This window comes from Colletotrichum navitas, assembly GCF_030913465.1.
Source record: "Colletotrichum navitas strain CBS 125086 chromosome Unknown LY79scaffold_48, whole genome shotgun sequence".
In the NCBI taxonomy this organism is placed as follows: domain Eukaryota; kingdom Fungi; phylum Ascomycota; class Sordariomycetes; order Glomerellales; family Glomerellaceae; genus Colletotrichum; species Colletotrichum navitas.
Window position 1 is genome coordinate 1 of NW_026850594.1, and position 260,579 is coordinate 260,579.

Sequence of the window (260,579 nt, forward strand, 5' to 3'; positions counted from 1 at the left end):
GTTCTCTATTATATATAAAGAAAAGAAGAATAATTATTATAGGTTAGTTAGTTAAATAACTAACTTATTACCTATAAATCCTTAGAGAATCTATAGCTAAATATCTAAGGATTTACTAGTAATAAGTTATTAAGGTTAACCTAATAACTCTAATATTTATCTATAATAGTTAACATTACAATAATAAATTTAATACTTCTCCTTTTTCTAAATAAGTAAAAGATTTATCTATAAATAGTAGTAATTTTTAGGTATAAACAGCTAAATAATTCTCTAAGAATTCCTAGAGAATTCCTAGAGAATTCCTAGAGAATTCCTAGAGAATTCCTAGAGAATTCCTAGAGAATTCCTAGAGAATTCCTAGAGAATTACTCTGCTAATGTTCCTAATATTCCTAGGGCATTAGCTAGCTAATAGCTAGTTAATAGCCTATATATTATAAGGTAAATCCTCTATAGAATAAGTATTCTATAGTGTAATATAGGCCTTTTTTATAGCTAACTATCCTAATATCCTTATAGCTAATAACTTACTTACTTACCTCTTCTAATTCTTTATAGGTTAGTTTAGTAGCTTTTATATATAATAGAATATTTTATACTACTAGATTATAAAGTAAGCCTTAAAGCTACCTACTAAATACCTTACTATTATTACTAACTTCTTTTACTTTAACTAATAGGTTAGTTAGCTTTTACTTACCTACTAGCCTATTAATAGGCTTTAATTTCTACTTAACTATATTATTAACTTTAATAAGACCTTTATCCTTTTTAAGTACCTTAATAGCTTAACTTAGGTAGCCTAAGAGGCCTATACTATAGCTAATAAGACTAACTATAGTAGCTAAAGTAAGTAGTAAGCTACTCTTATTCTCTATATCTTTACTAATAAGGTCTAATAGCTACTACTAAAGCTTATCTTTTATAGTAAGCCTACTAGCCTTAGTAGTTAACTTAAGGTATATAAGGGTAACTTATATAGTAAAAAAGTAATAGTTAAATATAATAATATAGCTTATAATAATAAGTATTTCCTTAGGTAGTAGCTAATAAATAAATTTTTTTTTTATAATAAAGTAAAAATACTTATTAGTTATAAATATTATTACTTTTTATAAGACACCTATAATACTATTATAACTTTAATTTAACTATATAACACTTAGCCTTATACTACTAGGTATAACCTTTTTTCTTTAACTTCTAAATACTACTATTAATAAGCCCTTTAAATAGTAGTTATCTAAGGTAACTAATAAGTATATATAGTAAATAAAGTAAGCTACTACTTACTAGCCTAGCTAGCCTATTTAGCTACTTTAACCTATTTAACTTATTTAACCTAGCTAGCCTAGCTAGCTTAGCTAGCTTATTAAGTAGTCTATATTAATAAAATATATAATAGTTACTTATACTATTATAATAGCTACCTATTACCTAGCTAAAAGAAGTAAAATAGTCTAGTAATTCTTTCTTTAGTATAAGATTAGTAGTAACCTAGATAAAAGTAATATTAATAAGATTTAGATTAAGGATATACTAAATAAGAAGATATTATAAAATAATTAAGATAACTTTAACTATAATACCTATATAAAAAAGAAAATAATATAAGAAGAGATACTTAACGTTAATATAAATAATAATAGCTAAGAGTATATATCTTTACTTAAAGATGTCTAGTAACCTATTAGAGATAGTTAACTTATTAGAGATAGTTTAATAAGGCTATAGGAGATCTAGAGTAGGAGAGAGAGAGGAAATCTAATGCTAATTATAAGGTTTTTTACTAGCCTTTGCTACCTAACTTGCTGCTAATGTACATAACTAACCCCTGCTTTTGCTACATCTAGATCCCTGTTTCTGCTAGCACACTACACCTCTTACAGCGGCCACGATACCTATTGCCGTTAGCCGACTCACTAGTGGTCGACGAATCTCACGAGTGCGTACGGTAGTACGATTATGGACCGAGCAAACAACATCCGCTTTGGGGGAGGGGGGGGAATCCTTTCCGTCCAGCGACGGGCCTCGGGTACGGGGATCCCAACAGCCGCAACGGCGTGAGAGAGGGAGAGAGACAGAGAGATGCAGGAACAGAGCAGGAACAGATACTACGCACAGATGCTGACGCAGGAGTCCCGAAAAACAAGAGCAGCCCGAATCCCTCAACACGGCGGGACGGACTGTGCTACATACATACACAGTATAGCGGCCAGTGGAGTCAGCGTGAGTCAGTAGGAACTGATGACGGGGGGCCGGAGGAGGCTGGAGAACCGCGGCTGTGTCTGCTAAAGATGAAACCGAGAAGCCCGTCGGGAAATTATTGCTGGGACCAAGGGTTCGGAGAAAAAGGACTCCTGAGCGTCTGACAGTCAGTACTGGCAGGGATGGGAAGTTTCTTACGGGAAGCCCGACGGGATGACGCCAAAAACAGCACGAGGATTCTTCTTCTTCTGTCTCTGTCTGTCTGTCTGTCTGTCTGTCTGTCTTGTAGGCCAACAAGTTTTGCCGGATTCCTCCACGAACCAAAATCTCACTCACAGGGTTCCCAATCCGTTGGCCTCATGGTCTATGTCCCGCCTCAGACACATCCCTCTAGTGCTAGTCATCCTCCAGGATCACAGTGGTTCCGAGTGGGAAACTCACTGGCGGCCGTGTTCAACAAGAGCCGGAGTACGGCCGTGACTCGGGAGAAACAAGCGAGGTGGTAGACAGACACACAATGGGGGAGATGCTGAAACCGTTGGCAGGTGGCTAATGCGGGACACAAAGTCTCTTTTCCTGCGTCAACCGGGGCATACTCCGCTCTTCCACCCTTTGGTTATACCCGGGGATATTACAACATTGCTTGCTTCTACTGCCAGCTGTGTTGTGTTCAGCTCCTAGAGGGCTACTACCTACGCAGCACTCGGGTTCCAAAAGAATGGCCGGTCCCAACCACATCCATAAAGTAAAAGGTAGATAGGTAGGTGGTATAGGAGACCGGCCATTCTTTTGGAACCCGGGTGCGTAGCCATGAACCCACAGCTGCTGTTCTAGTCATGCGGGGAGCGGCGTGGAGAGATGTGAATTCTGCCCTTGGAACATCTGCCCAAGTCCCGGCTCCCACATCCCGCGGCCCTTGGCCTGCCACATCGTTGTGTCTATGTGCGACCTTACACTAAGAGGGTAGATGATCAAGTGCCGTGTCATCCATAGCGTACGTACGCCGACTAGCCTTGTCACCCCTGTCTGACCACCCCGCGTCCTTGCTTGCGTAGCTTGGTGTCATGCTTGATGTGAATCCCAATCATCCATCCCAATGAGCCCCATCGGATCCATCTGAAGGGGCCTTCCCTGAAATAGAGTGAGCCGAGTGCAAGCAAGAGTGCAGTGCAAGCAAGGGGCGTCCCTGACGCCAGGCGATCCCGTTCCCCAGCGATGTGCATATTGTTCGTCCTCCCGGGCCTTGTGCCTATTTAATATGCCCGCTCCATTGCCCAGGTGTCTCATCGTGAAGCTCCATCCTGTGCCGTTCCTCTCTGTCGAAGCCCCGTACCGATCTCTCTACCAACTCCGTTATGCATTCCAACGGTGCCCTCCTCCGCTGGGCCGCCACGCTCTTGGCCTCGGCCACTGCCGGTATGATCTCTTCCGCCTCCGACACCTCCCATGCTCCCCCGAAGACGACGATGACGACGACGGCTTGCTAACCCGCAAGAAGTGTGCGCCGTCCCCACCTGGCAACCCCCGGCCGTGCACCGGAGGGTCGACTTCAACATCCTCGTCGGCGGCAACGTCTCCCTCCGCATCATGCCCCTCGGCGCCTCCATCACGTACGGCCTGAGGTCCACGGACGGCAACGGCTACCGGGAGGCCCTGCGCAACCTGCTCATCGCCGACGGGAACCCCGTCGAGATGGTCGGCTCCCACCCCAACGGCACCATGGCGAACAACGCGAACGAGGGCTGGCCGGGCTTCCGCATCGACGAGGTCCTGGAGAAGGCCGAGATCTCGGTGCCCTTGACGCTGCCGAACCTCGTCCTCGTCAACGCCGGCACCAACGACTGCGCGCAGAACTACGACACCGACAACGCCGGCGCCCGCATGCTCGAGATGCTCGACTACCTCTGGGCCACCTCGACGCGGGCGACCGTCGTGCTCTCGACGCTCCTCGTCAACGGCAACAACGCCACCGAGGCGTGCGTCCTGCGCGTCAACGACCAGTACAGGGCGCTCGTCGAGCAGCAGCAGGCGCTGTCCAAGAAGCTGGTGCTCGCCGACATGCACACCGCCGCCGGCCCCCAGGCGAGCGACCTCGTCGACGGCACCCACCCGAACGACGCGGGCTACGTCAAGATGGCCAACATCTGGTTCGCCAGCATCAAGGACGCCGCGTCGCGCGGCTGGCTCGAGGCGCCCCAGCCGCTGCCCGAGAGCAAGGCCAGCCGCTGACTGTCAAAGACGGCGCCTCTGTACTACATCATAACCCGCATCGCCGCGTATCCGAGATTATCGGGCGCATAGAAACGGCCGCCAGGTGAAAGACGCACTCCCATGTGCACTGCCATTAATCCTTGGTTTTACATTAATAATATTAAAAAAAAGATTCGTTGGGAGGAGGGTTCTGGTGGGGGGATACCCCCAAAAAGGCTTCAATGTTTATAGTTTCAACGTCCATAACCCATCAGATATCACACACCGTACAAACAAACAGTTTCATCCCAGCTTCGTAGCCAGCGGAAAGTCCCATTCGGAGGATAGAGTTTGCGTAGTAAAGAAGACCGAAGTGGATGTTTCTCTCGGTCCCTCCCTCCCCTCCTCTCTCTCTCTCTCCACCCACCAACGGCTACACTCACTCACTCACTCGTTACCCCGAGCTTGTTTGCGGACACATCATCAGACGAAGGTGGTCGTAACAGCTGATCGACGGTTTGAAACATCTTTCCAACCGGGGGGGTCCCCCCACTTTATCCTAGTTGTGTATGCGACAAGAAAAGCCGGGAGGATACATTGTTCCGATCAGACCATCGCACACCTCGACTCACCTCTCCGCTCTCCTCAAACACTCAATCTCGATAGCATCATCTCCTCCCCCCCCCCCCATATGCTCGAAAGCAAAAATGTCTCAAGCCGTGTTCACGACCGTCTTCGCCTCCGTTTTCTATCTCGCAAAGGTCGCCATCAATGACCGCTCCATCGCCAATGGCCTCTCCAGCATCGTTAAGAAGCAGCTCCACGGGAAGCCCATCCCCTTCACCTCCTCCAAGGCCATGGACAGCATGTTGACCATGCTCGTGCGCTTCTTCCAGCCCATCATTACCGGCAAGGACCCTGCTCTCACCCTCTTCTGCGTCTTCATGGTCGGCCAGATGCTGGCGCTGCAAGTCATCGTCCAGCTGGAAGGCTTGAGGGCCGGTAACCGGGGGAGGCTGATCTCATAGTAAGTTTTTATTTTATTTTATCTTATTCTTTTTTATTTTCTGTTACGAATCCCTGCCGCCATTGACAATACTGAACATGCCCCGCAGCACGACCTACTGGGGCTTCGTGTGGCAGCTCTGCACCATCGGCATCACATTGCCCATATACTTCCTCCTCCACACCTACACGTCCGCCATTCCGCACGCCGTCAGCCCGGAAGCTTTCGCGGCCGCCATCTCCGTCGACCCGGTCCAGTCCCGCGCCGTGCTCTGGTCCGTGACCCTCGGCGCCGGCCTGCCGACGCTGCTGGCCGCCCTGCCGCCCCCCCGCGTCATCGCCCCGCGCACGTCCGAGATCTTCCTCGCCGCCTGGCAGGCCTTCCCGCTGTGGACCGGCATCGCGCAGCTCGCCTTCTCCCGGGCCGTCGCCTTCCTGCGCGCGGTGCCCCGGGCCGGGACCCCTGCGGCGGCGTGGAGCCTCACGAGCAGGGAGCTGGGCAGGGTCTACGCCCGCGTCCTGCCCGTCGTCGCCCTGATCTCGTGCGGCGCGCTCGGCTACGCCTTCCGGGCCTCGGGCGGGGCCCCGGAGCCCACCGCCGCGTTGCTGAAGCAGATGTTCGTGCCGCCGTCGCCCTTGTCCAGGGCCAAGATGGCGTCGCTCGAGAAGGGGGTCCTGGGCATGCTGCAGTGGGACATGTACTGCGCGTCCCTGGCGACCTGGACCTGGGTCGTGTACATGGCCTACCGGCGCAAGGGCGCGAGGGGCGCCGTGTCGGACCTCGGGAAGCTGGTCATGTGGAGCCCCGTCGTCGGGCCCTGCGGCGCCGCCTTGGCCGTCGTTTGGGAACGGGATGTCGGGGCGCTGAAGAACCTCGGCGAGAAGAAGGAGGTTGAAGCGGAGAAGAAGACCAAATAGCGTGAAGAGGAAGGCATATCTTAGGATCCGTGCCGAGGCTCGGATATTCGGGTTACGGTGTTCTTTTCTAGGTCAACTTTCTTCATGAGACTGGTGTGATATTGGCCAGTTTATTCTACGCGATAGGCCAGGACGGCTTCCGGCGTAACCTGCTTTCTAGCATCCCGGGGCCTCAGATGTGAAGCCGAATGGCAACGTCTGCTAGGCTCGCGTCACTGGCCCTATGAACTTGCGAGATCGATCTGACAATGTCTGTGGCGGTTTTTTCACTTTATACAGTAGTGCGAACTCGTGCGTTAGCCCCATCTCATCATCAATTATATCCATCGGTCTTTCGTGTCCGTCTACAGTAGATCGAGACTTCAACATCATCTAGTTTATGTGCTCCAAACTTTTCCTGGAAACCCAGCCCTCCTCCATCCCCCGTTTTCAACAACAACAACATATCATCCGGGCAATTCGGCAATGGGACCCATCGGTCTCGTCCCCGTCGCCTGGAACCCGTCGTGGTGGAACCCGTGCCGTACGACCTGCGTGTTGTCCAGCTCCGACATGGGCCGCGCCGCGCCGGGCGACTCCAGCTCGGCCGTCTGCTCCGTCCTCGCGCTGGACTTGCGCAAGCCCGGCTTCCACCCCACGAGGCCGGGGCCCGCCCCGTTAATCTCCGCGTGGTCCCGCTCCGCCGGCGGTCCATTCCGAGACCTGCGCCACTCATGGCACAGGTATATGATGACGCCGATCAAGAATAAGGATCCGCAGACGGCGCCGACGGCAACGCCGACCGTGCCGCCCGTGGTCAGCCCGGTGTTTGCGCCGTCCGGACTCGTCCCGGTGCCTGTCGCTTGCGGCAGTAAACTCGATCCGGCTGCCGTCGTCGTTGCAATCGTCGCAATCGTCGCAAACGTCGTCGTCGTCGTCGTCGTCGTCGGGCCGCTCGTCGGAGTAGCCGCCGGCGTGGCCTCTTCTCTTGGCTGCGTAGGCATCGGGACGAAGCCGGGCTGCCATATGACGCTGCCGCCCAGCGCCGTCGGCAGCTGGACGACGTTGCGGAGCGTCGCCGCGTCGGCGAAGGCCACGGTGCGGGACGTCTGCGGGCACCAGCACGCGTCGGCCGACGTGAGCGTCGTCGGCCGCGCCGACTGCTCGCACGCAACCCATTCTTCCGACGTGCCGTTGCAGTACACCAGGCCGGCCCACGGTTGGTCTAAGCCGTCGGGGGGTTTTGTCTCGTCAGCTCATCCCACATCTCGGGAAAGGTCTCTCCCTTTTCGCCTCTTCTCTGCCCCCCCCCCCCCCCCCCCCCCATCACGATGAAAACGTACCACTTAATGCGCCCTTGTCCGGGCAGCTCGGGTGGCGATACTCGGGGTCGCTGCAGCCGGCGAGGTAAGTGATTCCGAAGCGGCCGTTGTAACAAGCGCGGCTCGACAGGCACATGTCGCCGGCCTGGCAGCAGGACTTGTCGCCAAAGACGACGTTGCCGCAGGGAAGCCACTCGTCCACCGCCTCGCCGGGCCCGTGAAAGCAGGTTCCGTTCGCGATGAAGGGGTTCGGCGCGCTCATGATGTTTCGTCCTCCCGCATCCTCCCTCCGCAAACGAGTGTCGAATGCCGTCTGTTCCGTTGATTATCCCACCGATTTTCTTCCTGAAGCGTGACGAAGGAAAAAACGTTTGAGAAACGTAACGGTTCAAGCCTGCGTTGTCGAAAAAAGCACGATGGCTGGGTAAAATCACAGAGGGAGAGGGAGCCGAAGGGGGGGCGTGGATAAGTATCTATCCCTTGCACCCTTATTATGATGGCATGGGTCGGTGTTTTATACTGGAATGTGTGCCGGGGAGACATGTTGCCAAGGCTGGGTGTCGCGAGCTTGCAACCGGTCCCGTGCAGGAACATCTCCTCTCATCAACCCCTCAGAAACTGATGGACGTTGTCCCCTCCCCCCCTTGAGCTGATATTCTATCAAAAGGTTGAGACAACTTGACACGGGCTTGGCGATTTGATAAACCGCCTTAGCTCCTGAACCACATCCATCTTCTTTCGAAAATGCATATCTCTCCGGAACCTATCCCATGATGTCAGCGCCGTTTTCGACATCAGGGACCGGCCCTCTCCTCTCCTTGTGGTGGCACCGATGCCGGTTTCAAGCAGGAACCGTGGTCTTTTTTCCACCGGCTGCACGCGGGCACCCGTAATTACGCCGGCCGGGTATTAGTGCGTCTGGGGTTCTGCGTTACCCTGTTGTTTGCTCTCTGTCTCTCCATGTTACCTCTTGGTCCGGCCTGCCCCTTGACAGAGCAGCGAGAGACCAATCACCGCCAAGCTCGTGAGAGCTGTTTTTTTTTTCAGCCGAACGCACTGATATGTCGGGAGGAATGCTCATCGGGTGCCGTTTACATGGTGGCTTTAGGGTGGTTGCGCGGTGAGACATTGCGGCACAATAGCTGCATTGGCACCAAGGAACCAAGGGAGGTCCATATTGCCAAGTTTCTATGATCCTGAATCTAACATCTAACTGTTGGTAACACCAAGGGATAGGTTAATACGGTTAACCGTACGTATCAGTGGCAATTAACAAATAATAGGGGTAACTGTGGTTCTCTATTATGCGTAAAGAAAAGAAGGATAATTATTATAGGTTAGTTAGTTGAATAACTAACTTATTATCCACGAATCCTTAGAGAATCTATAGCCAAATATCTGAGGATTCGCTGGTGATAAGTCATTAGGGTTAACCTAATAACTCCAATATTTATCCGCAATAGTCAACATTATAACACTAGTAACTTTCTATAGTGCTAGAAATCCCCTATTATTTATATCTAAAAGAATAGCTAAAAAACACAATAAAAAAAACAAGAAGCTAAAAAGTGTTTAATACTTTTTGCTTATATAGTCTATTATATATAAGAAACCTATTTATTTATCTATATCTTTAACTACTTATTACTAACTAGCTTCTTTAACGTATTATTTAGTAATAACTTTATAAATCTATTTACTAGGTTATTACTGCTATAAATCCACTGTATCTTAAAAATCTTATAGCGTTTATATAACTAGCAAAGGGCTATAATATCTATTATAAGTTACTTCTCCTTTATAGTACTAAGCTTTATAAGGCACTTATAAAGTAAGTATAAGTTAGTATAAAGTATTATAGGTATTTATAGTAGCTTAAGGCAGTTAGTAATTATTATAAGAGTAGTACTAATTATATAGGCAACGTTAGCGCTAGTAACTATCCTATAGACCTTAGAGGTAAACACACTATATATAACTCTTTTATACTTTATTAAGCTAAAGTAGATAATATTACTAGTTAATTTAAAGCTTTTACTATTAGTAGTAGGTTACTTAATAATTTATTTATTAGTAAGGACTATAATAAAGCTAAGTTAAGAGGTAAAGTTATAGTTATTTATAAATAAGCTATTAATAAATATAAAGAGCTTAGTAGTTATAAGGTTAATTAGTAAGAATTATAGGCTATAGTTAAGGTTATTAATTTACTATTTAATTTAGTAGTTTAAAGCTTTAATCTCTTTTACTATAGGTAATTAGTGTTAGGTAGTAACTAAATAGTTAAAGTAGGCTTTAGGTTAGTAGATAAAAGTAATATACGCACTATAGATATATTACTAGACATAATCTTACTAGGCAGTAGGTAATTTCTTATTAATAAGTTAAAGCTTTTTACCTTAGCCTTTTTAATAAAGGGTAAGCTTACTGTTAGTAGTAATAAATAATATACTGCTGTTAAAGGTAATAAAGTTATTAGCTATAAGTAACTACTTAGGTTTTACTATAAAAGTAGCCTTCTTAAGCTCCTTCTCTTTATAAGTAGAGAATTTACTATCTATAAGGCTAATTATATTATCTATTTATATACTAATTAATCTAAAGTTACTATTATTAGGTAATAATATTAATAGGTAAAGGTTAAAGGTTAATAAATCTATCTAGAGATTTTCTCTATAATAGTAGTTATAAGTTACCTACTAGTAGGTTTCTACCTCTATAATACTATATAATAGCTTAGTTACTATTATTATTATATTTACTAAGTAAAAATAGTAAATTTATATAGGTAAGTAAGTAAGAATAATATAATTTAATAGTGTTACTAATTAGGTATATACCTAGGTAATATTATATAACTAGAGGAGAAATCTATATTAAAGTAGTAAAGGGGCTAAGGTAAAGATTAATTACTAGGCTATTTACTAGATAGTAGGTAACTATATAAGAATTATTTCTTTATTATTATCTATATAGCCTTAGATAATAAGCTATAATTTCTTATAAGGCTACTTGTTTTTATCTTTTACTTTATAGACTATATATAATTTAAACACATAGGTGTTACTATAGGATTTCTTATTATAGATAATAATATAAAATACACTATAGTTAACAAGGGCTTTTACCTTTGCCTTATTAGATTCTTTAAAGGGTTTACTAGGTATAGTAATAATCCCTTTTTTATATAGCTTAACAGTAAGTGTATAGTCTACCTCCTCTTTTATAGTTAAGAACACTATAGTTATAGTAAGGTATATCTCTATAAAGAACATAGGTATTAGGTTCTTTTATAGGTAACTATAGCGTTATTATAGTAGTTTATTATTAATAATAATAGTATTATACACTTCCCTTTTAGCGTTAGGTATCTCTATAGGGTCTTCTTGCGCTTATATAGTGTATATAGGATTATCTTTTGCTTACGCAGAGTAGCTAGTAGGTTTATCTAGTGTAGGGAGGTCTAGTTAGCCTTCCTCTATATAGTAGGGTTTTACTATAGTAATCCTAAAATTATATAGGCTATAGGGTAAATTAATAGTGTAAGTAGTACTATTATTAGTAATAAAGTAAAATAGGCCTTACTAGCTATATTTCTTACACTATACATAGATAAAGGATTAAAGAGGTAAAGTAATAGTATTAGTTAAATCTAGGCTATTATATATAGCTAGTACTTTATAAAGCTATTACTTTACGTAGATTTAGTGTACTATAGCTATTACTTTTTAATTACTTTAGTACACTATACAGTAGTTATAGTAGGTAGTAACTTATTAGTTATTTAGGGTATACACTAAAAACAAGGAGAGTTAGGACAAGGCTATCTAGGCTAGTAGTATTATTAATTACTTTAATAGTAAGTTAAAGGGCAACTTTAGGTTTAGCGCTAGTTTCTTTATAAATAATCTTATAGGTATAGTAAAGGGGTATATAATAGTACTTAACTTTACTAATACTATAATAGGCTTTAATAGACACTTCCTTTACTTTAATAAATAACCTATAGGCAGTATATTTAAACTTACTAAAGTAAAAATTTAGGCTAGTGTTAGTTATTATCTAATTAGGTAGGCTAAGATATATATTAATCTAGTATATCTATAGTGCCTCTTATATATACTCTATAGTAATAGATTATAAGAATCTTACTACGTTAAACACTGTTGCTATATTAACTATATAAAGTACTAGTTTATTACTATTAAAATATATTATATTAACAAGGATCTTATAGTTAAACTTGTTATTATTATATAGTATAAATTTAAAGTAACTAGGGCTTTAGAGTGTAATTAGTAGTAGTAGTAGTACTTGTTAATAGCTTTAATTAACAGGAAGAAGGTGTTTTCTTTAGCCTATTTAAGTAGCTTATAAAGTTATTAAATAGATAAGTAGCTAAATTACTAGTAGATTTAGCGTAATTTACTATCTATTAGGTGTTACCTAGTAATACTCTTCTCTAGTAGTTATAGAAGTATCTATAGGTAGCTAAATTAGTAAATAATAAGTATAACGTTATTACCTTAGATTAGCTAGTTAGTAAGGTTATTAAATTTTACACTATAATAGTCTATATCCTTTAAGTAAAAGAGAAATAGAGTATTAGTAGTTATTATATAAAAAACAAGGTTACTAAGTAGCATAGGTATATTAATTACCCCTAGGGATTTAAAGTAATTACTGCTATTAAAGTAAATACTTACTTTACCTACTTAGGTAGTATCTATAGGTATCTTTTTGCCTAAGTAGCACTAAAGGGTAAAGTATTACTTATAGCTAGTAGTTAATTTCTTAGCTATACTAGTGTTAGGCATAATGCTATAAAAAGTTACTACTAAATAGCGCTTATTAAGTGTAAATATCTTATTAGTTTTTATAGTCTTACTAGGCAGTGGCTCCTCTAGTAAGTTCTTATAAGTAAGTACATAGGTAGTTACCTAGTTATATAACTTAGAAAACACAGTTAGGCTATTAATTAACAGTTATATAAAGAAGGTAGTAGATATAAAGAACACTATATCTATATAGTTATTATTATTACTAATAGGTTGTTTATTACTATTATTTACTTCTTAGAGATAACTTATATTATAACCTTTGTAGTTAAAAAGAAAGTAGTTAAAGGTAGCTAGTAAGGCTTATGTAAAGTAGGTGCTTTTATACTAGTTAAACAAAGATTACTGCTCTTCTTTAGTGTGCTTAGTTAACTAATAACTAGGCTTACTATAGATAAAGCACTTCTTAGTTAATTTGTTGCTATACTGGTTTTTACTATTTCTTTAATTACAAGTAGACCTTATTAACCTCTTGTGCAGGGTAAAGTAAATTAGACTATAGTATTTAAGTCTAAAAGCCAGTAGTTTTAGAGTACTTCTATCTATATAGCGTTTTACCTATGCTAAAGGTACTAATAATCTCTACCTTTATATAATAGTACTTTATAGTTAAAGTAGCCTTGCTATGTCTTCTACTACTATAAAATATTACTAAATAAAGTAGCTTTTGGCTATGTACTACACTAGGAGCAAGGTAAAGCCTTCTTATGTAACCCTTACTAGTAGTCTAATAATTAAACTAAGGTATTCTATTTATAAGACTATTACTAAAAGTGTAAAGCCTAGTAACCTTTTACTAATAGTCTAAACTATTAAATAAGCTAGGTAGAAAGCAGTTACTACTATTAATATTAGTTTATAACTTTTAGCTACTTTAGGTTTCCTCTTAGCTAGAGAAAGAAGGTATTTATAATAATAACTTTAAGTAAGAAGGTCTAAGTAATAGCTTACTAAAATCCCTAATGTATATAGTAGTTAAAGTAATATAAGGCCCTTATATAGTTAGTAATATCTACCCTATTTATAGTGTAGTTATAGTTGTCTATTAGCCAAGGGACTAGAAGGTCCTTCTAGGCGTCTAGGCTAAAGACCTCTTAGGTAGTCTACTTAGCTACTGTCTTGCCGGCTAGCCAGCAGCACTACTAAATTATATAGTCTACCTAGCTGCCTTTATATACTATTAAAAAGAAAAGCACAAGGGCATTATCCTTCTAGGTAATTTAGTTAACTTATAAGAAAGTAAACTAGTTAGTATAGGTATTTATATATTAATCTAGTTTAGAGATATATACTAGCCTATTAGTAGTAGGAATAAAGTATATCTAGCCCTATAGGATCCCTTAGCCCTTTATACTTTTCTTAGTAATAAGTATAGTATTAATACTACTGTTTTTCTAGTATATACTAAAGGCTTTAACTTACTAGCTCTAGAGGGCCTAGAAGAGCTAAACTAAGGTAAAAAGGTTATCTAGAAACACATAATATATTACTACTAGCAGTAGGGCAAAAAAGGCTATAACTACCTACTACGTTAGCGTAAGCTAGGCTACCTAGTCTACTAGTTAGCTAGCCAGATATAGAGCTTTAGGAAAAAGCCTATATAGGCCTTCTCTATATATATACTAAAGCCACCAGAGGGAGTACCTAGATTAAGCAAGCACCTATACCTTAAAGCTAGTCAAGATTAGCTTTATTAAGATAGTTATTATCTCCTAGCTCTAGCCTATAAATTAGACTATTACCTTATTAACAGTAAGATTAGAGCTAGCTATATAGAAGTAATCTCTAGTTACCTAGATATAGGCTAACTATTAGTTAACCTTCTAGTATACGTCTAGCATCTAGGCCTTGCTTTAGCCTACTAGCCCTTAGGTTACTAGCCCTTAAGTTAAAAACTTAGAAAGGTTAAATATCTAGAGCTAGGTATAGAGCTATTAAAAGTAGTCTTAGGTTATAAAGCATATATATAGGTATAATAGGTCTTCTCTCTGCTACTAAGTTAACTAATATCTTGTTACTTAAGATTTAAGGTATATACCTATATAAATTAAAATACCTAAGAAGAGATATATTTTATTAGTAGAGGTATTTTACTAGTAATACACTTATAAGCTTCTTTAATAGGGGCTAGCCTTAGATAATAGTGCTATATTAGTCTAATTAACCTACTATTAGATTAACTATAAGGGTATATAACAAAGGAAGAGGTTAACTAGAGTATTAATATCTAATAGGCTATAGACTTTAGGCTACTAGTTTAGCACTTTAAACAGGATAAAGGAGCCTAGAGGGCCTAGCTCTGCTAGAGGCTTATTAGGCCAGATTATTGCGTTATTACACTACTCTAGGCAGTAGTTATCTAGGCAGGCAACAGCAAGGTCCTCTAGTAGCACCTCTACGTAGATAGTGCTATAAATAGAGGTATTAAAGTTAGATATTATAGATTTTAATAAGGATATTAGTAATAATATTAAAATTAGTAGTAGTTACTAATAAAATAGTATTCTAAAACAAGGTATTATTATATATCTCTAAAAGTGAGAGGTAAAAGTAGGGGTAGGTCTACTAAGGGGTTAATAAGGTCTACTTATAATTAAAGGGATAGTAGTTACTTTATAAAGAACCTTGTGTTTACTATAGATTAGCGTAATTATTATAGCTACTATTATACTTATAGTTAACCTAAAATTGCTTATCCTCTGCGGTGGATTTGTCTATAGGGTATTGCGCAGGTGGCTTATAGTAAAGTAGGGTATTTACTACTTTATTGCGCAGTTGCGCGCAGAGGCTGTAGAATATAGCCAGTGGGTTAAGGAGAGCTATAGTGTACTTAGGTATACTATAGCAATAGGTAATAAGGCACTTATAATAATCTTTATCCTTAGGCAAGCTATTGTAGGTAGTTACCTTAACTAGCTTAGTAACCCTTTTAATAAGTAACTTAAGGATTTTAAGCTTATTCTTACTATAGTTTTTATAGGTAATTAAGTTAAATAATATATAGTAAAGCTTAGTAATATAGGCTAAGTGTACCTTATTACCTTTAAATTATTCTTTAAGCTTTACTATTAGAGCGTTAAAATTACCTGCCTATTAGTAGAGGGTAAAAGTATAATACTCTTGTAGTTTACCTTAAAGTATTACTTAAATTACTGCTTTATAGTAGTCTTATGTTATTTCTACCTAGACATAAAGGTTATAGAACAATAGTAATTTTAAGTTAATAGTCTTATACTAGCTACTAGTGTACTTTATAGCCTAGTTATTAAAGTATATCTTTATAAGGTTACTTATTTACTTTAGTATTAGCCTTAACGTTACTATTAATATTACTATAGTTAATAAAAGCTCCTATAGTAGTATAGTAGTTATTATATATAGGCTATTAATTTTAGCTATTATATAAGGTTTTAGCGTTAACAAAGGCAGTAGCAAGGTAAAAGTTAGGTTATTATAGGAGGTCTAATAGGTAATTACTAGTAATAGGCGTACTTTAGCTAGCTTTTTACTATATAAGATTATATTATAACCTCTAATATTCTTAATAAAGTTAAGGTCTTTAAGGTATAGTTTAAAGTTATATAATAATCTTTTAATAATAGTAATTATCTTATTAGTCTAGTAGGCGCCTTCCTCTTGTTAAAGGGTATTAAATATACGTTAAGTAATTAATAAGTGTTTACTATAGTTAACCTATATACTATAATTAACAAGGAAGTTACATAGGCTTATTAGGACCTTCTAGTTAATTACCTTAAAGTTATTTATAGACTATTTACTAAAATCCTTATAGGTGTAGTAAAGTAATTTACTACTAATATAGTTATAGTACTTATAATAACTAATATAAAATATAGTAATAGTGTTAAGCGTAAAAGCTTATTACTTACTTATAAGGTTAGTTAGTAACTTCTTAATATAGTCTTTTCCTTATTACTATAAGAGGATATACTATATAAGGTTAATAAGTATAGTAAATATATTATTAATTACTACTACTTACTGCCTTATATTAAGTAGTATATTATACTTACTATAAACTTCCTCTTGTTGCTTTATAGGCAAAGGTGTAGTAACCTAAGAGCCTTACTTACTTATAAGCTTATTATATTTACTTATCTTAGCTTAGGTCTTTTACTTATAGGCGTAGTATTATTTACTATTGCCCTCTGTTAGCTTAATAACCTCTTAAATATAGGTGTTTCTTCTAGTAGACTAGAAGGCGTATATATTTATTAGAGGGATTACTACTAGTAGTATAAACAGCTAAGGAAAAACACACTCTTGTAGGTAAATAACTTAGGGAAAAACAATAGGCTATTATATTAGCTACTTATTAACGCTATTAGTTAGCAAAAGGAAGAGAAATAATAGGCTATTATATTAGTAACTTATTAACGCTATTAGTTAGTAGAAGAAGTATATATATAGAAAAAAGAAGTTAGTAAGCTAAAGAGCTTATAATAAATAGGATATAGTAAATAATTACTAGTTAGCTATAGGCATATAAAGTAAGGGGTTTTTTATAGTTAAAAGTGCTTCTCTAAAGGCAATAAAGCTTATATAATAGATATAAATTAATAAGGTTTCTACTAGTTAAGGGGACTAGTTATAGATCTATTAATTAACCTATTATAATAGGTAATTAGTATAAACTATTATAGTAAGGGTATTTATAGAGGCGTTTTTTAGTACTTGCCTACTCTAGGTGTATAAATAATTAACTAGTAATAATTACCTCTTCTTGTGGTCCTTACTAATCTATAGTTTAGACAGTAAAGTCAACCTACGTAGTTAACAGTGAAGTTAACTACTAATTAGTGTTAGTAACACTAAGGGATAGGTTAATATAGTTAACTATATATATTAGTAGTAATTAATAAATAATAGGGGTAACTGTAGTTCTCTATTATGCGTAAAGAAAAGAAGGATAATTATTATGGGTTAGTTGGTTGAATAACTAACTTATTGTCTACGAATCCTTGGAGAATCTATGGCTGAATATCTGAGGATTTGCTGGTGATGAGTCATCGGGGTTAACCCGATAACTCCGATATTTATCCGCGATGGTCAACATCGCAACACTAACATTGTTAGTGTTGGCAGTAGATGGGAACCAAGAAACACGCCTCCAAAAGCTATCAAGATATTTCCTTATGTTGCATTTTGTAACGCAACCGTGTATCGGAGGACGGGTGTCACGTGAACATATCTACCAGAATCTCCCACACGTCGCGCCCTACGTAAACCCAACGAGAAGCGCATCCATTCCTCCAAACGAAGGTACTATTCGCGAGACCTGGCACGCACGTCGTGGGGTGCATGAAGTTGAATAGCGTACTAAAAGCCACCTATTTCACATCTAGTAAGACCCATTCATCTCGGCTGCGTCTCAACCCTTTTAGACATTAGTGAAAATAGTCTGCTTGAACCACGGCCAGTACTTGTTCTTAAAGTATTGTCCAAACAACTGTAACACAGCAACAACCTAGTAAACCCCCTCTGTGTTTCGGGTGGATCTGCATAGGATTTGACTATATAGCTGCAACTTGCCTGCTGCAGACCTCGTTATAGTAACAAAGTACTAGTTGTATCCTTATATAACAATCCTAGACAAGAAGACTATTCCAGCTGCCGCTACAGCAGAGGGTTTTGGATTATGTTGTTAATATAGTGCTTTCTTAAAACAGAAGACCACGTTCGCTTAGAACGGAGGGTTTCTAAGGATCTTAACTAACCTTCTCAGTATGTAAAATAATTCCATTGCCTTTAGCTAGGTCTTCAATCAGCAATAGAAGATCGTCTAGTGCAACAGGGAGCTCGGCATCACAATCGAAGCTCACAGGCTCAACAGCCTTTTTCATGACCATCAGGACGACCTGTTTCCGGGGACTAGACTGCCGCCGACGCTTCTTGGTTGGCTCGGCGATGCTGTGGCTGTCATATTATGGCTGAACATGTCAGTTAAGGGACGACCTCGTTACCCCGACGGATCTACATGACGGAACGATACCTACGCGGGAGGGAGAGTCAAAAGACTTCTAATCTGCATCTCACTCCGCCTTGACGTCTTTGCGTAGCAGGGTTTGATCGTTCACCACCCCAGCATCAGAAAATGACGGATAGGTTCTTTAGCTGCTCGATTTGCACAAGACCAAGTGCGCGCACAGTTGGAGCCAGGGGCGATATTTGCCGTAGGCACTTCTGTAGAGTTCACATGTCCTAGGATTTCCACAACTGCAATAATAGGGTAAGCGCCACCATAACATATGGCATAGGACTATACTTACTAAATATGGCACCGTATTCAGAGCCTAGATGACGCAACCTATAAAAGACTCATCATCGACGAAATAGGCCGCCTTCGTGCTCAGATTGACGAGAAGGCGGTGTGCAGACTTGCTTCTAGCCTTAACGATGACAAATGTTGCGTTATCGAACATCCCTCTAAGGCTGTTGGTCTAGATTCTCTTACAGGATGTGCCAACTATCACGCCCGTATCCGCTTTAGTGACGGATCCCCATCCTGGCTTATGTGAGTGCCGCGAGTTTCTGGCTTTGCTGTTAGGCTACCTGCTAGTCTCGTGGGATATCTGATCTGTAGCGAGTGTACAACCCTGAAGTTTCTAGAGAACACCAAAGTACCGGCGCCGCGAGCTTTCTTTTTAGCATCCTGTCTAAAGGTACCAATCATGGTATCAGAGCCTGGCCAAGGAGGCACCACCAAGGTCTGGCTGGGCCTCGCCGAGATCTATGCGGAGTTAAGCAGATCAAGATTGGGATGAATGGCGAAAGGCAGCGCTGAAGCAGTATGAGGGTGATCAACGATTAAAGAGTCTCATAGAACAGTCTTCCGGAAGGAGTTAGCAGTAATTCCCAATGGAATTAGCGGTTGAGACAGAGACTTTGAGTCTGGCTTCTGAATCATGAATCTTGCGATTCCGTTGATATAGGCAGTCAGTGGAGGCTTGCGGAGCTATGGAATCCATAGATGAGGCTGCAAGTATCTAATACCGTACACAGAAACCTCAATGATAAACATTTTAACATTTTACTATCTTTTGAAGAAATCGAAGGTGGCTATCTCAGTTACAAAGGACGCTATTGAAGCATAAAGATCGTAATCAATAACTTCGTACATTTCGTTACCAATACCACCATCAGATCGTTGTTGATACATATCATGGTCAGATGTTTCAAACCTCACCCTGAACTCCGACCAGAAGGTTTTACTATCCGAGCTAAGAGGAGGCGGTGTTATAGTAAATGTAAATGTCTTTGATCTTGAAGTCGGCCTGGGTGGCAGGAGGGCCGGCGCTCCAGCCCTTGTCGCCGTTGGACCAGTTGTTGAAGACCCAGGGACCGGTAGCACTGGGAACATCGCTAGTGGTGTTCCAGATTTCCGTGCCGTCAACGAACCACCGAACACGACCGGGAGTCCAGTCCAGGCGATACTCGTGCTCGGTCGTAGTAGGGCTACCAGGTGGCGGAAAGGACTGGGACGTCGCGACGCCGTTCCGGTCGGCATCCTGGTTGGTGAACCAGACTTGGCGGGTGCCCTGGTTGCTCAGGGACGACGCATCAGAAAGCCATTCAATATCCGTCTCCTGGGTGTCGTTTTTGTAGAAGAACATGCCTGGTTCGTTGTCAGAATATTGTTACTCAATAACTTTGACCACACGTTCAGGGATATTCTGCTTACCGTTGCAGACACCAGCGGGCTCGCTAAAGATAGCGACAGTACGAACGGAAGCGTACTTCATGTTACTAATGGTTGTGGTTACTTCAGCGGAGCTGTAAGGCATTGCAGTCTGGCCACCGGGGACCTTCAAGTTCATGTAGCCTCCGCCAACTACGACGTTAGAGGCGTCGAACTTGTGAGTGTCGCCAATAGGCCAGGTGCTAGCATACAAGCCGTCGGGGAGGCTGGTTTTGCCCTTGAAGTCGAAGATCACTCGGTTGGCATAACCGTAACCTCCAACGACGTATTGACCATTGGTCAGAGAAGGCTGGGGCGAGCGGACTAAGGCAAACGCCGGAGTGGCTGAGAGGATTGCAGATGTGAAGAATGAGGGCCGCATGGTGAATATTGTATGATAATCTCTTATGATAATCTCAGCTTGGTTTTTTGGATGTCTGATATGAAGTGAATGGTTCATAAATCTCTTATAGCATTGCGAGGAAGGGTATTACTTATAAATCTCCATCTTCTCACCATTCGTATACATCGCAAGACCTTTCAGAAGCGGTACCCTACACACGTTACAGCTCCAAGATCGATACCAAGGGAGCACTGTTGCCTGGACCTCGTTTCGCTGCACCCTCTCCAACTTCCTGCGTCATGGATCTAGACCTGGCTTACGGGATGCAAGGGGTTACGAGGAGGCGAATGTCACCCTTTCGACTTGCAGATGGAAAGGGGGGGGGGGGGGGGGGGGGGGGCACGCAGCCCTGCTCAAGGGACGAAAACTGATCGTGAACAGGCCCATTGTGACGTGCGTGTCCCCAACCACCGGGTGGCATTTCCGACTATAGGACCTTGGGTTACCCTTGAAAATCCTTGAGTAGCCAAGGCCTAGGATTCCAAGGGTCTTCGATGGTAGTATTTTAAGTTTACGGACGTGGCGCTGTCATGCGAACACTGAGACTGTGGCCTCCCTTGGCTGGATCGACACTAGAATTCCACCCATTACCGGCTTCCAGGAAGAAAGCCCTCGTGGAGGCTTACCCACCGCAAAAACACCAGAAGACTCGACATCATGCGAGACTATGAGGCAAGACATTCTACACGGTCTAGATGCAATGCCGATGGGCGCCGGATGATGAACTACTGCACGAGAATGGGCCTGCATGCCATCGAAGGATCCCGCCGTGCGCGCAGGATGGCGATGTTGCAGCGTCTGACCGGATCCCTGTCATCGATGTTGAACTGCGGCGGGAGCTGCCTTGGCGGATGGTCCCGACTCCGCTGTCGGGAGCCCCATGCATTCGCCGACTGGCCACTTCTGACTTGTGGTTTCTCACGTCAGAGTAGGTAGTCACTGGAACGCATCTGACCACCAGGAAGCTCACCGGTCATCAATACTCGAAGCTAAGTAGCGTTCGCCTCCAAAGGGGACTGCACATGGGTGGGTTCAGGGCTGATGGTGACATGCGTGTGTGTGTGTGGGTGTGTTCATCTGATCGTACCGCACCCAAGAACTTTTGCTAATGGGCTACGAAGCTTGCGATCCTTGAGGGTAGCACTCGCTTCCGAAATGTGGGTTCTCGCCCCGGTGCCACCGACTGACGCCAAGTCAGGATGTGAGTCGTGGTGGAGGATCTGGCCAGATGTAGTCTGTCTGCCTAGCGTTGAAGGCTGCGTGATGAGGGGGGTACGATGCACATGTAACTTCATATATTGGCTATATGGGCTGGTCCTTGTGAGGCGCGCGGGCTATTCAGTTTTCGGAATCCTCATATGACATGTAGTTTCTGGAGGATTCATTGCGTAGCGGAGGTTCCGCCCAAGACAAGAGAAAGAAGAAAACATACAAAACCAATAACCTGTCATAGTCAAACAATGAAACGTTGCACTTTTGCCAAGCCAGTTCACTTCCTGTCAGCTATAGTAGAGGATGTTTGTGAAATTCAAATGTCCAGGCGTCAACTTCTTTGCTCTAAGTCTTAACTATTGACGAGAAACAAATGACGCTCTAGAGGTTGAGCCCAACTCGATCTGGGTCAACTTCTCAACCCTTCTGTCCGAGGAGAAACCGGATGGTCCGAGCCTTGTCCCATTCATGTTGCATCTACATGCTCAGCCTCTGATCGCATAGACCCCCTCGCCAGATGACTCGTGGCGACGGTGTTCCTCTTCCTCCCCTTTCCTCTACGCTTGATGGGTCTGCAAACTGGGGACACCATAGTAGCGCCAGATGCTTCTTCGGAGACAATATCCAGGGGCTCATCAATGAATGTGGCGTGCGAGGCGGTGTTGGAAGCCCAGTTTGCAACTCGATGGTGGAGGTCGCCAGACGCTTCTTCGGAGATCGTATCCAGGGGCTCCTCAATGAGTGTGGCGTGCGAGGCGGTGTTGGAAGCCCAGTGTGCAACTCGCTGGTGGAGGTCGCCAGACGCTTCTTCGGAGATCGTATCCAGGGGCTCCTCAATGAGAGTTGTGTGCGAAGCGGTGTTGGAAGCCCAGTCTGCAACTCGACGGGAGAGGTCATTGTGACCTGGGGTGGGAGGTGTCGAAACATGGGTGCTTTGCGCAGCACTCCGGCTCCTCTCTGCGCCTTCGCGAGTCAAGCAGCTTGACGGGTCTGAGTGAGGCTCGTCTGTGGTAATAGCGCTACGCAAAGGGCTGGGTGCTCTGCTTCCCTGAACCGATTTTGACTGGCTTGGAAGAGGCTTCCGCTTGACGATGACTACAGGCTTGTCCTTGGTCGAGGGACCGGGAGGAATTGAAACGACGCGAGTCCGCGATCCGCAGTATCCGCAACGGTCGGTGAAGGCCACACGAGCAGCCATCTCTGCTAAAGTGTATCGGTTCTCGGTGTGGAGCGTGTTGGTCCCGGTGCGATACATTACAGACGAGTCTGTCAACGTGGTGCTCCTCGCAGCGGAAGCTGGCGGGGAAACGGGTCTGATTCCGGAAGAGCTTTCTGCCCGGATTTTGTAGACCCTGGCTTGGCCAAGGTGTACTCCGGTCCTGGTATCGTGGCCCATCTTGGCCAATGGAGTTTTGGAGTTGTCGTAGGGCGAGAGTAGCCTGTCGTTGTTGTTGTTGTGGCAGAACGTGGCGGGCTGTTCAAGCCGACCTTCATCATGCATCGACACAAGCCCTCGGAGCGCTGCACGTAGACCCATTATTGCTGTCTTGTTGGCGTTGGCAAAGAGCGAGATGAGGCCAGAAGAGGTCAAGCAGGTATCTGAAAATAGAGGAATAAAGATGGGAGCTTCTAGGCTTGTTGCTGTTGATTCGGTCTTCAGCCAAGCAGTGCCAGGAAGAAATTTTTGGAAGAGAAGGACGGCATCATAGATGGACCTGTTTATAAACTCTTCATTTCGGAGATAGGTAGAGTGATTCGCAGACGTGGGCCAAAGTCAGTATGTATTGAGTTCACGCCGGGGCTTGATATAACGTTGTGGTTGATCATAGATACGGACTGAACCGCTGGCCCTCGTTACTTTAACTTTATAGTCAACCAATCATTCATTGGACGGCAGTCCCGGAAACCTGAACGCCCGCATCATGTCACCAATGCCGCTCATAGAGAGCCCATTGACTCGAGCCTGGATTTCTTGCTACCTTGGTTCAGCCACGAAGTGAAATAAAAGATGCGGTGATTCACCGCCCGGTCAATTACTGAATGCAATTATCCCGTGCATTGCTGGTAGTATCGAACAGTGAGGCCCGGGTTTCCACGTCTTTGAACTGGATAGATGCTTCGGTGTGTCCTGGCCAGGCGACGAAGACGTATCTAATGGTGACACACACCCACCAGTTTCGTTGCCTCAAAGCTTTGCACCGGCCTCACGCTTCACCAATGCTCTAAGGTCTTTACGGAGAATCTTGCCGGACGGGCTTTTGGGAATGGCATCGATGAAGACGACGCCTCCACGCAGCTTCTTGTAGCTCGCAACCTGATCGGCCACCCACTTTTGGATCTCCTCGGCAGAAATCTGCGTCTTGTCGGCAACGACGTATGCCCTATTGCAGTGGTTAGTTGGCACGTGTGATGCCGTGGGACACACAGTAATCTTTTCTCCGTACCTTGGAAGCTCGGTGCCTTCGCCGTCCACGCCGATGACTGCAGCATCCTGAATCTTGGGATGCGTGACCAGCAGAGCCTCGAGCTCGGCCGGGGCCACTTGGATGCCCTTGTACTTTATGAGCTCCTAGGCCGTATTAGTCTACACAGGATCTTTCGCCGCCACGACACGACGGACAAACCTTTTTGCGGTCCACAAAGTAGAACTTGCCGTCCTTGAAAAGTAGTCTGTCGCCGGTGCAGAACCAGCCGTCCACAAAAGCCTCCTGATTTGCCTTGTCGTTCTTGTAATACCCTTTCGTGATGATCGGGCCGCGACACAACATCTCGCCGGGCTGCCCGACCTCGACGTCTCTGCCCTCGTCGTCGACCAGCCGGGCCTCGCAGTTGGCCACGATCATCGAGACGCTGCCGGTGTCGTCCGTGAGGTGGCGGGGCAGGAGCGTGAACCCGGCCGTCGTCTCGCTGAGGCCCCATGTCTGGGCGAGGAGCGCCTTGCCCCGGCCCATCTTCTTCTGCGCCTCCACCTGGGTCTCCCTGCCTAGCGCGGCGCCCCCCGTCAGCGCGAAGTCGACGCTGTCGAGGTGGTCCTTGACGAGCGGGGATTTTGCGATCATGAGGTAGATGGGCGGCACGCTAAACATGTAGTTGACCTTGTACTTCTTGATGTTCTCGATGAAGTCGACAAAGTTGAACTTCTTCATCCAGTAGACCACCCCTCCCATATACGTCTGGTTGACGATGTAGGCCTGGAGGCCGGAGATGTGGGCCGCGGGCAGGTGGCCGAGCGTGATGAACTTCATCCCCGGCCCGTCCTTGTGATAGTACTTTATCGTCGGCGTGGTGATGCACAAGGCTTGTGCGATCATGTTGGCGTGGGAAATCTTGACCGCCTTGGGCATGCCTGTGGTGCCGCTGCTGTAGATGAAGCACCCGACGGTGTTCTCCAGGTTCGTCCGGTCCGTGACGCGTTCCCAGTCGAGCTCCTCCCCCGACAGGGATAGCTGCTTGTCGGACTTTGCCTCGAACAGCTGGAACTCTTGGCTGTCGCCAATGTAGAGGATGCAGTCGTCTGGCAAACCGGCTGACGTGCCCCCAGTGACGGCGAGGGCTTTGATGTCGGGGCTGCAGATCACCATCTTGCTCTCCGTCAGGTTAATCTGCCGGGCAACTTCAGACGGGGAAGACGACGGGGAGGAAGAGGCGACGGAGCCCCCCGCAGCCATGATGCCGTAGAAGACGACCGGGGCCATGTAATGGCCGGTGAAGATGACTTGGACGACGTCGCCGTTGCGGATGTTGTAGCGGTGCCGCAGGGTGTGGGCTAGCTGTTTCACGGCCTTCACGAGACGTGACTTTGTGATGGACCGAGACGGGTCAGCCGCGTCGACGTGGAGGATTGTGTCATCACGAAGTCTCTCGTTGGGTAAGTCTGTAGACATCGGTCAGCGTCGCCGATTAATAAGTTTGCGGCGAGAAACGGTTTGTGAGACTATTCGCTCACCGAAGAGGAACGTAAGCAGGTCAACGTTGGGGATGTCGATGGTATCGGGAGACCGGTAGATGGTCTGGCCATCCCGCTTCTCAACAATCGTGGCCATGCTGGGTGTTGTTGATGATGATGAAGCTAGGTGCAAGCGTCAATGGGTAGGCGAATGTCTTTACACGATCCTATTCGCCAGCTGGACTCTGGGGTATAGGCCGAAAACGGGACTGCTTCAATCGCAATCCCGACTGTGTCCGACAGGGAGAGAACACGTTTGATCGCAGAAGGGCAAGCCGGACTATCACTGTAGCGAGCAGACGGGGCTGGAGGTGGCTGACCGGTTCCTGGGGAGATTAATGCACGCGGAATGAGTGACGGCTAAGAAGACGAATAGTTCGAGATGAAAGGAGTTGGAAAGGATTCAAGTTTTGGTGGGTTTCGCTAGCTTTTCCCCCGCATCGTGTGTTGGTTCGTTTATCACGATTCCGCCGCCCGCACCATGCAACCGAAGCAAGCCGCTCTCCCCGCCCCTGCATCGACCTGCTCAGTAGCCACTACTATTATTACCTCCTGTGGCCAAGGTAATTGTGCCCGCACGGTCTACGTGTCAAGCTCCCATGGCCCACTATCTGGTTGGGGTAACCCTTCCAGTAGCGTCTTTTCTGAGCAGGTTGGTCGCTGGGCTGCGGGGTCTCTCGTTCTTTGGGTGAAGCAATGTCTCTGGTTACTGGAGACTGGAGAGTCATTGATGGTGGATGTGCAGGGGGATCCCCGTCTCACTAAGCCATGAACCCAGATATGTGTCGGTCTGGCTTTGCGTGAAACTCGTCAGGCCAAAAGGAGGCCCAGACGGTCTGTGCTTTGAGTCCCATTTTAGCTTTCATCAGGCCTCGGACTAACTCTTACTGCCACCCGTGCCTCTTGCATGGGATTCAAGATCCGGGGGAATCACTGAGATCAGATTTTGGAGGATGCAACACGTCAGGTAGCTCTGTTCGACAAGTGAAAACGATGCTGATGTTTTAATAGCGACAAACAGTAAAGTCCGAGAATGTACAGGCCAGCCTGACGACCAACAACCGTGAGGCTGCCTGTGGATGCATATATGTATGCATCGGTCTGGGTTAATGTTGCTTCACCGCCTCCCAAATGTGCCCCTACAGGCATCATTCCCGCCTAATGTCTTTTTAACCTCCTTTTCCCACCTGAGCTACTGTAATGGCTTAGCTATCACCTCTGAAATTCGCGCCCTGCTATGTCCGAAAGCCCTCCAAGACCAAACTCGGCTCTCAACACGCAAGACGGTCACAACAATAAAATTCCATCTTTGAACCAAAAGGGCAAGTTTGTTGCAATTGGCTTAACATCTTACGTCAAACGCTTATCTAATAGTACTATCATCAAGACAGCCTAGCCTGGTAGCAACTAGGTACACCTAGTAGTAGCACTACAAAATCACTACAGAAGCTAATTTCCTTTTAGGTAATCGTCTTTGTCTTAAAATCATCAACTTTTATAGATCCTCTGTTGACAACTCTTACACTAAGATTAGCCCTAGCACTTGATATGTAGCCTCCACACTCCCCACACTAGACCGCTCTTTCTAGTGAACACTAACAGTTCAAACTGACCTTTTTAGTTTAGACTTGACGATATACTATATTATAACAGGTAAAGCTGTATTTAAGACATTCTAGAGCGAAGACGTGTAAAAGATGTACTGCAAAAAGGAATTCCCTGACTTGACTGGCATATTGCATGCAGACATAACCCGAATCTGCTAGTCTCAGGATTTTGAATCTGTGGACGGGCTGGTCCCGTTCCTGAATGTTTGAACAGAGAATTGGGACCATGTAACTTGCCAGTTCAAGCAGAATGGGCATGAGATCTGGGATGTATTGTATAATCTACAGTGGCTTTCCACGTTAATAATGACAATCCTAGAATTAGAAAACACAACGTTGTTAATGCGCAGGTTGCAGTGCATAATGCCAAGTAGGTGAAGTGACTTAAGCCTAGATATCAGCTACAGGATCTAGTCTAGGTAGGTAGATAGGGCGTAAACTTGTTCAAGAACGAGATACTGTGGTTTAAACTTCTTCAAGAAAAGCTTTCCATCTGGCAACTTCCCGAGAAACTGGATCATGTGGCCAGACACAGGCCTTCCTCGACAAGACTCTCCCTGGCACTTGAGTAATCAGGTTTCGGACTTCGCTCTCATATCTACTACTATGGTCATATAAACCTCAATCATCATGAAATATTCCATAAGGCATACGCTCTAGATTCCAGTAATCCGATTACGCACATTTCTCTTGTTCTTTGTAGCTCCATTTGAATCCAGTTGCATAGGATAACGGTGTTCGTTCGCCGTAGTCCCTCAGAGTAGGATTGGCTCCCGCTTCCAGTAATGCGGAGACGGAAGCGATGTTAAGTTGCTCGGCGGCATGAGGGAGTGGCGTTCGACCTGAGGTGTCTTGGGAATCTATCTCGACCTTATTAGTGCCGAGAAGAAGTTTAATGGTCTCCGCGATAGGATCAGCTGGTTTGTCCCCGGAACCCACCACATCCTTACAATAGCTGTGCAACCAACGCCCGGTCGCAGCATATGAGAGTGGCGTTCGGCCCAGGTTATCCTTCAAATCCGCCTCGACCCGATGACTGCCCAGAAGAAGTTTGATAGTATTGGCTGCAGCTCCGCCTGCAGCATGTGAGAGCGGTGTTCTTCCTGAGTAATCTTTACAGTCTAGCTCGGCGGTGCTGTTTTCGAAGAGAGACTTGAAGATCGGTACATCATCATAACTTGCAAGCCTTGAGAGAGTTGTTCGACCGTTGTTATCTCTCGAATTCGGTTCGACCATACCGGTCTCAACTAAAAGCCTGCCATCCTTCGTGCTGCGATGACTGTCATAAGATAGGACAGCTATGAGTGGCGTTCGACCGATGGCATCTTTCGAGTTCACATCAACTTTCCCGGCCCTGAGAAAAAGCCGGAAAATGTCTGTAGACCAGGTATCATATGTAATATATGAGAATGGCGTTTCACCCCATCGATTTTTGTAATTCGCCTCGACCTGATCAGACTCAAGAAGAAGCTGAATAACAGCCTGGTGTAGCCCTCTCACTGCATGCCATAATGGCGTCCAGCCATCCTCAGACTGGTGGTTGATATCGACCCTACCAGTCTCAAGAAGCATCTTGACAATAGACTCGTGTCCACATTCGCAAGCATGACAGAAAGGTGTTCGGCCATTTCTATCTGCAATGTCAGGATCAACGCGGCCAGTATCAAGAAGCATCTTGACAATAGTCTCGTGTCCGTCTTTGGCAGCATGCGCTAGGGGTGTCATGCCGTCTTCGTCCTTGTGGTCCATGTTTACCTTGCTACTCTTCAAAAGAAGCTGGACTATCATCAATAACCCTTTCTCGGCGGCGTATGATAGTGGCGTCGTGAGTCGAGGCCCCTCTTCAGCATTCACGTCAACCAATCCACGCTCGATAACGAGAGCAATAATCATTTCATGTCCAAGGCCTAGAACATTAGAAAAAATGCTTCTTCTTGCCGAGAATATGAACTGGCCTCTTGATTTGTAGAGTTTAGTGTTTTGCTGGTTGTATTGCATTCCAAGATCAATGAGTGCTAAGCTGTTAGGGTATGCCTCCTTGAAGGCAACCAGGAATGCGTGTACCGTCTCGAAACCCCCAGTGCCGAAAGCTGCAAATATCGGAGCTGCATATCTCTCAGCTTCGATTTCGAAGCATGCTAATTTTGAGCGCTGGATTCTGATGAGGTTGGCTCTGTTTTTGCTCAGCTAGGATGTACAAGAGGCTGACGTGAGCTTTGTGTCGCCAGATTTCGTGCTCTTCTTCCAAAAGATTGCTCAGCGCTGTCCAACTGGCAAGATCGAATGTTTGCAGAAAATCAACCTGGCTGACTCCTCATGCTTCTGCTAGGTCCGAATGGTACAAGACCTGCTGCGTCGCATATCGCACAAAAGGCAACCTTGCCTCCGCTGATTTACGGACTTCATCGGCGTTTTCGTTAACGATCTCAGGGAGATCTTTGCCAATATCGCAAAGTACAGTTGTTCTGGGCTGAGCGGATCCTCTGCGAAGAGCACCCATTGAATACATAGAAGCAACTCATCTCTACAGTGACGATCGCGGATGAGGATGTCGCGAAACAGGGTGTTGAGGTCACCGGGGAGTTCCCGAAGTCTTTGTCGAAGTCGATGCAGGCGACCGCCGTCGTATTCCTTGTTTAGAATGCCCACAACGAGGACCACCCACATGAAAACCCCAGATGCCTTTTCTTGGAGCTCATGGCGGACCTGTTGGGCTATCTTGCTGGTTCCTATCCTCAGCTCACTAAGCACATACTTGACAATGTCATCTTTGTGCCCTTCCTGTCCTTCTAGGATGAGGCTTGCTGCCTTTGAAATGGTGATGTGAGGGTAATGTCTGCTTGAGAAGCAGACTTGGAAGCCGATATCCATTGCCGTGGTGTTTTCGCTAACGCTCTCAAAAAACGAGACCATGTCCCGGATCTGATCTTCATCGCATTCATCCAACGCGTCAATGAAGCATGTTACAGATTCATCTTTGAGGTTCCGGAATACCTCTTCGAGCAGCTCCTTGAGGAGCTCGATGGTCCACTCACGGAGCCTAGTATTTCGTTTCATTAGAGCATGGAAGTCTAAGGCCGTCCGAAGTTGAGGAAGGGCCTCGATGAGTTGAAAAAGCAGTGATCGGTACATCCCTGTTGTCGACTTTTGAAGTTGCTCGCCTCGTGCGTTGAAGAAGAATGTGATCAGGGTGCCCTTTTTCATTGTCTTCCGATAATTAATTTTCGGAGACAGACTTCATCAACGTGGATTTTCTCGTGCCTGGCTTTCCCTTGATCCATAAGAACCCATAATGATCTTTGCGTTTTGTATGGTCCAGCCAGTCAAGGTACTCGGAACTCTTCAGCACTCACTTGCAGGTCTTAGAGTGCGCCTTTTTGATTGTCATTTGCCGGGCATCAATCTGGTCGAATCTCAATGAATTCAACAGCTTCTCCCACTGCTCGTCGCTTAGCCTTTCTCTATCAGCTGCAGCCTTTGGGTCTTGAAACTCAGTTGAGGTAAGAACGGGAGACGAAGAACACAGAGGAGTGAGCTCGTAAAGAAGATCTTTCACATACGTAGCAGCAGTCATTGCTGCATATCCTTGCCATTCCTTGTTCTTGTGGGAATCCGAGTAATCGCATATGCCGCGAACAACTAAGCAAGGGAAGTAATTGCTCAATCCTGCAGCTTCCATTTCAAGGCATAAGACGTGATATTTGGCCGCAAGTTTATCCCGAGTCTCAGCGTTCTTCATGACCTGATTGGCTGAAGCTATTGTGCCATAATGGACAACCAACTTGTCTCCGTTTCGTGGAGATCTCTCGACGAGGTTTGAGGGATCATGCCGACAAGCTGCAGCGCAGGTTTCTGTAGAGTTCCCAGGGTGAACAAAAGTGCTTTTGTACAGCTTGTCGCTGTCTGAACTTGGTCGGGCAAAGTGGCTCCTCAAACTCGGCTTATTATGAAGAAGACCGTTGATCGTCTCTTCGATTTTGTGCCCATCTCTCATATGCCGAGCCCGAAGTCCAACGGCTGCCGCACGCAAGCGCTGAGGTGGCTGATCTAAGACGCCAATTTGTTGGAAGCTCTGACCCTGTATATCTTTCCCAAAGTCGTATTGAAACACACTGCTCTTCCCATTATGAACAGTACTGACGACGACATCCCCAAGGCGGATGTCATTGTTTCGAGTCGGAGCGCCACCGCCGATTCCCACCATCAATCGGATCCCAATATTGGGAAAGGTGCGTTCCATATTCGCTGCAGTCGTTGCAGCGGCTGCAATTCCCATCTCCGCTAAGACGGTCATCACAACGTCATGTGACCCAATTCTGCCGAATGCGTAGTAGTTCCTGTCACTCGAGTTTGGGTGCAGATCATGTGGATACGCATGCTCTTCGTCCAAAAGCGCCTGCGCCGCGGCGTATTCCGTGGGTATGGCGCATATCCAACCCACAGTATATTCATGATAGGCGAGCTTGGGTCTTGCTTCCTGTCCGAGTTGGCGTCGTTTGCAAGATGGCATATATTGTTCATTGTAAGTGACCTCGGGAGGGTGCTTTCTCTTCGGCTCCATCAAGGCATCCAATAGGGGTAGTAACGTCGTCGCAGAAATTGGAAGCCTCAAATCGGTGCGGAGACTCGATCAGGCTATAGGTAGGCAGTCAGCGTCATCCCAAGCATCAAACATCCCGCTGGGGACCTACAAAGTCGTTGAGAGAAGCGGTAGATGTGATTCGTGGCTATGGCGAACATCTAGCAGTGGGAGCCTTGCAGCAAGGCTGGATGCTTTCTAGGAGCGTATGTACGGGCAGAGAGCAGCATATGTCGCAAGGAAGAAGGGAACAGAAAGGCTTCAGCTCAAGCTTGTGGCATGTCGAGGCCGCCATCTTGGCATCAGCTGCAGTCCTCATAGGTCACCCGGTCGTCTTACATAGACCACTAAACGTAGGCTTGGTCTTCAACGATGATATCACATCTCGATCGGTTACACTATGTTCCGCCGTCCGTTTCCAGGAGCGTTACCTACCACTTTAGGTTGTCAAAGTCATTATAAAGAAAGTCGCCTGGCTCCATTCAGATGATTCCAGTGAAATTATTGACGACTAGCAAACACCCGGTGTTGTATGTTGTCTGTTTTTTCCTTTTTTTTTTCTTTCCTTTTCGAGCCATTTTCCCCTCACCACAGCTCAGTTTTCTTGGCTCACCTGGCCCGGCAATCGGTGATTCTTTATAGCACTGTGCCCTGTCCCCTGATTTGCTGTTATTCTGTGGTTCTCTCTCAGTTTGAGGTGACGAGGAGGCATGATCTGAGGCATGAAATCCGGAGGTGGTCATTCTGATCGCAAATGGAGCTCTCTATTCAATAAGTGACGCCTCGATGTATTGGGGCAGTGCAGTACAGTCACCCCTACTCTCAGTACAGCTCACATCCAGTTTACTTGCAAACTAAAACACTAACGAGGGCTGGGCTTAGGGTGACTAGCCTAGGCTCACCCTCTGCTTACCTTTGCTCAGCTTTGGCTTAGGTTAAAGCAGCTACAAATCGGTCCCCACACTTAATATGGATTAGGTACGAAGTTCTTGTTGCGGGTGATTATATAGGTACAATGTAGTAATTGTAGTAAGTATTCTGTGCGGGCGAGCTAACGTTACTCAGGTGTAGGTAAAGCGCGTATGTACTATTAGTTAGTGTCCGTGAGGTATATGATTCGCTTGTTGAACGAAAGCGCGGAACCTCTCAACTTGAGATCTCTCGAGCTTCAGTGGTCGTTTGATGACGATTCGGATCACTCATACGAGGCGCTTTCGGGGTTTTTCCAAGAGTTTCAGGGGCTTGAGGAGTTGTTCCTATCCACATCCGCCCCTGCGTACCCAGTAGAAATCTGGCGAGTAGTGTTACATCACCGTGCTTCCCTTCGGAGATTTGTGCATCATCAGCATGAGCGACCCTTAAGTTGGTACCGGCAGCGGGTCGATGAATTAAGTTTTCGCCGTGAGATTGATTCGCCTAATTTCGAATCCTTGGAACCCAGCGACTGTTGGTCTTTAGGGAGATTGGATCTGACTAGTCTCGGGCTTTGTTGCAAGCCTATTACTATGGTAAGTAGCAAATGTAATAATGTGTGGCTGAAATTGTGATCAGAAAATGTTTGTCTCTGAATTTGCCTCAAGAACAACCTTGCAAGTTTTACACGTGAGACAGTCAGGCCCGTACCTGGATTATTCTTCAAGCTCGGCCACGATGACCGAAGTAGACTATGATGGATGTTTTGAGCACGCCACCTTATTGCTATGTCGACAAGACGCGCCTTGTGGTATCGGGAATTTAGACACCGAGGATGCAAGTAAACGCCTCCATTTTCGAAAAGTTGTTCAAGGAAAAGATGCAGAGTTATGGGCACTACACGAACGTGAAAAGCACGTACTCGCTGGGTGCCCCTATGATAGGCTTTTCCATGATGAATATATGAATATGTAGAACGAGAGACTGTTTGCCCAAAGCGGACTAGCGTGTACCATACGGTTGAGGCCGATCTGCCGGATTGTTCCTGAAACGCTGAAGCTTCCAGCTCATCCGGCCATCCATCACGGACGGACACCCCCGCCCGATCACCTAAGAGCCCTCCGACCTCGTTCCTTCATCACCGAGTGACGCAGCTGCTGCACGATCGGCTTCCATAGGGTGCATCTTATCATCATCCAAGACAAGTCTCGTGAAGCAGCGCATGGTCCGCTGCGGCGTCGTGGCGCAGCACAACGTCTGTACTATGTAAAGTCACCATCCGACATGACTCGAGGCGGGGGAGTCTAAAGTATATCAGATTAACATTCTCATCGCCCTGTATATAGTTTGCCGGAACCGATCGCTTAGCCCGCTTCACTCTCAGAGCGCCCGGCTTCACCACAACGAGGGAAATGGTGACCTGAGCACACGATGGCCTCCTCGCACGACGGCGTCCGCTTCGAGAAGCTCGCCTCCAGGCGGAGCTCGCCGAAACCGTCCCTCGATTCTCACCGTGCGTCCGCCCCGCACGACGCCGACGATGATGACGATGAGGCCTTCGCCCTTCTTTCCGGGGACGTCTCCTCGCTTTCCGACAACGACAACATCGAGCTGGACGACCTCGGCTCCGTTGACAGCCCCCATGCTTCCTCCAGCCTGGGACACGATCGGCCGGGCCACACGCGCGGCCTTCACGAAGCCGAGGGATGGATCCAGGATGCGATCGACGCCGAGCGAAGCCTCACGCGCCGGGAAGCCATCCGTGCGTATCCTATGGCCATCTTTTGGAGTTTGATGGTGTCTTTGTGTGTGATTATGGAGGGTATGTCAATCGCGCCCGTCTCCATCTCACTATCTCACTACTCGTCTTCCTCCCACTCGCTTTCTTCACCACTTTCATCGGTCTCGCTTACGGGTCTTGTAAGCCATCCGACTGCATGGCGACTAATAAGCCGGTTCATGTGATGCGAACGAAAACGGCGAGATGCAAGGGCATGCCTACTGACCGCAATAAACAGGCTACGACACTATCCTCATCAGCAGCTTCTTCGCTCACCCCGAGTTCTCCAAGAAGTACGGCGACATAAAGGACAGCCTTGGCCGCGACCAGCTGTCGCCCATGTGGCAGGCGATCCTCGGGAACAGCAGCACCTTTGGCTGCATCATCGGCGTCCTCGCCAACGGCTTCATCGTCGAGCGGCACGGGCAAAAGGCCGCCCTCGTCGGCTCCCTGTGCGTGCTGTCCGGCTGCATCTTCATCACCTTCTTCGCCGTCGACAAGATCATGCTCATGTTGGGCCAGATCGCCTGCGGCCTGCCCTGGGGCGTCTTTGCTTCCTCGGCCCCGGCCTACGCGTCCGAAGTCCTCCCGCTCGCCCTGCGCGTCTACCTGACCACCTGGACCAATATGTGCTTCATCATCGGACAGCTCATATCCGCCGCCGTCCTCGCCGGCCTGCTGCCCCGGCGGGACGAGTGGTCCTTCCGCATCCCCTTCGCCCTGCAGTGGTCCTGGCCGGTGCTCCTCGTCCCGGTGCTGCTGTTCGCGCCCGAGTCCCCGTGGCACCTCGTGCGGGCCGGCCGGCTCGACGAGGCGGAGCAGGCGCTATCCCGCCTGCAGAGACGCAAGGTGAGCAGCCTGGACGCCAAGGCCCGGCTGCGGGAGATTGTCGAGACGGACCGGTTGGAGCAGGCCCACCAGACGGGGACCAGCTACTGGGACTGCTTCCGGGGCGTCGAGCGGCGCCGGACGGAGATCGCCTGCGTCGCCTTCGCGGGGCAGGTGCTCTCTGGCTCGACGTTCGCGTACAACTCGGTTTACTTCTTTCAGCAGGCCGGCCTGAAGCCGCAGGACAACTACGATCTCAACGTAGGCGGGACGGCGCTGGCCCTGGTCGGAACCGCCGTCAACTGGGTGGCGCTGATGCCGTATTTCGGCCGGCGCCGCATCTACCTCTGGGGCATGGCCAGCATGGCCGCCATCCTGTTCTTCATCGGCGTCCTCGACCAGATCGCACGTGCGCCGGGCGCGGCGGCGGCGGCGGGGCCCATCGGCTGGGTCCAGGCCTGCCTCACACTCGTCTGGACCTTCACGTTCCAGCTGTCCGTGGGCCAGCTCGGGTGGGCAATCCCTGCCGAGGTCGGCTCGACGCGGCTCCGCCAGAAGACCATCTGCGTCGCGCGCTTTACGTACTACATCGTCGGCCTGCTGGCCAGCACCGTTCAGCCGTATCTGATGAACCCGACCGCCTGGAACCTCAAGGGGACGACGGGGTTCGTCTGGGGCGGCTCGGCGTTCGCCACCTTCGTCTGGGCTTACTTCCGGCTTCCCGAGACCAAGGGGCGCACGTACGAGGAGCTGGACTTCCTCTTCCACAACAACGTTCCGACCAGGGACTTTGAGAGCACCGAGGTGGAAATCTTTGACGGCGGCGAGAAGATCTTGTCTCCTCCTTCTCCTTGACTTCTTGACTCGAGCACTCCTTTGGAGATTTTGTGCACCTGACACTAGTTCCATTTATTAGCCATCTTGTCGATCCACATCTTTTCTCATCTTTTCTCCCTGACGCGCCCCTCTTTTAGATCTCAACTGTATCTATGGGCCTGCATCTTCATCTAGGTTCAAGGGTTTACAGAGATTGCCATGAGTCAACCCCCCCACTCTTCAGCACCCCCCACGATAAATCTAGTGTATCTGAATTATCTAGTAAGGCTGAAACTTGTATTATCATGGCATCAAGGGGTTGTTGATAGTTAATTAAATGAAGTGGTGGTGGTCTTAATGGCATTATTAATGGTATGCCGAAACGTGGGGGCTCCGAAGGGTGGGTAGGTAGACTTATAATTAGCCCGCCTAGGAAATGTTGAGACAAACCCCGTGTCAGGAGCACCCAACTGCAAAGTACGCAAGAGCACGAATTGTGCAGTTGACCTAGCTGTAGCCGCTACGATCGGCAAGCCCGTTGATACTGTTGCCAAGTGAACAGGTGATGCCGATAGGTTTGGGGCTAAGTGATGTCTAGTAGTACAAGAAAGTAGCCGGGTCTTGGCAGATCGAAAATAGATGAACAGATCTAAGGAATTGAAATGCAATACATTAGAGTTCAAGTTGGTGATTATTCATTAATATCTATCTATATAAACTAGTAGGCGTCACTCGTCTAGACAAATCCTCTTCATACCACATTGGACAACAACTAACAATCACACTTCACTACAACATTCACACTTCACTACAACATTCACACTTCACTACAACATTCACGACTGCAACAACAATAACCCTCTACTGCAACAATGAAGCTTTCTATTGCTGCCCCCATCTGCCTGCTCTTCGCTACAGCGGTTAGCGCGGAGTCTTTTGTAGGCGTTGCCCCCTTTCCTCCTATCCTCTCATATAAACTATGAAGACTAACTAACACACTTAATCACTAACAGTGTGGCTCTACGCCTGACTGCTGCTGGAAAGATCTCGAAGCATGTGAGAAGAAGTTGGGCGGAAGGTGCTTCGCAGGCGCTAGATTTCAAACTGAAAAGGGTCACTTTTGCCAGGATAACAATGTCACACTGGCGCAGTGCGACGCCGACTGCTGCTCGGTCTCCAGGAAGGTCGGCATTGGCTGCTAATCTGCTCTTGTTTATCATTTTGGGGAAATTTATAGGCAGTCACTATGGAATTAAACGCGTTGCTTATTGCTTACCGTTCTGCTTTGACAACCCCGGTGAATGACCAGCTCCTCCAAACATAAACGTCCAATAATGGCGCTATGCTAACAGGAAGTCCCTGCTGACAACCAACCTGCTTATTCAGAAACCAGGGGAGTTGCGGATGTAACGTTCGCGCTAGCTCGATCAGGCATGTTAAAAGTCCGCAGCGTCCGCTATCTATCCAGAAGCAGGAGTTGTTTATCTCCGAGCCCAAGCAGTGGTGTCGATCAGCTGCAATGACAGCTTAGAAATCGTCCACTCCATTAGTCATGCCATAGTATTACTGTCCAGCATTGTCCCCTCCTGCAGAGAGGCTCTCCTTCGAAACCCCCTCCGCAGGAGGGGATTCTCCACGTGATGGATGGAAATGGCTAGGGATGTCTCGATAGATCCATTGGGATTTGCTTTGCTCGTGGCGGACATTAAATAGAGGCCACCGCCGACCCAGACGGACGTGAAGATGACGACCAGATAGAGCAGTATCAGCATTAGCAATACCAACAGCACTTATATCCTGCATACACCTTGAAGCAGCCCAGCATCGCCACCACATCAAAGGAGCAATCAAGCACAAACCCATCATCACAATGTCTGGACAGCAGGGACGCAAGATCGCCATCGTCGGCGCCAGCGGCACCATCGGCGGCGTCACCCTCAACGCCCTGCGTGAGAAAAACATCCACACCATCACCGCCGTCACCCGCGCCGCATCGTCCGCCACCTTCCCCGCCGACGTGATCGTCAAGGCGGGCGACTACGCCGACGAGGAATTTCTCCTCTCAGCCTTCCGCGGCCAGGACGTCGTCGTCCTCCAGCTCGGCATGGATGGCTTTATGTCCGTCCAGCCGTCGCTCATCCGCGCGGCGGCCAAGGCCGGCGTCAAGTGGGTCCTCCCTACCGAGTTCGGCTCCGACCTGGTGCCGTCCAAGCTGCGGGACGCCAGCCCCCTCCTCGCGATCAAGGAGCAGTTCCGCAACCTGGCCGAGGAGCTCGGCATGAGCTGGGTCGCCGTCGTCAACAACCCCTGGTTCGACTGGTCGCTCGAGCGGGGCCTCTGGGGCATCGACATCAAGGGCCGCTCGGCGCGGCTGTTCGGCGACGCCGTGAAGCTCCCCACGACGACGCTCAGCAACACGGCCAAGGGCACGGCGGGCCTGCTGAGCCTGCCCGAGGCCGAGCTCGAGACGTTCCGCAACCGGCCGCTGTACCTCAAGTCGTTCTACATCACGCAGCGGGAGATGTTCGACAGCGTCCTGCGCGCCACGGGCACCGAGGAGAAGGACTGGAAGGTCGAGGTGCTGGACATCGCGCCGACGGTCGCCGACGCGGAGGAGAAGTTCAGGCAAGGCGACCAAGGCGCCGTCTTTGTCGCGTTCTACGCCAACCACATGCGCGAGGGCCGGGGTGGCGACTACAACGCCAAGGTCGGCGACCTGAGTAAGCTCGGCATTGCGGAGGAGAATCTGGACGAGGTTGTCAAGAAGGTTGTTCAAAAGGTCGAGGGCCAATAGATACAGCGTGGCCGTTTGTATTCTGTGGCTAGCGCGAAGGCTCATTACATGTAGCGATCAATATACTGTGTGACGACAAAAGAAGATTTTTGGTTGCCATTGCGAACCACAGCTTATATACCATGACCGTTACTCCCCCTCCTTGATTAAACAAGGGGGAGACTCAGCTGTTTCCAAGAGACAAGCAGTTCATCTTTTGCCGGAGACCAGAGAGCGAAGGCTGAAGAGAATTTGTGTTGAAATAGAAGTAGAAAAAAAGCATTACTGTCGGGATGCTAGGCATCTCACAGAGAACGGGCCGGCCTAAGACCACGTGATTTACCTTAGATTGCCTGGCATATATCTCAATAGTGCTAGCAATAACTACACTTGTTGAATAGACTCTTATACGTGCATGTACGATAAAACAAGGGGTGAACCAAAGATCTATTATCCGTGACTATCTTTCCTAAGACTAAGTGTTGCCTAGTGTGCTAGCCTTAAGTACTTCGTACAAGCGAGTCAGTCTGGTATAATAAGTCTTTGCCCTTCGTACCCGAGGTCTGAGTAACCAATATGGTGGACCTCTTATTTCAGTGTCTGAGTCGTAATGACTGTGTCGGGTTTGTCGTACGATCATGTGACATTGTTATTCCAACAATACTCCTTATGCTCCTTCTCTTCTTTAATACCTAGTAATATACTGAAGTAACTACTATATAAACCTAACTAATTGGATCTTGTGACACTGGCAATTTTCTCACGTCGCTAGGGACAAGGGCCGCACTGAGCGCATTAGATCTCAGCAAGGAGTTCGTTCTAAATCGAACGACACTGAGAAAAGTGCCGGAGCCAAAGTTGAGCGGAAGGTTCATGTCGTTGAACCAAGATTCATCGACCGTCGTGTACTGGTTATCACTGTCGACAAAGAGCCAAGGTTGGAAGCAAGAGTTACTGCATGTGCGTGGTTGTTCGTTGTGGATGTCACGAAATATTCGACGTCTTTCGAGGCGGTAGCCAAACGAAAAGGCCGGGCCGAGAATCTTCGGGTCCATGGAGAACCGGGATGCCAAGGCCACCTCGTATTGATGAGTAGCACGAAGAACATTACCGACGGCGTGGGCGGCGGGAGGGCGCAAGTCCGTCGCGTGATGCGGGACATCTTGCCACAGGTAGTAGGCCTGGAGAGGATGGCCGTGTGGCGAGAGGGTGAGATGTTTCGAGGAGTGGACCTTGAGGTCTTTCATCACACTCAGGCGGCCAGACATCCACTTCAAAGTAGAAGTAGAGAGGTTGAATTGGGTCTCAAGATCCGGGGGTAAACCGGTACCGGACCAACCGAGATTGAAATATGTTGAGCGCCAAGAACTGTGGCACGCCTTCTGGTGCATATTCGACCAACCAACGATGTTGTCTGTGGGAACGGCGGTGGCTCCAGGGATGTCCGGAGCGATACCGTCGAGGGTGTTTTGGCTGTTACCCCCGGATACGTTGTCCGCTTCATTACAAGCGTATGCTGTGTACACGCCAGGAGAAGGGAGTTGCGCGTATTTCCACCAGTTGCTTTGATCGTTCGCATGTGTATCGTTTGTGAACCAACCAGCTGCGACAGTATCGGAGTCTCGAGAGAGCAGCGTGTGAGGCTGCAGGCGGAAGCGGAACGCCTCACCGCCTTGTTGAAAGTTGCCCATATTGGAGAGATATTGAGCAATGTGGCTAGGAATGTGGTATTCACCGCTAGTACCCATGAAGTTCAGGAAATTCTTCTGCTCGGTTGTGAGGTTGTTACCGTTTGTATCTTGCAAGAAGAGAGCGCGGTACCACCACATTGTCATGCAGTAGTATCGAAAGAGACCAATGGGGATGTGCTTTCCACCAGTAGAGTAATGTAATTGGATGAACACCCAGACTTGGGTGACCAAGTCGTTGAAGGGCTGAGCATCGACCGTAAAGACATTCTCGATGACCCTTCGATGAGATGAGAGGTCGATGTCACTCCACCCGGAGAGGGGAATGGTGCTCGAGATGGGCTTCGTGACCTTGCCCGTGGCGGATTGGCCACCTTTTGGCATATGAACTGCTCCCTGAGGAGCGTCTTTGTCCATAGTGGCCTTGGAAGGTCGCCTTTAGCGGCGAGCGGCCTTGGAGGGGTTGTTTTCAGCAGGCGACTGTCGTCCGAGCGGTCGTTGAGGTCGTTTTCGCGCAGTGCTTGAAGATGGGAGAACTTGTCGCCGGAGAGAATGGTGCAAGCTAGCCGAACGCGTGCTTACAAGGAAGTGTGAGTGCCTATTGGATAGAGCTCTTAACCAATAAGAAACTGGATGAAATATCGGAATGATAATCTGCCATTGCGCAAACACAACGTATGAAGTTGTCGTGAGGGACTGCGGATCACGGTCCAGAATATGAAAGTCACTGAAGTTAATCTTTTGAGTGTAGGGTTAGGTATGATCTCGTCAATCCAACCGATAGGACCCCTGAACTTGATGATGTTACTTGATCATTCAGGCTTATTCCCGCCAGTATGGAAGAACTAACTGAAAGACTAAGTTCTCTATATATGTCCGCTCGGTTGTTCAATTCGGTTTTCATTCCCGGGCCTCCGGGAAAGCCCCCAGACGGAGAAAACGGTGTCGAAGATCCAGACCGACGCAACCGACTCCGTCAAGGCCGCCAATCATCGAGGAATTTCCCTCCACGTGTGGCGGGCAACCCGGATGATCTCCGTCGAGATTTTCGATCTATTGAAGTGTTCCCGCCGGTCTAGTGCCCATTCGGAAGCTGGCAACCGATAAGATGAGGGGTCTGCGCTGTTCGCCCTGCGGTCCCCCCTGAGCATTCAGTCATCATCAGAAGTGAACGTTGCCATGTTATTTCAAGGTTTCTTCAATGGCCAATCACGACGTTGGCATTTACCCACGGGCTTGCATTTATAGGGAGAAGAGGAAAAAGAAGAAAAAGCTTAAAGATTGGAAAAAGAAAAAAGAACCGAGCTGCGATGTAAGCTCCGAAGCTCTTACGCGACGCTGCATTCCGTGTGAATACTAAGGGCTCATAAAGGGGGATCATTTTGCCCGTTGGCCACGGAGACGTGTAGCCTGCTCCCTCGATAGGTGCTTGATACTTCACTCGCAGTCCACTTACACACGGCATCGTAAGAGTAAAGAGACGAGGCCCGATCCCACCATGGTCCAGCCAATCTTCGCCATCCTGGCCCTGGCCGCCTCGGCGTCGGGGGCCTTCACCGGCAACCTCAACTACTTCTCGCCGTCCAAGCACCACGCTTCGCTCGGCGTGTCCATCAACAAGGTAGCCAGGCGCACGTACGCCAACTCGCACTGGGACCCGACCCGGCTCAACTTCACCCACGGCGTGGCCTCGGGCGATCCGTTCGAGGACAGCGTCATCCTCTGGACCCGCGTGGCGCCGTCGGTTGACAACGACCAGAGCAACGTGACTGTGAGCGGCTACGTGCCCCTGTACGATCACAGCAACGAGCCCTACGTCGAGAAGAGCGACTCGCCCGTCTGCGTCGACTGGAAGATCAGCACGAGCAAGACGCTCGACCCCGTCGTGGACGGAGGCACCGTCTACACGAGCTCCGACGTCGACTACACGGTCAAGGTCGAGGCCAGGAAGCTAGCTCCCTTCACCGTGTACTGTGAGCCGCCCTGTCCCCGATCCCCCGCCCGTGTATGTGTTCAGGGCGCTGACGCGCAGGATTCAAGATTACCAGTTCAGCGTGTGCAACTCCAACAACACGTCTCCCGTCGGCCGCACCAAGACGATCCCGGCCAAAGACTCCAAGGTCAATACGCCTGTCAAGCTTGCCGTGTACTCCTGCAGCAACTATCGTATGTCGCTCTCGCCCTTTTCTTTGCGAGCGACCCTTGAACTGACCCTGCCCCTTGATAACAAGCCTTTGGGTTCTTCAACGCGTACGGAAACCCCGTGCGGAAGGACTCGGTTGACTATGTGATTCATCTTGGCGACTATATCTATGAGTACGCAAATGGAGAGTACGGTTGGGGCAACTCTCTGGGGCGCATCCCCCTTCCAGACCGTCAGATCTACACGTACGTGGTGCTCTTCGTGTTGACCACGACGGTTTCTAACCGAATCGCAGTTTGTACGACTACCGCAAACGTTTAGCAACTTACAGGACCGACCTGGACCTGATTGCCAGCCACCAGAGCTTCCCTTGGATCCCCGTTTGGGATGACCACGGTACGTGTTGGACCAAGGCCGCCACTCTGGGTCGATACTGACTCGGAACAGAGGTAGCGGACAACACGTGGAGAGACGGCGCTGCCAAGCTAAACAACACCGAGGGCTCGTTCATCGCCGACGGAGGTGTCTCGGTCGATCAGCGCAAGATGAACGCCGTGCGTGCCTATTTTGAGTGGAGTAAGTTTGGGCTTTCTTGGTTGACTTCTCACACACGCTGACGGCTCCAAGTGCCCATCCGTCAAGTCGACATGGACGACAACCTCCGAATCTGGAGAGAGTTTAACTTTGGCGACCTGTTTGACCTGGTCATGCTTGACACCCGCCAGTACGACCGCGCTGTAAGTCGGATACCCCGTCTCTCAGGGTGACGTTCCTGACCGGGGTGGCTTCAGATCACGGACGTCTACACCAACACCGACTACATCCACGCCATATCCAACGACGCCAGCCGCTCGCTGATGGGTCCCCGCCAGGAGGCGTGGTTCTACAAGACGCTCCGCGACAGCTCCTCCCGCGGAGCGGCGTGGCGCGTCATCGGCAACCAGATCGTCTTCAGCCGCATGAACGAGAGCGCGGCCTTGGGCGACGAGAACCCGCTCAACTACGACGCCTGGGACGGGTACCAGGCGAACCGCAACCGCACCTTCCGGGTGCTGTACGACGACAACGTCGACAACAACATCTTCCTCGCCGGCGACTCGCACGCCTCGTGGGTCTCGGACCTCGTCTGGCTCGGCGAGCACGACTACGACCAGGCCACCGGCGCCGGCTCCGTCGGCGTCGAGTTCGCCGGCTCCGCCGTCAGCTCGCCCTGCCCGATCGGCCAGAACACCTCGCTCGCCGCCGCCAACAGCGCCTCGGCCTGGCTGACCGGCGCGAACCGCGAGCTGCAGTGGCAGGACCTGTACTACCGCGGCTACTACGAGCTCAGCATCGGCTACGACGCCGTCAACGCCTCCTTCTTCGGCATCCCCACCACCCGGGTCATGCAGGGCTACGAGATATCCCTCGCCAACTTCACCGTCCTGGCGGGCGAGAACAAGCTGCACCGGTGGGACGGCTCCGTCGTCGCCGGGGGCGTTGTCGAGAGCGGTAGCTTGAAGAACGGTGACGTCGTCCAGACGAACTTGACCCACGACACGGCCACCGGAGAGTACCTTACGTACAGCCCTCTATGAGTGCGCCGGCGGATCTTGGATAGATGGATGCCTTTCTTTGTATGATCTGCGCGTCTCACCATTACTTAATAGCGATTTGCTGAACGAGCCAAGCACTGCATCCTGTTCGCCTGAAGATGAGTGAGTCCCCTTGCCACAGGCGCTGTGCAATTTCTATAACTGTACGGCAGTGTCTTTCTTATGGGTCAGACCAAACCGAAACCGTTCTCACACAGCATCACTGGGTTTTTAAGTTTGGAGATCCTCACGAAGATAAGGATGATCATGAGCATGGAATTCTCGTGAATTTCAAACCCCAGAAACACGAAGCTGAAGAAGACGTGAAACATAACCATGGTATTTAATCATACGCAGGATATCTGAAAAAACAACAATGCCACCTGGACCAGCATGCTCGTGATGTAACCTAGAAAACCCCATGTCCTAACCAAATGACTCCTATTCATCCTTCCCCAAGAAATACACTTCCTGTCCTCTAGTTGCCAATGAGCTTGCTGTTGAACACATTGGCGGCGGTCGCGTCCTGGGTGGCGGCGGCCGCCGCAGCCTGGGCCGCCTTGCAGTTGCTGATGGTGGCGGCGGAGGCCTTGCAGCTGTCCTGGAGGCGCTGGCAGATGAAGCCGGCGATGACGCCGATCTTCTGCGCCGAGCCGTGGGCGAAGTCCTTCTGGTTGTTGGCGATGAAGGCGGACTCGCCCTGGCGGTCGGCGAGGCCGGCCTTGAAGGCGATGGAGGGGTCGCTGCAGGAGCCGAAGTTGCCAGCGGCGGCCTGGCGCTTGGTCAGACCGGCCTGGCTGCGGCACTGGGTGTTCTGGACGTCACACTGGGAGACGCCGCCGGAGAGCTGGCCGCTGTTGGCGGCGCGGGCGCAGGCGTTGTGCTGGACGTCGCAAGAGCGGCCGAGGGCGGCGCTCTTGCCGACGAAGGTGTCACCGTTGACGGAGAACGGGCGGTCACCGGTGCTCTGGATGACCGGGGGAGGGAGGCCGCCGAGGGTGCCGGTGAAGGTCTGGACGTTGGTGCCAGCGGCGGCACCAGCACCAGAATCAGCGCCGGCGGTGGCGTTGTTGGCGTCCGCGGCGGCGGCGTTGTTGTTGTTGTTGTTCTTAGCCTTGCAAGAGGCGCCGTTCTTCTTGTTACCGCTGTTGGCGTTGTTGTTGGCGTTGTTGTTGGCGGCGTTGCCAGTTGCGGGAGCGGCGGCGGCGCCGCCTCCGGCAACCTTGAAGTTGGCCACATCGGCGACGTCAGCGGCCTTCAGCTCGCCGGTGCCTCCGGTGATGGTCGGGGTAATGCCCTGGACGGCCGTGGTGATCTCATCGGGGGTGGCGTCGAGGATGAGCTTCTTCTGAGTGAAGATGCAGCCGGTAGGGTCGTCGGCGTTGTCGCAGGTAACGCCCTTTCCGCTGCCGTCGGCCTTGTCGCCGGGCGCGAAGGTGCCGCTCATGAGGGCAAGCATGGGGTCGCCGCCGATCGAGGCAAGCTGCTTCGCAAGCTCGAGGGTGACGGCCTTGTTGTTGGCGGCCGCGCCGTCGGAGGCGGGGTCCTGGTGCTTGTTGACCAGGGCCGCGATCTCGGGGTTGACGGCCTTGTCGGTGCAGGCCGCGCTGGCCTTGCCGACGCCGGCGGTGTTGCGCTCGATGGCCTGGTAGACCAGAGCGGCGGACATGCCGCGGATGTCGTTGGCCGCCTTGGCGTTGGTGAAGGCCTGGTCGGCCGTCTCCTGCTGCAGGCAGGCGAGGTTGGTGACCTGGCCGGCGCCGGCCTTGGCCGCGGAGTCGCCGAGGAGGCCGAAGACGGGGTCGGAGATGGCCTTGGGGTTGTTCTTGGCCAAGAACTCGCGCGTGATGGTCAGGAAGAGCTCGTGCGAGTGTTCCTGGGGGACCTCGCGCTTGGAGACGCGGCGGAGGTGCTGGGGAGCGCCGGCCACGAGACCGAGGAGAGCCGAAGAGGCGAAAGCGACAGTTTGGTACTTCATCTTGTCCGAAAGTGATTTTTGAAAACAAAACAAGTCTGGGTCTTCTATCTGCTGTGGAGCAAAGGGATACTGGGAGAAGAGTGGCTAGAAGAACGCAAGTTGAAAAAGATCGATTGCAAGCAATGCAAAGAATGGAAGAGCTCACGGAACTCGGAGTAGAAAAGAATGAATGAAACGAAGTGAGTGTTGTGTGAAGTTGTGAAGCTATGGGCAGGAACGAAAGATCTGCTCATGGCAGGGAGATCAGTCCGGTTTATATGGAAACGAACGGACGAGAAACATGATCAGAGCAACCCCTGGTATGTCACTGAACATCGGACGGTCCAGAGCATAGCATGTTGATCAGCCAGCATTCATTACCCGTCGGCTGAGGCGTGGCTCGAGGAGTTCGGACCCTCGACCCCGTCTCCGGGGTGAGAGGCCGGGGGACCAAGGCGCGTAAGGCAACTTGAGACGAGTTGAGTCGGTTGAACCGGCTTGGGGATATTGCCAGGTCCAGGAACTTGGCGAACCCGAATGAGTGGTCCGGCATGGGCCAGGGTTGAGGTATTACCGCAACGAGTTACCACTTCACGGTTAAGCCAGCCACTCCACGAGGCGAACCTGACGCGAATCCAGGCTTGGAGAGAGCCCTGCGTCAATCATGGCGGTATGGCTCGCGTGGCCCGCGGATATTCGACTGCGCTGCGACCAATCATGAGCGGGTCTCGGCAAGCCGGCCGGACAAGACGGTGTGAAGTAAAGGATGAGCACGATGATCAGACACACCCAGCCGCAAGTTGTCCTGCGTTGAGTTTCGCCAGGGATGAAGGCGGTTGTGTTTTGGGTTGGGGGGGGGGGGATCTTGTCCTGACCTACATATTGGTACGCGCCCCGGGGCAGAAATGCTTAGCTGCTCAAGAGACCAATGGGAAACCTCCTACGGTCTCCGGATCACGGGGATGCCGTATGGTCGCGGTGGGTAAGGGGTCACTTTTCATTTCTTCAAGGCTTAGCGCAGGGGGTTTCTACAGACTATCTTTGCCGCGGCTTTCTAGAACGGCCGAATACTTGCGCCTCTGGCAGACAGACTGCACTTCAAAAGAGTTTCGCTACCCCAGAAACGGTGTCCGGGGGACAACAAGCTCACCTATTTTGGCATCTCGCGCCGAATCCTCTCTCTGGTGCCACTTACCCCCCGGTCTGCCAGCGGCATTCCATCTTTTGCACGCGAACATACTCCAGGTGATGTTCGTACTTGATTGTTTGTCATGGTAGCGGGGAGCCGGAAGACCATGGGCCGGTGAAAGCCAGTCAGTCCCTTCTGGCATTCTCTAGAATGAGGCAAGGCATCCGCTGTCATCGAGGCGCAGAGATCATGATTTCGTCCAGACTCATGCGCGCACTGAGAGTGGATCTACACCTGATGCCTGTCTTAAGATCTACTGTTTCAGAATATCAGAGCCTTCAGACGCACCAGTGCCACCCTGTTAGGATTTCTGACCCCATCACCACGCGGTCTGGACCACCCTTGCGTGTCATCCCTTGGTTGCATTGACAGGGCAGCGGCTGCGGGATGTGGTGGACGGGCAGGCAAGTGAATTCAATGGTAGGCATGTCGTCCACCTCATCCGCTCCCAAGTGACGCGATCTACCTCTCATCTTGGATACCGGCTTAGAGAGATTGGTTGAGAATCCCTACTGCGTGACTCGAGGTTCGTCGCATGTGCATGAGCGCAAACAAAATTGACAGTGTTGAGATGACGGGTTGATTCAGGCACTGAAGGCGGATCAGGATCAGGAACTCTCGGTAACTTCAGGTCTGCCGCCCTTCGCCGGAATCTAACCTCAATCAGGTTAGTAACTAATTAGACGATCACAAAAACCCGGAAGAGCAACTCTAATGTCGTTTCCCACGTAGGTTACCTACCATACCTGTATGTCCCCATGCTTAATTTGCGAGCCTTAGCGTCCGTCCCGTCTGATTAATAAGTTCAGTTCTGTCAAGCAATGGTCTTAATATCTATTATTTAACGCCGTTCATCGCTAGGGGACGACCCTTGGAGCAGCAAGCCACGCTTGGCATTTCTTCAGCGCAGGAGAGTCGAACATGGCCCATCGACAAGTGCATATTTCGGCGTCCTGATGATTATGGTTAAACGAAATTTGACAAGAAGGAGAGCGTGTTATATCGTTTCAGCTGCTCTATGGGAAGCAAGCTGGCATCTGGCAGTCCCGAGGGGGGTTAGCTTATGCTGAATCCATACCGTATAGCCGGCACCTCCCTGCTCCTATTATCACGGTGACACCCAAAGTTTTGCTTTGTTCGGACCCCAACTTCTCGCTTAGTAGTACAGGCTTCTGAGCCGTGGTTCTGAGTATCGCCCAACATTTCGCTATACCTAGACCAGGGCTTGCATCCGATATATGGGTCAAGCGGAGTCTGTAACAAGGTTTGTTGCCGCGGCACAGAGTAGCAAGCTCTCTTCACGAAGCCCTTGTCCTTGTTGTCATTTTGCTGCGTGTGCTCTGCTGTACAAATGCAGTCTTGCCGCCGCTAGCCTTCGTGGGTAGAGACCTCTTTTTGCCATTGGTGTTCGAATCCGGTGCGAGACTTTGGTGGGTTTTAAATGGGTTTGAAGACTTTCAAAATGGTTTAATTGACTTTAAGTAGATGGGCTCCCCTCGTTTCCTCGCGGCTAATCAAGTCGAGGCCCCTTGTATCTCCTATTCGCGTAACCAAACCAGTTTGCCACAGAAAAGAGAGCCATTACACCCAGTACAACGATTGCATAATCTTTTACTGAATCAGCCAGAATCATCAGCGGTATAGGGGGGTGAGCAGGGGAGGGGTGCGTACTCATGTTGGATGCAGAGACCGGCATAACCACAGGAAAGACGTAAAACACCAAGGCCAGAAGACCGTGAACTATCGTCAGAGAATTGGCGAGTAGCCCCGCAACGCCCGGCAGTCTGAATTTCCTCCGCGGCAGCACCTTCTCGAACGCCGCTGGTCCCCGGGCCCGGTGATAGAGGGCCAATGCCGCAGGGAACGCGAAGCTGACTTGCTGGAGGATGAGGCCGGTGGCGACAAGGGCGTTGAAGGCCGTCGAAGACCCGAGGAAGATGCAGCCGAGGGCGAAGACGAGAAAGAAGTTGACGAGAAGCGCGTTGACGGGGACCCCGAGAGTAGGATGCACTTTTCGCAGGAAGGAAGAGAAGACGATTGCATCGTCGCGAGCGAATGACCATGTCAGTCGACTGGCGGTCTGCAAGGCGCCTGTGCATGCAAAGCAGCCGCAAACCGAGAGAATGACCACAAAGGCGGTTGCTGCCGCGCTTGACCCGGTCGCTTGAGACCATATCTCGAGGATGGGGAGTCTGTAAAGCAACGAGGTCATTAGCACGGCTCCCGGAAGATGCGGGATCCGAAATTGTTTGCATGATGGCATATCGTCGTATCCACAGAAATGAGCATGGGGGAGGGGAAGATGAAACTATCTTACGGAGACGACAGCACGGGCTCAAGATCAGTGAAGCTATACAACATGGCCACGCTAAAGGTAAAGGCTGACACAAAGCCGATGGTGACTGTTGAGATCAAGGCCCTTGGGATCGCCGAGGACGCGTTCGTGCACTCTTCTGCCAGATGAACAGCACCGTCGAGACCCGAGTAGATGAAGTTGGGGTTGAGCAGCCCAGTCAAGAAGACTATCCCGCGCGACGACCACCCGCTCTCGTTGACGAAAGTGGTCCAGACGAAGGCGTCATCCTGCTTGTGCTCCGACCGCGCCAGACACGTAACGGTGATGACGACGAAGCCGGCGAGTGACAGGAAGACTGCAGGTTTCTGGTCAGCCCGGCGCGGGTTGCGGGGATTCGTCGATGCAGCATCCTACATCCAACATCATGGATCCATGCGGTACGCTTCATGAGGAAGACGTTGTACGCGGTGAAGGCAACGTTGAAAGCCTGAAAGACCAGAAAGATGTGCCAGGTCTCGGGCACATACGTCGGGTCGAGATAGGCCGCGAGGGAGAGAATGATGACGGGCATCTGGATGATGAAGCCGGCACCGTTCGCGATCCAGCCGAGGAAGTTGATGGAGCCGCAGCAATAGCTCTAAAAGGTCGTCATCATCACCGTGCTTCCATTCATATACCTTTAAGCGCACCACACCACGAGGGGTTCTAGGCGCGCGACTTACAAGACCGCGGCTGAGATGTCTCGGTGCCAAGATACTTGTCCAGTGGTACTGGCCCCCGGCAGTCGGGTAAACGGAAGCGATCTCGGCCATGCTCAGAGCGCAGGCACCCCCAAGCACAAAGATGAGTATGATGCCGTAGAGCAGTGTCACCGGCCCGCCCGAGGTGATGGATATGACGAGCGTTGCAGCGATCGCCGCCCAGCTGTTGCTGATGTTCCATCCCAGACCGACGATCCCCAGAAGCCCAATGTCTCTCTTTGCTGGTGACTCGAGACCGAGGCGACTGAGCTCTGCGTTCTCGTCGCTCGCGGTATCGGTCGAGACAACTGTTTCCGGATTGTTCAGCAGGTTTAATTAACTTTGATCTTCTTTTCCCCTTTCCGAGGGATCTGGCTGCGTACATCTTTCGTCGTCGTCGCCTCCACCATGTGCGCTGGCCTTGGGCTGCGCCTTGTAATCACCTTGGCCGGAAGCCGCTGTTGATAACGCCATGTCTGGCGGTTTGATGAGAGGGAGGGATTTCAAGAAGCCTTTTTCACAGCATCAAAGGGCGCGGCGACTTTTTGAATGATCAAGACCCCCCCCTCCTAGGGTTTTCTGTGAATCGTTCAAGCACGCACTAAGGTGCAAGAGGAAAGTGGTACGAAAATACGGTCGTATCGCAGGCGCTGCAAGGGTCGTCTGCAGTCATCTCAGTACCTAGCTCGGCTCCAAGCAACGCCCATACGAGAACCTAATTCGTGGCCAAGTTCTTAGATGGTCCGATCGAATGTATGTCGTTCACTCCAATGCAGTGTGACATAGCCTCAAAAACCTAGCCAATGGCTGTGATGCCACTGTCTGACAGCGGCATGGGTTGCATTCAGAGCTTGCCTCGATGAGGATTGGCATATGGATGCAGTTTCAACCGATTGTTAACCATCCCGGGTTTTACACAAATCTGGTTACGAAACCACACACACCAAGACTGCTGCGTTTGGTTTTTCCTATACGAGCTGCTTAGCCGAATATGTCCCCGAGAGGGACAGGTCTTGATTACCACTGTCTGCAAGCTGATCGAAATACACACAATGGTATGTGGAGAGAGGGGTGATGTGAGAAAGAACCGCCATACGAAACAAAACCAAATGGAAGTCGTCATCGAGAGAGCCACACTCGAGGCCGTGATCAGAGCTTCGGCTGAATGGATTTACTCGGTGATAGGGCAACGCCACGTAATTGCTAATGGCAACGCAAGGAGTGGCCATCGCAACAATCTCTTGCTTCAGCCGTGGCCCACGGCAAATAACTCCAAGCTCGGGTGATTGTGCAGAGCTTCGGCAAACGATGGAAAGACCCAGAAGCCTCACCGCCATCGTAACTGCGAGGACGAGTGCGTTGCATCGTTCAAAAATGTAGTTCATGTTTCTGCTGTGCAATGCAGATATCTTTGACGAGCTCTGTGACAGACCCTCATAAGCCGGTGCCATATCCCTTTAGTTGCGAACTGACCTCACTAACCCCCGTGAGGGGTAGGGAGGTCCTCTGGCTGGACCTCCACGTAAATAGTACTGTAAATGGAGGTATCTAAATCAGAGGTCATCATAATTATAGTGATAATTTTAATGATAATGTTGGTGATAATATTGAAATTAGTAGTAGTTGCTAATAAAATAACATTCTAAAACAATGTATTATCATGTAGGGTACAGGTAGAATACTAGTGCAATTTGGTTGGTGGCCAGTAAGTTAAGCCTATTTCAGAAGGCACTGCCACCACCGCCCACGTCCATAACCTATGCAAAAAACGCCCTTTTTGCCGCAAATCCACCATTGCCAACAGACGCCCACGATGCCTAAGATTAAGCCCTTATATTCAACCTTTGAAGAGCAACAGCGACGTATATAAATTTACTATTATTATAAGGGCATTATCTTGTAATTAAACAGGTTGCATAACATAATCAATTCTTAAATTAATGATAATTATTGCCTCTATTTTGCTTTAACTTTAAATTACTTAAATCTAAAGAGTTTTTAACTTAATATAACTTTCTGAACCCTGGCCTTCTTATGAGTTAGTTAGGCCGGAATTATGTTTTTGCTGGCGCTGATATAATGTATTCTGAAACAGGCTTAACTCACTGGCCAGTGGCCGCTGACTAAATCACACTGGTATTCTACCGCTACCCTTTTAAAAGACTAATATATTAGAGTATTGGAAATATAAATACTGTAATAGTTATATAATAAGGTTTATATTGAATGAAATTGCTCTATATACATAGGGAAGACGTCCAGGTATGATCGCACTGGACTTAAAGATAGGGTGAACCAAAGATATGTTATTCCGTGATTATCTTCTCAGTACACGAGTTGTCTGACTCCGAGTCGGAAGACGAGGATAAGTCACTGGCCAGTTCAGGCTCCAGCCGGCGACCTTTGTTAGATCTATGATTGATCACCATGCATCTTGATCAGCCTGATTACCAGTAAAACAGCAAGAACACTACACTGTTGATAAGTACCTTAACGTCTCCTAGTAGACTGTTTACACTATTGAAGAATACCTGGCTATAACAGTGCTATTCTAATAGTTTGAAAAGTGATAAAAGCACTTAAAGTAAAAATATAGCCTCTTATAGACCTTAATTTAGTATATTAAGTATAAGTATATTAATAGAATTTAACCTGACCTTCCGACCGGTTATCCAGCTGGAAGACTTTTATATGCTGGCGGGCCCGGGTTTCGCCGAGGGCTTACTGACTAATCGCCGATATCTGGCTTCCGATATTCCCTGGCATCCCGCCATTGACCCAAGGGACCGAATTCATTACAAAAAGGAGCTCAAGGTTTCTCTTTTCTTAGAGTCTTTACTGCTATCCAAGTCACATTTACAAATTATTATTATCACTTTATCTTAATCACTTAAGATGCGTTTCTCTATTACTACTCTTGCCTTAGCTATAAGTGCTGTCGCCTCCCCAGTACCAGACAAGGAAGACTATCTAGCATCCCGCGATGTTCTACAACAACTAAAGCCAAGAGCTTGCGTACAAAGAGACAGTTGGTGCAATTGGAAGACAGTTTGCTGCTTCCCTAACGTATGCAAAAGTAACCGGTGCGCGCCAATGTTTAAAAAGCCGGTCCACCCTATGGTACGTAAAGTTAGAAGCTAATGTATTTATTATCTACTAACAATAAAACAAAAGCCACATGAATAGCTACAGTGTGCTATAGGATGCTATACAGAGAGCAGCATGTCACGAGCAGGTCAGGACAACCAACTGCGCTACAAAGCAAAAGCTTCAGTAATGATGCGCCTGCATCATTATCTCCTGTTCTGCAATATATAGTCACGTAACCGATCGGGTCGTAACACAGCACAAGCGCTAGTAAAGTGTCAAATGTGGCGGAATTACACGGAATGTCACGGAGAAACCACGGAGTATTCGCCGTAGGTTCGCAGGAGGATCGCCCTACTTCGGGGGTGAAATATGCCAATTAGAGAGCCAGGATTAAGTCAGGACTCTGTATCTTAGACTCCGCCAGAAATAGGGGTTAGAAGGGTTTCTACATAGAACATATAATAAGAGATTACTAACTTGCGTATATTATAATCCCTACGATTAGACATAAAGGATCTCAAGAGTATTAACGTTCTAGTTATATTTTTTATGTAGTATACTCTTTACAGGTTTATAATATTTAGTAAACGACAGAGAATCTAGTTAACGCTTTATTTTACTATAACTTTAGCTACAGAGGTAAACTTAGTAGCATAAAAGGTAATGGGGTTAGTGAGGTCTGCTTGCACTTAAAGGGATAGGCTCCTATTCATTGAGTCACTGGGTAACATGAACACTAGTCTTTTTTTTTCCTTCTTTCTTTCTTTATTTCTTTTTTTTCCCGTGTTTCTATTCTCGAGAACTTGTTTCTTGATTAATATTAAGAGCTAGGTATATTTCTGTAATAATTCGCTAGATGCATCGAGTTATAGAAACTCCATCAACGACTGCCCCCCCTCCATCTTATCAAACTCCTCTATGAAACACTCAATGACACTGAGAATGCCCAGGGCGGCGCCGAACTTCATCGGAACCTCCTTCCCGTTATGATAGGAAGGATGGTCTTTCAGTTTGCCGCCTTTTTGTCCCTTGCGGCGCATAGGAAGCTCCCTAGGCAGCGGGTAAAACGGGAGCCCTGCCCCCTCCTCCTTCGGGTCTTTTTCCAACAGGTGCATCGCCTCGAGGTACGGCGTGTAGCTCTCCCCGTCTTTCAGGCTGCCCTGGTGGAGGAGGTTGAACATGCTCCAGGCCGCGCGGACGACGCTCTCGAGGGCGCCGACGACCCAGGCGTGGTGCGTGGAGGCCGCCTCGCCCACGAAGTACAGCTGCCCGAAGGCGTTGGGCTTCGTGATGGCCGGGTAGAGGTCCCAGAACTGGCACGGCCCAAAGTACGCGAACGCGCCCGCCGTGTGGGGGTCGCGGTACCAGTCGTACGCGTGGTGGGTGTCGTAGAGGCCGGTGATGAGGGTGAGCGTGTCCTCGTAGGGGCTTGCCTTGCCGGAGTGCAGCATCGCCACGTCGTGGAGGAGAACATTCTTGAGCTCTTCCTCCCCCGCCGGCGAGTCGGACGATATCAGGCTGGCGATCCGCTGGGCCTCTTGGCCCCACGTATAGGACACCAGCAGCACGGCGGGCTCGTCGACGGGGTCGTGGATGTTGTAAGACGGATAGACGCAGACCTGGAGTGGGAGATCGGTCCGCGCGAGACCGCCCTGCGTGATATTAAAGGGCTCCTCTCTCCACCACGCCTTCCTGAACATCATGCCCACCTTGCACGAAGCGCCGTAGCCCAAGCAGCGTATGGCTTGCTTGGTGTCCCATAGCAGACCTGCTTTCGACAGGTCCATGCGACCCATCGACCCAAGAGTCGTAGAGTTGAAAACGGTAAAGTATCTCTCATCCCTTTCCGCGCCGCGGCTGTCGGGCTCCGCCTTGGTATCGCGGATCTTGAGGGTGAGTCGTTCCGCCTGGTCCCGGTTGGGGCTGGCGTGGGCGTCCATGGCAACGACCTGGCTGTTGAACTGGATGCAGTCCGGGTTCTTGAGCTTCTTGCGCATCGCCTCGGCGATCTTTTGCGCGCCGCCGTCCACGCACCACCAGTGATCGTTGACAGGCTTCTCGGTGTCGAAATCCAAGTGTTCTAGGACGGCTTCCGTGAGGGACTGGTCATACCATCCGGTTCCACTGCAAAATGAAGAGTGAGCGAGGACACGCGTTGCCGCAGAATGTATGGCTTACTAGGTTGCCGTTTCCATCCATTGAACGGTAGGGTAGCTATATCCGGGCCCCGTGATCCCCAGGGACGGGTTTTCTTTGCTAAGATATCGCTGTTAGCTTGGGCACCGGACGCCGAACTGGTCTCTGTCATCCTTACGAGAGCAGGAATTGGCGAACGCTCATCCGGTCCGACTGCCGTAGCATTTCCCAGAACAACTCCTCGTCGCCTGGCGCCTTGGCTTCGCTAGTCTTGACCGAACTAGCATCGAGCGAAGGGTCGGTCTTGCGCTTGTCCAGGCCGTCCTTCACGGCCTCGATGTATGGACGGATGGCTTCCTCGAAGAGTTTGCTGGGGTCCATTTTAAGCAGGCTACAACGGCGCGAGAAGAGATTAGCCCGAATCTCTCAGACTATTGAAACACGACACCAGCCGTAACTTACTCCTCGGGGATTCTTTGATCTTCTAGGAGGCCCTTGTTGAGATCGTAGGGGTCTACGACCCCTTCCTTTTCGTAGACACGGCCGACAGTGCGGCGGTCGTTGAACAGCGAGGGGCAAACATCTTTGGTATCCTCCATGAAGTACGGCACGAGAACGGGAGGGTCTTCGGGCCGCTTGCGGGGGCTCGGCTGTCCCGCTGCTATCTTCTCGATGCCCAAGAATTTAAAGAGACGGAAAGTCCTGCGCCCATCAGTCAGTATTGTGTGCCATCTCGGCCTTGGCGCGTGTACATGCCTGTCCATGACTGTGTTATCGGGGAAGCGCATGGCGCCGACATCATAATAGTCGTGCACCCGCTTGGGCGGGTCATCGAAGTAGTGCGTGAACAATCGTCCGCCGAATCGCGTCTTGTCAGAGGCCTCGAGGATGTCGTAGTCGATCTTGAGACCTTTGACGTTCTCGCACACCCAGTCGAGCAAGAGGGCGGTGAACAGCCCGGCGACACCGGCTCCCACGATGCCCACCCTGAGCTCGCCGGCCTTCTCCGGGGTAAGGCCTCCGGTAGTGACTTTCTCGGTGAACTCGGCGAGGCCAGCAACGTCGTTGGGAATCGGCATGCCAGTTTTCATGTCACGCAGCCTCGATGACACCAAATGGAGGTCACTCTCGAACTTTGTCCGCGACACATAACGAGCCCACTGTGACTTGTATGAGTCAACGGGTTCAGATACTTCGGTCGACATAGTGAAGACTTTGGAGGATTAAGTTAATGCAAAATCGATGCGAACTGGTAAATGACAGCTACCGGTAATCAAGGCGGAGTCCAGGCTGGAAAATAAGAGGATCTCCTTGACATTTATAACAGCCAGGCTCGAATCCTGTTCCGAGGCTCTGGATATCAGAATAATAACACAACCCAAACACGGCAGGCGGACTCACCGCCAGCCAAGTCTCAGATATCTAACTTCAGCTCTCGTTAGTTCCGCCGCGCGCGGTACAGACTGCGCACTGCAAGAGCGTTTTCATCCATGCCGTCTTCCCCTTCGTAACCCTGACCTATGACCGTTGATCGAAGTTCTGAACAAGAATGAGAGCACAGCAGGCAGACGGCAGTAGCTAGACGATATTGCATTTTGCGGCTGGCTGGCCACTTGGAGCCTTTCTCCCCCAAGACAAATCAGTATCGGGTGAGCTAGCCAAAGCAAGTTTAGATGGAGGCGCCAAAAATGTAGCTGAACATTCGATGTTTTAACCAAACTCAGACATCCCGTCCATAATGGCACCGAGCCGTTGATTCATTGGTCACTGTTTAAAATCCTGCATGTTCTGATTGGGCCCGCGGCGACGCAATGTCTTGGATCTTGCAAGTCTAGACCTCCCGCGCCATGCTTCAGACGGCCGCAGACACGCCTCCGAGTTTGCATGTGCCCAAGACGCCGGAACCACCTCCCGCTTGACTGTTAGTGCTGGATTCATGGCTGGGACCTGGTACGAGCCGACTTTCATCAACTACGTGAACAGGATCAGCCGGGTGAGAGCAGGTAAGTGAAGAGGGCTACGCTCGAGTAACATAGTTAGCCGCTGTTATCTCTGATGGTTACCCGCTCATTGTTGACCGTGTGGAAATCTGCCATTGAGGACAAGTGCCTCGTCAGCGGTTTCGAATCACACAAGCCACACGTCCATATCGCGTGACCGGCATCGGGAGTGTGCCGAATCTCGTCCATCGCTCACGACAGAGCTTGAACTGAACAGCCACTTGATTATTCTTCACTTGTCGGACGGTATCGCCCATGACAGAAAACCGAGGCAAGTGAAAGTCAACACACGGCCTCGCATCTGCGAGGGAACGTATCAGCAAGCTGTCACACGGCCCTCACCATGACCGCCAAGATTGAATATGATGGCTCACATGAGCGTGAGTACATTGGTCTTTGGTTATGGTTCTGAGCTGTTGATCGCCATCAGTCACCCGCACAGAGCCAGGCATCCGGCTGATGGCCAACCGGATGTCGAAGCCGAAGTACTGGTCAGCTTCCCGGCTCTCCCCTGGGACCCCCCGCTTCCCGGAAAGACATTTAGCACGTTTCCTAGCTCCCTTCCAAAAACGAGGCGCCGCCATCGGTACGGGAGAATAACGCCACCTTCGCGACGGGCCGCCTGGATGACGCCACACGGGGGGGGGGGGGGGGGGGGGGCAAGCTTGGACCGGGGGCCTGTCTAGCCCGAGTCCTGCCCATGAGCGCGAGGATTCGAATGCGGTCCAAACGCGACGAATGAAGGTCGTCGGGGGTCGGGGTATTAAGGTATCGTCAACGGGAAAAGAGGACGACGGCGCATGCTGGACCCTCTCTCTCTCCCTCTCTCTCTCTCTCTCTGTGTGTGTGTGTGTGTGTCTATTATCTACGTCTGAAATTCACCCAATATGCTGCAGTTTGCGCCCCCTCCAATGCCCGCAAGGCCATGCTATCAGCCCGGTCCCGCCCATTTACAAGGTAAAAATACAGATGCTCTAGGTTTCTCTTGGCCGCCGCACTTGGCCCCCAGCGAGTGGCCCCTCGTCTGCGGGCAGCCGCATGGCGCTCTCCCCCCCGCTCTATCCCCTCTATCCCTCTATGGTATGTGTATGTGTGTATGTGTATGTGTGTGTGTTGTGCAAGTGTGCATAGGGTATGTGCACTCTCTCTCTCTCTAGCGGACTGTACGAAAATTAAGCCAGCAGGAGGCTGGCGGGGTCCTCGATGTACCTCTTGACGAGGTTGAGGAAGGTGACGGCCTCGCGGCCGTCGATGAGGCGGTGGTCGTAGGTGACGGTGATGTACATCATGGGGCGGATCTCGAGCTTGCCGTCGACGACGACGGGGCGGTCCTTGATGCCGTTCATGTTGAAGACGGCGGCCTGGGGGTAGTTGATGACGGGGGTGCCGAACATGGAGCCGAAGATGCCGGGGTTGCTGATGGAGAAGTTGCCGCCCTCGAGGTCGGCCATGGCGAGCTTGCCGTCGCGGGCCTGGTGGTGCGTTAGCATTCGCTCGCTCTTGGAATCTCGGTGGTGATTCAGGGAGAGGATGGGGGGGTGGGGGGGTTAAGGGAGTAAACTCACCTTGGCGGCCAGCTCGGCGACGCCGCGCTCGATGCCGATGATGTCGAGGGCGTCGACATTGCGCAGGACGGGGGTGACGAGGCCCTTGGGGGCGCTGACGGCGATGCTGATGTCGACGTAGTCGCGGTAGGTGATGATCTCCTTCTCGGTGTCGATGGAGGCGTTGAGCTGGGGCACCTGCTGGGCGGCGAGGCAGGTGGCCTTGGTGAAGGCGCCCATGTAGCCGAGGCGGACGCCGTGGCGCTTCATGACGGCCTCCTTGTTCTGGGCGCGCCAGGCCATGAGGGCCGACATGTCGACCTCGTTGATGGTGGTCAGCGAGGCCGTCGCGTTCTGCGACTGCTTGAGCTTGGTGGCGATGGTCTTGCGCATGCGCGAGAGCTTCTCGACGCGCTCGCCGCGGGGGAAGGCGCCGGTCGCGCCGAAGGGCGTCTGGGGCTGCTGCTGCTGCTGCTGCTCAGAGGCGGGGGCGGGCTTGGTCTCCTGCTTGGGGGCGGCCGGGGCGGGCTCCTTCTTCTGCTCTTGCGCCGGGGCGGCGGGGGCGGGAGGAGCGGGAGGGGCGGGCTCAGACTTGGGCTCGGGCTTGGGCTTGTCGGCGGCGTCGGCGGGCGCGCCGCCGGTCTCCATGCGGGCGAGCTTCTGGCCGACCTCGACGGTGTCGCCCTCGGCGACGAAGAGCTCGAGGATGGTGCCCTCCTCGGGGGCGTTGACGGCGACGTCGATCTTGTCCGTCTCGATGCTGGCGACCTCCTCGTCGGCCTCGACGCGGTCGCCGACCTGCTTGCCGAGGGAGGCGACGGTGCCCTCGGTGATGGACTCGGCCATCTGGGGCACGGTGATGATGACCTCGCCGTGCTGGATGCGCGTGGTGCTGAAGGAGCGGTACCGGGAGGAGGAGGCGGCGGCGGCGGCGGCGAAGGCAGGGTATGCGCTGGGGACGGACCGCGTGGCGGTGACGAGGGACCGGGTCGAGGCTTTCGGGGCGGCGCCGGCGATGTGGGATCGGGCGGCGGATGCGAGTCTCGTCGAGGGCCTGGCCATCCGGCCGACGGTCTGGATCTGGGGGCGCATCATGGTTGCGGGTGTGTGGTACGAGGGGAGGGGAGAAAGATGTCGAAGAGGCGATCGGAGCTATCGATCGGGGAAGAGTGGTGGCGTCAAGCAAGCGTCGTGAGACGTCGTATGTTTGTTGTGAGGACGAGAGACTGGAAAGCGAGTCGGGAAATGTCGAAGACGAAAATTGACGTCGGGAGCTTCTTTTGGGCGCGCGACACAGAAACCGGCCGCCGCTTTAACCCACCGAGGCCCCCTACCCTCCCTCCCCTATATTTGCGCTTTGGGCCTTGGCCGCCTTGCTCGTCTTTCCCATTGCAGTGGTGGGCGGCATATATTTTTTTTTTCTCATTAAAGGTATTTGACTCGTTGGATGTGTGCCCAGTCGCCGAATGATTGACGGTTTTGAGCGTTGCCAACAATGGGAATCTAGTGAGACATGTTTCGGTGGTCATCGACTTCAACTTTGTTTAAAGGTATGCGTGGATATACTGCAGATGTCAAAGCTGGGTGTACAAAGAAAATCATTGGGATTGCATATAGAAGCCAGTCTTTTCCACCATTTCCTACAGAAGACTTCATTGGCCTGCATTTGAAGAGTACCCTCCGAAGCTCTGGTTTGAGGATATCATGACATTCGGCCCCCATTGAAAATGTGTGAATGGCCAGAGTAGAAACTCAAGACCATATACGGAGTACACAGGAAGTAGTACTGACGCTCAACCAAAGGAGCAACTCCCTCCCCGACGCCTACAAGCAAAAAATAAACGCTCTTTATCCCCCAGCGTTCTATTCATACATGCTCACCAAACACGCTCAAACCGTTATCAGACACACAGGTCCCGTCGCCAAGATGGCAACTCCCCGTACCATCGCGACAAGCCCCCGGCAGACATCTCTAAAAGCGGCATCAGACCCGGTAAAACGCTTGGGAAGAAACCGGAAGGGGGTCTCTTCGCCTTCTTCCGTCCCGCGGGAACGAGAGCTGCTTCTCTGGCCCCCGGGGTTTTGGAGGTTTCCACAGCGTTGGAAAAGGCCACGCCGCCATTGGCCAATTGGAGCAGACCCGCGGAGATACGTACCGCCTCGCGGCAGGGGGTTTCGGCTTCAGCAACCAGTCACCGTCCCGTCACTCCCCTCCGAGGGACCCGTACTCCAGTGTATCCGTACATATATCGTAGTAGCTAGCTAGCTAGCTAGCTAGCTAGCTATCCAAGAACGGATGCCAGTTCGTGTCCGTCCGTACGACGGCCGGGGGGGCCTAATCATGTGTAAGTGATTTTGACTGTGTGTCAGTATCACTTCGTCCCGCGGGTGGAGTTTGAAATCTCGTTTGGTCTTTTTTTCCTTTTCTTTTCTTTTCTTTTCTTTTCTTTTCTTTTCTTTTCTTTTCTTTTCTTTTCTTTTCTTTTCTTTTCTTTTCTTTTCTTTTCTTTTCTTTTCTTTTCTTTTCTTTTCTTTTTCGTCTTCCTTTTTCGAGGTTCCCAAAGTGTTAGTCAGCATGCCTCGGCTGCGAGGACGTGATGTGCTGAGCTAAGCAGCTAAAGTCCGCACCCGGAACCTCTCGAATTTCGCTACCAAGACGAGAAAAAAGAAAAGTGACAGTGTGGCCCAAGCTCCTAGTTTTTTTCTTTTCTTCTTGGAATGCGACACTGCAAGAAATTGAAGGCACCGAGAGCTTTTCAAGAGTGTGGATCAAGAGGTCCAAAATCCCTAACCCCGGCATCAAAAAGCAATGGCCGCCAAGGGCCAGCGCGCAGAGAGCAGCGGTGGCGGCGTGCGCGCCGCGTACCTGACGCTCTACAACGCCCTTTTCGCCTCCCTCTGGGCCTCCGTCCTCTTCACCGCTGCCGCCGCCGTGTCGAACGGCGGCGGCGCACCCGCCGTCTATGAAGCCGCCGAGGCCCGCTCGCGATGGGTGCAGACCCTCACCCTCGTCGAAGTCGTGCACTCCGCCCTCGGTGAGACCTACCCACTGCGCGTGGCGCCCGTCCGGAGCCGGACTCGGGCCCGGACTTGATATGAGACGGGGAGAGAGAGAGAGAGAGAGACAGAGAGACAGAGAGACAGGCCGTCCGAGACACAAACCCGCTAACACCCCGGAACCGCCCGCCCCAGGCCTTGTCAGGTCCCCCGTCGGCACCACCGCCCTCCAGGTCGTCGCCCGCACCATCATCGTCTGGATGGTCTGCTACAGCTTCCCCGCCACCACCGCCACCTCCGCCGCCTACGTCTCCCTGCTGCTGTCGTGGGCCGCCGCCGACGCCCTCCGCTACGCCTACCTGGCCCTGAACCTCCACGGCAAGGCCCCCGCTGCCCTCGTCTGGCTGCGGTGAGTCCCCCTCAAATCCCTTCACTTTCTGGTTGGTCCCGGTGAGGGGGGGGAAGGAGGAAGAAGAGGGCAAAGAAAGCTGACAAAAAAACCGTTGCCTCAGCTACACCATGTTCTACCCCCTCTACCCCGTCGGCATCGCCTCCGAGTTCTGGCTGCTGTACCTCGCCGTCGAGCCCGCCCGACGCGTCAGCGCCGCCCTGCCTCCCGTCTTCTACTTCTGCCTCTGTCTCTACGTCCCAGGTATGCGCGCGCCCGCACCCACGCCCTTTCTCCCTCTGGCAGAAGCTGACCGCCCCCTCCCCTCCCCGTAGGATCGTACATCATGTACACTTACATGATCAAGCAGCGCAGGAAGATGCTGTCGAAGCCGGGCAAGTCGCAATAGCGGCGGGTTTGATGCGTCCGGATGGGACGACGGGCCACACGAGAGGGGGGCAACCAAGCCCCGCCGCATGAATCGAGTCGGGATTTATTTTGTTCGAGAGCTGGGGCCGGGCCTGGCCTCGAATGTCGGCGACGTGAGGCTTTTCCCTTTATTAGAAGAGAGTTGACGCGCTGGGGGGGGGGAACACCTTCCTCGTAGCTGGTCATCGTCAGCCCGTCTAGCTTTGACGGGAGAGACTTTCCCATCAGATGCCGCCGCTCGATAGGTTCGAGTGACGACCTTTCAGGGTCCAATACATCAGAGCCAGCCCGACCGAGGCGCTGTATTAGCTAGCCAGGTCGATTTGCGTTCTGTTTGCCTTAAGTCGGCCAACTATAGGCATTCGGGTTCCTCCCATATCGTCTAGGAGGAGAAAATAAAAGGGGAGGGTGAGTAGCGTCGCGGAGCGTGGAGAAAACGCGGGAATTTGCCCCAAGAAAACAATCAACTCCGATAAAACTATTACAAACGGCCCCCCTCAGCCAACAGATATACTCCAGGGGAGGAGATTGGGGGGGCGGCGATTATTAGTTGTACAAATCGTCGTCATCCTCCGCGTGCTTCTGCTTGGACGCGTGGGGGCTCGTCACCCTGATGCCGTTCTCCAGCCTCGCCAGGCTCATCTCGTAGCCCTTGTGGTCGCACCACTTGGACACCATCTTGACCGCCGTCTTGATCTCGCGCCCGTTCAGCTGCCACTGCCCCAGCTCCTTGATGTCCTCGTCCGAGAGCGGGACCAGCCCGTCCGCCTTCTCGCCACCCCCCGCGGCGGCGGCGGCGGCGGCGGTAGCCGGCGGCAGCCTGCCCAGGAACTTGCGCCAGATGAGCCCGCGCGCGTCCGGGCTCAGCGCCTTGAACAGCAGGTGCAGGCTCACGCGGCTGCGGAACGCCGTGTCGATGGTGTTGTACAGGTTCGTCGTCAGGAAGATGATGCCGCGGAAGTACTCGAGCTCGCGCAGGAAGATGGACACGAGCTCGTTGCGCGCAATGTCGTTGGGGTTGCGCTCGGCCATGAAGACGTCGGCCTCGTCCAGCAGCACGACGGCGTCCCACTCGGTCGCCATCTCGAACACCCGCTTCACCTTCTCCCCCAGCGTCGACGGGTTGATGCCCAAGTCCTCGGCCTGCAGGTAGAACAGCGGCCGGTGCGTCCGGTCCGCCACCGCCTCCGCCGTGAGCGTCTTGCCGGTCCCCGGCGGGCCGCTGAGGAGGATGATGAGCCCCTGCCCCTTGCCCACGATGACGTCTTCCATCGCGCTCCTGCCGCCGCGGCCGTGGTTCTCCACGAACGACAGCACGAGGTCCTTTTGCTGCTCGTCGTAGACCAGGTGGTCGTAGGCCGTGTCGTTCCACACAATCGGTGCAATGTCTTCCACGTAAAAGGCCACTGTTCATGTCAGTAACAACACCAGTGCCGATTGAACGAGAGGGGGAGGGGCGAACCACTCACGCCAGACCTTGTTCTTCAAAGCGAAACCTTCAATCAGGGGAGACATGAAGACCAAGTCATCCTCCCGCGCGAGCATCTCCTCCTTGTTCCTCCGCTGCTCCTTCGCGCCGAGATGCCTGCCGCTGCCAGTCTCTGCCTTGATGGGTTCGGCGTCTTTCGTCTCGTCAGCGCCCTCGTTGGAAAAACAGATTTCTTCACGAGAGACGACGCGGTTCCGCCGCGTGCTCGCGTCGTCCTGTTCTCTCTTGCCCCGGGCGCGCTCGTACTTGTTGAACCCCACAACGTCGACGAGGATCCTGCCCTCCACGTTATACCTGCTCTTCTCGCCCACCGCGACGCCGGCGTAGGTGCAGTACGTCAGCCCCTGGAAGTCGAGGACCCTGGTGCCCCGGGCGAGCGTCCGCCGCAGCATGCCTTCCTTGTCCTCGTGGAACTGCAGGGGGTAGTGGTCGAGGTCGCGGATCGGCCTGTTGCCGGCGAACTTTGGGATCTGGAGCTTGTGGTCGGCCCAGACGAAGCTCTCGCCGTTGAAGGTGAGGATCTTGCAGTTGATACTCAGTAACACGGTGCCCTCGACCCTCTCGTAGGCCGTGTCCTTCACCTTGCACAGCATCTCCGTGTTGCAGGCGCTGCTGTAGACGACGGAGCTTCTCGGGAAGTAGGTCCAGGCCATCTTGAAGTTGATGAGACAGCTCGACTGCAGTTTCCGCTTCTTCTCGCGGGTCTCGCCGAGCACGTCGTCCAGAGTGCGGACGAGGAGCTGCAGATAGCCCTTGAGCGAGCTGTCGTCGGTGGTCCTGTACAAGTCCAGGATGTCGTCGTAGCAGAAGAACAAGGGACGGAAGGGGGCCTCGAAGGTTGCGGTGTCGTTGGGGTCTATGTGGAAATCCTCCTTCTTGAGTATCGGCTCCAGGGCGGCGACGAGGGTCGGATTCTGGATGCTGATTTGGTGGTAGGCCAAGGAGAAGCGGCCGCCGATGATGGGCTTGTCGAGGTCCTTGATCTTGTAGACCTTGATGGCGGGACGGTCCTGGCTCTCGGCGGCCTTCTTGCTCATTTGCTTGGGGGGAAGTCGACCCAGTCGTAGATGCCTCCGCAGCTGTTCTTGCCTTCGTAGAGGGTCTTGACGGTGGCATCGACGCCGAACGTCGAGTTCTTGGCCGGCTGCTTCTTGGGGTCCTCGTCCGAGAGGCTAGCCTCGATGTCCTGGATGGGCCGGCCGGCGTCCTCCTTGCGGGGCAGTAGTCTGCAACGCATCTGCCAGGCCTTTTCGGAGAGCACCTCCCTGTCAAGGACGTCGGTGATACGCATCGTGGCAGCCCACTATTTCGAGACGACTCGGAATTGTTACTGGGAAGCTTGATATGAGGACGAGAAGATGAAATGGATCGAGATTGAATCAAGCACGAAAGCAAACAAGAGACGAAGAGATGCTCATATGTAGATGTCTGTTCAATAAGCCTGAATCGGCAGCAGCCTTGTTTATGCTGCATGCAATGCCGAAGCCACGGCGGCTGCGCCAGCTTACAGGACTCGGGACAGGACGCGCTGGTATGCGACCCGTGAGGCAACCGAGGCGGAATGTCCTAGTGGCTTTCCTAGGTTCATCGTAAACGCAGGACTCAGCCCCGGATGCCGGTGAGTCAAAAGCGACCAAAGAGCAAGCCACGCACGCCATGGCGGCCGGGGCAGCGTGGCCGGCTGTCAGTCAGGTTGCACAATGACAGCTGGTCAAGGACCATAGGTAGGGATTCGAGTCCAGACAGGGCCAGACTCGATTTCGAGCATGGTTCGGCGTCCTTTTCCTCGTTCCATGGGGAGGTGGTCTAGGCAGCGAGGGATGGATATCGCGAGGACGATGGAAGAATGACAAAGTGACAAAGTGACCAAAGCCCCAACGTTCCTGCCGGCAGGTAGCACGGACTAATGCACGGGCCATATATAGTGGGTCCGGTCGCGGCCTCGCGTAACGGACTGAACCATTCGTAGCTGACTAAATATGTGGGTCCATGAGCTAACCCCGCGTCGCCGCCCCGGTGCGACTGCTGCCTCAGCCAGGCACTCACTCACTCTCTCTCTCACTCACTCACTCTCTCTCTCTCTCTCTCTCTCTCTCTCTCTCTCTCTCTGCGTGGTGTAAACAGACTCTCGGACAATGTACTTTTTGGCCTCAATGTGGTGGCCATGAACAAGTTTGACTGGGCCGAGCTGGTGGACTTCCTTTGCGGCCATTGGCTTAAGCACCCAGTAAAGGCTGATCAAGCGGGTTGACTTGTCCGGGAGCGCCCGCCGTCCAGCAAACCCAGTTTCCCTCCAGCGTCACATCGAATCAAGGTGCGATGAATGAATGAATGCAAAGGAGAATTCAACTTCATGCCAGGCAGAGGGCTCATCCGTGCGAGGTTCGATGCACCTTGTTGTGAGCGACATCACGGTCCAGAGAGGGTCATATCATCTTTGATCGTGATCTTGAGTCAACAACAGGCTCAACCTTGACTATCTGTACGAATTTTTGTGGTCATCGAGGATTGCATTTACATGTCCCTATTCGTCACGTATATCCCATTCGAGTGGCTCCCTACCCCTTAGCTGGGCAGGGCCGGCCACTTATCGAGCACCGCTTCCTCGCCCTCGAGAGTAAACGTGGCGGTCGCCAAAGTCGGCTCGTCGATCGTGATGGTGTATTCGCCGGGATAGAGCACGGTGTTCCCCTCTTCGTCGTGGCGCGCAATGTCGCCAAGCGTCCACGCGAGGTCCGCCGTCGCCGTCTCCCCGGGCGCCACGTCGCGCAGCCGCTTGTAGGCCGAGAGCGTCTTGATGGGGTACGGCCGCGGCCCGTACTTGCCCGACAGGTACGCGAGAGCGACGTAGTCGGAGGCGCGGTCGCCCGTGTTGGTGATGCTGACCGGCAGGGCCGGGGCTGGGCACGTGTCCGGGTGCTCGTTCCCGCACCCGCCGACGAGGTCCGCGATCCTCAGCGTCTTGGGGAACGCCCCCCCGACCTCCGCCTTGAACGTCGTGTAGTGGAGGCCGAACCCGAAGCGCTTGATGGGCTTGTCGTACCACCGGTACGTGCGTCCGGGGTACTGGGACGTCGGCCGGAGGTTCATGTCCGTCATCGGGATCAGGTCCGTGTAGCTTGACGGGTACTGCGTGACGGGCAGACGGCCGGCCGGGCTCTTCTCGCCCGTGATGAGCTGCATGATGGCGACGCCACCGTCCTGACCCGGCCAGTTGGCCCACAAGATCGAGCTGACCTCGTCGAGCTGCAGCAGGGGCGTGTCGTCCAGCTGGTCGCCGAGCAGGTTGACCACGAGCGGCTTCCCCAGCGTGCTCAGCTTCTTAATCAGCGTCAGCTGCGCCTCCGGCCACTCGAGGTTCGTGCGGTCCAGCGTCTCGCCCGCCGCCGAGGTGTCCAAACCGCCAAAGTAGAGGATGTAGTCCGCCCCCTCGGCTGCCTCCAAGGCGGCGGCCGTCCAGTTGTCGCTCGCGTTGTTCTTCTGCAGAACGGGCCCCGACGCCAAGGCGATGTCCAGGCCGAGCTGCCGGGCCGCGTACGCGGGGGTGTGGAGATGCGCGGCTCTCCCGCTGTAGCCGCCCTGCAGCTTGTCCGGGGCGTCGGCCCAGAAGCCAATCATGGCCACCTTGTGGGAGGGCTTCAGATCCAGAGGCAGAGTACCGTTGTTGTTCTTCAGCAGGACGATCCCCTCCACGGCGGCCTGGAGCGCGAGGTTCTGGGCCTCGGCGGAGTTGACGTCCTTCCAACCCAGTGCGGCGTAGACGGCGTTGTGCCCGTCGAAGTAGCCCGCCCGGACGAGACCCTCGTAGAGCCGGAGAAGCGCCCTGTCGACCGTCTCTTCCTTGAGCAGGCCTTGGGACCAGGCTCCGGGGATATCCGACGAGCCGCTGTATTCGCAGCTGGTGTCCGTGCCGGCTTCGAAGCAGAGGGCAGTGCCGGCGGCGTTGGTGGGCGCGTACTTGTGGTTTGCCGAGACATCGAGTACGGCCTCGCAGTCGCTCGTGACGTAGTTGTTGTGTTCCGTCCAATTCCAGTGCTCCCGCAGGATGGTCTGGAGAAGGTACGTGTTGGCGCACGAAGGCACGCCGTTGACGGCGTTGTAGGCGCACATGATGGAGCCGACCTTGGAGTCCCGGGCACACTGCTGGAAGGGCATTAGGTAGTACTCGGCGAGGTCCTGCGCCGTGATCTTGGCGTCGAAGTCGTGCCTGCTGGTGCCGTTCCAGTCCTCAAAGTCGTTGCCGGCGTAGTGCTTGCAGGTCGAGATGACGCGGCGCTGCTCCCCGGGGACGGGCCCGTCGAGGCCCCGCGTGATGTACTCGGCGTAACGCTTGACCCGCAACACATCCTCCCCGGGCGTCTCGGACCCGCGGCCCCATCGCGGGTCCTTGAACGGGTTGACGTTGGGCGTCCAGTAGTCTAGCCCGGCCCAGCCCGCGTTGCCCCAGGCCCGGGCCTCGATGCCGATGGCGGCGCCGATCTGCTCAATCAGCTCATCGTCGAACGCCGCCGCCATCAGGAGCGGCATTGGGTACGACGTGGATGAGTTGAATTCTACGTCGCCTTCGGGGAAATACGTCCCCGGAGCGTAGGCCACGCCGTGGAGCGCTTCGCTCCACCAGTTGTACGCAGGCAAGCCAATACGGGGAGCTCCCTGCGCCTTGCTTCACGAGACGTCAGTAAAAAAATTTAAAAAAAAAGTACAAAAAATAAGAAAAAGACGCCGTTTGTTTATTTGTTTGTTTCCATGACGTACCTGACTAGGTTCTGCAGCTTCTCCTCGACGGTCAAGGCCTTTACAAGAGCAGCCGCACGCTCGGACGGGGACAGCGTGCGGTCACAGACCTTGTTGCCGGACAGGGTCCCATTGACACAGTTGGGGTAGCTCTGTCGTCGAGATTCGGGGTCTTCCTCCTGCGTCACGACGGACGTGACGGCACCGAGGACAATGAGCCAAGTAGACTTCATCTTGAATCGTGCTGTTTGCAGTGTGCAGATACCGAATACGGGCAAAAGTCACCCCAGATCACCGGCTTCTCATCCAGCAAAGAGACCTGTGAATCCCTCGCGGGATATATAGGCAGCACGATCTAGATGGAATCAATCATGCCATTCCCATGCCAAGAATGACCTGGCTAATTGCCCTCCTCCGCATTTTGCTATGCGGGGAGGTAGACTAGATCGTCGAAACGAGACGACATCATTGGGGCGGGTCGAGCCCGGGGTGCAGATGAGGAGAATTTTCGATTCTGGATAAATTGAGCATGCAGGAACGTAGTAGCGTGACGGAAGCATTCACCATCCAACATGCAGCATTCTCCCATTACTTTCGAGCACCGCTTCCCGGGCAACCGACTTTATCCAGTGGGGTACGGTCACCGTATGCACAACCCGTCAACCGCTGGTCGCCATCGTCACCGATTCATCCAGCTTCAGAGGCGGGCGTCGACTGCAATAAGCCGTCCAATGTGTCAGTCGGCGCGACTCAGCAGCTCGGTTGCTTGATAGCAGCATCATCGGCACCGGTGACTTGGCGGCAGAACCGTTGCGCGCCTGCGGCCCGACATGGATATAACAAAAGACTCCGATGATTTACACTCGTCACCGCTTTTACTAACCCCATCCATGCAACTCTCTTCAGCCAGTGTATCCCGGCGAGTCCGGCTTCATCTCATGTCGTGACATCATCTTCCGCTACGCCTGATTCGATGAGCCAGACGTGTGTGTGAGATGGTGTCTCTCCAACGTTCACCGACATGTGCGGAAATCGCCAAGCACGTTCATTCCATCGATTTGCCGTACGACTTAGGCTTCCTTCGAAATCTGATCTTTGATTGAAACCCAATCGGCAAGTCTGAGGTTTCCGATTCGTTCATAGTCGACAGCCCTGGACGATGCAATGTTCAGATAACTCTGCTGTAGAGTTTAGTCCTATCGCCACTGACTGACATGGCACTTTTTTTTTAATTCTTTTAACCTTCCCTTCCTACCCTCGTTTTCCTCCAACGTGTCTGATTTAGAACAATCCTAGGTATAGCGTTGACCCGTCCCAAAGTCACAGGATATCCTGGCTACTGAGCGGGGATAGTCTTGTAAACTTTGAACAGACTCGGATCCCACGTGCAAATTACGGGTAGACAACTCGAAATCTTGGGCACGAGTGCGTCGATTCATATGCAACAGGTGGAGGACCGTTTGATTGACTCGACGTGACCAGCAATGCTGCAGAACTCTGACATGACGCTCAGAATATATAACTGAGTGGTCATACGGTAGGTCTCCATCACCGTTTGCCTATAGAATGGGGCTATAAAACTATGGCCTAGAGAGCGGTTTCATTTTCACATGATGTAGAATTTCTCTGAACTCTGGAGCACACAAACAATCATTTCGACGAGGTCATTGCCTTATCTGGCCCACGAGGTCGGACGGTTTCGATCACCGCGAAGAATCCTGTCCACAGACAGCTTGGCATAATTAGCCGCTTTAAACAGCACACTTCGGTTCAAATTTTGATAGACAGCCAGCAAATAGTGCTGTAAGCCGTTTCGTTGTTTCTGCTCAGTGAATAAATACTAGTAATCTATCAATCCAGCAATAACGCTTGGTTGCCATCTTTGACTATTATCCTGTACTACCGCAGACAGCCTGATTTTCAGCATACGAGCTTGATCCGCACGAACAAAGTGAATGAGTATAGATACAAGCTACCCCAGTAAGGTTATCCGCTATGCTCATATCATAAGCCGTCTTCAGTTTTACAGCTAGTTAAGATTCTTGTTAATACGCCATTACTACTGTACATGCTAACCAACCACAAATCAAAAATGGCTTCCTTGTCATATGATGCAGTGAAAGGAACAAGGGACACGGATGAAACCCCCGCTGGCCTGGGAGGCCCGTAAGATGTTGCCTTGAAAGACTCGATATGTTTCTTGACCCCTGGCTTCTCCAGACCGCTTCCTATGTCCATAACTCTATTCCCGGCTGTCGCAAAGATTCATTGAGTTCCTTCCATCATCGGGTATCTGTCCCGAATGGCGCGTATCATCAATCATCCACTTCGGAAGCGGCAGTAGTATCAAGCCCCATGACGCCCCTCCTTTTCGAGGTTGTCAAGACGATACTGTCCGACATTGATAAGGCCGTCAACCTTAATCAGGATGGCGTGATTGTTGGGCAACCGAACGTCTGCTGGGCACTCCTTACCCCTGAACTTGCGAAGCTGCGCTTCCGGACGGGGGTCTTCCTTCATAGCGGTCCAGCTTGGAGGGAACATTAGTTGCTGGCCAAGCCACTGATTCGTAAAACGTTTTCCAGTATATCCCAAGTGGAAGAACAAAAACAAACCGTCAATTTTTCCAACAGTTCTGAAGGTCGATACGGTACTAAACACGGTTGGGCAGTTATTTTCACCGTTCCTTTCGGGGCCGACTCAGTTATCGAGACACGGCCAATGCCTTGAGGTTGCTCTACAGGGTTCAGCCTTGACGGGGAGATGGTTTTTAGGGCCCGAAAGTACAATCGGCTTTTGTCGTGACAGAAACACATCTGAAGCTGGGAGCTAATGCGTAATAGCGTTCGAAGCAGACGCGGCGCCTTTTGCAGCCATTGGACCGGTGATCATGCCGGCAGCCAATACTATCAGATACGGCGTATCGGAACATTGAAATCGGACAACTTGCCCACTTTTCTTTCCCTCACAATATACGAAGACCTCGGTTGATGGCAGCATTCACTGCGTACACTGGACAATGTGTGGGAATGTGCGGCCCAGAATCGTCCGATCTTACTGTGGACGAAAAAAAGGACAAGTTGCCGTGATCATCTGAAGAGAAGCCGCTCTACTCTCTCCTCCGCCATGCCGAAGGGGGGAAAAGTGCCGCTGTCTGTCTGTGCACAGTGAGTGGTAACTCTTACCACTTTGGTATCACAGCCCCCTTTTCGTGCTTTTCCCTACAAGTCTCTCGGATGTCGTGCGACAACCCTGACCATACCACACCCACCAGGCAGAAGAAACCAGAGCCTTAATCGTGTGTAAACGCAAAATGGCATGCGTGTCTGCGGGGATCATTCACCATACAAGCTCTGTCATGCTAGCCCAACATAACAAACAGGGAATACGGACGTTGTTGTTCAACTCAGCCGGCTGCCCGATATTATCGAAGCCAGCAGAGAAGATGCAGAAAAACCTTGGCACCAGACCCTGCATCAAAGGTCACATCGTGGATAACAGGTTTCGAGAAAACCATTACCCACATCAACACGGTTCCGAGTGCCTTGAAGACAGACGGCACTTGTGCAGGGGTGCGCGCCTTCGAACCGGGAAAAAGAAAAGCATACCATCGGTCCTGCAGCCCGAAATAGGAAAGGTCACGATGACCGTATTGGTGTGTGCGATCCCGGTGTAGGACCCTGAAGGCGGAGGGTTTGCGGGGGCCAACCTGCTCGACCCCCGGGCTGACCTCCTCGACGACTGATCGAGGGCTTTGCTGGCCCCAAGTTGGATTTTGTGGCATAGCAAGTGGTCTCCGAGCCGGTTCAAAATCCTGTATATTTATCAGCGATTCATTGTGCCGAGAAGTTCAGAATAGTATTCGACCGTTAGGGTTTACGAGGGGGACGGGACATGACGACAGCAGTGTTTTGCATCCCGCAAATGAGAGCTTAATGAGTCTCACAGCGCATAACCGGCTCGCAGTCGCAATTTCCAGCTTTGCTTTGTTGCAAGTCTGGTCCGCGATAGAGTTGCGAGTCAGGTACTACCACCGTCTTTTGGTTTCATCGCATGATTTGTTTGCGCTGGCGTTACCATCAAACAACATAATACTGCCAGCAGCCCTGCGTAACAGAGCACAAGTGCGGCCATCCCAGGCCAGCAAGGGTCCCGATCGCCGGTTTTGTTGTTGTCTTCTGCCCTGATTTTCCTTGCCCCTCTTCCGGCCCCCGTTCCACCGTCTTCCTTGTTTGCACCCACACAGAACCCGGATTTCTCGGGGTGAATGCATGGTGTTTCCAAGGCCCAGGGTGGTACGGGTTTTGGAGCACTCCGTTACGGGTGGCTGCTTGCCCATTCGGCATGTCACTCCGCCGGTTCATGTCAGTAGGGTAGCAAACAGGTTAGATGTTGTTGGGACCAACAGGCTACACCGCATAGTCTAAGATACATTCCGTCCCAATTTTGAGGTCCCTCATTTTCGCCCAAAGTTAGCAAGAGGGTCCGATTCCCGACAGAGACTAGTCATGCCATCGGAACACCAGGCTGTGATTTGCAGTCCCCTTTTATGCTTCCCAAGGGAGGCAACATCCCAGTCCGTTTGTCGACGGCTCCCTCGTTGATACCCTCCGACCTATATACCAACCGCGTGCGCCCGACTCTCGTGGTATCTTGTGGGCAGGAAGTTTGACATGCCTCCGACGGAGATACGTGCCACGATGTGTTCGACTACCGTCCCGAATAGCCTTTTTGGCGGCCCGACCTTCTCTTTCGAGTCTTTACCGCACCGGCCCATCGACCAGAAGACGGTCCTCGGCGGCAAGATGCCCAGCTGTACGACGGTGGTGACGGAGGAAGTGACGGAGGTGACGGAGCTCGTCTTGTCACCAACCATCTACCTCGACGACAACGGCGACCTGAGGCTCTGCGTCGGCGCCGATGTCGAGGAGCACCCGCAAGACTTTGTTGTCTGCTCGCGAGCACTCGGACGAAGCTCGCCAGTCCTGAAGGCCATGTTGTTTGGTGGGTTCGCCGAGTCGCGTGCGGAACAGGCCGGCGGCGAATGGAGCGTCGACCTACCCGAGGACTCGACACAGGCAATGGAAATCGTGCTCAACATCGTCCACGGCCATTTCCACCTCGTTCCCGAGCAGCTTCCTCTGATGCGGCTATACGAGGTCCTCACCATCACGGAGAAGTACGACATGACAGTCATCATTCGGCCGTGGTCCCGCTCGTGGATGCAGGCTGTCAAGCACCACACCGACGATGTGCACCTGCTCTGCGTCGCGTGGGAGCTGGGCGACGCCGAGGTGTTCCAGACCATGTTCAAGAAGATGATATGCGAGTCGATGATGGACTTGCAAGGGCGGTTGGTGTTCGGACACGCGGCCCGGGCCTGGAAGCCAGGCCCAGAGGGATACAACTTCCCCATTGACAAGATTGTCTACCTGCGGCCTCCGGAAGTATTCGGTGAGTTCTGCAAACCCATTGCACTTACCGAGAGGCACAAGGCTGACAGTGTATCCGACAGAAACCATCGCCAAGCACAGACAGACGCTCATCTCCGCGAACCTGGATCACTTCGTCCTCTTGTACAGGTGTCTCAAGGAAGGATGCCGATACATGCAGGGATACTTCCACAGCTCCCCGGACGCCGAAGAATGCAACAGCATGCTTCTTGGGTCCCTGGTTAGGTGCCTCGCAAAGGGAAAGGTGGACATCACCCTGCCCAACCCGTGCGACTCCTACAGAGGCAACGTCCTATCGCTGGAAAAGGCGACAAGCGCCGTCAAGCTATTGACAGTACACCGCCCATCACCCACAAACCAGTGTCTGAAACGCATAGAAGAGGAGTTGGCCAAGGGCGCGTTATTGGCAGCAGAAACAAAAAAGAACTTGGTCGTCGTTCAACCGGAGCATCGGGGGCACCTCGAAGTGCAATCTCAAAAGACCGGCTTTGTCACTGCACGTTAGACTAGGAACTGGGATCGGAGTTTTGATTTACAGGGTTTGTTTGGGAGGGGAGGGGGGAGGCATGGTTAAGATCGGGACATCTGGAGTTTCGGGCAGAGTTACGGAGACATTGTACGAATGCACTTTGCGGGGGAGTTGGATTACCGGGAGCATAATTGGAATATTCGAACACTTCAAACTTTTGCGCGGCATCGGCAACGGGGGAAACAGACTCTAGCTTCGTCTTTGCATGGATATCGCCGACATGGACGTCATTACGCCGGTTGTCCCAGAATGTCTATTTTATGGGACAACCTTGACTTACAAACTCGACTTTTTGTTTGGCTTCATTCTGCCCACGCCGACATTAGAGCGCCAGTTATCTTACCCTTTCCCGCTATCTCAAACTTTCGAGTCGTCACCCCCATTTTGAGTCAAGGTTGCTGATAGTCACGGACTTGATGTTGTGGTACTCTGCCAGACCATACTTGCTGCCTCGCGACCGAGTCCACTTCCATTCACATCACCAATCGGCGATCCGGCCGCGCTAATCAGGCCCGGTGTTGACTCTTAGCATACCATAATGCAGGCGTCATGCCACACGCATGTCCCAGGAGAAATACCCGGTAAGACCGCACTCTATCGCATTGACCAGCTCGACCGCCTCTGTCTCGGTCCCGATGGGGGTAATGGCTGCCAGCAGGTCAAAGGTCTCGTCGTACGCAACCTCCATCTCGGTCGTGGCACCCTAATGAATGTAGGCTCGTAGGAGTATATTTTCAAATCTTCCAGGAACTTGTCGCCAGTGTGAATAACGGCGCCTATCTCAGGCGCACCCTTCACGAGGGCGTCAAGCTTCTGGACGGCGGCGGCGTTGACGATAGGGCCCTGAATGGCACTTTCGTTGATGCCTTGGCCGGGCCTGTACCCTTCTACGCGCCGGGCTAGCTTCTTGATGAGCTCGTATTGGACTTTCTCGTGAACAAGCAACCCGTCGGAACACTTTTGTCTATGTCTCAGTCGGATACCGGAGGATCCGGGAGGGCTCTTGTGCTTATCACATGGGTCTCGAAGCACCTTTCGACGCCCGTGGAGCTAGTGAAGTTGAGCCTCTTCACAATGGAGTTATTGGCAAGCTCTATTAAAGCCTCCCTATTCTTGGCACTATATGGATGATGTATGAGGGAATGCCGGCTGCAAGAGCGAACATGGAACGCTAGGGTGCTGAAGGGAGTTTCGTTTGGGGGGTTTGATGATGACTGAGCACTCTGCGGCAAGAGGAGGCGCGATCTTGCGCATGATCATAGCGACTGAGAATTTGCACGGGGTGATATACCCAGACGCCCACCGGCTCTTTGAACGTCAAGACCGTGGTGCTGGCGTACGATGACGGGATGGTTTCGCTGCATGAGCGTGCCGCCTCTTCGGCAAATGACGAGATGAATAGATGCGGCGCGGACCACCTCACCCTTCACCTGAGCAAAGGTCTTGCCGTTCTCTAGCTATATAATCAAAGACATAGACAGTCGGGTACTAGCTAGTCGTGTATGTACCCTGACAAGATCAAGGGCGGGCCAATTGGGCCAAGCGGGCTCACCCTACCTGGCATCTAAGCTAGTTCACTGAGGTTCAGTCAGAGCAGCCGCCGAAACTGACGGCAATAATGCAGACGAGACAAACTGGGTTAATGTATGCTTCATTACATTCTCAACAAAATGATGGTCTGATGAGCCAGCCATCGGATACCTGCAGATCACATGTGGACAACAGTACAGGACCACAGGTGTCTGCGATACCTTGATTACCGTTGCTGTCCAGGCCGGCCCCGGACTATATGTGTCCGAGGCGTCACCAAGGATATTGTATTCCGCTTCTACATAAGCCACAGTAACCTCAACGCGAATTAGATACTTGGTGTAGAGCAGGACAGCTTATATATCATACTAGCTTCCCAGTCCCAACGGCACCAGAAAACAGTGTCGAATATTCCATTTTTGTTTCGTATTCAAATACCGGTTTTCCATATCAAGACGGTCATATCAAGCAGATGTCCTCCTTTTCACAAATTACATCGCCCTCCTCCCATTTCTCAGCAATCTCTCCATGCATGGCGCCGTTCACATAAGCCTGACCAACCAACCTGTACTGTCCTCTTGCACCGCAGGGTCTGAGTATAAAAGGAACGTCGGCCCCGAACAGAACCCCACATGAATTGAGGGCCCCTAAATGGCGCTTTTTCAATGGAGAACCACTTTGGAGAAGAGCTGACGATAAATTGGCCCCACAACATCCGTCAGGTTGTTACAGATCTGTTGACGAGACGAATGGAGCACTTGCTTGGATGTCTCCGGATGGCAAGTGGGTGCTTGACAACAATGATGGCAAACTTTATGACTCTCTTCCGCTTTGGTGGTCCGAAGAGAGCGACGAGGAGGAGGAAGATGACGAGGGAGATGACGGTGAAGATGGAGAGGACAGCCAGATGGAGGACGAAGAGGATATATACGATTAGTCAGGTTTTATCTTCTCCATCGTTTCTTTTTCGAGTTGCGGTTCTTAATTATCATTCTAGTTGTCAAGCATGTGTGAGACATTCTCAGGTGATCCTAGCGCACGTGCCACTTGTCTGAATTACTTAAGGCACAAAATGCCTCTTCTCACAGAGGAGTTTGTTTCTTAGACTCTACTACAGAACCGGTAATGGTATTAGGATGGATAAGACAGTAAGCCTCCCTGACAGTTACCATGAATTCTGTTAACGTCTTGCAGTATGTGTTTGAGTTCAATTCGAAGGCGATTACCGCGCACGGAGGCCCTATTTCTTTACCACCCGATTTGACTTTTCAAAACGTTCTCAGGCTATCTCTCGATGGCAACAGCTCCGTCAATCTACCTCGGCGTATAGTTCTCAAGAAGGAGCTCACCGACAACCCGGATCTCTTTGACAACGAGCTCCGTGTATATCGCCATCTCCAAAGCTTACAGGGAACGGTTATACCTGAATGCTTAGGTCTTGCAAAAATTGATGGCGTAAGGGCTCTATTGCTATCCGACATAGGAGGTGTTTCTATGCTTGATTCGGGGATGCCGCGCCTCGAGCAAGCGACACTGGAACACAAGCTGGCTTTTCCAGTTCGCCTAATACGTCAATCTGGTGTACACCTTGGTGATTTCAAAATGGGCAATGTACATTGGTGCGGGGATGCGTTTTGTGTTCTGGATTTTGAACATGCAGAGATTCTCCCAGTGAACTCCAAATTTGAAGAAGCAGATGTTCAGAAGCAAGTGCAGTATGTTAGCGAGCCATTTTTGATGCGCCAAGAAGCGTCGGCGAAGATGACGAGATTGATACAGCGCAAGCGCCTCAGTCACCGTAAAGATCAAAGACAGCGGGGTCTCAAATTCAAAGCGAGCAGTAGCGTCTGATACTAGCTCGTGATTCTCTTCTAGAAATCTACAAACTCTCAACTCCTCTCATGAGATTATCAGAGTGACTTAAGGCCCAGCCTATACGGTTTTGTTGACCTTGTTTTCCAATTTGCCTGTTCTACATTGTCCAATACGTGCCCTCTTTCGTTAAAAGGTTTTCGTGTGTACTCGACTCAACAATCTCTCCATTTGTTCCAAGCACAATGATCAGATCGGCATGTCTGATGGTAGAGAGGCGGTGTCTGAGAGAAGTATTATCCCTCAATCCGTAAAACGGCAACCAGCCTGGCTGGCTATGGGGTGTTAGGATGATGTCAGAAGCCAGTCGTGATAGTCCGGATTGCTTTCCAGCCTAACCTAATGTATTACAAGTCATTCTGGCACGCTTTTATGTGAGAACGCTGAGGAACTGACAATCCTGGCGCTGTAGGCTTTCCAGTAATTTTAGGGCACAGTCAGAAGTGGCTCCCTAGTAACCCGTCCAGATCTAGCTTATCTAAAAACTACCTAGCATCCTATATCTACTCTACAGACATTCGTCCTACACTTCTTGTTCTTTATTTAGCCAGTATATTACTACTAACTACAACTATAGCGCTAAAGTGTAATACTATGTAGTATACCTTGATTAGAGCTCTACTTACCTAAAGCTTTAATCTATAGTTAATAGCCTTAAAAGTAGCTAAATTATCCCTAATAAAAGGGGTTGGTAATCTAGAAAAGGCTCTATAACCGAACCTAAGACCCCTTAGTATTTATAACACGGAAGCAAGAGTTAGCTCCTAAGTATATATAAAATAACACTGTTAGCTAAGCACTTCTATAACTCTTAGTAAGAAAACCTTCCACCTGTCGTCTATCTACTTGCCTGAACTGTATTCCCAGGCTCCTGCAAATTGTCTTCTATTTCTAATGTACCGCCTTGCGCGTCGCTATCGCCTCAGATACTAGCTTCATTATTGTCCTGCCGACATAATATTCCACTAACAGGTGACTGTAGTTTGTCCTCGTGTGATGGTCTGTTGAGGGTATCCGCCGCGGACGAGTCGCGAGTTTCTTCACTGGCGCGACAAGTGTTTCTCGTCGAGGTAGGTCAGCGGCGTATGCAGGCCTTTACCCTGGGCCTCGGCGACACGATCGAGAGCGCGGATATCGTCCAGCTTGTTGCCATCGGTATAGGCCTCATCCTTGCTCGGGTGAATGACGGTGCTGCGGGTGGCGTCAGCAACAACTAGATAGTTTTCGAGGTCGTCATAGCGGCTGTGGACTGCGCGCTTCGATCCGAAGCTGGTGTCCAAAGTACAATGATTAGGTTGTCCGACTGCGGATTGAGGTTGATCTCGGGGCAGGTGTGAAGCGAGTTTGCATAGAGCAAGTCTCTAACCGCCTTCCAGGTTAAGAGCGGATTTGTTTGTAGACTTGGCCGAATGACAACGGAGACAGGCACGGGAGGCATCGCCATGTTTGCACTCAAACATGCGCAAGCTTCCGGTTTCAAGGTCATCCCCAGTTCTTCGAGCGACGCAAAGATCGAAGCGATTCAGAAAGCCTTTCCCTCTGCGCCTATATACGGCGTCAATTACAGAACAGATCCCGACTGGCACACCGATGTGCTCGAGCTGACAGGCGGCGTGGGCGTCGACCTGGTGGTCGAGAACGGAGGGACCCCATCGCTCGTGCAGAGCGCGAAATGCACGCGCCGTGGTGGCGTCGTGAGCCAAGTCGGGTAGCTAGGCGAGCAGGACCCGGCCCATTTGAAGGACTTTGTGTCGACAATTATTGACAGAAGAGTTAACGTAAGGTAAGGTCATGATGATGTCTCGTCGTTGCCGACATGAAGCTTGTTTTGTTCCAGGGGCATGCATCAGTGCGGGATCACGGCTCGATTTGGAGGACCTGTGTGCCGCGATATCCGCCACGAAACTCGGGTTCGACGACATAATCGATTCCGTCTTTGAGTTTGAACAATCCGAAGAAGCAATCAGCTACCTCTGGGAAGACAGGCAGGCAGGCTGGAAAAGTGGTTCTGCGCTTATAATTAGTCGTCTGATTATGTACATGATGGTTGATACCTGGGCGCATCTTCATGGCCGAACCGAACGCCGCTTGTTGGTCGTAACACATTAACACATGATATTGAATCTAGCAAACGCAAGAGGTCTATCCCAATGGAGTTAAATCTCCCCTGAACGGCCTCTGGACCGAATCCCTCTTTGCGTCGTCGATCTTCCAAACGCCCTTGGTATGCTTGTCGTGCAACTGCCAATCAACGCCTTTAGCCAACCGATGGAACACGTCGTGCTCCTCTCCCGGGATGCTCTTGAAAAACAACGGCTCCCAGCTCTCGCCCTTCTTCTTTTCCTCGGCCCTCATGCGCCGTTGCGCCTCTTCCACCTGGCTCTTGGCGCTCACCGTCTGCCGGAAGTCGTTCTTGCTCAGCCCCTCGATCACCCCGTTCCACGCCCGCCTCGACTCCCACGGGTCCTGGTTCTGGACCGGCTCGATCTCCATGGGCGCGGGGAGGTTCTCGAGCGCGTCGACATCGTACTTCTCAATGATCTCGCCCGTCCTGCCGTCCTTGACCGTCCAGCCCTCGCTCCAGCACCCTTGAAGCTCGTAGATGGTGTTCTTCTTGTCGTTCTTGTGATACATGCGCGCCTCGAACGAGTTCTTCTTTCCCCGGAAGACGCCGCTCCCAGAGAACTTCATCTCGGAGACGTACCCCGTGTTGGAGACGATGTAGTACGTCCCCAGGACCTCGGGGTACAAGCAGGCATTCAGGAAGCCGCGGACCTTGACCTCGGGCAGGGGGATGAGGTAGTCCTCTTCGTAGCGGTCGATGTGAATGATGGCATGGCCGACCTGGCGGATGTTGACGCTGCTGGAAAAGGTCATCTCGACGCAGGCGTAGCCGTCGGCGCGGATACCGTGCTCTTTGCTGCCCATGTGCATCGCCGTGATGGGCGGGTGGTGGCTGACTTGCTCGGCGACGAGCTCCGTCCTGGCCTTGCGGTCCGAGTCCGTCCATGAAGCGAGGAACAGCTCGCCCAGGAAGGCGTTGAGGGGCTTCTTGATGCTGACGTTGGGCGCGCCGGCGACGTAGAACTGGCTGCGCATGGCGATGAGGATCATGCGCAGCACCTTCAGGCTGCGCTTCTCCGCATCGGGCTCCAGCGCCGGGGCGACAAAGACCCCGGGCCGCTGGCACCAGCAGTGGCCGACCTCGACAACGGATGAGGGCGCCAGAAACGAGGGAGGGGCGGTGACGTTGGACAAATCGCCTTGTACTGATGACAGAAACTAAAAGCCGTCGCTTCTCGTTAGTGGTGCGTTTCCGTGAATCATGCGCTAACGAGCCACCCCTCTTGAGAAGGTCACCCTGTTGCACAGTTGGAGGCACTGCTGCTTACTTTGACCAGGTCGCCAATGCGTGATGAGAAGGATTTGCCGTCCATGTTTCTCTTTTTTGTCCTGTGTTCCCCTTCTGATGCTGTGGGTATCTGGTATTCGTGTCGGTATTCGTATCCAATGGTTCCCCTTCTTGGAGTGTTTCTTAGGGACGGGTTTTCCAATAGTCGACACAGGTCTTTTGTCGTTTCTGGACCTGATGGGAACTTGTGTTCTTCCGTGGCAGCAGGCCTTCAAAAAGGGTCGAATGTCTCGTCTCTTCCAGGGGACGGGGGTTTCAGCTCTGTTTCAGCCAATACTTCAGCACGTCCAAAATGATACCGTCGATCGTCCGAGTTTTGGGTACCAAACAAGCACAGCACAGTTATATATCAAGGAGCAGAGCCCACTCGAGACCCCTATTGTCTAGAAGATGGTTGGGGATGCAGCGGCTTTTGACATGATCTCGAACCCCCCGCCTCTCGTCAGTCGGACGAAACTAGCATGTGAAAGTTGTGCACTGCATTGATCGTTTCCCAAGCGTCTGGAGCCTCGATGCTACACGCGCGTTGGCCGCCCAGCCCCCCTCCCAAGCATGTCAATAACCCTCTGTTCCCTTTCCCGTCTGACAGGCACAGCCTCAGCAGACTACCCCTGTCCAGCTCACTCACCCGGCGATGCGCCTCCCGGGGAGGCCTGTGCTGTTCTGCCGCCGGCGCAACATCCTCCCGTCATCGTTCCCCCAAGCTCTCGGATCGGATGAAATGCCGCCAGGTGGGCGGGTCGTCTGTCTTGCCGATGAAGGCTTCCTCCCGATCGGTTGGTGGCAAGCTTTTGGACGGCCCAGGATCAGTCCCGCGTCCCGCCCATGTCCCTGGCAAAGGCTAGCGTCATACACCTACTCACACGCTGGGCAAAGTTTGTGTGCAAACACGAGAGAATCTAAACCTTGGTTTATCTGGTTTGCTGGGCCTCGAATGGAGAAGCCTTGAGCTAGGGCGGCCGGATTGTAACTATAACCCACCAGACGCCGACGCTAGGGTGTAAGACGGCGACTCGAGCTGCATGTTTCCTGGCTTTCCCCCCATTGTACGTCCAATCGCTGAAACACGCTTGTCCGACGATCTCTCAGTCCGCTGCCTCGTAAGTTGTCGAACTTGCGACGCGCGCTGCCGAACCGTCGTTTGCGCCAACGCAAAGCGGCGTGGGAGTGGCCTTTCACAGCTCTTCGGAAATCTGTTGGCCTGCACCACCGCCATCACCACCGGGGTTCGCGACCACCACGTCATCAGCCGCGTCCCCGACGACGTACCAATTCTTCACCAGCGCGGTGCCGTTCACGACCTTCTCCCAAATCTCGGGACGGCACGTCTCTGGCTTCAGCACGTAGCAGATCGGGTCCGGCTGCGGCGGCGGGACGTTCTTGATGTGCCATGTATCCTTGACGCCGACGGTCGACAGCTCGTCCGTCACGGGGGTCAGCCCCGTTGCGATGTCCCGGTTGAAGGTCGCGCGCATGAAGATCTCGTACGCCGTGACGGGCTGGTACGCCGGTACCTCGTGGCCGGCCTGGTAGACCCGCGAGAAGCTGAAGTTGCCGAATTGACGCGTCATCCCCGTCACCCCATCCGGCGTGATGAGGGGAGTGTATCCGGCGTTTGCAAAGTCAACAGACCGACTATACGGGATCGCCAGGCTAGCTTTCTCGCCCCCCACCCAGTTGCAGGCATAGTCGCGGTCACCGTCTACACAGCCGAGATAGCACGGTTAGAACGAAAGGGAGTTGATGGCAACTGCAGGATAACCCTGGACAGAGCATGGCGGGCCAACTCACACATCATATGAACCTTGACCCCATTGTCGAGAAGGTACCCAATCGCCTCGCTAAACCCGCCCAGGATTACATCTGGAATCGTCTAAGCATGCTGTTCGTCTAAAGTGGTCACCGGCCCGAGGAGATTGGGCCTTTCTTACCAAATGTGTGGCTGAAGCTCTCGCCTACGGCACCCGCCGCCTCCGTGTAATTGACAGGCACGCCGAGTGACGACAGGACGTCGCCCTCCGTGAGATAGCCGTACATATGCGGGGCTGGGAAGGGATCGTGTTTGTCGTGCGCAATGTCGTACCAGCCCTTTCCGTCGGGTATCGTTTGATATAGCGTCACAGCTTCGGTCCACTCCTCGAGGAAGTGTCCGCAGACTTCTGTGACGTTCTTCTTGCCACCGTTCGCGAGGAACGGGCCGTGCTCCTTGAGGGCCTCTCGGCAGTCAACAATCTGATCTCTGGCCCCATTCGGGCGTGTCCAATTATGCATCATCTCATCATGGATAGATTGGTTGAACGCTTGGATTCCATATGTCTTTGCATTTCATTGTCAGCGGTTCCAGCAGCCTCCGAGAAATGCAACGCCACCAAGTGTTCTTTCACTTACGTTGTTGTAGGCGAAACTGATCCAGCTCTCGGCTTGGATCGTGAAGTCAACGAGGCCGTTGACGATCCCCAGCGTATCGAGATGGATGAACTGGGCATTCTTCTCCGGCGAGGATCCGTTCCGGATGAGCTCGTTCTGTGTCTGGAAGTGCTGGAATATGCCGGGCCCGTAGTGCCCTCCATAAGACTCCGCCCAGAGGCTGATGCGGTCATCGATAGGCTTGTAGCCGGGGAACTCGAAGAACCAGGTCTGGGCAAAGTGCCACAAAGCATGAGCAGCATGGGCCGTCGTGTTGGAAGTCTGCGAGGCCTTCTGGCTAGAGGCCGTGCCGTACCGGTAAGTGAAGTTGGCCTCGGGGACACCGTCACTGAAGTCGGTGGGAAGCATCTGCCTACCAGGACCTAGTTCGGGATCCTCGCTTTCGTGTATAGACACGTTCGTTAGGGTGTCGTAAGAGAATCCTACCTGAGTAGGCTGGTCAATGTATAGGAGGTTGACTTCGTTGTTCCAGCTCCACGGGTTCAGTCGAGTGGTCTTGGAGTCTTCGTTGACGAAGCAGGGACCATTTTCCTCGAGGAGTCCCATCATGGAAGACCCGCCAGGACCGCCGTTGAGCCAAATCGCCAACGGGGCATTCTCCGGTGCCTTGCGGGCCTCAAAGAACCAGAAGAAACTGTCGCACGTGTGAGCTCTGGCCAGATCAACGCGTCGAAGAATCTCTCACGTGTTGATGGGGTAGTCCTGCGCTTCCCCGTCGATGTCGTCCAGAGTACCAGGCGGCAGCCGCACGTAGCCCGCGTACGACTTGACCCCCGGCGTCGTCTCGCAGATCCCAGGCTACCAGAGAGCGGTCAATGGGGCGGATGAATTGGCGTCCACAAGCGATGTAAAGCTTACCTCTTTGTAGGAAATAGTCACATTTTCGTGGAATTTGGACTTCAGCACTTTGATCCCTTCCGGAGTGGGCGGGAATTGCGCGGTCACAAGCCCGATAAGCCCGCCGACCAACAACGAAGCGGAGGACAACATCTTAGCCTTGAATGCCGGATGCCAAGTTGGAGCAGGAAGAATTAAACTCTAGAATTCGGCGAGACTTCCCGTGTTTTTAACGGAGATGATTACGATGCCCCTGTGCGTAAGACGTGACGCGTTGGTCATATCTCGACTGGAAGAATCACAAACGAGAGAGAGAGAGGGGGTGGGGGCGTTTCCGGCTTCGGGGGTGCTGATTCGATGAAGACATTGACCTTCCTATCCTGGCACAAGTAGCTCCAAATCTCACCGGCGGCAGTCCGGCAATAGGAACCTTTCATGGAGTGTGTTTGTATAGTTGGCCGGGTATCTGCAGCATGGCTAGAACACTGCCCAACAGAGAGTCTGATGAAGTTGTCAGTCGGCCAGAGGAAAAAAGGAGAAACACGGCCCAGAAGCGCCAATGACTGCGCAAAACCAGCGCTTTGAGATGCCAATGCCAAACCGAGGAATGATGATTTCTTGTGCGCTCATGCTGGTAGGACTTATACTTGTATTAAGTGACTTTCCCGTTAATCCATCGAGTTCCCCACGCGGACTCTGTTGAGTTCGTGCCGCCGCAGTGCCCAACGCTCTTTCGAAGCAGAAACTCTTCAACCTTGTCGGCCAAAACTTTATGCACGCTATATGTAACGTGGCCAGAGTTGTACCAAAAGTACTGGCCAATGGGCTGGCAGCCGTAGGTGACATAGTTCGTGTCGATGTCCCAAGCCTTGTAAGCGGGGCAGAAGGATGTGGTGTTGGTGATGTTGAAAGACGCCGCGTCGTCGAAAATCTGAGTGAGCCATTTGTACGCATCAAAAACTAAGGCCGTGGAGTCAGGGTGCTTCTCTGAGAAGATCTTGGCTGTCTGGTTGACGACATCGTTGTATGTCTTGATCATCTGCGTGCTTGGAAGGCTCGCTGGGTTGGACTGGGAAGCAGGCTGCGTGCTAGTCAACACGTAGACCAACAAATATCCGACTGATGAAGGCTTTCGTACGTTTTTGTCAAGTGGTGGCAGGTTCAGGAAGAGAAAGTGGCGGTTGCCAGCATTGTACACGGCTTCAAGAGCAGAAAACTGCTCAGCGATAACAGCGGTATACAATTCTTGCCAAGTGCTCAAGCCATTATAAGGAAATTTGAAATTGGCCATATCGTTGATGTCGTTGATCCCAATCCACGATGCCACCAGCGTCCTGGTGGTCTCAGCTCCAATGACCGGCTTTCCGTAGGTGTCCCATTGGTAGATCTGATTCTCATACGATATGGTGTGATTCCAATGGAGCGGAACACTGGTGCAATATTATTAAACTGGCCACTGAGCCTAAAGCCTTCCACTCACAATGTTGTTGAGACGTCAGCTCCCGCGTAGGCAAAGCCCCACAGCTGCTTCTCGCAGTCTCGAGGGTGTCCCTCCTTGCATCCAGTAAGTTCTTGAACCCAATTGGAACCACCAGCCGAAGACGTGTTCTGGCCTGGGACGATGCGGTCGCTAAGAAGCTGTTTTGAAGTGAACGAGATGTTCAGCTGAGATTCGATAAAGCTGTACGCCCAACGGCCTTCAGTCCCTTGAATAAACGTGTACGAGTCGCCAAAAGTGAGCCTATGTATGTGTATGTCAGAAATGATTTATTCGCAAAGGATACTGCACGGGAAAGCTGATGGGGAGCTACTTACACATACTCTGTGCTCTTCCAACTAAAAGGAACAAAACTTGTCACCGGAGAAGCAAGAACGACGGTTGAGGCTATCAATATCAAAGTTACTTCCGCGGGAACCATCTTGCCAAGTTCTCAAGGCGCAGCAATGCTTCACTAAATACTTTGAATGGTGGGAGATATTCAACCCGCGGAAAGCTTGAGGCTTTGGTCGATGTCACGCGATTGTTATGTACCAATTTGCATCACTATAGTCCCGCCCCTTCCTACTTCCCCGCCCTGATAAAACGGGAGCTCATGAGAAGAACATGTAGCGTTGATAGACAACTGGAGTACTCGGTAGTATGGCAGCAACACCACGCAGGATTGCGGCTCGCTGGTGCTGAAGTGGCACGCTGCATCTGCATGCAGCAACCGGCATTGGTTTGACGGATGTACTCTTGTCCACCAGTAGGTGTTGGTCGGTCGGAGGAAACGGAAGCCCATAGGCTGCACCCTAGCATGCAATCCCATTATACTTGCTGCAATCTTCCCTCGGCTTTCGCTTCAATGAATGCCGAGTCGATGATCCCCTATTGCAGTACTCGCCGTTCAAGGTCATATATTCATGAAATAGAGACTAGATGTAAATGACGTGTTGCAAATGGAGGAAACATTTTTGTGCTTCACAATAGGTTTCTCATTGCAAGCAGTAGAAGAATTGTAACTACACACCAACTCATCTATATTGTATACACAACACGACAAAAATAAGAACACTGCTTCAGCAGGTATCATATATGAAAATCGAGTAACCCAGCCACCGGCGAGCCGTGGGTTGCATACATCCCCGAACTCTCAACTTTGAAAACCATCGAATGTACTTTGAAGGCCACCGAATATGGCCTGGCTTCCCAAATAGTTTCACAAGACTCCATGACGCCTCACAATGCAGGCCTTTCTCATCACCTTTCGGGTCCAATGCCTCTGACAAGCCTACTCCCAGTTCATTCTCCGTGTATCATTATGAAGCAAGGAGTGGTAGCATGTACAAAACGGACATCCACAAACACCATAACTTCGCCACAACACCATCAGATTTCTCATTCCGCCTTAGCATAGTCAACGCAGCCACCATGGCTCCCACGCCGACAGGCGCGCCCCAGAAGACGGGTTGGAGGTCCCAGAACATAGAGCACGCGACCGACCAGAATAGGACCATCGCCGCGAGACCGCCGCGGGCGACGTTCTCGCCGTACAGCAGCGGGACGGTCTTCCGACCCCGCGCTCTGTCCCCCTCCATGTCCGGGAAGTCCAAGGCCTGGACCGTCGTCGCGATCGCGGCCCCCGTCAAACCGATCCAGCCCCACGATGTGGGAAGCAGCTCTCCCCGCGAGAGGACCTCCAGCGACCCGGAGCCGAAGCACATGATGCCACACGTGTTGAGGGCGTTGCGCCCCCAGATGTAGGCGTTGCCGTCGAGGTCGTCGTACATCCAGAGCAGCGTCATCATCGACACGGTGGATTTGAACCCGCCCAGAGCCGCGCTCATGCCGACCGCCAACGGAATCATGCCCAGGAGCAGCTTGCGCGCTTGTTCGGCGGTGAGTCGTTTCGCGGCGATCGGGCGCCACGGTTTGTTGTGCTCGTCTTCGATCACGGACTTTTCCAGACGCTGGTTCGAGATGCCGCACACGATGAGGTTGACCCATATCCACAAGATGGCCAGGGGCAGCCGCTGTAGAGCCTCGCCCACCGTCTGGCTGGGAACCGTCGTAAGACGCTCGCGGCTGAGCATCGCCGAGGTGATGAAGATGACCTGGGGCACGAGCACGATCTTGACATCGCTCTTTGTGAACAGATAGAGCGTCTTCAGATGGAACAACACCCGCTGCATCTTCCATCTGTTAGCGACCCATTGCGGTACCCTCGCTGAATATCACGGTAGAGAGCATGCTCTTACCAAGTCCATGTGTTCGCTTGCAACTGTGGTCGAGTAAGACAAGCCCGCGCCCGAAGCCTTCTCAAGAAAGTCGTCCTCCTCGGGAGCCATCATCTTGCATGTCGTCGAACGTAAGGAGACCAAGCAAAGGACTGTTGCAATTGCGCACTCAAATGCCCGCCAGTAGGGCAAAGAAGGTTATTGTATGCCGACATTGTCTACCATGGACTTGGGGAAGTCCGCGTTCTAAACGCAGTTGCCCTCGGCTAGAGGGTGCCGGAAGCTTGCTGTGACGGCATCGTCTGAACCATGAGGCTTGAAGCTAGAAGTTGGCCAAAGGATGCTTCAATGACCCTTGCGCAGCCGGATTGCTCGGAAGCCCTGGCCCCCATGCCGAAAAGAGTAACGTTTACATTGGATGAAATGAGTCCATCGGGTAGAGCACCGCCAGCGAAATCACGCGTTTTCCTTGAGATTGCTTATCCGATAGTTGGCGACATAGACTACCTAAACCGCTTGCCATTTGGCATTGTCGTCTTGACTCGATTCGGCCCAAGTGGCATCACATCGGAAAAGCCATGGCTACTTTCTATATACTTTCTACTAGGCTCTGGTGGCGTTTTCAATACGAAAGGGAAAGGACAAAGGACTGGTCTGTGGCATTTCAAATACATCACGCGTTTGACGACGAACGCCATAAACCCCTTTCAGCCTAGTTCAAAGGAACCTCATGTCATCAAATCCCATCCCTAAGCACATAGTATTCTGAGTTGCCACAGATGAAAATTTTAACAGGAAATTGTTTTATCTTTCTGCTGTCCAGATATTACTAATATTTACAAAAAAAGTCATAACTCATGCATCGTATATTTCCCCTCTCCTTATAGAAATGCTGGGGGGGAAAGACCTTCACGCCTGCACCGGAGTGATCTTAGCGAACGCCTTCAAGTCCCTGCTGCTCCAGCCCACGCTGAGCGTGAACTCGCCGGCGGGGACGAGCCACTCCTGAGACACGACGTCCCAGTAGCTGAGGTCGCGACGCATCAGAGGGAAGCCGACGTTCTTGGTCTCGCCGACGGCGAGGGGCACCTTCTCGAAGCCACGGAGCTGCTTGGGAGGAGTGCCGGCAGGGGTGGTGTCGGCGGGGAAGGTGACGTAGAGCTGGGGAACAGCGGCGCCCTCGACTTCGCCAGTGTTGGTGACGGAGGCGGTGGCGTTGAAGATGGTGTCCCAGAGGGCAGGGTTGCCACCGGGCTCGATGGGGCGCTGCTCGGGGGCGCTAGTGATGTTGTCCTCGACGGGGCTGACCTCAAAATTTGTAAGCTCGAAGGTGGTATAGCTGAGACCGAAGCCGAACTCGTAGCGGACGGACATGTTTCGGGCGTCAAAGTAACGGTAGTCGATCTCGAGCTTTTCATCGAACCAGCTCTGCCAGTCGTAAGAGCCGGTGGTGTTGATAGCAGTGGTGGGAGGGGCGTTGTAGTCACTGCCATTCAGGGCGATGGTGTAGGGAAGTCTGGCGGAAGGGTTAACATCGCCGTACAAGACGTCGACGAGGGAGTTGCCGGACTCCTGCCCGGGGTAGTGCGCGGCAAGGATGGCTGTGACGTTAGGGTGATCAGCCCAGGGGAGGGTGTTGATGCCGGAGGAGTGGGTGACGACGATTGTGTTGTTGCAGTTCTTTGCAACGTTCTCAACGACGTCATTGCCGTTCCAGTCGACATCGAGGTGCTGGCGGTCGGCAGCCTCCTCGGCCCAGGTCTTTAGAAAAACGAGGCAGACCTCGGGAAGCTTGGGGACCCAGAGACTGGTGATGTTGGCTGTTGCGATATGGGTGTTGTTAAGCCATTGCTGGACGAGGGCACCATCCTTGGCGGCACGGGTCTTGATAGCCTCGAGCGGGGTGACGAGGTAGGTGAGACGACCGGTACCGGAACCACCACCGGCGGCGAGGGTGCCGTACTCGAAGTTGTTCTGGTTAAGGAGGCCCTGGGTGTCCTCGCTGGCATCGTTGCCAAAGACAGCAATGGACTTGGGCGCCTTGAGAGGGAGGGCCTTGTTCTCATTCTTGAGCAGGATGGTGGCGGCGGCGCCGTGCTTGCGGATCAGTTCGCCGTGGTCGCCGCGGACGTCACGGCTGCGCTCGCCAGTGAGGTTGTATTCGTGGGTCCACGTGGACTTGGGGGAGAAGGTGTTGAGGTCGGCGGTCGAGGGGTCGATGGTGGGGAAGTCCTTGTCCTGGCCGAGCCAGTAGTAGGGGGTCATGATGCGGACGATCATGTCATCGACGCGGCTGACATCGAGGGTGCCGTTGTTGACGGCAATGGTGACATTGCCACCGAAGAAAGAGCCGCTTGCCCAGTTCGTTCCGTACATTCCAAGACCACCTGTGAACATGTTAGTGGTTCCCTTTTCAGAAATGAACGCGTTTTTGGTGTTTCTTACCAGGCATGTCCATGTCAAGACCCGCCTCAATGGCAGCAACACCAGTGTGCGTACTATTCGACATATTAGTATCATTCGGTTCATCATAGTATGACATTGCAGGTTAGGAAACTCACGCTCCCCAGTCAGACATGACGTAGCCATTAAACCCGAGCTCAGTCTTCAACAGGCCGTTGAGAGACTTGGAGTTTTGGCAGCCGTACGAGCCGTTGATGCGCTGATACGAGCACATGAAAGAGGCGGCACGTGCCTTGACGGCATTAGCAAAGGGCCACATGTATAGTTCATGGATTGTGCGATCGTCGACGTTGGAAGAGAGAGCCTGTTCGACAATGTCGGTGGTGGTGCCGTTGGGGTCGAAAGTTGGGTTGCGCATCGTCTCCTGCTCGTTCAGGATCCAGTGCTTAGCGGTGGCCTGGACTCCGGCATCCTGATGGCCAGTGATGGTCTCGTACATGGCAACACCGGTCAGGTACGGGTCCGGAGAGAAACCTTCCCAGTTGCGTCCAGAGTAAGCGCTTCTTCCAAGGGGACCAGCAACAGGGCTGTTTGACGGTTAGTGACACTCGAAGCTAGAGAACAGAACATGTAGGATTGTAAAACCGACCTCAGAGCAATGTGGGCTCCCTTGGCCCGGAACTCTTTGCCCATGGCGAGGCCTCTCTCGTACATAATGTCCTTGTCCCAGGTGGAGGCAGCAGACACACCCGCGGAGAAGACGCTAGCATAGTCGGCCACACGAATGGAGAGAGGGCCGTCTTGGAGGCAGAGACCTTGGAAACCGAGGCGAGGAACGGAGATGATATTTCCAACGCAAGGGCCGGGCTTGCCAGTGACCATGTCGGCCTTCTCCTCTATCGTCAACTGGGCGACGAAAGCCCGAGCCTTGGCCAGGGCATCCTCCCAACCGTTGCCCGTGGTGTTCGCTTCGTTAAGGGTCAGCTCAGTTCCTCGTTCAATCTCGGTTTCAAGGCACTCACGGGAAGGGTAGACGGCCGGGGAGTGGCCATAGGGTCCGAGGATGGTGGTGTTCAGCGGCTGGACATAGCTGAAGGCATCGCTGGCTCGTTCTCCAGCATCATACGCCTGAGCGATGACCGAAGGCGCCAACAGAAGGCCGGAAAAGAAGAGAGACAGGGCGGCGGACATTGTGATATCCTTTGAACTGAGGCCTCGTGCTTGTGCTGAGGCATCTGAGCTTTCGAGATCGGGCGTTACATGCTTACCTTTATATGTCAAATCCTCATCCACGGCACACCAGCATTAGTCCACCATATCCCCGTCTCCTACGGTCCGAGGAATCCGACTGACTCTCCATCAGCTCCGCGCGGGACCTTGCAAGTCCGAGCGACCTGAGCATGATCGCTCTTGAACTGGTTAGCCCGCATCGGCATCGTCATTCCTCGAAGTCGGCCCCACACCGTTGGATGCTCGAAAGACCTCACCAGGGCCAAGGCAGAGAGGCGGGCTATCCGGCATGGTTGTTAGCCGTAGATTCGCCGGTGCATAGTCAAGTCTTGACCAAGAATGCCGAGTCATTGGGGAGTTCCAGATTCACCGACAAGGTTGTATGGCTAGCTGCCTACCACACCTCCGTGTCTTTCCGATTTAGAACACGGTCGTGGTGAGGAGACTTGCACTGTAGTAGTCCAGGCTCAGTTGTTTGTGAAGGACGCAGTGTCGGTGGCCCTCGGTCGTCGTGTCGCATTATGCCCGCTTCTCGGGAGGGAAACAACGGCTGCAAACGAGTAATTTTACGTTTTGTGGAGGATGCGGATCGGGTGATGGCTGGGAACATGGAGACTCCATGCTTGTTCAAGCTTGTTCCGCGCGAACCCCCGTCCCAACTCGAGAAACTCAGTCAGCCTTCAAGCAAAGAGGTCCCATCGAGCTCCTGTCCCCATCCTGACCCCAGCTCCCCCGCTCCCCGCTGACAGAATGAGTGGGCTATGGATCAAGGCCATCGTGGAGGGCCGACATTACGCCGGCACTAGAGGCACCGGACAGGCAAGTTTTGATCTGAAATCACTTTGTCATGGCGGCTCGAGTATCTCTGTACGGGAACTTGTTCATGTCCCCTTTGATCGGGAGCCGACACCACGGAACCGGTCGTCATAAACCGGGGAGAAACATATGTCACCCCCGGCTCCCCCGCACGCCTAATCGGCCCTGTTCTTCGTCTGGGGACCCCCTGGAGGAGGTCCGGTGCTTATGCTCGAAAGAGAGCTTTTGGTGGAGAAGCTTCCATGAAGTGTCATTGAGAAGCCTGCCGCCGGTAAAGCCACGGCTGTTGGCACGAGTTCGTCGTCCAATTCGAGCGTAGGGTGGCTCTCAGCCAAGACCTTAAAAACCGCGCACGATGCCGTTGGAGCCCAACTCTGTCTAGCTGATTGCCAGTCCCCAGGACGCCGAGGTCTCGTGATAGGATTATACGTCATAATAATCCCACAGAATCCACCCCCGGGATGAATGCCGCATTTGGATTTCGATCCCAGCAGAATTGTGGAATCTCACCAACCGTGGGGAAGAAAACAACGAGCTTTGTGGAGTTGGCCCATGCAAGTATCCTAGAACCATAATCGTCAGCTATACCGCTGCGCCTGTTTGTAAGCGTTTGGTGACGCCTCCCCCACTTGCGCGGAAAATTTTCGCTTGTTTGTACGGTCAGGCAGTTTCCGAATCTCTATCTTTGTGTTGGTAGCAGTAAAAGCTATCCTTGGCGGTTCTTCAATATTGATCTCGTGATGGGATTGTGGATCGAACAATTCCATCGCGGTGGGTCGCAACGCAGCCTCGATGCACGAGCATCACGCACTTTGGTCCATTTTGTTGACGGCTTAGCCGGAACCGGGAACTGTACGGATATGCAACGTTTTTTCTGTTGTTTACAATGACCTCGGGCCGGTCCCTGGTCGAGTGAGCTCCTCTGAAAATCACATGTACACCAAAGATAACTCTAGACCGGGTGATTGATCGTGGCCTCTGCCGCTCCAAAGCCAACCCCGAACTATCCGTTCTCGAGTTCCGCCGCGTGGCTTCTCGACTGATAGCCATTTTTCTTCTATGCGCTTCCGTCTCTCATGCTTGCCGATATCGTTCGTTCTATTACGAGTTGGGGATTTCTTTCATCCCGCAGCTTGCTATATTCTGGCGTGGGTAACCTGGCCCAGGGCTTCCCCAAGGTCCGAATGACACATATTTAGACTATATTTGCGTTTACTAAATGAACTCAATGAAATATTTAATCACTAGTCCCATCGAAAAAGTCGTTCGTGACTATCCAAATACCTCTGGAGTGTTTGCAGGGCACAGCTCATGCACTAAACTTCTCTTTCCAGCTTACGTAGCCGTGGATTTATGCACCCATTTATTAAGCGGCTTTTCCCTGGGTATTTCTTAGCTTTAAGAGTATCTGTACGCTCATGTCTCAAGACAACAATTCAGTGGCGGGATATCGTTTCATTCTATACGTACCTTGCTGGCTAGCCCTACGAAGCTTTCTCATTATGTCATGCAGGTTCGCAAAACGCTCTACAACTCTAGCATAGCCATGCTGTACTCACTCTCTAGTTCCAAGGAGATCAATTAGATGGAACTACGTATGGAAGGTGTTAAACCCGGATAATGCTGGATTCGGACCTGAATGTGCAAGACATTGGTTATGAGTTGACCAGTTCGAAGACGGTCGTTGAGCAGCTGTGTAACAAAGCACAGTGATTGTACAAGAGCCTCACCCGATCGACGTCGATCACTGCATAAGGGTCTTTGAGTGGAGGATCCAATGCGAGACCTCCGTCATTCCAGATACTCCGTCACTAACACATGACACCCATGAACATTTGAGCCTCAGTGGGTCATTACAACGTGACCGACGTCATTTGGATACTGGAATGAGGAGAATCTGGGGTATTAGTCGCTATATACATAATTGGAGTGCTGGCATGCTTTACTCCGATCTGAAACCAGCATTCCCGATCCCCGTTCCCGCTCATAAGTGGCTCATAGAGAGTGAAACACATAAAAGGGGGGTTTTCTTATACATTCCACAGACCAATGCTATTGAGTAAAGATTGTGAAGTGACTAGAGGCATAGACAACAAGTCAGTGGCAGTAACTTTGCCGGGGTTTTCGGAATATGAAAAAGTCATGATGTGTAGGTGCTCAAGAAGCTCTTCGGGTGGCATGATGGTGAAACATAATCATATATAGATATGTAAAAACAGTTAAAACATGGGGATAGCTGCAATTCGAAGAAAGAAGGGCCATATAAAGTGCTGGACACAAGGGTGTACGTATGGCTGGTGGGAAGGTGTGTCACGTGACATCGAGTCGCGGCACCTTCGGTCCTATGCATCAATACCTATACTGTTTAAAGAAGTGGCAGACTCTTGGCAGTGATGAGGACGTTCAATTCCGGTGTTTTGAAGCCTTTCTTGAGAATTGGTTGTTAATATTGACGCTAAACTTCGAAGACCATTGTTCGTCCCATTGATTGCATCAGCTAGCTATCTTTGAATGAACTTTGCTAACAAAAGACTCCCAGCCATGCTGAGTCTTCACGCTATGACTGTAAGTTATTATAGACATTTACTGAAAAGCTTCTGTCAGGCCACACCTCCGGGAAACTGCTGTTTAGGTGGTGGAACTATCAGAGACTTTACAGGTGAAATCGAAGTCTTCAGGTGGTCTGGAGTTCCTTGTCGGCATTTTTCACCGCTCCTGACACCACTATCATTGTGAATAAAGACAATGAGCTGAATATCTCTATAGTCAGTCGATTGCAGGGTGATAGTTCCAGCGTTGTTGCGGCTTTGGTCGTGGATGATATGCTCAGTAGTCTGCGAGCCAGAAGCGTAGTCACAGGGGAATTATTGCAACAACATGACCGGTGCGCCACAGATATAGGTTGCGTTTGCCCTCGTTCACGGAAGACTAGAACACGATCGGAATGGCAATGCGCAGGTTGCATAGATGCTCTTCTTGATCTGTTCAGCGCTCCATGATCCCAAGGAGGAAGCCGTTCCGGAACGAAAATTGACATGGTCAATGTTGGAATCTTCTAGAAATTCCGCCACGACAGCTAGAAGCTTGTCACAGCTCTCGTAAAGCAAGTTCTGGTGACAGTCAAACATCAGAATGATGTTATGCCGCGATGCCTTCGCCAGCATCGCATGTAGGTTAAGAAGGGGATTATTAACACTAGAGGTAATAATATGTATATAGAGGGTTCTTGTATAGAGGAGAGCAAAGTGTGCGTTTAGTAATATAGTAATTACAGAAACACAGGGCATAACGTATAAACATGTTAGGTAGTTTAGGAAAGTACTAAAGAAGAGGATAATAACTAGTTTCAATTAAAGTTGTACAATATAGCTTCCTAGACTTTGAGAAATAGAAAATAGGAAGAAAAAGTGTCTAGCTTGCTATGTTGTCCGACTTGCTATGCATACACGTTAGTTACAAGAGGGGGCTAATCTATTAGTTAATTCCGACTCTCCTCAAAATCAAACATCAGCTTTCGAAATGGCTTTGGTTCTTGCAGCTTTGTGGTAAGTTTATGTACGAAATACAAATATCGGTCTGGTTTTTGACCAGTTCTACGTTCAGGGCATGGAGTTTATGCTACAAAGCCGTTATATCTTATAACTCCAAAAAGTACAAACCCGTACCTTTGCCCGAGAAGTCTAGCTACAGCTAGCAAGACGTGAGCATCACCGAGTCGACCTTCACCGAGTGCTTGCGTCTCTGGCTTGGGCCTAATGCGCGGGAGATCGTCATCGTGACTGTGAAGCGGAACAGAGACCGCGTCGAGCGGCTGGTTGAGCCTCTCAAGGAAAATGCCGACAGGGTTGTCATCCTCTGCGCGCCACTGGCCAACAAACGCATTCAGTTGGTGGTGGGCGTCAAGGCTGCTAGAGGCAGCATTCTCGCCCTTGTGGACGACGACGTTTACTGGCGGGCCGAAGGTGTTCTCCCCTACCTCTTAGCTCCGTTCGGGGATACCAAGGTCGGCACGGTTGCCGGCATACAAAGGTCCGCTCACACAAGCCAGCCAGCTAATACCTATCCCTAACGAAACGATAAATTGACTGAGATTCCAGTGCCGAAGTCCCGCCCGAGCGTCAGAGCTCTAGAGTTATCACGGCCTGGGAAGCCACTTCGACGTTTGACCTGTGCCAGTGGAAGGCTTCCCGAGAGGTGCTTTTCGCAGCAGACGGAGGCTGCTGGTGTTTGTCGGCACGAACGTTGCTCATACGTGCCAGCATTCTACAGGACCCGTCCTTCATTAAAGCCCACACGCAAGAGGTCATCGGCCGTAGGATGGTGAATACTGCTGACGACGTCGTCCTAACCGGGTGGGTATTTGATCGCGGATGGAAAGTGTCCATCCAGAATGTGCTCGAAGCCGAGATCACCACCAACATCACGCATGATCACAGGTTCGCCTGGCAAATTCTTCGCTGGGACAGAGGGAACTTTCGCACCTTTCTGGGGTACATCTCCGTGTATCCTGGATTCCGAAAACTGATGCAGTAAGTTGTACTTCATTCCAGGCATGAACGGGCGAGCTCCGGCGCTGGATCATTGGTGCTCGCAGGCTAACGTAACACCGCTAGGAGACATCTATACACCACGTTCGAAATGATTGAGCGGCTCGCTCGACCCATTTGGGCCTTGGCATACGCTGGGGTTTGGCTACAGACTCTTCGCGCAGCACCTTGGATCGCGTAAGTCCATCTACTGTCCTGCACTGTATCATCACACTTGGTCTGATGGATATGCTACAACAGGTATGCTTTTATTCTCTAGATGGTGTGTAGATGGGGCGGATAGGTTTCAACGTACAGAGCATTCCTCAAAAAGTATCCATATTGCAGACGTCAGGTGTGGGCGTTCCTGCTCATGGATTTTCTTGGACCTATTGTGGACGTCTACGTCTACTTTACGATGAACAACGGTAGTAAGTTGACTAGGACAGCGGACACTTAAGAATTGAAGTGAAACAATGACGATGTCGTGGGAATAGGAGTTATGTTTCCAAATTTCAGTGACTAGCTTTTGAGCTGTTGCAGTGAACATCGAAGGATCTATTATATTCTTGCCACAAGTCTACAGAAATCAATGTCTGACTAATGTGAGAATTACGAAGATTTGAACGTAGGACTGATATTTCCTTGGGTTTCTGGTATTGAGCCTGGCGTATGTAGCGTAGATGATAGCTGGAGTAGTAGTTTAAATATCAGGGTGGTAGCTGTTCTGTCTTAAACTGCAATTTTGCTAATGAAACTAAACTACTTTTCCAAAACCTCCTCGGCTGAGGCTGCAGTAGCTGAACTCTTGGTGTTGGGTATCTGTTGCTACTCCATGGCCCAGCTTACAACCCAAGCAAGGGCCGGGGTAGCAAGGGTAACCCAAAAGACGTTCTTTAAAGCAGAGTTGAAGGCTTCGACGACGGCGTCTAGCAGCTCTGGGGGGACGATCTTCCTGAACTCCCCAGCACCCGCTGCCACCACTGCCGCGCCATCGATCCCCTCGACCCGACCGAGCAGCCGCAGCAAGGCGTCCGTGAAGAGGTTCTGCCCGACGCTGGGGGCCAGGGCGCCCCCAAGCATCTGGAAGAACATGACGGTCACAAGGCCTGTTGGCACATCTACCTTGCTGAGAACGACTTGGACTGCGAGTATTGGCATCTGGCTACACATTCCGTAACCAAGCCTGGATATGATTTGGGACGCTATCTATTGCCTGCGTGAGCTTGTGGGGTGCATAAGCTGGTAAATGCCTCCTCTGATGGCTAGGACGGGGGCACTGATCCACATCAACGGCACGCAATGTCCAGACTTCGACGAAATCTAGCCTGCGCAGATTGTGCCAAGGCTATTAGACATGATGATAGGAAGCAGATAAACGCCTGAGTCTCTGGCACTGTTGTTCTTGACTGACTGAAAGTATATTGGCTAGTAGTACGAGTGCAGTACTATAGCTACCTGGACAAGCATTATGAAACTACATAATGCAGTAACAGTACGGCTTTGGAAAATGCAAAGAGGAACAGTAGCACTAGGAGAGTATTAGTAGATAAGTTAAATGTGACCTTAGAAGTGTGCATCCTTTAAAACTTATGTTTCTTTGCCTTAGGCTTGTAAGTACACAAAGGAGACAAAAAGCAGCCTAAATCTTATTAGGCACCTGAATACCCTTAGGTAAGACTAGGAGTAGATAATTCTACCCCACTGCAGAGCTAAGTTTAAGCACAATGTTGTGCTAAGCAGTAAAATAGCGCCTGGGATGTTAAGCTGGCGTATCTTGTCTGTCTATAGCAGTCTGCCCTTTACGGTAGGCAGAGGCTTCCTTAAGGAGAACTAAATCAGAGTTAGACTAACAGCTCTGAAGGCTAGGGCTTGTTAGATATGCTATTATGATTAGGAAGATGATAGATTGTAGGCAAGACACTTACAGAGATTAAGCTAGAAGATGAATCACTAAGTAAGCGTCTTGTTGTCAGTTATAGAACTGCCTACAAGTAGGCCTATGGCTGATCCGGTGCTGTACAGGCCTAGAATGACTAGCGATAGTTTTGCCTGCTTCTTTAATGGGACACAGTATAACAGGATTATAGTAGTCCTGCTTACCAACCCGGCAGCGCCTATGCTAGTAACAGCTCTTCTAATGATAAGAGCCATTAAGTTAGGTGCAACGGCAGAGACAACAGAGCCAACTTCAAAGACAAAGAGCAATATACAACAAACCTATTTAATATTATAAAAAGCATAAAGATAGCCGCAGGTAGGCAATAGTGCCATTTACGCAATCAAGTAAGAGGAGCCATACTAACTGATGTCGTTGAGGCTCTGAAAGTCGCTAGTGATCTGGGGTATCGCGGTCGCTTATTACAGATATTATGTTAATGCATTGGTCATTTACTGAGGTCAAAGGAGACAGTTTATAAACCTAAGATGGTATTATCGAGTGCTAGCACAAAACAAATGGCCATGAAGGCGAAAGTCAGAGACGCAAGGGCCCATCCTTGCATGTACGCAGTCGGTTGCTGCTCTTCGCTCCGTTCTCCTCCATTCTGCCGGTTTTCAATATCGTCTGCAGTCGCTCCGAGGGGCGGCGAAGGCTCTGCAGCATTGCTCGTCATGCTTATCGATACGGATGCTACAGGAAACTCGATCGAGGGTCGACACCTACAGAGATGACTGACGGTTTTGGTAACAGATCCCAAAGTCCGGTATATCTTACGATAGGGGTAGAAATTTCCCTAAACAATGGTCAAAGATTTGTGGTGGCTGCCCAAGGGCTGGCTGGGTAGTGCGATATATAATTAGCCAACAATAGTTTGCTATCACATCAAACTCAGCCAGTAGCTCAACAATGCCTCGATGTCCCTGAAATTTAACCATTTTGTGGTATCTAGAAGATATAAGCCAAAACGAAGTTCTATGATGTACACTGCGAAGAATGGTTGGTTGCACTTCCAATGGAACCATAATGCTTGTAAGCATGTTGTTCTCGAGGGATACCAGTACTACTACTCTGTACTGGTACTACATTAATCGTTGTACCGGTATCCTTATGAGCCCATGCGGGGTAGAACCAATAAGAGTTTACGCCCCTTATGTTCTGACCAATAGATGCAACATTTTCCAGGGGAATAAGGGTTAGATGGGTCTGCCATTACTGGGCAGCTGGGTCATGTCACTTTTGAAGGATAATCCCTGCCTGACGAGCTACCGGGCTTCTTGCCGCTGGTGTTCCATGAAGTACTTGCCACTAGCTCGTCGTACATCCAGTTACGAAGTGTATGGGTTCAAACCAGGGTGCTAATACGTAGGGCTTCAGGAGGAGTCTTACTGCCTACATCCCGAGGAGGTTATGGATTTGACGTTTGTGACCTAGGACAGGCCCCGCTCCTTGATCAACGGAGTTGATGAGTGTTGGCGCTAAGAGTACCTAGACGATCCATATCAGTAACTGGTCTTCCTAAGCTATTACTTGGCACAGCGAGACGCGCCAACTTGCATTTAGCCTAAGCTGCTATAGAAAGTGATAGGTACGAATACCTGAGGGATAAATGCACGTGCGACTGGAAATGATACAGTGTGGCCGGTCTACCGACATCCCGATCAGGCTATTCGTACTTCCTGCGCGGGGAGAAACACTTGGCCTTGAGGCTGACTGGCCCATCATGCTTCAGAGGTAAGGATCTGTTGGATCTGGGGTCTTTCTGCTCTATCGGTAGGAGGGTAAGGAATTGTGACCATTGATCGAGCCCTTCCTGCGGGTACCTTGGGGTAGGGATGTGATAGTGGCGGTGAAGAGGTTCCAGTCGAATGCTAGGCCGGGGCCGCTGCCGCTAGCTGCCGCTGGCACCCAGCTGCCCACAGGTATTGCAACACTATTAGAAACTTGTTGTTCTTTACTCTGTATTGTGGTCTGAACAGGCAGGTGTTTTGGTGACTAGAGCCTAGAATGAACTTATTCTAGTGCTCTACTAACTGGACCTACGCGTTGTCTACGTATTTCTACGCTTTAGCTTAGGCAACCTCACACGTAGAAATTAAAGCCGTTTTCCTATGACTTTTCCCACCCGATAAAGCACCGCGCGACATGTTATAAGGAGTTGATCAAGGCCATCCACGTCCGAGAGTGTCAAGTTTTACTTCGAGGTGGTACTTTCGAGATACGCCGGTAGTGTTCAAAATCGAGTCTGTGGTGAACACCACGAATCAAATTAGTTGTGGCCAGTGGACTGTAGTAAGTATAGCCTTCACTCACTCGATTGACTAAGTGTGTCCCAAACATGAAGTAGCTTTCCCTCAACTGGTGGACCCATACCAACATAGATGCTTCCCTCGGTCCTTTGGTGCGTTCTCCTGTAATCTCTATTCTACTACTTGGGGTTAAACTAGTGTGTGACCTATCTTAAATTATCTCTGCAGTAGCTTTAACACTAAAGCGCTTAAAAAGTCAATCCTTCCTACGTTCTCGAACTTAGCCAACATGAAATGAAGTTCTAGAACTATAAATGTCGGGCATTTCCTGACTCCATACCGGCATCGATCATCAAGACCTTACAGCCAGAAATGGCAAGGTTAGCACAGACCAGATCTTATGCCGGACCAGGATTGACAACAATATAGCCATAGTCGTTGGGAGTTTATGTGGTAGCATGTCTGACAACATGATGTTCATGACGGGATCGCTTTTCAGAAGATCTCCAAGAACTAGCATGGATTCGAGAGTCAGCAATACCGATTTCTTGGTATCCGATGCCGCGCTGGCTTATGCAGGGGAGTCTGAGTTAGCTACGACAACAAAAAGGGCGGTACCGAGTGAAAAGGCGCATACTTGGTGCCTGGAGCACTATGTGCTTCCAAGAAAAGAGTGATAAATGCCTGTATAGATCTATCAGAGTCTCAAATTATAGAGCCTGGGTTGCAAATGACGAATGTGAATATAACCATAAAATCAAAACCTTCAACGACGCCGAGACCACGAACCGACTGAGGGGATATAAAGACTGGGGAAGGCAGATGTTAGCTTAGCAGGGGTCAAATACAACCCAACTCCCCAGCCCGGTTCCTAGATGTCGAACGATTGAAGTGTTCGAGTCTCAGGAGGCATCTTATCTGAAGAAATGGAGTCCTGAGGGCTGTCGTTACATGACGACGACTTTGTACCTTATAGCCTTGCCGGTTACTCTTGATAAAAAGGCACTCAACTTAGGCATCCGCGATTATGACATGACCATGTGGCTAGTCGTGCATATACCCCGCACTCCGTACTCGGTTGCTAAAGCTGGTTTTCTACTCGCCGTACCGGGCGCGGAAATGTTCAAAAATGGGGCAACAACGATTGCTCAGTCCTGTCGAGGCTGGTTACCGCTCTTACACGTGTACGTCCACCCCAAAAGACCAGGGCTCATGGAAGGGATTTGCACAACAGGCACTGCAACTTCGAAAAGACGTTATAAGATTCTTTTCGCATTGCACGATGCATCATCTGCCGATCCTCTTAGCAGTGGCCGGACGCGCGCCATAGTATAGTTGCCATCCTGCACTATTAAAATGTCCAAGGGAGTGAGTAGAGAACGGAAAACTCGGCGGAGTCGATGCCGAGGCTATCGGAGTGATTAAGCACAGAACCTACCCGGGGGTGTTAGTCAGCCTTCGTCAAAGCTAAACACCCCCTCCTCACGGAGGGGGCGAAAAAAGGGGGGTTGCAGTGAGAAAAGGGGGGTTGCACCCACATCACAAATACCCTCACTTTTACGTACATTATATAGTATAGTCAACTTTTTATTTCTTAAAGCAACAACCACCACAACGTCATATAATAACAAAAGTAGTACTAATTAATAGCCCTAATTAAGGGCTTTACAGTAGTACCTTTTTTTCCCTTTTCTTATAATAACTATAAATTTATATTACCACTATAATATAGGTATTACTCTTATTATTATCCACTATATATTACTACTCCTTTTTTTATATTAATAAGGGCATATATAGGATATTTTATAGTATAACCCCTGTTGCCCTCTAACTATCTATCTTATCCTTTAGAGTATAATATTATAACTTATATTATAAAGGACCTTATAATATTAAAAGGCTAACTGTTAGTATTATTAGTAGTAATAGTAATAATATATAACTATTATTATTATTATTACTCCTAGGTATACTAACTAATTCTTTACTTAATATAACTAAATTAATGTCCTTATTAACAGGGTCATTAATGTCTACAAAGATCTCAGGGTCAAAGTATAGCCCTGCTGCCTCTACAGCTATATTAGCTAATACTTAGTTAATATTACCTTAACTAAGAGGTCTTACTATATACTTAAAGTAGTTAAGTATATACTATAGTAGAGAGGTTAGATTAAGATTTATTATAAATTTTTCCTTATGTATAGTATTATTTAAGTTATACTACTATAGATCTAAAGGGTTAAATAAGATATATAGTTAATCTTTTCTAGTATAAATAAGCTACTATTTAAAGGTTAATTACTTTATCTATTTATCTACCTATTAATACTTTAAAGCACTATATTACTACTAGACCTCTTTTTCTTGCTTATAGGCTATCCTTTTTACTACTACCTATTAGTACTATATATTTACTTATATAGCCTCTATAACTTACTTATTATATACCTCCTTTATATCTATAATAGTAACACTAGTTATAAAGGAGTATTATAGTTTAATAGCTTACTAGCACTAGCTCTTCTGTTATTATATTACTAGTCTAGTATTTTAGTCCTTAATATATTACTACTAGTACTTATAGGTAAAAGATCCTTTATAAATTACTTACTTTACTACTTTAAATCTCCTCCTTAAAGAACTACTTTATATACTACTATATTTCTCCTCTATATAGTTAACAGTAAGAATAGCCTTATTAAAGTAGTTATTATATAGTAAAAAATATATAAGGTGTAATAGTATATCCTTATTACTCTATTATATCCTCTTTACTAGCTAGGCTAGTATAATATTATTATATATAGGCTATATACCTGCCTTCTTAAAGCCCTTTATAATATAAGCAGCTATAAAGGCTTCTTTAACTATAGTATTTAAGGTAATAATAAAGTTACCCCTTATAAATATAAGGTTACCTTCTTATATATAGTTATAGAGCACCTATTAATAGGCCTTCTTAAAGTGTTAAAAGACTTTTATATCTATTAGCTAAAGGAAGTATATTATATAAAGTAAAAAAAAGGCAATAATAATATTAAAGTTAATATAATATTCTATAAGCTCTAAACTTATATAGCCTATAAATCTATTAAGGAGGAGAAGGTAATATAGCTACTTTAACTTTTTTATAGTATCTTAATAGTTATAATACTTTACCCTTTATTTACTTAGTTAACTATTAGGTAGATATAAATTATAAGTATTATAACTATATACGTTAACACTAAAATAGTCCTTAAAGGAGTAGCCTATTTAGTAATACTTTACTAACCTTATATATAACTCTATATTAAAGTACTATATATAATCTATTATAACCTCTTAGTTAAAGAAGCTAGTTAGTAAATATATAAAGTAGACACCTTCTTAGACCTAATAATCTACCTAAGCAGTAATTAGCTATATTTTAAAGATTATATATACTAGGATAATATTATTAGTTATATTACTACACCTAACTAACGTATATAACTCTTAATTAGCTAGATCTATAACTTTAGGTAGGTAGTTATATTTTAGTAGCTACTTAAGGATAATTATATAAAGCTAGCTGCTAAGGCAACTAATCTAGTAGCTAGATTTATTAGCGTTCTATATCTTAGATAGGCTAATATTATAGTCGCAAAGGGTAGCCTAGTACTAGGCAAAAAAGTCCTCTACTAGAGCTAGGTCTAACTTAGCCTTCTTTTAGTATAACTTAACTAGCTTAATAGCGCCTTTCTTCTAGAGCTCTAGATAGTTAGTAAGCTAGCTCTAAACAAAGTGCTTAGAGATAGGCAGCTAGCCCTAGATACTGCAGAGGTAGTTAGCTATTTCTTTAACCTATAACAGTAGGGCTAAAAAGCTAGACTTATAAAGCTATATAATAAATACGCTAAGAGCTACATCTTTAGCCTCTGTAAGTAACTAGGGCTAGCTGCCCTTATCTAGGCTAGCGCAAAGGTTACAGCTAGCCTAAAGAGCCTAGAGATACTAGTAAATAGAAGTATTAGATATATTATACTACTAGGCAAGTTAGTAGATAAAAGGTATAGTAGACAGCTCTTTACTAGGCTAGTTAAATTAGCTAGCCTATTACTAGGCAGTAAATATTACTTTAGTAGCCTTTTTAGTAGTAGTTATATTCTTATTATATTAGTAAGGTATATTAAAAGGTTAAAGTAGGGTAAGTAGTTTAGTTACTATTAATATCTGTTAATAATGTGTCTAAATAATTACTTGTTTTTAGTGAGAATATAATAAAAAGTAGGACAGGGCGGGGACTAGGTGTAACCCCCCTTTTCTTACTGCAACCCCCCTTTTTTTGCCCCCTCCGTGAGGAGGGGGTATTTAGCTCACAGCGCTGACTAAGTTGCCCCCGGGTAAATGCCAAATGCACTTTAAGTTGTTGCCTCTTTTCACCTGGTGGCTGATGAGCACTTGGCCGTGCATGGAGGTTGACTCACACTTAGTACCAAGGCGGAACGCTTCCTAGTCCCCCGGCTGGACTAATGCTGCAAGGAGGACGATCACAATGACAGTGATAATACCATAATATAGGGGGCCAACCTCACACATGGGTATTATTACCAGAAGGACGGTGAGGCCCCACTCGGTGCCACTGACACTTCCATGAAAGGTTAGAGCCCGGGAACGAGAATGAAAATTGCACCCTAAGAGGATCGACGGAGATATCTGAGTAGAGTTGAATGAAGAGGCGTGTCGTGCTTGACAAGACCTACAAAAACTAGTCAACGGTCTTACTGTCTCCACAGCTCGTGCTCAGGACTTCAACCCAAGGCGGCCAACGCCAACCACCCCCCGTCTTTTGCATCTTTGGAGATGCTCATATTCTATCGGTTAGTATCAGATTCCATTGACTAGTGTGAGATTCCACTGGTTAGTGTCAGATTCTACCCGAATAGAATTCTGTAGAGGAGACATGTGATTGGGTTGACAGAGTGCTGTTTCAGTGAATTGATGATGTGCAGGTTTATCAGCAAAAAGACAAGAACATTTCACGTAGTTCAATCGTGCTTCGATAATCGCGAGATGTAGTATACGGTGTAGGGTAGGCTGATGATTTCTCAGGGTCTGTTTGCGCAGGCTGATACTATGTACAAGAGGGAATGACGGGGGTCAACCCTTTTTATTTAAAATGTCAGCAAAAGAGAATAACTAGAATGCCAATAAGCCCAAAACACTGATATTCAGACAGACTCGAGGGGGGTTGCTAGCTTCTTTTGTGACGAGCATGAATTTGGATCGCGGAAAGGTGTTTGGTCCAGTTCGTGGTCCGTATAGGAAACATCGCCTCGACGCCCTGACTTAAGGAAAAACTCTTTCTGAACTCGAATGGCTGGTAGTTTCGAAGTGCTTGAGGTCGGATTTGCCGGTTCTGAAAGGTTAGCGTAGTTGGATAGGCCGCCCCTCTGCGTACTGCCGAACACCTTGGGGAACACGACGCTGAGCAGGGAGTAGATGGCAGGCATGCTAGCGCAAATGATACCGACCGGCACTTCGATTGTGCTCCAGTATCCGACTTCAACGTAATCCTCTATGGTTTGTTAATGCCGGTTTCTACTCGAACGAAAAGGACTACTTACGAGTCACATTCTCGGTTGTGGCATAAGTCGCCAAAGAGTTCAGCCGGACAATGCTGATGATGGTTACGCTATAAACAATGTCAGCCGCCACGTACATCATCTTCAGAGCCGTGGGGGAACGTACAAGAATCCCACGCAGAACATCATCATGACCATGAGTTTCTTCTTTAGGGATAGAGAAAGGCTGTAAAGCTCTCTGAGGGGAAGAAGCAGGGTCGCCAAATCCAACGCAATGTTGACAACGGCGGCTGCCCAGCCCTGGATGTTGATGTTGTTGCACTTTGCCGGAAACTCCTTGTCCCATCCTTTCCAAGCACCCTCGACGGGGCTGCACTGAAATATGCAGGTGAGCTCGAAGACGATAAGATATGCTATGTTGAGGCCGATAAGAACCCAGCAGCCGAGTCTTATCTCCTTCTTGGAGAAGATCTTGAGATAAAAGAGAAGAATAGAAATCTTGGTTACAGCCAAAGCACCCAAGTAGAGAATCTCATCCCAAAAGAAAATCTATAACCGCGATCAGTTTTCGGTCATTATAAAAGTACCGGGATCAAAACGCACGTATAAGAATTGCGTAATGTCGTTAGGCTGAACGTTCCAAATATCTTTACCCAAGGCAACTCGTGAAACTTTGTATCAACCAGTAAGTGCTAAGCTCGAGCAAGGATTTGTTACATAGAAAGACCCACTATGATATGAAAGACCATTAAGAGGTATCATGGTGGTCTGGCAGATATGTTTAGTATTCTCTTCCACAAAGCGAGAGGGGCTGTAGTTGACGTACCACAGCTAATAGCATCACCCAATCTTCGAGACCCCAAGTCTGGCCACCCAGGAAAACCTTGGAGACTACTCTCAGAACGAACGCAAGAAGCCCGAGAGCCAAAAACACAATGCCAACGACCCATACCAAAGTGGTTCGGTCCCGGGATGGCATGTCACACTCGTGCTTGACGTAACGCTGGATCTCTTCAAGAAACTGTCAGTACGTAGTACACCAAAGAAGCGGAACGAATCCGAGAGACTTTAACATACGCAATAGCTCTCGAACGGTGCAGTTGGAACGCACGCAAAGCGAGATTTGCTCGTATAGTCGAACATTGGTGCAGAGGCAAGTCGTGTTGGTAAGTGGGCACAGGCCTGTCGCCAGCGCCACCTGTTGGATGCATTTCAACTAGACACTGCCAGTTAGAGATCTTTCGATGACTGTTGATAATGCAACACTTACGCCGCACAATGGAGGAGTGTCTAACGGCGCCGGGGTGTCGATGGTTTTGGTGAGACTCCACACGCCTTGACACCAGAGCAGTATGAGCAAGACAGCTGAAAAGTGCTTCATCTCGCACGACGGTACTCTAGAGGCAGCTCCTATTCTGTCGAAGACAGATTAGGCCCTAAGAGCTTGGCTGGAAATACGGCTCGTCCAATTTGCGGGCGCTCATCGACGAGGTGGCATAGACTAACTGCATCAGATAACTGCTAACGCCTGGCCTTTACTATATATTAAGTTTGTGCTTCTTGAAAACCTTTCAATTCGTTCTCGACTCGGACAATTAACATGCATCCGTTTTTGGAGTGCATGCCGCCTCGAACGCCCGTAGAAATACGATGGCCTTGCATGCCATCTTCTCCCGAAGAATACACCTCCTAAAGCGACTAGAGATGGGGCGCAGAGCCCTGGGGGTCCCATGGTCGGTAGAGGGGCATCGTGGATTTCGACAGACAGGGTTGCGTTTCAAACCCTGCCACTGCGACTCGTGCTAGCCTTAGTAGAACAATTCCGACTTCGAGCCCACAGAAGCTTTCATGAACAGTGGGTTAAGTTGATGGAAACGTTCAATAATGCCCAGTGTAGTGGGTGCTTTCATTAAAATTGTCTCCCATCATCTTGATACGGGATTGTTAATGATCCGCGTTATCCATACTCTGCGCTGGATTAGGAATTCACATCATGGCAAGCAATGTCCTAGTTGCATCAGACACTGCCTTGGGTTCCCCAATACCATTCATTGTGCCATAATACGCCGAACATCTCATCGCTTGATCCACGGTGTCGGGATTGTTGCGCCGCTCAGGGGCTGTAGCGGCGTCTCTATCGTCCAGACTCTGAGCGCACGCCACGGCCGTACGATAGGCGTCTCGGTGCAACGGTGTCTAGCTGTCAGCAGAATACAGCTATTTGGCTGTATCACCAACAGTTTTCTCTCACTTTACCCAACCATCTCTCAAACCCCTAAACACGCCCCTTACTCCTAAATCTAACCCTAATCCCAATTTCTACCTTAACCTCTATCTCTCTCTATCTTTTTTTTTTTTTTGCTTCTACATCTAAATCGCTTTTTTATTTCTAGGCCATGCTAGTCTGCAGAGGTATCTAGATAGTGTACTTGACGGTTTGATAGGGGAGCTGTTAGTGCACTTCTGTGGGGTAAATGCTGGTCTTGTTTAATGAGTGTCTCTTACTAAAAGCGCTTGAATACGGCCAAAATAGCCGTACTCCTGTCAGCCAGCCTATGCGGTTGACTAAGTGGAGATGCCGGCCATTGCTACGACTACTTAGAAGAGACCCGCGGAAGCTTCCTTAGCTCCCGGTGTATCTGTCGAGCAGTGAATGCTTCAAGGCTTGAACCTTTGGGCTATTGGGGAATTTGAAGGCAGATCGCTCGAGTTGTTAACACTGGATGGTTCCGTTGTATATTAACCATGCAGCTCCTCATTTTAAGCAGCGTTACTTCCCTTGCCCCTAAGCAACAGGGGGTCTGTCAACCTGTCTGCTCAAGTTCTCCTGGTAGTCGGTCGCGGCGCCGACATTGTCCGTTCGGGCCACTATGGTGTAAATCAAATCTTGATCCAGTGTGGGGGCTTGACCAGTTAACGAAGACTCGCAACCCGAGAGGGACCGGCCCGGCGTTGCTTGCGGGCCAGAATCGTGACGTCGTTCATACCCCTGCCTAGTTGGTTGACGACGGACACTCTTCTGAGGCCCGGGGTAAGCCGGAGACAGGTCGATCTTAATCTGGCATATTTTCAACCCACAGTACTAGCCCTGTCAACTTCAGGTAGTAAAAGAATGGACCAAGAACGTCGTCTTGGTTTGCAATCCTTCTCGTTTAGACCATTAATCTGCTTCCTATAGTCCACTCGTTCACTAGTCATTCGTTCAGACACCAGCGATTTGCTGCCCACGCTCTTTACACAGGCTTCGCCATGAAGTCCCATTACATTCTTTCGCTTCTGCCCTACCTCGGCAGCGGCGTGGTCGCATTCCCCGCCTACCTTAATGAGGCTCTCAAAAACGGTGCTGACTCGAAGCTCTCGGAGCACCTGGCCGGCGTCTTCCATGAGACCCACGAGAAGAGGCTCCTCTTCGACCCGATGACCACCCCGATCGATGTGGCCGGCAACCACAGATTCATTCCGCCAAACTTTGAGAAGGGCGACCAGCGCGGCCCCTGCCCGGGCCTGAATGCCCTCGCGAACCACGGCTACATCAGCCGGGACGGAGTGACCGGCATCGCAGAGGTCACGGGAGCCATCAACCAGGTCTTCGGGATGGGCATCGACATTGCGGCGATTTTGGGTGTCTTGGGCACCGTCTTTGTTGGAAACCCTCTGTCGGTCAACCCCGGCTTCTCCATCGGCGACGTCTCCCGTTCGTCGAACAACATCCTCGACAACGTCTTTGGGCTTCTCGGGACGCCCCGGGGCCTCTATGGCTCTCACAACATCATCGAGGGCGACGCTTCCCTCACGCGGGCCGACCTGTACGTGACGGGAGACGCCTCGACAATGGTCATGGATCAGTTTCAGGCGCTGTACGACATGTCGCCCGGCGAAGGTGACTACAACATGGACCTCTTCAGCGAGCGATCTTCCATCCGCTTCAGAGAATCCATTGAGACCAATCCCAACTTCTACTATGGCCCTTTCACCGGCATGATCGCTCGTAACGCAGCCTACTTTTTCGCCTGCCGCATGTTTTCAAACTACTCCTCCGAGAACCCTGAAGGTGTCCTCAGTAAGTGTTCTTCCTCTTGGCGTGGGGGCACTGGGTATTGACCGCGCTGCAGATAAGGAAACCCTCAAGAGTTTCTTCGCCGTGCAGGGCGAAGAAGGGAATTTCACGTACAACCGCGGCTGGGAAAGGATCCCGGAGAACTGGTATCGTATGCCAGTCGACTACACCTTGGTCCAATTGAACTTGGACCTTGTTGCTCTGATTCTCAAGCACCCCGAGTTGGGAAGGTTGGCTATTCTCTCCATCCTGTGCAGAAGGCAAAAACTGACAGACTCCGTCCACAGCATCGGAGGCAACATGGGAGAGATCAACAGCTTCGCTGGAGTCGACCTTGGCGACCTCACGGGTGGCGTCCTGAACCTCACCAAGCTCCTGGAAGGCAACAACCTTCTGTGCTTCGTCTTCGAAATTCTCAAGACAGTCTCGCCAAACTCCCTGTCTACCATTTTCACCATCGTCGAAAAGCCTCTCAGTATGGTCACCGACGCTCTCGGAACGGCCTTGGTGAACCTCTCTTGCACCGCTTTCAAAGACATGCAGGTGGGCGGACAGAGTCTTGACGAAGGTCTCAAGGCTCAGTACCCTGGTGCTCGCATGTCTGACAATGTTCTTTGAGATGGGCATCCTTGACTACTAGCTCTCACTTGTTGTAAGTGTAGACGGGGTCAGACACAACCAAAGGTTAGAGGACGGCATATCCCATACGTTGCCAACTGAGCTTTGATCCATAACAAGCTGAGCAGCAATGTCCGCCCACGGTCCTGGAGTGAGATTCTCCATGTAGGAAAACATGCCGTTTACGATAGCTTCTATGTCTTGACATTTGATAAGATAAAGAAGATGTTCTATGTCTAGCGTGTAACATTTATAGCAAGATTAGCACAAGCATTTCGGAGGAAAACAAAAAACATCAATTCGAAAAGATTTTCAATTGTTCATCTCGGCATCTCATCATGTCTCCCTTCATCCAAAAAAAATCGCTTCCGTGTTCCGCTTTTTACAACTTGGCATGCTTTTCGTTAACCAGTACGTATCTGTAACGGGCATTGCCGGCTTCCATATCAACAATCGCCTTGTTGGCATCCTTCAATGGTCGTTTCTGGACCCAGGGTTTGACCTTCTTCTCGACCGCGAGGTCCAGCATCTGCCTGATTTCAGAAGGCGAACCGATGCCACTGCCTCCGATCTTGATGCCGCTCGCCAGGAGGCTGAAGGCGTTGATAGGAGGGAGATTACCACCGTCGGGGGCGCTACAAGTTATCAGTCATGCGTGAAATATGGCGCACGGCGTGGATGACTTACCCAACTTGGATGTAGGTACCGTTAACCTTGAGAAGCATCAGGTACTGCTGAAGAGGCATCTTGTCGCTGGAAACGGTGGAGATGATCAGGTCGATGCTGCGAGCATTATTCTTGGCCCAGCCCTCGTCGTCGTCCGTCGCGATGTATTGATCGGCACCCAGCTTCAGGACCTCCTCCTTCTTCGAGGCCTTACGTGAGATACCAATGACCTTGTCTGCGCCCAGGGCCTTGGCGAAGAGTACTCCGAAGTGCCCGAGGCCGCCGACGCCGACGATACCAACGGTCTTGCCGGGCCCGCAGCCGTTGTCCTTCAACGGCGCGTAGACCGTGATGCCTCCGCAGAGCATCGGCGCAGCATCTTCTGACGGGAGACCCTCAGGAATCTTGACGACGAAGTGGCCGTTGGTTCTGTTGTAGTTGGCATAACCGCCGTAGGATTTGCCCTCGTCGTTAGGGTATATGCTTCCGTAGGTGCTAACATTGCTGCGAGCGCAGTAGTTCTCGCGACCAGTGGAGCACTCGGGGCAGTCGGGCTGCAAGCAGGAACGAGCCTGGGCACCGACACCAACGCGGTCACCGACGGAGATGTCCTTAACGTTCTTACCGACGCGGACGGCCTTGCCGACAATTTCGTGGCCGACGCAACAGGCTGTTCACAGGCGCGCAAGTGTTAGTGGGGGGATAGAACTTTGCGAAATGCCCCGCGTTTGCAGGAGGGCGGGGATAACTGGACACGTCGGGAACTCACGGTAAGGGGTCGGGGCCCAGCCTGATCGCAGCATGTGAAGGTCGGAACCGCAAATGCCGCAGTGGGAGATCTCAATGTCAACATCATCCTCCGTCCACTTCTTGGGCTCAAACGAGCCCCATTCCATCTTTCCATTGATGCTCTCGGGGCTGTGGCCGAGCCATCCTTCGAACTTGTAGTCGGTCATTGTTGCGGCGAGATGATCTGGATGTGTTGTTTGCGAATTCTGCTAGTAAACCACTCGATGGCCGAGATATATGCACAGGCAACGCGCGGGTGTAACGCTTTATATACGCATAGGGAGCTGAGCTCCTCCAAGGGCCAAGTCCATGACGGCATCCCTGAGCTCGGGAGCAGGGGTCCAACTATGGGTTCGGTCACCATGTCATCGAGAAGCATCTATGCCGGAGCTAGCCGGAGTTAACACGGCATTATGCCATTTCGTACTGATGCGGAGGCCGGCCCACAGACACCAGGAACAGCCGTCATGCCGGCGGCAGGCTTGTGCTAGGCTAGGACTTCAGGCGGTGTCGAGCCCCAGCAGCATGCTACGCTGGGTTTTGCTCCGACTGCTAGTGCAAGGAGCTCTCGGACAACAACCCCGAGTCTTCCGATGGGTCGAGGTTGCTGCTCGTTTGCAGAATGTTGCGTACGTGGGCTACATCCCCAGCCGAGGTCCTTCGCGAGTCAGATAAAGTCCAGTACTTGCGGGAAACAAAGAAAAACCTCGCAGTCCTTGTCACACATCTCTAACCAACTCAAGACGACAGATACCTCCAGCTAATTACTAGTAGGTATTTGCTGCAACCTGCTGACAGGCACGGACCACATTATATTCCGACTTTCCTGTCCCTGGGCTAGCGGCTGCCATGCAATGCACGAATCTGCGATTAAGGTGCTTATGGCCGATCCTCTACCGGCTGATTCTGATGGCCGAACAGTAACCCCTAAGCATTGATAATTCATCGGCGATAGGCAACGGAAGTGGGTGGCTGACATCGGCCTTTGCCCTTGTCAGCACCTTGCATTAGCGATTCTGCTTGTCTCAAGGCTTGACGCTACCTACCTCATCTAGGGTAGATTTTGCTTATCCAAACTCGGCGCATTCGGACTTTGGTCCGCCTTTCGACGATGGCCTTCCTCGGCGGGGTTGATCGCCGGTCGTCAAGGAAGCCGAGACACAATGGGTCGCAAATTCAAATGATCAACAGCTGGTCAGCCCAGTGTCACCACGGCCACTTGCAGAGCGCTCTTCTTTGTCCTTCTTTGTTATATCTGTCTGCGTAGTAAGCGAGAGGCCTGGAGACTACGGAGAACATTAAACCACAGCTCTCAAATCAGCGTTTTCCAAATAAAAATACTGTCAGCTGTTCGTCATACGTCCATCTTCATAATCACATTTTTTCTTTACCGTTAGCCAGCACATTGACCGGGAAAAACTTCAACATAGGACCTTATGGGTTTTGTTGTCTATAGTAGACTGTAGCGCCGGTGCACCCACGACAACACTTTTTTGTTTTTTCCCCCTAAATGGTCAGCCGCAATGCGTGGTAGACAACAATGGTAATGATCAATCTGACGTTCCTACATGTATGGAACAACTCTGGCTCAGATTCTAAGCAATCCACTTGGTCAACGCCGGCACATTGTAAAATCAGTCTAGGTTCGCAATCACCCTCTACTAGCCAGTAAGCGCTGGTATTTCTTGCGAAGCATACTCTGTCATTTCTTGATGATCCGTCAGGGCGTGGCTCTTGCGTCACAGCGACACAACGAAGAATGTTTGATTTGAGCTGAAGATGTAGAGTTAACGACGCTCATAGAAAATGTGAACCAGGAGATTCATGGGGGCTAGTTCTCAGGTATTTCGACATATGATTACAATTGCAACTGGTACTTTGTGCATTTCAGCCTGTGATTGCATAGACAGCTCGAGAACAACACCGCGTCTGTCGATGTTGGTCACAGGCTCACAATGCCATGTTCAAGGTGCGGCTGTAGAGTATTGTCCATAGGCTTACGTTACCGAACTCTAAAGAGGAGTGCATCGCGAAAAAAGTACTGGCCTCTTGTTAGTTGCGCCGAAGAGCGTGAACTTCTTATCCCGCCGTAGCTGGCACCTCACTTAGCAGGCCTTATACTACCAGAAATGCAGCCTGGCTGAATCGCAATGGACATCTCCCGAGGTTTCGAGGTTTCGATTCACAACTTTCTACCTTGGTTTCAGGCTTTCTTACTTAAGAAAGCAGTGCCTGGTGATAAAAAGAAGCGACTCTAGCTAAACTCCAACACATCAGAGTCATTCATGTCTTTACTAGGCCCGAGGGCAAAAACAAGGTCGGGAACGACCAGTACGATGACGGACAATTACTCCCACATGCAAAAACAATGTGATCAGTGGGAGGCTTGAACTCCCGGCCTTGGCATTACATAACATTTCTGGTGAAATATTAGTACCACGCTCTAACCAACTGAGCTAACCGACCCGCTTTCGAGTTGATTGTGATGACTCGCAAATGCGCCAATGACGGTGACAGCGCAATTGGCCCCACCAACTCCAACGGAGTGCGAGGAGTTGATTGCGATCCCCGTGGATAAGAAGCCTTTGACTGTAGCTCAGTGGTTTGTTTTGTTACAATAAGTGTTCGACTCTTATATAGACAGCATTGTTGTTGTAATCAAAGATTCACTGTTGCCTTTCCATAAGATTGTGCTCATTCACCACAACGTATTGCTGGAATCCTCCACAAGTATGTATAAAGATCGAGGTCATACGGCTTTGTCCAAAAGGGGGAAAATAGGATATAAGCAGTTGATCTCACACTGACATATAGAATACACACAAAGCGTTGTCCTCAACTCTTTGCCTATTCTCAGAATTTATCAAACTGCTCAGTCAGAATGCCGCGACGATCTGACTACTGCATATTAGAATCGTCAACGTCACCCAACTTGCCAGTACCGGGCTCTACATCTTCGCAGAAAGTCGCCATTCAACCAGAAGACCCCATCACACCAGATTCGTCTTGAAGACTGAATCCCCCGTAACAACAGCCAGCACTATGGAACCAGAAATGCAGCCAAAGGTATCAGGCCCCGCGTCTCGGGGCACAACGACATGCCAGAAACACTCCGCATCATCCAAGGACGCATCAACTGCGCCGGAGGTCGCTAGCCACAGTGACGACGTATCGCGAAGCCCTTCGGCGCAGTTACAGAACCCCGTGAACCCGCACCCGCGTCCGCGTATACTTAGGCGCAAGCGAGGCTTGACGGTTATGAACAGCAACCAGAAACGAAATGATCTGCTGAGGGAGGATGCTGTAGTGGGCAGCTCCAAATACTATAGTCGACCCCTCCCCTCATTGCCAGTTTATCGCCCACCCACAGAAACTGAAGAGGCTGGGAAGGTTTGGCGTTCGACTGCAGAGGAGCAAGAGGTTCTCGAAGAGCTGGCGGATCAGTTTGCTGTTAGAACAAAGTAACCAAAACGAACAAAGAACACGATACCAAGAGGAATCTTATCAAATAGAAATTTACAGGAGAAACTTGCATCAAAGAACAAAAGCCATGTGGTCAGACGTAAAAACATCTGAGGTGAGTTTTGTCTCTAGAAACCTCTCACATGGCATTTCTTGTTCCCTCTTCAAACTACCCGTCATTACTTAACTCTACAAACTCACCACTCTTGTATATTGCCCATCCTTCTGTCCATCATCAATGAAACATAAGATGCAGATCTAAGACCGCCGCGTGAAACTCAGCTGGCAATCATCCTAGGTTCTCAATTAGCCACGTCCTCATTCATCTCACCTCTGACCAGTGATACCACTCATGAGCGTGTATCCAGCGGAAGAAAACTCACCATGGGAAACAGCGTCGCAAAGACTCTGATCTCTTCCGACTTTGCCGTCGCGTAATGCTTCCAGTCAACCTCCAGCGCCGCCTTGCCGATCATCGCCGCCATCGTCAACGGCACGTACCGCCTGGCGAGACAGTCGTGCGGCCCCGCGCCGAAGACGAGCCAGTTCCTGGTCTTGGACTCGGCATCCCCGGTGATCCAGCGGTCCGGGTCGAAGAGGTCCGGGTTGGGGTAGACCTCCGGGTCGTGTAGGGCCGGGTAGCACGACGGGATAATCATGGACCCCTTGGGGACCGTGTAGCCGGGCGTGACGGGGAACTTCTTGGTCGCGAGGTAGGGCACGAAGATGACGGGCGGCCGGAGGCGCAGGACCTCCTTGACCACGGCGTTGGTGTATGTGAGGGACTCGAGCATCGGCAGGTCAAAGGGCCTGGTCCCGTCGCCGCCCCGCGCGGCCAGGTTCTCGGCGCGCACGCGCTCGACGACGTCGGGCCGCTGGGCGAGGATCTGGAACAGCCAGGTGGTGGCGCTGCTGGACGCGTCCTGGGACGCGAAGAGGAAGGTGAAGAGGGTCTCGGATATCTCCTCGTTGGTGAACTCCCGGATCACGTTGGCCGGCCGCGCGGCGCCCGCGTCGTCCCCGGCGGCGACCCGCGCGCGGTACCGCTCCGACTCCATCATGTGGAGCACCCAGTGGTCGACGATGCAGGTCGGCGTCGGCCACGCGCTTGCCCCGCCAGACCTTGGTGGAAGGGACGTACATGGACAGCGGGACGTTGACGAGCTCGAGGGCGGCGGTGACGAGATAGAAGTCGTTGGCGATCTTCTCCACGGCGTTCTGGGAGATGTAGTCGCCAAAGAAGGTGCGGCACGAGAGGGCGCAGTTGATCTCGCGGAAGAGCGCCATGAAGGCCGTCGGTCCTCCCCGCTCCGCCTCGCTCGCGGCGACGAACTTGGCAAAGTAGTCGCCCAGCACCTTCTCGTGGACGGGCAGGTAGGTCGCCATGGCCTTGTTGGTGAACAGGGGCATCAGGCCCCGGCGGTACTCGACGTGGGCCTTGCCCTGGAGGAATACCCAGGACTTAGGGCCGAGGATGTCCTTGGCGATGGGAACGATGCACGGCCCGGCGTAGGCTGGTGATTTGAAGACCTTGTGGGCGATGTCTCGGTCGGACGCAAGCACGACGAACCTGGAATATTCCAGTCAGTTGGGGATGCATGGGAGGGTCTTTGGAGAGCGTTGGCTACTTGTGGAAGACGGATACACAACTCAGGGGACCGCTCGCCCATTGTGCTAGATATTCCTCGAATTTTGGATGCAGAGCTTGAATGAAGGGTCCCATGAGTGGGATTTTGAGCGTAGGACCTGCGATTGAACCTTTGCGTATGAGGTACATAACTAATAGAGTCAGCTTGAGACACACTGCACAGGCTGGAGGTGGATAGTACCTTGATCGTAGACTACAACACCAAGCAGAAATGTCACAGCATACTGCCAAGTAGACCAACCGGCAAAAAAGCCCGGGAGGTTACCCGGGAAGTGTAATGTACTGTTGGACCATGTTTGCTGCAGCTCGGCCTGCGCGACGGGCGTGCCAATGATCACCGAAGCCATCTCGAAGCTCGGAGGTGTGTACAACTTACAAGAACTTGACCTTGATTCAAATGGCAGGGACCGGCCGTCTGCGGCTTTCTTATATAAAGACCAACTCCCAGCCTACGAATGGCCCTCCAAACGTCCATTCCGTTAGCACGATACCCAAGCGGCTCGTTTCGACAATCCCTCGTTGCAACACCTGCAATGACCGGCTCGTTTTCGTTCCATACATGGTATAAGCCAGCCCTGCCGGGGGACGGAGCATCAGCGTCGTCGTCGTCGTCATCGTCCGGGGCTGGTCTAGACGGATCAGGTGCTTTGACCAACTACCGCTTCGGGTCCCTCGATCCCTTCGACTCCTATCCACAGACCAGGCTTCCCCGGGAGCAGGTTCAACGTTTGATACATAGCTGTACGCAAGTCCGTCCGGTTGATTCTTACTCGGGGGGGGAGGGGGACAAGGTTCTGAGATGGCAGAGGATTGGCTCACTAAAACCCCTTGCAGTTCTCCACAAGATCGCGTTCGAATACTACCCCCTGGACCTGAGCGCGACGTCGAACCCTTTCCTCGTCTCGTGGTGGCCGCTGGCCCTCGGCGATCCGGCGCTGTTCCACGTCTCTCTGCAAACGGCGTGCTTGACGAGGAGTTGCTCGCCCAGAAGGGTTTCCAGTCCTCCGAGATCCTGATGGCCGACTCAGTGGCTTTATTGCGACGCAAAGTCGAAGACACGTCACTGGCGATACAGGACGGAACGATGAACTCTGTCATCACCTTGGCGGCAATTGAGGTGAGAATCGAGACTGTAGAGAACCTCGAGTCTCGTTCTTCTGTGCCTGCCGTGACCGCTCACTAACAAGGCCGCTCCCATGTCAGTTCGACAAGGGCAACACTCGGGTCAGCACGATGCACGTCGCGGGGGTGAAGAAGCTGGTCGATATGAGAGGCGGCATCAACGCAGTGAGGCAAACCAGCCCGCTCACTGCGAGAATGGTCAGCTGGTGAGTCGAAGTGCTCCACTCCCTAGCCCAAGGCGTTGTATTCACAGACATCCTCCCAAAGGGTGTCAATGATCGTCACGGGCCAGCCCCAGTTCGAGACGCAAGACGACGCCGGGATAGGCGATGGGGTTCCTCCTCCCCCAGAATGGCAACTCGACTCGGCCGCCTTCCACGAAGACATCTCAGAGCTGGGTGGCGTCGAGATTGACTACATCGTCAGAGAAGTGGCGGTGCGCCTGCGCAATATCTTTCGACGGGCGCAAAATGTGTCTCTCACACCTACACGCCTTCACGACCTCACATGCTTTGTCATGCATCGGTTACTACTGTCGATGCCGAGTGGAATGCACACCCAGTCTCCAGTTTCCGAGTGCGTACGCAACGCCATTATACTCTACATGTTTATCATCCAAGGGCCGACGTATTACTCGCATACGGTGATGTTTAACACCATTTTGGGTCGGTTCATGAACCACCTCAAGCAACTACATGCAACACCGCATCAATACGACTCCCTAGATGTCTGGCTGCTGACCATAGGCATGGCGGCCTCATATGGAACCGAGCATTATGAATGGATTACAAAGAGGGTAAGAGATGTTGTCCATGCAACGCAGTTGACCTGCTGGGACGACGCTCTTGTTCATGCTCGACGCCTTGTATGGTTGGAAACATGCCGCAGCGACGAAGCCTTCAGGCACCACTGGGCTGCCTTCTCTGGTGTTGCAAGCCAACCGCCGTTTAGACATAGTCTATTGCCCGTGGCATAGAGTATAGACGGCCGTGGCCACTTGCTTTACCTCTGAGTAATAACCCTGATTACTTTCAAAACATCAGGCACACTGGTAGTTCACACTCATGGCACCCCTTGCCTTGAGCCGTATCCCCAAGAGGGACTGACTATCACGCTAAGACGCGGGGGTTCACGTCGGAAACACAGTTGCAAATTCTTGCGGGGGCCGGCCATGTGACGACCGACGCTAGTGAGACGAGCCTACCCTGTCCATTGACACTTAGTGTAGGCGGATCAGTCTTTAGGGAGAAGAGTCAACTCTTTCCTCTTTGTTTCTTATCTTTGGAATTGTAAGCCATGCAGTTCAAGCTAAACTTGCTGATAATAATACTTGGCAGGCAATTATCAATCAGGCATGTTCAACTCCATCAGGTCTAAAGATCGACTTCTGTATGAAATGCCGGCAAGCCGGAAAACAAGTTGAGAGAACGATTACGGCGGATTTAGAGACCATGATCGGGCTGGCAAGGTAGTGGACGGTTCATTGGGATAGACCAACAAAGGCCGATGAAGCCCTTTCCTCATCAAACATGAAGTCATCTCAAAGGTGACAGAAACAAGGTTAGTAAATAGATAACCCCTTGGATTGGCGCCTGAGAACTGACAGCTACGTAGCCCAGGTTTGGAAACATGTGTTGCCCCATCCGGCTGCCATCTTTTTCATGGTTTCCCATCATTGTCTCACCAGACACCCATGACCTAAAGCCCGCGTATCCCTCCACGCATTCCTGTTGGAGATGGACAACAACCCGAGAAGGGGGGGCAAATGAGGAACGTGGCTTGAATGGAGGTGTGTGTGACACAGTGAGAGTAAGAGTAAGAGTGAGAGCGAGAGTGAGAGTGAGGGTGAGAGAGAATGACGGATGTGCCACACCAGCACAGTAAGCGGACCGGGCCTTCCTCCCCTTATTCGCAGACTGGCGCGTTCCTGCCCGTGCAACGACCCAATCAGCACCGCCCTCGCAATGCCCTCTTTGGGGTGTTTTAATACAAGGCAGGTATGAAGTGAGAAGTACGTACCTGTACCTTTCTCCCGCATCCTGTGGTTCCGCCCGCTCTGTGGCTGGAAGGCGCCGTTTGGGAGTCGCGTGGGTGTGGGTGTGGCTAGTGACGTCACGATGAAGACGTCACGGGCGACTTTGTGGTTCGAGACCGTCCAGCTGTCAGCGCCTCCTTCCTGCTGGCCTGCATTCGCTTGTCTGGGGGGGGAGGGCGCATCGCATCGCGTCACCTGGACGTCGTTTGGCTCGCGTGCACCATAAAGGCTCTCGAGCTCACTCACGAAGCTCTGAAAAGCATCGCAAATTCCCATCACAATCGCACCACGTCACTTCAACCAACTCCAGACCATCATCACCTGCACACTATTACCACCTTTTCCCATATAATCAACGCAAGAACACAACAACCGCAGCTATGGCCGTCACCAACGCCGTCCAGGACCTCTTCAGCAGCATCTACGAGCTCCTCTCGTCCATCTTCAACGCCTTCTACCACGTCCTCCAGACCATCTTCAACACCATCATCGGCTTCTTCACCGGCATCGTCAACCTCATCTCGGACGTCTTCTCGGGCGCCATTGACGTCGTTGGCGGACTCGGCAAGTTCTTCTTGAGTAAGTCTCCAACCCCACGGCTCTTTACTAAAGCTGGGAGAGGAGTGTGCGTACTAATAGGCATCATCACAGGCAACTTTGTCATCATCGGCGTCATTGCCGCTGGCGGCTACGCGTACGTCCACTACACGTCGCAGGGCAGACAGGTTGCCGCTGGCAAGAAGACGGCTTAAACAGACCGACACCGTAATCGCATATGGCCATTCAAGGATAAGGGTATATTGTCAGGGGAGGCTGCCGCGTGAATGGGCTGGCTGTATAGCCTTCGGCAGCGCTGAGAGATGCACACCGAGTGAAGGAGCTAGGAATCGGTTGACATCGCGACACTGGGTTTCACTAGGATGATACCACACTACTGCTAGTTTTCTTAATTGTTTACGAGCGTCAATGCCGCTTCGAGCTGCGCTCTACTCCCATCGCATTCCTGTGACGAGCGATGCCTTGTCCCTTTGGTAATCAGTTCACCTCTACCGTGTAAGCCACTTAGTGGAGCGCACCAAGGGCCAACCCGGCGTCGCCGCTCCACTTCCAACGCACAATGCTTGATAATTGGCAACTTTTTGGCTCTAAGCAACCACATCCGATATGGTGTAGTGGCCAACATGATGCCCTCTCATCTCGATGAGAGGTTAGGCATAGCCCCGAGTTCGATTCTCGGTTTCGGAAGCTTTTGCTGTTTTCCTTGACGTTTTGCATCCAGCAAAGCTCACTCCTACCATTCTTTGCCGTTCATTTATTTTGCTTCCACTACCTAAGTTACGTAAAACATTTACAACTCAAAGAACGATAGGAATTTTTGTCTAGCCTGCGCAGTCTAGATTCATTCAAGAAGGCCGTGACCTACCACGCCTAATATAGCTATGAGGGTCAACAAACACCACTGACTAATGTCCGAGAGGAGAAAGCTCGTCTTTAGTTGGGCAGAGCAGGGTTTCAATCCGCACAACACGTCCCGTGATAGGATCGGCGTACGATCGGCTACAGCCATCTTCGTCCGCCACCATATGGGTGTCTGCTTCAGCCCGAGAGAACCCGAACCTACACTGGGAGCGCTCCCTCGCAGCAGGCGGTAATTCACGTTTACGTGATAATCCCTCGCCAGCCAGTCTCTGCAGGTTCTTGTAAACTTACACGTTCCCTCCGTCACACGCCGGCGGACTTACACCCACATCCCGCCTAGCTCTTCTCCGTATGGTGATGGACCGCCTCGGAGAAGATCGCTGGCAGGCCTGCAAGGGAAGAAACCATGCCAAACCCGTCTGTCGGCAGCTCCGGGTTCGGCGTCCCATAACGTGACGAGGGAGAGAGCAGTCGTCCATAGATGTGTGCCGCTGATAGAATCAGGCCGTGAAGTCCCCAAGAGTATTCCCCAGATGTCCACTGGCTGACCCCAGACTCGCTAGGAACACTAGATCGACACAGAGCGGGGGGTAGGGGTCATCGGCGTTGCTTCACCACCCTTCCATCACGAGGCTCCCGGAACCTCCTGCACGGCGTTAGTGCGACTCACTCCCCGATGACTGAGGACCCCCATCCGTGCTAGTTTCGTCCAATCCGAGCCCATCTACCTCTGCCATCATCTTATCAGATCATCTGATCCGATCCCTCTGGATCCGCCGTCTGACCGGGCGGCCGCAACCCGTCTTACAATCCAGATGGCTGACTGAGAAAATCAAACTGCAAGTTGTCTCTTCTGCCGCCTAACGAATGTCACGTCCACCGCAGTACTCGGTCACAGTCGTCGGAAAACCTCTTCTGGGATACACAGCAAGACCACTGGCCAAGGGCGAGAAGGGTACCCCAGATGCGACAGAGGGCATCTAGCTCGGCTTGATGAACATTATCAGGGAAGCCCTGTGTGCGTCCACTGCTCAGCCTCTTTTGAATGGCAATACTTGGTTACCACGGGCAGGGCCTTCGCGGAGATTCCGTAATGAATGCAGGGTTCTGATTGGTATAGTCTTAAAGGGGCGGGCGACCACACAAGCAGAATGCTTGACATATATTATACAGGGTGGCAGGAGTAAGTTAATTACCCCTATGATGTTACCCCATGGCTGACATCAGAATAGATGGGGAATATTCATCAAAAGTGAAGCCCCGTAGTAGGGGGGTGAACATTGGTTACCTAACAGGGGCAATTAACTTCGGCCTGGTACCATCGTATAAGTAATTTAATTCTGACATAACTATGGTCGTATCGCCATAGTAGTAGACACACCTCGTATATTAAGTTTGACTTAAACTCAGGTATTATTCCAAAAATAATGGGCTCCAATTACGATCTGCCCCTATTAGCTAACTAAAATCTCCACTCCACTACGCAGAATAATGCAACGGGCAAGGGTTATGCCTCCCTCCTAGCCGTATATAGAAAAAGGAGTGTTGTGTTATGACGTATCAAGATGCAGTGATACGTAGGTTAAATACTTCAACCTTGTCCCCGTTCACACCGGTTTGCGAGGAACAGTAGTGTTGTTCATCCCATCTTCTCTCGTTTCTACTACCCGTGAAACAGTCAACACATTCAACCCACAAAGATGCGAACCTCATTCTTCCAACCTCTTGGACTGCTCCTGGCTGCTGCCTCTCAGGCTGTGGCTCTGCCTCAGCAGTCCGGAGCGCCACCCGCAATAATCCCTCCTCCTTGCGACCCCATCGTCCCAGAGCCCGACCTGGCAGCCACATACGATCGCTGGTTTGACTTCCAAAAGGCATACCTGTTTGATAAAGATGTTGCGGCGACATTCGGTTTCTTTTCTTCGAACTTCACGGTACATATTGACACCCCCCCCCCCCCCCCCCCCCAGATTACCTATTCTAGGCCACAAACGACCGAATGCTGACTATTTCTTCTCCAGAGCAAAACACGCTGGAGCAGCATGAGCCGAGACGAGTACTGGGCTAATGATGTCACCCAGGGTTGGGCATCGGTCTCAAGCTACCCAACCGATGCCTCTTTCCGTGACAACAAGGGGCACGTTGCCTACGACATGGGCGTGAACAGGACCGGACATGCTGGCGATGACTTCGTATGGGAGCATGGATGCATTGTATCGCACCAGCAGACACGTACCTAAATGTTGGCTTGCTTACGTGCGCATGCAATCGATCTATGCGTATATTAGATTATTTTCATGGTACATGGTACCGTATATCCATTTCGCATCTTTAATGTATAGTTATACATAGTAAATACCCTTTTTGGTTATAATGTGCGTCCTTTATTTGTGCTAGTACCCATTGTTTGTCAGGCAAAAACAGTCGCGACCGCCCAAACACCCGTGGATCTGGGGGCTACACCGGAGGAGCTGGCGGCGACCCACCCGCAGCACATCTACATTATCATGGCGCAAAGGTACGGCGCCGGCAGCATCTTCTACGTCGAACCGTGGCCCTTTGTCAAGTCGCAGGTCGTCATCGCCGACCCAGACGCCGCCCGGCATGATCGCCGAGCAGGTTCTCGTCTTCCGGGAGCGGCTGGGCGCGCTCGCTGAGGCGGGGGCCGCCTTCAGCATGGAAGAGGAGGCGGCCAGGGCTGTCTTCGACGTCTTCGGCGTCTCGCTCGGGTCGCAGCTGTCCAGGTCGTCGCTACTGGAGGACCTGCGGGCGTCGATCAACACCGCCACGACATTCGTCAACACGTGGAACCCATGGAACAAGCGCAAGGCCCGGCAGGGCAAGCGCTCGAGGGCCACGTGAGGGGTAATCTCGCGGTCGAGATGACGGAGAGGTAGCGCATCTTTCAGGACGAGAGGGAGCTGCCTTCCAGGCGACAGACCAAGAGCATCCTCGACCGCATCGTCCTTGACAGGACCCAGGGCAGACCGAGCGCGACGCTGGATGATGAGTTCATCAACACTGCCGTCACCAAATAGGTGATGATAGGATTCTGAACCATTTTGTGAAACTGAATTCGATCACTAACACCACCCCAGCCTCAAGGTCCTCCTCGGCGGCTACGGCACCACCAAGGACACCTTCGCCTGCATAACCATGCTCATCTCCTGTACTGACGGTGGTGAATGGCACAACGCAGAGTCTGGACTACATGGGCCTAGACCGCAACGTGGGAGATCTGGCTTTTCAGGTGACCGGTATGGTGGCCAGGCCGAGACATGACATGAAGATGAAGGTCTATCTGATGGGGAAGAAGTAGGCTGCATTAGGGCCATTGGGCAATGCTTTGGGTCTAGATTCCCCCAGTCCCCAGTCACATAAGCTGCTTTGCATTTGTATGATGGTGACTTAATTGAATCAACAAATTTATTGTCTGATTTCCCTTGGTTGCTTTGAGCTTTAATCTGATGTTATAAGAAGCAGACTTATTTATATTAAGCGGCCTCAGCTAAGCCATCGGCAAGGCGTACAAGTTTCGGATACATGTCAAGATATTGCCTAAAAGCCAGCCGGCCTACTGTAACAAGCTCGAGTCACATTCCTGTATTCTGATTTGAGAAGCGTTCACTCTGGCGCTGTTGCTTGGCTTATGCTATTTCCAATATACTAGAAAGTGATCCTCTACGCTTATATTGAAGCTTTTGTTTGATAACCAACAGTTGAGGCTGTGCTTTGAAGAACACAGTGCAGTGGAACTAGTATTTCCTAAATTAGTTAGCAATATATTTATTTTTAGATTACATTTATAAGTTACTACGTCTTGAAATGAAGCAAGTTACTCAGTTCTGTCTCATATATAATTACTCATATCGTCTAGCTGATACTGACAGTTACACTGTATTTTGCGAGGTATTTGCTTGCAAACAAGAGACATATAACTATGTCTATTAGCGTAGCTTGACTCTTGCTCCTCTTACTGTCTCTGTACCCGCCATTGAGGGAGTTTTGACAGAGCTGATTTTGTATGAATGTTTTCAATTCCAAACACCTTTTCAGATCTGTGTGTGTAATCTCGTAACAACTCGACGGCATCTTCCAATCTGCCCTAAGGATGGTATATCAGAGTCAACGCACACATGCTGTCGAGGGTGTCGGGGTGATCCTCTCCAAGCACCCTCTTTCCGGGTGCCATCGCCTGTACTGCTAGCAACTCTGCTTCTTTTCAACGTCCTTGATTCCCAAGCGCTTTCGCTAGGTTTTTGCTAGCCATCGGCGTATCTGGATGTTCCACTCCAAGCACCCTTTTGCTTATCTCCTTAACCTGTCTAAGTAGTTCCTCAGCCTCCATCCAGAGACCTTGTACCCCAAGCATTAACGCTAAGGTGTGAATGCCCCCTTTTCTCTACCTCTACTATCTTTATGAGTATGTCCTGAGCTTCTTTCAACTGGCCTTGTCCCCAAAGCGTGATCGCTATATTGTGGGTGTTTCGCAGCGTACTTGTATGCTCCGATCCTAGCACCCTTTTCTCTAACTCTGCTACCTTCATGAGCGTATCAGCAGCTTCCTTCGACTTGCCCTGGTGCGCAATAATTGTCGCCAGGTTGCCGATGTTCTGGAGAGTACCAGGGTGCTCCTCACCATGCACCATCTTACTTAGCTCCACTGCCCGCACATGTAGCCTTTCGGCCTCCAGGCTCCCTCCACCTGTCCTCCCCATAGCATAGTTTACCCAGCGTCTCCTTGGCAAGAAATTCCCATTCGGTTGCGTACTCCAATGAATCATCGTCAATATCTTGCGTATGTACGATCAGATGTCGACGAAACTCCACTCCACCTTCATCCATGAGCTGCATGCACGCTGCAAGGATAAACACCTCATAATGCCTCCGAAGCGAGATTCGGCCATTATCGGCCTGCGTTGCCCTCCACCGTACTAGATTATGCATCGCAATACCGGGCCATTCCATTTTCTCATTTCCCTCGACCTGCTGCGGCATATTGTACCTCACCAGGACATTGCAGCTCCTTCGATAATTGAAATCATCCCACTCGCCGTTTTTTGTCGAACAATATTGGTCAAAGTCCTGCGATGATGGTTCGTGCTTCGCCATACAGAGGCTCGCAAGACGAAACATCTCTTCCCGGACGATGTTGCCTTTAAATTGCGCAAAGAAACGTGAGTAACAAGCCGGGCCGCATGGACGTATATTCCCTCTTGATTTTCCCCCGCGTGGCGTTCCACGCTGTCCAAACAGTCTTTTCTGGCGGTCGCAGTCCCCGAAACCCGTCCGTCTTGAGGAGCTCGTTGTGGTGCTTGTCATAGTCGGTGAGATATCGCGACAGAGCAACCTGAGGCATGGCGTCGCTGCTGATGTAGGCTCCAGCAAGATCAATGGCAAGCGCGAGACATCCGAGCTTTTGTACTACCTCGTTGCAGTGGTGCTGAGTTTCTTTGGAAGCTGAATCTGCATCTTTATCCTGGTGTTTGAGGAGAAGTGTCGCTGCCTCGGTCTGCGACATGACATCGATGTGAACCCGTTTGCAAACCTCATCAAGGAGATGCGTACTTCGGCTGTCTTGACTGGTTATGAGAATGCTTCCGTGTTGTCCCTTGGGTATAATCTTCTTGACGCCTCAATCGATATCATCGGCGTTGTCGACTATGACGAGCCACTGGTCGTCCGCCTCAGTCCTGTCGCGAAGCCATCGGTTTACTGCTTGGACAGCCGAGTCTTCGAAGACCGAGCCCTGGTTTTCGGCACGCTCGACGTGTATTTGCAGCTCCGTGGCACATCGCTTGAAGCTGGATCGCGCAGACTCCTCGTTCGTCGCATCGAGCCAGAGGATGGGGTTGTATTGACCTTTCTTCCTCTGCGCGTAGTCCAGCGCCATCTGAGATTTACCGGTACCGCCCAGGCCATGAAGAATAACCGCATGCGGGATGCCTCCATTCACATGGTGTATTTGCAATTTTTGGTCTAGATCCCTTGAGGGCTCAATACGGTCGGTATAAGTGCCTGACCTTTCGACTGGAACCGAGTAGTGGTGCTTTTCCGTCTTAGCCAAGTGCTGGGTTACTTTGAGAAGCCTCGACTTGATTTTCTCGTAGCTGGAGCTTCTGAAGCCGAATTTGTTTAGCCCGTAATGGTCCACATCCAGACCGTCGTTTCGAACGTTGTTCCCGTCACGAGCCATTCGCTCTCTGGGACCGCTGCCTCGTGAGTGGGCGGGGCCTTTGCTCTCCATGTCGTGTCGGGGTTGGACCCCAGGCCGTGGGCGAAGTCGATACTGCGTCGGTTAGTCAGGAACTTCCATCACGATGGGACTTGGCCACGCCTACTCGACACCATCAGCCCGCGTCGGGAACACGCTGGGACCCACCGGTACAATCTTAAACTCGGACTTTGGACCTTGGAGATGGTGCATCCGGGACGGGATTCCCTTGGTGAGTCGGTCGTAGAGGCTATCGAGAGCAGGAAAATGAGAACGTACAGCGCTGTTAAGTGATCCATGACCACTGTATTAGTTTCTTAGGATGACGATGCGAACAGAACGCATTGAAGATGGGAATACGCAGTATATTGCTTGCTTTTCGAGTCTTAGGTATACTTGCTGGAGGTTGGCAGGTTTGTTGCCTGGAGGTGAATCCAGTGTCACTATGAGCGCCCTCGTCCCTTGCGTGACCCCTTCTCTTAGCCACTCGTTTTGGGCCCGAGGCCTCGCCCCCCCGGAAGCGAACACCGCGGCGAGGCGCTCGGTTTCATGCGTTCGTACGAGCGTCTCATACGCTACCCTTCGGATTTCGAGCTGGCCAAGGAGGCGCACCTCATCTCGCCCTTCCCAGTATCAGCACGACGAGGGCAGCAGAAGACATCGCAATCGGAGCTGACGTACGCCGACTTCGCAGCGTTCATCCGATCATTCTCCAACGTCAGCAACGCCGAGGCGTCTCCTAGGTGGCACTTTGGCCAGTTCCGCCTGTCCCGGCTACACTGCGCCGTACGCATCTTCCAGCCCTCGGCCGCGACGCAGAGGGGACTGAAAAACAGGGTCTTCTACGAGGAGGAGTTTTGGCAGATCCGGCGGTTCCTCAAGAAGTCCGCCGCCACGCTCCTTTCCGTATTCGCCGCGCTGTCTCTGATCCTCTCGGCGATGCAGGTGGTGCTGGCCGCCAAGGACGACGGGGGGTGGCGTGCCTTTACGGAGGTGAGCGCGTGGTCCGCGGTCACGGTCATCGTAGCGGTTGCGGCCGTCTTTGTTGGGTTGGCGTTGGTTGGCCCCGGCTTCTGGCTGTGGCAGTTCCAGTTCGGATACCGGTCGTGGAGGAGAAGTCATGCCGTCCTCAGGGAAGCCAAGATTCGTGACGGTAGAGGCGGATAGCAACCGGTGTTTGTCGAAGGGCATCTGCCAAGCTGGTGAGTACTTGGTTCAAGGTGAGTGGAACGACAGGGTGCGTGAAGCGGAGTCGGTACCGGATGAGCGTAAACTACGACAAAGACATTGCAAGTGATAGTAGATAACACGAAGTGACGAACAGCAGACGACGCACCAGGTCCACGGATATCAAAATCTTGTGTCGGGGCAAAAAAAAAGAAGAAAAAAAAAAAACCCCCCAACATTCCATGCCCGCCAACCCAGACGCCCTGTTGTGCATGTAAGGGCCGTCCGGGCCCTGATTTACAGAGGAACATGTGTTCTAGTTAGACAGGTCGCGTGGGCGCCTTTTGTCGGCAAAATTGGAACCGCCGGCGTTAAACAACCCGGCTACTACTGCTACTCCTACCACTATTGCCAGTACTGCTATGCTTTCGTGGGTACAGGTAGGTATAGAGTTCAGCAACTACATGATCGGCCATGCTTCACACGTTCGAACGTTTGAACCTGTCGACACAGAAACCGAGAAATTCCGGAACATGTCATGGAAGAGAGACTGGAATGAAAACTATAAACCCAACAAGATGCCACGGACTGAGCTTTACCCGGGCCGCAGATCTACTCAATCTCGCAGTAATGCCCGTGTCATATTTCCATGTCCTCGAACCCCCCCCCCCCCCCCCTATCCGTTCTACACCCCCTCCTCATACGGCCACAGCACATGCCGTTCTACACCATGAAGAGACTGTATTGCAGCTAGCTACAGGCTCTTATCAAGAAGAGAAGCACGAGTCCAAGCGCCAATAATTATACAAAGCGCACCAAAACCGGACCAGAACCACATCACGTACGACCCTCTCCGTCCCGTTTCCAGCGACGACGACAACAACGACGATGACGCTGGACCGGCCGAGAGTGAGGTCTCGGCCCGAGACCTCCCTGCTAGCTCTACGGCGCGAACAGCCTCCTCCCCTTTCCCCAAATAGCAACAATCTTCACCGCCAAAGCCACCCAAGCGCGGAGCCGCGTCCCGCGCGCCTGCGCTAGACCAGGGCATCAACGCCGCCGTCAACCGTGCTCCGACTTCCCTTTCCCCTCCCTGCATCAAACCTATCAGAAAAAGTACACGGGGTAGAATCGGATTGGCAGGAGCGGCTCACGCCCTAAACGATGACTGAACACCACTAACCCTCCTCCCCAGGACGAGACAAAAAAAAAAAAAAAAAAAAAAAAACCTAAAGATGGAGGCGACTAACAGAGGAAAGCAGGGACCACCCCTGTTCGCGAGAGCGGACCCAGGGACGGTTAAAGTTGTTTGTTAGGGGCAGTAGGCATCGTGTGTTCGGGAGTTGTGCGAGGGCGTCGTGTCGTGCCGTGCTTCCGCCTCGAGCTTCCCTAGGCTTCTTTTTTTGGCGCTGAGCATCGTGCGACGTTACAGTGAGCCGCATGCGCATGCGAACCCGCGCGAGGACGGCGCCCTCGGGAGGCATGGGTGATCCTCTCGTCGTTGAATCATGGCATCATGGCAGCAAGGCCACCCATCTCATCATCCACGGTTTCAGATACATTGGGTCGCCATGCACCAGCCACACCACTCACAAACAGCTTGAGGGAGGGGGATTAATGAATTTTCTATGACCCTGTTCTAGAATTCTTCCGCAGAAGAAGGTATCAAAAAAACAAGAAAAAAGAGAAATAAGAGGGGGAAAAAAAAACAGAAAAAAAACCCAAACCACAATGACACGGCCATGGTTGATCCATCCCTTCACACAATCTGGTCTCCCAAAGACCATCATTGTCCAGCATGGACAAAGTGTGAGACCAAGGATCGCTAAGCTCCATGCTTCGCATCGAATGCTCGTTTCCGACAATGTAAACTAAACCCATATGAAACGCTTGACCGCTGTCCGTAACCCAGATCATACCAACAACGCCTGCCGTCCTGACGGCCAGTACGCACAAGGCCAGGAAGTGAAGCCCCCGCAGTGCGCGAGACCTGCTGCTCGCGGCAGGCCGGGACTAGTTGGTAACTCTCCTTACCCAGAGCGTCGTGGGCTCGTAGTCTGCGTTGCGGTCCATCCTCTTGTACGCCCGGTGCAGCTTCAGGCCGGTTTCGTACTCCTCGCGTTGTATTTCCGCCAGCTCGAGCTTGAGGGCTTCCACCTTGCGCTTCTCGGCTTCCCGTTTGAGCAGGACGGCCTGGCTGGCCAGGATGTGGTCGGTCGGCATGAGCTCCGTCATCTGCCTGACGGCCTTGTTGATGTTGATGCGGCGGTTGGCCAACGAATCGAGCCGGGCATTGAGGTAGCCGACGCGGTCGTTGGACATGGAAGTCTCGGTCGGGGGCGGCGGCAGGGCTTTGCTGGTGGACCAGACCGAGTCGGGGCGGCTCGAGTTGCTGAACACACTGGCGGGACTGGTGCGCAGCAGCGAGTTTCTCTGGCTGGGCAGCTGTGCTCGGGCGGGAGGCGGCGAGGCTGGCTCGGCAAAGGCGCTCGACTTGTACGGAGACGACATGGAGATGACGATGGGTTGATCTGGATTGATCGAAGGGCTCGTCGACTTGATAACAGCTGGGCGCTTGCGGCTCATGACCCCTTCAGCTTGGTGGGGGGACTGAACCGGGGCAGAACCCGTCTCTGCAGATTCGCGAGGTGTGACTGAGGTGGAGACGGCGGCGGCGGGGTTGTAACCCAACGTAGGATGAGCCGCAGCTTCGTTGACCACGGCAACGGGTTTGCGTTCAACCGACGACGGTGGAATAGTAGGTTGATGAGGCTTTTCGTGCTCGTGAAAGGTTGGTGACCGGATGGTCTGCTCAGAGTAGATGCTCGAAGTGTACGACGGTTGAGGCGCGCGCAGACCTAGCGGGTTCGCACGATGCGGCTTTCTCCGTATAGCCTTGTCGTGGTCTGATTGGGCAATAGGGGGGCCCTGCTGTTGTTCCGGTAGGGGTGCAGGCAAGGGTGCAGGCTGCAGAGTCGCAGCATCGGCAGCAGTAGCGGCGTCGGGCGTCGCATGTACGGGCGACTGGACATCGGCGCTCGAGTTGGGGGGACTGGGATATGAGGACTGAGCGGGCGCGGGGGTTCGAGTGGCCGAGGGCGAAGGAGAAGCAGTCAGCTGTCGGGGAGCGTTGAGCACAGTTCTGGTGGTGGGCGTCCTTGAGCGCGGTGACGTTTCAGATCTTGGGGGGCTAACAGGGGACAACGGGGAGGTGGTAACACCCGCGATGGGTAGCCTAGGCCCAACGGCCGCACGTCTCGTGCTCTGGGGAGGGATGGTAAGAGGCAACGCAGGTTTGGTGTCGCGGACGGGCTGTACTATGGGCATCCGTCCACTTGCGCCGCGCCAGGGCGGGCGCTCATCAATGGGCTCAATGACGGCTGTGGCTGATTCGGAAGGAGGCTGCCACTGCTGCTGCTGCTGCTGGTGTTGCTGCTGCTGCTGTTTGTTTCCGCCGATGGGCCGCAACCTTCGCAGACGATCGCCAAAGGTCTGCGTCGATGGTGCATTCTTCATGGCTTTCATGGCGGCCGGAGACATGCCGAGAGCCATGTTGGCAGAAAACTCTTGGGCGTACTCTTGCGGTCGGACCTGGCCCGCACGGCCCTTGTCCTGCGACGTGGGTTCGCCCGTCATGTCATCCCACCTGGTCTCGCGTTGGATCCGCAGACGCTGCTGGGACTTTGACTCGCGGAGAGTGTTAGAGGCGGCCTCTTGGTTCTTGCGGCGCTCGCGGCGCATCATGGGAATGCTGGTCTTTCTCCGAACCTCTGGGTTCGGCTGCTGCTGCTGCTGCTGCTGCTGCTGGTCTGAATAGCCGTGCTCGGCGGCGACGTCGAGCTGCGACGTATTGGAAGAGCCCATGGGAGAGACATTGCGGCCCTGCGGTGGGGCGGTGGTCCTGAATGAGAGACACATGGTCAGCGGTGGTCTGGCATCGATCGGGTGTCGGCAAAAAGCACAAACGCCATCCCACGTGGAGTCGGGAGAGGCTTTGTACGAGGGTGTGCTTGTGTCCGGTGTTTGTTCTTGGCGGTCGTCCATGACTTACCCTTTCATCTGAGCTATCATGTCAGGAGAGCTCGGGGGAGAGACTTCCGCCGCGGCGTAGCGGTACATGTTGGAGGCAGCCACGTTGGCGAAGTCTGGCGAAAGAGGGGATACGGCGTTATGGTCCCCGAGGGGTGCCTTTTTGGCAAACTCTGGCGAAAGGGGGGAGATGAAGTCGTCGTTCCCGGAGTAGACGGAGGAGGGAGGGCGCCAGCGCCTAGACGGGAAGCGGCTGCTGTGGTAGGGCAGGCGAGGGGACTTGAGCTCGTTGAGCTTGCTGCGGCGGTGGAAGAGGTTAGCGAAGGGTTTTTGCGCATGAGGCGAAGCCATCAGTCAAATAAGCTGCAAAGAGTAGTCGCGGTTGGCGGGGAGCGAGCATCTGCGAAGGAGAGGTGGTCGAGACCATGGCGGGAACGGTGATGGACGGAAGATGTCGAGGAAGGCATGGTCGCCATATTACAGTTGCGGCGTTGGAGCCCAACGACGGGCGGCTGGGGTGGCAGGGAGGACGACTTCAAATACTAGATGGCGCGCCAGGTCTGGTGTAATGATGCGCAGTTGACGTTTTTGAGTTCGAGCTCGACCGCGTGGTCTGGCAGCATAAGGTTTTTGGCGAGAAGGTGTCAGGAGAGGGGGGGAACTGGTAGTGTTCTCGCATGAACCTGGGCAAGAACGACAGAGCTCTCGAGGTCGGAGCTTGTTGCCGGGTTCGAGTTTATTATGCCATGGTCACTCGCTGGTTGTGAGGCGCCATGCCCTTTCCTCCAACTCTTATGCGTGATGTATCCCGTAGTGTCGTCGTGTATTCGTCGACGACTCGTTTTCGGTCTGGTGGTCTCATCTCTCGTTCCGTCACTCCTCGCAACGCAGCGCAACCCACACACACACACACACACACACACACACCTCCCGCGCGATCAAACACGGCAAGACAAAAGGGACTTACTCTTCGAGAGGGCCGATCTCGGCGAGACGGGGCTTCGGACGATCGCTCGCAAGGGATTTCGGGATGGCCGGGACTGGGGGTACGGGGGATATCGGCCGCGTCGAGGTGTCGGGCGAGGAGCTGTGCCCGATGGAGAGTCCGTGACGCGGGTCGCGGAAGTTGTCGGGCCAGTAGCTCCGGTGTTGGGCGGCGGTCTTGGAGACGACGGAGAGGTGCGCCTGGGTCTGTCGGTACTTCCGGTTGAAGTTGGCGATGGTGGCTCTGCTCCGTGATGCAGAACCGAGGGGCGGGACCGCGATGCCGACGCCGTTTCTCCTACCGGGCACCGGGTACAGACGCGGCGGAGGGGGCGGTCGAGGGGGAGGTCCTCGCGGCTGGGGCTGTTGTGGTAGTTGTAGTCGCTGTGGTAATTGTAGCTGTAATTGTTGCAATAGTCGTAGCCGTATGGGCGGTGACGACGGTCGTGGTGGTGCCTGTGCCTGTGCCTGGCCTTGTTCTCGGCCGTTCTCTTGCGCAGACGAAGGGCGGTCTCGAGTCTCTGGCTGCAGATAGACTCGGATGTGTCGCTCGGCGGACGGCGAGTCTTGGTTGAGCGGCGGGTCTTGATGATGATGATGACGATGATGATGGAGGACAGAGAGCGAACGTGAGCGCCGCAGCAGTCGCCCGTCAGGGTGAGGGTGGTGTTGTTGTTGTTGTTGGTCGCTCGACGACCAGTAGACTGGCCTCCGGACGGAAACGGAACTGACCCTGAGCAGCTTGCGTTCGTGTAGCTGCAGTGGCGGCGTCAATTTCTTTTGAGGACCACTCGTGGTCTTGAAGTTGCTTGTCTGACGGTGGCCAACCGGAGGCTGTTGGCCAGCGGTTCCCTGTTCCCAGCCGTAGCTGTTCGTGCTCGGCGGGGCGTCGATGGCGTCGTTGGCGTTGGCATCAGTCCCCGGACCCGCCATAGTGCTTATGGTGGTGCCTCCACCCTGTCCTTGGAGTAATTGCAGGCCAGTTACAGTGGTCGGTCCCACCCCTGTCTCCCCTGTCGCCCCTGTATTCCCTGTCGCTTCTGCTGCTTCCATCGAGCCGTCCCACCCACTCATTTCGCCCTCACTTTCACTTACCCTGCAATTTCTCACTCGCCCACACTACCGCATCCGCAATTTCCCTCCAGGGGTCGTTCGTCGCTTCACCACCCCGTCCTCTTTCTGCGATCTGCCAAACTGCAACGCTGCACCACCTCCCGCCAAATGTGGGCGCGGATTCGATACCGGCTCGTACCGGATCTCGAATTCCGAACCAGCACGAGAATCAACCGAACCCCAACCGCACACACCCGTCACTCAATGACGGCTCTCGCGCGCCCGTCCTTGCGTTTTCGTCCCTTCTCCGCTGACGACCCTTCTCTCGTCTGTCGTCGACCTTCTCTCTCTCTCTCTCTCTCTCTCGGGGTCTGGCACTTGGTTCGGATCTACGTCCCGGAGAAGGTCGATCCCTCTCGGGCACGCGTTTCGGGGAATTATGCTTATCGTTTCGCCTGTCGCAGCCGCACCTCGCTTACAAGACAGTCCAAACCCAAATTGCCGTGCCGGCGTCTCATGAATCCCCGCGTCGCTGTTGCTTTGGACGTTTCGACGCTCTGGCCGTGTCCTGGCTCGAGGGGAGATACAACCCTTGTCCTGGCTTTCTTCGACGGTGCAAGGGGGAAGGCAGGTGGGTTCTCTTTTTTCCTCCCCCAGGGCTCCGGCCGTTCTCCACGCCCGCGTCCGACTCGGGCTGGTAAGCGATGTCGGGGGTCCGGCGGGGATAGCCAGAGAGCGGAGTTGATCCGGCCGATATCTCAGCCCGGTACGACGCCGAGTCCGAGTCCGAGTCCTCGCTCGATGTTGCGGCGCCTGGAAAAGAGAGGGCTGTAGCAGAGGTTACGCGATATACTCTGTTTACGTTTTCAGGGTCCGGTATGATGGGACCAGCAACGTCTGGGGCACAGAATGGCCGGCCGGCCGAACAAAATAACGACCAGCGTCACACCCGCGAAATAATAGACTCGCGGGGCCGGAGCAAGGGGCAAAGGAACGACAATGACTTGCGTCTTAGAAGGTGTCGAGAGACATGACCGCCGGGGACGCGAGGGCTCAAGAAGCAAAAACCCGACACAGCAGCAAACTTGAAGGAAAGGAAACAACATCGGAGGAAGAAGGAAGCAAACGGGGAAAACGAGAGACATCCTATGACTTAAGACAAGAGCCGGGCGCGCGTCCAAGAGGGCAGGGGAAAACAAAAGCCAAAAAGAACAGACGTATCAAAACATCAAAACCACTTCCGCCCCCCTCACGACAGCCACCAACCCAAATTTGTCCCTCACAACTAAGCTAGCCGGCGGGATAGAGTCCCAACGGGCCTTGCCGGGCAGACCACCAGCCACCCCTGCAGGCACCGCGGAGACGGACAGAAAGAACAAGACGGAGGGGGTGCGGACGGCTACGGCGGAATCGAGGCAACGCCAGCACAGCTGAGAACCTTGGAGGGAAAGGGGGGGACAAGCAGAGGCACAGCTCCCCCTCTCTCCGTAGGGGTCCGTCTGCCCAGTCTGACCACATCGGACCATAGGCAGCGACCTAGTGAGGCTTGACAACCCATGCGCTCCCGTCCGCGGCGCTGCAAGGAGAAGGGGCCCGGGTCATGACTAGGACGAGGAAGCGCCGCACGGCCGCTTGTTCCGTTTGCTTGCTAGCGGCTCGACTTGGGGCTAGAACATACACGCACACACACACACACAATGACGACGGAGCTGTCGTTGGAGCTTCCAACCTCGGTTCTCAGCTGTCAGTTCATCCTTACCAGCTGGATTTTGGTAGCGCATTTCGTCATGCCCGGTCCCGCGCAAGGGGGGACAGGAAACATCGATTGGACCCAATGAACCTAAAGTTGAGACCCGGAACCGCTCAAGGACACTATAGAACGACATGTTTCAATGTTTCACCGGACAAACAGACATGCCAGGAGCCCTCCGTTCAGTCCTCTATCTCTCTCTTTCTCTCTTCTCTCACCCCTTCCTAGCATCACATGCACCCCTTGGCCGCTGGTTGAAGAGTACCGCGACTATCCAACTCTTCGCTCCTCGCACATCTCGTCGTCCATCGTCGGCCTCTACCCCCCTAAGTAGTGCTAATCACATCGACAACGACAAAGGGCTACCACGTACAGGGTCCTCCCAACGCTACCTGGGCTGGTGTTGATAAGAACCACGAGGCTGCTCCCCTCCCTCCCGGTTTCGCATTGACCCGCGCGCTCTCTCTTCAAGGCATAACCTCCTACTCCCGCGCGGACTCCCGCGCCGAGCCCCCTGTCCCCTTTGTCATTCACAACGTCCGACGTTCGTCAGCTCTGCATTCACGTCACTTGAATTGAAACCCGGAACATGCATGCATGCATGCAAGCAAGCAAGCAAGCAATCTGCTTTTGAATGAGGTCTGTAAGAGAGAGAGAGAGAAAGAGAGAGAAAGAGAGAGAAAGAGAGAGAAAGAGAGAGAGAAAGAGAGTGCGCATGGCTCGAAAGCCCGCTGTCCTCCCCCATCGGACGCACTCCCTTCTCCTTCACCCTCAGAGCTCCGGATCCCGTCCCCTCAAAAGTCCGTCATCCCACCCCCCTCTCTTCGTCACTTAGCAGACGGTCCTGGCGCCATCCAACAGCCGGTCTACATACACCTTGCCTTTCACGACCCATCTCGTGCTCGTCCTCGTCCCAAAAGCGGCATCGTCATGTCATCATGTCATCCCGTACCCCCTTACCCCCCTATGCCAGGCAACGAACAAATGCCCATAGCTCGAAACACCAAACACTCCCCCCGGAGATATACGTCGTGTAACCCCAGTGGATGTTTCGTTTCTCTCCCCTGCCCCCTGTCCCTCTTAGTAGAACATCTTTCGAGTGACAAAAAAGATGGCCTCTTTCCCTTCCCACAACCAAATATGCGCAACTCAGGCCATCTAATTCGTCACCCGCGTGGCAATGTCAAAGCCCCCGTCCTGCTCACCGGAAAAGAAAAACCCATTCGACTACGCCTCTCCACCCCCCCTGCCGGAAGGAGCAGCGCTACCTATTAATGGGTGCATAAAACCCAGCACTGACTGCACAGTATCAAATGGGCATGCATTATCTTTTCTTCACCCTTCTGCTAGGTGACTACATTATTAGCAGCTTCAAATTCCAGTCTTATCTTTTTGGTCCGAATTCTTCCCCTCTTCTGACAGAAGCCTTGATTCTCTCCCCCTCCTCCAAGAGTCATGCACCGCCCTCCCGGGTGAAGGAGAGGCTCGGGACAAGTCTCAGCCGATCCAACCCGCCTCTCGTCCCATCTGCATCCGGTATCACGAGTCCAGGTCCCCCCCCCCCCTTCTCCCCGCGTTGACAAAAGCTACTTCTCCGAGTGGTGAAGAAGGAGAGCATGAGTCCGGGGCGGGAGAGCGCGTTGCAACAGCAGGTACCGGCACCGGCATGCGGAAATCTCACGCAGCTTTATGCCGGCACTGCGCTATTGTCGATCAAACACGCCTCCGCAGACCACTCCGAACCACGGCGCAGCAAGAAAAAAGAAAACAAGAAAAAAGAAGAAAACGAAGAAGAAGAGAAAATGGAATTCAAGGAGGGGCGACGATCGCCTCGTTTCTGCTGCTATTGTATGTCTGTATTGATTGCTCTGCCTATCTACCGTATCATCCGATGATCCTCGATGAATATTGCTTCGTGCCTATGTGCGTGCCCCGGGCTCATCCTTTCTCCGCCCAGCACGGTAATTGTATCTCCTCGGGAGAAACCACGCGCCCCCTTCAGATTTCAAAGGCTGCGGCAGGAAGCCCAAGTTATGTGTATCTTTCCATGTGGAAGTATTCTCGCTCTGCCAAAAAAAAAAAGTTGAAGGAAATGGAAGTGTCCCGTGTCCCAGAAATGATGTCGAGCCAGATTCCCTCCCGTGCCTCATGATGCATAACAACGCCTGCCACTCAACTTGGAACCTATTGTGCTGAAGAGAGGAAGAACGGGGTAAAGAGAGGGGGGGCGGTCATCTAGCCGGTTGCGATCCGAGAAAATGAACAAATCTTGCAACGATGAAAATAAAACTCCTCGTGGCAGCCGGAACAACCTGCCATGCCGTGCCATGCCATGCCAAACGCCATTGCCTCCCTCGCAAAATGACAATGTAAACGACTGTTTACCGTGCACAAGAGCCAACGGCACGTCAGGGCGTCTCTAGTCCTCATTGTCGGTGCTCGAGTCGTCCGAAGAAGAATCATCGTCGTCGTCGCCGTCTACTGAAGCACCGCGCATCTGCTGCAGCAGTTTCTCGGCTGTCAGGGAGCCACCCGACGTCGCCTGCGAGGGCGGACCGCCGACCGCCGACGCCGAGTTTGGCTTCTTGGACGGACTCGGCACGTGGACCTCGACGCGGTAGCCATTCTGCTGGTAGGACGACGACGGCCGGCTCCGCTCGCCCTGCGACGCGCTCGCGGTCGGGTCCTCCGTCGCGACCGTCGCGTTCGACCCGTTTAGGCCGTTGCCCATCTCCGTCACGGCGACGGTATCGAGGTAGGACGACGACGACGGCCGGCTCCGCTCGCCCTGCGACGCGCTCGCGGTCGGGTCCTCCGTCGCGACCGTCGCGTTCGACCCGTTGAGGCCGTTGCCCATCTCCGTCACGGCGACGGTCTCGATGGGCGTGCCCTGCCGCGAGTCCTGCGTCGCCATCGTCGCCATCGTCGTCATCGCATCGCCGTTGCCGTTGATGCGGGCCCGCTTGTCCGCATGGACGTCTCTGGTTGGCGTCCCGACCGCGCGAGAAAGTTGGTCGGGAATGCCCAGTCTCGCGCGCTCGTGCTCCATCTCCTCGCGGCCGCGCCGCTGGCGCAGCCTGATGTTGTACTTCTTGCGAATGATGCTCTGCCTGCAGGCGTACGAGTTCCGCAGGCTCGTGATCCTTTTCTGGATCTCGTCCGCGTCGCCGCCCACCCTGTGGGTGTCGTTGATCTTGATCCTGAAGCTCTCCTCGGCCAGCCGCAACTCCTCCTTCAGTGCGTGGACCTGGCTCGCTGTCAAGTGGGCCATGTCCTTGGCTTGAGGTGTGCCGAGTGGCACGCTTTCCGAGCTGTCAGGTTGGGTGCTGAGCGGCGCTGCGCGGGGTGTCTGCGTGGCAACGGGAGTAGTTGAGGTGTGCTGCGCCGCCGGGCTGTTGCTGGCCGAGGAGACGTAAGTCGGGGCGGTGTCCGATGCTGGTGGTTTGGCAGAGGGGTTCAGACTAGTACGAGGCATAGTGGGCACAATGCTGTCTTTGCTGATCTCGCCGTTGTCACCACACACCTTGTTCATCATGTGATACTTTAGACCACCATAAACACTGAGTGTCTGGGCGCAAAAGGGGCACATGTACCTCTCTCCGCTAGGGCCTGGAGCCGGCGCGGGTCTGTTGCAGATGCGATGCTTAACGTGCTGTGACGCATTAGTTTGACGCTCTTGTTGCACAACTACACAACTTACATGGGCGTAAGCGTTCGGCGTCGGGAAGCCGCGCTGGCAGGTTTGGCATCTCGGGACGGATGGATCGACCGATTCCAGTGGGTGAGGGGCCATCTGGGGCAAAATTTGCCCAACACTCTGTTCATGCGGCAAAGGCAGGTCATGTCTTGGGCCGGGCTGGACGTTGACGCTGGGTTTGCTGCTCGGCACAAATGGGATGACGTGATCGTCCGTGATAACGTCGTTGGCGTCGTAACCGAGCCGCTCAGCCCGCGCGAGTGCGTTGACTAGTCTGCGGGCCTCGATGGTGGGCAGGCGCGCCACCAAAGCCTTGTCGAGGAAGGTGTTGCTGGCCTTGGGGATGATCACGTCGGCGACCTCGTCGAGGTCGGACTGGTTCATCAAGCCGACCAAGTCGTGCTTTGCCGCCGAGACGAGGCGGGTGCCGAAGTCTCGGACAGCTCTCTGGAGAATTACTTCGTCTGCGAGATGCATGGTGACGTTCATCTGGGCAATAGTCAGCGACGATGACATTTGGACGTGGGAAACAGATGGGAATCAGAGCCCTCGGGTGAAGGTGACGGGCTGCTGCCCCCAAATGGCATACGTACAAGGAAGGCCGTGTGGTAGCGGGATCCTAGCAAACACTTCTTGTGGTTGTCCCGGATGGCGCGCCTGATAGCTTCCGGATCGCATTCCGCCAGGACGGCGGAGATCTTGGCATAATCGTCGGCGAAGCGAAGTGCCCTCAGTCCATCATCGTTGGCGAGAGGCGATGATTGATTCGGCGGCTGAGAAAGGTCTGAAGCGACTAGCGAAGCAAATTGACCATTGCCGTTGGGACTCGGGTAACGAGGATCTGGCACCGACCCGGATGGGTACCTCTGCTGCTGCTGCTGCTGCATCGTGAACTGCGAGTGCGTGGGTGAGGGCTGATGCGTGCTATTATGTCCGGATCCATAAGAATTCGACTGGGCAGACGGCAGCGCCGGAGAGGCCATTGAGGAAAGAAGGGCTCGGGCTCAGTGCCTGTCTGAACGTTCCCAGATGGATGAAGTCGACGATGCGCGACGCGGATGGTTTGGCAACCACGTGACTGCCAATGGATAATTCAAAGCGGCAGGTCCGACGGCGACTTCGGAAGGGGCGGCCGGGTGATAGCTGAGAGCACGTCGATTTTGAGTGCAATAAGGCAACTTGACAACTCACTGTGCGCGAAATGACGCGGTCAAAATGGGTTTGACACGTCTTTTTGTTGTCGTTTGGAAGTTGTCGCAACCTTCGTTTGAAGTCAATCGGTCACTGGTGATCTGCGATTGGATGTAGAAAGGGGCAGGGGTCTGCGTGATAGACAATGTGAGGATGATGTGCGTGGTCTTGAATGACTCGGATGAAGAGATATAGCGTTATAGAGAAATAAAATAGAAAAAGAGGAAAAAAGGGGAAAGTTAGGGAAGCGGGGCGATATAATTAACAGAGAAAAAAAATGGCGTTTTTTTTGTTTTTTTTGGCTACTATACATTAATTATACTGGCCCGTGCAGCAGGACCGACCCACCTCTTCGTTGATTGGTCCTTCCTCTCGCGTCAATCAGCGGTGATGACTGTTCTGAACTAAAACCCCATTCTTGTGCATGTCCAGCATGAATCTAGCCGGGCAGCGGTAGAATGCCAGTGCGATTTGGTCGGCGGCCGGTGAGTTAAGCCTATTTAGGAAGGCACTGCCACCACCGCCACTGCCCACGTCCATAACCCATGCAAAAAACGCCCTTTTTGCCGCAAATCCACCATCGCCAACAGACGCCCACAATGCCCAAGATTAAGCCCTTATATCCAACCTTTAAAGAGCAACAGCAACGTATACAACTTTACTATTGCAATAAGGGTTTTACCTATTAATTAAACAGGTCACATGATATAATAAATTTTTAAATTAATTGTAGCTGTTGCCTCTATTTTGCCTTAACTTTGAATTACTTAAATCCAAAGAGTTTTTAACTTTATATAACTTTCTGAATCCTAACCTTCTCATTGGTCAGCTAAGCCGGAATATTGTTTTTGCTGTTGCTGACATAATGTATTCCGAAATAGGTTTAACTCACTGGCCGCCGACCAAATCACACTGGCATTCTACCGCTACCCAATCTAGCCAGTGAGAGCCACTACGTCTATCGGTCTAGACTGCTCACTACCTACAGGGACGCGCCTTGTAACACCTCCCCGAATGATTACACCACAGCAAAAACAAACAGAACTGTTCGGCTAGAGCCTCTGGTCTCGCTAACCCTGTAGCCCAAAATGACGTCATGTAGAAATAACCTTTTTCCACGGGCGGGGGAAGGCGTTGCCAGCCTCTCGGATTGTCCATCTACACCACTGAACCATACCTGTCCGTTGTCTTCTCAGGATACCATGGCCCCGTCCTGGGCCCGTCCCTAGAGGTAACCATCAGTGAGGCAGGGGAAATAGCAGCGGCGCGTCAGGGACAAACTGGCTATGTAAGTGGCCTTTGCCTTTGTCCAAGGCCTGACATGATACCCAGCCATGCACCGCCGCGTTACACGAGCCGCGAGACCGTCCTGGCTTGATCAAGCCGTTCAATATCCGTGCAATCACCATGTAACTCTGTAATTATATTCGTATAGGCTCTTTGTTTTCAATTGGTAGTGTCATGCTCCCAATTCCTTTATGGCCTCTATGACCAGCTAGCCGAGCCCAGTCCCCACTCCACCTTATCGGTTCCCAAGGCATCATCATGACAAAAGTCCGTCCCAACCCAGGGTATCATTTCAGTCTTTTTTTTTTCCTTTTCCTCAACTGCGCGCCCGTCCACTCAAATGTTCTCGCCGATGCACGCGAGCATCAACCTCTCGTAGTCCCCGCTCGTCTCGCCCTTGATCCTGCTCGCCAGGCTGCGATGGTACCTGGCCTGGTACGCGCCCTTGACATTGGCCAGGAAGTTCTGGTCCCAGTGGAACCGCACAACGCGCGCCACGAGGAGGTGGTCCTTGGTGCCGAGACCCGCCATCGAGTCCTCGAGGAGCTGCGCGGCGTGCATGTACTTGTCGACGGCGTGGCGGAGCTGGAAGAGGAGCGCGTCCTCCATGTGGCCGGAAAATTCCTTGCACTCAATGTTAGCATTCTACGGGAGGGGAGTAGAGTGGTTGCGTGGGGGGATTGGTGGGGTCAGACTCACCCTCTTGATGACATCCTCGAGTTTTCTGCGAAACTTTTGCTCGTACGCCTGGTTGATGGCGCGGATTTGGTTGTCGTTGCGGGTGCTGAGGATGCTGCAGACGAGCATCTCGTCGGTGCCGAGCTTGCCCTCGGTGGCCTTGTACAACTCCATGACGTCCGAGTCAACCTGCTGTGGCACGACGGGCGCCGAGTCCTCCGCCCTGTTGGCGCCGAGGACGATTAGGAAATGCCTCTCCGTTTTCATGCTGAGATCGCCCTTGACGTCGTCTTCCAGGCGTCGCTTGAAGGTCTGCTGGTACGCGCTCTTGATGGCCTGCATGTCGGCGTTGGATCGTCCGAGCAGGACGTCGTTGAGGACACTCTCCTTGGTGCCGACCCCGTCCATCGCCTCGTATAGGTTGTAAATGTCGGACCTAAGAGGACCGCGCACGATGGACACCAAGCCTTTCTGGAACCAGCTGCTCGTCTCCTTCCTGACGTCCTGCTCGAGATCGCGCTTGAAGTTTCTGTTGTAGGCGGACCTGATGGCGTCGATCTGCAGGGGATCCTTGGTCGCCAGGCATCGGATCAGTGCTTTCTCGTCGGTGCCGAAGCCCTTCATCGCAGCCCGCGCGGCCGCGGCGTCGGGCGAACCGTCCCACTGGATAATCTGGGGCGGGCCGTAGCCCAACGACGGGGGCGTCGGAGGTCCATAGTGCTGCGGAGGAGGAGCGCCATACTGCTGGCCGGGTGGCGGGCCGGGCGGCGGTGCGCCGTAGCCTCCGGGCGCAGGCGAGTGCCCGTAGGGCGAGGGAGGAATCGGGGGAGGTGCGCCGTATTGGCCGGGAGGAGGACCAGTGGGCGGTGGATATTGGCCCGTGGGAGGTCCGGCGGGAGGGGGGTAGTATCCTCCCTGGGGAGGATACTGGCTGGGCGGGGGTTGCTGGTAATAGCCGCCCTGCTGCGGCGGAGGTGCACCGTACTGACCGGGAGGAGGGCCGGCGGGCGGAGGATATTGGCCACCCTGAGGAGGGTATGGCGATCCGCCGTAGCCAGCCTGGGGAGGCGGAGGGTACTGCTGGCCGTAGCCTTGGCCATGCGGCTCTTGGAAGCTGTCAGATTACCGACGTCATAGCTGAGGACCAGGGAATGCAACTTACGGGCGCCGTAGCCGTAATGGCCTGGATACGACATTAAAGTGTCTCGAATGCGACGCTCAGGGTTCAATCGCGTGTACGACGACGGGAGAATCGGGGGCAGGCGGCGGTGTGTGTTGCGTCAGAGACGAGACGGGCGGGGTTACTGGTATTGATGGTGTATGTAGTGTACTCCGTAGGTGTAAGTAGGGGTTGTGTGCGTGGTAGAGATTGACTGCGGGGCAGGTCGACGATGCAGAAAGTCGGAACGTGGGATGGAGGAGGTCTTGGGTGGATGTGCTGGGCGAGTTGGGGTTATTTAACCCGTCATGTACATGGCAGTATTACCTAGGTATCTCGCGGTGGCAGTGAGGCAATCCGTCAGCTGCTCTTCGGTCAAACCCCAACGGACCTGCACGCGGCGAGAGGCAACACAAGACGATTGGGCTGACGATGGCCGCCGAGAGATGACTAGCTCGCATAGTGGCTTAGTAGGAGCACGCACCCAACGTCATGGCGAAGAGAAGCTATGGGCGGCTTGGGCAGTGCAGGGCAACCAAGGTCCACAGAAGGCAGAGAGGCGACCTAAAGGAGCCTTCTGTTTGCGCCGCAAACCCTGTCGAGCTCATGTTGCGCCACAGTAATGCGTAATCGAGGCAGGGGGAGGCCGGGGTTGAAGGCCGCGCGGGTCTCTTCTCTCTCGCTCCCCTCTCTTGACCAGATTCGCAGTCCGATGCGAGTGCACAAGGCAGGCTTTGGGACCTGGTTTCGTTGCGTTGCGTTTATCGTGAAGATGCGGGGATGAAACGGTCTTGTTAGGAACTGCTCTTGTTTTTGCACACAGGATTAGCGCCGAGTATGATCGAAGGGGGAAGGGGAGCAGATCGACAACGGCCCTGCTGTGTTGCCCTACCGGGTACGATGGCCTGCACGATGGAGAGGGCCAAAGCTTCCCCTTGCCCATGCACGACACGTCTTTGGCACTTTCGTTTCTTGAGGAGTGGATCTGATGGAATCAAACCAGAAACGCACGCCCCAAAGGAGGATGAGGGAGGGCTATGGTTCGTTCGTCTGGAAAATGGGAAGTGCCACAATCTGAGTGTTTCTAGACGAGCCACATATGCACCGCCGCCGCCACACAGCAATTGCCCCAGTCTAATCCGGTAAAGCCAAGAGCATCAGCCACAGACACTTACATAATCACCATCGGACTTCGGATTTGGAATCTTTCACAAGTACGGAGTACTTAGATTAGAACCCCTTCATCGCGAGCCTTTTGTGCCTGTTTCACTGTAGCACCTGCCACTGGGTTTTTCCTCCATGTGGAACTCGGCAGTATGGAACGTTGTATAGTTTGGAGGGCGTCTTCCAAAGCCCCTCCCCCCCTTCCCCCCCCTTTGGCTGCATGCCAACAGGAACAAGAGCACCGGGTGGCTGGGAGAGAGGCGCCAGGGAAGTGAAGCCTCTCATTGGCCAAACTATGTCTAGTTTCGCCCAGCGCGTGCTGGAAGCCTGCTAAAGAGACAGTACGTACCCCGTCATCGTGCTTGCCCCCCCCCCCCCCCCGCAATGTTCACGACCCCTGGATCCGCTGCTTCTCCTTGGATTCGGCTCCCGCAGCTGGAGCCTCCCAACCACCACCATTTCCCATCATCACCACCACCACCGCTTCGTGTGGCTCCATCACCAGCCATCCGCGTGTGCTAGTGCAGCGCAGTTGAACCATCATGGCTCTCTCCCACGCGCCGTACGTCTGTTTGCTTTTATTTCACACGTCTCCAGTTTTCCTCTGTCCCCCCCTGGCTCCTCGTACACTCGGTCGACATTTGATATCCCCCATATTCCGTCCTGTCCATGTCCGTTGTCCAAAGCTGCGCATATACCTACATCTGCATACACCAGCACACGCATCACCCAGTCAAGCGTTTTTCCAGCATCATCCTCGACAGAGTCTTCAGACACAAGCACCATCTCGCTCATCGTCGGGATGCGCCCCTCGGTCCCCATCCCCCTGCTGTTGTCCGTCTCTACGGCTGCCAACGCCATCCCCCTCCTTGATCGTCTGCTGCATCTCCGTGACGCGAAGCCGTTCAAGACCTACTCGGTCGTCAACGTCGCGGGAAGTCCCACCACCGACACTCCTGCCGTCGTCACCGTCACCCGGTCGCCGGTTCAGGTCACCGTGACGCAAAGGGTCACAGATCCCGTCCCAGACGCCTCATCTGCCGTCCACACAACATCCACATCCCTCATCATCGTCAATGTTGACGCTACTACGGTTGAAGCATCATCTACCGTTACCGTCTACCCGACTGTGACGCCCACCCCTGAATCAATGCCTCTCTCACCCACAACAACCTCGATAACGCCGCCGCCAGCTTCACCTCCGCCGAGCTCCGCCGTTCCAGAGACGTCTTCGGCGCCTACATCAGACGTTCCTGTGTCCTCTCAACCTACCGCCTCGCCCACGAGCATTTCTGCCCCGTCAAGCTCTCCGGATCTCTTCCAGAGTTTGGCACCTTCGTCAAGTCCTCCTGTTGCGGTGCCTCCTCCTTCAACTGAGACATCGGTTGTTCCGAGCGCATCGCCGTCAGCACCCGCGAGTTCCTCGACACACGCGGTCGAGCCGCCGCCGCCGTCAACCGAGACTCAAGTGGTCCCCAGCTCATCACCATGGGCGCCTGTTGTCTCCTCCACTGCCATCGTCCTCCCTCCTCCGTCGACGGAAACATGGGCCGCCCCGAGCGAGCCGGCATCGACACCAGTCGAGCCGTCCACTGCCATCGTTCTCCCTCCCCCGTCGACGGAAACGTGGGCCGCCCCGAGCGAGCCGGCATCGACACCAGTCGAGCCGCCGCCACCGTCAACCGAGACTCAAGTGGTCCCCGGCTCATCACCATGGGCGCCTGTTGTCTCCTCCACTGCCATCGTCCTCCCTCCCCCGTCGACGGAAACGTGGGCCGCCCCGAGCGAGCCGGCATCGACACCAGTCGAGCCGTCCACCGCTATTGTGGCGCCTCCCCCGCCCACAGTCACCCCTATTGCACCTACTTCCACTGCTCCGCCCGAGCAGTGGTCCCCGACCTTGTCTGTAAACACTACTTCGTCATTGACGTCGTCGACAACAATCCCACTATCTACTCTACTCACCAGCACCACGGAGTCCAGTATCTATCCGACCCCCACCCGGGTCTATGAGACGACTTCCCAAATCACGTCGGAGCAGACCCCCAGCTCCCTCATCCTACCATCGACGTTCGTCACCAGCGTCGTCAGTGTTACTACACCGTCCCCCGTCCCAACTTCCCAAAGCTACGACGATGGACACTGGAATCCCAGCAAATACCCCGAGTGGACAGGCACCGCAAGTGCGACGCCCCGCTACCGCCGGTGAAGTAGGCCATCTACAAGATCCCTGATGAGACGGCTCGCGCAACGTGTATGCTTTATGTGTTCTCTCTTATCCTTTCGCCACATGGCGTCCCCTTAGCATGGCATGGCGTATTCTGGTTTTGAGTAAAACGAACGGTGCACGCTCACATGGGCGACTTGTACTAATGACGCCCGGGAATAATGGATCGTTAAAAGAGGGAGACGCCGACCTCAGACTGTGTGTGGAAAGGACTCACAGCAGCATAAACCAAGAGCTGGAACGCGCTGTTATCCTCGGTTTTCTTTAATGTCTGTAATCACATAGAGTGTAGATAGTTCAACGAGGAGTTGCTTATCATCCGTCCGCCGCATCGCCCGTGACAGAAGCTTGAGCGAGCTGCTACATCAAGCTACAAGCAGTCGGCCGAGGTGTCAAAAAGCCATCCAAGTCTATTGCCGACGCCATGGACTGTTTCAAACTCCGGTGCTTCCCCAAAGCGACTCGAATGAACCGGCGCATGAGGTGGGTAAGAAGCAAGAGCTCGTGCCGAAACTCGGGCTGTCGACCGCTCCGAGGCATGAGGTCATCCATGTCCAGCGAGTAGCCGGATACCACAGTGCATATGGCTGGAAAACGGCCCCGTGCGATTCTGACCGATTTATATCCTGGAAGTTGATCAACATCAAGCTGCTCAACCTAGCAAGCTTGTCCCTCCCTAGCCTTCCTGATGCCGACAGCGCAAGCCGACTCATTGGTCGCCCGGAGCTGCGGGTAGCGCTCCGCGCTAGAAAACGCTAGCATTGTCGCCAACGCGGTGACACGTCGGACGTTGACGAACGGGTTCGTGGGATTTCCAGCATGTGTTCTCCCTCTAGCATTTAAGAAAAGGGGAAGAAGGGGCAACTACGAAGTCACAAAGCAAACGGGAATCATGTGTGCCCCATGTGTGGCTCGTGTGTCTTGCGTGCTTCCCAAGTCAGTCGTCCCTGCAAGGGCCCATGAGCCCAGCTCGCGACGACTCTTTGCCTGTAAGGAACGGAGGGCTTGCAACGCCTCTATAACCGTGTGCTATTCAGTCTGTGCCACATATCGATCGTGGACTCGTGCGGGTGCGGGAACCGCACCGGGGGACTTGCGAGACGGACGGTAGTGCAACGCGACACCCAGCCGTCGTTCCGGCAGGCATCCGTTGCCTGACCCGCTCTCTCCCCATTCATTTCAGATATCTATACTACTGCAGTGAGACACAAGGCCTAAGGTGAGAATTGGCTCGGTGAGGACGCTACAGCGTCGCCGCCCAATGGCGAAGCCACACGTTCACCGGCCCGGCTCGAGCCAGCGGACAACTCAACGACTCAGGCCACCCACACCTGACACCCTCGGACGCGACGGATACATCTTCTCATCCAAGACAAGGGAGCGGGAGCAAACGGAGCTTGGGCAAGCGCGAACCGCAGCGAGCTGGTTGGAGTGGGAGCGGGGGGGCGGTGGTTTGGGAGGACATCTTGCGACATCTAGGCGGTCACTGATCACCTTCGTCATTCCCTCAGCTGGGTTTCGCCCTTGGCATGCCCTGGTATCGGTTGCTCTTTGGCCAGGTTCGCCGTTAGCCCGTCGGCTGACAGGTTGATGAACGGGTAAGGCATATAGGAGATGCTGGAGCATTTGGCATGTGAGAACAATTCCGTGAACAGCCTATAACCTCACGCCCACAACGCTTTGCTCTCCTCTGCTACATTTACACACACACACTCTCTCTCACACACGAAGCTCTTACACCGCTTTCACCTATCCCACCTCATCCTGAAAGCAGGCCTTTTTCCAAATCACAAACGACATTCCCTCGCCTCATTGGCTTTACCGCCGCAAGGGCGTGCTATCTCTCCTCGCAATGTTCCCCCAAGTCAGGACGTGCCGCCGCAAGGGTGTCCTCTCCGCCCTCCTCATCTTCTTCCTCGTCGCTTTAGCCGCCGCCGCCGACGACGACGCCTTCGACGAGGGGACGGCGAACGCGACCCTCCAGGACCTGAGCCACCTGTACATCGCCCCGGACGCGTCGTGCGCCGGCCACGAGGGCCAGTGGAACTGCCTCTCCGATAGGTTCCAGCACTGCACGGACGGGCAGTGGACCGCCGTCCTCTCGTGCTCGGGCGCCGAGAGCGCCAGCGCCGTCGACACCGGCTCCGACTCCGTCTCGCTGTGCAGCCCGCTGGGGAAGACGGACGTCGTCGACTTTGAGGGCGAGTGCAGCGCGGCCTGGGGCTGGGGGGGCGGTGGCGGGTGGGGTGGAGGGGGCGTGAGCTGCAACGGGAACGGCTGCTACCGCGGCACCGGGACGAGGTTGGGCGTCGGGCCGTGGGTGTATGTCTCTGTTGTCGGGGCAGTGGTCGTGAGGTTCTGGTGAGGGACGGTCAATGAGGATGGAAGGGAAAGGGGGAAAGGTGGTGAAGGGTCTTGGTAGAGGCATATATGTTGGGTTTTTTTGCGGCGTATTTTGGGTGTGGGAGTCGTTGAAATTTATGCTGTTTGAGAAACCTCATCTTCACAGGTTTCTTAGAGGCAGCTGGCGCTGCATTTGCCTTTGTATTGTTACCGATGGCAGTTGGCGTTTTCCTATCGTGCACTCTAATGCGTAAACATTCTTACCATCAACATCCGACCCAGACGTGATGGGGGCCACCCTCTGGAAGCAGAAATATACCATGGACATCGGTTTCTTACAACGGCCTCTATTCTTCTCGTATTGGAGTTGATGTAACTTTACTAAAGCCGGCTTTGATGTTGATTATTCCGCATGAATCATTATGTACGTATCATCATCCGCTGCTTGCTCTTGCTACACCGTGGAGGCAACGACAAGTATCCGGTACGTGGTTAAAGCCAAACTGAAACATGAGAAACAAAGGCTGCTTTATGGTTTCACGGTTCAGACCCTGTTGTGTCAAGCACCGATGCCTCGTGTCCCGTCCGGAAGTGTTTAACGCTGCGGCTGACGGGACGACGTAGATACATGATGGCTACTTGTCGGTTGTGTAGGAGCTATACTAAAGACCAGATGGAACCCCAGGCCATCCTGAAGAGCCTGGACAATTGATGATGTATACACAAAAGTCGGGCGTCCCAACTGAAAGATACACCATCACCGCATCTCGGGACCCCTTACACTGGCCCGTGAACCTCTACTGACCCGATGCGTGGATAGCAAGTCGTCGAACTACAGGAGGAAAACAAAGTCGCCCGAATACCTAGCATCTGCCCCACAAAAGCCAGCTTTACCGGGAATAACGGCAACGGTTGAGGCTGACATCAACGCCATCACCCGTGGGCAACGGCCCACACCCACAGATCGTCCCTCCACAAGGCGAGTTTCGCGCTATCGTGACGTCACCCCCTTGGCGCATCAGAGGATCAGGTTTGAGGCCGATGACAACGGCCTCGACGGGCATATAAGTGTGGTTTCCAGAAGCATCATCAGCCGCGCAAGTATCTGATTCACGCCCATGCTAGTGCAAAGAGCTACCGTATCAACTTGGCAATACTTTCTCCTCTTTCCATCTCGAAACACAGCCAGCGGGACCATTAGTAGTCGGTCAAATCAGCGCACATCAACCCTCACAATGGCTTCCAGCACCGACGCCGCCACGCTCGACGCCCAGAACGGCAACTCGTACCAGGCTCCCGGGACGCAGCCCGTATCGAGGGCTGCCGAAAGCACCGTCGGCGGTGGCGATGCGGCGACGACGCGCAGCGGCGGCATCGGACAGCAGATCAAGGGCGCCTTCGCCCAGGGACACGTGAGTAGTCCTTCTTCACGCGTACCGCAAATAAAACAGGGGGCCGAAGAAGATAGCCCCCCCCCCCCCCCCCCGCCCCCCTCCCCCCACCCGTGCTGACGAACAAATTCGTGAATAGGGCGTCGGGGAAGTGCTCCGCGGCAAGTTCAACTCGGCCGTCGACACGGCGGCGGGAGACCCGCAGGGCCAGGCGAAGAACAAGAACATCGCCACAGGCGGCGAGAGGGAGTTTGCGACCAAGGATTTCGTCAAGAAGGGGACCCTGGACAAGGCGTTGTGAGTTCGGGACGGAGAGGGATGGAGGGTGGTTGCTCGAGCGCGTGTTTTTCTTTTTCCACCCGGATTTTCTCGGCAGGGTTTGCGTGATACCACCTTTAGACATGCAGCGATGATGTGAGAGTCTTTCTCGTACGACGTCACCGGAAATCGATTGCGTGATTCCAAGTCTTCGCCCCCAATTTTCAGTCGTCGATCAGGGGTATTGGTTCTGTGAGACTGTATCCTGAGAGCCTGGGTTGCCAAGTACCGCTGGGATTTGACACAACTCGTTGGTGCATGTCTATCCTCAAGGGGTTTGAATTTGAAGGATTATCACTATGATGCAATACGGAGCTGTAAATAAGGTCATTACTGACCTTGAATTTTCAATCTTTGGGAGATCATTTTCAGGTGTTGGTCATGTACGGTAGGGGGTTTGTTTGATCATATTTCCGGTAGGCCTTACGCATCCAAAGACGGCAAAGGCACTCCAGATACCAGTCAAGATAAACCGTTTAATTCCGTCTCGATTATCTACTGGCGCGCTCTCTGCGCATACCGGTGAGCATCCGAGAAAGTCACATGCCGTTTGGGGAGAAACGTGAAGACAGGCTCAGACGAAACAGGACCTAAAAAAACCGCATGCCATTCAACAAAACGCTGGGAGATAATCTGTGTAATGCCGATGTTTCAGGCAGACGCAGATTTGCAAAAAAAAAAAAAAAAAAAAAAAAAAAAGTGTTTGGTTGCTTTCCATTCATTTAACGTCATCTCATCAGAACAAAACCGTAGATCCGCCTGTTATACAGATTGGTCGACGCATCTTCACTTCTGGTTCTTCTTCCCACTGTTCTTGATCAGGGCCGGATCGATGTCAAACTTTGAAAAGTTGTCGACGAGGTCGTCCCACATCTTGGGGTCATGCTCGTGCTTCTCCTTGCTGTGCCAGGCGTAGTCGGTGATGGTGAGGGGCCGGCTCGTCTCGAACATGAAGGCGATGGAGCCGAGCGAGATCTGCATGACGGGGGGGTCCTCCTTGGAGGCGGCGGCGAACTGCTCGTAGGCGACGCCGTGGGGGACGAAGCCGCACTCGAACGAGATGCTCCCCGGCCGGAACTCGTCGGAACGGCCGCCGTAGTCGCCGTAGATCAGGCCCATCAGCTCCGAGGCGGCGTTCCGGTGGTAGTAGGGCGGCCGGTACGTGTGGGAGGCGACGTCCCACCTCGGCGAGAAGATGAGGAAGTCGGCCAGGGGCGCGTTGGGGTCCCTGGACCTGGCCGTCACGACGCAGAAGATGGACGGGTCGATGTGGTCGACGGAGATGGAGCCGACGTTGACGAACTTTGTGAGGTCGTACTTCCACGGCACGTAGTTGCCGTGCCAGGCGACGACGTCGAAGGGGCAGTGGCGCTGCGTGCTGTTGAAGAACCTGCCGCCCAGCTTGTAGACGACGTCCCAGGGGTCGTCCTTGGTGACCTCGTACGACGCGACGGGGTGCAGGAAGTCGCGGGCGTTGGCGAGGCCGTTGGCGCCGAGGGGGCCCAGCTCGGGGAGCTCCCAGCTGGAGCCCCAGACCTCGAGGATGTAGCCGCGCGTCGGGCCCTCGACGTCGACCTTGAAGCGGAGGCCGCGCTGGATGGCGCAGATCTCGCCCGGCTGCACGTAGAGGAAGCCGAACTCGGTCTGGATGTCGAGGGCGCCCTGCTGCGGCACGATGAGCCAGTCGCCGTCGGAGTTGGCGAAAGCTTTCTTCGTCATGCTCTTGTTGCACAGGTAGACGTGGGTGGCGACGCCCTCCCGGAGCGTCGGGTCCCCGGAGCCGGCCACGGTCTTCAGGCCCTGGACGAAGTCGACGTCCTGCCCGTCGGGGATCGGGAAGGGCTTCCAGGCCAGCTGGGTCGGCGAGACGTGGACCCGGGGGTTGATGGGCATGAAGGTGGACTCCGTGTCCTTGTTGTCGGGGAGTTCGGTCTGCGCGGAGAGGAGTCAGCGGCCACGTCTGGCGGGCTTTGGGCTACGTTGAAGGAATAGAGAGAGAGGAGGGGGGTCCCGCCTACAAATCCTTGATGAGCCACGGCGGGTCGGGACCGGTAGAGCCAGGCCTTCTTGTTGGCGTGTCGAGGAGCGACGAATGACGAAGCCGTCACCTGCTCTGCGTACAGGCCATACCGTATGCTTCTCGGGCTGTTCTGGCCTCTCGGGATAGTGCCGGCGATGGCTTCGGACTCGAAACTGTTGTTGAAGCCGGGCTGGTACGTGTACGGGTCGTTCGGGCGAGTCGCGAAGGATGGAATCGTCCCATCCTTCTGCGTCGCCGCCCAGTGGAAGGCGTTTTGGAAGTCCTTTGGAGCGAGGTCTTGGGCCGCCATGGTGAGTCGAGCGTCGAGCTTAACTTGGAGGGGGAGGGGAGAGAGAGAGAGAGAAGAGGGGGAGGGGGGGATCGACGAAGAGGGGTGAGAGACGATGACGACGGGCCACTGGAGCTTTTGTAGAAACCGGTGCCCCGTCCGTCGCGGAAAGCTTCACTCCACATGGAGCGTGGAGAGCCGCTCCATAATACGGTCTTGGAGAATAAGAAACTAGCTTCGAAGCTGTGGGGCGTGCGAGCCGGGGCGGCTCCGACGCGAGCTGCGTGGAAGTTCAGACCGTATCTGTATTGTTTCCCACTTGGCGTACAGGGGCCCGGCCTTCTCTGTCATGACTGACAAAGTGAAGAAGGCGGAGAAGGATTCGTGTTACATTGAGGCGAGGACACGGTACCTTTCGATGTGGATGGCGTGGTATCGGTTGTCGGACCACTAAGAGCAGCTTGCCGCAGAGATGCGGAGAGCTAGAGCGGCAGCCAAAGGCCCATGGATATCTGCTCAGTGACATCTTATATTCCGTGCGTTAAGAGGAGAGAGGGCCGGGGTTATTTCCGAATACTTCGTTCCCAACCCCGCCCCCCACCCTCTTCCATCCGTGACACATCAGTTTGTAAGCTTTGGCTCTTACTGGTATATTTCTGGCGGTGACGTATATATCGCTGGGGCTGGGACTGGGGCCTGCCAGAGTAAACAATGACTAAGACGCACTCCTGTGATTATTTGAAGACTGCTGCTGCGGGACAAGAAGCCCCGGAATGTTTCGTGAATAGGCTGCGAGATCCAGGGCTTGTCACGTCGTTGTTCAAGAGACAGCCATCTATCTTGGAACTCACTTGGCTCGCAGGCGCCTGTCGACCTATCCGAATAGGTTTGCGACCCAGTTACCTGGCCTTCCCACTCGGCTCGTCCCGCACAAACATAAGCATAAGCGAGCGGCACATTCTCTGAGTGCTGAATGAGGCAGGTCAACACACGGAGCATGTTGATTGCATAGCTGATAGTTGGCCTCGAGGCGGGTAAAGCTGTTCTTCAATCGTTCCTTTTTTTTTTTTTTTTTTTTTTTTTTTTTGATTGTTGAGTCTGTTTTTCTTTTTTCGTTCGGGCCGTTACACCGACGGCGCTTGCGTGTATGTGTTTTGCGTGGATCAGACACGCGTTCAAGGCCAATGATAACCACCGGTTTCTGTTTCGTACCACTCAATCTTGATGCCGGTTCGCCAATGCCGGAACGTATCGAGCCCCGTAGATATCCCCGCACTGCTTGCAGTAAAAGTCGAGTTAATAATACCTTAGTGATTGATCACTGGCAGTGCACATTCCTTGCCGCGGCAGATACGGCCTCCACTGACAGTACGGTAGGGTGAGGCGTCTTAACGACCTGGTTCATCTTTTCCGTCCCTCGTTGTCAGTAATCGCGTGATCTTCTGTCTTCCACGAGACGCAGTCGAACCATGGTCTGATGTCTTCGGGAATGTCCATGTCTACTCAGAAAACGCCCAGGCAGTTAACTTCAGTCGGCCGTATAGATCCCAAATGCGTTTAAGCGCAGCGGGCACGGCATACATCACAAGGGACGCCGCCCCAACGAGCAGCCATATTACTCATCTCGTCGTTGTTTACAGATGTAATTACTTCAGAAGCCTAGCTGTCTAAACTTATCAGCGAATCCAATCTCGACGCAATAATAACCAATTGCCTATACACAGCTCCTGGAAAAGATTACGTTGGACTTTTAAAGGATTTCATTATCAGTATCCAAGATATTCCAAAACTAGACCCGCATACAACGAAGTATATGATTTTGCTTCGACAGGCTGGCTGCAGGTCGAACTGTAGAAAAGACCGCCAGGCGGCATCTTTGGCAGTCTATGGTGTCAATGTAATCATCAACGGCTCTGCTCTTACATGAGACGCTCAATGCTACTATGGCTGTATATATGATCAGAACCTCGCTGCCTTTGGACGGTGTAGAGTATGTGCTCGCCGGTTGGGATGCTGTGGCATCTTGAGAATCTAATAGAAAAGCAAGTCGTTTATCAGGCCAAACTCCGAGATTATCCTTTGCCATTGAACAGTCACAATTTCTGTTTCCTGGCACCCGAAAGCGATCGCATTATTCGCCGAGAATATTAAGTCTTCGGTAAAAACAAAAAACGAGGTTCAGCACGCAAAATAGGATCTGCATCAGGGCAAGTCCGTCACGACCAGGCCGGCAAAAACGTGCAGCATGGCCCTTCAAAGTGGGAGTAAAGACAGCAGCGAAGTATAGTAGTTCATGGGGTAATACGGTCAAATATTGAACGCCCATGTATGTGGTACGGGGCATCTTGGTTCCCGTGTGAGCGGAACTATTACATGATTACAGAATATTAAAGATGCAAGTTCAGTAAGCCGCACATATCACTCTGGGATCCGTAGACAAGAGTTTGATCTCTAGTTAATCAACCTGAAGTAAATAAGCTCCGGTAGCTACCCGGGGGCAACTTAGTCAGCGCTGTGAGCTAAATACCCCCTCCTCACGGAGGGGGCAAAAAAAGGGGGGTTACAGTAAGAAAAGGGGGGTTACACCTAGTCCCCGCCCTGTCCTACTTTTTATTACATTCTTACTAAAAATAAGTAATTATTTAGATATATTATTAATAAATATTAACAGTAACTAAACTACCTACCCTACTTTAACCCTTTAATATACTTTACTAATATAATAAGAATATAACTACTGCTAAAAAGGCTACTAAAGTAATATTTACTACCTAGTAATAGGCTAGCTAATTTAACTAGCCTAGCAAAGAGCTGTCTACTGTACCCTTTATCTACTAACTTGCCTAGTAGTATAATATATCTAATACTTTTATTTACTAGTATCTCTAGGCTCTTTAGGCTAGCTGTAACCTTTGCGCTAGCCTAGATAAGGGCAGCTAGCCCTAGTCACTTACAGAGGCCAAAGATATAGCTCTTAGCGTATTTATTATATAGCTCTATAAGTCTAGCTTTCTAGCCCTACTGTTATAGGTTAAAGAAATAGCTAACTACCTCTGTAGTATCTAGGGCTAGCTGCCTATCTCTAAGCACTTTGTTTAGAGCTAGCTTACTAACTATCTAAAGCTCTAGAAGAAGGGCACTATTAAGCTAGTTAAGTTATACTAAAAGGGGGCTAAGTTAGACCTAGCTCTAGTAGAGGACTTCTTTACCTAGTACTAGGCTACCCTCTGCAACTATAATATTAGCCTATCTAAGATATAGAACACTAATAAATCTAGCTACTAGATTAGTTACCTTAGCAGCTAGCTTTATATAATTATCCTTAAGTAGCTACTAAAATATAACTACCTACCTAAAGTTATAGATCTAGCTAATTAAGAGTTATATACATTAGTTAGGTATAGTAATATAACTAGTAATATTATCCTAGTATATATAATCTTTAAAATATAGCTAGTTACTACTTAAGTAGATTATTAGGTCTAAGAAGGTGTCTACTTTATATATTTACTAACTAGCTTCTTTAACTAAGAGGTTATAATAAATTATATATAGCACTTTAATATAGAGTTATACATAAGGTTAATAAAGTATTACTAAATAGGCTACTCCTTTAAGAACTATTTTAGTGTTAATATATATAGTTATAATACCTATAATTTATATCTACCTAATAGTTAACTAAGTAGACAAAAAGTAAAGTATTATAACTATTAAAATACTATAGAAAAGTTAAAGCAGCTATATTACCTTCTCCTCCTTAATAAATTTATAAGCTATATAAGTCTAAAGCTTATAGAATATTATATTAACTTTAATATTATTATTACCTTTTTTTTACCTTATATAATACACTTCCTTTAGCTAATAGATATAGAAGTCTTTTAACACTTTAAGAAGGCCTATTAACAAGTACTCTATAACTATATACAGGAAGGTAACCTTATATTTACAAAGGGTAACTTTATTACTACCCTAAATACTATAGTTAAAGAGGCCTTTATAGCTACCTATATTATAAAGAGCTTTAAGAAGGCAAGTATATAGCCTATATATAATAATATTATACTAGCCTAGCTAGTAAAAAGGATATAATAAAGCAACAAAGATATACTATTACACCTTATATATTTTTTACTATATAATAACTACTTTAATAAGGCTATTCTTATTACTAACTATATAGAGGAGAAATATAGTAGTATATAAAGTAGTCCTTTAAGGAGAAGATTTAAAATAATAAAGTAAGTAATTTATAAAGGATCTTTTACCTATAAGTACTAGTAGTAATATATTAAGGACTAAAATACTAGACTAGTAATATAACAACAGAAGAGCTAGTACTAGTAAGCTATTAAACTATAATACTCCTTTATAACTAGTGTTACTATTATAGATATAAAGGAGGCATATAATAAGCAAGTTATAGAGGCTATATAAGTAAATATATAGTACTAATAAGTAGTAATAAAAAGGATAGCCTATAAGCAAAAAAAAGAGGTCTAGTAGTAATATAGTGCTTTAAAGTATTAATAAGTAGATAGACAAATAAAGCAACTAACCTTTAAATAGTAGCTTATCTATACTAGAAAAGATTAACTATATATCCTATTTAACCCTTTAGATCTACAGTAGTATAACTTAAATAATACTATATATAAGGAAAAATTCATAATAGATCTTAATCTAACCCCTCTACTACAGTATATACTTAACCACTTTAAGTATACAGTAAGACCTCTTAGTTAAGGTAATATTAACTAAGCATTAGCTAATACAGCTGCAGAGGCAGCAGGGCTATACTTTAACCCTAAGATCTTTATAGACATTAATAACCTTATTAACAAGGACATTAATTTAGTTATATTAAGTAAAGAATTAGTTAGTATACCTAAGAGTAATAATAATAATAATAGTTATATATTATTACTATTACTACTAATAACACTAATAGCTAGCCCTTTAATATTATAAGGTCCTTTATAATATAAGTTATAATATTATACTCTAAAGGATAAAATAAATAGTTAGAGGGCAATAAGGGTTATACTACAAAATATCCTATATATACCCCTATTAACATAAAAAAAGGAGTAGCAATATATAGTAGATAATAATAAAAGTAATACCTATATTATAGTAGTAATATAAATTTATAGTTATTATAAGAAAAGAGAAAAAAAGGTACTACTATAAAGCCCTTAATTAGGGCTATTAATTAGTACTACTTTTATTATTATACGACGTTATAGTGGTTATTGCTTTAAGAAATAAAAAGTTGACTATACTATATAACGTACGTAAAAGTGAGGGTATTCGTGATGTAGGTGCAACCCCCCTTTTCTCACTGCAACCCCCCTTTTTTCGCCCCCTCCGTGAGGAGGGGGTGTTTAGCTTTGACGAAGGCTGACTAACACCCCCGGGTATACAGGACACGGTTTCGTCACTTCCTTCTAATGTCTGTGACGATGATACGTTCATGTATTTATTTAACCCACAGCCATCGACACAAGAGAAGCGCCGTGAGTTCGCTTCGCGGCGTCATGCGAACGCTTATTTCTAGGATGTTTTCAGAAATTTTATTATTGGTTCATTCCACCGTAGTCTTGATGTGCCGAATAAAGTGAGTTTCGGCCGCCGGCATGTACCGATATCATTAAGAGGAGCTGCAATCCAATTGACCCCTCATGGATGTTGCATCAAGATGCACATCACAGCCATTCTGGGTTAAGTATGCCGTCCTCTTACAGCCTGCCGATGCGGGGTAACAAACCAACGGCTAACCTCGGCATTTCCTTATTATTCCCCGTAGTAACCTTGGCTGAGACAAAGTTATCTCAGTTGTCAACAAAAGGGCTTTTTAATCCCTGAAACTGTTGCAGAAAAGTGTTAAGCAACTGCGGCTTTCTTCGTTTTCAAGAGGAGTGTTGCGTGACATAATTTCATTGCCCCTAGTGCATCATTGCTCAAGCCCATAATGGCCTCAGCGGCGCAGCAGTTCGAGCACCCTATCATCGGAACAGTAAAGGGAATTGCCTCGGACGGTGTTATCCAATTCTTGGGCGTTAAATACGCAAGCCTAGACCACTGGTTCGACAATGCCAAGCTTATTCAATACGATGGCAATGGTTTGAATGCAACACGTCACGGGTAAGGCAATCCTCTCTCATTTGGCACTATCCATCTTATGACAAGCTAAAGCTATCACTAGCCCGCAAGTCGTCTCAGATCCTGAGGGGGTCAACCGGGAACACCTGATCATCCAGAAAGCGATCCCAGTGACCGAGTTCCCTGGGCTATCAAGCACCGAATGTCTCAATTTGAACCTCACAGTGCCCCTTGAGGCCAAACACTCCCAACCGTTACCCGTGCTGGTCTTTATCCATGGCGGAGGGTTCGCTACTGGCTCGAATTGGTGGCCACAATATGACATGAAGCGTTTAGTCCAACTGGCAAGCGAACGGGAAAAGCCCATAATTGCCGCTGCCATCAGGTACAGCGGATACCACAGCCCATAACAAGGGCGGTAGTTGGCTAATTGGGTCTTTCACAGCTATCGCGTGGGTGCGCCTGGGTTTCTTACCTCCGAGGAGCTCCAAAAGGAAGGGTTCAAGAGTAACCACGGCCACCATGACCAGAGAATTGCTCTTAAATGGATCAAAGAGTATATTGCTGGCTTCGGTGGCGATCCTCAGCAGGTAACGGTGGCCGGTGAAAGTGCTGGTGGCAGTGAGTCTTTTATCAAAAAAGTCGAAAGGCCAGCTGGTCGCAGTCACATCCTCTAACCAAACCAGGCTCGACGACTCGGTTACTCTACTCGAACGAGACACTGGCGACCCAAATCATCGTTTTGGGGGGCTGCCCTCCAAATCTTGCGCCGCTGGGCGCGGCAGTTGCTGAGCAATCCTATCATGCCGTGATCAACGCTTTCGGACTCGAAGACCTGCCATCGAGTGAACGCATCAAGGCATTGTCTGAGGTGTCCCCAAAGGACCTCCTTGCGAAGCTTGGAGGGGCCGGGCCGTTTCTACCTGTCTTGGACGGAGATACGGTGCCCTTTACACCGACTTTCGAAACGTCCAGAGCGAAAAAGATGATTCCCAGCGGGACGTCTTGCCGAGCCATGATGATCGGCTACGCGCCGTTAGATGTACGCTCTGCCTCCCTCATCGGTAGTCGCTTGGACTTTTGGCTAAGCTTTTGACAAAATAGGCGAGCATTTTCGGCTTCGTGGGTCTCCTGCGCAAGAAAGAACGCATTGCCACCAAGTTCATCGAGTCCATCAGCTCGTCACTATCGCAACACCCCGATGCGACAACGCGGATTCTGCACGCCTACGAGATCAGCGAGGCTGCGGGCGACGACGAATCCCTCATCCGTATCCTGCAATTCGCCTCGGATCTTGTTTTTCGCGCCTCGGCAGAGTTGTATGCGAAGAGCTTCCACGGCGACTCCTACTTGTTGGAATTTGCGGAGCGCAACCCTTGGGATGGTGTGTTCAAAGGCCACAGTACCCACGTGCTTGACGTGGCATTCCTCTTCCAAAACTACAACGAGCACCTCGGCGAAGAGCAGAGGCAAACTGCCGAAGCATTTGCCGCTGATGTGATAGACTTTGTTCATGGTGAGGCTCCTTGGAGGCGGCTCCAAGATACCGCCGGGCGCATGATCTATGAACATGGGACGAGAACTTACAGGGAAGACGGGGCCGGCTCCGGCAAATATGACCATGTTCTTAGCCTGGGCGAAGAGATTGGTCTGGATTCTCTACTAAAAGCTTGGGAGACGTTTCTGTTCTCTCCATGAGACGCTGTTTTCCGTGCCGAAGCTAGGCATATGGGTCTCAGAGCACCAGTCCAATGTCACAAAATGATGACCAGTGGAGTGAGGAAGATTGGTTTTGAGCTTATTGGATGGAAAAGAAATGAAGAGGGATAGGGCGACATTAGCTGTCTGTTCGGCTCCTTTGCTTGTTCAGCATTGATCACTGAGACCACCCTAATACAAACGGTCAAGTGAGTTGTTGAACCTCAAATCCGGGGGCATTCCCATTTCATCAAGCCAGCCCCAGAGTGAAATTGCATTGCTCAACAAGGCGATTCCTCAATACTGCACGGTTGCTGGATCTATTTTTGTTAATTATTAAGAGAACATGGGAGATGAACCTGACTGGAAATAGGTGTACACTACGTGTGTGCGGGGTCGATGGCAGAACCCAGCGCGAAGGATGCATTGCTCATTTGTATTCTCCACTTTGCAACTGCGCCTTTCGTCCGGTCTGTGACGCTTTTCAGACTTCAAGGCTTGAGCGGCCAGCGCGAACATAATTCGGAAGCTTATCGGCACCTGTGTGAGACCAGGATGAAGGCGGGCCCTGTACTTGCCAGTGAGTCGCTGTGCTCGACGCTGCTTGGCGTTGAGCTTGAGCGCGTTGTCCAGTTCCGAGGGATTCCATACGGCGAGATCCCATCACGATTCGCAGAACCCCGGCCGAAAAGCGCTTTGCCGCGGGAAGTGGATTGTACTAGCTTCGGGTACGAGTTTTGCTTTTCAGTGCCGTGTGCCGTATCGCATCGTCAGAGACTGACTTGCTTTTCACGATGTTGTAGACCTCGGTGCCCGCAAGTCGCCATTGACGTTGGCCATCTCTTGCGAATCCCCAGTCAACACAAGCTGCCGCCCGAGCCCGAGGATGAGTTCAGATGTCTCAACTTAGACGTGATGACACCTAGATCATGTTTATCGTCAAAGCGCGAACGACTGCCGGTTTTCATCTGGATTCATGGCATGTACACCAGATGACGAAGGGCACCGCTTGTATCAACACTGACACATCTCAGGCGGGTCACAAGCAGTGACCTTCGGGAGCGCCGCTTCTGGCGTGTGTGGTATGATTTTTTAATCTTACTCCCCCTTCCCGCTTTGTCCCTCGACTTTATGTGGGAAATGGCGCGCACATTGGCACAGTGATTGACTAGAGATTCCTTAGATGGGACGCAAGTTGTAGAGGATTCCATCAGTCAGGGGAAACCGATTATCGTTGTGACAGTTCAGTATAGGCTGAACATATTTGCGTTTGGGGACGAGGCTAGTTCGAAGAATCTAGCCCTGAAAGATCAAGCCTTGGCTCTGAATTGGGTTCAGAAACACATAGCTGATTTCGGAGGCGATCCGGTACTGCGTCATGGATCACTCCTGTCAAAAGACTTCACTGACGTTTCTTCATAGGATAAAATTTCTCTTGCAGGGGAAAGCGCCGGAGCGGTGTATTGCCATGCACACCTGGTAACTGGTGCCCCCGTCAGAGGCGTCATTCTCTGCTCCGGCTCTCTGTATCTGTCTCCACCGCAGTCAGAAGAGAAGGCTTCCGTTTTGCGTCAAACTTTACGAAAACACCTTCAAGGTGCAGGCGGTTTTGAGCTTGACGACGCTCCCGTGGATAAATTGGTCGAGGCCCTAGAGTTGTCCGGGATAAGTCAACCCACCCACTTTTCGGCACCCCCCACATTTCGGCATGCCAAAAATGAAGCCATTATAACTAACACTACTTTATTTAATTAACTATTAACAACCTCTTAATGCTACGATAATACAGCTTTTAGCCTCACTAGGTAATTTAGATGCACTAGATTTATCTATATTACTTTTAACTTTACTAGCCTCCTGCTGTAATTGCTGTACCTCTTTAATTATTATAAACTTTATGTTAGGATCTATATAAATAGCCTTCTGTTTCCTAGGTATACTGTTAGTAACTTAGGCTTCTAGAAGGCTGATTTTTTACTAGGCAGTAGCTAGTATATAGGACTATTCTTAGAAGCCTTTTTTAACTTTTCTAAATAGTTAGTGTTGTATAGTAATGCTTTATTTTAGCTAGCTAAAGAGCTATAGTTAGTCTCTAAGGTCCTTTATTTTCTTTAGTGTAGACTACTTTACTGTAGATAAGGCTAATGCCTAGCCCTCTATATTATAAGTATCTTAGGCTATATAGGTATCTTTAGTAGCTGCTTTAAGTAGTGTTAATAGTGTTATTATTAATAATATTACCTTTTAGACTAGTAGCCTATTTATAAGTGGCTTTATAGTACTAATAGGCTATAACCTAGTGTATTTCTAGCTACTCTTAATATTACTAATAGTTAGACTAGCTAGGTAAGCCTTTTAATAGTAGGAAAAGAAGTTCCTTTTGCCTATAATAGTAGAGTTAATTTACTAACTAAGATATCTAAGCTTCTTCTAATATACTGCCTTAATAAGGCTAAAGACTAACTAGTTAAGTAGCTAGAGAATATAAGAGGTATATAGTAGTAAGAATAAGAGATAAATATTATTAGTATAGTATAACTATATAAAATCTATTATTATATAGTTCCTATGCTTATCTAGGATAAGAAGTCTAGCCTAGTTAGGCTAAGAGGGCTTAGTCTAAAGAAAAAAGACTCTCTATAGCTATTTAATAGTAGTAATATTAGTAGTCTATTTATTCTCTATTACTATAAACTCCTATTTATTATATAGGCCTAGATCTAGAGGGAACTACTACTACTAGACTATTTTATTTTTATATATAACTAAAGGATAAATAGTAATACCCTTAGTAAATATATACTTAATAATAAATACCTAGGCTTATAATCTAGGCTGTTTTTTTTTTACTACTGTTAGCATATAGGTGATATAGCTAGAGGCAGTAGGTTATATAATACACTACCTACTAGCAGAATCCCTTACCCTTGCCTATACACAAGGGTACTACTACACTTATGCTCCTACTTTACCTTGTTAACTAGTTAACTATTAATAACTATAAATTTAACTACCTTTTCTTAACCTTTATAATATTATAAGATACAAGATCTTATTAATTAGCTAGTAAAAACTAACATTAATTAATAGTTAATTATTACTAATAACTAGTAATTAACAAGGCTTACTATCACAGAAGTTTACTTAGCCTACTATAACCTAGTAGACTACTAACTAAGTTAAGTATTATTAAGGCTACTTTACCTCTACAAGAAACACTACAGTGTCTATTACGCTATTAGAACCTCTTTAACAAGCAAGAATCTCTTCTACGCCAACCACAGCGCCATTAAGAAAAAACGCTTAAGTAGTAATAATTACTACCTTATTTAACTTTCCCCTTTATCTTTATATCTACCCCTTTAGAAAACTATCTCTATTTACCTTATACACACAAAACCAACCTAGCACTATCTAGACTTATAAGTGTAAGTCACATTAAGAAGAAACTTACTACTTAATCACTACTACAAAAGTTATACAGTAATTACTACTAATTAACCTTAATAACTAACCTTATAATAAGTTAACCTAGTAGTACCTTGCACCCTAAGGTACCTACCTTTATAGTAAAATATATTAACTATAAGAAGTATAGCTAAGAAATCCTTCTTAATAAGCAAGACCCTTCTACTATTTACTTCTACCTTGCCTATTATATAGCTAAATAGGCTAAACATGCCCTTATAGGTTATAAGCTCTAGAGGGACTTTTAATATTACTTTAATAAATAAGACAAAGCCCTCTTTAGCGCTACTAGCAAAACACTACTATTAATTTTTTATAACTTCCTTCTTAATTAAGGCATCTATATACCTAAAGACTATTAATAAATTACCCTATACCTTGTTACTGTTGTTAATAATAACAAGTTTTATATTTAGACAGATAAAGAAGTTAAGAAGGTACAGTATAAGTTAGTAATATTTAATAGGCTTATTAAAATATATAATAGCTTCCTAAATAATATCTAATATAGTTATATTAGCCTAGAGTAGTATAAGTAAAAACAATAATAGTAGCCTATTACCTATATAACTAAATAAAGCCTAGTAATATTTATAAACCTTAAGTAATAACTAGTAATAATATAGGCCTAACTTAATAAACAAGTATAGAAGTTATAGTAGTAAAAGCAGTAAACCTTAGTATTACTACAGTAGACTTAATCTATATAAGATTTACTACTTCCCTTATATAATATAACACAGGGACTATCTTAATAAGGTAATAGTCTATTATTCTTCCCTACCTATTATTAATTACAGTAGGAACCCTTTACTTGCTTACACACTAATCCTATAGAACCCTAAGGAACAGGATAGCTACTACTAATTAAAAGTAATACTATTAGTAACTATCCTTCTCCTTAGTAATTAAGCACCTTAACTAAGATTATTACTAATAAATCTAAGTATACTAGCAAGATATATAATATACTTAACGTTAAGTTAAACTTATTCTATAATAACTATAGTAAAATTAGTATTAAGAGACACTAAATAGTATTAGCTTTCTTGTTAATACTTAAAGGTAAGGCTTTTACCTTTTATTTTACCTAAATTAGTAGTAAAAATATCTAAGACCTTACTACTATAGTTACCTAAATAAAAGCTTACTTTAAGAGCCCTAAGGCTATTTAGATATACTTTACTAAGTAGTAAAATACTACCTTTTACTACATTGTATATAATAACCCTAAAAAAAGTAAGCTTAAAGTACTTAAGAAGCTTATTAATAAACTTACTTTTATTTAATAAGCGCTACCTAATAGCTACTATAATAATAAAGTCCTTTAATCCTAGCTGTTAAATACTTACTCTAGAGTTTATAAGTGTAAATTATACCTATTTAATCTAGTGCCTATATTAGAAGAAGTCTATAACTAACTGCAGTTATTAGTAAGTACTATAATAAAATATAATAATAAGGTTAGCTAGTACTAGGTAGACCTTAATAATTAATACTAGGTTAACTATACTTACTATAGCTAAGGGCACAACTAGTAGTTTAGTAATAACTATAGTAATAGTAACTATTATAGTAATAACAACAGCAACTATAATACTAAGAAGTACTACGTCTACTATAAGCCTAGTTACTAGTTAATAAAACACACTACTAATAAGTAACATAAGGTATATTAATAATTTAAAAATAACCACTAGGTAAAAGACTCTTTACTAACTATATATTAAACCTTTTTTACTAGCTATAAAGGTAGTTACCTATAAGAAAAAGAAGGTAATAAAGATAATAAAGACCTTAGTTACTACCTTTAAGGTAACTATACTCTTAAAAGTAGTAAAGATAAACTAGAAGGTAATACCTTTTATACCTCTACTATATTCTTTAGTAGTGCTACCTTTAGTAGCAATAAGCTTACCTTTAGCCTAGCTAACTAAGCTATCTATTACTAGTTAATAAAGGATAACCTTAGTATAGTATTATTAGATCTAGCTACCTCTTTTATATTAGATTATTACTTATTAGGCACCTTTTAAGGTATTTTACCTAATATAGGCGTAGTAACCTTCTCTACTGCTAGTCACCTATAAGTAACTACGTTATAATAGATCTAACTATTAGTAACTATTAACACTACTATTACTAGCTAAGTAAAGATCTAGTTTAGTAGTAGTAACACTATTTACTTAAAGGGCACTATTATAGTTAGTATACTATTTAGGCCTATTACCTTTTATATAATACTTATAAATACACCCTTCTTACTTTACCTAGTAAATATAGATTAACTGCTTATTTACTTTAATAACCTTATAAATACTCTTTAATAAAGTAACATTATAGTACTAGTTATATAAAAATAGGGGCATCTATAGATGCTCCTTGGCCTACCTAAACATAGCCTTACTAGTTACTACTTAACTAACGTAGAGTTATAATAACTTCACTAACAATTTAGGCACTTATTAGTCTACTGTCTTTATAAGGTCCTTTATAAGGCTAGTTATAAGGTTAAGGTTAAGGCTATTAAGCACTTAACTAAATACTACTATTACTACTAGCTCTATAGGAAGGCACCTTTATAATTTAAATTTACCCTATATAACAACTGCTCTTTTAACTATAAGGTTATTATTAATATTATATACCTTAAAGGTAACTAACTAGTTCTTTATATCATTAATACTATAACTACCTTTAATATAGTATACTTTCTTTATAATATTTCTATAAAGACTACATAGGAGGCACTTTATTACTGCTAGATTAATGTCTACTAAGGACCTTTAGACTAGATTATTACTAATATAGGCAAGAACTTTACTGCAACTAAATTTTTATATAAAGCCTATATAATAGGCGTTAAAGTCAAGATTATCCCTATTAAGGCACACTATAGTATTAAAAAGGTTAAATAATACTACACAGTGCTTTAATAGGCCTATAAAATCATACGTAAAGAGTACCTAACTACTAACTAAGAATCTATCCTTTAGAGTATAGTCAAGGCAGTTAATAACACTATAGGCCCTAACAGCCTTATACTAACCCTCTTAGTATTTAGTGCTTACCCCTATATAACTACTAACTTTGCCCCTTTACTTAACATTATCTAATAGGCAGCTATTATCTAGAAGGCTACTAATAACCTCTATAAGAGCTATATAACGCACTAAGTTTATAAGGCACTTAAGGTACATAATAGCCTAAATACCTCTACTATTAAAGACCTACTATTAGGTAGTAAAGTACAAGTATAGCGTAAAAAAGGTAAATAGTCTAGCCTATACTGCCTACTATCTATTAATAGTAAAGATTATACTATTAATATTAATAGCCTATATAACTTCTATTCTACCTTAGTTAAACCTTACTATACTAAAAAGAAAGTAAATAAGCCTACTAACGTAAATCCTTAACCTAACTAACCTATAGATACTAACTACACTAGTAAACACATAGAGGATACTGTTGGTTTTCACTAGCTAATTAATAGGATCCTATATCTTATAATATTACAAAGGTTAGGAAAAGGTAGTTAAATTTATAGTTATTAATAGTTAACTAGTTAACAAGGTAAAGTAGGAGCATAAGTGTAGTAGCACCCTTGTGTATAGGCAAGGGTAAAGGATTCTGCTAGTAGGCAGTGTATCACATGACCTACCGCCTCTAGCTACATCACCTATATACTAACACTAGCAACTTTCTTATATAGTAAAAGTCACTAGCGCTCCTATTCCTCCTAAAAAGCCTAAAAACGTAATAAAAACAAGAAGAGCAAAAGTATTACACTTTTTGTAGTCATATGCCACCACAAATTCATTTATCCGTTTACCTAGCAGAGGCAGGCTTACACTATCTTGTTTAGGTGCATTTCTCTTTAGCTATAGCTATTAGAGGCGTATACCTACGTTAGATAGATTTAACTACTATTAATCTACATAGTTTATATAACCTATTTTCTCCTCTAAGTGTCTATTATCCTGTATCCTATTATTCCTATTATTTCCTGTTATATTTATATAACTTATCCCTTTATCTATATCTTTGCCTTATTATAAAAGATAAGACTCTTAAGTGCTTAGTTTAGTAAGGACTTTATAAACCTATTAGCAGGGTTATTATTACTATAGATCTATTATACCTTAAAGAGCTTATATTGCTTATATAATTATTATAGTACTATAATGTTAATTATTAAGCACTTCTTGCAAGTAGTACCTAACTTCACTAGGCACTTATATAGTAAGTATAAGTTAGTGTAAGCAATAGTAAGGATTAATAGGTTACTAAGCTTGTTTACTACTATTACAATAGTTATAAAGAGAGCGTACACTATATTAACGCCTACAACTATACCATAGACTTCTAACACAAGAACACTTTACGTTACTTATTTAGATTTAGTTAATAAGAAATAGAGGACATTACTACAGAAGGTAAACTTACCTTACTAGTTATTAACCTCTTTATTAGTAAAGAGGATAATAAATCCTAACTATAAAGTTAAGTTATAATTATTAGCAAAAGATTTATTAATAAACACAAAGAGCTTTACGTTAAGTAGGTTAAAGGGAACAAAGGTAAGGCCATAGTTAAGCGTATTTATCTACCACTAGATTCTTTAGTTAAGTCATTAAATAGCTTTACTGTCTAGCTCCTTATGCTAAGCCGCAGTAGACAGGTCAAAGCACGCTTTAGGCTAGTAAATAGAAGTAATATATACGCCTTAAGCGCACTACTAGACATAGTCTTACTAGGCTATAGGTAATTTCTTGTCAATAAGTCTTAGCTTTACGCCCTAGCCCTTCTAGCAAAGTGTAATAAAGGTATCTTTAGCTAAAGTTAACAAGATAATTCCTCTATTAAATACTAAAGGTTTATTCTCTATAAGCAAAATTTTCTCTTTTACAAGGAGCTTTACCTTAGTAAGCTTATTATCCTTGCAGTTAGAGAAATTAACGCTAGTTAGGCTAATTATATTATCTATTTATATCCTAATTATTATAAAGTTAGGGTTTTTTATAAATAAAAGGAGTAGGCATAGGTTATATAAAGTAGTAACTATATTAAGCTTTTTACAGTAGTAGTAGTTATAGGTTGCCTACTAATAGGTACCTACTTTAGCAAGGCTATATAATAGCTTTACTACCTTTATAATAGTACCTTAAGGGTAGTAATTATAGATTTAAAGGGGAAGTTACATATAGATAGTATAGTTAAGTTATAAAGTTAACTATATATAGGCCTACATTATATCTTATAGCTATATTACCTTACTGTTAGCTATAAAGGAAAAGGCAAGCGCAAGAATTACACACTAGCTAGCTCTCTAAATTATAGGTAACTAAACCAGCAAGGTTTTTTTACTATTATTACTATAACCTTATACTATAAGTTATAATTTCTTATATAGCTTATTATTTTTACCTTTAACTTTATTAATAAGGCAAAATTTAAAGACATAGCCCTAGTAAATAAAAGGATTATATATAATAATCTTAAATATACTACAGTTAATAAGGCCTTAGATCTTACTCTTGCCTAACTATTTAAAAGGCTTACTAGGTGTAGTAATAACGCCTTAGTCACATAGTTGTTACACAAGTGCTAGGTCTACTTCCTCTTTAGCTAAGAGGAAGGCGCTAGAGGGTTTATCTATTTCCTACAGTAGCACATTAACTAAGGTCTTACGCAGTTGCCTATAGGTACACCATAGAGGAGGAGAAGTTACTATTTAGACAGGTTTTCTTGTTCTTGTAGCAACAACAATAGTATCCTCTACGCGTTCACCAGCGTAGTCAGCATCCATAGGTTAGTCAGGTTAAGGATTTACATTAGTAGGCTTATCTACTTCCTTCTCAGCGTAGTAGGGTTTAACTAAGGTAAAACAGAAGTTACGTAGGCCATTAATATTAATAGTGTAATCCTTGCTATTAATAGATAGTAGGCAGTATAGGCCAAACCATCCGCCCTTCTCGCGCCATACTTGTACCTCACTGCCCAACGGCAGGTCCTTAACAGCAGAGGTATCTAGGCCATTATATACCTTAAGTGCCTTATAAACTTAGCGTATTACACAGCTCTTATAGAGGTCATCAGTAGCCTTCTAGATAGCAGCTACCTATTAGATAATATTAAGTAAAAGGGTAAAGTCAGTAGTTATACAGGGGTAAGCGCCAAATACCAAGAGGGTCAGCACAAGGCCATCAGGGCCTACAGTGTTATTAACTGCCTTAACTACGCTCTAAAGGATAGATTCTCAGTTAGCAGTTAGGCACTCCTTGCGTATGATTTTGTAGGCCTATCAGAGCACCACGTGGTATCGTTCAACCTTTCTAATGCTATAGTACACCTCAATAGGGACAATCTTAACTTCAACGCCCATTACGCAGGCTTTACATAAAAATTCAGTTACAGTAAAGTTCCTGCCTACGTCAGCGACAATCCAGTCTAGAGGTCCTTAGTAGACGTCAATCCAGCAGCAACAAAGTGCCTCCCACATAGTCTTCACAGAAATATCACAAAGAAAGCACACCACATTAAAGGCAGTTACAGTATTAACAACATAAAGAACTAGTTAGTTACCTTTAAGGTACATAACGTTAACAATAACCTCATAGTTAAAAGAGCAGTCATTACACAGGGTGAATTTAAATTATAAAGGTGCCTTCCTATAGAGCTAGTAGTAATAGCAGTATTTAGTCAAGTGCTTAATAGCCTTAACCTCAACCTTATAACCAGCCTTATAAAGGACCTTATAAAGACAGTAGACTAATAGGTGCCTAAATTATTAGTAAAGTTATTACAACTCCACATTAGTCAAGTAGCAACTAGCAAGGCTACATTCAGGTAGGCCAAGGAGCATCCACAGATGCCCCTATTTTTATATAACTAGTACTATAACGTTGCCTTATTAAAGGGTATTCATAAGGTTATTAAAGCAAATAAGCAGTTAATCTATATCTACTAGGCAGAGCAAAAAGGATATATTTATAGGCATTACATAAAAGGTAATAGGCTTAAATAGTATACTAACTATAACAGTGCCCTTTAAGTAAATAGTGTTACCACTACCAAACCAGATCTTCACTTAGCTAGCAGTAGTAGTGTTAATAGTTACCAACAGTTAGATCTATTACAACACAGTTACTTATAGGTAACCAGCAGTAGAGAAGGTCACTACGCCTATATTAGGCAAGATGCCTTAAAAGGTGCCTAATAAGTAACAATCTAACACAAAAGAGGTAGCCAGATCCAATAATACTACACCAGGGTCATCCTTTATTAACTAGTAATAGACAGCTCAGTCAGCTAGGCTAAAAGCAAGCTTATTACTACTAAAGGTAGCACTACTAAAGAATATAGTAGAGGTATAAAAGGTATTACCTTCTAGTTTATCTTCACCGCTTTTAAGAGCATAGTTACCTTAAAGGTAGTAACTAAGGTCCTTATTATCTTTATTACCTTCTTCTTCCTATAGGTAACTACCTTTATAGCTAGCAAGAAAGGTTTAATACACAGTTAGCAAAAAGTCTTTCACCTAGCAGTTGTTTTTAAATTATTAATATACCTCATGTTGCTCATTAGTAGTGTATTTTATTGACTAGCAACCAGGCTTACAGTAGACATAGCACTTCTTAGCATTACAGTTACTATTATTATTACCACAATAGTTGCCATTACCACAGTTGTTACTAAACCACTAGTTGCGCCCTTAGCCACAGTAAGTGCAGTCAACCCAGTATTAATCATTAAGGTCTACCTAGTACTAGCTAACCTTATTATTACGTTTCATTACAGTACTTACTAATAACCACAGTTAGTTATAGACTTCTTCTAATATAGGCGCTAAATTAAACAGGCATAATTTACACTTGCGAACTCTAGAGCAAGCATTCAACAGCTAAGATCAAAGGACTTTATTATTATAGTAGCTATTAGGCAGCGCTCATTAGATAAGAGTAAGTTTATCAACAAGCTTCTTAAGCACTTCAAGCTTACTCTTTTTAGAGTTATCATGTGCAACACAGTAAAAGGTAGTATCTTACCACTCAGTAAGGTACATCTAAATAGCCTTAGGGCTCTTAAAGTAAGCTCTTATTTAGGTAACTATAGTAGTAAAGTCTTAGATATTCCTACTACTAATTTAGGTAAAATAAAAGGTAAAAGCCTTACCTTTAAGCATTAACAAGAAAGCTAATACTATTTAGTGTCTCTTAATGCTAATTTTACTACAGTTATTATAGAATAAGTTTAACTTAACGTTAAGCACGTTATACATCTTACTAGTATACTTAGATTTATTAGTAATAATCTTAGTTAAGGTGCCTAATTACTAAGGAGAAGGATAGTTACTAATAGCGTTACTCTTAATTAGCAGTAGCCATCCTGTTCCTTAGGGTTCCACAGGATTAGTGTATAAGCAAGTAAAGGGTTCCTACTGTAATTAATAATAAGCAAGGAAGAATAATAGACCATTACCTTGTTAAGACAGTCCCTATGTCACATTATATAGGGGAAGCAGCAAATCTTGCATAGATCAAGTCTACTGTAGTAATACTAGGGTTTACTGCTCTTGCTACTATAACTTCTACACTTATTCATCAAGTTAGGCCTACATTATTACCAGTTGTCGCTCAAGGTTTATAAACATTACTAGGCTCTATTTAGTTACATAGGCAACAGGCTACTATCACTGTTTTTACTTACGCTACTCTAGGCTAATATAACCACGTTAAATATTATTCAGGAAGCCATCATATATTTCAATAAGCCTATTAAATATTACTAACTTATACTATACCTTCTTAACTTCTTCATCTATCTAAACACAAAACTTGTCATTATTAACAACAGTAACAAGGTATAAGGCAATTTATTAACAGTCTTTAGGTATATAGACGCCTTAATTAAGAAGGAAGTCACAAAAAATCAATAGTAGTGTTTTACCAGCAGCGCCAAAGAGGGCTTTATCCTATCCATCAAAGTGACATTAAAAGTCCCTCTAGAGCTTACAACCTATAAGGGCACATTTAGCCTATTTAGCTATATAATAGGCAAAGTAGAAGTAAATAGTAAAAAGGTCTTACTTATTAAGAAGGATTTCTTAGCTATACTTCTTATAGTTAATATATCTTACTATAGAGGCAGGCACCTTAGGGTGCAAAGTACTACTAAGTTAACTTATTATAAGGTTAGTTATTAAGGTTAATTAGTAGTAATTACTGCACAACTTTCACAGCAGTAATCAAGTAGTAAGTTTCTTCTTAATATAACTTACACTTATAAGTCTAGACAGTACTAGGTTAGTTTTACGTATATAAGGTAAATAAAGATAGTTTTCCAAAGAGGTAGATATAAAAATAAAGGGGAAAGTCAAATAAGGTAGTAATTATTACCACTTAAGTGTCTCTTCTTAATAGCGCTATAGTTAGCGCAGAAGAGATTCTTGCTTATTAAAGAGGTTCTAATAGCGTAATAGACGCCATAGTGTTTCTTATAGAGGTAAAGTGGCCTCAATAATACTTAACTTAGTTAGTAGTCTACTAGGTTATAGTAGGCCAGGCAAACTCCTATAATAGTAAGCCTTATTAATTACTAGTTATCAGTAATAATTAACCATTAATCAATATTAGTTTTCACTAGCTAATTAATAAAATCCTGTATCTTATAATATTACAAAGGTTAAGAAAAGGTAGTTAAATTTATAGTTATTAATAGTTAACTAGTTAACAAGGTAAAGTAGGAGCACAAGTGTAGCAGCACCCTTGCGTATAGGCAAGGGTAGGGGATTCTGCCAGTAGGCGGTGTATTACGTAACCCACCGCCTCCGGCCGCATCACCCATATACCAACAGATACTATTATTATTACTACAAGAACAGGAAAACCTATCTAAATAGCAACCTTTTCTCCTTTGCAGTATACCTATAGGTAACTACACAAGACCCTAGTTAATATACTACTACAGAAAATAGATAAACCCTCTAGCGCCTTCCTCTTAGCTAAAGAGGAAGTAGACCTAGCACTTACATAATAACTATATAACTAAGGTATTATTACTACACCTAGTAAGCCCTTTAAACAGTTAGGCAAAAGCAAGATCTAAGGCCTTATTAACTATAGTGTATTTAAGATTATTATATATAATTCTTTTATTTACTAGGGCTACATCTTTAAATCTTACCTTATTAATAAAGTTAAAAGCAAAAATAATAAGCTATATAAGAAATTATAACTTATAGTATAAGGTTATAGTAATAATAGTAAAGAAACCTTACTAGTTTAGTTACCTATAATTTAGAAAGCTAGCTAGTATATAATTTTTATACTTACCTTTTCTCTTATAGCTAACAGTAAGGTAATATAGCTACAAGATATAACGTAGGCCTATACATAGTTAACTTTATAACTTAACTACACTATCTATATATAACTTCCCCTTTAAATCTATAATTACTACCCTTAAGGCACTATTATAAAGGTAGTAAAGCTATTATATAGCCTTACTAAAGTAAATACTTATTAGTAAGCAACCTATAACTACTACTACTATAAAAAGCTTAACATAGTTACTACTTTATATAACCTATACCTACTCCTTTTATCTATAAAAAACCCTAACTTTATAATAATTAAGATATAAATAGACAATATAATTAGCCTAACTAGCGTTAATTTCTCTAACTACAAGGATAATAAGCTTACTAAAGTAAAGCTCTTTACAAAAGAGAAAATTTTACTTATAAAGAATAAACCTTTAGTATTTAACAGAGGAATTATCTTATTAACTTTAGCTAAAGACACCTCTATTATACTTTACTAGAAGGGCTAAGGTATAAAGCTAAGACTTATTAATAAAAAATTACCTATAGCCTAGTAAGACTACGTCTAGTAGCGCACTTAAGGTATATATATTACTTTTATCTATTAGCCTAAAGTATACTTTAACCTATCTACTATAGCTTAGCATAAGAAGCTAGATAGTAAAGCTATTTAATAACTTAACTAAAGAATCTAGTAGTAAATAAACACACTTAACTATAGCTTTACCTTTATTCCCCTTAACCTACCTAATATAAAGCTCTTTATGTTTATTAATAGATCTTTTACTAATAATTATAACTTAACTTTATAGTTAGGATTTATTATTCTCTTTACTAATAAAGAAGTTAATAACTAGTAAAGTAAGTTTACTTTTTATAGTAATATCCTCTATTTCTTATTAACTAAATTTAAACAAGTAACATAAAGTGTTCTTATATTAAAAGTCTATAGTATAGTTATAGGCATTAATATAGTGTATACTCTCTCTATAACTATTATAATAGTAGTAAACAAGCTTAGTAACCTATTAATCTCTACTATTATTTACACTAACTTATACTTACTATATAAGTGCCTAGTAAAGTTAGGTACTATCTATAAGAAGCGCTTAATAATTAACATTATAGTACTATAATAATTATATAAGCAACGCAAGCTCTTTAAGGTATAATAGATCTATAGCAACAATAACCCTGCTAATAGGTTCATAAAGTCCTCACTAAACCAAGCACTTAAGAGTCTTATCTCTTATAATAAGGCAAAGATATAAATAAAGAGATAGGTTATATAAATATAATAAGAAACAATAAGAACAACAGGATACAGGATAATAGACACTTAGAGGAAGAAATAGGTTATATAAACTATATAAATTAATAGTAGTTAAATCTATCTAACGTAAGTATATACCTTTAATAGCTATAGCTAAAGAGAAATATACCTAAACAAGATAGTGTAAGCCTACCTTTACTAGGTAAATAGATAAATAAATTTATAGTAGTATATAACTATAAAAAGTGTAATACTTTTACTCTTCTTGTTTTTATTACATTTTTAGGCTTTTTAGGAGAAATAGAAGCGCTAGTAACTTTTACTACACAAGAAAGTTACTAGTGTTAGTATATAGGTAATATAGCCAGAGGCAGTAGGTCACATAATATACTGCCTACTAGCAGAATCCCCTACCCTTGCCTATACGCAAAGGTACTACTACACTTATACTCCTACTTTACCTTATTAACTAGTTAACTATTAATAACTACAAATTTAACTACCTTTTCTTAACCTTTATAATATCATAAGATACAGGATCCTATTAATTAGCCAGTAAAAACTAACAACTACCTTTATTAAAGCCTTACTTAGCACTAGCCTATTATTACCTTTGCCCTTAAGGATACTAGTCTTATTTATATTATATCTATTAGCTAGTTTAATAGCTTAAATATAAAGTATAGTAAGATATTTAAACTAGTCCTTAATAACCTTAGTAAATGCCCTATTAATATACTTTAAATTAATAAATTAACTTCTCTAGACCTTAATAGATAGGTTCTTTTAAATAAAGCTATCTATCTACCTTTTGCCTAGAGGTTAGGTATCCCCTATAGCTTAGAGAATATAATAGGTAAAGTCTTTTAGTTGTTGATAGGTTAGTAGGTGCCTAAGGTCTACCTAGGTAGTTACCTAACTGGCTAGGCTGGCCTCTTGGCTAGTTAAAAGCCTCTAGAGGTCTTTAAATGCTGCTTTCCTTGGTTAGGTACCTCTTAGTTGATACTGGAGGGTTGTTTGTGGGATGCTATAGATAGAAGCTGCCTAGATAACACTATGGCTGTTTTTAATAGCGTTAATTACTTAATTAATCTTATCTTTGGTATACTAAACTATTAGTATATAAAGAAGGTATCCTGAAAAAATAAAGTGATTTAATAAAGGTTGAAAAAAGTAGTAGTAGTTTGAAGTTATAGATATAGCTGTTAATGGGGTGGCTGGGCGGCATTTTTGGCATGCCGAAATGTGGGGGGTGCCGAAAAGTGGGTGGGTTGACTTACAGTCTTGGTTCTTGCAGACGGATTCCGCGCTTGCAAACTGGCAGGCCCAAGTAGGAGCAGCTGAAAGGTTGATGATAGGCGATGTACAAAACGAGGTCTGTGTCCTCCCTTTCCTTCCGAGCTGATAGACACATTGACTTTATTCTGAAGGCCGTAATCTGGCGAGAGGGTGTGTGGGCAATGGATAACGCCGCCGTTGTCGACGCGTTCAATCTAGCTGGCGAAGACCGGGATGCACTGAAAAGGGTGTACAACATCTATCCCGACAGACCCTCCTCTTCCAGAATTGGAGCCTTGGATTTCATTAACGACTATAAATTTCTCCTTCCAGCGGAGAACATTGCTGGGCTGTTCAAGGCTGCAGGCAAGCCGGCCTATCGTTACCTCGTTGATGAACCGAATCCTTGGCAGCCGTCAAACGGCGCTCATCATGCTGTCGACCTGCTTTTCCTTTTTGGGGGGTTCGATCTATGTTTTTTCCCCTCGGCAAAAAGGACTGGAGAACACATGCGCGAAGCGTTCATCGCGTTTATCCATGCCCAAGAACCGTGGAACCCTAGTTGCCACGCAGGGTTTGGGCCATACGGATCGTTTCAGGAGCTCGATAGTGCTGGCGTTGGGTGCCGAAGGCGAATGGAGGCGGCAGAGTTCCTGCGCAGTGTCCCGTCACAAGTCCTGGATCAGGTCTTCTTTGCTCTCGCTGCCGGCCGAATCAGCTTGTCAAACTGACCCGACTAGGGAAAACACACGTTTACCAATGCGAAAGAACGCCATGGTGTCTAGCCATGGTTGTGTAGCTCATTTTTCTGTGTCCATCAATGGCGGTAACGGTATACGTTTTGTCCCGCTAGCGGTTGCGCCAGGTTATTACGTATATCGTTCGGTTCCTGCATATTACAAAGTGATCGACCGTTAGGCAGACAAATCTGTGGGCCGTTGGGTGCCAAAATGAGAAAATTGACGCAGTCTCATCAGAGGTATCCCATATGTGGAGATATCGGCTGCTATGTCGCCAATGATGGGTGGTGTGGGTTTCACGGATGTTTGTGGAGGCCGAACCTGGTAAACGCGATCATCGATGTGGAAGCATGACGGCGTTTCCCCCAATCGTGGCACGGGGGAAACGGCGTTTGCAGCGTTTGCCCCAATAATGACATCCTCAACTTCCTGCTCAGTCAAAGCTCGGGCGAGTACGGATCAGTCAGTGCGTGTATGGTTTTCAGCCCTGAGGACATGACGAGCTGAACTGTCAAATGCTGTTCAACACCATGGATTTACTCGGTCGTGAAAGAGGCATTTAGGATGACTGAACTCGGCGTTGGGAACAGCATACTTCATAAAAACTACTCTTGGTAAATCATGTGAGACTTGAGAGATCAAAGGTTGTGTCATCTGAATGGTGAACTGGCCGCCATCTTCAAGCATTTCCATCTGAATTGCTGGGGCAGCTGCTTGATATAGGCGTCATTCCCGTTACGATCAGGGAGAATACATTGTACATGGCCAAAGACCCGAGCGTCACGCATTGCGCTTCTCCGTGCAGCAACCAAGGTACCACACTGCACTGGGCTCGGTCACAGTATGCGGCAACGTATATTCCTCCCCGGTCGATTAGTTTGGCCCATGTCTGCACGAGTCTACACTGTCTGCCCTATAAGGAAGGTGGCCTGAAATGTATGTTTGCACTACCCAGCTTCGACTTGAGCCGTTGATCTACGATCCGTTCCGAGATCTACCCGGCGCTTGCCTGTTATATCTTGGTGAAAGTTATCAGTCAGGATGATTACGCATAGGTGGATATAGAGATAAGGGGAAATAATGGAGGGTCACAGATATTCCACATTTAGCACCATGAGATGGCGAAGCTGCCCATTTCGTCCCTCGGTATGGGCATGGGATAAGTAAATTGCGGCCGATGACCTAAGTTTGTTTGTTTGTTTTTTTGTTCATAGATCAACCGCCGCAGCCGCGACCGCTTTGAGGGACAAGAAGTTCTCACGAGCGTGCTTGAGTTTCGACCAATACGACTGTTTACGGACTCGACTTCATGTCTGATTGCTAGAGCCGGATATTATGGCGGCCGAGATCAACAAGGATTGATAGGGCATGTCACTTAGGGAAAAGCTACCGAGCTTGGAGGACCTCCCATTAGCTAAGAAGTGCAATTATGACTAGGATGCTCTTAGCCTAACGAGTACAAGATCTTCGTTACCAGCCCACATAAGGTATAGTCGGCCAGTAGCCTGCGAGCCTGAGTCGTAATTTACGTAGCCCTCAACGCGTGTCCCGACAATCATCACGCCACTGGGGTTTCGGCCTCACCGACAGCATCGTCTGAGTGCGTATCTGTATGCCTGACATGCGTCGCTGCAAAGGGTATCAGGACATGAATGATGGATCCTTTGTCCATAACAATGCATGCCGCAAGAAGCATCTGTAGGCCGCCAACTCGGCCTATGGCGAGATTTCCCGGCGCAAGTCTGCTATCCTGTCCGCCCTGAGGGGGTATGGGCTCCTGATGAGCTTCTCGGGCTTTGTAAACGGATTTGACCTGACCAGGAGATGCTGGAGTTGGATGAGTTTGGATGACAAGGCGCTCTGATTTGCAACCATTCGCTCGGTTTTGGCTCTGCCCATTCGGATCCTCTTCTGTCGGAGCACTTGAGCACTAGTTCACACTGAACTCATCTTCGGGGCCGGGCCTAGTTGGCACCAACCAATCTCTAATACCAAGATTCACCGAAGCATACAAAGATCCAATAGCAATCCGGGCCAGAGATCTAGGTCACAAGCTTCAATTTGCCTCTTGGTCGCTAGGATAGGTTGGAACATTTGTTGTGACTCGGCCCGAGTCACTCGGGGCGCTTTCAAATCTTGCATACGGCATGGACCACCATATTACAGGACCGGCGGGCTGGTAGCTCATACCACGCACGGCTGGTTGGCTCTGTGCGTTGACAACTGGAGATGAATTGTCAATAAGCTGAGCTTCGAGGAACGTATCAAATGTATCATATCGTGACACCGGGCGGAAGGGTCTCGCCCGAGCCCATCTATCTCGCAGTCGATTCAAGAATCAAAGTCGGCTGCTGAACGGCGTTAAACTTTCGGGCCGCAGCGCGGTCTACTTGCATACCTTGCAACAGTGAATACTATGATGGCTTGTAATCATGCCCTTCCTGGGCAACAAGCAATAACAAGTGCGTAAGCTAGGCACAGGAGCCGGTTAAACAGGGAGATCAGAGTCGGTCCGCCGAGCGTTTCGATTCTCACATGATGATGGGCTTGCGGGACCACCCCTGCAAGTTTCCTGTTAGCTTTGTACGACCTCGGCAACGACCCGTGAGACTGTCGAACGACTCAGCGCCGACGATGAAGTTGACTAGTCTCGTATGGTACTACCTACCACCTTGTAGAGACCAGACACACGGGCCTGTGAAACTTTATTCGGCACATCTCGGCGCGATCCGATTAAGCGTAGGGCTTTTACTGTGTACGCCCAGATGTTTATTGAACAAAGGCACCTAAACCCGTCAGTGGGGCTACTTACTTGGGAAACCGTAGTTTATATGATTGGCACCAAGGTTGAGCCTGATTTTCTTGAGATGTTTACGGCCCAAAAGAGACACCTGAAACCACAATTGCCCGAAAAAGGGCGTGAGGTGAGGAACGACTGAGCGAGGATGATGACGAGGTCCAGTAGCTCCATTCACTGTGGTCAGGGTTAAGATTTGGCCGAAACCCGTTTCTGGCGACATGCTTCAGGGCCACCGGAGGAGTCCTCCGTTATTTTAAGTTATACTAGTCATCAGGTCAAGAAACAGACGCCCGGGCAGAATGCCGTGATGGATTCGTTGGAAGCCAGCACTTAATAAAAAAGAAGAGATTCGTGGCTGGGCTAGAACCTCTTGGTTAACACCTGCAGGCAACCTGCTTGGGCCGAGAATGACGTCGGCTAGCAGACGCCGCGCAAACTCTATTTGTATGACGCGTTGGTTTTTCTTCTTTCTTTGCCAATTCACTGTTCCGAGTCTTGTGTCCCTGAGTGAAATGTACGTCCAGGAATCAATTGGTGTTGCCGTTACTGACAAAAGGCTGATATGACGAACGAGTGTATGTATTGGATTCGTTGGAGCACGAATCACGATGACTCCGGCCTGCGGCAACACCGGAGTTGCAAACCTCAAACTTTTTTTTTCTTTCTTTTTTTTTTCTTCTTCTTCTTTTCTTTTTCCAAACCGACTTCCAACCAAGAACACGGGAGAAGCCACCACCTCCCCCCTTCTATCGAGCCCGTTCGCAAATGTGGCTGTGATCACGTTGCAGCTAACAAGGGAACCATCAACCAAACAAAACTGTATGATGCCGAGTCGCACCAGTTCCAGCCCCTGCCGCCTCGGAAATTCTGCCCACGCAGCAAAATGGTCATGTCTGCCCATCGACTATCCCTGCTGGACCAAGTTAGGCCAGCGTTCGAAGGGCTAGACTCTGGCCGTCCTGCCGCTCCTCGCTCGCTCGGATAATGCCCCCCCTCACACCACACCCACCGAGCCACGCTGCCTGCACACCACCCAGATAGATACCTACAGGTACTTGGCCATAATACACACACACACACGGTAAACACCCATAGACCAAGACATGTCTGGCTTATCCATTTGGCACAACTCGACCCCACCTCCAAAGCAAGACGGGAAGGTAGGTGGACCCTGAATATCTGTCTCTTACGGTTATCCTGTTCTCTTCTCCGCCATTAAAACAGTGCCGGCCTCCCACACTCGATCCTCGAAAGCCAGTGCCTGGTGCTGCTAGCCTTCACGAAAAAAGCAGGCCCCCGGTCATGATACCCAGTGTTCAACGGGTTGACCACGACCGAGACGAGATCTGGCCCGTCTCTTCTTAGACGTTTCTTTTACACGTCTCCCTCCGCTGTCGGCAACGTTGTCAGCCCTCTGGTTTCCCGCGGACAACTGTTCAGACTTGTCAGCATTCGGCAAGCTAGGCTCTATAGTGCGAAAAAGACCGGCTTTTATCCTTTATCTTTATTTTATTTCTTACACGCCAACTACCTTCCCTTAAACCGCCTTAACCGCCAGCACCGGATCATGGCATCGCCTGAGGAGCAAATGGACTCTTTGCGTGAAAGCTTAAGCCGCGTGATTCTTGACCAGCTTGCAGAAACACTACGGGATTATTCCTCGGGCAACCTGGTTAACCCAGTGCTCCGGTTTGAAGCGTTCATCCAGGATGGCGAGCCCGGGAACCAGGGGAATTCACCCCGCTCTCCCGTTGTTTCGGTAAGTCTTCGTCTTCGTCTTCTTTCTATTTGTTATTGAGGGCCGGATCGCGCTGGCGCCAAAGTGCAATGTCCGACCCCCTCCTCTCAAACTGATGGACTCCGTTGCACGGTAGAGCATAACGCAAAGCCATCGGCTAATACCTACACCAAAAAAAAAAAAAAACAATGACTATGCAACTAATTATTGTTAATGGGCTTCTTGTCTTTCTACTGTCAAGCGTGGAAGGCAATTCCTCGAGAATGGGTTTCGGCTAATAATATGTAACCAAACCCCCAGAAAATGGTAGATTTGTCTGGCATTATATCACAAAATGCAGCAAACAGCCCGAGTACGAGCAACTTCAGAAGAGAGACTATCGAGAACAAGAGTCCTCCCGCCTTTAGCACACAGACTACGATCACGGAAGGTCCGTCGAGCAGTAGCCAGTATAACCCACTTGTACTAGCGCAGAGGACTCCGGTACAAGGGCCGGAGCTACAACGCCCACCCGAAAGACCCGAGTCGGCCTTGCAACGAAGAGGAACAGGGGCCCTACGACCTCTCCAGGGAACCGGCCGGGTGATGGAGGATGAACCGGAGAGCCAGCGGCGGATGCAGATCGCGGGCAACTTCCCCAAGCGCACAAAGACCGTGGCATCGGACCCCGTCTTCATCCCGCAGCAGTCCTCGATCGAGAAGTTCGTCGTCAGCATCTGGGAGCAGATCCACGGCGGCATCAGCCTGGACCCCCAGAGCCTGCTCGAGCAGTGGCAGCTGACGGCCACGGCGGCGACGGCGACCATCAACAACGCCGGCAAGATCCACGTCCCCGAACAGCTCGAGCTCGGCCTGCTCCAGGCGCCGGCGACGGACGGGACGATGGCCGAGATCGACGTGGAGGGCACCTTCAACCGCAGCAACATCTTCTGCCGCAAGGTCACGCAGGCCAGCCGCGCGTGCCGCTCGATCGAGGTCATTGTCCAAGCGCGGTGGATCGAGCATTTCGACTCGTACGTCGAGCTGCTCGCCATCACGAACCCGGGCATGTCCCCGACCAAGCGGCGCAAGGCGGCGCTCATCGAGGCGTGCAACGACTTTGGGTGGTCGGAGAAGGAGCTGCGGAACAAGATGGCCATCTGGCGCGGCTACAAAGAGATCAAGGACGCCGGCGGCTGGGCGGCCCTGGTCTTCGCCGGCATGGGCCTCTACCGCTTCTGCAAGTACCGCGTCGGCTTCAACTCGGACAGCATGCAGCGGCTCCGGTGTCTGCGGCCGCGCATCGAGGTCGCCGCCGACACCCTGCACCCCACGTGGCGGCAGCTGCTCATGATCGTCGGGGAGCCGGCCCAGCGGCGCTTCAGCGGACACCCTCACGACTGGGTGGTCCGGCAGGACGGGTCGGATCCGGTGCCGCTCCGGTCGACGTATCTAGAATACGACCCCTACTTCAGCTTCGAGCAGCTGGAGCACTCCGTCATGGACATGAGCGCGTGGGGGACCGACGACCCGCGATGGGTGCCGCCCATGAACGCGGTGGCGTGCGTCCAGGGGAAGCACACGTGCCACTTGTGCGGGCAGGAGCAGTCCGAAGACCCCAAGGTCAACTCCTGTTACTGCTTCCCGACGCTGTTCGGGTCCGGGGGCCGCAGCCCGTGTCCCGTGCAGGTGTTCCGCACGCCGAACGGGCGCAACAACGGGCTGATGGCGCTCTGCCCCTTCGACCGCGGGGCGGCGATAGGAGAGTTCGTCGGCCTCATCACCAAGGATCTCCAGAACATGGACGTCATGGACAGCTCGACCGGCGTGCGGGCCTACCAGATCTGGCAGGGGCGGCAGGGCAACTTCACCAGGTTCGTCAACCACAGCTGCAAGTCCAACGCGCAGTTCCAGCAGTTTGTGTGGATGAGCACGCAGCGCATCGTCCTGGTGAGCAAGGGCATCGAGGCCGGGCACGAGATCACGGTGGACTACTCGGGGAGCTACTGGCGCGGCCTGGACAAAGACTGTCTCTGTGGGGAGTCGTGCTGCCGGTACAGAACTGCGCCACGGTGACGATGCTACCGACAAGGGGTGGGCGGGGGGGCGGGGGGCTTAGACTAGATGAAGAGGACCCAGCCCAGCCACGCTGTGGAGGATGGACAAAGAAGCTAGGACGCGCGAGGACGAAAAGGATCATGACCAAAATGTCCAACGTTCTGCGGTGTGGGCTTGAGATTAGTCCTCGGGGAGATTAGGGAGTGGACTAACGCCACTAGACGCTTTGTTTCCGGTAGTTGATCGATCCGAAGCCTTTACCGCCTCCCAAAGCAGTTCGTGGTAGAATCGTCCAAAGTATCCGTAAACTTACGGTATCTACCTGGGCACCGTTCTCCTCCGTCCGGAGCAGTACGCCCGCCCACATCCCGATGGACCCCCGGTTGAGTTTTCCCCCGGGTGGTGGGGGGGGTGTAAAGAGTGTCCGAATCGGATCCAGCCTGGCCAGCAGCCTCATCTGCATGAGGAAAAACTTTGCTGGCCTTACAAATGTGCACCGGCAGTTGTCCAGATTGGTAAATTTGCTAGTGTTCGTGTCAGGCTAGCGGGTTCCAGATCTTGTCAACGCTAAAAGTAAAGTGATCAGGACTTTTCAAAGCCCTCCGCACCTCTTCAGTCGCGCTGCTCGAGCTAAAAATTGCTCGGGGTCGCTTGTCCCGTGACCTCTTCCTTACCCTCCGGGGCTTTTCTGTCGCTTTGTAGTTATGTGTACGGAGTATCCGTAGAACGAACTTTAAACACACATACCCGGTAGGTTGGCCCTTCACCTCCCCCCTGGTTCGTCGGCCTGTCCCGACTAATGGGATCGACTCATGGCGCGGTCCTGGTTGTCGTGCGATTTCCTCTCTGGTGTCGCCGTGGAGTCGCCTGGGGTCTGAAAGCCCTACCCAAAAGTTCGCGAACCATCTTGGCCGAGACGGAGATGAGGTGTGGCATGGGTCTCCATCTCATTCCCGTCGTACCATGGATAAGCTTCAGTGTCGGATTGCGAAAACGGTAAGTATCGACGAAATGAAGCGTTCAACCGCTTTGAGGCGAGCATCTCTCTGTTGTCGAGGTATCCTACACGGCCCCTTTTGGTCTCCAATCAGAACCGAGCCTGGGGTTTTTACCGAGAGCCTTGGCCTCAAGCGAGCTTAGGTGTGGGATGGAGGTGGGACACAGCACACTTGATCCGAGTCTATTGTGATCTGGTCTTCTCTTCGTGCCTGTGGTTGTTGTTGTTGTTGTTGATGCTACTGCTGCCCTTTGCTGCATGACATCTACTACCTCTGGGGGGGGGGGGGGGGAGGGGGGCGCTTGATAGATCGCCGGAACGATCAAGATAGGATATGGTTTCCTATATGGGCATGACCGCCGCCAACGGACGATCCCTCTTCTCCATCTGCGTGTTGCGATTGAACAAATGTTCCCATCATCCCAAAAGCTCAGGGTTGTGCCGATCAGGGGTGCCAACCGAGGAGGCCCCCCACGGGTCAAAAGGAGCAGCGAGAGACAGTCGCACAGCCGTGGATGGCGATGACCCGTGCTTGCATACATACCTCCTCAGAGTATCAAGGTCTGTGGTCTGTGGTCTGAAGGCCAAGGAAAGGAAGGGCGTGAGCATCTTGGGCCTCTCTCCCATTTCTTCGAGGCTGTGCACCACCACCCCCTCCCCTCCCCCCCTAGACCGTAACGGTTCGTCTGGCGCCGCGTCAGGGCTCTGGTCCATCCCGCGCTTGACACATGGCAAATCACAATAGCAAATCCCGCCGTGTATATGCAAAGCTGTCCCCACATACTCGACGCTACCTGGCTTCGAACCAGTAAGTGAATGTCATAAGGTCTTGTGGCGGTCTCGCCTCATGCTACTGCAGGGCGAACTGGGCAGAAGCTTTCGGCACCCTCATGGGCAGCTCTAACCGGACCCGGTCTGCTCCGCGGAGATGTGTTGACCGTGTTGCAGCTATCCCGTTCTAGCCGGCTTCGTCCCATCGTTCAGCTATTCAAGCTTGTCACTTCTCCGATGCGCCCCTCGATTCGTAGAAGACGGGACTATACGGTCTCAATCCGCTTTCAGCCTTGGCTGGGGGGGCCCCTGAAGGGACATGTCAAGACTGGTTTCTCTTGAATGTTTTGGGTGGTTTCCAAGGAAGTTTCTGTGACCCCGGGGACTGAGAAAAGTCGTCGAGCTGTGAGTGCGTCGGGTAAGCCCACGTGACTCCTGTAATATCTGATGTGATGCCGAGGATCCCACCTGCGAAGGTAGTTATGCGGAGACGCCGTCAGGCACTGGAGCGACAGGAAGATTCTTAAGTGCGAGATAAATTCCTATTCCTTGAATTACTAGATATACTCACATTTGTCCGACTCTCGTATTTTCGTGGTTTTGCACCACATTGTTCAAGCATACTCTGTTTGTTATCAACATGTAGCAGCACGGCCCTGTATCCATTCCCCTCTGGAAGATCCTATTCTATCGGGAGCCTGTATGGGGGCGTAGTTGGGGTGGCTGAGCCATCTACTTTGTCGACCCTGTTTGTTCGTCGAGCCAGTTACTGAATTGCAGCAGACCTCGGTCCTCCCAGAGTGCCATGCCCTTGCCACCACCCACGCGCAGTAAGCACTACCCAAGCCGATCTTCCGTAACCATCCATCGAGCGGCCTACTCGCCTATGGCCTTTTTCCACAGTCGTTACCGGTTGCCGTATACGTGACAGCCGAGGTCGTGGTCCGTGTCGATGCAAAATCTGCGAACCGACATCCTGGCTCTGGACTTGCAGAAACGACCCGATGGCAGCGAAGAACGAGAAGGCCAAGAGACAGTCCAAATGGCAGGCTCTCTTCTTCCCGGTGTTTGATTGATCGTTACTGCGGGCAAAGGCGCAACGTAGACTGTAATAGGTGCGTCAGCAAACTCCTCTCAGCAACACACAACGCCGTGCCCATTCTAACATGCAGGCAGTGCTACAGAGAGCATAGTAGCGGAAATCGAGGAACATGATCCCCATCCATCGTTATCTGCGTGTACAGAGTGCGCGAAACGCACGATTGCATGGTACCTCACTAGAAGGAGCAGTGCCGCTGCTGGTGGCAATTCCGCTGTTGCCATCACTGCCTGCCTGGTAGTTCCAAGGATATCGAGATATCTAGTACTTTTTTTTGGGAGTTTCTAGAGGCGCTATCGCATCGAGAGGGGCTTTGTTGGCAAACCGAATACATCGATGGAGGCCGTGCGATCAGCTGCAAAGACCGGCAAGTCAACCTTGGGAGCCATTTACGAACGAAACCCTAACCAGATTTAAGATGGTTGCTAACAGGATGTGCTAGCAGTTTTGTTCTCGGTGCAAATGTGGACAAATAACGGCTCTCGGGTCACTCGCGCAGGAATGCCGACTCTGGCGTCGAAAAAACGAAAACTGTCAGAGGCGACAATACGTTCTCCAGATTCTCCACGCCTTTTAACAAGGGGTCTGGCGACGACCAAATATCGATGAATAAGTTTGCTTCTGTTCCGTGAGTCCATCTATGTTGCGTACGCAAGTGTCCGGACGACAGGGCGGAATGGAACAAGCACGTAGCTTACGACTTGATATTCTGCAGCCATTGCGTCAGGGCCAAGGGACAATAACGTAGCGTCTTTGGGCTACAAGAGTATAAACAGTTGGGTCACTTTGAACGCCGACAGCCGAGCCCCCCGAATCCGAATCTGTATGCGATCGCCAACAGAAACACGTGTCTCGGCGGGACGATGCGGGCTACGGAGATGATATCCTTTGCGACAGCCTTATGAGGCTCTGAAATAACTATACATTCGGCTCATTCGGATGGGATAAGGGAAAACCGCTACAGAAACGGGCCAATAACGATCTCGGGGGACTATATAAACGAATCAGGAGCCGTCCCAGGTGCCCGGATCCTAGCGGCTTGGGCCTTCTTTCCCCGCCGGCATGGGACTCAATCGGACGGCTGACAAGCGCTTCCAGTCCGGTAAAGTTGTAATGCGACCCGTCACATGCGGAGAAGTGTCTATCGAAAACGCCCCCCCCCTGCCGACGAATGTCTCGGAAGGGAGATGAGGAAAACGAAGCACAAAGGCTCATCGAGCCCGCAGAGGGTTTTCCCGACGACTTCTAGTGACGCTGTGTTCGAAGGGCCATTCTCCCCTTCCGTGCTGCGCCCCGAGCTGATGCGATATCCGCCCAGTGGGCTAGCTATGGTGGTTTCGTCCGACAACGAGCTGCGGGTAGGATAATATGCAGCTCAACAATGCCACTTCGCGCAACTACAAAAACAACGGATGGGTCATGATACTACAGGAAGTTTACAATGACCTGTGAGTGTTGCATGCGGGCTGAGCAAGTAAACGGGGTCGAGCAGTTAAGAAGGCTGAGTATGTTAATGGAAAAACAACGTGCTCTTTTTCCCGATTGGGACAATACCTGCTCAAACACGCGCACGCCCAACAGTCGGTACTACACGACAATGTAACAGAGCAGTACAAAACCGCTACGAGTACTTGAGGATAGTTCCACGGGGATTTACTGTAATTGGAAAATCTCCTGCAAGCCGAATAGTTGTGTCTGCTATCCCAAAACGTGGTCCTCCCAAGCACAAATCACCGAATCGAGCCAAAGAGAGGGAAAACAAGAAATAAAGAAAAGAAAAAAAACCCCATACGAGGGGAAACGACAAGATGCGAGGAAGAACACAGAGCACCTGCAGCGGCTCGAGCCGATCAAGCGCCTCAACCGGTGAACAAGCGTGAGCGAACCCGGGCGTCCGAATTCCCATTGAGATGGAATAGAGAGCGTGCATCTGCTGACGTCTAGCCTTTTTTTTTTCCCCCTTTTACAGGAGACACTTCATCTTTGACAGAGGTTTGTGAAATTCGGGACGCAGCGAAAGGGCTGCTGGGCCATGTTGGCTGGTGCGCGCGCATTACATATTACCGGACTAACACATCTGCCCAAACCCAGACTGGTACCCGGACCTCCCGCTGGTGATCCAGGCGAACCAGCTCATCATCGGACGCCTGTCGCTGGGCCACCCGATAACGGAGCTGGTCGAGGAGTCGGCCAGGAACGAGGCAGGCTGCACGCCGGGAACGATGGCGGCCTACTTCCATCACGCAATCACGCTGGAGCTGGCCTGCCTGATGAGCAACGACACAGTCCAGATGGCCATCGTCAAGGGCGTGAGGGTATGAACCGTTGTCGGTCTGGGCTTCATTGGGATTTTGGCGTCCTTCTCGCCGTCGTGTGGGAAACGGGTTGGCTTATGCCGGGGCACATGGGATGGGACCCGTGCCGTGCTTGCTGGAAAAGTGCGGAACGGACAAGATGTGCAATAACGGACTACTACGGAGTTTCTTTTACGTCTGAGGGAATCGTATCGGAGGGACGGCGACTTGGGCACTTATCGTTCGGATGACTTGGTTAATTAATTGAACGTGATCACCATCTGTCGTGCACTCTCGCACATCAGTCAATTAACAAGCGGGAATCGTTAGGATATGTAGGAAGTTAATCAAGCGTGCTGGTATTAGTCGTAGCGCGTAGTTTCCGAGAACAAGACACGAAGTTGATACAGGATGATATATGACGATGCGGCTGGTGTGCTCGCTATAGTAGTGTATTGAACCGAGTTGGCTGCGCGTGCAACAATGCTACGCAGCGCGAGGCAATGGGTGATGACGAACATAACCGACTTGGGATCAGAGCACCGCGACGGCCTCCAAATCCTAATGATTACCCTTCTGGACTGGTCGTGCGATGGAGCCACGGCAACGACCGTGTGCTAGGTGTAACGACGAGAGCACTCGAAATCCCAAGCCACACGTACAGATTGACCATCATCTTATATGCTCAGTCTCGAGACCCTGGAGACCTCTGACCATCGCCCGCTGTTGGACGGGTTGCCGCCCAAATGACATGCCTTACAACTCTAGCATGGAATCATCGGGCGGGCAACGGACGAACGAGTACAGCGGCCCAGAGCCGGACTGCACTTGGGCACCGGTACGAGCAAAATCCTGAGCTGAAGCCGCGTGGGGAGGGTGTGAGGCTGCCCGTCCACCTATTACGAGAATAGAGGTTTGGTTTGGCATGCAAGCATTTTGCCTGATGGGCCGGTTGGAACATGTAGCGGCTGTTAAATGTGTCGGAAGAACCGGAGCTGCTGGGAATGGGCCAAGCGTGGCGGTGCTGATGACATAATCATTCGCATGTCCCTTTTGGGATAAACTTATGTAATCACACGGCCACCTTCTCCTGCCAGCATGTACAAATATGGCAACGCACTGTACGTACGGAGTGTAAGGGATTCTGCCGTTTTCATTCGTTGGAGCGTACACTCCGCGTAAGCTCGGACAGGATACTTGGCGTCTCTAATTGGCTCGTCTTGCCAAAAGGAAAAAGGGACCTGCTTAGTAACTGCACTCAGCATCGCAGGTAGACAAGTACTTGGGCTGGTACATTCATAGGGAGATAGGTAGGTACACCTACCCACCTTGGCCACCTACGGATACCTAGGGAGGTAGGTACCTGCCTCTACGGGTACCTGTATCGTTAGGTGAGGAACTCACTGACGCTGGCTGCCGCACGGAGGCCGGCGGCACGGCTGCACTGCACTGCACCGCACCGCACCTCCTCGAGGTTTAGTGCCCATCCATGACAGATCATGAACTTTCATGTTTCGACATCATCATCACCCACTATATTCCCTACCTCATCCTGTCAATACAGCCTGCCCGTCGCCTGCGGTAATGACATTGTCGACACGCACCCTTCTTTAGCTGTCCATAATCTCGCCCACCTGATCAATGTCTGCTTGCTCAAAAGCGGCATCCATGGGCACCCCTTCTCTTCGGTCATAGTACATTTCGACTGCGTTGCTTTGCTTTGCATTGCGTTGCGGCAGCTTTCCACCATTCATTCCTTTCCAGCATCTCCGCCTGCGTCCGACCGACTCCGATACCACTCGTTACTCCATCCCAGACTGCGACGGGTGTTCCTAGACGCCTCCCCGCCGCCCCCGAGTACCTTTTCAACCCTGCATTCCGCCGCTACCCGTCACCGGCGGCGACGACGACGACTGCGACGATGCCTTCAGATCGCGACCAACGGTACGAATCCGTACCGCCTATCCCCAGTTACGATGAAGCCCTTGCGACCGGCGGCCCCGCCGACCCAAACGACTGGCAGATGCCACGCTCCCCGATGGACGGCCGCTCCCAGAACGAGACCGAGTCGCAGTCTCTACTCAACAGAAATGGCGTCGCGACATCCTCGCGCCGCCCCAACGGTTACCGCCCGCCAACGGTCGAGTCCGAAGACGAAGAAAGCGCATGGAGCAGCGACGACGAGGGCGACGAGACCGCCTACGTGCGCAGAGAGATGCAGGAGCTGGAAATAGGCCATCCCGACGACAGATCGCGCCCTTCACTATGGGGCAAGAGGATACCCTTCTCCCTCTCCCTGCCACAATGGCCGTCTTGGCGATGGCGACTGCCAAGGCTGCGCCCGATTATCCGACTACCATCCGGCCCGAACGAGAATTCCAACGATACCAACGATGCAAACGCGAGGACGACGACGACGACGACGACGAGACCGCGGATCACACTGCCGCAGTGGGACAAGGATAAGGCCCGGACAGCCATCATCATCTTCGCCCGCGTCTTCGCGGTCGTCTTTGTCATGGGCATTCTTTACGCACTTTTCATGAGCGATCTTTTCACCACCATGGCCAGGCGCATGAATGGCGGATTGCGCTTTAACCCCGAGGACGTGCGCATCTATGTTCAGAACAACGTCGAGGACCGCAGGATGAAGGCCTCGGTGGCCCATTATACCAAGTACGCCCACATGGCAGGAACCGAGGGTGACTACGCCTTGGCCATGGACGTCGAGTCCATGTTCACTAGAGCCGGGCTGGATTACGTCAACATCGACGAGTACTACGTATACCTGAACTACCCCAAGGCCGGAGGACGGGCGGTGGAGATCCTGGGCGAAGACGGGAAGGCCAAGTGGGCTGCGAAGCTCGAAGAGGAGGAGGTTGGGGGTGAGGCCGCCGGGCATCAGACCTTTGTGTTCCACGGCCACTCCAAGTCGGCCGACGTCAGCGGGCCCCTCATCTACGTCAACTACGGCTCGAGGTCCGACTTCAAGAAGCTCGCCGATAGCGGCATCGACACCAAGGGCGCCATCGCCCTCGTCCGCTACTACGGCTCGCAGGGGAGCCTTGCGCTCAAGGTCAAGGCGGCCGAGGAGGCGGGATTTGCCGGGTGCATCGTCTACAGCGACCCGGCCGATGACGGCTTCCGCCTCGGCGACGTCGCGCCCAACGGCCGCTTCATGCCCGCCGACGGCGTCCAGAGAGGCTCCGTCGCGCTGTCGAACTGGGTCCTCGGCGACCCCCTGACCCCTGGATGGGAGAGCAAGAAGAACCTGCCGCGCATGAAGCCCGACGAGACCAAAGGCCTGGTCAAGATTCCGAGCCTGCCCCTGTCCTGGCGCGACGCGCAGATCCTGCTGCAGCACCTCAAGGGCCACGGCGAGCAGGTGCCCAAGGAGTGGGCGGGAGGTGTTCCCGACGTCGGCGAATGGTGGACGGGCAACCTATCGTCGCCGATCGTGCGTCTGAAGAACGACAACGACGTCGTCCAGGAGAAGGGCATCTGGAATGTCTACGGCAAGATCGAGGGCATCGAGCAGGACCAAAAGTCCATCATCATCGGCAACCACCGCGACGCCTGGTCCTTTGGCGCCACGGAGCCCCACTCGGGCACGGCCATCATGATTGAGATGGCGCGCATCTTTGGCTCCCTCGTGGCCAAGGGCTGGCGCCCGCTCCGGAGCATCGAGTTCATGTCGTGGGACGCCGCCGAGTACAACATGATCGGCTCGACCGAGTTTGTGGAGCGCAACGAGGACCTCCTGAGGAAGAACGCCTTTGCCTACATCAACCTGGACTCGGCCGTCGCCGGCACCGAGTTCCACGCCGCCGGGTCGCCCGTCTTCAGGCAGACCGTCTACCGCGTCATCGACCGCGTCTTTGACGCGAACCTCAACGCCACGCTGCGCGGCCTCTGGGACCAGCGCGAGTCGGACCTGGAGGACCTCGGCATGGGCGGCGACTACGTGCCGTTCCAGAACATGGTCGGCACCAGCGCCCTCGACGTCGGTTTCCGGGGCGCGCGCTTCCCGGCCCAGTCCAGCTACGACAACTACGAGTGGGTCAACCGCATCGGCGACCCGGACTTTGCGTACCACGTCATGATGGGCCAGGTCGTCGGCCTCCTCATCCTCGAGCTCTCCGACAGGCCCATCCTGCCGTTCGACATGCTGGCGTACGGCGACCGCATCGAGCGCTACGTCAACGACCTGTCCAACTTTTGCGAGCACAGGGGCGCGAGCGCGCAGAACAAGTTCTCGCTGGAGCCTCTCAAGAAGATTGTCAACAAGACCAAGGACAACCTCAAGGCCTTCGCCCTGTGGGAGATGGCGTGGGAGAGCACCGTCATGGGCGGCGGCGGCTACGAGTCGGGCGAGATGGGCGACAAGCGTCTCCAGTTCAACAACCACATGGCCGACTTTGAGACGGCCCTGCTCGACCTGGAACAAGGCGGCGGCGTAAGTTGGCTAGATCCCCTCCTCCCCTCTTGCCCCGGATATCGACACAACATGCTGACTCTTTCGTATCTAGATGCCCGACCGCCCGCAGTTCAAGCACGTCATCTTCGGGCCCCAGGCTTGGTCCGGCAACGAGCCCGTCACCTTTGCCGGCATCCGCGATGCCGTCGAGGCTGGCGACTGGGAGCTCGCCAACAAGATGGTCGAGAAGACGGCGCGCATCATCAGGAACGCGACGACCACGCTGCAGGAGTGGGAGAAGAGCGCCGAGAGCTGACCACAGCCAGCATCCATGTTTTGAGCCTCTTTTTACTGGTTTTTTTTTCTTCTTTTTTTTTCTCTTTATCTTTTCTTATGGGGGGAGGGGGCTTTTGTTTTTCTTATTCGCCCTTCCACATTTGTATTTCTATATGGGGAACTCGTTTCCTCCCTCGATCTCCCTCTCCGACCAACTGCGTTGGAGCACCAATCGTTCCCTCCCCCGTTTCCTCCCCCTGCCATAATCACATGAGCTGGGGGGATGGGTTTTGGGGGACAGTAAGACAAACAAACGGCCGCGGCATCCCACCACCGCCTCACCCCGCCCGCACCCAAAAGATTTCCTCTCCGTGTATCCCGCCTCCCTTTTTTCTCGTCCAAGGACACACACACACACACACACACACACACACCACGTACTCGGGGGGAGGTCATTCCCGGGTGCAGCACCCGCAGGCCTCCTCCCTGTCGATTTCCATGTTATTTCTGTCGCACGGCATTGCAAGGAGTTTGGGGGTTTTTCGAATCCTTCCCCCCCCTTGCGTTATCAAACTGCAAGTTTTTCTGTTCCAAATGTTATCCAATTCCTCACTCCCCCAAGACATTCTCTCTCCCCGGTTCGTTGATAGATGTCGGCGCGGTGGCAGGTCAAGGAACGTGGGCTCGCTTTGATGTCACGTAACACAATAACCAGGAAAAGAAAAGAACTAAAAAAAAAATAAAAATAAAATAGAAGAACATTGCAACATCGATCGCTCCCCTCTCCCCTCACTTCCGAGCTATGGAAGTAGAGGAGACGGAAAATGAAAATGGAAAAAAAAAAAAAAAAAGAGAGAACAAAATCTGTGAAAAGGTTCTGGTTAATATGCGCATACCCAGTGCGGTTCTGAAGGCGCTGTGTGTATCCTGGCTGGTCTCAATGACACGAAAGGGGGAGAGGAAGGGATAGAGAGAGAGAGAAGAAACGTATTCCGTGAGGAGGGGGGGGTCTTTAGTTCATCAGGCCTAGGACCCCCGGGTATACGCGTTGAGGGGGAAACTGATAGGTCATATTTCCATGTGCATCACCGGTATATTATGTATTGGAGCGGGCATTACACGTCAAACACAGCAGGAATGTCATCCGCCCACCAGGCGTCTACTTCATCGGATCGATCCATGGCGAGCGACGTGTTCAGACGTAGGGAAAAAAAATCCATCGCTTTCAAATGGGTGGTGTTAAAAAAAGAAAAGACGTGTACATCATATGTACAATTAAGGTAAGGCTACTACACAGCCTCTCACATGCAAATCGAAAATGAAAAAAAGGAAAGAAAAAAAAAAAAGTTCTTTTCCTTTCTTCCCCTTTGCTCTCTCTCGGTCGTCCGGCATTCTTCCCATTCGCAGACACCAGCGTCTCTCTCCCCCCTCCTGGTTCGTTGCATGCATGCGCCTATCGTATGAGCACTTCTTTTCCTGTCCTGTGTCTTCCGGCATCGACGGGCTCTTTGCCCCCCCTCCCCTCCCCTTGGCCCTCCACCGCTAATTAAGAAAAACAACAACAACAACAACAACAACAACAGCTTCTGGTCATGGCTTTCGTTGGCATTCTCCCCTGCTCACTGTCTTGTGGCACGTCATAAACTGATCAAAATGAGTGGACCGTCGATCAATGGCTCCTCTGCCTCCCTCATTTCGGGTCGAGGACGACGCCCTCGTACTGCCGGCCCTTGATGCTTTCGAGAATGTGGTAAAAGTGGCGCTTGCTGTTCTCGACCGAGGCCGAGTCCTGCTGGTTGCCTGCGAGGTTGGAGTGGATGAGCTCGATGAGACCGTTGAGGTACTTGGTCGTGACCTGGCGTGGGGGGTTAGAAAACTGGGACATGGTCAAAGGGGGGGGGGAGACTGGGTCATATGGAGGCTTACCGCTGCGTTTTGCTGCTCAAAGTAGTAGACGTATCGGTCTAGGATCTCGACAAAGAGCTCAATCGACGTCGCCGTCTCCATGCACGAGTCGGCGACACGCAGCGCTCTCTGGAGACATTCGAGCACTCTCTTGCCGTCGCGGTACAGCTGCGAAGAGTCAGTATTAGGCATGGCATCCCGACATGTGGTGTGCGTTCCGTGACTTACCCCGGTCTCGTCCGTCTCTCCGTTGAAAGCCATCGGCGTGGCCCACCAGAGGTGGCTCGCGAGATAGACGGCGCGGCACTGGTCCGGCTTCCGCAGGAGCTTGCTGCCGTGCTGGGCGCACTTGGTGATGAGAGTGTCGTAGTTCTCCTTGCCAAAGTTCCTCGTCTGGTGCAGCGCCGTCGCGATGACGCAGACGGCCTGGAACTGTGCCTTGGAGTCCGAAATCGCCTCTTCGTAGACGGTGAATGCTTGAGCAAAGAACTCATAGGCCACCTCCTCGAAGCCCGTCATGTCGGCCGTCTGTCCGGACGCGCAGAAGAGGCGCAACGCTAGCTCGGCCGCGCCCGCACCGTTAACGCGGGTGTACAACGTGCTCAGGGCCGAGTGCATGAACTTGAACAGCGCGTTGCTCTGGGTTTCCCAGTTGTCGTCGTAGTGCTCGCGCGTCTTGAAGCGTCTGGCCAGCTTCATGCAGGCTGTGATGAGCGGTGGCGTCGTCGTGCGGATTCTCTCGTTGCCTTCCGAGTAGGCCTTGCGCGTCATCTGCAGCAGGCGGAACTGTGTATCGTTATCTTCGCCATTGATGAGGTGGACGATCCTGGCCAGCCAGCCCTGCTCCTCCATCGTCTCGTCCGTCTCGACGGCGCGGCGCTGTGCGACGCCGGGGTAGTTGGAGGGCGCCTGGGAGCCCTCCTTAATGAGCACCTTCAGCACCTCCAGAACATTCTCCAGCTGGTTGGGCGTCGAGATCCGCGTCTGGTCACGCAGGAGGGTGCGGGCCACCTCGCCGGCGACGGCGCGGCGTGTCGGGTACGACTGGGACTGGAAGAGGGGGACGTAGGTGGGCAGAGAGAGGGCCGTGAAGATGGAGAGATATCGGTTGAGGGGCGCTTGGAGCAGAGCCAAAAGACTCTGCTGAGCAGGGGGCGAGTGCAGATCGGCATTGTTTGCGTTTTCTCTGACTTTGATGGTCGCGTATTCCAGAATCTGGTTGACAAAGTCCAGACGTTCGGGGTAGATGTTGAGCGCCAGATTTGTCAACGAGCACAGCAATGCTATCGTGTCCTGGATGGGCAGGTGCTGCGCCTCGACGAGGTTCTTGACTTGGCTGAAGAAGATCTCGTACAGCTGGACGTTCTCCGGGATGCCCTTCTCGGGCGCGCCCCCTTCGCCATTTACGGCAGTGGCCTCGGTGTCTGCAATCGACGGCGTCGGCTCCTCTGGGGGCGGGAGGTCCTCTGCTGCGCGTGCTTCGTTCTCGCTGGGCTGGTTGGCGCCGTTGGTACCGAATTCCACGGGTTTGCTGGGGTCTTGCATGTCGGCGTGGCCGCCGGCCGAGTCTTGGCCGTCCTTCTTCAGGCTGGTCTTTTCCAACAAGGCTGCCAGCGCCTCCTCCTCCAACTTGGCTCGGTCGCCCGCTCCGTCGTCCTTGGACTCGCGCTCTGCGTAGTCCGAGAGGCGATCCATCAAGCCAATGACAATAGCCTTGACGTTGACGTGTGGGTTCAGTCGAGAGACTGCGCCAAGAAACTGGTCCAGTGTGTGGAGGTGGAAGTCGTCCGGGAACACCTGGGTAATGACCTCCAAGAGATATTCCTGAGCCAGAACATCGCGACATTGTACGACCTGCTCCAGCAGAGGGGCGAGGATGCCCGACTTGTATGTCTCCAGGTCCACCAGCTGGCTGAGTCGTACAATGTTGCTTCCGACCAGAAGCTGCAGCTCCTTTCTTTCTCTCGTCCGCTGTTCGCGCTCGCGGGAGTGGCCCTGGTGCTGCAGGCGGACCCAGAGCTTGTTCATTTCGACAAAGTTGGTGAGGATGAAGTTGATCGAGTCGGACAGGTTACCCTCGGGGCCGTCGCCGTCGCCCGTGGGCAGGTAGTCTCTGGCCTGGCCCGACAGGTAGTATCGGAGGAACAGCCCGCGGATGGGATGCTGTATACCCCTGCTCATGTCCATCATGTCCTTCATGAGTTCCTTGACGGGCGCGTCGGGAATCGACATGTAGGCAGTGCCAACGGTGATCATGAGGTACAGGCGCGGAACGATATTGCCGGCATATTGGACAAGCTCGTAGAGGTCGGCGAGGTGGTTCACGGGATGGTTCTCTCGGAGGTGGACGGACAGGTAGCGCAAAGCGTCGAAGACGGCCATGTAGAGCTCGTAGTACTGCTTCGGGCCGAGGCTGCTCGTGCGCAATTCGGAAACCAGGGTAGAGCTACGCGCGAGAGAACGACAGGGTTAGTCTGGGCCATTGAGGCTTATCACGACGATGGGCGAGGTATCTCTCGAGGAGGCTCTGCGGATCCGACGGCAGAGGATGACGTACCAGCACTTGAGGGCATCCATGAGCTTGCTCGGCGTATCGAGGCATTTCCGCATGAGAGCTGTCTGTTGGCGCACAGCGACTAGGGCATCCTCCAAGAGGCGCGCCTGGTCTTCAGGCGGCACCGGAGTCGCAGACATGTCGAGGTAGAACCAGCGGGGCAGCTGTCGATCGAGGCGATGTAGGGGGGGAGGGGCGGGCTTTTTTAGTAGAAGCTCATGGAGGGAAGAAGAAACGACTGCTAGGCGCGGTACAGGGGGTGTAATGAGGCAATTGCGCAATGGAGCAGGGACATACGGATTCGACTTGTGTCGTCGGCGCGGGCGAGGAGAGACAGAAGCTGGGAGGAGTGAGGTCGAGTTGAATGTGTTGACAGGCTGGCTGGCTGGCTGGCTCCAGGCAGGTTGCTGCTTGGTGAGGTAAGGTCGGGACGGCGGAGCTCGGTGCACTCGCTATCAGTGGCTGGAAAAGCCACCCTGTGACGGTGTGGCTGGAGCCTGCTACAGTGTGTCGCCAGTGGCAGGCCGGAGAATCGGGCTGCCTGAATCTATTTGAGATTACCTAATATAGTCGGAGCCGCTTACCCAGTCGCTTACCTAAGAAAGTTTTTGGAGATTGCGCACCTCCTCCGCAGTCGCAGACTCAGACTGGATCGTCACGTGATATACATGCGGACAAGGCGGGGCACCGTCCGGAACCGCTTCCGGTTCCCGGCGCAGCTGCAGCAAGCAACTCAGAGCGGTGTTGCATGGGCTGTGTGTCTGTCTCGCGTCGCAGTCCAACAAAGTCAAGGCTCAAGAAATAAGATCAAATCTCAACAAGAGCGCAGTCGTACCGCGCGCCGACGGAGACCTGTGCAGCTCGAAGTAAAGCCCCCCAGTACCTAGGTAGTCTACCTGCATTTGGAAAACCAACAAACTCCTGTTCTTCGCTCATGTTCGCCTGGAATCGACTCCTCAATATGTATACCAAATCCGTTCCCTTCTCCGTCTTACCTGCATACTTCCAGTTGATCCTCTCTCCCCACATATACTGAACTCGTTTTGTCCGATTGCGCGAGATGGCCAAAGCACTCGCCAGTTGCCAGCTTTAGCCAACCCAAACCCCCATGCAACAAACAGTGTGTTCAACTATGCCACCACCCCCTTGCGAGGCGTTCTCGGGCGCCCCTCCCCCAATTATTCAGGCCGATGAAGCAGCCGTCACCGGGAGCCCGCAGTCTGTCCGTAGAAACTCGACCAGCGCCGTGCTAATGGAAGCCGAGAAGGCCGCAAACAAGATGGTCGAAGTCGTGCCCGGCGGGCGGAGACGGCGCATGTGGGGTATGATCTCGAGCTGCTGGATGCCCTCGACCCGCTTCAGCTCGGCGATCCATTCCATGCTGTCGTGCTTGATGAGGGCGAGGAGGCGGAGGTCCGACACCCCCAGCTGCTGGGGCCCCTCCCACGCCGCCGCCGGCTCGCCCCCCTCCACGACGATCCTTACCTTGGGCACCATCTTGTCGAGCCCCCGCAGGTACTTGCACATATTGGCCCAGTCCCGCCGGTCGCTCTCGCAGTTGTACAGCGGCCCTTCCTTGCGGACCGTTATCTCTCGGATCATGGCCCGCGACTCGGGCGTCAGGTCCTGGAGGAAAGGGACGACGGCCTCGACGTCGCTGCCGAAGTCGAAGCCGTGGAGGCCGTACAGCATGTGGCTCGTCTCGCGGTGGATCTGGCGGTTGACGGCCATGACGGCGGGGTGCATCCTCGTCTTGGACGCCAGGTGGTACGTCGTCTCGAAGCACTGGCGGTGGAAGGACCTCTCGATGATACGATACCGCGAGCGGCGATACGTCTTGAGGATGCTGCCAGTGGGCAGCTGGTGCATCGCCTTGTTGCGGACTGCGAGTCTGCCTTCTCCCCCGTCGTCCAGGACGAGCTCATAAATCATCATGCGGATTTCGGCGGGAATCCGCATCAGAGGCGACTTGTCTTCGTCCATTTCGCGGGGTAGAGAGGTGGGGAGGGGAGGCGAGGTGGATATTGAGGGTCGAAAACCTGGAGCGACAGAACAGGGTCAGGAAAACGTTTTGTCCAAGCACTGCGATGTTGAATTCTGATCACAGCATAGCAGCGATGACAGGAAAGAACTACCAGACGCGCGGCGAGAAATGCAAATGTCACGAGAACGCTCTCCGGAACTGCAGAGTGCGCCGCCGACTGGTCTTTATGAGCATCCTTTTCTCCTGCGGCACCCCCATACCGAATTGGTACAACTACACACACGCACGTGGTCCCAATGGGATCGGATCCATCAAGGTGCTGACATGGACTTCGTCTCCGACTGGTTGCCCTCCCCGAATTGCCATCGTCCCTAAATCGAAGTCAACGCCCGCAGCTGATTTCCCCCTCGTTGATATGCACCACGCACGGATTCGCGCCCCTGGCCATCAAGGTCCCTTTGTTTGTTTGGCGGTGGATCTCCCGGCCAGGCGTTTGTTCACACTGCACCAACAAGACTCGACAACGCGCCTGTCAGCAGTAGCCAAGCTGCATGGCTCTTACGTGTAGAATGAGGGTAGTCCTGCAGAATACCAAATGCAATATGTCCCCTGCAATCACCCTCTTCCGCCTCTTACTGCTTACCCCTTGCATGGCAGTGGAGGTGGAAGCAAGACACGGAGTGCACTAACCAGCCCAGCTGCTAGCATCAAGTGTGGACACTGCCCTCAGTCAGTCAGCTCCAACGTACAAATGCAGAGAGGTCCAGTCACCTTGGCCCCCAATTCCGTCCGACTCTCACGATCCGGCCAGGCTCGGCCGGCCATCAGCCTCTTGAACTATTCTGAGAGCTGACGATCTACATCACATCTGACGCCTCCCGCTTATCTCGGCTTTCACAACGTACCGGGCCCTTGGGTTGCATGCAGGGCCACTTTGCCGATAACCAGCACACGAGTCCAAGCAGTCAGCCTCAGCTGACTGTCTCGTCACAACTTGGCTTTCGATAGCTTCTGCTGACGAGAGATCCGGGGGGGGTGGGCGAGGGTGTTGTTGGCTCTTAATCATGAGCATCTTGGGATTGACGGCCAGGCATACATTATACGAAAGGCCTTCTGATCCATCACGGCCAAGATCTAACCTTTCCGCCTAAGCTAAGGTTCCTGAACCAAACAGTTTGCAACACATTTTGAGGTCCAAATCATCGGATCGACAGCCAGCCATACCGGACAAAAGCCGCCTCGTCCCGGGCCGTGCTGACATGTACAGCGTGCTGGCTTTGCGTTGCTACCATCACCAGGTACGTGCGGGTATTCAGACCAAGAAAAAAAGAAAAGAAAAAAAAAAAACCCCCTCGGAATGTAGCCCTTGAACTCTAGCACTTTCCAACATTTGAGTGAGATGCGTTTGAAGCGAGAATGTCTCTGGCGATGGCGGTGGAGCACGACAGGCATGACTTACCATCTTGGATCGCAAAACAGTGACCAGTCATCAGCGCCTTGTTGGCTAAGTGGTATAGCGTCTCACTAGTATTCTAGTGTCATGAGAAGATCGGCGGTTCGATTCCGCCACGAGGCAGTCTTTTTGATCACCATCCCAAGGATGGACAATGGATGATTGACGGCTTTGTCTTTCCTCGTTCGCCGTCATGTTTTATGCTTTTACCATCCATCATCCTACTCACCACGTTGGCTATCGTTTTCAATCAAACCCATGCTGCAGATAGCGTCTGCTTGTTGGCCCCCTTCAATAGGCAGGGCTCAGAGGACGACTCCTAGGTTTATTTTTATTTTTGCCATCGTGGCGTCGCCATGTGCATCGACGACCAATACCCAAACTCTATCCCAACACGCAGCGGCGCAATAGTCGCCGACGATGCTATTCCAACGACACGGACAGATAGAGACTACAACATACCTACTACCTACGAATACGTACGGATACAGGCGACCCAAACAGGGTTCCCGCCGGTTTATCCGCGAAGGGCTGCCCATCAAGATCCAGTCTCGGGGGTTGGTCCTAGTCGAGCCGGAACAGACGCATGGCGGGCTGTGCAGAAGGTTACCAGGGTTTCTCCAAGATCCTAGGAACATTCAGGGATTGCCGCTGCGCCTCAGCAAAGTGTGGGTGGCGGATGGTCTCACAAAAATAAGAAGAAGATAAAAAAAAAGGAAAAAAAAAAGGAAAAAAAAAAAAAAAAAGGGCGAGAAGAGCCCATTGGGACCTGCGCGGGCATTTCTTCCATCGAGGCTGCAGGCCAAATGTGCAGCACAATTGATGATCCACGTTCGTGCAATTGGATTGGCTTCCCCCCCTTTTTTTTCCCTCCTCCATATACTTCCATCATCGGGACGAGACGAGTATGCGGTATGGGAGCATCTTCCCTCTGCCAGAACGCAATGTCACCAAGCCTGGAAAAGGACACTAAACCATTCGTTACGTTGTCTTGGCCCTCTCTATGGCTAAGCAAAACGGTGCACGTCTCATTACCTACGTCCAATGGTGACTTGTTAGTTGAGGTCGTTACAGATTCATCAAACAGCCCGGGGCGGCGGGGCCATTCTGCGTGCTGGCGGGAATGATTGCCGGAGATGCTTGGTGTCGTGAGTGTTCGTGCTCTCGTCTCTTAGCGTCCGTTTAACGTTACATTAGGTCTCACGTATTGGCTAGTGTACTCTGTACAATAACGGCGAATGCGCCCGATGACAGTTGCTCTCAACTCTTTGCGGTGAAGCCGGCATGCCGATCCTGTTATTGGGTCAGTCGGTCGTTTGCTCCAACATGCTCATTCGCCACTCGGCGTACACGTAGTGTGCACACTATCGGTATATATGTAGCAATTATCTCTGCCCACCAACAACACTTCCCAGTCGGGGAGAGACCCTCGTATCTGTCGATCAGGACCATTCTTGAGAGCACATCAAGGAAACAAGCGCCGGACCAGACACCGGTTAGCGGCGCCTCGAGTCCTCGACTCGGGCTAGCGGCGGCAACCGTACCATGGTAAAAAGACTTCAGACGAAGAAGACCGGGGATCCAGAGCATAATTGCGACATGTATGACGGCTGTGGATCTTCTTCCCCTGGCCGCGCCTCGTTACGACTCGTGGGTACACTGCGGAGACCCAATGTACTACGTAATATGTACACACGCGCCAGAGAAACAGAGAACGGCTTGACGGCCTCCCAAGACCGGGTCGATTATCGTACCCATTGCACGAGTTGTCGTCGTGACCCGCCTGTGCCCCGGGTCCCCTCCCTCCCCTGGTTCGAGATGCTCGGCGTTCCTTGCCATCGGATTTACAGTTGGGAAACCCTTCCGTACATATCCCCAGAGCCCTGGATTGGACTGGCCTCCTACATCTCTTTTGACACTTGGACTGTGCTCCTCCTGTCTTGTCTGACTTCGACGGCGTGTCATCTGTCAAACCCGGCCTCCTCTGTATCCTGTCCGTGGTCGATCGAAATTTGCCCGACATTGATGTCCTGGAAGACCTACCGCTGTTTCCATGACCTTTTCCCCGGACCGCAATTTCCACCAATTGGCCCACTTAACATATCACGGCTAGATCGGCAAGACCCCGTAACGACCCCGAGGGACTCTTTGGGAAGAAAGGAAAACCACGAAGCCAGGAGAACCGACGAGGCAACAGTCATATCTTATTCTGTTACCCGTAGGGTGGAAAGAATAGAGGGACTACGCTGCCTGACGGACCACGACGCTCTAAATACTCCCAGTGAAGGGGAGGGGAAACCATACATACCATCGACCCATTTCGGTATCACTTCGTCAGCGAACCACTTCGCACCACTTTGCCCGTGCCAAGATATTCGCCGCCCGCCGGAAGGGGGAGCAAGCACGTATAGAAGTCGAACATCAGCAAGGCCGTCACATCAGGCGACCGGGCGACCGCAGCGATGACGACGACATCGGACCCCAACCCGATGACGACGCAGCGAGGGGCGGCGCCCCTGACGACCGTCTTCACGACGCCCGACTTCTGCAACTCCAAATACTGGACCAACACCCTCACGCCGCCGCTGTCGAGCGTCGTGTGCATGCCGCCGTCGTGGCACCAGCTCTTCGACTACAGCTGGGGCTTCTACTCCCCCGGCATCTGCCCGGCCGGCTACACCGAGGGCTGCGCGTTCCCGACCTCGCTGGCTTTCACCAGCTCCAACGGCGACATCGGCCTCGGCGGGCCCGTCATCGCCGGCGAGACGCCGAGGCTATGCTGCCCGACCGGCTACACCTGCTACACGGGCACGTCGGCGTACAGCAAGTGCATATCGACCAACCCCACGACGACATTTTACGACAGCAACAACAAGCTGACGTCCCAGCTCGCGCTTGTTTACGCGATCCAGGTCCGGTGGCAGGAGTCGGACCTGCCCATCCTCCAGACGAACCCCACGGTCCCGGGGGAGACGGATACGGCGCCCGCGACGACGGGCAGCGACACGTTAGCGACGGCAACAACAACGGCAACAGCAACGGGGAGCGCACCAACGGCGACCGGATCGACGACGACGACGGCGGGATCGGCCATCGGTTCATCCTCGGGCGGCGGCAGCGGCGGCGGTGGCGACGGCGGGATCTCGGTGGGAACGATGGTCGGGATCGCGGTCGGCTCCGTCATGGGGACGCTGCTGCTGGCCCTCGTCGGCTTCATGATCTGGTGGCGGAGGCGGCGGAGGCAGGAGGCCGGCGCGCGAGAGGACCACCACAACGACGGCGACGCCAAGTCGGACACGCTGGCGCTCCCGCACGGGGCGCCGTCCGGCAAGACGTCGCTGCTGGACGCCATGTCGCCGACCACGACGGTCGTCGGGGACGCGCCGCCGCACTCGCCCGCGCCGACGCAGCTCGACTCGGCCAACGTGCTGGAGATGGAGACCATGGAGCGGCCGCAGGAGCTGCCCGACGACAACGAGGTCTATGAGATGGAGGGCGACATGCCGGGCCCGCCGCTGTACCGCGAGAAGGAGGGGTGGCCTCTCCGTTGAACAAGGTCGGCCGCAGAGGAACGGCCCCCTCTCTCTTTTTTTTTTTTTTGTACTTTTTGGAGGTGGCCATGGACAGGCACGGACTTCGGCTGCCGCCGCGTCGCCGGTCGATCTACATATCATGTCTTATAATTCAGCGCCGGAGTTCTGGGAGGAATGGTTGAGATTGCAAGCAGCTCGGGAGACCCGTCGGATCCTGCTAGCTTGCGAAGGGCATGCTCCGAAGAGCAGCAAGAAAGGCAATCATCTTTAGGGATAATTCTAATCATGTACCACCCTCAGCCGTGTCACACACATTCGTGTTATGCTGTGTAGTCGCCGCCTTCATGCCGAGCCTGGATCCGAGTCGTCTCATCGAAGCTATCGCCCCCATCGCGGATTCTGCTGTCGTTCTAGCCAAAGCCGCCAGCCAAGGTGCAACGTTCGGCACGCTGAACGTGTGATACTTTGGGTATTTTGGTTTCGTACCTTCACCACTTCTTCGTAAATGGAGGCTGCTAACCTTACTAATGTATCGGGAGTCCTCTCATGCCAAGCAATCAATCCATCCATCGGAGGCGATTTGGGCACCCCTGTCGATAGGACGAGCTTGGCGCATCGCAATCGTGTTATCTGAAAGATGTCACTGATGGCAACGGATATAAAGTCTGGCATCTGTGACTGCGCACTATGATTAGGCTTGAAATAAGACGTCTGCCCAGCGTTCACACACCTTGTGCTCATGTTATATGAGCCCTTCGTTCTCGGAGTTCCCGCCTCTGTCCGATTACTTGCCCCGAAGTAGAAATGCCCCATCCTCACACCCGAACGCGTCCCCGGACCGGTGCCGGCACATCGATCGAATCTCTCCCTGCAATCTCTCGTGCCATCCAGGCAGCGATGCCCCGTTGCGTGCGGCCGCCCCCCTCGTTCCAGGCTACAGCACCACCAGGGTGTCGTACATGCAAGGGTTCCTGTCGGCAACGCTAACAGGGTCTCGGCAGGCAGAAATATCTGGCCATGGGCGTCTTCAACCGAACGTCCAACGCTCGTGTCGTTCGAGGCCGACGGATATATAAGTTATTCATAATGTTGGCTTTCCCCTGCATTCATTCTCGGACTCGAGAGTAGCTGCTTTCGTTCCCTTTCTCCAAACACAGAACCGCAACATGCCTCGCTACAGCCCCGAGACGATGAACGTTCCGCAGGGCGTCGACATTGTCAGCCCGAATTACAAGCATCCTCAGCTTGTCATGAACAGTAAGTGAGCGTGGATACCCAGCGCGGTCCCCTTGGCTCGATCCCACATCCGCAACGGCCTTCTCATCTCATCTTATCAGTCGACGCGCAAGCCATGCCCGTGAACCTCATGATCGGCTTCGGCCTTTCGCTCATGGGCGACCGCACTCTCTTCAGTGGCAAACCACCGACACAGCCACGCCCCTTCGAGTATGACGAGGACAATCTCTTCGCCAGGCCGTACAACGAATGGGCCCCTCCGCCATTCAACGACTGCCCCATCCGCTCAGCCTCGGCTATGAACCTCATCATGGTCGCCGTTTCGGGCATGACTGATTTGCTGGCTCTCGTAACCAGCACGAGCACGGAGTGCGACAGGGATCTTCACCACATCAAGACACGGCTCCTACACGGCCTGCCGCCCATGTCGCCGGCAAGGTGGCGGATGAAAGGGTTGCACGAGCCGACGAACGTGCAGCGGGCCTGCCAGCACCTGTGCACCGTCGTCGACGCGTTCGAGTACCTCAACCTCCCGCACACCCAGTCGCGCATGCGAAAGGCGTGCAACGGGACCTGGAAAGAGTGCGACAAGTTCTCGAGGGCCCTCAGCGCGTACCGGCAACAGAGGGGCCGGGGTCCCGTCTCGGTCACGGCGGCCTGGGAGGAGTACATGGTCGACTACTTGGAGACCATCGCGGCGAGGGCACACGCGTGGGTGATTGGGCGGGTCGACGAGCTGCTGGAAGCGCTCCTCCTACAGCTGCGGAGCACGACAGGCGGCGCCAACGGCCAGACCTCCCCGGGGCAGATTATCGATTCGATCCACGAACTCAACATAATCATGACCGAGGCCGACGCCAGGATCATGCTGCCGCTGTTCCGCTACACCCTCAAGACCCTGACCTCCGCGGCGCCGAGGCTCCGGGACGACTGGGGCGGCTACCGCGGCGCCGAGCCAATGACCGAGTACCCTTACGACATGCTCACCCGCGTGCAGGTGTACAGCATGCGGTTGAAGTTCCTGAACAAGGCGGCGGGGACCCGGATGATCATCGACGGCCAGCGCAACGGCATTCCGTTCTCGTACACGCAGGACCCGGAGCGGTGTTCTCGGCTGATGTTCAGGGAGCTGGCCCGGGCGAGGCGGGAGCTGCGGGGACCGGCACCAGAGACGGGGGACGAGCCGTGGATCACGAGCCTCAAGAACACGTTGCGGATGTCGATCCGGCCCCGGGTGCGGGTCTGGGGCTTCGTCGGGTACCGGGTCTCGTACGCGCACTCGGACGAGGAGTGGAAGGAGTTCCTGAGGCGGGTCGAGGACGACGTGATGGCATGGGGCCAAGGGGTCGACGGCGCGGCGGACGTGAAGCCGACGTGCAGGCTGATGTGGATCGACGGACGAGAGCACGGGATCCCGGAGGACGACATCGAGGCCGCCAGACGGTAGGTTTCGCAAACCCCCTCGTCGGTAAAGGTGAAGAACCGACACGAGAATACTGACGAGCGCAGGCACTACAAGACGTACAGCAAGTCGCCGGCATGCGAAGACCTCCTCACGGCCAGGCAGGTTTTCTTGGCCGCCGATGAGGCGTCCGTCGACTCGTACCTGGAGCCGGTGCAAGGCACCACCGAGCCGGTCATCCCTCGTGGCGACTTGGGCAGTTTCCTCCTAGCCGTCCAGCCGGCCAGCGCGAGGGAGACGGGCAACGGGCGACGTGGCCGGAGGGGACGGGGCGCCGGGGCGTCGGGCGACGAGTTCGACGGCACCCTCAGAGTGCTCGGATCGATCTTGTTTGACGACCTATGGGCCGCGATCTTCGATGGTGCGTTCAACTTGGAGGACCTTTCCAAGATGGCGGAGATTCATCCTCGTCACGTCTACGCCGGCCCCAGCGTGCCCATGGAAAGGCAAGGATGGCGGGATGCAGGGTGCTGGAGTTTGACAGCGTTCAAGTCATTCGAGAAGTGGCAGGCTCTCTGACGATTAAAACATTGTCGGTCTCCAAGGGGATGACGGCGCAACGATACCGTTAATACAATGCTGCGATGACAGGGGAATAGACGAATGTTTTGCCGTGTCGAATTGTGGATGGAGTCTGCAAATGTTCATCCAAACACTAGCAATGTGCCCCGCATGGTCACCTTAAGACCTATCTTTTAAATGGTAGTAGCAATGATAATGGTGGAAACCATTAAAACGACATCGCCATATTGGCAGAACAAGCCACGGCTCGCGGCATCAACCTGGAAACCAATATATCCCAAAGGCTGGATCACCTGGTCTCGATGATCTGGTTCGCACTGGTGGGATAAGCGGACATGCCGTTATCATAGCGGTCGAGGATGAGACGTAGAGAGAAACAGATGGATGTTAATTCTGATGCAGGTCATTTCCAGGACCAACTTCCAACCCATGCCCATGATGCTAATAGTACAACGACACCGCGCGAGATCATGACTCCGTGTCCGAGACGGCCGTGACATCCCTCCTGTGCTTATCCCAAGGACTTCCCCCCTTCTTCGTCGGCGTGTCGGCGTGATTGCTCGCAATCTTCGTGTCCACGGGCGCCTGGCGCACCTTCTCGCCACCCTGACCGCCTCCCGTGCCGAAGAAGCCCTGCAGCTTCGACCCGATGCCGGAACTGTTCGAGCTGCTGGCCGCGTCGCCACCGCCACCGCCGCCGCCACTGCTCTTGCCTCCGCCGACGGCCCCCGTCGCCGTGGACGACCCGGGGGTCATCGACGGGCCATGCGTCTCGACCGCCCGCGTGTTTGCGTTGCCGCTCCCGTAGCCGCCGCCGACCTGGCCGGCGTCGTTGGGGAACTTCTCCTTGGGGCCCTTGGGCGCGCCGCGGCCGTCCGCGCTCGTGCCGCTCTGGTTGCCGGAGCTGAGCTCGGCGCCGCCGGTGTTGTTGTTGAAGCCCACGCCGGCGCCGCCCAGGCCGTTGTCGCGCTTCGCGTCGGCCGCGCGTTTCCTGCTCTCCGTCGCCTTGTCCGAGGTGGTTTCGTCCGAGGTCGGGCGCCGCTTGTCCGTGTTGGCGATCTGCTGCGCGGGGTCGCCTGAGGTGTTGGAGGGCTGGCGCATGTAGTAGACACCGCCGCCGACCAGGGCTGCGGCGCCCATGAGCGGCACGGCAAGGTTTTGACGGGACATGTTTGAATATGTAGTGGTGTCAGTGACGATTTGTGAGATGAGATTTGAGGATCCGGGTGGTGAGAAGCTGTAGGTTGTGTATGACTGTTCACGTTCTCGCAATGTATGAGGCGTGATGAGCAGGAATAGGGTTATGAGGCATGGAGGAAAAGGGATGAACCCTTGCCCCGCGCTCCAGCTTCGTTTTAATCGAACATCTGCTCTGACGGGGACATGGCATCATCAGTCATGCTGGAAGAATGCGCTCGTCTACTGCGCGCACACCTCATCTGATGCGAGGCGCAAATCGATGACAGCTGCTCGGGTGGCCGATGACATCAGTATGCGGTGCGACCGTCTGCGTTTCGGGGCCGCTCTGTGGGTGATCGGCAGGGACCGCCATCGATGATGAGTCTATGATTCGTCAATGGGGTCATTTCAGCCCTTTCTTCTGTGTGCTCCCGCCAAGCGTTTGCTTGAAGCTAGTGAGACACATTGGCTAGTGAGCTAGGTAGGCTCCAAGCTGGGACTGCGTGGGAGACTCGGGCTGGGCAGATTGGAGCTAGAGCAGTTGTTGGATGGTTTGGTTCCAGTCTACACTACAATCCCGCCATTTGACCTCAGACCGGATCTTCGATCTAGTGGCCTCAAGTTCACGTATATTGGTTTGCTCCGGGTCTGGACCTGGAAGGCCCTCCAGAAGGGTGCATCCGGTCAGGGGTTTGACATAATCATCGATCCGGCACACTCTCGCTCTCTATGCACTTATGTATACTGTTAGTACTTCATCGTCACCCCCTGCTGCTCCATCCAGCTCGTCCCCTGTCCGACACGTTTCCTCAGGTAGACGCAAATCACCGCTGCGAACGATGCGCCGAAGCATATCCCCTGTAGCACCGCGAACCCCGTGCCGAACCGCACGTCCATATCCCCCGCGCTGTGTCGCCCCAGGAAGCTCTTGATGAGCAGCCCGTTGAGCGTCAGCACGAAGGGCGGCAGGAACGCGGCGCACGGCAGCAAGCACCACGTCCACAGGCGGTACCGGTCCCAGAAGACGGCGGGGAGGGCCTCAATCTCGGCGCGCGAGCCGCGCGGGCACGGGCACACGCGCTTGAAGAAGGAGAAGTAGCACTGGCAGCGCAGCCAGCTGGGGCGCACGGCGATGAGGACCTCGGCTACCAGAACGAAGGCGAGGACGACGAGGGCATAGGCGAGGGAGATGCGGGACAGCGTCGCGGGCATCATGAAGAAGCCGTAGCGGAAGGCCTGAAAGTAGGGCGAGGCGCAGGATCCCTGGCCCCGGAGGCAGCCCCAGTCGTCGGCGGGCACCGAAAGGTCCCGGCCGATGACGGCGAGGTCGGAGGGAAGACGGGGCGCCGAGCCGAGAATCCCCGCCTTCGAGGCCGCGGGGTACTCGTAGCCGAAGGAGGCAGCGAAGTAGCTCATCGTCACGAGGTAGGAGTCGGACTCGGGGGAGGGGATGATGCCGTCAAACTGTGAATGTCAGCCACGGGTGAAGTCATTGTAAAGCATGCTTGGCGACTGACCTGGACGACGGCCAGGCTGGAGAGGGCAAGACGTTCGGAGCCATTGCCGACGTGAACGACCCATTTGCCAGCGGCGAGGGTGAGGACCTGGACGATGGCGACGAAGACCCCCAGGCCGAAGGCGAGGCCGAGGAAGATCGTGCGCATGCGCTGCCGCCGGGGGTTGAACGGCAGTGATTCCTTAGCCTGACTCTCCATCCTTACGGATTGCTGATTTCTTTCTAATACGCTTTTTCAAGTATCGCAGGATGACGCTCGGAGGGCCGTCGATCGCGAACCTGGCTGGCGGGCACGTCTTTTATCAACACCCGGCTCGCATGAACCCTTGTCTCCCTACCGTGAGGAACACCCTGTCATTCGTGCCGAAAGAGGACAGCAAACCTAACAAGAGGGTTAAAGCACTGCAGTCTGGAGCCGGGGCTGAGTGTGCGGCGCGCGTGCCAGAGCGGAATTCGTGTTCCAAGATTGGTTTCTGGTCGTAAGCGCCAAGGATTCATCAACCCATCGAACTGGTCAAATCACTCCCTGCGGCTCGTGTTGCATGCCGTCAACGCAAATCAGTTCGAAATAGTGACTGGGTCGGTTTGATGTTGTAGTACGTTTTGCATTTTCTCAGGTTCTTCAGTATATATTCCCGAAGGCCCTGGAAACCCATCGACCGGGCTATTCCTTGGCTACATTGTGTTATATGCTCTCCACCGCCTTCGCATTCTTTCATCGCCGGTTTTGGCCATTAATAGCGTCGTCGTATCGCCTCGGACTTCCGCACGTATGGTCCATGCCCCCCCTTACCCCGTGACGACGGAACCCCGCCGCATCATAAACGAGGCGTTTCCGAACTCGCCAGCCCGAGTCACTCCTTGATCTGCTGCTTATGGAACACGCCTGCGGCGATTTCGTTGTTAGTCACGCATAACCTCGCCATGAAAACAACATCTGGGCCTTTGCTCACCCTCGATCTGCGGCATCCACCCCTCGCGCTGCGAGCAAAAGAATTCGCCCTTGGGCGGCACCTTGTCCGGCTCGTCAAACGTCCCCCACATGATGTACCGGAACTTGTCGGCGGCCTGCTCGCCGTATTCACACAGGAAGGCGCCGCAGTTGTCGCAGAATTCCCGGACCACGCCGTTCTCCCGCCGGAACTTCTTGGGCGCCCCTTCGGTGTAAGAGAAGCCTGTGAGAGGTACCTGTCGAAGCATCAGCCGTTCTTGCTCTTCAAACGTCTCAATGACGACGACTGTGACGAGCGAGCGGCGGAGAGGGCGGGTTGGTCACGCACCTTGGTCGTTAGACCGTAGTTGGTCCCGAACGCCCTCTTGCAGCTTGAACAGTGGCATAGTGACGTCCTCGCGTCTTCCGTGGAATCGAGCTTCGCGGCATATCGTACTTTGCTGCAGACACAGCTGCCATTCAGTGTAGTAGGCATCCTTGTTCTTCGTAGGTATAGGTGAGCTATAGAACTTTGGGCTTTGCGAACGAAAAGGATAACCCTGATGCGCTCGAGAATACCAATGCCGATGGTAGTTATTGGGATTCGATTGTCTGAAAGGAATCCCCAATAACCAACCGGCGACCAACTGATTGCCAGCATGCGCAAGGTCATGTCGATGTCCGCTCGCAATGTGTGGAATGACTCTCATCTGACGTCACGATCCCCGGTGGCACATTTGCCATTTTGACTGGTCTTCCAACCAAAGGGAAGACATTGTCATGTTTTGCAGCCACCATATGTACAATATCATCGCCCGAGCCATATACCTAGCTCTTTGCTATCCATACGAAGTTGCGCATCATCGCGGCGTTCGAGGATGGCACGGTGATCCTGTGCTTCCCGGCACTCAACGCCGGAGAATCACCACTTCGAGGGAATCCTATGTTTTCGCCGAAACCCTTTCCCAACGAAAGACTAGGGGATGGTGATATCACAGTCAGTACATCTATTTGCACTGGTCCGGCCGGTATTTATACGCAACACCGATAGCCGCAGCGGTGGATCAACGGCTTGATTTCGGGGTGCCGGAGCCATCCCGCTCTCTATGGCGGCCCCTGTTCCTAGTCCAATGACAAACAATGATCCCGAAAGGACCGTAGTGGACTCGAAGCAGTTGAAGGCCACTGCGGGCGATAGTCCGGGGACGTCAATGCCTCTCGAGAGGAATAGAAAACGCCTCCGGCAGCCTCTGGTGCCTTGGTGCTAGAGTAGACTGGTGAAGGCCAGATTTGTGCAGCGTGTGAGCCGCCATAACGAACGTGAAATTCCTACAAAACAAACTCCAGTGCACTTCAGACAGAACCTACACACAAGATCACAGTATATACGCAATCCTCAAATCAACCACGGCATCAAATATGGGACGTTCTGATCGTGTTTGAGGATACAAATGCCCCGAACTTGTCCGCAAGCCCCTCACGAAGATCGTTTCCAACACTAGGCCGCCCCCGGCTGCCGATCGACCACTATGTACGTATGAATCTCAGCCATGGCCAAGAGCGTGTTTATGTGGGATACCCGCGCCACGATCTGCCTCGAGCCGCATTTGCGTCATTCCTTGCATCCGCTTCGTCCCTCCAAGCTGCGAGTATGACGACGAGTTACGAGCGCGGTGCAGTTGTGATGGGTGTCTTCGTCCTCACTCCATCGAATCCTCGCGTGCTTCGGCCTTACGGCTTCATATCCGGCATGGATGCTGGAATGGCCGTCCATCTGCGCGCCCTTGCCTCCGGTCCGAGGGGTATGGTGTTAGGATTTCGGCTGTACGGATATATCCACGAATGGATGCGGGCCCATCTTACAAGGCTCACACCAGGCTTCACAGCCCTCGGAGCCGAAAGACTGTCGTGTTCTCATTCCCCAAAAAATGTCTGCTGCATCATCCCGCCCCCCTTAGTCCTTCGGTCGATAGACCGCTTTATCTCTCAGTAACCGCGGAGTATCCGGGTCGTGGCTCGGCAGGACAACAACGTCGTGCCGCCTCGCGTACTCTTTGATCTTCCTCAGGCTCTCGAACGCCGCCTCCGGATCGCTGTTGGCGCCGTCCGGCTCCTCTTTCTCCAGCACGCTGATGGCGTACGTCGCGTCCCCCGTCAGCAGATACCTCGTCTTCGTCCCGTCCTCGTTGTCGCCCACGACGATCAGCGAGACGTGCCCCGGCACGTGGCCCGGCGTGTCCACCGCGACCACCGTCCCGTTCGCCGTCAGCGCGCAGGACCGCCCCCACGGCCCGACCGCACGCCCCTCTTCGAAATCGAGCATCAGGGGCTCAAAGTCTTTGGGCCAGCGGTCCGGCGTGCACCCCTGCATAGCCGCATAAAGCGGGTGCTTCCCGAAAGCGTCCCAGTGCTCGGCGCCGACGTAGACCGGCACCTCTGGCGCCGCGACGGCCAGCTCCTCCAGCCCGCCCACGTGGTCGTGATGTAGGTGGCTGATGACGATGAACTGCAGGTCCGTCGGCTTGATGCCCCGCTGGCTCAGCTGCTCGACGATGCCGTCTTCCTTGGTGACCTCGAGCTTATTGAGGAATCCCGGGACCGGGTTCCAGCAGGGGAAGTAGCCCGGCTCGGTGCAGTGCGTCGAGACGCCCGTGTCGAAGAGGATCGGGCCGTTGGGGTGGCGGATGAGGAACGCGCCGAGCGGCATGGGGCCGATCCATTCGCCCGTGAAGGACCGGACCAGACGCATGGTGATGCTACGGTTGGTGATGGGCTGGCCCTGCATCGGGTTGCGCATCCACACGTTGCCCGTGGTGATGAACTCTAGCGAGATTCTGTCGTCGGATGCCATGTTGGCGTCTGGAGACATGGTGGGTACGTGTCCTTGCCGAACCTCGGCCTTGGGGTTCGTCGCGATCCTCAGTTGCTCTTGGGGGACCTTTGACCTTGGTGGAGAGCCCAGTTGCGAGATTAGGGAGGAAAATAGACCCTCGAGTTTGAAAATTCTATCCTTAGAGACATGCGGCGTAGTTTTACTCACCCATGAGTAGTCGGTCCCCCTTTGTATGCCGGCATTCCGGTCCTTGGGATATCTCAGGAATTTGTTGCCGTAACCTGGCCAATAATGGGCATTCGGGTCAGCCGTGAGCTCCGCCATCCTCAATTCGCTTACTGCAGCCGTCGATGCAAAGAGCACATTCTGATGGAAGCGAGTTCCTTCAGCTAGGCTGACAGCTGACGTGAACAGGGCTGGCTACCTGGTGGACGAGAATAAATCATGCGTGAGACAGCACCTACGACATGCCGGATCGGGATCCCCCTTGCCTTACTAGGCGTCGTCCAAAGGGCTGAACCCCCTTGATTTTCGGTTAGTCCACCGCAGCCGATTAGAGATAAGGGATGCTTTCAACAGAGACGCAGGGACACGGCGACCATCTGAACGAACAAACAAAAACATGTGTATTAATAGTGTATTTACTGGGGGTTAGAAAGCTAACGTCAACTCTCCGCTGACCCAACCCCTCAACTATGTGCATGAATCCATCCGAGCTGATGCGTTTTCGTACAAAGACATGTGCAGTCGCAGACGACTCACCGCAGCAGAGCATGGACGGTGGAGTTGTAGTTGTCGACGCAGGGGCCGAGGTAAGTCGACGTCAGTGACTCCGTCGTGTTCTTGACCAGCGAGGCGAGCGTGCTGGTGCCGCAGCGGAGGCCGAGGACGAAGGCCTTGTGCATGGCGTCGGAGAGAAAGGGCGCCGGATGGGTGTGGCCGTTGGGGTAGTTGGCGTTGACGGTCGAGGCGCCGAGGTTCTTCATCGCCTGCGCCGCGTACTCGCCGTGCGGGACGAAGTAGTAGCCCTTGGACGGGCCGCCTAGCTGCTCGACGGCGAGCCTGGGGGGTCGGCCATGTCAGCATCGTCGTCGGCGGCATCTGCGGGAACGGGGGAAGGCGGCTTACCAGGCATAGTAGTAGAAGCGGTCGTATCCCGCATAGAAGGTGCCGCTCTCCCAGAGGTTGTTGGGGGTCGCAGACGAAATGATCACCTTGGCCCCCGCTGCGTTGAACTTCTCTGCAGCATTCTTGAGGTAGGCCGGATAGGTCAAGACGGTCTCGGCGACACCGCTAGAAACATGTGTCAGCATACTTTTTTCACCACATCATCGTAATGATGCTCAAGACCAATCGATGGCAACCCACTTGTAAGTAGTTTGACAGGTTTGGTTACCATCGCCAAAGCAGTCCGTACGGCCGTTGTCGGTGGGCGAAAGAGAACCGCCGTCATTATGTCCAAACTCAATAACGACCCAGTCACCGGCCTTGACGAGACCGGCGACGGCGTCGAAACGACCCTCGCGCGTGTAGGAGCGCGCGCTGCGCCCGCCGATGGCGCGGTTGTCAACCTTGGCTTTGCTGGGATCGAAAGAGTACTGTAGGTACGGCCCCCAGCCCTCGGTGCCGCTGCCGCCGCCGCCCTGCGCCATGGTGCTGTCGCCGCATAGGTAGATGGTGGGGATGGACTGGCGCTTGTTGACGATGTTACCGTCGGCGGGAAGAGCAGAGGCCAGGCCCAGGAGGCTGGTCACGACAGCGAGGCTTGTGCGCATGTTGTCGGTGGCGGCAGAGAGAGTTCAGACGAGCGAGTGTGTAGTTCGGGTAGGCGAAGAGGCGTTGCAAGAATGTGAAAGGCTTCAATCAAGGGCATTCTCTCATATAATACAGAGAGGCGGACCACGGTTGTTCCTTAATAAGCTTCCGCACGATCTAGGATTCGCGGGCAAACCCGATCTTCAACCAAGTTTGCCGGCACAACCTTGTCATGGCGAGTTCTATTGTTGGCCAGTGCCTCCCCAGTATACTCAACCTCGACGAATAAAACGTCGGCTTTCACTCGCCCGGCCTCCCCCTCCTCGGGTTCCTCTCGGGCGAGACTGACTCGTCACATACCTATGAAGGTGGGGTGGTTGTGCTTCCAATATCGGTCTTACCGTTACCACTCGCTCTCTCCACCTCTCGGGGTAAATACAATTGCATAGTCAAAATGGATTTCGTCCGGCTCAAGAGAGTGCGCATTACACAATTTCCGCCAATATAGTAAGTTGCGGTGCCGGGCCGTCGCCGGGATTTTCCACCTCTGGTTTTGCCTCTTTCGGTAGATAATGCAACTCAAGTGCCGCAAGCCGGGTAATAAACAAGGGGAGGGCGTCCCCACTTATGGTCTAAGTTAAACGCCATAACTCGGAACCAGCCACGACGATGGTGTGAGATAGACGAGCCTCATTTAACCTCCTTTACCTGCTCCGCCGATTGCCGAGTTGGCGTTGCGATAGACGGAGCGACCAGCGCCGCGGTAACACTTCCTATCAGTTCTAGACGATGCTCCCAGGCGGATAAGAGGCCGGTTATGCAATGTTCGGAGGCCCAAGTTGTTGGCGAACGTCACAGCGACAATTATCAAAATTGTTGCCGGGTCAGCTGATGTGACCACAATCCCGCGGCTCGTTCAGTGCACGGAATTGACGCCAGTCATTGACTGACGTCTCATCGCGAAAAGAAAAAGGGGCAAGCCATTTGCTTTCTGTGTTCCTGTCGTGATATAGGCCGTAATTACGCAGTGGCAATTACAGATCCGCTTTTGTCATCACAGTTCCAAAATAAACAGTGCTATGACTTGGTTATCTATGAGTCGCCAGGTGATGGTCCTCTGGATTGAATTTCCGAAAGGGGAGGTGATAACTCACGCGCCGCCAAAGGTAGCACCTTGGACATGGTCGATTTTGCTCCCATTGCAATCCTAGAAGGGCGAAAGTGGGCTCAATATGCAATTGAAACAACGATACCAGCCAGAAGGGAAGTCACTCACAGCGATAGGCACCGTGTTGATCTGGATGGCAGCCAAGGAGTTCAGGATCCCCACATTAGTCGGGTTCACAGCTTCAAAGTTGTACCGGGAACGTGAGTCCTGCTGGTGATGATCTCGTAGAAAGTGCCTTGATGAGAGAAATGGTGTAGTGGGCTGGACAGTTGGCTGGATCTAAAGCTAGGCGAGCAGCGGGAGCGGTTCCGGCGGTACCGCCACCCACGACTAGGTGGTTACCGGGATTTTGCTCTCCTTGCTTGTTGCGGGACCTGGCAGCGCTTGCTTACTGATCTGCTGAGCCAGTGAATTGCTTCTTCTGCTCCCTTAACGGCGATTCCTATATGTTGGTGCACAGTCTCCGCGAATGCAATCGTTCAACATGTTAACTCGGTCCCAACCGTAGGACTTGATGTACATCAGTCCAGTTCCAAGGCGAATAGTTGCATTAGCCCAAGTGTTGTGTTCCTTCGTCTTAGTGAATAGACAATTATAGAGGGTTTTGTCACTGACGGTGTATTACGGCAAATTATCGGCGTTAATAGTGTATTTCATTTTCGCAACCGGGTGATTGGCATTGACAAAGTCCAAGAGGGCCTTAAGACTAAGTTTCTAGCAAATTCAGTCATTCGCCATATTCTTCTTAATCTAAGTAACTAGTCCTTTTGCCATATTCACTAGGTAAAACGCAAAGTATCTATTCTAGAAAATACAATAATTAGTGTTCTCTCTACACAAATAGACAATATACACAGGGTCCTAAGTGCTAACGTAGTCAGTGAGGTCCTAGAGCACGACTCGGTAGTAGAGAGAAATGCTATGATGAGCATTGCTAGCAACCGTCTTGGTTGACAGCTGATTGTTGTTCTCCTTCAGGCTTTGGCTGGAGATTTTTCGCTTCATTTTATTGTTTGACACGCGAATACACGGCGAAACATCTTTCTTGCTACCGCTGAGAATCTGAGCCGCCCAATCCTCGGCAGTCCCTGAGCCATGAACTCAGTATCGATATATGAATGCTTCCCATGGAGAGTGGTACCCGAAGCAACGGTTGAAGAGTCCAAATTCACAACGATCCCATGCAAATCATTGTTGATGTACGCCTGGATTCTGGCTTGCCATGCCGAACACACCACTTTTGTTCCCCTGGCATGTTTACTCTCAAGGAAATCTATCAGTTCCTTCTTGGGTGGCTCTGCCAGAGAGATAGCCCTAAAGAAAATCCGCGCACTGTCATTTGATTTCGAACGATTGCAGCCGTCTATGCCCTGTCAGATGAGATGAAATATCAGCTAGGATTGTTTTCCTTTTTCTATGAACAACGCCTGGCCTGCTCGAGAATTGTCTACTAACCTGGCTGATCTCATCTGGGCCTAGTGGCTCGAGAGGATGGGCCGTTCGTAGAACGTCGGCGCCTCCCATGATGTCAAGGCTGGTAGGCTACTTGGTTGGTAGTGGGCATGAGGGGAACCGAGCTCCGATGATAAGATATTCCTCTGGGATTATCTGGGTTTTAGCTTCAACGGGGCGCCCGAAGCGCCGAGGGCGGCACATGTGGCCATCATCTCTGACGATAAGCTGTGATTTGGAGAGATAGCTGTTCCCCCGCACCGAGCGCCGCTTGAATAGTCCCCAAAGGTAGTTGGACCTGGAAAGTGAAGACACTGGGCCGGTGGCCGTTCTGCAAAGGTAGAGGAATTGTCGAGGGGCGTTGCCAATCCTCCGATTGTCGGTCTGGTCATAGTCGTGGACCAGCTCGAGTCACATCCCACCATCAGTGCTACTTCTTCTTCTTATTGTTATCTTCCAAGTATGTTACTGGAAAGTGTTTACCACACTTCGAAGAAGGCCGGGAAAGTTGCAACAGAGAAGTACTGTCAAGAGTGGACAGCAAGATAAGCAACGTTGCTGAAAGGCAAAACATGTAGAGACTAAGCACACTCGTAGTACCATTGCATCAAGCTTGTGCCATGATATGAAACGACGGAAACAGTTACTCAATACCCATGGTGTGCATTAAAGAGGGGAAACTAACAGTCAAAAGAACATCTATCAGCTTAGCATCCCTACTAGTTGCAAGCCTGCACGTGGTTTACGTCAACCCAGTCCTAGAATCCTTCAAGAGATTCCGCATAATATTTGAAGATCAAACGATAGCTCTGAAGATGGTCCATCCATCCAGCAGCAAGGTACGGGCGGCGAAGAAGCAGCCGCCGCCAAGAAAGATGACCGCCAGGTAAAAGCCCGAGAGCGCCATCCCGCCCATACTTTCAAGCATTTGTCCACCGGCAGGAACGGTTACCAATAGCGAGAAGCTGACGAAGAAGTTCATCGTACCTCAGCGATGCATGTCAGCCGACGATTCAAACAAGCCGGTGGGGTCGAGAAGGAAGCAAACTTACCGATATATCTGCCATAGTCTTTTGGCTCGCACGTCTTCCCCACGCAAACTACCGGCACATTAGATACTAATCATGTCCAAGCGTATGCGAAAGTAATTACCTGGGGTGCAGGACAAGAAAGATCCAGATCCATAGCCCCACAAAGCAGCAAAGGTATACAAAGCCGCGATATGTTTCGTTCCAAAAGGCACAAAAATAACGCCCGTGATGAGGATTGTGATGGAGATCATGGTAAGTAGGACATTCAGGTGTCCCAGCCTGTCGCCTACCATACCAGTCGTGATGCGGCCAAGGCACGATGCGCCATTGAGGATCGCAATGAGGTTGAAACCGACCTCGGAACCAAAGCCAGCGGCAATCGCAAACGTGGGGAGGAGGCCAGTAACACCGAAGAGGACGAATTCGATAAGGAAGGCGCCCGTGGCGATGAACACAAACAGAGGTGATCGGAAAGCCGAGAAATTGACCATCGCCCCCTTCCTGCCCCTTGTCGCTCCGGAAACGGACGTGGATAGGCGAGGATATGGCAGGTAGCACATCATGCCCAGGGTCATTGTGCCCATCGCGAGGAGACCCATGACTCTCATGGACCATCGCCAACCTAGCCGGGGCAGAATCGAGCGCAGCAGCAAGGATATAGTGACTCCTCCAAACGAAGACCCGGACAGAGCAACACCCATGGCAAGTCCTTTGCGGCGGCTGAACAGTTTGCCGATAACAGCTATCGCAACGGTTGCGGTGAGAGCGACAGCGATGCCTCCCAGCACTCCGAGGCAGAGGATGAAGTGCCAGTACTCCGTGCATTCCCCCATGGCGAAGAATACTGGGACGTATAGTGCCACGGAAATAGGTGCCAGAAACTTCGTGCCGTAAGCGTCCATGAGGGGCCCTGTTTGTATGCCGAGAAACAAGCATAGAGACGTGAAGATTCCGATAATCCATCCTAGGTCGCTGGAAGAGTACGCACTGAGCTGAGTTTGTTGGAGATGGGACTGAACAGTGCCGACAGATTGCATAAAACCTAGAATTTCCATCAGCCCGGTGAGCATATAGATAGGCAGAAGGAAGCGAGCTTTACCATAGGATGGGTATAGAAACAAAAATGAACCGAAGACGCAAAGCCACGCCAACGGGCTTGACTCGGGATCCCGAAGACTGGAACCGGGTGTCGAACTCTCGATAGCATCTAGTTCAACGCCTTCAGGCATGGCAGACGTAGCAGCTGCTGCTGCTACGTTTCGTTCGAGATGGCTCATGATGTCTTCCTGATTTTCCAAGTCTGCCTTGGGGATAGAATACGACCAGATTGTTTCTGAACAGAGATGCACTTGATTCTGGGCTCGCTCATGATTCCTCTGAAGGACAGGATGTGCGCACCCTATAAACTATGTGGGGCGCACTTACGGAGATGCATGGCCAACGCAGCCCTTCCACAGTACCATGATATATGATAACTCAAATCGCCCTGCCAACCAACTGACCGACATTTTCATGCTGGCTCTCTGCCAAGAGTTTCAGGAGATAACTCGTCGAGCTACCATGGCTCGTAATTACCGCGCTATTCATTAGTTGGCCCCGTTAATCGAACTGCCGTACGAGGCATCCACGAAACGGTGGAAGTCCGCATATAGTTCACTATGAGAAACATAAATCAAGTGACAGAAGTTTTCTTGGGCGTCTTGTGTGATAGGTCAATTACTGATTAAATACATATTAGCATTGCCTATTCAGGCACTAAAACATCTACAAGTATGAGGCCTCGACCAAAAACCCAACGGTGAATTTGGAGTGGCGAAGTACAGCGGGCCATTGAATGGTGTCGTAGCTCTGTGAATACCAGTTAGAACAACCTGAAATCAGTGGGGTGGCTTAGAAGGCTACTCACGTCGCGGGAGCTGTGGATGTAAGGAGTGGAAGTGTCAACAGGCTCATCGCAAACGTAAGCAGCGGCTACAGGCACAGGTTAGTAGCCGTTTGAAAAACACGAATGTACGCGCTCCATGGCTTTCGAAACTTACGGAAGCCGTTGGCGCGAGCACTGGCGTGGTCGGAGCATCCGTATCCGCAGGTGTCGCTGGTAGGCGTGCTGCCAGTGTACTGGGTGGCGATGAGACGGACGTAGCTGGTCAAGCTAGCGTCGACGTAGTCGTTGTACACGGAGACCTTGCCAGAGGGCGAGTACCCAGCCATGTCTTGGTTCATAACGGCGAGCACCTTCTTGCCAGCGGACTTGTAGTTGGAGAAGACGGCTTGCGAGCCGAGAAGGCCGCCCTCCTCGGCAGCGTAGAAGTGGAACTCGAGGGTGTTCTTGGGCTTGTATCCGGCATTGGCGAGGACGCGCAGAGCCTCAAGAATCACGACAACACCAGATCCGTTGTCGTCGGCTCCCGGGCCACGGGCAGTGGAAGAACCGCCGGTGGAGTCGAAATGGGCGCTGACAATCACTGGGCAAGGTTAGTTACCACGGACGGGCGGGCAGCGAAGAGAGCATAAGGTCCTTGGCTCACCCAGGTTAGAACTGGTTCCAGGAATCTTGGCGATGATGGAAGGCTGGTTCCACGAGTGGGTGAACTGCGAGACGGTGATGGCAGAGTTGGCTGCTGCAACAGACTTGACCTGGTTGAACAACCAGGTGGCAGACTGAGTACCGTAGGTGGAACGGTAGTAGCGGTTGTAGAAGCTATGGCATGGTCAGAACATAAGCCAGGGAATCGTGGAGGGAACGACGACGTACTCGGTCAATGTCTTGAGCCACGACTGAGGCTGGGAAGTGGAGACCTTGGCGATCAACGAGTTGGCCTCGTCGACGTGGGACAGCCTGGTAGGGTATGAGACGGACTGCCTGGCCTCGAGGACGGCTTCTGGCGGTGTAGATAGCACGGAGAGAACATCAACATCCTGTAATTTGTGAATAAACGATAACATTGACCTCGCGGGAGTTCATCAAACCTACGGTGATGTCGGTGATGTCAATGAAGCCAATGTTCTTGTTGACGTAGTTCTCGATCTTCTGCTCCTCCGTGACCCAAGTACCGGGATCGGCCTCGGACGTCTTGATCAAGCGGAGTCCAGGGTTGACCTGAACCTCATCGGTGGCCGGGGCAGCCAGGACGACCTGGGAGGCCGCGAGAATGGCCAAAGCAGCGGTGAGATGCATCGTTCAGGTTACTCTGGATCTGGAACGTCTGACAGTGAGATTTGCAGATGCAACGACACGGCCAAGAACTTCTTCAGGCCAAGGAAGGGAGACGGAGTTCCTTTAAATGCACAAGAGCTCGCTCTCGGGCCCAAGCAGACCATCGGAATACCTCCCCTCTTCTCTCTTGGGCATGGGGGATCGCCCCTGTACGACGGCAGGACCCGTAGGCCCAAACAGGCATCTCATTAGCCGACGGCATCCGCCATCGCCACAGACGATATTGAAAGCGAACAGAAACAGGAAGCCCGTTAGCAGAGAGCCCACAACCGGCATTGCGTCTCTCGGGGCAATGGGGAGCTTGTGGCAGGAGCATTTAAGCTTATCATAACTGCCAAGGCCGCACGAGCTTGAGGAGCTGCCAAACTGAGCTAGGCTCGGCTGTTGACTGGGTCATTGATACTACCCCAGCCGGTAGTCCCACCCACGGTGACCAAGCCTTTTAGGCATGTTATTGGAAGCCGCCAAGAATCCAATGTCTCTCTACACGGTTAATGTTCTTGGCAAAGTCCACATTAAGAAATCGAGCTGTTTTCCGCGTGAAGGGGTCGAGAGAATGGTTGACACTCCCTGATACAAGCGAGGAAAGTACATTTTTGAGGGGGCTATCATGTCTGTTACCAAATCATGTAATGTTATTTTATGATGGAAATTAGAGAATGTTATAGGGCTCCCAGACTTTTTGAGTCCGGAAGTTGCTTTGGCGAAGGGAAGAAGAGCGAAAAACGCTCATAGCGTTAACGGACCACCCTCACCGCCACCAAAAAGTCCTACAGATGAGGTGGAGCTAATAACGCTTGCTACTCGATACTCGAAGATAGGTGTCTCATCAATATCTTTTCTAAGCTAAAATCATGATCGCACAAAAGTGTTTGCAAGAAGTGTATTTACAATGGTATCTTCGAGAGACGTTGATCAGTCTAAGCCTGGAAGCGTCTCTTGAAATTTTTCTCGCCGGATGCCAGCGCTGTCATGTTAGGGTTCCCGACCTTGATAAACTCTTTCTCGCGAGGCAGAGCATCAATCACATCATCCGGGAGGTTAAGAGTATCTTTGACAACCTGTTTGGGAGTGAGAGCCAACCACTGAGCGACGCTGATATCTGAGAATCTAGGAGCCTGGAGAACCTCGAGGAAGATGACGTCCTCGGTGCCGGTGTTTTCGATGTAATGACTATCGCCGACCCTGATGTAGCCGATGTCGCCAGCCGTGAAGTCAAAGGTGCGAGAGGCTTCGGGAGCTTCAAAGATTGTTATGCGCCCGGACCCCTGGAGAAAGTAGTTCCACTCGTCGCTGGTGGTGTGCCAGTGGATCTCACGCATGGCCCCCGGTTGCACAACCACAAGGGCAGAGGAGAAGTTACTGGCGATGGGGAATGTCTGAGGGTCAAGGATTTTGACCGAGCCTCCAGGGACCTGGTACGGCTTTTGTTGTGACCAGTGGTAGGTGTAGGAGTCTGCGCCGACCAGAGACCCAGCCGAAGAGGTTTGATTCTGTTCTTGGATGTCCTTGGGTGGGGGTGTGCCGTTGAAGATCTTTTACTGTGTTAGTCCTGTAATTCTTGGGAGAAAAAAAATACGCCATATCCACCACATTAATGAACTTACATAGAGCTGGTCTTTTGGTATTTTATCAAATGCAGATACATCTGTTTTGAAATTCTTTGAAAGCACCGACAGAGGATTTCGGAGGAAGAGCTCAGAGGCAAGGAAGGTGTCCTCCTCGCTGAATGCTCCGTCATCAAAGACGAGAAGGAATTCGGCACCCTGGTCAAATGCCTGGATACTGTGAGGGACACCCTTGGGAAAGAACCAAACGTCCTGGGCTAGTCAGCATAGTGCGGCTTGAAGTTATGCAGAAGCGAGGACTTACGCCAGCGGTTATGTCGTCGACAAAGCTCTTACCGTCCTCATTCATGGCGGCAATACGGCAGGTACCCTTGAGCATGAGTGCCCACTCGGCCGACCTGTGCCAGTGCAACTCACGATAGGCGTTGGGCTGCAACTTCATGTCGACTCCGGCCATGCGCGAGGCAATGGGAAGCACGTCGGTGTTCTGTTGGCGGGCCCAGCCGGCCCCTGGTTGGCTCCCAAGACGATTATGGGAGAGTCCTATGGGCCACATCGCGTTCTCGACATCGCCTTTATCGGTGCCTGGCGGGGTGAAGATATCGGGGTTGAGCTTCTCGTACGCATAGGTTCCTGCGAGACTCACGTGTTAACATTCTAGGCTACCAGGACCCCCTCCACTTTCGCCGAGACTTATACACACTTGGACCTGGATCCGGTGAGCCTAGCTCTCCGCGGATGGGCTGGGGAACATCGACGCCGTCAAAGTTGAGGTAAAGTCCGAGTTTACCATCAGCTTTCTGGCCAGGGACAAGCTGAACGTCGTTGACAACGGCAGAATCGGACTTGTCGGGGTCCGGAAGCGGGGCGTTACCCCCAAGAAGCGAAGCGTCTCCTCTAAGGCTGCCAGTGGGAGCGGTCACGGATGGAATGGGTGGGCTGACACCTCCCACAGGCCCCTTATTCTCACCGTAATCTCCCATTCTGAGATCCTCGTCAGTTGATACATCTAGCCTGCTTCTCACTATGGGTGCTTACTGCGGAGCGGGAATCGCATTCCCCTTGGGCAAAGCTCCAAGCAGGCCGATGAGGAAGATGCCGTGCTTTTGTATGTGGATCATGTTGGCAACACGGAGTGGTTCGAAGGATTGGGAACAATGGAAGATTAGAGGCAAGGTATAACGCTCCAAAATGAGTCGTTAACTGATGCAAGAAAATTCATAGAAGCTTGGGGCCCTTGATGCTATTATAGTAATCAGAGTTTCCTAGATGAGACGAAATAGCTAGCTGTTCGAACCAGTTCTGACGGAGATACCCGTTCTCCCAGCCATGCTCTAGTCATTTTCGTTGGGGTAAGCACACTTTCCAACCTCATGTAGGCCGGCCTTGACACTTGAGGCTCTGGGCGCCTATGGCTTTGATGACGTAGATTCGTTTTTGTAGCTCCATGGCGAATGTTACGGCGGCTCGGACAAGTAAGCGGTAGACCCACGCACGGTTGTCACGGCACAGTTATAACCATATGTCGACCTTGTTGAGGCATCGATAGCCTATGCAGAAAGGCAGCACTTACAGTTCGCCAGATTGAGTCAGGGACCCAGGGTTGAACATGACGCAGATCGCTGCCTTTCGCAGAATATTCGGCAAGCCATAGCCTCCACACTCGGCTTTCCTTGAGCAGCTAATGTGACTATACCTACCGAACTGTCTATTGACACTTTCACTTAGCGACAGGCTAAAGCAAGGCCGGGCGATACGGCATGCCGATCTCTTTGGGCGCCTTATGCCGGCATTGCCCTGGTTTTTCGACCCGCCTCGCTCTTCAAACGCGGCAGTTGGCCATTCTTTCGTCGGGTATAGTCACAGAGCCATTGAGTCGCTCACCGCATAATAACACTCTGCTCGTGATTTGTCCAGTGGTGCCGTCCTACGGTGCACTGTACATGACTGGAATCATTAGCTTATTCACGCACCAGATGCATTAGTCATGACGGATTATTCCAAGCAGATGATGTACGATTTTGTGGGAAACATCGGCGTTTCGCGGAAATCTCGGGATATATGGCCTCGCGTCGTCGGTGCCGCCGGCTCCTAAACTCCGAGCAGAGAGGCTTGGGCTAGGTATTGTTAGCAGTCAATAGCTGCACACCACACGGCTTCCCTGTACAGATGGCGCTTACTGGAACCAGTTCGCCTGATGTAATTCTTGACCGAAAATGGCGCAGTACCTATGCTCTCGTGACTCAACAGCGTTTGAGTGTAAGCTTTAATTCAAAAACTTGTTCATCCCAGGCATCAAGATATCGACTTAAGCTTTCTTGGAGGGGATGTCTTAGCCTAACCTTCTAAATTGGGGAGTCAAATTTGAGCCCATAGCCATACGGGTATCTACTCCTCATGTATTGATAATCTGCACCGGCATTGACGTACCTATGACTCTCGAATCGAAAGTCTAAAGCTCAAAAGGGCGTTATCAGGAAGCTGCGAGCTCAACGTTTAATGTAAACTTAATGACATCTCAAGAATTATACTTGTTTCGAACCCCGCATATGCCTCCATTTTGACGTGCGCATTTGGAACCAAGGGAACTCCCGTTCTGTCAATCTTTCAACGTGCTTGTCATCATGAACAGATGAAATAAGCACACCTATGAACCTCGTATGCTGTATACGTCAGATAGACGCGTGTTGTTGGCAATGTCGTGTTGTGGTCGCGGACCTTGTCATACATCTGGTTAGAAGACCACAATCTCATTCAACACACAAAGCAGTCTCTCCCAAGGTCGCACATTTAGATGATAATAGTCTAACAGAGTGAGAGAGAAAGCATGGTACAAGTATCATGCCCGACACTTAATACAATGGTTTGAGGATCACGACCTCACTCGGACTACTGTGGCAATGCTCTCAATTGGGGGGCTGAAAATAGTGCCGAGCCGGTAACTTACAATGGGCGACCTCCAAATGTGGACATGAGGCGTGTCATCCGTGTTTACTTTTATTTGGTATGCACCCTATATCGCAATCCTGGCTACGTGAGTTGTTTGTGTTTCCTGGACCTAGAGGGACGCGGCAGCGAGGCGTTTCTCGACTTCGCCTGCGACGATCAATCAGCTGCAGCCAAAAGAGGCGCTACGCCTCTGCAGGCAACTTTAGCGAAGTCAGCCTGCTCAAAGTCTTGCTCAGCTTAGTGGCTGTGCCATGGCTCACGGCTTCATCAACTTGGTTTGAAGCACGCAACATAAGTAAAGTGACAGCTACCAGTGGACCAGGGACCTAACCGCGGTCGTATCATTCTTGCGTAAACCTAGCCTCCTTACAGCACCGGATTCCCTTTCCCATAAGCAGAGGCAATGGGCCAAGACGACTTTATCGACAAAACGGTCGTTCCGTTGGCCACGAAGTGGTTGGAAGAGTGCGGCGCGAACCACCCGTCATGTGGTAAAACAGCACGCCATAGCACCGTGTTCTGTTGGTGGAGGAGCCCATGGGTCACGTGACCCACCTCTACCTCCTTCTTGGCCAGCCTCTGCTTACTGTAGGCAGCCTACTCCTAGTTAGCTTTATATTATAGTTATTACTAATACAACAGTATTACTTTACTTTACTGCTCCTATAGGTTATAAGGCCTAGGTTAATACTAATTAATTTTCTTTATAATTAATTAATTAGCTACCTTTACCTCTTCTTTTTTGCTTTTTTAATAGTCTATAGTAATATCTATAAAATATTATAGTTGCTACCTATATTACTGTTAACTACCTGTCTACTATAGTTATATTACCTTATAATAATAATAAGTAATAAACTTAAAACATTACTCTTACTTTACTTCTACCTCTACCTATATCCCCTTTTACTTAGACGTCTAATAATAAGTAGTAATTTATATAATAATTTAGATATACCCTTTATCCTATAAAGGAAATATATAAAGTTTAATATATTATTAGGCTACCTATAGTCTAAGGGAGACTTTTATCTATATTATATTATCCTCCTTTATATAAGTAATTAACTACTATTATAGCTAATAAGGTTAACTACTAAATAGTTATATAGTCTATTCTTAAGCTAAAGGGGAAGTTAAACTAGTTATAATAGTAAGTCCTAGTTAATATATTACTTTATACTACTAAAGTTAAGAAATATATTAACTATAAAGTCCTTTAACTAGTAATTAATACTAATAAGTATAAGAATTAAGAGAATAAATATAATACTACCTATAGTATTATTATTAGCACTTATAACCTTATAATTATTAAGCTCTTTAACATAGGATAAGTTAATAATAGTAACCTATATACTCTTATAAAAACACTTAAGAAGTTTATCCCTAAGGTATCTAAAGATACTATTATTACCTTTATTAATAAGTTTAGTAAAGGTAGTACTTAAGACTATAAAACCCTTTATAATGCCTTTACAAAGGTTTAATACCTCTAAAGCTATATTACTAGCCTCTATAGTAAAAACTTTAACTACTATTAGGCTATTCTTATGCTTAACTACTTTAAGGTGTAACTACTAAATACCTATAAGTACTATACTAATAATAATAAGACACTTACCTAGGTAAAGGTTATTAAGACTATTTATACTTTTGCCTAGGATAAGGAATAAAAAATAGGACTTATTATATACTATAAAAATACTACTAATTTAATAGTAACCTCTTCTAGTGCTAACTAAGGTACTACTTTTACTAAGAATATTACCTATAGTAGTTTTTACTCTTATTATAAGAAAAACTACTTTACTATAAAGTGCTAGACTACTTACCTAAAGCTAGTTCTTATTAATTATCCTTATTATAATACCTTTTTTACTTATATAACTAAGTATATATATAATAAGGATTATAAAGAAAGATTATCTAACTTATTATTAACCTTTGTTTTTATTAAAGGAGCCTTAGGTGCTCTTAGTAGCTTCTCTATTACTAGCCTAGCTATAAAGCTTAGCTATATAGTATATATAGCTATTAATAATAAGGTTATTACTACCTTTAATATTATACTAGATTTAGGCTACTTTAACCCTATATTTAACTTATTAACTTACTTTATATTCTATATAGTCTATAGTAACTTTTAACTTTTTACTATAGTAAATAGTAATTAGGTATATCTAGAGGGCAGTAGTACTGTTTTCTTCTAGACAAAGGATCTAGCTAACTTAACTTAGACTATTAACTAGACTATTAAAGATATTAAGTATAGCCCTCTTAGCCTAGCTAACCTTTTTAGCCTAGGTAAATTATATAAGGTAGGCATTAAATATAACTATACTACTACTTATATTATTAACACTAAATCTAAGGCCTATTTAGCTACTATTAAATAGATCTTAGACATTTATATCCTTTATATAACTAATAGCCTAATTATACCTATAGTAACTACCCTTAGATTAGCTATAGTTAAAGGTAAGTACTAACTAACCCTTAAGATAATATATTACTAACTTATTTACGCCTATTTATTATAGGTTATTAAGGCCTACTGTTAAGTAGGTATATAATTTATATAGGTAAAAATTAATAACTTTTACTATAAGGCCTACTACTTAGCTAAATCTATAGAGCTTATTAGCTATAATACTTTATTACCTTTTACCTTTATAAATAAAAAAATCTATCTAGACCTTATTAAGGTTAAACCTCTTTTTAAACTTAGTATATAATATACCTTTTACTTTTTTAACTATTATAGTAGTTATTACTAGCTTACTTTATTAAAAACCTATTACTATAAGGTTATTCTTAATACTATTAAGAAGTTTAGTACTATATTTACTAATATAATAGGTCTCTTAATTAAAGGTTAAATATATAATAATACACCTAAGCTTAAGAAAGTGCTTTATAACCTTTTCTTTAAAGGCACTTAACTTTACTTAACTACTACTTATACTTTATTAATAAATAGTATAATTAAATATACTAGCTATACCTTTATAAAGGCTACCTATACTTTACTTATTAATAATAGCTTACTAAAGGATCTCTAGGACTATACACTTAACACTATAGTGTAGATCCTTAACCTCCTACTATAGTTAACTAAGGGTAAAATAAGCCTTTATAAGATTATTACCTATAAGCTTAACCTTACTACTAACTAAGAACCTTCTTAAATTAAATACCTTTATACCTTTAGTTATATTATATATATATACAAGAAAAGTAGTAAGTGCCCCCCTTGTTCTATAAAAATAGAACCCTATATAATAAAAGGTTACCTTGTTAGCTATAGCTCTTTATATAGTTATATCTACTATATCTATATCTTTAATTAGAAGTAAGTTATCTATTACTATAACGTTTATTTTTATAAAAAGAAGGAGAAGACTATTTTTTACTTTATTACTAATGTAAATATCTTAGTAGATACTAACTATAATATACTTTTTAATAAGCCTAACCTCTAGATTTAGTTTCCTAGCTAAGTCTTTAATTTTTACTTACTAGTTACTAAGACCTTATAAAACTAGTAGGCTAACTAAACTAATAGTAGCACTATTAATAGTAAGTGTATTAATAATACTACCTATATAACTTTACCTCTAGAGGACACTACTATACCTACCTTATTACTTACTAATAAATAGCCTATAAATAAATAACTAGATAAATAAGATAATACTTTTACTAATAATAAGTTTTATAAGGTTATTTAATAGGAGGCTAACTACCTTCCTTTTATTATAAAGAAAGATAAGCTAGACCTTATTATTAAGGCTTTTACTACTATATCTACTACTAAGTATATTACTACTAGTTACCTATATTATACTAGTGTAGTAAAGTTACCTAGTTACTATTATAAGATAGTAGGTATCTAAAACTATAAGAAAAAGGTATATCTTTTAGCTAATATTTAGGTACACTAAGATAGTTAAGGTTACTTTATTAGTACCCTTATAGTAGCTATATTATTAAAGGTACTATCTACTAGTTATAATATACTTACTACCTTTAAGAAGGCAAAGAAAGGCCTACACTAGCACTATTAGAAATAGGCCTATAATGCTAAGATCTAGTAGTTTAATAATAAGGAGGTATATACCTTTATTAACCCCTTAACTAGAGCTAAAGTGCTACTAGGTAAATAGGTATTTAATATTAAAACTAACATAAATAATAAAATTATATACTTTAAGGCCTAATAAGTAGTCTATAGTAACTTTAAGTAAGGTAATTAGTTATTATAAGAGGTATATATAGCTATAGCTACTACTACTACTATTTATCTTTTTTTTACTATTATTACTCTTTATAGATTAAAGTATAAGATATATAACTTTAATACTACTTTTCTTACTACCTTTGTTTTTACTAGTACTAATGTCTATGTTAAATAACCTACTAGTTATACTACTATTAATAATAAGGTCTAGTTGCTTTAAAAGGCCCTCTATAGTCTATATAAGTTACTACTATAGTAGTTTATGCTTATTAAAGGCAAAATAGAGAAGATTAGCTTTTAGCTAGTTAAAGGGGAGATCTACCTCTTCTATAACAAGGACCTTAATACCTACGCCTTAATATATATTAATAATAATATAGTAGCTACACCTACTACTAAAATAACTAAGAAGGTATATAATATACTTACTAAGGTCTACCTACTAAAGGACCTTAGTAAGGCCTCTTAGTTTCTTAGCTTTTAGATCTAGTGTTTTACTGCTAATAAGATTTTGTCACGCAGGATATTGCTGACTGACACCGCTCTCCGGAACGACGTCGCTTATTAATCTAACCCTCGCTCCTGAATATGGATACTTGCGGCGGAATTCACCAAGAGAGGCAATATTTAAGGAGCGTAGATTATAGCACTATAGATAGAAGAAATAAGCCACTTTTAACTATATAAATTACCCCCTAAACGCACTGCTTAATAATAGATTTATATTAATTAATATAAGTATACTAAAGGTATACTTTATTACTTTAGTTATACTAACCTTTAGCTAGTTAAGACCTTATTACCTACTAACTAGGACCTTCTTATTACTTAAAGTAAAAATAACTATACTAAAGCTAACTAATAGCTCTATATTAAATAGACTAGCTGCCTTAACTAGTTAGCTACTAGTATATACCTAGATATTACTTTTGTAGTTAGTAAGCTCTCTTAGGCTAATACTAGCCTATTACTTACTTATTAAGTAGCTATTAAGCACCTTTTTTACTACCTTAAAGGTATTACTTATTATAGTATCTTATTTAGTAGACTTAACCTCTCTACTAACGTTAGCCTCTATACTATAGTAGATACTTCTTTTACTAATAATTACCTATTGTAGGTATCTATAGGTAGTTATATTGTCTACTTTACTAGCTTACTAGTAGCCTAGAAGTCTAAGTAATAGACCTTTGTTACTTTAAGCTTTACTAAGGCAGAGTTTATTAACCTTACGCTAGTAGTAATTACTATAAAGTAAATTTATTACTATACTAAATAACTCCTTAGCTAACTACTAAATACTCTAACTATCCTTTTTACTAATAGTACTAATATAATAGTTAACGTTATAAATCCCTTTAATAAAGTATAAACTTAAAGTATTAATATCTAATATAAATAGATAATCTAAGAGGTTTATACCTATAATAATATTACCCTTTAACTTATTTATAGTACTAAGATAGCTACTAATAGCCTTATAAAGGCACTAGCCTTAAATAAATATAAGGATTTTATTAGACTACTAGGTATAGTAGATAGATTAGATTAATAGGTTATATAGGTATATAGATAGACTATATAGATAATAGGTTATATAGATTATATAGGCTTATTAGTATATAGATAAATTATTACTAGACTAATAGGTAAATTACTAGCCTTTTACTAAAGTTATTATATACTTTAAAAACTCCTTAGATTTAGAGGATTTAAGGTTAGGCAGTTATTTGCTACTATTATTATAATATACAGGAGTAGGCTAGTAGAGCCTAAGGGGGAGTGTTAGTAGAGGAGCCTATGGGTCACATGACCTACCTTTACCTCCTTCTTGGCTAGCCTTTGCCTACTGTAGGCAGCCCACTCCTAGTTAGCTTCACATCACAGTTATCGCCAATACAACGGTATTGCCTCACTTTGCTGCTCCCACATGTTCTGTACTGACAATTCGCTGCTGATAAGCGACCTGGAGGGGAAGGGACTGGTTGCAACACGTCTCCTCTTCTTCTCCCTCCATCCGGCGTCAGATGAAGTCGACATTGCTCGACTCCAACTTTCCGAGTCGCTGAGCCCAGACACGCGATACGTTGCTCTCAGCCATCGATGGGGCGCCCACGAAACGTGCTGCACCACCTTGGGGAACCTGAAGGAAATGATCGAGACAGGTGTCCAGGTATCAAAGTTGCCGGCTACGTTCCGCGATGCAGTCTACGTCGCTCGGGGGATGGGGTTGTCCTACCTCTGGATCGACTCCCTCTGCATCGTCCAGGACGACAAAGAAGACTGGAAAAATGAGGCGCAACGCATGGCCATTATCTACGACAACGCGACCTACACGATTGCTGCGAACGACGGCCTTGATAGCAGTTCGGGACTCTCCATGCGGGGCTCCGACCTCAGGAGCACCAACATACTCGACTCGCGGGCCTGGGTGTGCCAGGAACGCATGGTATCGCCGCGGTCGCTCATCTTCACAGGGGACTCCGTCCTTTGGGAATGTCGCGAATGCGATGCTTCCGTCGCGAGCCCCGACCTCAAGCTCCGAAGGACGATAGGGGCGGAAGAGACTCCAACCCACCCGAAGGACATATTCGTCTACTTCAGAGACTGGCGTTTGCCTCTGAAAGAAGAGGAACCGGCGAGAGTGACTGAAATCGAGGACGATGATGACGAAGACTCTCTTGAGAGTTCAGAGGACGAGCAGTCCGATATCGAGGAAACAGAAGACATACCAAAGGATGACGCGGGAGCTCTGGCGCATACCCGGCCGAGGCGTCGCAGCAGTGAGCACAAGGCCGCCTCCAAGAAGGGAGAAAACCTAGAAGACGGCAATGTTGCCCTTCAGGAGACATCCTATTCTCAACATACGCCCAATGAAATCGTGCTTCGCAACGGTACACCGGAGCCGGATCCTAACGCCGCCCTAGCCGCCGCTTCTGACCTCCGTCTCGACTCGGAGGACGCAACGAGACGCGCAGAAGACATCGTCTTCAACAATTCCGAGGAAGCGCAAGAACCACCAGAGCATCCTGACAGCGAGTACGACTCGGATGGATACCCCGCCTACACAGGCGGCTTGCCAGGCCACGCGGCAAACTTGTCCGTCTTTCTCCAAGGCGGCAGGACGTCGAAGCCCTACAAGCTTTATCCAGAGAACCTGAGAGAGGGTGACGCGGACCCCTTTGGCGATTTTATAGTCGTCGTGTCCGACCTCGACGATTCCTTACGACCGCACTACCGGCTCTTCCTCAAAACGTGGTGGTCGTTCTTATCCAACTACTCCCCGCTCTCCCTCACCTACGGGTCCGACAAGTTCTTGGCGATCAACGGCATCACGTCGGTCGCACAGAGGTGGACGCATTTGCGGTCTTCGTTCGGCCTCTTTTACCACTTCTTGGAGACGGAGCTGATGTGGTACGTCGACCCCGACGGACCACCAGGAGCGAGACACGAGAGCTGGCTCGTCCCGACGTGGTCGTGGGCGTCGACGAGAAACGCGAGGGTGAAGAACGACGTATACGCGCGATACCCGCTTCTCGGAAACATCATGATCAAGCCGGTGATCACGCACGCCATGGGTACAGCCTTTGACCAGCCGCTCCCCTTCGCCGCCTGGATGGCCCGGAGGTACCACTCCATCGAAGTCAAGGGAGACCTGAGGAAGGGCGTGGTCACGGCCGCGCAGGGGGCGGACGGCAAGACCAGATACCCGATCGTCCTCGACAGCGTGGGCAGGTTCTCGGACGAGGAGGTGCACGATTTCCGGCCCGACTGCGCGGAGGACTTCCCCGTCGGCCGGCCTGTGAAGGTCCTCTACATGGTGTGGTATCATTACGATGCAGAGTACTTTGGGCTCGCAGAGTACATCGACACCGGCTTGGTCCTGAGGCAGATGAAGGGCGAGACCGAGATCGGCATGTATGAGGAGGATGTGCCCAAGTCGTTTTTGAGCGACCAGCGCCTCTTCAACAGGCTCGGGTATTTGGAAACGAGGTATCCGGTTGGAAGCTTGCGGGATTCTGACTTCATGTCGGAATTAAACTGGTATTTCGCGAGGCTAGCTTGAGATTATTTGCCCAGGCCTATGGCAACGCCCTCAATGACTGCCTCCTAGTCCAAATCCTCCTCGAGGTATCTCAATACCCTGTTATAACGACTCCATGTTCCTCCTCATTGGATACACGGTGGCATGCCACCTCCTTCCTCCGAGTTCCATGCCCAATCTGTGTCTCATAGCTCGACATCTCGTCTCCCCGAAATGATAGTTGCAGCAGTGGTCACTTGCAATCCACTCACTCGCCCTCTTTTCATACCACAGGTTCAGCCCGGTCCGGTTGCGGAATCTTTGGTTCTGGAGATCTTTGATGCGGCGTTGGAGCTTCTTCATGGACCACTTGACTTTGAGGACGTTGCCATTGGATCAGGCATCTCTGCGGAGGCTTTGGAGATTACTGTAGTGCGGGTCCAAGACCTCTTGCACTATCGTATCGAACTCGGCCTCTAGGGCGAGGCTATCTTCCGCTTCCTCTTCCACAAAATGCATTCGGTCCATGCAGAGCTGATTTTGCTGTCTAATCGCCATGCAGCGTGCGCGCCCGAATCAAACGGCAGGGTGCCTTTTGCTTCGGCCTAATCTCTCAATGGCGTCAAGCCCAATGTAGTAGCCCAAGGGATGGCAGACAGTGGGTGCAGGGCGAGGGAGGGGGGGCGGGGGGCCAGGCGTTTGATGATGTAGTTAAACATTGTGTGTTTGATAGCAGACGAGGTGAATTGTGGTTGTGAGGGTAGGGAAACGGAACGGTTCATCCGGAATGATCTGTTTGAGATGGCATTTGACGCAGTGACCTGGAATGAGGTATGAAGAATAGGTTTTTGCAAGAGGAAATGCTACGGTACGCATAGTCATGAGCAGGATAAAAGATTTCTGAGAAAGAGCTTGGTGGGTTATGGTCGGCGGCTTTGTGGTGTACAATGATGCTATCGCCGTTGACACCTTACTTCATGATGTTCCGTGGTTCAGTCACGATCAGCCTCAAGCTCACCCAGTCCCCTTTAAGTTTTGAATTAGACTCGAGGTTTACCTTTTTGGATTATAAGGTTACCTCAAACTGTCGCCATCTGCGTTGAGAATAAGCAGAAAGTGTCATTGGCACATACAACTTCTTTGACATCCTATGTTTCTCCAGTGGAGGGGTTCGTCGTGCCTCTGGTTCATCGAACTAATGAGATGGTGTGTGTTCAACCCTAACCATAGAAACCGCCCAGGCCACTTAAGAACCGTGGATTGAACCGAAGAGAGAACAGCGAGTACCGCCCCTCTCGCTTTGCAGAGTACAATAGTGTCAAAGTGAAAGAACAGTTTGGCGATAACTACGGGATGCTCGTACAAACACTCGCTCTCAGGCGTTACAACTCAATTAACAACCTATCTGTCGTGTGTGTCTGCCATCACTCTGTTCGGCGGCAGTCAAGAATTTACGCACTTCGCTCACGTAGCTATCAATCTGTATGGAGCACCCATTTGTGTAAACGATCGGAGGCCACGATGGTCCTGTAATAGATCATGTTGTTACAAAACTCCCAGGATATTTAATCAATCCCACAGGAACTGCAAGATAACGATTGCCGTCCGGCTCATCAAATCGGACCATCGGTGAGTACCCTCAACCGCGGGCAAAGTTTATGCATGAGCCTTATCATTAAATTACTCGACTCCTTGTTTGAACCCAGATTACATGGCAACTCCATAGTAGTAGGCTGGCATTGGCGCACGGTGAAGTCGTCGGCCAGACAAGGGCCGGAACCAGGGAAGCATCTGAGTTAAACCAGAGGACAGCAACTCACGGCCCGGCCGTTGCTGTGACACCATCCTCGCCTCGCCTCCTGTCCATGACAGTTCTATAACGCCGGCGATTCCAAGGGAGATGTTCGATACATGACCCCCCTGGGATTGGAAATTCCCCGATTAGATCCACCGCCTTGTAACCGACTCATGCTATCCTATTCGAGCAGGCACCTCGAACAAGCCTCGAGATGAACAAGGGGGCCATGTCTCGTTGGGCTGCGATGGGAAATTGGACAGACTCGAACCCAACGTGATGGGGCGTGGGGGGGGGGGGGGGGGGGGGGTGGCAGCCTTACCCACACGGCATGATGATCCGTCATTTCCTCAAGAGGCCCGTCCCGCTACACACCGTCTCGTCGCCGCTGATACTTCGCGATAGCTTCACTCGGATTCGTCTTCCATATTACCGTAGGCACGGTCTGGCCGCGTCAACCAATCACACGCATTATCGATATCGACACCATCGACCAGGCAATCAACGAAATGAGAGGGGGCCGCTTGTCTTGTTTCCGCAAGAAGCTCCGGTGCCCTCCCTGATGTTTTATGGTTTTTTTTTGTTCTTTACATGGAAAAAAAGTATATAAAAAAGAGTTAAAACGCATCTGATATCAGGTGTGGGCCCGGGAGTGCGGTAGGTTGCCGCGAGTCCGTGAGCATGGGGGGTTCAGTGAACAATGACAAAAATGACGGTATCGTATCCGGGTTGACCGCCGCACGGCCTGGCAACCTTGTTCACATCACGTAGGGGGGGGGAGGGTTACGAAAAGTTAGAAGAAGAAGGAAAAAAAAAACCCGAGCTATCCGTGTTGTGAGCGTGAGCGGTCGATAGTTTCCCACCTCTTGCCGGCCGGTCGATCGACGTAGACCTGTTCCTCGCCTGAACTTTGTTTTGCATGCGTCATGCGCGGGTCTCGGGTCTGGTTTCCAAATATATTCGGGCCTTTGGAGGGGGAAAGTCTTTGACACGAAGGATTTGTCGGTACGGGGAAGACAAAACGGTCAGATGTCGACGACGCGCGTCAACCGTATGACGCTCATGGGAGGACCGTCACATGGGAAAGCGGGATTTTCACATGCGCCGCTGAATCACGACATATTACATACCGTACTCAGGTCGGCTTGAGTCAGCCTCGCATTATCTCGCGTCAGTAACGAGACCTAGAGGGTCTTGTTTTTGCCCCCCCCCGCCCCCGGTCGTCGCAGTAGCGCAGCGGGTAAACATGAACCCTCCTCTTGCATGTTCGCCCAGGATGACGCTCGTCTCATCCCGAACTCTGGCCCGGATGAGATCGTCCAATGCCGGAATGACAGTTGACGACGTGCCGCGCCGGGAAAGCTTAGCGGCCTTGTCCGCCGTTGATCAAACTCGCGTACCCCCTCCCTGGCAAGCGCACCTTGGTGGTTGGTATTCGTACGGACACATCACCAACCGTCTGTAAAACAGAGTTCCTGCTGGCGTACCTACGGCCTGCTGCAACTTCCGTCGTCCTTTGGTGGGCACGAAACACACACACACACACACACACACACACACACACACACACACACACACACACACACACACACACACACACACACACACGCACCGCAAGATGGCCCCGATACCGCCCATGTTTCGACGGTCTCGACGAGTGGAGGAGACGAAGTCTCATCTAATTTTGGTACCCCAGCCCGCCTTTCTCTCCCTCCAGCTCACTCTGCCTTTCTCGCTGTTCAGGACTTTAGGTGGAGTCGTGATACACAGCATTTGCTTTCTGGGCGAACAAGAAAATTAACTTTAGGAAAAAGACTCCACAGCTCGGAGCTCTTCCCCGGCCCAGGGCATGCTGCCCAGCCCCCTTGCGCACATCATGGGTCAAAGATTGCCAGAACGCGAACAACACAAGGAGGTGTACACTATCTTTGCAAACGCTATGCGTGTGGACGGAAGGGAGAGAAAGGGCGCCGTTTGGGCTCGAAGGTCGTCGGGATGGACCTTACCATCACTAGGCAGGAGAGAGATATGCGCGGGCAAATCGCGCCTTTTGACACACTAGACCACACCCATCCTGCGAGGATGGGCTATCGTTTTTCTGGATCCGCCGCGACGCGTGAAGGCAGTGCGTGCCCTTGGCGATGGATCTGGCTCACTGGGACCTCCGTTTCGTCTCCTCAGGTCCCCGTACCAAATCCAGCTTAGGAAAGAGGGGGGTTCTGGAGGGACGGAGAGAACGGACAGAATGGCAACTGGGGCCTCAGGGGGGCGACTTTCATGTGGCATGGTGCTTCTGGGAGGAGGAAGGCGAAAAGAAGCGAGCGGTGATGGGAGGCATCTGGATCGTGGAGTATCGGTGACGGTGACTCGAAAGAAAATAATAAGAAACCCCCTCCCCAAGTGAAAAAAAAGGGGGTTATTTGCGAGCAAGAAACGGATCAAGGCTCGGGATGTCCGCATTAGGCAAGCCGAGAAGGAGAGACGTGGGAAGAGACACACGCTGGAGGAAGCCTGCCTACATAGTACGAAGGTGCGGCAGGGGAGGCCCCCTTTTGTCATCACTGGCACGCACGGGCGAGACACCAGCTGGAACGGCCGAACATACCCACTCCCAGTGGAGAGGCTGAGAGTTTGGCGGCACGCGGGCTGAGATGTCGGTGGAAGATCTCTCAGTAGCACAAAGCCGGCACCACTTAGGCCACATACATGGTGCACACAATCCCAGCAGCTTGTCTTGTCCTGCATGCAGCCGCGGAGCTCTGTATCTTACCGTGAGGGGCATGAGGGGAGGGGAGGGGAGGGGAGGGGGGTTAGAGGGGTAAAAAACCCCCATCTTCCGCCGCGTCGCGGGTGAGCGGTCTAGAACGGTGGCCGAAACTCCTCGCGGGAGGGGGAGGGATGGGATGCTGGTCGTCTGGTTCGCGATGGGTGGCGGTTGTTTGTCGTCGAGGGGGAGTCGATGGTCTCTCCGGCCCCGGTGTCCCGGGCGGCACGGAAGGGCGGACACAGACACACACGCACACACGCACACCGCATACTTGGCACAAAGTTTAGCACCGGAGCGGGTTCTTGGGTATAGCGCGGCGCGGTCCATGGGCGTTGCGTTATGGTAGGGGATAGGGGGACATAGGGGATATAGGGGGACCATCGTGAAAGGGCCTTTCACAGCCTCACTCAGGATAGAAACGTCAAATGCCCGACAAGCAGATTGCTCCAAGGATATGAGGACGGTCACGCGAGTTACTGGCCACCAAGGTCGTTGATTTGGGGATGGAGAGATGAGCCCTCTCGGAACAAATCAGGATCGCCAACTCAAAGACAGATCGCAACCCAGTGGGCGTGGCTCTTCGTGTTCATGTGGGTACCGGTCTGCATCATCAGCCAAGGGTCGGTCGTTCGACCGCGGAAGATCAACGAGCCTGTTGGAAACGAACCGGTGAGCCTCTAGAACATACCACCGAGTTCGCGATGGGCGGCGGCACACGTACGGTACGATATACGTAGGTACGTAACGAACGGCGGGAAGTTGGGTGTCATGCTACGGGTCCGCAGGAGGAGCACTTATCCTCCTCCAACTAGTCGCCCAACCTGGAAAACGGCCGAGACCAAGGAAGAGAACCAAAAAAAGACTAGTCTGTCCAGACCGTCCATGGCACACTGTCCGAAGGGGTGGGATGACTTTGTGCGACGTGTATCCGTAACTGTCGGGGCTACGTCATGCTTGTACGGTCATGGCTGCGCCAACGGCAGCCACCGTCATCGCCCCGATGGTTCGGGAATCAGGGGACGGGCGCAGGGAACGAAAAAAAAAAAAAAAAACAGGAGGGCTGCAACTGCAACGCACATGTTTGCATTTGGCCAGGCTTATTGTGCTCAACTTCTGTGGTTCGGATGTTTATCCCGGTGACATGGGAGGGGGCACCACATTCTATGCCACGGCGAATCCAGGCACGCCAGACAAGTACCAGATCGGGGAGGGGTCTGCGCCACCCGTAGCTGCCATGAGTCTGCTGCCAGGGGACCGCCCTGCTTGGTTCGCTGCTAGTCTCTAGGTTGTCTTGAGGCTCAGCCAGGGGGGGAGTGTGAAAAGTGAGGAGGGGGGGGCGTAGTGCGGTGTAGGGAGGAGGTTTATGAGAGTCATTGGGCCAAAGATGTCCGTTTTGCAGACAGTCTGGACTTTTCGATGAACCTGTGTGTGTGTGTGTGTGTGTGTGTGTGTGTGTGTGTTTATGTGCGTGAGAGATATGACCATGTGTGAGATTTGTGAGATGAAATGAGTTCCGGCTTTGCTCCGATAAGTTGACGTGTGATTGGCGCCGGGTGACACATGTCACTTTTATTAATAGAAAGGGAAAATGGCGTTCGCTGGTGTAAAACTGTTTTCTGCAAGGTGTTAGTGAGTGAGAGCGCCTCAAACATGAGATAATGAGTCAAAACGGGGGAGGAACGAGCTTCCGAGAGAGAGAAAAAAACTCAAACCCCATGCGGCGAATGGCGGCAGCTGAATCATGGTTGGGCGCAGACGGGTGACGGCATTCTGGCTCATTTTCTTATCTCAATCGGCCCTACGGAAGCGGCTTTGCATGCAAGATTTGGCCATCGATCACATCTGCAACAGCGCTACGGTAGTGGCTGCTGCGTGTCTTGTCTTGCTTATGTGTGTGTGTGTGTGTGTGTGTGTGTGTTTGCTGTGCTTGTTCTTAGCCGCCGGCCGCACACCTTCAGGGGTCGATCAACCGATGATTAGTCCACTACGTCGTCGTCCTGGTGCGCAGGACACGGGTGGTCGAGCGCGACAGCGATAGGCGGTCGGCCGGCAATGCAACTAGGGCGGGAAGAGGCAATGATGGGCCCGGCACAGCAGAGCTTCACTTGGTTCGGTTTGGCTCGGCAAGAGGAGGTCGCCGCAGGATGGATATCCGTACGAATGAGGTACTACCTATGTAAGTACGGATACACTAGTGTAGAGACGAGGGGTGTGAGCTGATGACGGCATGGGGGTCAACGCGGGATGGCACATGGGGGTTAGTGTAGATGCTGAGACCCCCAACACAGCCAAGGGAATTAAGAGCTCTCAGGACGCAGAGAATGGACGGCTAAGGGTTCCTGGCAGGGATGAGGGCAATCTCGGAGGGCTGGAGATGTTCGAGCAAGGGGCTTACTGTTTGCCTACGGTACTCACATCACAGCCGCGACGAAGTATCGTATGTACGATGTACACCACACGTACAGGGAGGGGGTAGGTATATTTTACGTACGCTGCTATGTACGTACGGATACTCTTGTTGACATTCTCTTTCACCTGCTGCTCACTTGATCAGTTGCTCGACTCGACTCCTTCAACCAAGGTCTGAGTGAACTCTCTCTCTCCATCTCTCTCTCTCCCTCTCTCTCTTCCTCTCTCTTAGCAATATAAAAAACAAAATGCAGACGAATAAAGACAAAAGAAGGGAGGGAAAAAAAAAAATGAAGCATGCCACTCGAGTATTTCCTTGGCAAGCCAATTTGTCGAACGGAAGGAAGGATTCAACAGGAGCTTCGGCGGCCGGATCCACTCTTTCTGGTACAATGCCATTTTCAGCACAAGGGAAAACTCTTCGACGGCGATTGTGACTGCACCTTCTTTATTTTTATTTTTTATTTTTTTCAAGCTACTACAGAAGGGGCAAGAGCGAAGAAGGGGTAAGAATGCAAGAGTGCGAAAGAGGAAAGAGGTACGTATCGATGTCTTACCCCCCTCTGGTTTCCTCTTCCCCCTTCCGTCTTGCCGGCGGCGGCAGGCACTAACAACCACGGCAACTGCAGGCGCAAATCAGACACACACCTACTTGTATCTTACCTACCTGCCGTACCTTTACAAAATCATCCTTTATTTCGGTTATCTTTTATTTTGTTTTATTTTATTTTTCTGATTATTCAGTGTTTTTCATCCCTTCCTTATTTGGACCACACACACATGTACATCACACCCTCAGATATGCACATATGCACGATGCACGCCATACACATACACACACACACACACACACACACCTCGACGACCTCTGCTTATCGCCGCTTCCACCGCACCACCGTCGGCTTCTCTCCACTTCTCTCTGACGACTGTTGTGGGCCACACACACACACCCCCCTTTCGTGTTTTTTTTTTCTTCCTCTTTCTAGCCCCGCCAGCCAGTCGAGCCCGTCCAGTCCGTCTTGCTTGGCCTACCTACCTACCAAACTTGCAAATCCACTCTCTTCCCTACTACGTCGGCGCAAAAGATGGTGGTGCTCTACCAAGACTAAGACTGGCTTAGGCACGGCAGGGCAGGGCAACCGGGCAAATCGCATGGCACAACAGGGCATGGTGGACGGGATTGCCTCCCTGATCCATGTTTCGAGACCACCGCCATGAATGACCTCGACCCATCCTGAACTACCAAGTACCTTATTGCTTCCTACCTACCCGTGGGCGTGGATGAACTGACAGACTGCACTCTGCATGCGGACGGACGTCAAACATGGTTCAAGGTCCATGGTTCCACGCACATGGCCCGACCAAACCATGACCAGTGGTGTACACCGAACATGCCTCTCCCTCTCCCTCTCCACCTGCACCAGACAGACAGACGGGCCGCTCTCTGATAGAGAGATTCACACGAGCCGGCAAAGTGGGTGCAAGTCTTACGAGATAACGCAAAAAGCACTCCAGACCCGGTACCGTCTGCATAGCACGCACCAGCCCAGCGCCGGGGCCGAGAAACACCAAACCCACCCCCATCGTGGATCTCACCTCACCTCCCGGCTTGCCTGGCTCGCTCGTCGCCGCCGCCTCCGCCGCTGTCGTTGCTTGTGCCTGTCTAACAGTCTCCAGTTCTTTCCATTCTTCTGCCCCTTCTCCATCCCTCCATCCCTACCTCGTCTACTTCACTTTTCGCCTCTCATTACCTCCCGTCTCTCCGCTACTTCCGCCTGCTGCTGTACACTGCGGACACTTGAACTTTCAAGCTCCGGCTCCCATACCTAGATCATCCCCCCTCCCTCGTCCTTCTCCCGTCCCTCCTTCATCCGAACCCTTCAACTCCCGTCTTCCATTTCCATCTTCTTACACGATGGCGCCTTCTTTTCACAAGTGCTACCGCCGTAAGGTCCACTGACGACTCCTAACGTTGCAATCACTCTCGCCTTGCCGACGATAGATACCTGGCTGGACACACGATTCGTCCATCTCACAAACATCGCCATCAGCAGCTCTAACTACCACCCCATATCGTGTCGTCACTAGGTGGCCGCACCTTCTACCAGTACTACCAAGTCACGCCAGAATATACTGTTATCAATCGATAGAGAGAAAGAGGGCTCGCAAGGACAGGCAGGCCGACCGCGCACCCAGACAGAGGCGACACCGACGCCGACCAACCGTAGACGACGATCATTTCCAAACGCCGGCACAATGTCGGGTTCTCCTCAGGGTCTGGGGACGAGCTCCAACTCGAGCTCCAACGAGTCCCCGCAACCTGCTTCTTCTCTGAATCCTTTCAACAGCCCGCCTCAAGTCCAGCAAGGACAGTCGGGAAAGCTTCTCACTCCGCCATTGCTCCATCCTGCCTCCGCGACCCCACAGGCCAAGAAAGAGAAGAAGAGGGTCGGCTTTCACGGTGACGAACAGCCTCAGCTGTCTCAACCAGTGACCCGGCCACCCAGCATCGTCATAGAAGACGACTACTTCGCGCAGAACATGTCTCCCGAAGTTAACCCCTTCGACACACCGCGCCACGATGCTGATTCTACACCAGCCGGCGCACCGGATGCCGGTGAGTTGCGCCGGGCCCTTACCCAGGTGCTCATCTTGGAAAACCAGGACAGCAGCCGTCCCGAGATACCTGCCCGGCCCCGCCCCGTTCTGCGCCGAAACACCAGCTATGACGATCCCCAGGAGAGGGAAAAGGCAGACATGGCTGAGCGGACCGCCGGCGAGCGCCAGCAGCGTTCCGGCCTCGAGGCTCGCCAACGAGCCAACCGGCTGGCCGTCAGCGTCGAGAACTACGCGTCGCCGGACCGTCGCAGCTCAGTCGATAGCAGCGTCGCCAACCCCTTTAGTGACGATGAGGAAGCCGACAGGGTCACCGGCTTGAGTACGGCAGTAGATGGCGCAGACGACCGCCGCAAGGTTCGGTCTCGTCCCAAGAGGAACTCTCAAACCGATGCCGAGGACCTCGTCCGATCCCACACAAAGCGTGCCAAGAAGAACGTGCGCGGGCCGAACGACTACTTCAAATATCAGCCACCACCCGGCGTCCGCTCTGGGACTGTAACCCCTACCTTGGAGCAGTCTTACGCCCATGACTACGTCCCCCCGCCCAAACAGTATCAAGGCGGTATTCTCTCCTCCCTTCTCAAGCTGTACAATGAGAATGGCAGCGGCAGCAACAGTGGACGGAACACGCCGGGATCCAACACCCCGGCCACGGCAACGCCTAGCCACTCTCCCCCCGGCTCCTTGCCGGCCTCTGCACCCCCTTCAGCCCCTGGCTCGCCTCGGCCCTCGCGCCCCAACAGTGGCTTGTTCAACTACCACAAGAAGCAGGGCTCTCGTTCCTCCATGGCCCTGGCCGAGCTTATGAAGTCGTCGTCGGCCATGGCCGGTCCCGCTTCGAGCGTCTTCAGCCAGGGATTCACGGAGAAGCTCAGGCAGGAGCCCCCATCCAGGCCAAAGAAGAAGAAGTCCAGCGTGTGGGGTGGCTCGTCGCCCAGGTCGTCCAAGTCTGCCAAGGCCGACGATAAGATCCGAATCACCAAGCACATTGCACAGATCTTGTCGAGGCATAAGTACCTTGTCAAGCTGTGCAGGGCGCTGATGATGTATGGTGCTCCGACGCATAGACTCGAGGAGTACATGAAGATGTCGGCGCGTGTACTCGAGATTGAGGGCCAGTTTCTTTACATCCCCGGCTGCATGATCATCAGCTTCGACGACAGCGCAACGCACACGACCGAGGTCAAGATTGTTCGCTCGGCGCACGGAGTCGACCTGGGCAAGCTGCGCGACGTACACGACATCTATAAGCAGGTTGTTCACGATATCATCAGCGTCGACGACGCCACCGTCATGCTCGAAAACATCACGAGTCGCAAGCTGAAGTTTGGCAACTGGACGCGTGTCCCAATCTACGGGCTCGCCAGTGCCTGCGTTGCCCCTTTCGCCTTCCAGGGTCGCTTCATCGATCTGCCCATTGCCTTCGTCCTGGGCTGCCTCCTCGGCTGGATGCAGCTCATTCTCGCACCGAGCAACGAGCTGTATGCCAACGTCTTTGAGATTACGGCTGCCATCGTCACTTCCTTCTTGGCGCGCGCTTTCGGTTCAATCCACAAGGGCCAACTGTTTTGCTTTTCTGCCCTGGCACAAAGCTCTATCGCCCTCATTCTACCCGGTTACATGGTCCTCTGCAGCAGTTTGGAGTTGCAGAGCCATAACCTGGTGGCTGGAAGTGTCCGCATGGTCTACGCCATGATTTACACTCTCTTCCTCGGATACGGCACGACGATCGGCACCGCCCTCTACGGCGTCTTGGACAAGCACGCGGAATCACGAACCAGCTGTGAAAACCCGCTCGATCGAAAGTGGTACCTGCTGTTCGTGCCGGCTTTCACTCTCTGCCTTTGCATCATTAACCAGGCAAAGTGGAAGCAGACGCCGGTCATGGTCCTCATCTCACTTGCCGGGTTTCTCGTTAACAGCTACTCGTCCGACTTCTTCGTGGGAAACGCCCAGATCTCAAACATGCTTGGCGCACTCACGGTCGGGCTGCTAGCTAACCTCTACTCCCGACTGGGCCGCCACGCCCACAACTACTTACTTGACTTCCTTGACTGGTGGGATCTCAAGGTGGCACCGCGCTTCGTCAGCGCGAGCCGTCGCCGTAACGAGCGCCCCCGCCCGGACATGTATCAAATGTCCGGCCAGACCGGCGCTCGTGCCGGTGCCGAGGGCGTTCACACCCCGGGCGGAAACACACCCGAAACGGCACCCAGCTCACCAGTTGTCGAAAGGTTCTCCGAGAAGGACAAGGCGCAAGGGATCGTTCCCGAGCGACAGCGGACTGTGGGCTACGGGCTTGCTGCCGCGGCCATGCTGCCTGCGATATTCGTGCAGGTACCTAGTGGTCTTGCGGCTGGCGGGTCGCTGCTGGCTGGTGTGACGTCCGCGGACCAGATCACAAACAACAACGGCACCGCGACGCCGCCGCCCAGTACCGCTTCGGAATTCAACAACTCGGCTTTCGCCGTTCTCCTCAGCGTCATTCAGGTCGCCATCGGCATCACTGTCGGATTGTTCCTGAGTGCCCTGATAGTATACCCGCTGGGCAAGCGTAGGAGCGGCTTGCTCAGCTTCTAGTTTGTGCGCAGCAAACCCCTCTTAGCTCGGCGCAATTTGGATTTCTTTTGTTATTGGATGCGGGGTGTAGAGGCAACCCGGGATTTGGAGTTGGGTTTCGGTACAAGACGGTTTGTGGATACAAGGAGCTTTAAAAGAGCAAGCATATAAATGGGGGCGGTATGGCGTTCGTGTATGGGTTCAGCGTTGCTTTGAGTACAACGGATTCGAGTCTACCCAGACGTGGCATATTATATAGCAGAACAGCTAGAAGAATGAGACAGACACACCAGAGGTGGTCAAACCTCCAGAACATCACTGCCATCTATCTCCTGCCTCCTGTGCTTTGTATCAAGTGCGCACCCCGTCCAATAGGTATCAAGGGCTGGCGATGATCGTATCTTATAGCAATACTTGGCTATCGGGGTAAGAAGACCTCGAACCTGTTGCGTTACCCGGCATATATCGCCTTGGTGAAGCTATATATATCCTTCTAGACAGAATGATGCCCTCGCGAAAAAGGGGTGCGAGGCAGTTCTTGCCCCCCCCCAATATCCCCAATCGAAGGATGACGGTCCACGATGGACGGGCAAGCAACACTAGACGAGAGGTAAAGAAGTACAAGCACCGGTTCTCGACGTCCTCTGGGGGCTTGGTTTTGTTCGCCGTTCACTTGGGACGGAGGGAGGTTCCGGGTTCGAGATGCAGGTATCTGTTGCGGTGCGCTCAGGGGAACAGCAGGAGACGGCCGGGTGCGGGAACAGAGGCACGGGATGTGTGCGGCACATCTAGATCCATCCACATCTGATCTGGGCCGCGCGGCGATCTCACGATGGACCGGCCGGTGGTTTCACGCCATGATGACGACGCGACGACGGCAGAAAACATGCTACGCAAAACAGAAAGGCGTGAGGGGGGGGGGGGGGGCAAGCACGGTGAATACTCGGAGCTCCCACCCGGGAGATCTCTCTGCGCCGCGGGCTGGCTGTAGACATTTGGCCTTGGGTAGAGGATGTAGATGGTCTATCCTTTGCGAGTGTGTGCCTGGCGCGCGGATGAGTGAGGATGGGCAAGGACAGCGAGAGGTGCACTGGTTCGCGGGTGTGAGGGTACGACGACGGGGTTGGAAGTTATAAACGGCGGCGCATGGTTTGGTTTGGTTTGGTTTGGTTTGGTTTGGTTTGGTTTCGAGAGGTTATTGGGATTGACGCCTTCCTGCAGCAGACGCCGATGCGTATCTACATCTTCTGGCAGGAGGGAGGGATTTGCCCTCCGGGCCCGTTTCGAGCGTCGGTCTCGAGCATGAACGAGCCTCCCATACGGAAGAGGCTCTTTCTTGTACGGATGATGCTGGGTATCTGTATACGGCGAACAGTCGGGAAGCCGCCCGTCCGGATGGGAGACCACCCGCACGGTGTACCGATGACGTGGGGGGTTTACGCGGCGACACACGGGGCGGGAATTGACTTCCATCGAGAGAGGCAGCAGCGCGCAGCAAATACGAGCACGCCGTGGGGCCGAGGCACGAGGACCGGAGGAGAGAGTGGCGGCTTCGAGCCGGCACATCATCGGTAGTCCGTGAGTCCTCGGACTTACATATCCTGCTGGAGCACGCGGGCCTGGAAGACTATGGCCATCGTTGAAGGAAGCCCGCAGGATGTCTCCTCCCCTTGAAGTGGTATCGTCGCCCTCCAGGAAGCCCTCTCCGGAATCCCGGAGTCCTACAATGATTCCCATGAGAGCTATATATGATGGCGAGCGATGGGCCGCACCAGATACATCAAGCTCCCTCGGAGCCCGCCCTCTCTCCCCCCGCGACCCCAGAGCTCCATCGCGCAACTCGTCATCGCGATGTCGCCCCGGCACCTCGCCAAGGCTATCTGTCACGGGTTAGAGCACACAGCAGGACACGAAAGAATAGAATCAAGGAAGGCTTATTCCTACGAAAGTAGAGATGCAAAGGAAACGTCCTGTACATAGGCAAGTACTGCGAGTAACGAGTAACGAGTGAAACGCTACGTGATATAGCACATAATAATCAACCTAACAGGTGCTGTAGGTAGCTATCGTGATACCCATCGAACCACATTACAGCCGGAAGCTCAAAGATGAAATGGGGAAATGGGGAAACGCCGCGTGTTATCCCATACGAGGAACAGGCAGCGAGCGGCACATGCTGTCACCCAGATGCAGCACATCCGCCTTCATAACGACTATGCTTCTCACCGCCCAACGCTTCTCGAACTCCTCCCCCACCTCCGGTGCCCCTGTCTCTCGCGTCGGGCTCCCGCAGGCGTGCGGCGTACAGGTGACCCGATCCCGTCAGCCCCGGCTCGCGCGCCTCGAAGGAATACGAACAGTAGGGGAAACAAACAAACACTCAAGTCTGGTCCTTTAGAGCGGCAGTGGCGGTCACACACGGGGAGTTCAAAGGGGGGTCGATGCGTTGGAACGAGCAGCGTTCCATCGGAGCCATTCGGCCAAGGGAAGGAAAAAAGCCACGGAACTCGGGCAAGCGGGAAGGATGCGAACCCGGCCGTAGCGGTGTTAGCAAACAACGGACAACCTCCGACGGAGGCCAAGAAGCCAAGCGGGCTAGGCCTCCTTCTTCCCCTTGCTGTTTTTTTTTTTCTTTTCCTTGGCCTCGTCGGAGTCGGCTTCCCGTCGACGTCTCGCGCGCGCGCGTGCGAGAGCAAAAATGAAGTTGCCTACGACCGGGAAACCGGGAAGCGTGAGTAAAGGTGGAGGGGACCCATGTCCCCCCGTTCACGAGCCTCGAGGCCCGTCACGAGAGCGATGGTCCGATGGAAGAGAAAAACCGGAGCTCTGCCAAGCCCTCGGGTTCGCGATGGAGCCAGAAACACGCGCCGGTCTTCTCTCCGCGTGTGTGTGTGATCTGTCATTAGGCTCCTACTCCGCACCTTTCCCCCAGACCAACCCCACCCGACGTTCCCCAAACTATGGGGGACAGGGGGGGGATGGCTGGTCTGGAACCAGGACACGGAGTTAGAGCCCGACTGCAAACCGGATCAGGTTGGAAGACTGGGGATGGGGAAGGGGGTCAAGAGAATGGGGGAAGGGAGGGAGATGCTGTTGGATGGTTCGAGATGGGCCGCCCCATTAAAAAAACATTTTAGAGATTTGTGGCTCTCCGTCCCGCTCAGCATCGTACGAGTATCATCTCGGCGTGGGCCCGCATGCCCACGCAGAATTCCTCTCTCTCTCTCTCTCTCTCTCTCTCTCTCTCTATTCCCCGCGCGCGCGGATTCCGTCTCGCCGTAGAGCAAGGGGCAGAGTGCAACGCGAGATGTCGACAGCCAGATCCGGGGTGTGGGAGGAGGTCGTTCTGGTACGGGGGAAATGAACAAGGTGAGGAGGGGGGGGGGGGGGGGGGGGGCAATGTCTGCAGCTTGGACGGTTCCCAACGAAAGGGCCGCACCGTCTTTTATGGTCTTGACGGCTGGTCTCGCAGGCTTTTTTGCTTGTCCGAATTAGGGGTTACACAAATGAAACCCGGAGAAGTGCGTGTGAGAGAGAGAGATTAAGCCAAGAGAAGTGCCAGGGATTCGCATGCCACCAGAAAAGAAGAAAAAAAAGAGAAGAAAAAAAAAACAAAAAAACAGAGATTTCCATCCCCAAGCCAGCGACCAAACCAACCGACCGCCGCCTCTAGGAAACACACGTATATACATACTTACACTGTGATAAGTTCGTTTTACCTACCGATGCTTGTTCTTAGCTGGTCCCCCTTCCGTCACTTCACCTGGGAGAGAGGCGGCGGCGGCGGCGCACTGAACTTTACGTAAAGTAGTAGCTCGGCCGGCCCCACAGGTTCGGGGGGGGGGCGACATATTACATACACTAGTGAGATGATCAAGGTTTTTGTGCGTTTCTTTACAAGCTTTCACGCCAAGCCACTGGGGCAGGTGTCGGCATCGCTGGGCAGCGAAGCTTGTCTCGAGACAAGCTGTCGTGATGTGAGACATTGCATCGCACTGCGGTCATACTGACCTTTGAGGGTCGCGTGAGCGGGAGGAGGGGAGGGTTGACATGGGCTAGGTGCGTTAGAAAGAGACAGAGTGAGCGTGTGAGGGAAATGGTTTCAAGATGTTTGACTGTCTTCAATTCAATCATGCTTCATATGCGCCTGCGGCGCTGCTAGGGTATCGTAACTGTCGCCCCGGCCTCCAGGAAAGAGGGTTGATTTCCTTCTTTCAGCCTCCTCGCGTGTGTGTGCACATCTCCCACACACACCTCCCCCTTTGATGATCCGCATATAACATATCCATAGTAATAAAAAAAACCCACAATAAACCTTATTGTCGCCGAGCCCAGCAGCGACTGGCTTACTCCTTGTGGACTGGCTTACTCCTTGTGCGGGGCTACCTTCTCGACGGTGGCGGCCCCGATGCTGCCCTTCTCCTCGTCGTGGCCCTTCTCCTCGTCGTGGTCGTCGATCTCCTTGGTCTCGACCGCCTCGCCCTGAACGCCGGCAACAGCGTGCTCAAAGCTGCGGCCGCGGCGCTCGGGTCCGAACATAGTCGTGACCACGATGCCCATAGCGATGATGGCCGTCGCGATACCCATGACCGGGCCGTACGCCTCGACGCTGTGGCCCGAGGGCGCCCTGACGAATGTCTTCTCCGCGATGGCGTTGACGATCTGGGCCGACGGCGACGAGATCATGTTGCCCAACTGGTACGTGATACCGGGGAACGACGAACGGAAGGCCGGGGGCGACAGCTCGTTGAGGTGGATGGGAATGACGCCCCACGCACCCTGGACGAAGAACTGCATGAAGAAGCCGCTGGCGCTGAGGGAGCGCTCGCCCTGGGGCAGGATCCAGGCCGGGATCAGGCAGGCCGAGATAAGCGCCGAGGCGATGATGGCGCGGCGACGGCCAAAGAACTGGGACAGGTAGCCGATGATGGTGCCGCCGACGCAGGCGCCGGCCTTCATCAGGATGGAGGCGCGGGACGCGCCGCTGTTGCCCATCTCCTTCTGGGAAATCATGAAGGTGGTGTACGAGTCTTGCGACGTGTGCGAGTAGTAGTTGAACCACGTCATGAGAATGATGCAGTAGACGCACATCTTCCACTCCTGCGCAAGCATCTTCTTGGTTTCCCTCCAGAAGGCGCCGGGCGAAGCCGACTTCTTGCCGTGCGCCTTGGCCTCGAGGAACTGCTGGGACTCGGGGAACACGATACGGACGAGACCGACGGCGATGGAAATGCCGGCGGCGATCCAGAAGACCGTCTTCCACGTCTCGACGCCACCGCCGACGCCGAGGTTGGCGCAGCCAGCGAGCACGTAGCCGAAGGAGTACCCCTGTTGGAGTATACCAGACATGAGACCGCGGGCGTTGGAGCTGAAGACCATGTTAGTGGGGGGTTCCTTGACGCAACAACAAAAGACCAGAAAAGAGTGATGAGGGCAACGTACGGGCAGTGCTCGAGAGCCATAGCGATGGCATTTCCGTAGACTCCTCCCATGAAGAGGCCGAACAAGCTGCGCACAGCCAGGAATTGCTGGAAGGTGGAGCTGTAGATGGTGGCAATCTGGAGGAGACCAAGGATGATCATGTTGGCAACCATGGGCCACTTGCGACCATACTTGTCACCGGCCAGACCGAAGGCGGCGGCGCCGACGGAACGGAGCAGAAGGGTCAGGGTGATGGCCGTGGTGATGTCCGTCTTGGAGCGGTGGTAGTACTTGGCCAGCTTGGTGGTCTGGATAGAGAGGGCGTGGAAGTCAAAGGCATCAGCTGTCCAGGCGCAGAAACCACAGGTGAAGAAGAGCCAGTCGCGAGGGCTCAGCTGGGCCATAAGGGTGATGGGGTTCTTGATGGGGTCGGGATCCTGCCATTCCGTGTGCGTCTCGCCGTCCGGGGTGACGACAACGGTACGCTGCTTCCAGATGAAGAGGTCCTTCAAGGACTGCTTCGCCGTGGCCAAGACGCCCTTGGCGATAGGGTCGGCGGGCTGAGCGGTTGGCGTCGACATGGTGGACGTCGGTGTTGTGCGGCTCCTGACTCTAGCTCAGGTTTCCTCGAAGGCCGTCAGGGTGTGGTAGAAGAGGAGGGCAGCGGGGGAAAGAGAAAGTGTATAGTTGAGATGATGGAGAACGGATGAGGCACGACTGCTGATTCCATTAAAACAAGACGAGATGAAGGCGACGCAAAGCTCCTCATATAGTCGAGAGCAGCCTCGATGGCCCTCCCCGTGGACGAATCACCAGCCAGTTCAGCGTGTCGACGCCAAGAGTTCACCAAGCAAGGGGGTTGTGGATAGGAAGGTTTCGAAGGAGAGCGTACGGAAACAAAGAGCAACGATGTCGAGGGTCAGAGCATGGCAAGTCGCCCGCGGCCTCGAAAACGGATCATGCTCCATGATGGAACCCTGCAGTGAAGCGTGATGAGTGGTACTCTGTACAGGCAGTCCTACCAATGGCGGCAGGGGGTGGGCATCTGTGATGGATGCGTGGGGAGGAAGTAGCTGACGATGCGGGGTCAGGGTCGGAGGAAAGGGGCAAGGTGTGCCTAGCACGGAGTAGGATGAGAGGAGATTCATGGAGCTAGAGTTTTCTAGCGGCTGAGTGACTACCTAGACGAGGGAGAGCATCAGGCAAGGGGAAGCGAGGGAGGGGAAGGAGGAGGCGGCGGCAGACAGGGGAGAGGGAGGCGAGGCTGGGGTCTCTGGTCCATGGTTGTTGAGAGTTTAGACTTTTCAGAACAACAGATAGAGGGCCAGGATGATTCCGGGAGGCGTGTGGTTGGTCCAGGTCCATCCATATTGGGATATCGGTAGGTACTGGCGTTGGTGTGTTGCATACGATGGCGTCCGCGGCCAGGCTTCTCGCTGCCGATTGCGCTCAAGGTACGGATAGACAGATAGAAGCAGCACGCTATGTGATGTGGGAGACGGACGGCCTTCACTCCGGCACATGATGCATCAGCCCATGGAGAACGAATGGGATCGAGGAGCATGGGGAACGGCATGGCAGCCACCGGCGGCAGGGACATGCATGTCGAGCACCGGACTGGACGCACGTCGGACGAGGCGAGTTGGTTTGCGTTTGTAATGACGGGCCATACAGAGAGATGAGGCCCCGGTTATGGCACGTTCAACTACCAACGTACGGCAAGGTGGGATGAGATGCAGCGGGATCCTCCGCGCGAACGGACGAGTCCACTTGGAGTCGCCGGCCAGACACCCTCTCGAATGCACAGAACAACGAAGATCGGGCTGCTTCTGGCGGGAGAGAAGAAGACGGTGACTACGCACTAAGACAGACCACGGCGTAGTTGTGGGTGCACAACATGTCCCACGTGTTCCATCCATTCCAACAATGCTGGTGGGTGTTGGGGGTCTGTCTGTCTGCCAAATACCAAAACAGGAAGCGGCGAAACAGAGGAGGAGTTTCGTTTCCCTCGGCGAAGGAGACTGTGATTGATTCGTTGCGCTCTAGTGTACCATCGAGAGGGTCGGCCTTGCAGACCACTGGCGGCATGTGTTGCCCTGTTGGATCTAGCCATGTTGGATCTAGCCATGTAAGAAATAAACGCAGACAGACGGATGCCAAGAGTATCTGGTAAGCAGAGTGGAACGCTAGGAATAGCAACGGGGGGTTTGAAAAGTTGGTGAGCCGGGCCAAGAACGGTCGTGGCAGTAACAAGCAGGCAGAACCAACAGACTAGTACCGGTAATCAGATTGAGAGGAGGAGAGAGAGATGGCAAAAAATCGGAGGGTCGACTCGACACCAGAAAAAAGTTTGCGCCTCACACGTCCAGGAGGTCTTGGCTGTCCGTGTTGGGTACAGCGCGTGTGTGGTCTGTGGGGGGAGGAGAGGCCGGTGATGTTGCATCACCAAATCCTTCGAATGGAGAGCAGAATCATGCCAAGGTTTATGAAATG

The 260,579-nt window shown here is 51.1% G+C and overlaps 86 protein-coding genes and 3 non-coding genes across 89 annotated transcripts; 39 read left to right on the forward strand and 50 right to left on the reverse strand.

Annotated features, from left to right (window-relative positions):
• Positions 1-3,565: 3,565 nt before the first annotated feature.
• Positions 3,566-4,439, forward strand: LY79DRAFT_671283 (GDSL-like Lipase/Acylhydrolase; the record flags this gene model as incomplete). Its single annotated transcript, XM_060563894.1, has 2 exons — positions 3,566-3,626; positions 3,709-4,439. 2 exons carry the CDS (start codon positions 3,566-3,568, stop codon positions 4,437-4,439), a joined length of 792 nt encoding a protein of 263 aa, XP_060412055.1.
• A 668-nt stretch (positions 4,440-5,107) lies between these two features.
• Positions 5,108-6,323, forward strand: LY79DRAFT_581298 (uncharacterized protein; the record flags this gene model as incomplete). The annotated part of the gene is made up of 2 exons (XM_060560179.1): positions 5,108-5,427; positions 5,516-6,323. The coding sequence occupies 2 exons, from the start codon at positions 5,108-5,110 to the stop codon at positions 6,321-6,323; spliced, it is 1,128 nt and encodes a 375-aa protein (XP_060412056.1).
• A 446-nt stretch (positions 6,324-6,769) lies between these two features.
• Positions 6,770-7,886, reverse strand: LY79DRAFT_519498 (uncharacterized protein; the record flags this gene model as incomplete). The annotated part of the gene is made up of 2 exons (XM_060555145.1): positions 6,770-7,527; positions 7,646-7,886. 2 exons carry the CDS (start codon positions 7,884-7,886, stop codon positions 6,770-6,772), a joined length of 999 nt encoding a protein of 332 aa, XP_060412057.1.
• A 10,691-nt stretch (positions 7,887-18,577) lies between these two features.
• LY79DRAFT_591713 (uncharacterized protein) lies at positions 18,578-19,001 on the forward strand (the record flags this gene model as incomplete). The annotated part of the gene is made up of 3 exons (XM_060561315.1): positions 18,578-18,668; position 18,712; positions 18,776-19,001. 3 exons carry the CDS (start codon positions 18,578-18,580, stop codon positions 18,999-19,001), a joined length of 318 nt encoding a protein of 105 aa, XP_060412058.1.
• A 702-nt stretch (positions 19,002-19,703) lies between these two features.
• LY79DRAFT_519571 (concanavalin A-like lectin/glucanase domain-containing protein) lies at positions 19,704-20,543 on the reverse strand (the record flags this gene model as incomplete). Its single annotated transcript, XM_060555156.1, has 2 exons — positions 19,704-20,098; positions 20,165-20,543. The coding sequence occupies 2 exons, from the start codon at positions 20,541-20,543 to the stop codon at positions 19,704-19,706; spliced, it is 774 nt and encodes a 257-aa protein (XP_060412059.1).
• Positions 20,544-22,037: 1,494 nt separating this feature from the next.
• Positions 22,038-23,538, reverse strand: LY79DRAFT_559499 (uncharacterized protein). Its single transcript, XM_060558258.1, has one exon. It carries the CDS (start codon positions 23,311-23,313, stop codon positions 22,243-22,245), a length of 1,071 nt encoding a protein of 356 aa, XP_060412060.1. The 5' UTR covers positions 23,314-23,538; the 3' UTR covers positions 22,038-22,242.
• On the reverse strand, positions 23,539-26,155 carry LY79DRAFT_559502 (AMP-binding enzyme). Its single transcript, XM_060558259.1, has 4 exons — positions 25,723-26,155; positions 24,401-25,650; positions 24,221-24,345; positions 23,539-24,157 (listed from the first exon to the last, which is right to left on the reverse strand). Exons 1-4 carry the CDS (start codon positions 25,817-25,819, stop codon positions 23,962-23,964), a joined length of 1,668 nt encoding a protein of 555 aa, XP_060412061.1. The 5' UTR covers positions 25,820-26,155; the 3' UTR covers positions 23,539-23,961.
• Positions 26,156-28,076: 1,921 nt separating this feature from the next.
• LY79DRAFT_475974 (ankyrin repeat-containing domain protein) lies at positions 28,077-29,231 on the reverse strand (the record flags this gene model as incomplete). The annotated part of the gene is made up of 2 exons (XM_060553235.1): positions 28,077-28,246; positions 28,298-29,231. Coding segments are annotated over 2 exons (1,104 nt in total), but the record flags the coding sequence as incomplete, so codon positions are not given.
• A 321-nt stretch (positions 29,232-29,552) lies between these two features.
• LY79DRAFT_704988 (uncharacterized protein) lies at positions 29,553-30,548 on the reverse strand. Its single transcript, XM_060564994.1, has 2 exons — positions 29,858-30,548; positions 29,553-29,765 (listed from the first exon to the last, which is right to left on the reverse strand). The coding sequence occupies exons 1-2, from the start codon at positions 30,531-30,533 to the stop codon at positions 29,644-29,646; spliced, it is 798 nt and encodes a 265-aa protein (XP_060412063.1). The 5' UTR covers positions 30,534-30,548; the 3' UTR covers positions 29,553-29,643.
• A 130-nt stretch (positions 30,549-30,678) lies between these two features.
• LY79DRAFT_519553 (nucleoside phosphorylase domain-containing protein) lies at positions 30,679-31,839 on the reverse strand (the record flags this gene model as incomplete). Its single annotated transcript, XM_060555152.1, has 1 exon — positions 30,679-31,839. One exon carries the CDS (start codon positions 31,837-31,839, stop codon positions 30,679-30,681), a length of 1,161 nt encoding a protein of 386 aa, XP_060412064.1.
• A 941-nt stretch (positions 31,840-32,780) lies between these two features.
• Positions 32,781-33,869, forward strand: LY79DRAFT_660725 (uncharacterized protein; the record flags this gene model as incomplete). Its single annotated transcript, XM_060562777.1, has 3 exons — positions 32,781-33,416; positions 33,460-33,661; positions 33,796-33,869. The coding sequence occupies exons 1-3, from the start codon at positions 33,021-33,023 to the stop codon at positions 33,867-33,869; spliced, it is 672 nt and encodes a 223-aa protein (XP_060412065.1). The 5' UTR covers positions 32,781-33,020.
• A 382-nt stretch (positions 33,870-34,251) lies between these two features.
• LY79DRAFT_671291 (alpha glucoside transporter) lies at positions 34,252-36,283 on the forward strand (the record flags this gene model as incomplete). The annotated part of the gene is made up of 2 exons (XM_060563895.1): positions 34,252-34,642; positions 34,839-36,283. 2 exons carry the CDS (start codon positions 34,252-34,254, stop codon positions 36,281-36,283), a joined length of 1,836 nt encoding a protein of 611 aa, XP_060412066.1.
• Positions 36,284-36,951: 668 nt separating this feature from the next.
• LY79DRAFT_277241 (uncharacterized protein) lies at positions 36,952-37,498 on the forward strand. Its single transcript, XM_060552082.1, has 2 exons — positions 36,952-37,182; positions 37,258-37,498. The coding sequence occupies exons 1-2, from the start codon at positions 37,117-37,119 to the stop codon at positions 37,444-37,446; spliced, it is 255 nt and encodes an 84-aa protein (XP_060412067.1). The 5' UTR covers positions 36,952-37,116; the 3' UTR covers positions 37,447-37,498.
• Positions 37,499-37,990: 492 nt separating this feature from the next.
• LY79DRAFT_559513 (uncharacterized protein) lies at positions 37,991-39,432 on the forward strand. The gene has a single exon (XM_060558260.1). It carries the CDS (start codon positions 38,115-38,117, stop codon positions 39,036-39,038), a length of 924 nt encoding a protein of 307 aa, XP_060412068.1. The 5' UTR covers positions 37,991-38,114; the 3' UTR covers positions 39,039-39,432.
• Positions 39,433-39,448: 16 nt separating this feature from the next.
• Positions 39,449-41,516, reverse strand: LY79DRAFT_277250 (uncharacterized protein). Its single transcript, XM_060552083.1, has one exon. The coding sequence runs from the start codon at positions 41,120-41,122 to the stop codon at positions 39,743-39,745; it is 1,380 nt and encodes a 459-aa protein (XP_060412069.1). The 5' UTR covers positions 41,123-41,516; the 3' UTR covers positions 39,449-39,742.
• A 687-nt stretch (positions 41,517-42,203) lies between these two features.
• On the forward strand, positions 42,204-44,425 carry LY79DRAFT_519445 (PhoD-like phosphatase; the record flags this gene model as incomplete). The annotated part of the gene is made up of 7 exons (XM_060555141.1): positions 42,204-42,678; positions 42,746-42,871; positions 42,937-43,093; positions 43,144-43,244; positions 43,296-43,424; positions 43,476-43,585; positions 43,640-44,425. 7 exons carry the CDS (start codon positions 42,204-42,206, stop codon positions 44,423-44,425), a joined length of 1,884 nt encoding a protein of 627 aa, XP_060412070.1.
• Positions 44,426-44,705: 280 nt separating this feature from the next.
• On the reverse strand, positions 44,706-46,400 carry LY79DRAFT_635738 (uncharacterized protein; the record flags this gene model as incomplete). Its single annotated transcript, XM_060562257.1, has 2 exons — positions 44,706-45,554; positions 45,645-46,400. The coding sequence occupies 2 exons, from the start codon at positions 46,398-46,400 to the stop codon at positions 44,901-44,903; spliced, it is 1,410 nt and encodes a 469-aa protein (XP_060412071.1). The 3' UTR covers positions 44,706-44,900.
• Positions 46,401-49,078: 2,678 nt separating this feature from the next.
• LY79DRAFT_591722 (amino acid/polyamine transporter I) lies at positions 49,079-51,078 on the reverse strand (the record flags this gene model as incomplete). Its single annotated transcript, XM_060561316.1, has 6 exons — positions 49,079-49,176; positions 49,240-49,760; positions 49,886-50,219; positions 50,279-50,501; positions 50,587-50,912; positions 50,946-51,078. 6 exons carry the CDS (start codon positions 51,076-51,078, stop codon positions 49,079-49,081), a joined length of 1,635 nt encoding a protein of 544 aa, XP_060412072.1.
• A 2,327-nt stretch (positions 51,079-53,405) lies between these two features.
• LY79DRAFT_559546 (uncharacterized protein) lies at positions 53,406-54,136 on the forward strand. Its single transcript, XM_060558261.1, has 2 exons — positions 53,406-53,724; positions 53,779-54,136. Exons 1-2 carry the CDS (start codon positions 53,500-53,502, stop codon positions 53,788-53,790), a joined length of 237 nt encoding a protein of 78 aa, XP_060412073.1. The 5' UTR covers positions 53,406-53,499; the 3' UTR covers positions 53,791-54,136.
• A 139-nt stretch (positions 54,137-54,275) lies between these two features.
• LY79DRAFT_559548 (flavin-containing amine oxidoreductase) lies at positions 54,276-57,366 on the reverse strand. Its single transcript, XM_060558262.1, has 6 exons — positions 57,232-57,366; positions 56,587-57,170; positions 56,293-56,532; positions 56,009-56,221; positions 55,873-55,950; positions 54,276-55,818 (listed from the first exon to the last, which is right to left on the reverse strand). The coding sequence occupies exons 2-6, from the start codon at positions 57,033-57,035 to the stop codon at positions 54,561-54,563; spliced, it is 2,238 nt and encodes a 745-aa protein (XP_060412074.1). The 5' UTR covers positions 57,036-57,170; positions 57,232-57,366; the 3' UTR covers positions 54,276-54,560.
• Positions 57,367-58,608: 1,242 nt separating this feature from the next.
• LY79DRAFT_704996 (2-oxoacid dehydrogenase acyltransferase) lies at positions 58,609-60,710 on the reverse strand. Its single transcript, XM_060564995.1, has 2 exons — positions 59,396-60,710; positions 58,609-59,302 (listed from the first exon to the last, which is right to left on the reverse strand). Exons 1-2 carry the CDS (start codon positions 60,467-60,469, stop codon positions 59,003-59,005), a joined length of 1,374 nt encoding a protein of 457 aa, XP_060412075.1. The 5' UTR covers positions 60,470-60,710; the 3' UTR covers positions 58,609-59,002.
• Positions 60,711-60,773: 63 nt separating this feature from the next.
• On the forward strand, positions 60,774-61,653 carry LY79DRAFT_559553 (uncharacterized protein). Its single transcript, XM_060558263.1, has one exon. The coding sequence runs from the start codon at positions 61,110-61,112 to the stop codon at positions 61,638-61,640; it is 531 nt and encodes a 176-aa protein (XP_060412076.1). The 5' UTR covers positions 60,774-61,109; the 3' UTR covers positions 61,641-61,653.
• A 530-nt stretch (positions 61,654-62,183) lies between these two features.
• Positions 62,184-63,168, forward strand: LY79DRAFT_519491 (tyrosine phosphatase-like protein; the record flags this gene model as incomplete). The annotated part of the gene is made up of 4 exons (XM_060555144.1): positions 62,184-62,409; positions 62,567-62,780; positions 62,884-63,023; positions 63,095-63,168. 4 exons carry the CDS (start codon positions 62,184-62,186, stop codon positions 63,166-63,168), a joined length of 654 nt encoding a protein of 217 aa, XP_060412077.1.
• Positions 63,169-63,734: 566 nt separating this feature from the next.
• Positions 63,735-65,968, reverse strand: LY79DRAFT_591726 (ATPase; the record flags this gene model as incomplete). The annotated part of the gene is given in 3 exon segments (XM_060561317.1): positions 63,735-64,594; positions 64,658-65,717; positions 65,735-65,968. 3 exon segments carry the CDS (start codon positions 65,966-65,968, stop codon positions 63,735-63,737), a joined length of 2,154 nt encoding a protein of 717 aa, XP_060412078.1.
• A 1,274-nt stretch (positions 65,969-67,242) lies between these two features.
• Positions 67,243-69,644, reverse strand: LY79DRAFT_519424 (glycosyl hydrolase family 3 N terminal domain-containing protein; the record flags this gene model as incomplete). Its single annotated transcript, XM_060555139.1, has 2 exons — positions 67,243-69,340; positions 69,433-69,644. The coding sequence occupies 2 exons, from the start codon at positions 69,642-69,644 to the stop codon at positions 67,243-67,245; spliced, it is 2,310 nt and encodes a 769-aa protein (XP_060412079.1).
• A 4,467-nt stretch (positions 69,645-74,111) lies between these two features.
• Positions 74,112-75,369, forward strand: LY79DRAFT_671302 (uncharacterized protein; the record flags this gene model as incomplete). Its single annotated transcript, XM_060563896.1, has 2 exons — positions 74,112-74,865; positions 74,927-75,369. 2 exons carry the CDS (start codon positions 74,112-74,114, stop codon positions 75,367-75,369), a joined length of 1,197 nt encoding a protein of 398 aa, XP_060412080.1.
• A 429-nt stretch (positions 75,370-75,798) lies between these two features.
• Positions 75,799-77,087, reverse strand: LY79DRAFT_581316 (uncharacterized protein; the record flags this gene model as incomplete). The annotated part of the gene is made up of 4 exons (XM_060560180.1): positions 75,799-75,915; positions 76,096-76,425; positions 76,734-76,850; positions 77,052-77,087. 4 exons carry the CDS (start codon positions 77,085-77,087, stop codon positions 75,799-75,801), a joined length of 600 nt encoding a protein of 199 aa, XP_060412081.1.
• On the reverse strand, positions 77,083-77,882 carry LY79DRAFT_559569 (uncharacterized protein). Its single transcript, XM_060558264.1, has one exon. The coding sequence runs from the start codon at positions 77,636-77,638 to the stop codon at positions 77,438-77,440; it is 201 nt and encodes a 66-aa protein (XP_060412082.1). The 5' UTR covers positions 77,639-77,882; the 3' UTR covers positions 77,083-77,437.
• A 154-nt stretch (positions 77,883-78,036) lies between these two features.
• Positions 78,037-78,820, forward strand: LY79DRAFT_559570 (uncharacterized protein). Its single transcript, XM_060558265.1, has 2 exons — positions 78,037-78,071; positions 78,118-78,820. The coding sequence occupies exons 1-2, from the start codon at positions 78,060-78,062 to the stop codon at positions 78,772-78,774; spliced, it is 669 nt and encodes a 222-aa protein (XP_060412083.1). The 5' UTR covers positions 78,037-78,059; the 3' UTR covers positions 78,775-78,820.
• Positions 78,821-79,610: 790 nt separating this feature from the next.
• LY79DRAFT_559572 (uncharacterized protein) lies at positions 79,611-80,315 on the reverse strand. Its single transcript, XM_060558266.1, has one exon. The coding sequence runs from the start codon at positions 80,279-80,281 to the stop codon at positions 80,009-80,011; it is 273 nt and encodes a 90-aa protein (XP_060412084.1). The 5' UTR covers positions 80,282-80,315; the 3' UTR covers positions 79,611-80,008.
• Positions 80,316-80,937: 622 nt separating this feature from the next.
• On the reverse strand, positions 80,938-82,232 carry LY79DRAFT_581318 (oxysterol-binding protein; the record flags this gene model as incomplete). The annotated part of the gene is made up of 2 exons (XM_060560181.1): positions 80,938-82,077; positions 82,188-82,232. 2 exons carry the CDS (start codon positions 82,230-82,232, stop codon positions 80,938-80,940), a joined length of 1,185 nt encoding a protein of 394 aa, XP_060412085.1.
• Positions 82,233-83,217: 985 nt separating this feature from the next.
• On the reverse strand, positions 83,218-85,804 carry LY79DRAFT_277479 (serine carboxypeptidase). Its single transcript, XM_060552084.1, has 6 exons — positions 85,493-85,804; positions 85,320-85,432; positions 84,596-85,268; positions 84,139-84,523; positions 83,999-84,070; positions 83,218-83,909 (listed from the first exon to the last, which is right to left on the reverse strand). Exons 1-6 carry the CDS (start codon positions 85,622-85,624, stop codon positions 83,383-83,385), a joined length of 1,902 nt encoding a protein of 633 aa, XP_060412086.1. The 5' UTR covers positions 85,625-85,804; the 3' UTR covers positions 83,218-83,382.
• A 319-nt stretch (positions 85,805-86,123) lies between these two features.
• On the reverse strand, positions 86,124-87,390 carry LY79DRAFT_581320 (uncharacterized protein; the record flags this gene model as incomplete). Its single annotated transcript, XM_060560182.1, has 3 exons — positions 86,124-86,901; positions 86,952-87,212; positions 87,287-87,390. The coding sequence occupies 3 exons, from the start codon at positions 87,388-87,390 to the stop codon at positions 86,124-86,126; spliced, it is 1,143 nt and encodes a 380-aa protein (XP_060412087.1).
• A 556-nt stretch (positions 87,391-87,946) lies between these two features.
• On the reverse strand, positions 87,947-89,716 carry LY79DRAFT_559579 (UbiA prenyltransferase). Its single transcript, XM_060558267.1, has 2 exons — positions 89,210-89,716; positions 87,947-89,137 (listed from the first exon to the last, which is right to left on the reverse strand). Exons 1-2 carry the CDS (start codon positions 89,300-89,302, stop codon positions 88,271-88,273), a joined length of 960 nt encoding a protein of 319 aa, XP_060412088.1. The 5' UTR covers positions 89,303-89,716; the 3' UTR covers positions 87,947-88,270.
• Positions 89,717-90,097: 381 nt separating this feature from the next.
• Positions 90,098-92,782, reverse strand: LY79DRAFT_671307 (glycosyl hydrolase family 3 N terminal domain-containing protein; the record flags this gene model as incomplete). The annotated part of the gene is made up of 5 exons (XM_060563897.1): positions 90,098-91,575; positions 91,634-91,686; positions 91,750-92,178; positions 92,241-92,559; positions 92,614-92,782. The coding sequence occupies 5 exons, from the start codon at positions 92,780-92,782 to the stop codon at positions 90,098-90,100; spliced, it is 2,448 nt and encodes an 815-aa protein (XP_060412089.1).
• A 4,374-nt stretch (positions 92,783-97,156) lies between these two features.
• On the forward strand, positions 97,157-98,623 carry LY79DRAFT_591735 (polysaccharide synthase; the record flags this gene model as incomplete). Its single annotated transcript, XM_060561318.1, has 6 exons — positions 97,157-97,182; positions 97,241-97,298; positions 97,332-97,666; positions 97,735-98,166; positions 98,251-98,361; positions 98,482-98,623. The coding sequence occupies 6 exons, from the start codon at positions 97,157-97,159 to the stop codon at positions 98,621-98,623; spliced, it is 1,104 nt and encodes a 367-aa protein (XP_060412090.1).
• An 8,926-nt stretch (positions 98,624-107,549) lies between these two features.
• On the reverse strand, positions 107,550-109,284 carry LY79DRAFT_519564 (CFEM domain-containing protein; the record flags this gene model as incomplete). The annotated part of the gene is made up of 8 exons (XM_060555153.1): positions 107,550-107,896; positions 107,946-108,013; positions 108,070-108,452; positions 108,507-108,574; positions 108,635-108,671; positions 108,730-108,914; positions 108,981-109,119; positions 109,174-109,284. The coding sequence occupies 8 exons, from the start codon at positions 109,282-109,284 to the stop codon at positions 107,550-107,552; spliced, it is 1,338 nt and encodes a 445-aa protein (XP_060412091.1).
• Positions 109,285-111,152: 1,868 nt separating this feature from the next.
• Positions 111,153-112,578, forward strand: LY79DRAFT_591737 (oxidase; the record flags this gene model as incomplete). Its single annotated transcript, XM_060561319.1, has 3 exons — positions 111,153-111,963; positions 112,016-112,190; positions 112,248-112,578. 3 exons carry the CDS (start codon positions 111,153-111,155, stop codon positions 112,576-112,578), a joined length of 1,317 nt encoding a protein of 438 aa, XP_060412092.1.
• A 382-nt stretch (positions 112,579-112,960) lies between these two features.
• On the reverse strand, positions 112,961-114,200 carry LY79DRAFT_581326 (zinc-binding dehydrogenase; the record flags this gene model as incomplete). The annotated part of the gene is made up of 3 exons (XM_060560183.1): positions 112,961-113,213; positions 113,266-113,914; positions 114,014-114,200. 3 exons carry the CDS (start codon positions 114,198-114,200, stop codon positions 112,961-112,963), a joined length of 1,089 nt encoding a protein of 362 aa, XP_060412093.1.
• A 2,204-nt stretch (positions 114,201-116,404) lies between these two features.
• On the reverse strand, positions 116,405-116,499 carry LY79DRAFT_t181. The gene has a single exon. It is a non-coding gene; the product is annotated as a tRNA-Ile (tRNA).
• A 1,254-nt stretch (positions 116,500-117,753) lies between these two features.
• LY79DRAFT_690741 (cytochrome P450) lies at positions 117,754-119,490 on the reverse strand (the record flags this gene model as incomplete). The annotated part of the gene is made up of 5 exons (XM_060564733.1): positions 117,754-117,789; positions 117,879-118,602; positions 118,637-119,065; positions 119,124-119,274; positions 119,325-119,490. 5 exons carry the CDS (start codon positions 119,488-119,490, stop codon positions 117,754-117,756), a joined length of 1,506 nt encoding a protein of 501 aa, XP_060412094.1.
• On the forward strand, positions 119,474-121,241 carry LY79DRAFT_690743 (uncharacterized protein; the record flags this gene model as incomplete). The annotated part of the gene is made up of 6 exons (XM_060564734.1): positions 119,474-119,504; positions 119,717-119,884; positions 119,978-120,087; positions 120,117-120,260; positions 120,347-120,471; positions 120,533-121,241. The coding sequence occupies 6 exons, from the start codon at positions 119,474-119,476 to the stop codon at positions 121,239-121,241; spliced, it is 1,287 nt and encodes a 428-aa protein (XP_060412095.1).
• Positions 121,242-122,316: 1,075 nt separating this feature from the next.
• On the forward strand, positions 122,317-123,545 carry LY79DRAFT_635779 (uncharacterized protein). The gene is made up of 2 exons (XM_060562258.1): positions 122,317-122,879; positions 122,952-123,545. The coding sequence occupies exons 1-2, from the start codon at positions 122,681-122,683 to the stop codon at positions 123,050-123,052; spliced, it is 300 nt and encodes a 99-aa protein (XP_060412096.1). The 5' UTR covers positions 122,317-122,680; the 3' UTR covers positions 123,053-123,545.
• Positions 123,459-123,545, forward strand: LY79DRAFT_t178. The gene has a single exon. It is a non-coding gene; the product is annotated as a tRNA-Glu (tRNA).
• A 1,705-nt stretch (positions 123,546-125,250) lies between these two features.
• LY79DRAFT_635781 (uncharacterized protein) lies at positions 125,251-126,089 on the forward strand. Its single transcript, XM_060562259.1, has 2 exons — positions 125,251-125,653; positions 125,741-126,089. The coding sequence occupies exons 1-2, from the start codon at positions 125,420-125,422 to the stop codon at positions 125,957-125,959; spliced, it is 453 nt and encodes a 150-aa protein (XP_060412097.1). The 5' UTR covers positions 125,251-125,419; the 3' UTR covers positions 125,960-126,089.
• Positions 126,090-127,474: 1,385 nt separating this feature from the next.
• Positions 127,475-128,368, reverse strand: LY79DRAFT_581330 (uncharacterized protein; the record flags this gene model as incomplete). Its single annotated transcript, XM_060560184.1, has 3 exons — positions 127,475-127,484; positions 127,697-127,824; positions 128,126-128,368. 3 exons carry the CDS (start codon positions 128,366-128,368, stop codon positions 127,475-127,477), a joined length of 381 nt encoding a protein of 126 aa, XP_060412098.1.
• Positions 128,369-128,877: 509 nt separating this feature from the next.
• On the reverse strand, positions 128,878-129,240 carry LY79DRAFT_671315 (uncharacterized protein; the record flags this gene model as incomplete). The annotated part of the gene is made up of 1 exon (XM_060563899.1): positions 128,878-129,240. The coding sequence occupies one exon, from the start codon at positions 129,238-129,240 to the stop codon at positions 128,878-128,880; it is 363 nt and encodes a 120-aa protein (XP_060412099.1).
• On the reverse strand, positions 129,198-130,250 carry LY79DRAFT_277657 (uncharacterized protein). Its single transcript, XM_060552086.1, has 2 exons — positions 130,061-130,250; positions 129,198-130,008 (listed from the first exon to the last, which is right to left on the reverse strand). The coding sequence occupies exon 2, from the start codon at positions 129,964-129,966 to the stop codon at positions 129,355-129,357; it is 612 nt and encodes a 203-aa protein (XP_060412100.1). The 5' UTR covers positions 129,967-130,008; positions 130,061-130,250; the 3' UTR covers positions 129,198-129,354.
• Positions 130,251-131,153, forward strand: LY79DRAFT_277656 (uncharacterized protein). The gene has a single exon (XM_060552085.1). It carries the CDS (start codon positions 130,483-130,485, stop codon positions 131,098-131,100), a length of 618 nt encoding a protein of 205 aa, XP_060412101.1. The 5' UTR covers positions 130,251-130,482; the 3' UTR covers positions 131,101-131,153.
• A 1,542-nt stretch (positions 131,154-132,695) lies between these two features.
• On the reverse strand, positions 132,696-134,955 carry LY79DRAFT_559598 (uncharacterized protein). The gene has a single exon (XM_060558268.1). The coding sequence runs from the start codon at positions 134,842-134,844 to the stop codon at positions 133,114-133,116; it is 1,731 nt and encodes a 576-aa protein (XP_060412102.1). The 5' UTR covers positions 134,845-134,955; the 3' UTR covers positions 132,696-133,113.
• A 1,137-nt stretch (positions 134,956-136,092) lies between these two features.
• Positions 136,093-137,046, reverse strand: LY79DRAFT_591746 (uncharacterized protein; the record flags this gene model as incomplete). The annotated part of the gene is made up of 1 exon (XM_060561320.1): positions 136,093-137,046. The coding sequence occupies one exon, from the start codon at positions 137,044-137,046 to the stop codon at positions 136,093-136,095; it is 954 nt and encodes a 317-aa protein (XP_060412103.1).
• A 2,283-nt stretch (positions 137,047-139,329) lies between these two features.
• Positions 139,330-140,398, forward strand: LY79DRAFT_277713 (uncharacterized protein). Its single transcript, XM_060552087.1, has one exon. The coding sequence runs from the start codon at positions 139,514-139,516 to the stop codon at positions 140,189-140,191; it is 678 nt and encodes a 225-aa protein (XP_060412104.1). The 5' UTR covers positions 139,330-139,513; the 3' UTR covers positions 140,192-140,398.
• Positions 140,387-141,221, forward strand: LY79DRAFT_277747 (uncharacterized protein). The gene has a single exon (XM_060552088.1). The coding sequence runs from the start codon at positions 140,583-140,585 to the stop codon at positions 141,066-141,068; it is 486 nt and encodes a 161-aa protein (XP_060412105.1). The 5' UTR covers positions 140,387-140,582; the 3' UTR covers positions 141,069-141,221.
• Positions 141,222-141,335: 114 nt separating this feature from the next.
• On the reverse strand, positions 141,336-143,596 carry LY79DRAFT_519509 (uncharacterized protein; the record flags this gene model as incomplete). Its single annotated transcript, XM_060555148.1, has 4 exons — positions 141,336-141,567; positions 141,685-142,568; positions 142,617-143,102; positions 143,207-143,596. 4 exons carry the CDS (start codon positions 143,594-143,596, stop codon positions 141,336-141,338), a joined length of 1,992 nt encoding a protein of 663 aa, XP_060412106.1.
• A 1,589-nt stretch (positions 143,597-145,185) lies between these two features.
• Positions 145,186-147,248, reverse strand: LY79DRAFT_277789 (uncharacterized protein). Its single transcript, XM_060552089.1, has 3 exons — positions 146,932-147,248; positions 145,791-146,875; positions 145,186-145,715 (listed from the first exon to the last, which is right to left on the reverse strand). The coding sequence occupies exons 1-3, from the start codon at positions 146,963-146,965 to the stop codon at positions 145,428-145,430; spliced, it is 1,407 nt and encodes a 468-aa protein (XP_060412107.1). The 5' UTR covers positions 146,966-147,248; the 3' UTR covers positions 145,186-145,427.
• Positions 147,249-148,471: 1,223 nt separating this feature from the next.
• LY79DRAFT_705013 (uncharacterized protein) lies at positions 148,472-150,631 on the forward strand. The gene has a single exon (XM_060564996.1). It carries the CDS (start codon positions 148,895-148,897, stop codon positions 150,299-150,301), a length of 1,407 nt encoding a protein of 468 aa, XP_060412108.1. The 5' UTR covers positions 148,472-148,894; the 3' UTR covers positions 150,302-150,631.
• Positions 150,632-152,171: 1,540 nt separating this feature from the next.
• Positions 152,172-152,684, forward strand: LY79DRAFT_519529 (uncharacterized protein; the record flags this gene model as incomplete). Its single annotated transcript, XM_060555151.1, has 1 exon — positions 152,172-152,684. One exon carries the CDS (start codon positions 152,172-152,174, stop codon positions 152,682-152,684), a length of 513 nt encoding a protein of 170 aa, XP_060412109.1.
• On the forward strand, positions 152,564-153,049 carry LY79DRAFT_559613 (uncharacterized protein). The gene has a single exon (XM_060558269.1). The coding sequence runs from the start codon at positions 152,695-152,697 to the stop codon at positions 152,914-152,916; it is 222 nt and encodes a 73-aa protein (XP_060412110.1). The 5' UTR covers positions 152,564-152,694; the 3' UTR covers positions 152,917-153,049.
• Positions 153,050-153,897: 848 nt separating this feature from the next.
• LY79DRAFT_671323 (uncharacterized protein) lies at positions 153,898-154,354 on the forward strand (the record flags this gene model as incomplete). The annotated part of the gene is made up of 2 exons (XM_060563900.1): positions 153,898-154,074; positions 154,193-154,354. The coding sequence occupies 2 exons, from the start codon at positions 153,898-153,900 to the stop codon at positions 154,352-154,354; spliced, it is 339 nt and encodes a 112-aa protein (XP_060412111.1).
• Positions 154,355-155,042: 688 nt separating this feature from the next.
• On the reverse strand, positions 155,043-157,165 carry LY79DRAFT_651118 (homogentisate 1,2-dioxygenase). Its single transcript, XM_060562556.1, has 2 exons — positions 156,390-157,165; positions 155,043-156,303 (listed from the first exon to the last, which is right to left on the reverse strand). Exons 1-2 carry the CDS (start codon positions 156,699-156,701, stop codon positions 155,158-155,160), a joined length of 1,458 nt encoding a protein of 485 aa, XP_060412112.1. The 5' UTR covers positions 156,702-157,165; the 3' UTR covers positions 155,043-155,157.
• Positions 157,166-162,657: 5,492 nt separating this feature from the next.
• On the forward strand, positions 162,658-164,486 carry LY79DRAFT_671325 (Alpha/Beta hydrolase protein; the record flags this gene model as incomplete). Its single annotated transcript, XM_060563901.1, has 5 exons — positions 162,658-162,830; positions 162,892-163,173; positions 163,234-163,409; positions 163,475-163,830; positions 163,893-164,486. 5 exons carry the CDS (start codon positions 162,658-162,660, stop codon positions 164,484-164,486), a joined length of 1,581 nt encoding a protein of 526 aa, XP_060412113.1.
• A 200-nt stretch (positions 164,487-164,686) lies between these two features.
• Positions 164,687-166,436, forward strand: LY79DRAFT_690766 (Alpha/Beta hydrolase protein). The gene is made up of 5 exons (XM_060564735.1): positions 164,687-165,214; positions 165,290-165,465; positions 165,521-165,568; positions 165,670-165,854; positions 165,909-166,436. The coding sequence occupies exons 1-5, from the start codon at positions 164,886-164,888 to the stop codon at positions 166,239-166,241; spliced, it is 1,071 nt and encodes a 356-aa protein (XP_060412114.1). The 5' UTR covers positions 164,687-164,885; the 3' UTR covers positions 166,242-166,436.
• Positions 166,437-181,014: 14,578 nt separating this feature from the next.
• On the forward strand, positions 181,015-181,563 carry LY79DRAFT_519420 (lipase catalyse the reaction; the record flags this gene model as incomplete). Its single annotated transcript, XM_060555138.1, has 2 exons — positions 181,015-181,295; positions 181,443-181,563. The coding sequence occupies 2 exons, from the start codon at positions 181,015-181,017 to the stop codon at positions 181,561-181,563; spliced, it is 402 nt and encodes a 133-aa protein (XP_060412115.1).
• Positions 181,564-186,413: 4,850 nt separating this feature from the next.
• Positions 186,414-188,165, forward strand: LY79DRAFT_591754 (SET domain-containing protein; the record flags this gene model as incomplete). Its single annotated transcript, XM_060561321.1, has 1 exon — positions 186,414-188,165. The coding sequence occupies one exon, from the start codon at positions 186,414-186,416 to the stop codon at positions 188,163-188,165; it is 1,752 nt and encodes a 583-aa protein (XP_060412116.1).
• A 1,013-nt stretch (positions 188,166-189,178) lies between these two features.
• Positions 189,179-189,864, reverse strand: LY79DRAFT_277973 (uncharacterized protein). The gene has a single exon (XM_060552090.1). It carries the CDS (start codon positions 189,684-189,686, stop codon positions 189,210-189,212), a length of 477 nt encoding a protein of 158 aa, XP_060412117.1. The 5' UTR covers positions 189,687-189,864; the 3' UTR covers positions 189,179-189,209.
• A 605-nt stretch (positions 189,865-190,469) lies between these two features.
• Positions 190,470-191,390, reverse strand: LY79DRAFT_278089 (uncharacterized protein). The gene is made up of 2 exons (XM_060552091.1): positions 191,189-191,390; positions 190,470-191,021 (listed from the first exon to the last, which is right to left on the reverse strand). Exons 1-2 carry the CDS (start codon positions 191,236-191,238, stop codon positions 190,682-190,684), a joined length of 390 nt encoding a protein of 129 aa, XP_060412118.1. The 5' UTR covers positions 191,239-191,390; the 3' UTR covers positions 190,470-190,681.
• A 1,714-nt stretch (positions 191,391-193,104) lies between these two features.
• LY79DRAFT_519528 (uncharacterized protein) lies at positions 193,105-193,335 on the forward strand (the record flags this gene model as incomplete). Its single annotated transcript, XM_060555150.1, has 1 exon — positions 193,105-193,335. A coding segment is annotated over one exon (231 nt), but the record flags the coding sequence as incomplete, so codon positions are not given.
• Positions 193,336-195,229: 1,894 nt separating this feature from the next.
• Positions 195,230-198,041, forward strand: LY79DRAFT_519511 (PA domain-containing protein; the record flags this gene model as incomplete). Its single annotated transcript, XM_060555149.1, has 2 exons — positions 195,230-197,764; positions 197,838-198,041. The coding sequence occupies 2 exons, from the start codon at positions 195,230-195,232 to the stop codon at positions 198,039-198,041; spliced, it is 2,739 nt and encodes a 912-aa protein (XP_060412120.1).
• A 1,650-nt stretch (positions 198,042-199,691) lies between these two features.
• On the reverse strand, positions 199,692-202,600 carry LY79DRAFT_519474 (vacuolar protein sorting-associated protein 35; the record flags this gene model as incomplete). Its single annotated transcript, XM_060555143.1, has 4 exons — positions 199,692-199,856; positions 199,928-200,074; positions 200,135-202,352; positions 202,464-202,600. The coding sequence occupies 4 exons, from the start codon at positions 202,598-202,600 to the stop codon at positions 199,692-199,694; spliced, it is 2,667 nt and encodes an 888-aa protein (XP_060412121.1).
• A 1,042-nt stretch (positions 202,601-203,642) lies between these two features.
• On the reverse strand, positions 203,643-204,443 carry LY79DRAFT_591757 (uncharacterized protein; the record flags this gene model as incomplete). Its single annotated transcript, XM_060561322.1, has 1 exon — positions 203,643-204,443. The coding sequence occupies one exon, from the start codon at positions 204,441-204,443 to the stop codon at positions 203,643-203,645; it is 801 nt and encodes a 266-aa protein (XP_060412122.1).
• Positions 204,444-205,938: 1,495 nt separating this feature from the next.
• On the forward strand, positions 205,939-206,020 carry LY79DRAFT_t179. Its single transcript has one exon. It is a non-coding gene; the product is annotated as a tRNA-Thr (tRNA).
• Positions 206,021-208,359: 2,339 nt separating this feature from the next.
• LY79DRAFT_591758 (uncharacterized protein) lies at positions 208,360-209,448 on the forward strand (the record flags this gene model as incomplete). Its single annotated transcript, XM_060561323.1, has 1 exon — positions 208,360-209,448. The coding sequence occupies one exon, from the start codon at positions 208,360-208,362 to the stop codon at positions 209,446-209,448; it is 1,089 nt and encodes a 362-aa protein (XP_060412123.1).
• Positions 209,449-209,813: 365 nt separating this feature from the next.
• On the forward strand, positions 209,814-210,481 carry LY79DRAFT_559649 (uncharacterized protein). The gene has a single exon (XM_060558270.1). It carries the CDS (start codon positions 210,235-210,237, stop codon positions 210,415-210,417), a length of 183 nt encoding a protein of 60 aa, XP_060412124.1. The 5' UTR covers positions 209,814-210,234; the 3' UTR covers positions 210,418-210,481.
• Positions 210,482-210,490: 9 nt separating this feature from the next.
• On the forward strand, positions 210,491-213,011 carry LY79DRAFT_559652 (uncharacterized protein). Its single transcript, XM_060558271.1, has 2 exons — positions 210,491-212,109; positions 212,176-213,011. Exons 1-2 carry the CDS (start codon positions 210,782-210,784, stop codon positions 212,645-212,647), a joined length of 1,800 nt encoding a protein of 599 aa, XP_060412125.1. The 5' UTR covers positions 210,491-210,781; the 3' UTR covers positions 212,648-213,011.
• A 107-nt stretch (positions 213,012-213,118) lies between these two features.
• On the reverse strand, positions 213,119-213,820 carry LY79DRAFT_519508 (uncharacterized protein; the record flags this gene model as incomplete). The annotated part of the gene is made up of 1 exon (XM_060555147.1): positions 213,119-213,820. One exon carries the CDS (start codon positions 213,818-213,820, stop codon positions 213,119-213,121), a length of 702 nt encoding a protein of 233 aa, XP_060412126.1.
• A 756-nt stretch (positions 213,821-214,576) lies between these two features.
• On the reverse strand, positions 214,577-215,544 carry LY79DRAFT_591760 (uncharacterized protein; the record flags this gene model as incomplete). The annotated part of the gene is made up of 2 exons (XM_060561324.1): positions 214,577-215,293; positions 215,347-215,544. 2 exons carry the CDS (start codon positions 215,542-215,544, stop codon positions 214,577-214,579), a joined length of 915 nt encoding a protein of 304 aa, XP_060412127.1.
• A 655-nt stretch (positions 215,545-216,199) lies between these two features.
• Positions 216,200-216,772, reverse strand: LY79DRAFT_519567 (glutathione-dependent formaldehyde-activating enzyme; the record flags this gene model as incomplete). The annotated part of the gene is made up of 3 exons (XM_060555155.1): positions 216,200-216,231; positions 216,299-216,533; positions 216,626-216,772. The coding sequence occupies 3 exons, from the start codon at positions 216,770-216,772 to the stop codon at positions 216,200-216,202; spliced, it is 414 nt and encodes a 137-aa protein (XP_060412128.1).
• A 1,458-nt stretch (positions 216,773-218,230) lies between these two features.
• LY79DRAFT_519502 (metallo-beta-lactamase superfamily protein) lies at positions 218,231-219,145 on the reverse strand (the record flags this gene model as incomplete). The annotated part of the gene is made up of 1 exon (XM_060555146.1): positions 218,231-219,145. The coding sequence occupies one exon, from the start codon at positions 219,143-219,145 to the stop codon at positions 218,231-218,233; it is 915 nt and encodes a 304-aa protein (XP_060412129.1).
• Positions 219,146-219,867: 722 nt separating this feature from the next.
• LY79DRAFT_581352 (GDSL-like Lipase/Acylhydrolase) lies at positions 219,868-220,884 on the reverse strand (the record flags this gene model as incomplete). Its single annotated transcript, XM_060560185.1, has 3 exons — positions 219,868-220,171; positions 220,238-220,402; positions 220,478-220,884. 3 exons carry the CDS (start codon positions 220,882-220,884, stop codon positions 219,868-219,870), a joined length of 876 nt encoding a protein of 291 aa, XP_060412130.1.
• A 3,252-nt stretch (positions 220,885-224,136) lies between these two features.
• LY79DRAFT_705030 (major facilitator superfamily transporter) lies at positions 224,137-225,858 on the reverse strand. The gene is made up of 4 exons (XM_060564997.1): positions 225,615-225,858; positions 224,637-225,557; positions 224,537-224,584; positions 224,137-224,471 (listed from the first exon to the last, which is right to left on the reverse strand). Exons 1-4 carry the CDS (start codon positions 225,790-225,792, stop codon positions 224,281-224,283), a joined length of 1,338 nt encoding a protein of 445 aa, XP_060412131.1. The 5' UTR covers positions 225,793-225,858; the 3' UTR covers positions 224,137-224,280.
• A 346-nt stretch (positions 225,859-226,204) lies between these two features.
• Positions 226,205-227,693, reverse strand: LY79DRAFT_635835 (peptidase family M28; the record flags this gene model as incomplete). The annotated part of the gene is made up of 6 exons (XM_060562260.1): positions 226,205-226,363; positions 226,422-226,486; positions 226,555-226,980; positions 227,044-227,216; positions 227,271-227,434; positions 227,466-227,693. 6 exons carry the CDS (start codon positions 227,691-227,693, stop codon positions 226,280-226,282), a joined length of 1,140 nt encoding a protein of 379 aa, XP_060412132.1. The 3' UTR covers positions 226,205-226,279.
• Positions 227,694-228,341: 648 nt separating this feature from the next.
• On the reverse strand, positions 228,342-230,740 carry LY79DRAFT_278464 (oxalate decarboxylase family bicupin). The gene is made up of 5 exons (XM_060552092.1): positions 230,339-230,740; positions 230,004-230,284; positions 229,605-229,933; positions 229,340-229,552; positions 228,342-229,267 (listed from the first exon to the last, which is right to left on the reverse strand). Exons 1-5 carry the CDS (start codon positions 230,419-230,421, stop codon positions 228,653-228,655), a joined length of 1,521 nt encoding a protein of 506 aa, XP_060412133.1. The 5' UTR covers positions 230,422-230,740; the 3' UTR covers positions 228,342-228,652.
• A 7,627-nt stretch (positions 230,741-238,367) lies between these two features.
• On the forward strand, positions 238,368-240,599 carry LY79DRAFT_278483 (heterokaryon incompatibility protein). The gene has a single exon (XM_060552093.1). It carries the CDS (start codon positions 238,423-238,425, stop codon positions 240,556-240,558), a length of 2,136 nt encoding a protein of 711 aa, XP_060412134.1. The 5' UTR covers positions 238,368-238,422; the 3' UTR covers positions 240,559-240,599.
• A 29-nt stretch (positions 240,600-240,628) lies between these two features.
• LY79DRAFT_591768 (uncharacterized protein) lies at positions 240,629-241,044 on the reverse strand (the record flags this gene model as incomplete). Its single annotated transcript, XM_060561325.1, has 3 exons — positions 240,629-240,741; positions 240,774-240,890; positions 240,945-241,044. 3 exons carry the CDS (start codon positions 241,042-241,044, stop codon positions 240,629-240,631), a joined length of 330 nt encoding a protein of 109 aa, XP_060412135.1.
• Positions 241,045-244,046: 3,002 nt separating this feature from the next.
• LY79DRAFT_278529 (uncharacterized protein) lies at positions 244,047-245,490 on the reverse strand. The gene is made up of 2 exons (XM_060552094.1): positions 244,318-245,490; positions 244,047-244,091 (listed from the first exon to the last, which is right to left on the reverse strand). The coding sequence occupies exon 1, from the start codon at positions 245,054-245,056 to the stop codon at positions 244,370-244,372; it is 687 nt and encodes a 228-aa protein (XP_060412136.1). The 5' UTR covers positions 245,057-245,490; the 3' UTR covers positions 244,047-244,091; positions 244,318-244,369.
• Positions 245,491-249,743: 4,253 nt separating this feature from the next.
• On the forward strand, positions 249,744-252,686 carry LY79DRAFT_519584 (uncharacterized protein; the record flags this gene model as incomplete). Its single annotated transcript, XM_060555157.1, has 1 exon — positions 249,744-252,686. One exon carries the CDS (start codon positions 249,744-249,746, stop codon positions 252,684-252,686), a length of 2,943 nt encoding a protein of 980 aa, XP_060412137.1.
• A 955-nt stretch (positions 252,687-253,641) lies between these two features.
• LY79DRAFT_278555 (uncharacterized protein) lies at positions 253,642-254,582 on the reverse strand. Its single transcript, XM_060552096.1, has one exon. The coding sequence runs from the start codon at positions 254,400-254,402 to the stop codon at positions 253,689-253,691; it is 714 nt and encodes a 237-aa protein (XP_060412138.1). The 5' UTR covers positions 254,403-254,582; the 3' UTR covers positions 253,642-253,688.
• Position 254,583: 1 nt separating this feature from the next.
• LY79DRAFT_278554 (uncharacterized protein) lies at positions 254,584-255,558 on the forward strand. The gene has a single exon (XM_060552095.1). The coding sequence runs from the start codon at positions 254,787-254,789 to the stop codon at positions 255,402-255,404; it is 618 nt and encodes a 205-aa protein (XP_060412139.1). The 5' UTR covers positions 254,584-254,786; the 3' UTR covers positions 255,405-255,558.
• Positions 255,559-256,840: 1,282 nt separating this feature from the next.
• On the reverse strand, positions 256,841-258,975 carry LY79DRAFT_278568 (major facilitator superfamily transporter). Its single transcript, XM_060552097.1, has 2 exons — positions 258,108-258,975; positions 256,841-258,033 (listed from the first exon to the last, which is right to left on the reverse strand). The coding sequence occupies exons 1-2, from the start codon at positions 258,665-258,667 to the stop codon at positions 257,031-257,033; spliced, it is 1,563 nt and encodes a 520-aa protein (XP_060412140.1). The 5' UTR covers positions 258,668-258,975; the 3' UTR covers positions 256,841-257,030.
• Positions 258,976-260,579: the final 1,604 nt, after the last annotated feature.

Excerpts from the sequence above, each read along its gene's own strand:
- LY79DRAFT_559613 (XM_060558269.1), top strand. The coding sequence starts at position 152,695 with ATGAGGATGGAAGGGAAAGGGGGAAAGGTGGTGAAGGGTCTTGGTAGA.
- LY79DRAFT_277250 (XM_060552083.1), bottom strand. The coding sequence starts at position 41,122 with ATGGACAAAGACGCTCCTCAGGGAGCAGTTCATATGCCAAAAGGTGGC.
- LY79DRAFT_559569 (XM_060558264.1), bottom strand. The coding sequence starts at position 77,638 with ATGTTGTGGGGCCAATTTATCGTCAGCTCTTCTCCAAAGTGGTTCTCC.
- LY79DRAFT_559548 (XM_060558262.1), bottom strand. The coding sequence starts at position 57,035 with ATGTCGACCGAAGTATCTGAACCCGTTGACTCATACAAGTCACAGTGG. Across the intron at positions 56,533-56,586 it reads GATAACACAGTCATGGACAG|GACTTTCCGTCTCTTTAAAT; the intron begins GCATGTACACGC and ends TGATGGGCGCAG. Across the intron at positions 56,222-56,292 it reads GATCAAAGAATCCCCGAGGA|CCTGCTTAAAATGGACCCCA; the intron begins GTAAGTTACGGC and ends GCGCCGTTGTAG.
- LY79DRAFT_277973 (XM_060552090.1), bottom strand. The coding sequence starts at position 189,686 with ATGTATGCAAGCACGGGTCATCGCCATCCACGGCTGTGCGACTGTCTC.
- LY79DRAFT_277747 (XM_060552088.1), top strand. The coding sequence starts at position 140,583 with ATGCGGAAATCTCACGCAGCTTTATGCCGGCACTGCGCTATTGTCGAT.
- LY79DRAFT_278464 (XM_060552092.1), bottom strand. The coding sequence starts at position 230,421 with ATGATCCACATACAAAAGCACGGCATCTTCCTCATCGGCCTGCTTGGA. Across the intron at positions 230,285-230,338 it reads AATGCGATTCCCGCTCCGCA|AATGGGAGATTACGGTGAGA; the intron begins GTAAGCACCCAT and ends CGAGGATCTCAG. Across the intron at positions 229,934-230,003 it reads CTCACCGGATCCAGGTCCAA|GAACCTATGCGTACGAGAAG; the intron begins GTGTGTATAAGT and ends TGAGTCTCGCAG.
- LY79DRAFT_278483 (XM_060552093.1), top strand. The coding sequence starts at position 238,423 with ATGTTCTGTACTGACAATTCGCTGCTGATAAGCGACCTGGAGGGGAAG.
- LY79DRAFT_277789 (XM_060552089.1), bottom strand. The coding sequence starts at position 146,965 with ATGTCGTATCCAGGCCATTACGGCTACGGCGCCC. Across the intron at positions 146,876-146,931 it reads CCATTACGGCTACGGCGCCC|AGCCGCATGGCCAAGGCTAC; the intron begins GTAAGTTGCATT and ends ACAGCTTCCAAG. Across the intron at positions 145,716-145,790 it reads TCGAGGATGTCATCAAGAGG|GAATTTTCCGGCCACATGGA; the intron begins GTGAGTCTGACC and ends ATTGAGTGCAAG.
- LY79DRAFT_559598 (XM_060558268.1), bottom strand. The coding sequence starts at position 134,844 with ATGATGCGCCGCGAGCGCCGCAAGAACCAAGAGGCCGCCTCTAACACT.
- LY79DRAFT_635779 (XM_060562258.1), top strand. The coding sequence starts at position 122,681 with ATGGCCGTCACCAACGCCGTCCAGGACCTCTTCAGCAGCATCTACGAG. Across the intron at positions 122,880-122,951 it reads ACTCGGCAAGTTCTTCTTGA|GCAACTTTGTCATCATCGGC; the intron begins GTAAGTCTCCAA and ends GCATCATCACAG.
- LY79DRAFT_559513 (XM_060558260.1), top strand. The coding sequence starts at position 38,115 with ATGTCTGGACAGCAGGGACGCAAGATCGCCATCGTCGGCGCCAGCGGC.
- LY79DRAFT_278568 (XM_060552097.1), bottom strand. The coding sequence starts at position 258,667 with ATGTCGACGCCAACCGCTCAGCCCGCCGACCCTATCGCCAAGGGCGTC. Across the intron at positions 258,034-258,107 it reads ATGGCTCTCGAGCACTGCCC|CTCCAACGCCCGCGGTCTCA; the intron begins GTACGTTGCCCT and ends CATGGTCTTCAG.
- LY79DRAFT_277713 (XM_060552087.1), top strand. The coding sequence starts at position 139,514 with ATGCATGCAAGCAAGCAAGCAAGCAATCTGCTTTTGAATGAGGTCTGT.
- LY79DRAFT_635781 (XM_060562259.1), top strand. The coding sequence starts at position 125,420 with ATGCGAACCTCATTCTTCCAACCTCTTGGACTGCTCCTGGCTGCTGCC. Across the intron at positions 125,654-125,740 it reads TCTTTTCTTCGAACTTCACG|AGCAAAACACGCTGGAGCAG; the intron begins GTACATATTGAC and ends TTTCTTCTCCAG.
- LY79DRAFT_705030 (XM_060564997.1), bottom strand. The coding sequence starts at position 225,792 with ATGAGCCATCTCGAACGAAACGTAGCAGCAGCAGCTGCTACGTCTGCC. Across the intron at positions 224,585-224,636 it reads TTTCTTGTCCTGCACCCCAG|TTTGCGTGGGGAAGACGTGC; the intron begins GTAATTACTTTC and ends ATGTGCCGGTAG. Across the intron at positions 224,472-224,536 it reads AGACTATGGCAGATATATCG|GTACGATGAACTTCTTCGTC; the intron begins GTAAGTTTGCTT and ends TGCATCGCTGAG.
- LY79DRAFT_704996 (XM_060564995.1), bottom strand. The coding sequence starts at position 60,469 with ATGATGCGCCCCCAGATCCAGACCGTCGGCCGGATGGCCAGGCCCTCG. Across the intron at positions 59,303-59,395 it reads TCGCCGAGCTGGCCGCCAAG|GCCCGCGACGGCAAGCTCGC; the intron begins GTGAGTTTACTC and ends ACGCACCACCAG.
- LY79DRAFT_559579 (XM_060558267.1), bottom strand. The coding sequence starts at position 89,302 with ATGATGGCTCCCGAGGAGGACGACTTTCTTGAGAAGGCTTCGGGCGCG. Across the intron at positions 89,138-89,209 it reads CAAGCGAACACATGGACTTG|CGGGTGTTGTTCCATCTGAA; the intron begins GTAAGAGCATGC and ends TGGAAGATGCAG.
- LY79DRAFT_278529 (XM_060552094.1), bottom strand. The coding sequence starts at position 245,056 with ATGCAGGACAAGACAAGCTGCTGGGATTGTGTGCACCATGTATGTGGC.
- LY79DRAFT_277479 (XM_060552084.1), bottom strand. The coding sequence starts at position 85,624 with ATGTTGTCCTCCGCTTCGTTGTTGGTCGGCGGGCTTATCGGGCTTGTG. Across the intron at positions 85,433-85,492 it reads TGACTATTTCCTACAAAGAG|CCTGGGATCTGCGAGACGAC; the intron begins GTAAGCTTTACA and ends GCTCTCTGGTAG. Across the intron at positions 83,910-83,998 it reads GGTCAAGGTTCATATGATGT|ACGGTGACCGCGACTATGCC; the intron begins GTGAGTTGGCCC and ends TCGGCTGTGTAG.
- LY79DRAFT_559546 (XM_060558261.1), top strand. The coding sequence starts at position 53,500 with ATGCGTTTCTCTATTACTACTCTTGCCTTAGCTATAAGTGCTGTCGCC.
- LY79DRAFT_705013 (XM_060564996.1), top strand. The coding sequence starts at position 148,895 with ATGCGCCCCTCGGTCCCCATCCCCCTGCTGTTGTCCGTCTCTACGGCT.
- LY79DRAFT_690766 (XM_060564735.1), top strand. The coding sequence starts at position 164,886 with ATGGCAGAACCCAGCGCGAAGGATGCATTGCTCATTTGTATTCTCCAC. Across the intron at positions 165,215-165,289 it reads GTGGATTGTACTAGCTTCGG|ACCTCGGTGCCCGCAAGTCG; the intron begins GTACGAGTTTTG and ends ACGATGTTGTAG. Across the intron at positions 165,569-165,669 it reads CGCCGCTTCTGGCGTGTGTG|ATGGGACGCAAGTTGTAGAG; the intron begins GTATGATTTTTT and ends GAGATTCCTTAG.
- LY79DRAFT_559499 (XM_060558258.1), bottom strand. The coding sequence starts at position 23,313 with ATGGGTCTACGTGCAGCGCTCCGAGGGCTTGTGTCGATGCATGATGAA.
- LY79DRAFT_559553 (XM_060558263.1), top strand. The coding sequence starts at position 61,110 with ATGGCCAGAGTAGAAACTCAAGACCATATACGGAGTACACAGGAAGTA.
- LY79DRAFT_559502 (XM_060558259.1), bottom strand. The coding sequence starts at position 25,819 with ATGGCCACGATTGTTGAGAAGCGGGATGGCCAGACCATCTACCGGTCT. Across the intron at positions 25,651-25,722 it reads CCTGCTTACGTTCCTCTTCG|ACTTACCCAACGAGAGACTT; the intron begins GTGAGCGAATAG and ends CGATGTCTACAG. Across the intron at positions 24,158-24,220 it reads GAAGGCACCGAGCTTCCAAG|GGCATACGTCGTTGCCGACA; the intron begins GTACGGAGAAAA and ends CCACTGCAATAG.
- LY79DRAFT_277656 (XM_060552085.1), top strand. The coding sequence starts at position 130,483 with ATGCGTTCGTACGAGCGTCTCATACGCTACCCTTCGGATTTCGAGCTG.
- LY79DRAFT_559572 (XM_060558266.1), bottom strand. The coding sequence starts at position 80,281 with ATGACCTTGAAACCGGAAGCTTGCGCATGTTTGAGTGCAAACATGGCG.
- LY79DRAFT_651118 (XM_060562556.1), bottom strand. The coding sequence starts at position 156,701 with ATGGCGGCCCAAGACCTCGCTCCAAAGGACTTCCAAAACGCCTTCCAC. Across the intron at positions 156,304-156,389 it reads CCGTGGCTCATCAAGGATTT|ACCGAACTCCCCGACAACAA; the intron begins GTAGGCGGGACC and ends CTCTCCGCGCAG.
- LY79DRAFT_278089 (XM_060552091.1), bottom strand. The coding sequence starts at position 191,238 with ATGGCAACAGCGGAATTGCCACCAGCAGCGGCACTGCTCCTTCTAGTG. Across the intron at positions 191,022-191,188 it reads GCACTGCTCCTTCTAGTGAG|TCTACGTTGCGCCTTTGCCC; the intron begins GTACCATGCAAT and ends CACCTATTACAG.
- LY79DRAFT_278555 (XM_060552096.1), bottom strand. The coding sequence starts at position 254,402 with ATGGGAATCATTGTAGGACTCCGGGATTCCGGAGAGGGCTTCCTGGAG.
- LY79DRAFT_559649 (XM_060558270.1), top strand. The coding sequence starts at position 210,235 with ATGCCCCATCCTCACACCCGAACGCGTCCCCGGACCGGTGCCGGCACA.
- LY79DRAFT_277241 (XM_060552082.1), top strand. The coding sequence starts at position 37,117 with ATGAAGCTTTCTATTGCTGCCCCCATCTGCCTGCTCTTCGCTACAGCG. Across the intron at positions 37,183-37,257 it reads CGGTTAGCGCGGAGTCTTTT|TGTGGCTCTACGCCTGACTG; the intron begins GTAGGCGTTGCC and ends AATCACTAACAG.
- LY79DRAFT_277657 (XM_060552086.1), bottom strand. The coding sequence starts at position 129,966 with ATGGAGAGCAAAGGCCCCGCCCACTCACGAGGCAGCGGTCCCAGAGAG.
- LY79DRAFT_704988 (XM_060564994.1), bottom strand. The coding sequence starts at position 30,533 with ATGAAAAAGGGCACCCTGATCACATTCTTCTTCAACGCACGAGGCGAG. Across the intron at positions 29,766-29,857 it reads CCTCATCCGCGATCGTCACT|ATCTCCCTGAGATCGTTAAC; the intron begins GTAGAGATGAGT and ends ATATTGGCAAAG.
- LY79DRAFT_278554 (XM_060552095.1), top strand. The coding sequence starts at position 254,787 with ATGGGGAAACGCCGCGTGTTATCCCATACGAGGAACAGGCAGCGAGCG.
- LY79DRAFT_559652 (XM_060558271.1), top strand. The coding sequence starts at position 210,782 with ATGCCCGTGAACCTCATGATCGGCTTCGGCCTTTCGCTCATGGGCGAC. Across the intron at positions 212,110-212,175 it reads GACATCGAGGCCGCCAGACG|GCACTACAAGACGTACAGCA; the intron begins GTAGGTTTCGCA and ends TGACGAGCGCAG.